General features: G+C 40.9%; 2 protein-coding genes and 1 long non-coding RNA gene across 3 annotated transcripts; 1 reads left to right on the top strand and 2 right to left on the bottom strand.

Moving 5' to 3' along the window:
* Window positions 1-253: 253 nt before the first annotated feature.
* On the bottom strand, window positions 254-43677 carry HS3ST3B1 (heparan sulfate-glucosamine 3-sulfotransferase 3B1). The gene is made up of 2 exons (XM_019712529.3): window positions 42678-43677; window positions 254-4278 (listed from the first exon to the last, which is right to left on the bottom strand). The coding sequence occupies exons 1-2, from the start codon at window positions 43229-43231 to the stop codon at window positions 3660-3662; spliced, it is 1173 nt and encodes a 390-aa protein (XP_019568088.2). The 5' UTR covers window positions 43232-43677; the 3' UTR covers window positions 254-3659.
* Window positions 43678-90610: 46933 nt separating this feature from the next.
* COX10 (cytochrome c oxidase assembly factor heme A:farnesyltransferase COX10) lies at window positions 90611-215159 on the bottom strand. Its single transcript, XM_019712524.3, has 7 exons — window positions 214988-215159; window positions 211053-211174; window positions 208989-209310; window positions 184593-184717; window positions 127711-127781; window positions 105910-106142; window positions 90611-92499 (listed from the first exon to the last, which is right to left on the bottom strand). The coding sequence occupies exons 1-7, from the start codon at window positions 215028-215030 to the stop codon at window positions 92093-92095; spliced, it is 1323 nt and encodes a 440-aa protein (XP_019568083.2). The 5' UTR covers window positions 215031-215159; the 3' UTR covers window positions 90611-92092.
* A 131-nt stretch (window positions 215160-215290) lies between these two features.
* Window positions 215291-218590, top strand: LOC109435006 (uncharacterized). The gene is made up of 2 exons (XR_002135918.3): window positions 215291-215623; window positions 218417-218590. It is a non-coding gene; the product is annotated as an uncharacterized LOC109435006 (long non-coding RNA).
* The last annotated feature ends 69768 nt before the right edge of the window (window positions 218591-288358 follow it).

Below are 288358 nucleotides of genomic sequence, written 5' to 3' on the forward strand. Positions count from 1 at the left end.
CAGGCTGCTCCAGGTGGCATGCGGCCTCTCACCCGTCTTGTAGCCTCCAGAGTCATTCACAGAAATTTACCCTAAATATTGGTGGATTAATGGATTTTGAATTGGACCCCTTACATTTGAAAGAGCAACCTGCCCTCAGGATACCTTCGTGTGGTATGTAAGTGTGCGCGCGTATGCATGTGATTAGTTATTGAATAAATATGGCTTCCCTGTCCACCCTCAACACATAATAAAACAGAAAAGTACCCATAAGTTGGTAAAATATATTTTATTTATTCATACAAAGAAATAGTATGAATTACCAGAATTTTTTTTCTAGAAACATCTTTCTCTGTGTAAAATTAATTTGTGTTATACATAGGACAAAATACTCGATTTAATTTTTTTTTTTTTTTGTACATATTGGCTATTCTAACATCCAGGTTATAGAAGACACACTGCTAGAATTTGCACAGTATTTCAGATTACGGGGCTGAATGAAACTCAGTCATAAATTAATGTTACAAAAGTGAAAAAAATCTAACCACACCTTTAAGTTTTATTGACCATCCTTTTTGATAAACTGAAAAGAAAAAAATGACATTGATTTCTGTGTCAGCATTTTAAATACATACTAAAATGCAACCTTCCATTTTCCTTTCTTATGAAAATATCCTGGCAGGATCTGAAACTGTTTCTCCAAAGGTCTACGATGTATCTGTCACTCAACATGACTTCCAAAGAGAATATCATGAGAAGACAATTTCTGTTCCTCCATCATCCAGTTAAGTATTTATTACACTTAAATACCTTTCCAGGTACCACCTACCAAGTTAACAGACTACTATACAAATGCCTCAAAGAAAGCATGGAGTAGATAGGAACAATAAAAACCACCATTTTTTTTGTTCATATTTTTGTTTTTTAATGAGAAAAGAAACAAAACTAAGAGGAATAAAGTATTCCAATGACTAGCAAGCTTTTCCTGTAAACTGGAAGAAACGAAAAACATGTGCGAGGACAAATTGCCAAAACATGAAATGGTGTCTGTCTTCTAGCAGCTAAAAGTTAAGCTGGTGGCCTTGAAGATTGCTAGAACAGGAAGAAACCCAAGGCTCAATCTGCTGTGTTGCCTAACTTCTCCAGGAGGAAGACATGGGGCTCAGGCTCTGTAATAACTATCACATGATGGGGTGTAACCTTGGAACCGATGCTGTGTCCGGATCAGTCAGGAACTAGAAGCTTTCAGACCCCTATGAAGAGATGCACAGGAAGTTGGGTTTATTTGTTTTATATGGAAAGACTTGCTCTAGTCCTTCAGTGCTAATTATCGACATCTGTTTGGATTCAAGGATTTGACCCAGAATAGAATCTTGACCCACTTCAGTGTTTATGACTAAATGACCCTCCTTCTATCTGAAAATTTCCTGTTTCAGTTTTAAGGCAGGGAATAAACAACTTAATCAAAAATTGTCCAGCTTGGAAAGAGGGCAGGGACTTGAAGGAGAAGGAAAAGCGCAGGCAATAATATTTTCCACCCGCTTTGTTGCAAACCCTTCTCTGAATTTTCCTGCGATACTACGTCATGACCAAGTCAGAGCATGAGAGTGGCCAGAAAGTGGACAAAGAAGAATTAAGTGCAAGACGTGGAGACTGACTTTCACTTTGAGCAATGTGATGCTGTAACTGAAAAGTGTTCTCAGTTTTATTTCAAATGAGCCTCTGACTGGAAAAATACATGATCGATTAGCACCCTTATACAGATGCCTTTGATACCCAAGCAGCAAGAGAACCATGCTATGATTATGGCGTTTCCCTAAGCGCAGGTTCTAGACTACTGGGTAGAGGCAGTAACAAAGCTAGGAAATGAATAGAACATCTCAGGAATGCAGAGCCCCCCACCTCACCCTCCTACACAGAACTGACATACAATAGTTTTGCTGCTAAGCATCACCTAGTTAGATGTGGGCTAAAACTTGTGGGCAAATACAAACCAGATTATCCACAAGACATCACCTAAAGACCAGTGACATCTCTGATCAGTTTCTGAAGATAAATTATTTTTTCACATAAGTTTTCTTACTCTGTCAGGCTAGTTATCCCTTCCAACATACAAGTGTCCTTTGTAAATATCACCACCCAACCATTTTGACAATATGTATATCTTCCCATACATTCCTTGATGAATGTATAACTCAAATAACAATTATTTTATGGTAGAAGCATTCTGGTTTAGAAAATTAAGGATAAAGTGAATATGTCATTATGTGATATTGCTATGTGGTTACCCGACGGCTGCTAGCTAGTCATCATAAAATATCCCCAACTGCTCTCTCAGCAGAGAGGTTTGGGGAGAGCATTCTGTACCGGCGGCAACCCTTCTGCAAAGGCCTAGCTAAAACGAAGGACAACTGCACAAGCTCAGGTTCAAGTCCTCATAGGCAACAAGGGGCCCGCTTACCTAGCCTGTCCTTCCAAGGACACTCCTGGTTCTTGCTGTTTGGAATTCCTAGCTCATCTCAGATTGACAACATGGTCTGTTGTCGTCAAGAGCCAACAGACCATGTTGTCAATCTGAGATGAGCTAGGAATTCCAAGGAGAAAAGTTCTAGACATCAAGCAGGGAGCCAAGGATTCCCTTCTTCTGCCAGGCCACCTGCCCTTTAGGGGGGTCTTTCTCTTTTCTTCCATTGAGGGTGCCAGCCTACTGGGATGTGCCCCACATGGCTGGCTCTGCACCTAGCAGCACCTTGGTAGATGCTGATGGCATTGGATGCACCTGACCCCATTGGGTCTCGACACCCGGCACCCTTGGTTTGTGCCTGTGGTTCTGCTATCCTAGGGGATTCTTTGGTGTGTCAAAGCAGAGCTGTCTGCCTGGAGAACGGAGCATGGTGCACTCTCATGCAAATTAGAAGAGATCGTCTTTATTTCTAAAGCAGCACCCGCGCATCTCACACACATGACCTGGGAAAGAGGGAGCTAATATTTGCATACACTTCAAGCTGGTTAACCAACCAGGGATGGGGCAGAAGAGGATGCAGGGCCATCCTTCAAACTCAAAATCTGAAGTAAATGGACCCCAGCACGCAGGCTCTAAAAGGATACGGACGTCCCTGCCGAGGCAGTGATTCCCCCATGTGCCTGGCAGTCCTGGGGGAAAACCTAGCATGGAGGTGTGGCGTCTACATCCTTGGAAATGGCATCATATGGCCGAGGAAGCTGCTACATGAGGTCTCACTTTCAGAGTGCAGCACTGCTGAGGCAGCTCAGCGCTCCTACGAGGTACACAGTCAAGAAGAGAAATGGAATCTGGAATATGAGACCCAAGACACAAGAAGATGGCAAGTGAATTCAGACAGCGATCGAAGGCTGCATACCCGTAACAACAAAAAAAAATCTCAAGTTGTGCTTTTCTTCTTTTTAAATATAATGGGTGGAGGGAGGGGGAATGGAAGCACCATCAATTGTGAGGAAAAGAACAAAATATTAGTTAAACACTTTGGAATGTTAACAGATTATGAAGCTAACTCTCTAAAGAGCGTGGCTAGGCAGCTTAGTGAATTAATTGCTCATGAATTAAAAATAAATTATTATAAAATAGATTTCTGTACATTTTACATACATATAATCTCTCTCAATATATAAGCCAAGTGGTAAATTACACGGTCCAGGTGCCTTCAATCCCAGCCAAAGTCGTGCCCCGTCATCTGGTAGAACTTGAGGTTGAAAGGCCGGTAGAACTCCCGCAGCCTCTGCACCACCTCGCGGTCGATCTCCGGGTGGGTCCTGCCCTTGGTCTTGCCCAGGCAGTGGGGTTTGCTGCTGCCCTCGGCCTTCTTCAGGCAGGGGAAGCCCTTGGTCTTGTTGAAGTAGAAGTGCTTGTCGGTGATGATCCTCTTGAGGCCCAGGAAGTCCTGCACGCGGCCCAGCTCGCCGGCGGGGTCGCTGATGAGCCGCTCGCCGCTCACGAAGAGCATCTGGCCGATGGGGAAGTGGCGCAGCCAGTGCTCCAGGTGCTTGGCGTAGATGCCGATCTGGATGGCGCTCCACGACGTGTCGATGAGGCCCGTGGTTCTGTTTTTGAACGTCAAGCTCTCGAAGGTGGGGATGTCGGGCCTCTTGGAGAGCGTCTGCGTGTAGTCGGAGATGGCTCTGGTCACCGGGTCCCGCACCACCACGATGAGCTTGGTGTCCTTGGACATGGCCGAGATGCGCGCGGGCGCTTCCCGGGTGACGAAGTAACTGGGCGTCTTCTCCATGGTGATCTGCCCCTCCAGGGTTCTCGGCATCAGGTCCCTGAGGAAAGCAAACAGAGCAAACGCGGGTCAGACACCTCTTTGGCCACACCTCTCAATGTCAACACTTCTAACCCCCTCACCCTCATCACTGGGAACAGTTGTAGAAACATGAAAAAATGCAAGAATTTTAGAGCTGAAAGGTACATTAATGCCCCATCTGAAGTTTGGAGGGCAGACACTGTCTACCTGAAATGTAAAGGCACTTGCAGCCAAGGTAAAAAGCATAAGACAAGATTCTCTAAGATCCTCTTGTGGGTTTCACCTCTCCCTACTTCTCAGGGTATCCAGCTTTTAGATGGTCCCCAACACCTAGTGCCTTTGGCCTTTGGGTATGTGCCTTTCCGAAATAACAGCACCTGGGCTCCCAGAGATTTCTCTGCCCGTAGCCCTCACTAGCTTGCCTTCAGGTGCTCCCTCACGAAGCCTGGACAAATGTGCTATGGGCACATGTCACCCTGGCCCAGCCAGGCTGTGTTGACTTTATCACAGTGACCACTGACAAAACACACCCGAAAAGCATACCTGAAGACAACAAAACACACAGCAGCCAAAAATTTGGGTGAAATCAGAGGACATATGAACTAATACAAACTTACCAAGAAGAAATTCCCAAGACACAAACTTCCAAAAATACTTTAGATCCCGTTTAAACAACAACAACAACAAAGACTTGTATATCTATGGCAACATTAATCAAGCAAAAGTATGTAGACAAACTTGTTACAACCTATAGTAGATATAGGCCATGACAACTGGACCAAAATGCAGTTTGTGGTGGCAATTAGCACTAAAAAAATAAGAATCGTTGATGTGAGACTGTGCCTTATTTGCTCTCTGAGACTCAGTATCCTCATATGTGTAATGGGAATAATTCCTCCTACTTCATTCAGTTGTTATGAAGTTTATAAAACTGAAGCACTTTGGCTTAACAGTTAAGGGATGTGGGCTTGGCAGTCAGACTGCATGGATTCAAATCCCAGGTCTGCCACTTATAGGCTGTGTTACCTTGAACAACTTACTTAACCTTTCTGGGCTTCTTTTCTGCATCTCTAAAAATGAAGAAGCTAATACCTACCTCATGTGAATTTAATAAGAATTAAAACAATTAATGATCATAATATGTTTTGAACACGCCTTACGTATGGTATATACTTGATATCATTATGATAGCGTTCAATACAGTTTATAGCACATGGTAGGACCAAAGTTGAGCATGTGTGTGCACACACTCGTCTGTATACAACCAAAGGAGATGTGCTAACAATTTCAGTAATTGGACACTCAGCTGCGGTCACCAATGTACAATTTTCAATTAGCTATGAGATAGAGATTTCTGATTGATTCTTTCCTGGGCTCAGGAATTTAAAAAAAAAAAAAAAAAAAGACAATTTCCACATCATTTTTGACCAAATATTTACCTCTCCATAAGATATTCTAAACTTCCAGCTTCAAGCCATTTCTAGTCTACTGAGACCACAACTCCTGTATTGAGCACATTTATGGAAATGATGATATAAACTCACTGTTGCACCCAGCAGTGAGGGCAGCTCCCTGGAGAGCACTCCTTCTTCACAGCCAGGAGTGGAAAATGCTTTCTTTGAAGGAAGACTGCCTCTGCAGCACTGCAGCCACCCCTGGCTTAAGCTAAAGCTGGATTGACCCACTTTGTCCATTAACCACTTAGACTGACATTGCCGTGTCATCAGGCTCATGTGACGGAGGATTAAAGATAGTCCCAAATCTCAACTTATTTTGCATTTCACTCACAAGCAGGTTGAGTCAGATAAAGTCCAAGTTTTCTTCCCCAAGTTAAGCCATCTGCAACTGGACAGTGTTACCAGAGTTTAATATCCAGAATCAAAGTGCTACACTACAACTGAAGGAAACCCAACCCCCAAAGTTGTTGAGAACCGTTGCTGAGTGGGTTTGGGTCTGTCCTCAGAGTCCGTCTGACCCAGCATGGCCTTTTGAAGCCAGACCACTGGTTTTACTCACGGCATCTCCGCTGATTAGGTGTGTGACCCTGTGAGGGTCACACACCTGTCCGTGCCTCAGTTTTCTTGTCAGAATCATGAGAAAAATGATGGCATCCACCTCCTAAGGTTTTTGAGAAGACTGTAAAGCTAACCTCGGTAACTGTGAAGGTAACATGCCTGGTGGCTAGTTGGTGCTAGAAAATGTTCTCAGTGACCTGTTGACAGGATCTTGGCAAGGAAGTAAGGGAGCAAGGTTTGCACACAGGTCCTCACATGGTTCTACCCTGCAGAGAGGCAATGGGGAAGGCTCGGCTCCTGTGAGAGGTACAGGGGCCGGGCACTGGGCTCCACCCTCAGCCTGCCTGGATTCCAGAACCATCTCTGAACCTTTGCTGCCTACGTTTCCTCAACAACCTTAAAGAAGGGCCTGGCAGGAAATGAACAGAACAGCTAAATGGGAAATTGTGAATAAGAAATCACATCATAGGTCTGGTAAAAAGGACATGGGAGAGTCTCACTATTCTCAAGTCCAAAGGCAAAGCCTCCTCAGCTATAAACAAAGACTGAGCTGTGGGCAGATTTCCTGTGTTTGACTGCCTGCTGGCCACCCAAGCCTTCTGGGATACCAGTTCCAGGGGACCCCTCTCCCCAGAACACGTATGTCAGAAAGCACTAATGAGCCTCAGGCATTTCCTTCATTATCCAGTAACAGCCAGGGAACCACCGCTGTGACAGCAGGACTTCTCGGCCCTTGTCTATTGTAGGACCCATGGGAACTCTCCCTTCCACGTGCTTGGATGCGGACAGTGAGTAGCCGATGGATGAGATGCACTAGTCTTTCCATCATTCAGCAAATGCCTCCTGAGTCCTCTCTGCCAGTTTCCAGGAGACACTTCTGTGGCAGGTGAAAATGGAGCGGAATTTGCCACCCCAAAACATGTCTCTTTGGCATTATGATTAGTTTAGGCAGATTATTTTAAAGAAACAGCATACATAAGAAAAGTTCTGAGTAAAAGTTTCATTTTGTAAGAGACATTTACCTTTATAAGGGAAATCTCCATTTATGAGGGTTGTGTCCGCCTCCACCCCCAGGAAGAAGACATGAACTTTAATCTGCATAACAATCATACCCTTGTTTACTATGATTTTCCTGGTCACCTACCCAGCCCCCAACATCTTTCTTTTGTCTTTAGTTGGATGTATTTAAGGTGATGGCCTGGGCCATTTGGGGGAGTGCCTCAGTTTTCCTGGGTCTCTCTCATGTGTACAGGAGGTTACATGTTATTAAAGTTTTGTTTGTTTTTCTCCTGCTTATCTGTCTTACATGGGGATCCCAGTCAAGAACCCAGAAGGGTAGAGGAAAAATCATTTTTCCTCCCCTAGATGGGCAATAGCCTCAGATGGGGCCTGCATCTCCCCCAACATGCCCCTGTGGGGAGCACAGCACAAACTGAGCAGTGTGTGGACAACTCCTGGCACAGAACCCTCTGGGCAAATCCCCTTTCTTCCCATCAGCCGCTCTTCCTCCACTACCCCACCCCGATCCCCACCCCCTGACCGGGAGCAAACCCCCTTTCATTCGCTTCCTGGGTCCACTTCCTTCTTCCCATCCCTGGCCACACTCTCCTGTCCTCAGTCAAAATCTCTCTGAGCGCAACAGTGACTTGGAGAACAAAGGGCAGAGAGTGAGACCACTCACATGGGGCCTTGTATGCCCCTCCCAGCAGTGGATCCAGCCTCAGGTGAGCTCCCTGAGCCAGCAGGGAGCCTGTAGGTTAATTGAGCTGCTCATTATGAAGCCAATTTCTCAAATTGATAGTCAGCTAATAATTATACAGTGCCTGGAGCTTGCAGAGGAACTTTCACAGACATTATCTGATTTAATCCCTCACAACAAGCCTTTGGGGTAAATACTGCAGTCCCCAACTTACTTATGAAGAAACTGAGGCTAAAGGAGAGAGGGTAACTGGCTTGGAGTTGGGTCACTGGCCTGCAAGTCAAGAGCTGGGACCTATAGTCAGCCTCTGGGATGCTTCCCCTTCCATTCATCACAGCGCTCTCCCCCTCAGCCTCCTATATTTCTCCTTAATATGATGAAGAGCACATAGAACCACACTCCTGTCCTCTCTGTAAATAGATACCAGTATTTTTTTCTCTTGTTTACAGATTAAAATCTTAATAATAGGTATTTCAGTGATAGGATCAGATGACTGCAATCGTAATTGTTCAAAAATGAGTCGGATTTCATTTAAAACAATAGACCTCTTAGGTTCACATGCTCCTGCTGTTAACTGTATTCTGTGGGGCCTGGACTCTCAGCAACCATCGCAGCAGTCCTCGCGCCAGCATCTCCTGACCCCGAGCTCCTCCCCTCCACCGTGTGGGCAGGAAGGCACACCTCTTTGGCACCTGGCACATATCACCAATGGGTACTTGCGAAGCTATTGGGGCTGGACAGTATCTCTAGTGCAAGCCCGAGGAAGGCACATGCTCACCCCCCATCAGAAGGGTCCCCTAGGACAAGTCTAGGGGAAAGAACCAACAATGCAGGTGACGCTCATGACAGAAAGCAGAAAAGATGCCACTTCTTCAGTGAGACCTACGGGGCGAGGCAGGCTTGTCACCCCATTTTGGCCAGGGGAGGAGGTCGAGCCCAGTGAACTTCCAGGAACACCAGTAATCCCAGAGAGTGGGGACACAGAACGGGAAGCTGAGAACCAAGAGGGTTCGGAGAGGGTGTTTCAGGCTTTCAACAGGTTTGAGGATATACATGAGAAAGTGATGGGCCACCTCTGTGGCAGTCTCAGTCCTGGTTGCATGTTGAAATTGCAGGGTGCTTTAAACTAAATGACTGGACCCTGCCCCAGACCAACTGAGTCAGGCCTGTGTAGGTGGAGCCCCCCAACACAGAATCTTTTAGTATTTTAATGTGCGGCCAGGATTGGAAATAATTATTCTGTGGTATGTGTCATGTACATCAATCATTTATTCTGCTGATATCTGTGGTCACCTAAGAGCAGACACTCCTCTTAGTATAGAGGGCCATCATGGTGGAGAAAACAACACTGTGACTGGAACTGAAAATTGTTCAGTTAATCCAAGACTTATTATTTGAGTCAAAGGACCACAGTTAAACCTAGGGACTAAGGGTCATACTTTCTCAGCTGAAAGCAGACCAGGTTCCAGAGTGAGTGAGGGGTATGCCCAATGGTTTACAAGCCGCAGAGAACAAATAAAATAACCAGGACAAACCAAATACAGTCAGGTTAAATGCAAAGAGAAGAAACGGATGTCTGTTGCCCTTAAGCGTGCATGCGCACACACACGATAGTTATCAAATACAAATCAGGCTACCAGCAAAACAAAATGAGGCAAACTGAAGGAACTCAAAGAAAGATAAGGCCATCTGTACGTGAGTGATAATGAAAGGTTCATAATGCATCCAATTCTTTCATCATCAAAAGTTAGATAACATCTGCTTGACCACTGCACTGTACGCCTGAAGCTGATAATATTGTATGTCAACTATAATTTAATATATACATATGTATAGTCATGGGGTATGGAGTACAGCATAGAGAATAGAGTCAATGGAATTGTAACAGCTGTATACGATGTCAGAGAGGCAACAGATTGGGGGAGAAGGGGTATCACTTTGTGAGGGGTGAAATGTCTAACTATTGCATTGTTTTGTACACCTGAAACTAACAAAAAAAAAAGTTAGATAACATCAACATAAACAGAAGAAAGGAAAACAAATAGGTGAAGAATAGTACTAGCACTAGATTACCTGATTTATGCTTTTGCCGAAGTTCATGGCTTAAAATGAAACTAAATTCTCTTTATAAAAAATATCTCATGCAACTGAGATGAATTAAAGTCAAAAGTGACCATTGGGCCCTTTTCCCGTTTTCTAATCTTGAGGCAGGATGGATAAGGAGAATGGCCAGAATCCGGTTTGAGGATTTGGAATCTCCAACCCCAGGTCCCAGAGCTCACCTCTCCCTGTGTCTTTGCCAGACTAGAAGTCAGCTGAGGAGGTGAAGTTGAGCCCATGCCCTGCAGAGTCAACTTCCCATTGGGGACTGGCTGTCACAGGGCTTTGGAGAAGCACAGCGTTTACAACTGAACATCCCAAGTCTCCACGGGGCCCTTACATGTCCCTCGAGAAGCAGACAATACTTTGGGCCCGAATAGATAGGAAATTCAAAGGAACCAGAGAAGATCTAAAAAGCTCTATAAATCTGATGTTTTCCAGTAGCAAACATTGCCCTAATTTTCTTCTTCTGCTCCTTTCTTTCCTCAGGTGACATGCCCGATTACGAAGTCCAGCAACTTCACTTACTATTTGAACTGGCAAATTATACAACAAGAAAAAAGGAAGATGACTGAAATGGGTGTAACATAACTCACTACAGCCAAACAGATGCTGAGACATTCATGCAAAACAGATGATAGAAATGGATGAACTTCAGAGAGGAGACTAAGCTGCAAGCCACATCGGGTTGGGGTAGGCCCAACTCCCACTGTGACTAAGGAAAACTAAACAGAGTGGAGGAACATTCGGCCACCCCTCCCCTTCTCCCTTTGGGAGAATGACTTCCTTGCCTGGTTGCAGAAATACCCCACATTTTCTGGACTCCAACAAAGAATTTTTTTTACTTTTTAAAATTGTACTTTTTGGGGGGAGGGCAGACGGGACGCTCAGTTGGTTAGAGCGTGAGCTCTGGGTAACAGGGTTGCCAGTTCGATTCCCACATGGGCCAGCGAGCTGCGCCCTCCACAGCTAGAATGAAGACAACGAGCTACCACTGAGCTCCTGGGCGGCCAGATGGCTGTCGGTTGCAGCGAGTGCTCTCAACCACAAGGTCGCTGGTTCGACTCCCACAAGGGATGGTGGACTGCGCCCCCTGCAACTAAGATTGAACACGGCAACTGGACTTGGAGCTGAGCTGCACCCTCCACAACTAAAATGGAAAGGACAACAACCTGACTTGGAGCTAACGGGTCCTGGGAAAAACACACTGTTCCCCAATAAAGTCCTGGAAATACACACTGTTCCCCAATACAATCTTTAAAAAAAATATCTACGTTTTAACCTGCTATATAGTAAAGAATCATTTTTGGTGTCCAGTTCTATGAATTTTGACAAATGCATACAATTGTGTAACAACCGCCTCCATAATCAAGATATAGAACTGTTTCATCAGTCCAAAATCTTACCCTTGTGCTATTCCAACAAAGATCTTACAGGAAGCTATTTCCACAGGACAAGTCCCTTTACAAATGGCCAGAGGCTGCCCAAATCTTTGTTTTGATACTGTTTTGAGGAAAATATTGGTTGAAATGAAAAACGGTCAATAGGGACTTAGAAATTTTGACATAACAGAATTCTTTACTGTTGCTTTAAAAAAAAAAAAAAGGACAAGTTGTTTTCATGAAGGTCTCTGTTAGTCTTCCACTTCTAGGTCTGCTCCTAATTGGCATGTGTCCCCCTCGCCACATTCCTGACTTTCTAGGCCTCAGCTTCCTAGCCAGTAAATAAGCATGGCCGAGGAGGTCCAGTGGTCTGCCCATTCTGGTAAAGTGCTCTGATGAAAATCCCCAGGGCACAGCCAGGAAACTGTAATGCTGTATCATCTCAAGATTTTCCTCCTACAGAGCCCACGTCTGCTTCTGAGAATTCCAAACACAAAAGTGCAGCAAGGAAAAATCTTTACAAACAGCAGAATCAGGATTTCTAGGAAGGTTATATCCCTCCTCTCTATCATGCAAAAAACAAACAAACCCCAAAACAAAACAAAAAACCCCCATCAAACTTGTTCCTAGTATCTATAGTCCCAAATCTGTTTAGGAAATAAGGATGCCCTTTCAAAAAGGCAAACAAGTGCCTTTATAATATATATATATTATATATTATATATTATATATATATATTATATATATATAATATAAAATATATATATATATATATATATATATATATATAATATATATATATATATATATATATTTTTTTGGAATCCCATAAACCTGCTAAAACCAACATCAGCAGCAAAATTCAAAAAGCACTGGGATCCCCAAGGAATAGGAGAGAGGGAGGGATTAACAGGCAGAACACAGGATTTTCAGGGTAGTGAAAATACTCTGTATGATACTATAAAGATGGATACATATCATTACAAATTTGTCCAAACCCACACAATGTACACCACCAAAGGTGAGCCATGATGTAAACTATGGCCTTGGGGTAATAATGATGTGTTCATGCCAGCCATTATAACAAATGTCCCACACTGGTGGGGATGTTGACGTTGGGGAAGGCTGTGCTTGGGATGGGGCAGGAGGCATATGGGAAACCTCTGTACTTTCTGCTCAATTTTTGCTGTGAACCGGAAACTACTCTGAAAAATAAAATCTTCCTTATGAACTACGGTCTTTTCCTTGGGGAAGAATGGGGTCTCACACCCTCACACCCTCAGCCTAGATCACCACATCCGTGCACCATTCTCATCAGCGGCATTTCTTTTCTTCTCTTTTTTAAACATAGGACTTTTTTAAACAAAGGGCAGGTCTTCGCAGGATGGGAGTGAGTTCTGACCTCGGGAGGAGACCCCTACTTGCCGGCGTTGAGCGATTCCACTGACTGAGTCCCCGCGCAGGCACGTCTCAGAGAGGTGGTGGACCTTGCTGCAGGGCTTGGACTTCTTGCCCTTGCCACTCTTGGGGACCTCGGTCCAATGTCCTTCACATTCCCCAGCACCATGGTGCAGTGCCCGTCAAAGGCCTTCATGCGGCCCAGGTGCTTGTTGTTGCAAGGGTGGATGAGCACGTGGGTGTTGTTCTTGACCCACTGCGTGAGGGGGGGGAGGGGGGCGGTGTTAAACGTCTACTCCTCCCGCTTCTGCAGCTCCTCCGGGGTCCTCTCACTCTTGGGCAGGTGGAGGAGGCTCATGGTGGTAGTAGTGCTCTCTGACGGCTCCCGTCTCCTCCGCCTGGCCTCTGCCTCTCACCATCGTCATTTCTTAACACTCATCTTCCTGGGCAACTTCTGGCTCAGGGCTCTTCCTGGGATGCAGGGAGGGGGTACGCAGCTTTGCCTCATCCATACTGGCTCCGTCACCCCTCAACCAGTCAGGGGGAAAGAAAAACCTTCCCTCCTAGGGAAAACTGAGATTTGTAAAAGGTAGCATGTTTGAACCTGAGACATGCAAGACAAGCAAAGAAATACCAAATTTTCTGCCTTGAAAATGTTTTTGAAAAACAGTCTTATTTTATGAAAGGATGCCCTTGGGATACTTAGCTTTCTGACTATTGGCCAGAATTGGGGCTGCCCAAGCCCCTTACTTAGCATCTCTTCTTTGGCACAAAGGCCTCATGGTCCACCTTGCCTAGTCCCTAGGGGAAGAAGTGAGGCACTTGAGAACCAGTGTGATAGAAGCAGGGGCTTTATTTTAGGCTCAGCAGTAGCTGAGTGCTTCAACCTCCCCACCACAGGGAGGTCTAGGAAACTCAGTTGGCTAACTTGAAAGGGTGGAAAGGGCAGCTGAAGGTGTGTGGAGGGGAGGCGACATGAAGGGAGACATGAAGGGAAGGTGACATGGAAGGGAGGTGATGCTGTTACGTAGGCAGAAAGAATAGGGCCGGTGGGTGAGGCTGGGGAGGAAGGGAAGGAGCAAGTGTGGGAAATGAACGAAGGAGATGTGGTCACTTTTAAGAAAAGGTGTAGCTACCAGACTGGCCACAACTGGATTCTGGCAGCAAAGAGCAGATCCAGGACACCATCTTGCCCCTCAGGTGAACTTTCGCTAATTACAATGGATTATAATATTATTAGCATGACAGCCAAGAAAAATCTCCACCCCATGTCGCCATGACATTTCCCACAGGAGCCAAATAAAGAAACAAATCCCTCTTCCTGACAGGAAGGAGTGGTCAGCAGTGCCACCCCTACATCTTGGATATTTCGCATCCTCATTGTAAAGATGATAAAATCCTACACTTCTTTGTTCTTTGGAGGCAGTTGCTCTTCTTCTGGGCCTGCCCACTCTCACGCCATCTTGAGAGTGTACTATACCTATTTCCTTTCAACAAATCTACTGCTTGTTTGGCTTTGTTTGCATTGCTTAAGTCTGTATGTCCTGGAATTCCCTTTTTCTCCAGTAACAATCAGTTCCAAGACGTGAACTCCAAAGCTGCTGGATAAGTCCTGGAGGGGTAAGATGTGGCAGGCTGTGGGGAGCGAGTGTCCCCTCCAGGTTTCATTCGGCACTTGGTACTCCAGGCCAAAGAGTTAAAGCATTTTCAAAAGAAAATCCGGGGGAAGAGAAAGAGCTGGGCCCAAGGTCATCACAGTCCAGTCACAGGCGTTTCTGTAGTGACAAGTGAGGGCTAGCCTATCCTTACCTTCTCTGAAGACCGGTTACCAACCCTAAATATCCACCCAAATTGGCACCCAAAAACCTCCCTGGTGTCTTTCTACCTCACGACCTTATAAATTACAGTGGACTTCAGGGGTTGAAAAGACAAAAGCTACAGCCTTATTCTCTCTCCTCTCTTCTCCTACAGAAGGATGAGACACCCAGGGACAAGTGAGAAACTTTTCCTGGAACTTGACTGTGGACAATGACAGAGGAACGTCAGCCTGCTCCTGAGAGTTGTAACTTGAACTGTAAGTTGCCACTCTGGGAAGTTTCTTCTTTAAAGCAGCTTTCTTCCCAGGGGAGGTAGGAGGAGGGGTGGGAGGAAGATGTGAATGAGCCTGGCCCCATCTTATCTGGAACCTCCTTCCTTTGGTAGGAAGCCTCAAAGCCCACCAGACTGGAGCTCCCCTTCAAAGGGCCACATCTCCATAAATAATTATCTCCATTTGGGGGAGATGTTTGCATATCAAAGAACTCCTTTGGGAGGGTTTAAAATAATTTAAAATGAAATTGTAAATAGTCTGTTGTTCTCAATGTCTCTCTGGTCTTGAAGCTGGAGCAGTGGGGCTCCCGGAAGTGATGTCATCATTCATACAAACTTTGTTGGGTCTTTTCTCTCTCCCGCCCCCTTTTTTTAAGGTAATGGGTAGGAAAGAAGAAAAATAACAAAAGATGGGCTCCCCCAGGCCTCCCCCTCTTCCAACCCTCTCTTCTTTCTGCACTCCCAACCCCCAACCCCCACCACAAGGATTTGGCCTCCATTGTCCTAGAATTTCAATACCGCTCAGAAAATGAAAAGCCTTTGAATACCATAAGGGGGTGGGGCGCAAAAGAGCATCTCCCTCCTCTGGGTCAACTCAAGATTCCTTTCATTTTGGCCGAATCCTCTGTTATAGACCCTGCTTCACAAAGGCCTGAGTTCCTGTTCCTGGAAGGGGCTGGGGCCAGTGGGGGATGGAGGGAGGGTTTCAATTAAAAGCTAATAGCCTTTTGTGTATGAGCTCTCTGGGGCATTGCTCATGTTTATTGGACCTCACTGTGTGCCAGGACAAATCATGTGAAATCAGAGTAATCTGTGTCCGCTTCCTGGAAAAAAAAAAAATTTATCATTAGAAAGAAAGAAAGAAAAAAGTTTTCGGGGAAGCAGACTTTTTAGAAAGTAAAATCAGCCCTACCATTGGGCAGAGGAGGGTGGAGCAGAGGACCCAGAAAGGCGAAACGGGCACCAAAATCCAACTGCAGAAAGGCCACAGTTGAAGCGGTTCTGCTCCTGCTTTGACAGATTCTTCCTTGTGTAGACCCGGCCAGCATTTTGTCTCTGATCAGTGCTGCCTTCCTGGTCTGGGACGGGCTCCTTTTCCCTGGGGCAATGGGAATCTCAGCTCTGTATAGGTTACTTCCCTGGCAACAAAGGGTCAGCCCCCGCCCACCTCCCCTCCCCTAGAGTCGCACTCCTTCATATGTTTTACATGGTCCTGTAGTCCTCTCCCAGCTCTCCGATTCATCCCAAGAAAAGCTGTCTTCTCTCGTGCCCTGGCTAACTCTGAGTCACTTGGTGCAAATGTTTGTAAACAGTCCTTCACCATAGAGCTTCTGAACCACTCAGCAACGCCAGTCAACACAGAGTGGATGAAAATCACTACACCCCACAGGGAAGCCAGGAGAGAACAAATGGGAAAAGGGGGGGGGGGCGGGGGCTTCCTGACACTCAGTGAAAGCATAGTGGGCACGGGGCACATCAGGTTCTGGGTTCTGGTTCCTGCCCTGCCACTGACAAGACCCTAAGACCTTGGACAGACACTAAAGCTTTGGACTCTGTTTCCTTCTGTACAAATATTAATGTATTGGTTTAAAAGGGTGTTCTTCAGCTCTAAACTTCTATATGCTGACCTTTACAATCTCCACTCTCCCACCCCATCCCTATTCTACCTCCTCCTTCAGCCAGCAGTAGTTTGACACAAGTTGGCAGGGGTAAAGTAGATCCTCTATAATATTTGATCATTGAATATGTACAAACAGCATCTCAGGGGCATTGGTATAGACCAATGCCAAGAGTATAATTTAGATAGAGGTCAATGTCAATTGTACCCTGTGGGGACAGAGACAGGAGTGCAGTTTCCAGGCTCTCGACCTCACATGGAAAGGTGCTAGCTCAGGTAGTAAATGGCCATCAACTGTGATTGGATGGCCATCAGCTGTGGCTAGTTGGCCGTCAGCTGTAACCAGTGAGCCATTGGCCACTAATATAACTGCTGTGGCTACGCTAGCAAAAAATGGGGGCTACAAGAAGATGGTGGCTGAGCTAGCAAGAGCGGATTGCAGTTACCACGGCGGGTTGCAGATCGTGTGGATCCTGCTTCCTGTGTCTCCAACCCAGCCACCAGTGAGAATATAGTGGTATGACTACCGTATCTATGGCTCCGTGGATGTTCCTTTTTGGCCTCACCATGTCCTGCGTTCCTATGTGGGGAGCGGGACCATAGACCCCGCCTGACGTCCGGCGTGACATACCCTAAAACTATGCACTCATTTGTAGAGTAGAAAGAAAAGTGGTGTTCAAAGTCAGGCTATGTGGCCTTGAACAAGTTGCCTAACATCTCTGCACTGTCTTTCCTCATCTGTAAAATGGGAATATTTGTTCTGCCTATTTTACAAGACAATAAAAAATAATAATTGAGACTCAAATGTTGTTTGTAGGTGAATAAGCTCTTAAAGAAGCAAAACCCTACCTTAAGAGTAGGGTGGAATGAACCCCATTCATAATCCCACTATTAACTCCATAGGCTTCTGCCTCTACAAACTACCGTGTTTCCCCGAAAATAAGACCTAGCTGGACCATCAGCTCTACTGCGTCTTTTCTAATGCATTTTTGCTCTAATGGAGCAAAAACTAATATAACACCTGGTCTTGTTTTAATATAAGACCCGGTATAATATAATATAATGTAACATAATATAATATAATACCAGGTCTTATATTAATTTTTGCTCCAAAAGATGCTCTAGAGCTGATGGTCTGGCTAGGTCTTATTTTCGGGGAAACACAGTAGGAGTATTTCTAGGGAAATAATGCTAAGGAAAAAGAAACACCAAATTGGTTCTTAAATTCAAAGTCTCCTGTAAAAACAAGTATTTGAAAGAGTCTTGATTTCCTGAAATTCTTCACTTATGCTATGAAGGATCCCATGTTTGGACTTTTTTTTTTTTTAATACCCTGGTAGGACACTGGAGACAAAGGAAAACTAAACTCCCTTCCTGAGTTGACATCACTGGTAATCCAAGTGTGGGGGCTAAAAAAAATACTTTTCCTCCCACCTTCTAAGTTCTTCTAGCTAGGCTAATAATCAAATTAACAGAGACAGATTAACATTAGAAAATATACAAAGTTTATTATGGATGTACATGCAGGGGGTGAGGACATCCAAAGAGGCACTGGGTAGTTGAGGTTTATATGCCTTATGGACAAAAAAGAAAGGTTGGCGTGATGGGATATCGGAATGGGAAAACAGGCAATTTACAGGTAGGTAAAAAGAAGGGAACACACGTGGCAGGCAAATTCTTGCTAAGCAACCCAGAAACAATGGGACACAGTGGGGTTGGGGGTGGGGTTATAGAGCGACCAGGCCCCTGCCTGGAGGCTTCCTAAGGCTCGGGTGAATATGTTAAGATTCCCTTCCTGGAGCAGGCCTTTCCATCTGGATCTCTTAGGCAGAAAGGAGGGAGGGGTCAAAGGTTCTTTCTAAATCTTTTGTTTCTTAATAACTAGCTTAAAAATCAATATCCCAAAAGGCATATTTTGGGGGTGGTAAAACTTTGGTGCCCTTCACAAGCCAAAGAGGAATGGGAGGTGAGGCAGTTTTTATACAAACACAGCCTATTTTGGAGAATTCTTTTTTTCTTTTCTTTTCTTTTTTCTTTTTTTTTTTTTTTTTTTAACATGGCAGAGAATAGGGTTTACAAGGAGCAAAACAGCCACAGTTTAGGGGCTGGAGTCCATCTGAGGCTGATGAAAAGAAACAACCCAACTGCTGAAACCAGATCCACATAGTGAAGACTTGATATAATCATTTGCCTTCCTGCCTCCTGGCTGTGGGGCCAGCAGGAGTTTGGGACAAGAGAAATCCCACTCAACTCAAGATAATGGCCCCATCCTGTTCTCCGGCTTCCCTTTTCAACAAACAGAACCCCATTTTATGGTTATTAACTGAAAACAGTATAGAGCAAATTAGGTCAATAAAAATCTTGAGAAAAAAGTTTGAGTTAAGCTAACATAAAGGGAAATGAGTGCAAATAAACTTCCCTTATCACAGGCTTTAGAGGGCTCAAGAACATTTTAAAGAAGTACTTTCTACCCAGAGAGAACATCCAAGGGAGCGTATAAACTTGGAGAAACTACTGACAAAGAAAATACTGTTTCTTATCTTGCACTTCTTATCATCATCAGTACTCACTTTTCCCAGTTGTTTTGACCTAGTGCTTAAAGCTAACCAAAAGGTGTGTCAAGAGAGTAAGTCACACAGCAATGCCAATGGAAACTAAGGACACCCATCCAAGTCCCCCCCCCACCTTTTTGGAATTCTCAGGTTGGGAAGTAATGGAAGCGTCTCAGAGTCAATTTTCAGCAGGAAGAAAGCAAGTACAACTTCCCCAAAATTTTATCCACTCATTTCATGGTCAACCATTTTTTATAAAAACGTAATAAATCTCCAACAGATAGACTATCTGCCTTGTGTATTTCACGTCCAATGATAGGAGAGATGAAAAGTGTTGGAGGCTAACGCTATGTTCACATGTTCTGTATTATTTGAGGATATCTCATCACTATTTTTTACATGCTCTGAGAACTCTGGTAGATGATGCTACCTGACTGGTGAGTCTTAAAATTTCCAGCAATTCTTCTGTGCTTTAGACAAAGTGTCCCCTCCCCCACCCCACAACTCCCACAAGGGAATAAAATTGTAAGTACCAAGGAGATCAAATAACTAAATGGTTAGTGAGAGAGCTGCTAAGAATTACAAGTGAGATTAGCCTTTTACCCTGCATTAGCCCCAATGAAAAACTAACCCTGTAAATATTTTTAAGCTTAATGACTATTTCTATGAACAAAATGTTTGGGTGAAATTTATTGCCTTCTATGTTTTGTTCTGTATTTGTTTGAACTGTGAATTTTAAAGATTTTTTTCTTCAAAAGGAATACAGGAAAATTCTGCAAACACTAGGCATAGGAAGCACTTGAAAATATTTGCTGAATGAAGGCATAAATGAATGAACGAAAGGGAATGAGTTAGCAATGCTTAAAGCTAATGACTGGAGGTCACAGGGCAAATATGTGAAGAGAATTAGGGGCAACCCGGAATAATAAATTACCATTTGGTCCAGGTTTGAAAATGGTGATGATCTCAGTATCCCGACACCCAAAGAAGTTAATTCTAGAGCAACATTTATGCATCATCATACCCATTACATTAAGTGACACAATTACATTAAGAGGCTGCACACATAAAGAAGGTCTTGAACTTGAATTCGAAGCTAAAGCACAGAACAAGTGTGGCATGAGATCCCTGTCCCTTATGTCTCCTGTGGCACAGAAGCAAGCTGTGACATGTTTTACGAACCTTGAATGCCCCACCTCTAGTGGCTGGCAATAAAACATCTCCATTAAAACTAATAAGTGGTTGCAGTTAATAACAATGAGAAAATGACTTTAATTAGCTAATTGATATTAATTGTTATTTTGCTTTAATTATTATTAAAATTTGTTTGCATTCCCAGGCATCCATTAAGTGATGGTGGGTTGAGATACGCACCAAATGCCTCTCTCCTAGGGAGCAAGAAGAAAGCTGACTAGAAACGTAAAGGTAATATTTCTCACAGATGATTAAGGAATCAATGATATGGCAGGTATGTATCATTAGGGGGATAATTCTTGTCCAGGGGCTCACTGTGTATTTGGAAAGAAATTCCACACCCAGGAAGTTTACCAATAGGTATTGTATACCGGGCTCAAAATGAGAAATGTGGAAAAGCAGAACCCAGACATTGCGTCCTTTGAGGCAATGGAAGCTTCCTTGAGTTAGTCGCAAGGGGAGGTAGGTGGAAGTGACGAGGTCAAGGACAAAAGATACTTCAGGTTAGGAATATAAGACAGTGATTGAGCCGTGTAGCCTGGACTGCAGATTTTTCTTTTCCTGTTTTTGAGGCATGGTGGGCAATACTGGAAAGACTGGAAAACAAGCTGGGGTTGCCCTCTCTCTATCTGCCCAGCCCTCCACCCACTGCCTCCCCCAGGTATCTTTCCAAAGTCAAATCCAAAAGCCTTCACCACCTCTCACAATGTTGAGCATGCTGTTCAAGTGAATTCTAGTTCCTTACCTCCTTTCTCACGGCTCCACCCAACTCTGCTTCGCCTCAGCTATGGGCAAGTTCCTGCAATTCCTCAAATGGGTCGCGGAGTTCCTCTCCTCCTACCCCCCATGGACTTCCCTCCTCCTGAAACATTCTTTCCAGCCTTCCTCCTTCTAATAAATTTCTAGGACACTCATCCCTTCGTCAGTCTGGCAGTTAGCAGTCCTTACGCCCATCTCGTGACCGCTACCCTTCTGACATCCTTCCTGTGCGTGCACACACACAGACATAGCACAGCCTTTATCTATCTGCGGTTACAGTTCCAGGAAGCTTTGAGGACTGGACTGTGCCTTATTTGCACTGTGGCAAAAATAATGGTTGTTAGATGAATAAAGGGTGAATGGATAAATGAACAAATGCAAGACAGAATTTGGATCTGATCTCAGAGGCAATGAGAAGCCACATCAAATGGAGGAGGTGAGTGGCATGAAAATGTATTAGGAGTGCAGGAGACAGTGCTTCCCAGCAGCATATATGAAACAGATTTGGGCTTTTAGCTGATTATAAACTTCACGAGCCTACTCAAGACTGATACGAGAAAATACAAAGAAATGTGGAATAAGCAAAAAAAGATCACTAAGTGTCTCCAGTGGAAACCCACACTCTCTGTAAAGCTTACTCTTCTGGTTATCTGACTCCAGCCTTTTATTGCCTTTGAGATATTTTGCAGCTCTGTAAATTATAGATAACAATACAGCAATGTAATATAATTCTTGACCATAGGCATGCGAATAAATGCTTTTGGTGGAGATTCTGTGGATTTGCCTCTCCACCTCCCACCGCATGGAAAAAGTCATTTTCCTGCCTATTTGTAAATTTATCTCAACATTCCTTTAATTCCAAGCAAATCTGTGTTCTTTTGACGTCTCCTTTGAACTAATGGTAACATGCGTCTGGTTCTCTCATTAACAATGAGTGAAACAAAATCCTTAACATGATCGTGAAGGAAATATAATCCTGAACATTACATCTGGATGAGAGTCATAATTTTACCTTTTGTTTTTAGACAATTATCCTTTACCAAAAAAGCTGGATTAACCATATATTTCCTGGAAGGGTCCTATCCATGCCATGGCCATTATCCCATCGTGTCCTCTTTATGTAAACCCCCCCATCTTAGGACCAAGAGCAGCCACGCTTTCTTTTGAACAGCACGTGTCTGTGATTTGTGTAATTGAGGTTCCTCTTTTTGTGAAGGTTGCCAGGAAGCTGAGGATCACGTCCACCATCATGGGAGAGACATTTCTTAGACCAACTCGTGGCTCCTTTTATGGCTGTTCATACACTTCTTTGATGCTCACATTTGATGTGTTTGTGGCCCTTTAGGTATCATTTAAAAAACACCCTAAGTATTTTTTCCAAAAGGTATTTACAAAATCAATGAGATTCTGTAGATCTGAATGGGAAGAGGATAGTGCAAATGACGGGGCAGCTAATTCCAAAACATTCTGAAGGAAAAAAAGCAAAGCTGGTAACAGGTTAGATACCAGGAAAGAAGTAGGAGCAAGGACCATCTCGGGGTTCTAAGCGAAGCTGATAGCGGGCGTGACACTAATGTGTTCTGAATTCACCCACGTACAGCGTAGCTTCCCACAGTTTTCAGGGTAGAGGTCAGCAGCAGAATTTAGGTGCTCATCCAAGAGATGTTATGAACAAATGAAGATTTAGGATTTTTTGTGTCAATGTGCAAGAACAGAGAGAAACTGAGAGAAAGAGAGTATCACCCCATCCCAGCTTCTAGATGAGAAAAGATTCCCTGGGCCAGAAAGGCCAATTCTGGGTCAGCCCAGGGTGGGGGTGGAGGCCTCTCTGAGAGGCCAACCAGAGGCAGGGTGCTGAGAAGAATGGCTGCCTCTCCCTGAGATGCTCAGCAGGCATTCACCACTCGCTGACAAAGCCAAATAAAGACCTTAAGCTGCTACTTTCCCAAATGAGTCCACTCCCAAATCCTGGGGCTGAGAACACAGAGCGCTAAGCCCCTGAGCAAACACCACCTAAAGGAGAGAACAAGAGATGCGCTTTCTGCTGCCCCATTAGCACACTGGGTAAATTAATCAGCTCAAACCCCTGCAAGGCCAGTTTTCCTGGGCTTGCTAAATGCACACAGATTAACCTGTCATTTGGAGGCAGGCAGGGCTGGCTACCAGGTAACAAACCGAAGAATGGAATCAACTGACTGTTGAAGATGCAGTAAAGCTGGTGTCCTAATGATCTTTCTGCAGATGTCTCCATGCATCTTGAATTCTGAGAGATTTCCCTACGAGACAAATAACAGTGTCTGCCCAAGGAAAGACTCCCTTCCCCGGGCCCCCTCTCCCTCTAAAGAGAGATGGTTCTCTTCTTATTCAGAACAGAAATGGGGCTTGTTAAATATCACAACAGACTTTTACCCTTGCTTACTGCAAAACAGCCATAAAATCTTAGAGCAGTGTGCCCTGGAGCAGAGCTCCTTCCGCTTTTAGGGATTGTAGAGAATCTGAGAAAAGGGGTGGATCCTCGGTGCAGCAAATGCACACACGGCCTAATAGCAACCTGCCACCACCAGTCAGCAGGCCTTCGTGGCCTAAAGCCTGACTGAGATGGTTCGGTAGGAGGTCAGTGCACAGAGCAGAGCGGACATGCGCTCTCCATCCATGGATAAGGTCAGCATCACATTTAGGCCCCATGAGTTTTGCTCACCCCCAAATGCTTTGCCTGCACCACCTACAAACAGGACATGCCTTTAGATTTTCTTAAGCATTGAAATAATGAGCTAGCATAATCATGGGTCTGTCTGCACACTGTCTTGTAAAACCACTGCTGGCTATAATACTCAAAGTTCATGCAACTCTGGTAAAGAATCAATGGGCTTCCTTTGTATCAGAAGATGAGTCTCTCTCTTTCTTCGCCATAAGGAGGTCAACTCTAAGACCTGTCCACGAGGAAGCACTGACATCCAGGATCTCGTTGGCTCACTGTAACAACCTTCTCAACGGGGTGTTTGCTCCATTTTAAAGACCAGTAGAGTGAGGATGAGGGAGCTTAGACAGAATATAAGACAGTGATTGAGCCATTTTTGCCCCAAAGCAAATATTGGGCAGAGACAAAGCAGGGACGTGGACGTCAGAACATTCATCTTCGAATTTCATGTTCACCCTATTTCTCGGTGTTTCTAAGACTTCTAAGATCAAAATGCTCAAACAACAGTAATCATCCCACCAACCCCATCTGACCCATCTCTTATTACCCACCTCCTTTTTAAGGAGGTTTTCACCTTCCCTCCCTTTCTGACAATAAAAAATAATAAGGTTTAGTTTTAAATTAATTTTGGCCATTGTAGGGTATAATTATAGTGAAATAAACATATAAATATAAACATATATGGAGACAGAGATTAATTTAGAACGTGGGAACTAAATCTTTCACTGTTCTCTGCACTTCTGCCTTAATGCCTTCAATTTAGGAACTCACTTTTCACTCACCCACACCGAAAAAATGATCACAAAAATGAAAGTCATCAGATTAGCCCTCCCCAACCATAGCCCTAATTCCTGTCACTATTTCTATTCTGTATTGTGTGCATTAGCCCTTATTTTTTTCAACTGTGCCAGTCTTCTGCAGGAGGAAAACACTTGCCCCAGACTCTAGGATCAATATTACAGACCAGCCTTGTTCAACGCAGCGTGCCCAGTATTTGCTGGTGACACACACCCAGCTGGAGTGAAGGAACAACTCTGAAGTTTTCACAGTGTGCTTTACAGGGATCACGGAGAGAAGAGCTGACCTGTGGTTACCTCCTCAGCTTTCTTCCCTTTAAATACACCAGGTGTGTAAAAGGAAAAGCGAGCTTGTTTTCCACATCCAGAGACCAGAAGTCAGAGCTCAATCCATCTTTAGAAGCGGGGAGATTCATGAAGCTGTGCCAGGCTGAACAAGTCTTTCAAACCAAGAAACAAACAGGCTGATAAATTAGCACTGTGAAGCCACTGAGCCGATCCCCAAGAATCAATCCAATAGGCGGCCTCCTCTTCTAGCTCATTAACTGTTTGAGATTACCATCATACGGGTAGCCTCGCAGCGGGAAATTAAATTAGCCTGGCTATAAACCAGGATAATGTAGAGTGGAAAGTATCTGATGAGCAGTCCCAGGGAAAAACTCCACACCAGTGCCTTCCCAGGAGCCACCCTCCTGTCCTCCACGCTGGCCCCTTCTTTGCAATTGCTCTTCTGAACATTAAGAAAAACAACACAGCAAAAGGGGCAAGACTTTCTTATTTTGGTTTTCAGATACAAGTACAGTTGCTTCTGGTTAAATAACCAAAGAGATGGTTTCGTGAGACTAAATGGTCAGAAACTGGACATGCAGAAAAACCAGGTAAAAAAATGCTCAGATTAGGGAGAAAGAAAGGGGGGAGATGAGGAGAGGGGAGAGGGGGAAACACAGGTACACCCCTACCACCCCTGCAAATGGTCTGTGCCGAGGGATAAGCTCCAGTAAGAAGGGCAGCAGGCACTAATTGCACATTCAGAACAGGTGTGTGCCTGCAAAGCCACCTCTTAATTACCAGGTTTGGCATTTTGGCACTGGCAGCCTGGCCCTGCTCAGCTTCTAAGAATGCTGGGACTGAGCGTCCACGGGGCTGTTCCTTATTGTTGGTCCGAAGAGCTGAGAAGTGGAATTTCTAATTACATGGCTTTTAGCTTTACCCTAATGAAAGGCTCTGTCCAGGCAAGCAAAAAGCAATCAGCTTAGAGGACGTGGGTCTCGGAGTACATCCTGAGAGGATCTCCAGCACTTGCCTTTTTTTCTGGGTGGCATCTTTTCTGATCACTAGCAAAAGCCATTCCTGTCTAACGCTATTCAATGGCATCTTGTAAATCCCACTTCCAAATTGAAATACTTGAGAAAAAGAAAAGGTGCAGGATAAACTGTTACCCTCTGAAGTCATGATGTTAGGGCTCATTCACGAAAGACACCAACCCCTGATGCTGTCTTACCTCACTTTCATTTCTCCTCTGCTCATCCTTCCCAGCATCCACCACATTTTTTTCATGTACATGTAAACCTCTTTTCACATGTATTCCCTCTGCCAAGAAGACCCCTTTCCCCACATGGTCTGCACATGAACTCCTATTCATCCATCAAAACCTTGCTAAGGTGTCACTTCTTCTCTGAAGCCTTCCCAGGGAAGATCCTCTCCCACCTAGACATTTAATCACGCCTTTCTCTGCAATATTTCTATGCCTTGAACATCCCTGTTTTTGTGTCATGCCTTACTGTATTTAGCCATCTCAACCCCTGTCTTCATTTTCACTCTTCATAGTCAATGTCCACAAAGAAATCACAGAGCCCCCGCCCCCATCCCCACTGGTATCCCTTCACACTTCAAACACACAGAACTGCTTCTCTGCCCTTCCCCTCCCCCTCTTCCTTTGATCTCTTCACTCTGGTCACAGGGTCTTCTCACAGAGATGTTCCCACCGGCTAGACCTCCATATAGCCCTTCTCTTCCTTTGGGCCTCTACTAAACATCACCTCTATAAAAAGACTCCTGCCTAAAATAGCCTTTTTCTCCCAACACCTGCCCCCACAATTCTCCATCCCCTCCCTCTGTTTCACTTCTATTCATGGCTCTCATCAGTGGGTGAGACCTTCTGTTTTTATTAGTTTACCTATTTGTTTCTTGCCCATCTCCCTAGTAGAACATAAGCAACATGAGGGCAGGATCAGTGCTAATAAAATAGGCAATAATATTTGTGAAATAAATAAATCTTTGCATCCTCAGAGTCTGGCACAGAATAGATGCTCAATAAATTAACCAACTCAATATGCAACCAGAAGAAGCCACACTGATACCAGAGGGCATCCTAACACAGGAACACCAAGAGCTAAGTGAAAACAACGGGATTCTTCCCTAGTGCTCTTTTCCCATTGCTGAACTCCAATGGCCACAATCCGCAGTGTCCCTAATGCCGGTTTCCTCCATATTGTCCTCTCAATACACTCCACTTAGTAGAGAGAAGACAAAGAATTTTACAATCCAGACAAAAAAGCACTAAGTCCAAATTAGAATGTAGCTGACAAGCAACCCACAGCTGGAAAATTCTTTCTGGGGCTCACACGTTAAACATGAGTGGGACTGACCTTTAGGACCTAAGTCTACTGCTGCACTCAACTGGTATACTCAACTTGGGGTCTATCTTTACCTTCAGCCCAGGCTGCAGCTGCTTCCTGGTGCTAGGTCCACACCGTGAATTCGGGAACCTACGACCCACTTGCTACATCTGGGAGTAGAGCAACCACAGAGGACACACACAAATAGGTGACATGCCCTTGCGTTTCCCATTGCCCAAACTGACATTCCCAAAAGGCACCATCTGGGTAAGATAAGCTAGCTTTGATCAAAGTCCTGGAGATGAATGAAAGCTTAAGTCTCGAGGAAGTGGGCACATGTACTCCCTGGCACATGGGCTCTCTTTTTACAGAACACACACAAAAAGCCATGAGCCTGCTCTCTACTTCTGTTTCCAGCTGGGACTGGAAGAAAACACAACCCTAAAAATAACTGTGAATGACTGGACATTCCACCAGAGGAGACAGATGGGGCGGAGACAGGGCCAGAGCGCAGGGCCGGCCCTTCTCATGTTGGCTGCCCCCTAACCAGGAGCCTCTGCCTGCGCTCTTTTGAGCCCACCAAGCGGCCTCTCACCTCTGTCTCTTCTAAACAGGAGTAGCCTCTGGATTAGGGAGATGAATTCTTCGCCAGACTTGATCAATGAGTGCGATCACTTTTATAGGCCAGCATGGAAGGCTCCTAAACTTAACTGAGTTCCCTCACAGTGAGCAATGGGAATAGACTAAATCATTTTGGGAATGCTGGCAACCGGGAACCAAACGTAGTATCTCTCTCCTTGTTCAGGATCTGGGGACAAGAAGGGGAAGCTTTGCCTTAGCTCTGCCCAGCGGGGCCAGCAAGGGGAGGCCAGGCGAGGGGAGGCCGCGCGGTGTCCCCTCTACACCTTGTTTCCTCTGCTTGCTCAGAAGCCCTTCCGGAGGAATGGCAGGGTGCCTGTGTCAGCGGAGCTGGTTAGGAGACGACCAAGCCTGTAGGCTCTCGGCCATCTGTTTTATGCATTGGGCTGGGAAGCTGGCGTTTGCAACCTAGCTGGGAGTTGGGGGAGAATGGCTTTTTATCCCAAACTTCAAATCACAGAGAGGCGGTCTGTGTTCTTTGGGACAGTTATCCAAGTTACCCAGAAAGGCAACAGGGAGCGGGGTGTGTGGGTTCTGTAAGGAGTGAGGAAGCGTGTCCCGTGGCTTCTCATGAGCTCCTCGCTTGTTCTGGAACTCTGAGAGCCATATTCAAATCACACAGCAGGACTAAGTGTTGTTCATCTTAGAAAACTGTCTATACATTTTTTTTTTAACTTTCTCTGTCATAAAACACCAAATTATTTTATTTTCCTCAAAAATACATGAAAATAATTCAAATGCATAATTCATGTAAAGTCTGCACATTTCTCTGGTATAGGAGGCTCTGCTGGTCCAAAAAACTCCTTTTGATCAGTGAGATGAAAGCCCTCCACCCCCCCGCCCCAACATAACACCATATCTCTGAGCCAGCCTCCTGGTCCCCTTCTCCCAATCCCTGACACTTCCTCTGCCCCACCAACCCCCAGTGCTCTACCATGCCTCTGTCTAGGCCTTTCCCACAATGCTGTCCAGCCCTGAACATCTTTATTTGCTTTCTGGGACAATTGCCTGACAAACTCCTATCCATACTTCAAAGCCCAGCTCAGTGGTAGCCTCTCCTTTACGCCTCCTTCTTTCAGCTGCCACAACATATCTCACTTTGTTCTATATTATCTCTCATCATGGCTCCTTGACCAAGATCATGAGCTTCTTGAGACTTCTGACAACTGCTGAATATCTTATTTCCCAATAGCTTTTATACTATTTGAACACCCATTCTAGGTGCTCCCAAACTGTCTGGTAGAGGAAATCAAATCACAAATGAATAAATGGTACACACCACATTATTCCATGAGTAGTGCCATGTAGATGCTCTGGTCATGACTTGGCAATAAGGCTGCGTCATTATTGCCTGATTTTCACAAGGCCCCATAGAAAGAGAGAGTGGGTATTAAATATCCCGTTAAAAGACACGTAACTTTATAGGAAGGGAAGTGTGATAAGAAAGAAAAGCTAGTCAAGTACACGCAATAGAGGACCCACTCTGGTGTGAAGCTGCTCACTTCCAGACCATGTGAAGTGCCCTTGCCAAACACCTCCCCTATAAGTAGGGGCTCAGGGCAGAGATGAGGGGGCCATCCAAAGAGGTGTTAGAATTTCGCCAAATATGAGGAGTCTGGTAAGCAAGAGTATCAGGAGATAATAAGATAATTATAGCAAGTTTAGAGTGCTTGGAGGGGAAACCCAGATACTCCTGTAACTTAAGTTTTGTACAAATAGGTAAATGAATCCCCCATCTCTGTAAAAGGTTCCACTCACCTCCTTTCCCAGTGACACCTAATCTGAAAGTTTCCTTCATTTCCGGTGCTGTGTGACTAAAGAACACTTTTAAGTGTTTCCCCTTGGCCTCAGACACAAAAAAGGGAAAATGCATGTTTAAAAAAAAAAATGTGATTGGCTTTGTTTGCAGCTAATGGCTGAGCAGGTTTTTATGTGGCACTCGTGTTATTTCGCAGAGACCTCAACAGCGTGTCCAGGGTGAGCAATCACATTGGTGCTCTGACAAAACATGCAGACCACAGACCTATGCTGTGCCAGGCAGGGTAGAAAAAAGCTTCACCCTTTTCCAACACCATCAGACATCTTGCTCTGTAAACAGCTTAGAGCCCGAGGAGCACTTACTTTTGAAAACAGACATAAGCTGCTTGGAGGAAAGCTGAACCAGCAATTAGCCTGCTTAGGGCAGAACAGCAAGTGGAAGACTCCTCAAGATGCCTGCAGCAAGCCTGAACGTGAAATCCTTCTCAGCCTCTGTGTATTTCTGCCCAGGGTCCCTGATTTACGGAGACCCCACTTCTCCTTCGCTCCTCTTTCTGTACAATCATTCTGGGAGCACAGGTAGTGCAGACACACTGGGTTGGAAATGATGTCACAAGTGGGAGAAGTATGGAGTCTAACTGCATTCCAAGGGTGGACAGAGAGAGCACAGACAGAGTCAGGGGTCGAACACTTAGAACGGCAAGAAACCTTGGAGACCTGCTCTGTTAACTGCCCCAAACTGGTAGCCAGACAAACACAACTCCTCAGGTTATCAGTAGGTATTGAATGAAAAAAGGATTTTGTACTCAAGGGAAACTTGAACAAAATTAAACTGATGTTTGGTTCTGTTTTGTTTTGAACTATACTACTTCTCAGGGCCTTCAATATGCTAACAGGGAAGCATTTTTTCTACAAATTACTTATTGATCTTTCTATAACTTTTTGTTCACTAAAACACTTAAGACAGCGCTTCTCAAAGGGTGGTCTGCAGACTACCTGCAAACTGTCTTCAAGGAGATAAATACAAAACCTGAGAGTAAGTATTTAAAGCTACCCTAAGTAATTTGACATTGTTCCATCATCCAGAGCTCTGATCAATGGACAGAGTACAGACCAGGGCAGGTGTTACAAATCGCGTGGCGGAAGGCAAATGGCACAAGGTGTGTACTAGTCGTGTGCACTAGGACAACACCTGGGTCCACAATCGATTGGGGAAAATGTGGTCCTGCAGCAGAGTTTGCGAAACACTGGCTCAGGAAGCACTGATGGGCCCATCTCCATCGTACACTTGAGAATGTTGACACCAAAGAGATAAAGTGACGGGCTCAAGGTCACAAAGTATCCATAGCAAAAAGCTGACACCAGTTGGGAGCCGAAGAAGAGCTGGTTAAAGAAACAAACAAAAAGTATTAAAAGTCAGAGAAGCGTATCATTGAAAATGATTTTATGGTGGTGATTTTGTTTCTAACTGGCATCCAGCTAGCAGACCTCTCTGCTGCCTCTCCTAGGGTCTCTACAGAGTTGTAAAAGGAAGACTAATTTCAAAATCTAACAAGGATGTCCATGATAAATGGAAATTCAATCCTGAAATAGTGGGTACCTGAGAGAAAAGGGAAAACAGTTTGTAGCTCCCCATCCTGTTTGGCAGTGACCCAGACCCAGACCTGGGACTAGGCAGGTAATAAATAAGTGTGAAACAATAAGGAGCAGTGGGGACTGTGGCAAACAAGAGAGGACACGCCCTCATGCCCAGGCACAGCTGTTCTCCAGCTCCAACCAGTTGCTGCTATGAGGAAGGCAGGCCTCGTACTGTCAGCTCCTTTATAAAAAAAAAAAAAAAAAAAAAAAGCAGAAAATTTGCATTTGTCTGTGAAATCTCTGAATCTGTCAATATTTGCAATGAATCCACATATTTTTAAAAACCTACAAATATTCACTTAGGATTTCATTTACAGTAAGTTCAATAACAGGTATAATTAATCTATGGTGGTAAAAGGTAGGATAGTGGTTATCCTTGGGACAGAGATTGTGATCAGAAGGGAATAAGAGAGTGGCTTCGGGGTTTTTGAACTGCTGTTACGTGGGTATATTCACTTTGTGAAAATTCATCAGGCTGCACACTTCTGATTTGTGCACTTGTTTTAATAGGCATGTGAATGCAAATTTGTCTAAAACAATCCCACAGGCTGGATTTATAGATAAAATAATATGATCTCTGGGATGTTCTTCAAATAATACAGAAAAGAGAGAACACAATACTTCTTAGAAATGATGGAGGGAAGTCTTGGAAAAAAGTAGAAATAAGGAATGTTGAGAAGTGGTTAAGAGAGTGGTACAGATGCTGAGATCTTGCTGGAGTTGCTCCCTATGTGCAAGGAGTTCTGTGAACCAGTACTTGAAGGCAGAGGATGCCATCCAGAAGGGCCAGTGCACACCACGGGTCCTGGCATGGGTAAGGGGTAGTGACCAACAGGGCTAAGTTGCAGAGTAAGGCCCAAGTTCTTGGGTAAATACATAACTCAGGGTTGGCCAAGTGTGCTCTATGACAAGACCGTTTCCTGCACAACTGCCAGGGATGGTACAAAACAGGGTGTCTCCAAAGGGTGGGGCAAGGGTGTTTAGGTGTTAGCCAAGGATGTAGCAAGGAAGCAACGAGCCACAGAGGTTGAGCCACAGAGGTTGAGTGCGAGACACAGAGGTTGAGTGCGGCAGGTTTTACTGTGATCCTGAGAACTAAGAATGTGGGCAGCACGGGTGTGGTGGGCAGCTTCAAGGAATAGGTGAGAGAGAAGAGATAGGCTGGCAAATGAGGAAATGGAAGGAGGCTGCAGTGAGAAAGGGAGCGTGAAATGTACAGATTTTATTGCTGGAGCAAGGGCAACAGGGATGATGCTAAAGTGACAGGTTGGTGCATGAGTGACATGCATGACGGTTGGCACCATCAATGCATATGTCATTGCAACAGATGGGGCTGAGGAGTGTGAGAACCACAGGGATAGGGACAGAGAGAGGAAAAAATATATAATCTTGGGGATAGTTTTATGTGGAAGGGTTTGTGTCTTTGGGAAGAAAGAAACAACAAAAGAAATGGCTTCAACTGGTCCAGAAGGAAGAGCATGTTGAATTTCAGCCCTGTGTAGAAGCTGTGAGATGTGGCATCAGAAGGGCCCTCGGGGAGGCACTGGGTTCAAGAGCCTGAGACACCCCATAGATACAGCTTCGGCTACCTCTGTGAGCTTCCCTTTCTTCCTCTGCAAAATAAATGGGGGAAATCACACAGGAAGGACCACTGCTAAGATGAAATGAGCACTGGCCACTCACCTGCCCACAGCAGGCTCTCAAATACTTCCCTACTATATCACAGAGTGACATCCCCTCTCTTAACTCCTTAGCTCTCTTTGGAAGCTCCAGAAAAGTAAAATATAAAGCCACATTTCTTGATTTGTACTGTTTTACCACGTGCTTCCTCTTCCCCTTCAAATGGTTGTTAGATTTATTAGTGATTCAGCAGGACTAATGATTTGTTTATATCAGTGTGTAAATTGCTTTGAGACCTCTTTGAACCTGTAGATTTTAGTTCACTGACTAAAACAGGCTCTTCAAGGACAAGTTCATGTCTCTTGTACTTCCTCAGTACTTCAAGTGCTGCCTGGAATAGCACTTGATAAAAGTAGTCAACGGGACATGTTTTGGAGAGTGAAAATATTCTGTGTGATACTATAATGGTGGATATATGTCATTATACATTTGTCAAAGGCCATAACATGTACAACCTCAAGAATGAGCCCCAATGTAAACTATGGACTTTGGATGATAATGACGTGTCATCATAGGTTTATCAATGGTAAGTCTTTTTGCTCAATTTTGCTGTGAACTTAAAACTACTCTAAACACTAAAGTCAATATATTTAAAAAGTGCTCAATAAATCTTTGTTAGGTAAGTGAAAAAATAGGCCAACATGATTTATAAAAATGTATTATTCACTAACTATAGAAAAAGACTTAAAATAGTCACCTTTCACTTTCTCCATTGAATATTTCAGGTCAATGACAGAGTAATGATCAGAATCCCTACTTTACTCTCCCTCCCCTGCCCCTACACACCCGCCTGGGGCTTCCCAAGCGTCTGTAAAAGCTCCTGGCTGGGAACAGGATGTTTACCTCTTTGTGTATCTGTGTTAACTGGCAGCGCTAGCATATGCTAAGTGCCTGGAGACTGGAACAATCAGACGGGAGGGCACCAGGGACCCAAAGAACAGCACACATCAATAGGAATGAATGGCTAGGCTAGACCAGAATTTTCCAGCCACAGGCTAGGAAGGGGGAAGGAGAGGCCTTTCAGCTGGGGAAGACACCCGGAGTGATCCCGCGGAGAATTACTGTTCTCTAATTGTTGGCTCAGTGTGTCCTCTCCCCGCGGAGAGTACTTTAATGGATATGTGGACCAAATCCTGATTGTTTCAACATCTCCTGCAGCAAGGACCAATGTCCTATGTGAGCTTCCTGACCTTTCAATACAGGTCATTTCTTGCACCTCAGCAAAACCTTCCAGAAAACAAAGTTGCCTCATCCAAATCCGCAACAGAATTCTCAGTTGCACCGTGGAAATCCCATCATCAGTGGAGGCATTTTTCATGCTGTGATTCCACCTGACAGCACGAGGGGAGAGTGAGCTGTCAGTGCCCCCAAACCCCTCCCCCCCTGCAGGCTGGGGGAGCAGAAAGGGGCTTCCAGGATGCCCTGTGGGGAGCCATTCCTTCTCCCTATGGGTAGGGGGCAGCTGCAGACTCTGGTCATAGGGACTGAGGGAAGGAGGGCGACAGGGGCACTTGGGGAGCAGCAGAGAAATGCTGGGGAGAACCAACAACTAAGTCTCAGTGAAGCGAAGATTCAAGAATCGAAGGTTCAAGAATCGGAAGGGAGCTTGAGTTACCTGCCTTTTCCTTTCCCTCCTCTCCTTAAGAATCTTTCCCACCTTTCTCTTTATCCTGTCATTTAACGGGCCACATTAGGGAAATGAAACTATTTTGGGTTACCTACTAATTTGCTGAATCTCATTTTATGCACCCATTACAGAATTGGGTGAAGTGAGGATGATATATTTCTTTCCCAAGGAGAAAGGGATAAGGAGCAGGGAGTCGGGGACGGGGGGAGAAAGAACAGATACGTGCTGGTTGAAAACTGACTCAATTAATTGTTTTACTTCCTTGAGCGCAACCCCATCCTTTCCCTGCCCCAAAATAAGGCCCTTAAAAGACAAAGTTTCTCGTCCGGCTCTGACGAATTCATTCATTCAGGCCCACGTCCCAGCAGCAACGGATTCAGGGAGGGCGAGTCTGACGCTGTCTTTACTGCTCTGCCCAACAGAGGCAAACATTCAAAGAAAAGACACCTCCCCTCCACAAGGCAGGGACACCTGTGTAGGAGGGTTTAGAAAAGACAAAGAAAGGAAAGGAATAAAATAGATCATCTGATAAACTTCGCTCGGAAAGCGACGACGGTTCAGAACTAATTCAGCTCCACGGACTGAGCGCAGAGAAGCCAGGAAAGCCTGCCCCGGCCAGAGCCCGAGGCGCCAGCTCCGCCCGCCCCTCTGGACAGAGCTATGACGCAGGCGGGACACCATTGGTTTACCGGCAGCCTCTCCGTCCAATCAGCGCGGGGCCGGCTCCGCCGGCTCCGCCCACTGCAAAGCGCAGGCCGCTACGCTAGGCTCAGCCCAACAGGTGAGGCCTGAGCGTCAGGCTCCCGCTGGTCACGTGGCTGTGACCCGCAACCCGCGGGGCGGAGGGGCGGAGGGGCAGCCCCGGGCCAGGCCGCCGGCCACGCCCCCAACGCAGGGAAGCTCGGCCATCTGTCTCCCGGGCTCAGCGGTCCTCGGACCAGATGCAGCAATCCCACGCGACACAGGGACCGTGCTGACTGATCCCCGAGGCCGGCCAGCCGCGGAGCCATTTTCTCTGACATTGGCTGCGCGCTTGGCCACCTCCAGAACGAGAGGTGTACGCGAACGTTCCTCCAGCTGCCAGAAAGGAACAGACACGTAGCAACGTCAGAGGCCTATCTGGGGCCATGTTGGACACTTCTGTCACCACACCTTTCCTCCTGCCCCCCATTCATTAAATCAAGAGTGTGCGCGAAAAATCTGCTGCTTCTCACTTCCCTTCCCAGTATTTTTTTTTTCCAATCTCCATTTGTTGTCCCAAGTCTCATATTGCTCAGAACAGTCATTCAGTATTTTATGGGTTTCCAAGCAAGTGTAACCATGTTAAGTAGTGTTGGACAAAAATTTGGAAGAAAACAGGAATTCCAAATCACCCGCGCCCAAGTTGCTTGGTGAACGCACGTGGAATCATTCATATTCTGCCCAAGAGTGTTTAAAAGTACTGATCTCTTGGCAAGAAACAGTCTAGCCTAGGCTGAAATACAATTGACTTGATGTTAAACCTGAGTTTTATTTTAACACATTTGCTATATTTAGAAGAAAAATATTTTATTCCAAGAGCTTATCTGTTCTGTTACTAATTTAGCAACTTAAAGTCACAGTGAATGTGTGTGTATACACATATAATTTTATAATGACTAGAAAAGACAAACTCTCTGTCAGTATTCTTTAACCAGCTCTGTCTGCACAGATCTGCACTCATAATTTTTAAAAGCAGCTCTCTAGGAGAAGAAATTGCAGTACAGCTTTGCTATTTAAATATGTTTCATCCATGACACATTGAAGTAAATTTTTTGAATGACCAAGTAGGTTATGCTATTTTTAATATATTTGCAGTCACAGAAGTGGGCATTTTAAAGGAAGAATTTCAGATATAGATATAAGATCAAGGAAATCATTAATCACTCTTATGTGCAAAGAAAATTAATGGGGGTTTATTAGCATTAGCAGTATTTTAACACAGAGCCTCTTGGCTGCAATGAAAATTATTTATTATCATGTTATTAAACTGGTAACTGCTCCTCACATCCTTAACTTTTCCCCAAATCTAAAATCAGAAAGAAAAGTTAATATACACTAACACCAGTTTTATTTGCTGTGAGTTTTATTTTGATATAGTTGAAGAGGAACATGAGAGTTCTAACAAGGTAATGTTTTAAATATTAAAAAAAGTTTTATGCTTTACTTACAAGTAGTTTTCAAAGATATCGGTCTCTCATTTCTTTGTGGTCATGGTAAATGTTTTCACTTGAGGTAGGCAGCATATTGTATTCATTACCCTTGAAAATATGCCACATACTTGGGGAATTCATTTTGCTGGGATTCCTGACTATCCCAACAGCCTACGACTGAAATGTCCCTTACTGACTGAAATCACAGACTGTTAAATGAGAGAGGTAGCGCCCTATTTGGAAACTAACTCTATTCACAGCAAAAGAAATGCTCATTATGCTCTGCCTTTAAAGTGGACATTTTGTGTTTCTGTCAATCAACTTAATTTCCATGTTCATAGAGTGAGAACATAAAGTATTCAGAAACTACTGACATAGAAAGCAGTAGGCAAGCAAGCAGTCATAGGCACTAGTATTTCAGTTCTGAAACTTTAAATAAATGCCACTTCCCCGATTCATAACACTGATTGGTGGGTTTGTTTGTTTTTCAAATTCTTGGTGCACTTTTAATTCTAAATAATTTTAGTGATTCAAAAGTTCATCTTATAATCACAAAACCTTACTCCTAACAACATGTTTTAAACAAAGAGGTAAATCAGCATACATATTTAGAATGAGGTTTTTGTGACAAGTTGGTTTTTAAAAATAGCTAAAAGTATTTCTTCACACAAAAATAAAACACAGAAGTGAAATAAAAAACAAATCACTTTAAAATTTCAAATAATATAACTTTAGCTGGAAATGTCTTTTATGAGTATTAGTTTATATTAAATTGTAAACTTTTAATAATCAGGCTCCATTAAAAAGGAAAATCTAGTCAGTTTAGTCAAATTGTAGCATTCTATTTTGATAATTTTTTTAAGACATGGGTCGCAATCTAATTTTTAGAGACTTGTTCAATAATAACATCATTTAGAAGATAATAAGTGTAATTTAATTCATACATTTCAGCATTTTATTTATCTAAAACAAATAGGTTGCTATTAAATATTGACTATTTTATTAACTGAGAGCATCTGGGAAAACACTTATGATTAGGTTAATTTATGTTACATTTCCCCCTCAACTTGTAAAAGATTAATCAACCATTTTATGGTCTAATTTAGGTGCCTAATTAAAAACAGAGTTCAACACATGCTACACTGTCTTGCTAATAAATCTTGACAGCTTTGTAACATGACGGTTTGTATTTCAAATTGTTGCATATAAATGTAGATTTTTGATCTTCACCCAGGAGCTTGAAGTGAGTTACATATTTGGTTTAAACTCCAGGACTGAGAAAGTGCAATTACTTCAAAAAGGATTATCCACAATCAGATCTTATCTCAAATTTCCCTTAGTGAAGACAGTCTTTGCCACCAAGTTTTTAGAAATAGACTAGGAAAATAGGGGAGAGATTAATTTTCTCAGCATTTATGAAATTAAAAATGTAGGAAAAGTTGCTATTTTCAGCTATTAGTTTTCAAGAGAGATTTTCTGAAGTTACTGGGTTTTAAAATCTAATTCTAAAGAAATCTACTCAAAGTGTTAATTACAATTGTCTTCTTGTTGATAAGTACAGGTTTTCAGTCTTTACTTGGGGCACTGCACTTCTTTTAAATGAATAAACTTCTTCCAAGAAGTTTTGAAACATCTTTTAACCCTATATCCTCTCATACCTCCCAGCCTTAAAAGGGGGGGATGGGAGAGAATAAATCTATTCCCAGTACATTACAGGATATTCCCTATGTTTTCTCAGACTTTATACTTGAGGGATATTTTTGTCGTTTTAATGATTCCTTTGACTCTAACTATCCAGTGCAGGCACAGAAACAAAACTGCAACAATGACGAAATTATTCTCATTTTAGTCATAAACCAACTTTGGACATAGCAGCTAGCCTGTTCTGGAGTTGATATTTTTTTTAAGTGAATGACAAAGTGAACGATCCACACACACTGAGGGACATCAGAAAACTCAAACTCTTTTAAAGCAAACCCAGTTTTGAACTCATGATATATGGCCAACGTCATGTTTTTGGTCACTTAAGCAACGAAGCATGGCAGAGTGACCTTTGGAGTAGGACTGCCTGGGTTGGTATATTAGCATTGCCACTTTTTAGCTGAGGGACCTTGGGCAAATTGCTTAACCTCTCTGTGCCTGTGTTTTCTCGTCTATAAAAGTACCTACTTCACAGGATTGTAATGAAGATTAAATTTGCTAAGCCTGTAAACTTGAAACAGTGCCTGGCACATTGGGAAAACATTCAGTAAGTGTTAGCTACCAATATTAACACACACACACACACACACACACACACACTACACTTTTTAAAAAATGTGGCCACAGCATTCAAGTGTCAGCTTATTTTGTACAACGGAAAACGGAAAGAAGAGGCAAGGCAGGGAAGGAGTTACTGCCACTGTAAAGTTTAAGGCATATTTCTATATAAAAATTAACAATCACAGTATTTGGCTAACTTAATTCCCAAACTGAGGTCATTAAAATTTGTGAAAATCTACCAAATTTATGCCAAACCAAAAAGAGAAACTTATTAAAGAACTTAGCTATTTAACTGAAGCTTCAATCCATATTCAGAGCCTAAATGTACAGGGTGTGTGCTTTCCCCAAGCTGGCATGGGTGAGGTTCTCCAGAACCACACCCCAGAGTTCTCCAACACCATCACAACCTGGAACAGAAGGTAAAGGCCAGTTCCACCAAAAGTCCTGATAAGTCACTCCTTGGGCTGCTCACCAGCACCTGATAAGTTTGGGAGGCCTGATTCGAGAAAAATAGCTGGATAATAAACTGGAAAAGTAAACCCACAAGGGTCTTAACCCCAGACTAAAACATACCCGGGTTCCAGGGTAGATGGGCCTCATGTACCAGCGCGTTGGATTTTTGTGCAGATAAGGCAGCGGAAAAGCTCCGGCTCTCTCAGGCCGGTGGCGAGGTAAGCTCTGAGTCGCCACCACGGTGGGCTCCATTCCCACCACTATCCCTCCTCTTCTGGCTAAGGGTGACAGTGGAAGGAACTACAATCAATTTCCTTGACTTCATGCAAATATGCCCAGTCTGGTTAGGCCACTAGCAGGACTGTATACCAACCGATTAAACACATTAACGACTCGCAGACACAGCCAAAATCTTCTCCAACAGATTACGATGCTGACCCTCGGGTTCAATCATCCATGACTACAGATTAATGCCTTCAAAGTGTCTAAATGCTTTCAAAATGTCTCCCCTCTCTCTTAGTATTTTCTCGTTATGAGGACTTGTTTTAACCACGTGTCTGAACTGCAATTCTCAGGTTAATTACTGTTTGTGCGCGTCTCCAACCTGCTGCCTGCCGGTAAGGGCGGCGCGGGAGATACAACAGAGATGCAACTCTGGAGCGCAGCAACGCTTGGCCCAGCGCAGGCTGCGGAGCGTGCTCCTTGGGCACGGGATTTCAGTAAAAGTTTTCTGGGTCAGGCGTCTCCTCCGGGTGTGGTTGTTCAAAATTAAAACGGCTGCCTTCAAAATAATTCTAAGTCCATACATTTGCTCAGACATCCAGAATATTCTTCACTAAATTTTTTTCAATTAAGCAAAGGGCATTTAACACATTTTTTTTTCCTTAAAAAAAATCCACTAATCCCGTGGCCACGCCCGGCGCTGCTGGAGCCGCCGGAGAGCGCGGAGTTTGGGGCGAGTTGCGGTGCTAGCGGTTTGCGCCTCCCGTAGCCGGGTCGACGGGGTCACCGCCGCGGGCCCTGGGCCTTTTGGCCCGGACAGCCCGGCTCTTCACTTCAGGGAGGTGACTCGCGAGGTTGAGGAACTTCCCGCCTTCCGCGGCCCGGCCCAGCCCCCGTGGCCCCCACGTCCAGCGGCCCGGCTAACTACGCCGCCCCGGGGCGCCTGTACTGCCCGAGGCTCCCGGCTGCGCTCCCTGCTGCCGGCGCGCGGCGAGGGTTTCCAGAGCGACTTCGTTCTTTATTCAGCGTTTTTGAGTCAATCAAAAGGAACGTAGCAGGTGGAAGGCAGCCGCCTGAGAGGCTGCGTGAATCTTCCTGTGGGGATTTCCACAGCCTACCCCAGGTGCTTCTAAAACCGCTTGATGTGAAGGATCCAGTTAGTTTCCTGCCAGTTCCTCCCAGCCCGGTCCCCCCGCGTGTCTGATCTCAAAAAAATCCCGGGCCGCCTCCGGCCTCCGGTGGGTTCCACCTGGAAGGGCGCTAGTGATTGCCAGCCACCGCGGACCCGGGATCCGCATCCCAGGAGGAGCAGAAGTGGTGGTGGTGGCAGAAGTAATAACAATACGATCGATGACAATCGCTAACAATTAGAGAGGCCCCCCAAGTGCCAGCCAGGCACCCGAGCGCCTCAGCGCACTTCTGCCTCCTCTCCCTGCGGAGAACCACACCATCCCATGCACCAAGGAGAGCACTGAGGTTTGGCCCGATTAGCGACCTGCCAGAGCCAGGACAAGAGTTTAGGCGTCCGACTCCAGAACCCCCATTTTTAACAGCCTGTGTCCACTGCCCGGGAACGGTGGGATGGGTGACTGTCACGGCTGGCTAAACCTCGAGACTTGGGCAACTGGTGACAATAATAAAAACATGAAGGACAAAAGAGAGGGGGAGGGCGAGGCTGGGAAGAGAGAGGTTTTAATCCACTGGGTCAGCCCCCTTTTATCTTCCATCCTCTCCTGGGGGACAATGAGGGCTTGGGGGCAGGGAGTGGAGCTCGCCTCGACTCTTCCCTTTGGTTTTCCGAAGTCTCAAGCCTCTTGGAGGCTCTTTGAGCCTGGAGGGGTGCCGAGGAGTCAATGGAGACCTGCTTGTGAGGGTGTGTGTGTGGGGGGTGACCGATAAAAGGGGTGGGGGCCGGTGGCCGGGCTCCTGGTTGGCAACTAGGTTTCCGAAGGCGGGAATCTGCCCACCCTCTGCCCACCCGCGCCTCACCGGAAGCTCGGTCAACCCAACAGCTCACCCCAAAGACCCGCAGCTGCGGGAGGTTGTGAGTATGACCCCGGGAGCCGCTGTCCCTTTGGAATCAGACCCACAACGCTACTCGAAAACCAAGTTTCCGGAAGCCGCGGCCTCAGGGCAACTCATATTTCTTAATGAGTGGGCCCCCAATATTCTTTGCGGCCCGAGGTGTAAAGGGCCCGCGGAGACACGAGGTCCAGCCTTCGCTCTCCCAGCACCCAGGCCCGGGAGGCGGAAACTGACGGGCCAGGCAGGAGGCGCCGGGAAACCTTCAAAGATGTACGCCGCTCCCGCCCGCTGCAGTGCTAGTCTTTGCCCGACAGGGACCAGCACCGCTCCACGCTCCGCCCGCGGCCACCCGTCCGCCAGGCGGAGGCGCAGGGCTACCCCGCCCAGTTTACCCTCCCAGCCGGAGCTGCTAGATAGCGAAAAGAGTTTGACCTTTTGTGGGTTCGGGTTCCAGAAAGGAGGAGTACCGCAACAAAAAAGTGAACAGACTCCCTGCGGCCTGAATAGGATGCGGTCACTCCCATCCCCACATCTCCATCTGGGGAGCAGAAGCTGCTCTTAAAGTCGGTCTACTGCGGCCGGTCTACCGCGGCCGGCGGGACGCAGAACGTCCCGGACGCGGAGAGGAAGAATAAAAAATGAGCAACTCTGGATTGATTCGTTTGGGACACCGCCGCAGTTAGAACGTTGTGCGCTTCTCTGAGCGCTGTCTCAGTCGCTGTCTCCCCTTTGAGGAGAGCTCTCCTGATTAATGCTAGGGTATCGTGGGCCATTGAGCTGCCAGAACTCCTCGAGAAGTTTCTATGGTTTGTAGCGAGGCGGGGGGCGGAGGTGGCGCACACTGGGTACCGCTCTAGGGCGGGATTCTCAGCGCTGCTGGCCAGCATCTCGCGTTTGTTCTCTGCCCCTCCCCGACCCCAGTGGTTCAAAGCTGTACCCCTGTCACTTCCCCAGCACACACCACGTCTCCCTCTTCTCCCGTCTGGATCGCAGCTGGCGCCCCTTGCCCCGGCGGGGAAACTCACCGGTACCAGGCGAGGCCCTTGTCGTAGCTGCGGTCGAAGAAGTGGGGCTCGGCGCCCACGGCGCGCACGTCAGGGTGCACGCGCAGGAACTCAAGCAGCGCTCGCGTGCCACCCTTCTTCACACCGATGATGATGGCCTGCGGCAGCTGCTTGCTCCCGGACCCACTAATAAAGCTGGAGATGGGGCTGGAGGAGTCCGGCGCCTCGGGACTCTGTTCCTCCTGGCTCGCGGCGCCGTCGGCCGTCTCCTTGACCGCAGCCAACGGGGTGGCAGGAGCCGCCTGGAACGGCAGCCTGGGAGAAGCCCCGTCGGGACCGGTGGCCAGGGCTGGAGAGGCGTGGGCGGCGCGGGACCCAGAGCCCAGCAGCAGCAGCCCCGGTGCGGCGGCGCACGAGCCGGCGCACGAGTACAAGAACATGTAGAGCCAGACGCAAAGCATGGCGAAGAGCAACGCGAGCTTCCTCCTCACCGGTGGCGGGGGCGGCGGCGGCTGCGGCAAGAGCCGGCCGGGAACATCGAGGCAGGATCCGCCGCCGCTCAGACGCTGCCCCATGCGCTGCCCGCGGGCGCTGCGAGGGGCATGGCTCAGCACATGGCGCGGGTCCCGCCGGAACAGTGAGCGCGGAGAGGGGTCCTTGGCCCTTCGGACGCCTGGTGGTGCGGTTTATTGCCCCCGCGCGCCCGTGGCCACCGCTGCTCCTGCTGCTGCTGTTCTTCCCCAGGTGGCGGCGGCAGCTGTAGCGGCGGCGGCTTTTGACATGTTGCCCGGGAGGAGCCGCAACTGGCACGAAAGTCGGGTGGCGGCAATTGCTAGCCTGCGGACCGCTCCTGCGGCGCGACGCCCCGCTCTGGATCCAGAGAAGAACGCTGCACTCCCGATTCCTGGCCACTCCGGACGGTGCGCACGGCCGCTCGCCGGGGCTGCCTCCTCGCAGCCCTGTGAATGGAGCCAGAGAGCAGCCCCGGCACTTCCTCGCAGAGGCTGCGAAGGAGAACTGCGCAGGAAGAGTCTGAGACGGAGGTGGAGTAGGCGGGCCCGGCCACCAGGAGTGACAGGTCACTCCACCTACCAGAAACCTGGAGTACCACGCAAATACAGCCGCTTCGCTGAGGGTTCAGCAGCCAACCAGCTACCAGGACGTGGGGGTGTGGAAAGGGTTTGGGGCGGTGGAGAGTGGTCGGGGGTTACTATTGGCTGCAGTACAAGGGGCGGGATCACAGGGGTGGAGCCAGGGGCTGGTGACAGGAGCAGATGGTAGGAAGGATGCTGGCGGGACCCAGCGCTGGAAGGGGACAGACCCCACTGAGTGGTGTACTTCGGCACCGCGCGCCTTTCCTCACTCGCTTCCCGGAGCCAACCTTGGCTCTAGTTGCCCATATGTCGGGACGCGAGTCCCCATCCAGATGTTTCGTGGGTGGGCTCGTGATGTGTGTGTGTGTGTTATGCAGTCGGGAGGGGGTTGGAGGAGCGAGAGTCAGTCCGGACATGCATGCAGCCCCCAAACCAGCCCACCCCACGTCGGGGACTCAGAGAGATACCTTTCCGGGACAGGCACCAGTTTAGGAAGTTCAAGTGGAAAGCATATTTGGAAATCTCTGTCTATTACTCTTTTTAAAAAAAGCTTTCGTTCTTATTCTTTGCCGGGAGTTGATCTCTCTGGGGCTGCCGGTTAGCTGGGATCCGTGTAAACTATCCTCAGGGAAAAAATCTTCCCTAGCTTCCCAAACCGCTGGGGTAAGGTGTGTGTGGGGGGGGGGGCGGGGGGGAGAAATTAACAGGGCGGGTTAAAGTTCTTGGTAGAAAAGTGAATGTGAAAGTCACGTGTAGAAAGTTTAGTCCGGATATTAATTTGTTGGGGATGTTAAGTTTAAGAAAATGTTCAATCTTCCCTTTCCCCTGAATAAATAATAAAGCCAACATTCTCCTTCATTTAGGAGACAGTTTGGTTTGCTGACCTGCTGCACTAATTATTAGGTGGTGTTTTTTCCCCACCAATTTCTTTTAAGTCAAACGTAAACTGGGAGCAAATCGATCACTGAGTTGCATTTATTTAATAGTCAAAAGTCCACTCGAAGTCGCTGTCCCCTGTTCTCGGAAAAATGATCCACCCGGGGCGGGGGCGGAAGCGGGTGCTGAGGAGCTGAGCTCCGGAGGAACTGTAACCGCTAGCTGGGGAAAGCGCAGGCGAAAGGTGCTGCATCCTGCTGCATTCTTGCCACTGCGCGTGCAGTTCGGAAGCTCAGGATTTCGAGTTCATCCCAGGGGTGTTCAGAAAGTTTTCGATGCCGCAATCTGGCTCCAGCGGGGCCAGCCGGCCTCCGACGCCCGGCTGCCCGCTGTCCCGAGATAGAACACTCCTTACGATTCCGACCCCATTGCGCTCGCCGGGGTTGCGTGTCGCTCACGAGGTGACTCAAGGAGAACCGCCGCCTACGTTGCATTTCACCATCCGCGCAAGTGGGCGCGGCGGAAGCGACCTGAGCCCTGGTCCCTCTGTAGCGCTGTTGGAGGCTAACCTCCGCCGCCAGCCCCACTCGCTCGCGCTTCCTTCCTGAATAAGGTCCCCAAGTGTCCTGTGTCCCGAAGCCCTAACTCGGGTCCGAGTCCCCTGCGCCTGGAGAACACTGACAAAGCCAGTGGGCCGTTAGCACCTCAGGTTAAAAAATGTGCTAGAAAGGCGGCGTTGACCCGAGAGGGTTCTGATAACCCAGCGGTCACCACCCGACCAACGCACCCGAGCTGTGCTCCGCGCGACCTCTTTGTAACTAATTACCTTGAGCCCAAGATATTTTCCATCAATACTGTTGAGGGGGAAATAAGTTAAAATATTTTCCTCCCCCTTTTATATTCGCAATGAGAATTTCTTTCCAGCTTTTCTTTGGGATGTTGTGTTAACTTTTCGAGAGAAGTAACTTATCCCTATTTATTTATTTCTTCTGAAACATGAGAATATATTTCTGAGCATTACCCCGGCTCTGAATTTTGGAAATGTGAGAGGGAACCATTAGTGTCTGCGAAGGGTGTGTCTTTAAAATCACCTTATTTAGGGGGGAAATTAAGTTACTGTCTTTGATCTTCAGGAGGCATATAAGTTTATTGACTTTTGTGGGTTGTGGGGGGGAGGGTGGTAGTGGTTTACGATTTGTATGTGTTCAGGAGAATGTTGGCTCCCATGTGGCTAACTTCAGGCCCGGTGATTTTGATAATCCTGATAAAAATGGTCTCTGTCTGGAGGGTTAGCAAAGTCTTGTGTAAATGGGGGGGTGGGAGGGAAGTGAGCAATTAGAAATGGAGGCCGCCGGATATATTTAGGATTTTTTTTTTTTTTCTCGGGAGGTTAAGGAAGGGAGGGAATGAAAGCAAAGACGTGGGCATCGGAAATTGCCCGAAGTGTTCCGCAGAGCTGAGCACCCCAGAGCCAAGTCGCCGCCCGCGTCCACCCAGCGTGCATTCAATCCCCAGTAGCTAGAACAATGGGGGGAGTTCGCGGTGCGCGCAGCGCCCAGGGATTTCTGCCTCCCAAGGTCCGCGGGTCATTTGGAGCCTGAGCGGAACCCCGCCGGCTGTGAAGCCTCGGCGGAGCAAAGCCTGCGACGCTGCGGACGCTTTGACCCTTCCGCCCACTTGGCTGGTCTGTAGGCTGCGCTCCCCAGCCCCAGGTTGAGCCCCAAAATCCGCTGCCGGCTGCCCTTGGCAAACACCATCTCTTCCATCGTTCCACCCTGCAGATGCGGAACTTGAGGCTCAACCCTAGACGGAGTTGGTGGCGAAACTGACCGTAAACCCAGTTTGAGCCTCTGCACTTATCCCTGTTCTGCAGTACAAGGTCCCCCCCACGCCCGAGCCTGGCCTTTAGTAAAGCGCATTCACCCAAACTGGGAGAAAAGTTTACCTCTGATAAATGTTTAAAAATCTTGCATTCGGAAAATCTAGAAAGGAGCGAATTCAACTTCAGCACACCTGTACGGTTTGTTTTATTTTGGTTTGTTTAGGATTGCTCACCTAGGGCCTCTGAAAATTCTAATCCGGCAGGTAGGCCCTCTCCTTTAGAAAGGGACAGGGCCACCGTCTCCTTTTCCTTTTACCCCAGGTCCTGCTGTCAGCGACCCGCTGTGTGACTTCAGGCACGTCATTCTCTGGCCCTAAAATCCCCCAAATGTTAAATAGGCGACTTGGACCAAAAGATCCCAGCGACATTTTCGCGGTAAGTTTCTGATTCTGGGCTCAGGGAGGGAGGTGCCCGCAGCTGCTCGTGCCCCCTGCCAGCGCCGCCTGGTGACCCACTGTGTCTCTGGTTCATACCCCACCACTACTCCCTGCGGGGCCGCGATGGTGGCTTTTCTTGGGGCTGCGGAGCCGTTGGCCTGGAGCCCAGTTCCGGTCACCCGAACCCTTACCCTCCTCCAAGCCGCGGGAGATGAAGGGCCGCGATCCCGGCCGCGGCTCCCATGCCCACCCGCAAGGGGGCGCTCTGCTAGCTGCCGGGGATCCGGAGGCGAAGATGGGGGCTGAGGCCGCTAGCAGGTTTTCTCCGCACACAGGGCAGGAGACTCTCCCCTCCATTTGGGCTTATGCGGCACCCCCCGAGCGTCCCGGAACTCATGTGGCCGCCCAAATCTCCCGGGTGTCTAGGCGGCCGAGGTGCCCCCTTCTCCGCCGGGGTTCCAGAGAGCCACTCAGAGCGCGGGGAGCTATTGGCCACAGGCGGGCATTTGCCCAGCCCCGCGGCTGCCGCTGCTGGCCAGAAGGCGGGGCTTAGACATTCTTTGCAGGACTCTGAGGAAAGAAACGCTTCCCAGCGCTGAGATCCAGGTGCACCTAGGGGAACGAGGACCTACCAGCCTCAGTTGCACCCACCTCCCCACGTGTGTGTACGCAGCGTGTCATTGCAGTAAATGCTGACATGTATGAGTAAAACTGCAAATCACAGAAGAGGGACGATTGCTCTTATTTTATAGATCAAAGCAATTTGATGCCCAGATTGGTTTGGTGACTTGTGTCCTGAGGAGTCAAGGTGGTGCGCTGATCTTAAATCCCTCATCTACATACACCCTGCTCTGGGCCTTTGGCGAATGAAGCAGGGAATGGTGGGGAGACTGGGGGAGAGGAATTTATGCCTCAGGCTTCCTCCTGGCTGAGTCATCAAAGGCTGGCTGCTGCCCTCCCCAGGAAGTAGTCTCCCCACAGCCTTGCTGTCACCAGGTTCTTCAATGGCTGTCCCCCTCACTCTTCAGGCCTAAGGTGGTAAGGACAGCTCGCATTACCAGTGCCAAGGCACTGTGCTGTTCCTGTATGTTCTCTCCTTCTCCAGCAACTTTGTGAGTAGTTCTTTTACTACATACACTCACCTCAAATTTCTCAAAGTGTGCCATATCTTTCCCGCCAGGACCCTGACATGTGATATACCAGGGCTGCATTACTTTTCTTAATCTGGTTCCCAACTACTGGTTGTATGACATTGAATAAGTTACACAACCCTTCTGAGCCTGAGTGCCACTGTCTGTATTTGTACTCCTCTCTTACAAATGCCTTCAGCCTCTCTCTTCCTCTATTATACTCCTGGCAATGGAAATCTGTAAAGGCCAATCCTGTCTTCAACCTTCCTGGTCTGAGCCACTGAGTTGCTGGAGGAAAACCCGCCTTTAGAGATGACTGGTCCTGCTTTAATTTTCCACCATAAACTTCTTATGGGCAAATAAAGGCACCCTGCACCTCTCCTAAATGTCTTCGGGAGGCCCACTTTCCCAATCCCAGAGACAAGTATTTCTTACTTTCTCTCTCACAAAAGACAGGGTTTCTCAAATCTTCTTTGAGAACATAGATGCTGATGGGATTGTCTACACCTTTCTTCCACCAAAACTCTACACTGACTAGCACCCACCCCAACTCCTCCTCCTTCCCTTTTGTCACAGTGCAGGAAGCTGCAGGCCAGTCCAACACAGAGTGATCCCCATTAGTGCTCTGGATTCCAGCCGTTCTCGCCTCAAGGACTTCTCTTTTCCCACCTCCTTGGTTCTGAGTCATTAGTTTCTCACCATGGTGGACAATGATGGGACACCCAGACCCTGTCAGTGAAGGACATGCTGCCTCAGGTCCTGGTGTGCTGTCAGCACAGAGCCTTCAGCTGCCAGCCTCTCCAGGGCTGCAGGGGCTGAAGTTCAGGCCCCTTCCTGAGGTGGCCTCCATCCACTGATGCAGGGGGAAAGGTCTGGTCATCCCAGCCAACTCTAGATATCTCTGAAGGGCAAACGGACTCCAGAACTTTCTCTGGGGTTGGTAAAGCATGGTGGGCCTGCATCACAGCTATGCTTCTCCCTCTGCCTACGCCTGCTTCCTCCTCCTCCCTTCTATAGGTGTTTGTCCCAAGGGCACTTTCTAATAAACATTCTGTTCACTCTCCAGTGAACCCTCCCTCTGTCCCTTCACACTCTGATATGGTTCACATCAGCATCCAAACACACTCCTATTTTTTGTTCCTCTTCATAGCCAAACACATGTACAGTTTCTACTTTCTCACCTCTTATTTCCTCTTTATTATGTTAGTTTTTTCTTCTTTTTCTTTAATGATGGAAACATTCAGACAAACACTAAAAAAATCAAATTTGTAAGAAATAGAGTAAATACGACTCTCTGACCCCAAATCCCAAGTCTTTCTCTTCAGAAGCAACCACTCTTGTTAAATATTTTATGAAAATACAAGGAAACAAGTATGTATTACTCTGCCTTTCCTCCCTCCCTTTTCTTCAAACAGGAGCATTAAATAGTAGTATTCTGCCATTATATGGGTGATCATTCCATATCAGTGTGTGTGTCTTTTAAAAAATGCCGACTATAGATAACTTCAATTTTTAAATGAAGGAATAACTGAAGTAATAAAGTATCTTTATCCCTGGGAGTTTGGTTTCCTAAAAGGTACCTCTAAACTTAATAAGAAAATAAAATACATGCATTTGGATCGTTAAAAAAAAACCTACATATTTTTGCTTTGAAAAATGAGTAAATTAGCACATTTATTATACTTTTCAACCCTCTAACTTAAAAAAAATGAACTAGTGTATACTTTATTTCACTTTGTCAAGGTTGATAACATCTACACTCTTAAACACAATTCCATGAGTTATTTACTCGGAGTTTCATTTTTATTTGACTCAAGGGAGCCAAGAAATCTTGAGAGCTTCATTTTTTATTCATATTGTAGTTGGATGGAATTCATGGAATGAATGGTTATTGTTGATGTTTTGGAAAATGTTTGTGGATGCTGTACCTCTTGAAATGTTGCGAATGTCTACCTAATGCATTTTTAGACTGGAAGAAAAATTTAGCTGGGTATAAAATTCTTGGGTTACACATTTTTCCAGTTAGAATTTTATGAAACTTGTTCTACTTTCTACTGGCATAGAATTTTGCTGGTTCATTCTTGGTGGTATCCACTCTGCAATTCAACACATTTACTGAATATAGCTGATCTTTAAACAACATGAGTTGGAAGTGTGCAGGTCCACTTACATGTGGATTTTTTTTCAATAAATACTGTAAGTGTATTTTCTTTTCCTTATGATCTTAATAATATTTTTTTTTTCTCATTAAACTTGGTTGTAATGGGTCTTAAAATTCTTTGACAGATTTTTGGTTAAGTTGTTTCCATTAAAATGTACTGATTTTAAAAACTAATAACTTAAAAACTGCTTTTCTCTAGCTTCCTTTATTGTAAGAATACAGTATATATTACATATAACATACAAAGCATGTATTAATCAACTGTTTATGTTATTGGTAAGGCTTCCAGTCAACAATAGGTTAGTAGTAAAGTTTTGGAGAGTGAAAAGTTATGGGCAGATTTTTGACTGTGCAAGGGGTCAGTGCCCCTAACCCTCACGTTGTTTATGGGTTAACTGTATTTTATTTCAATCGTTATGTTTATTATATCAGGCATCTTTATTTTTTAAACTGCTCATTTGCATGTCTCAATTTTGTGATTTTTCTCAGAAAGCTAATGCTCCTGGAGGCTATCAGTTGACAAAGTGTAGCTGGGGAAGGACAGGACATCAGGCCCCAGCCTGTGCCCCTCTATGTGTTTTTCAGGGTGGGAGAGAAACTCTGGGGTTATAAACAGAATTTGACTATTGCCTATTCAGCCTCTTGCCTTTCCAGCTTCAACTGACGCCACCTTTCAGGGTAACAGCAAGTATCTGAGCTCAGGATACTATTATTTCTAAGTGATGTTTGCTTAAACTGTATTATATGTCAGGGGAGGTGGTGGAAGACAGACATGAGGCAAGGATCACCTCTCCAGCCAATTTTCCATTTGTAGAACCTGTCCCTCTTCCAATCTAGGCTACCATTTTCTTCCCCAACAATGAAATGGAAGAGCCTTCTGTCCTCCTAGGTCTTTCTCCTGTTTCCTCCACCTTACGTTCTGGGATCTGGTGCTTCTGTGGCATCTCAGGACTGAATTCAAGGGAGAGAGACTGCAACCATGCTTGTCCAAAACATGGACTCAAATTATTTGCTACTTTTAAAGTTGAATAACTTTACTAGTTGACATCTCAATGCTAAATTTTCTTTATTAGTGTTAATTGAAGCAGAACATACCTTTCCAGTTTAATGGTTTATTTATCTTTTTAGGAACATATTTTTATTTTATAACATTGAACATTTTTTTCCTATTCTGCAGTTTCATTCTTTTTTACAAGAATACTCATTGTATATACATTATATTTCCTTTGTCTTTCATACCTATACTTCTCTCTACAATAATATTAAATCTTATATATTTTCTAGGTCTTATGTATATATAATTTCCTTTAGCTTGTCTACCAGATCCTTGAAAATAAATTCAATTGTTTTCATTTCTTGTTATTTCTTCATTTTATTCTTCTTTTTCACTCTTTCCTGATCTTTGTGAGTAGCCTGCTTTTCTTTTCTTCCTGTTGTTTTAAGGCATTTTATTTAAAACATTGAGTCTGTTCTTGATCTCATTTGTTTTTCAGAAGGATTAGATTAGTTGTAATTCTTTGAGAGTTTAGAGAATTGTTATTCTTACTACTCATTTTTTTCAATTGAATTAATAGGCTTCATTTTTGTTAGAGAAGTTTTGGGTTTACAGAAAAATTGGGTGGAAATACAGAGAGGTCTTATATATCATCTCATCACCACCCCCATATACAGGTTCCACTATTATTAACACCTTGCATTAATATGGTACATTTGTTACCAATATTGATACATTATTATTAACTAAAGTCCATAGTTTACATTAGGGTTCACTACGTGTTATACATTCAATAAGTTTTGGCAAATGTATGATGATGTGTATCCACCATTACAGTACCATACTGAATAGTTTCACTGCCCTCAACATATCCATCTATTCATCCCTCCCTCCCCTCAAGCCCATGGCAACCACTGATCTTTTTATTGTCTCCATAGTTTTGCCTTTTCCAGAATGTCATATATAGGTATCCCCCACTTTTTGAAAGTTCGTCTTATCGCATTTTGCATTTACAAAAGACCTACATAATCACCTGTTTTTGCTAACCAAAAGACACCCGAAGAGGACTTTCACTTTACCCAAAAAGGCAAAAAAGTGAAAATAGTAGCATTCAGCTTGTTTTGCAGCGAGCTGTTGCAGAGGCGGCACACACCTTGAGAAACTACACTCAGCACTTCAATATCAAGCGCCATAGCTTTGAACTGCATCTGTGCCTTATCTCAATTTATTTTGTGCATCCATTAGCAAAATGTATCGTAAGGTATCAGAAAAGCCTAAGAGAGTTCGTAAGGGTGTTACACTTACCGTAAAACTGGAGATAATTGTTTCCATCATGGTGAGCAAAATAAAGACATAAAAAGTAATGGTGGGGCCGGGCTGGTGGCTCAGGAGGTGGAGCGCCGTACTCCTAACACCGAGGTGGCAGGTTTGATTCCCACATGGGCCAGTGAGCTGCTCCCTCTATAGCTAAGATTGTGAACAACAGCTCTCCCTGGAGCTGGGCTTCAGTGAGCAGTCAGAGGCATGGACTGCCATGGGCTGTGTGCTGCCATAGGCTGCGGTGGGCTACTGTGTGCTGCTGTGAGCTGCCGTGAGCTGCCAGTGCCCAGTGTGAGTGGCCAGCAGCCGGCGAGAGCTGCCGTGAGCCGCTGGGAGCGGCCCACCAGCGACTGGTGACCGACTGCCTCAGCGAGCGTGGGGTGGGTGGGGGTGGGGAAGAGGGTAGAGCACAAGGCTCATAATACCAGCATGGGCCAGGGAGCTGTGTCCTACACAACTAGACTGAAAAACAACGGCTTGAACCAGAGTGGGCCTGGAGGCAAAGAAGGGAAAAAAAGCAAAGTAATGGTAATTGCTTCTTCACTTTTCCCCATTATGAAGGTGTCATAGGAATGCTCTATTTTTGGATAGCAGAGGAAACCTATAGTTGAAATCATGCAGTGTGTATCCTGTTTAGATTGGTTTCTTTCACTTAGCAATATGCATTTAAGTTTCCTCCATGTCTTTTTATAGCTTGATAGCTCATTTCTTTTTATTACTGAATAATACTCTATTGTCTGGATACTCGTATATCACAGGTGTTTATCCATCACCTACTGAAGGACATCTTGGTTGCTTTCAGGTTTTGGCAATTCTAAATAAAGCTGCTATAAACATTTGTGTGCAGGTTTTTGTGTGGACATGACTTTTCCACTCAATTTGGTAAATGCCAAACAGTACAGTTGCTGGGTTATATGGTAAGAGTATGTTTATTTTGTAAGACATTGCCATTCTCTCTTCCAAAGTGGTCGCACAACTTTGCTTTTCCACCAGCAATGAATGAGGGTTCTGTTGCTCTACCACCTGGCACTTGATGTTATTTGCTCCTCACTTCTTAAAAAGATTTTAAAAATAATTCTTCTTGTGAGATATGCTTTTTTTTCTTTTACTCTTCTTTAAACATGTATTTTAAAATTAGGAAATATCTCAAATGTGTAGAAAAACAAAAACAATATAATAAACATGTATAACTCCATGATACATTTTAGCATAATTTATTTTTTAAAAACACATGTTACAGAGATAGTTGAGTCCTCCCTTTTAATTAATGATACAGTTAAACTTATTTTTACATTTTAGATTATATTTACATCCTTTGTCTTTGCTTTTTTTTTTAAAAAAAAATCTCATTTCCTATCTTCTGTTAGACTGGGTTTTTAATATTTTTTTCCCTATCCTTTACTGACTTGGAAATTATAGATTGAATATAAATATAAATATTCTTATACTTTTTGATAGCTGTGGTTGACTGTTATACTCATGGCACTCAACAAAGCATACCACTTGGAATCTCTGCCCTTGTATAGTCCTCTCTTATATTGAGTCTATGTTTGGCCACGTGACTTGTTTTATCCATAAGACATCAGCAAACATGACAAGCAGAGGTTTAAGAAGCACTTGCACAACAGGGCATGTTAGAGTGTTGGCATCACCTTCCTAATGATGAAAGATCACAGAGAGAGAGAGATTCAACAATCCCAGCTGCCCTGAGACTTAGCTGACCCTCCAGCTGAATGCAGCCATGTTTTAAAGTACATGTATAGTAAGACACGTAGACATGGAAATGACTGCCATGATGGAAGACATTGTACTCACAGTTCCCTAGACACCGAAGGCATGGCACCAAGGGTCAGTCAGGAGGTAGAAGCAGTGAGGGGAAAACATGAGCAAAAGCCTTTATTGTGGTTTCTGCAGGAAGGCCTGCAAGGCAAGGTAAGCAGGTTTAGGATTGTCTAGCTGGAAGAATCTCAATGGGCCATGGTGTATAGGGGCAGTCCCTAGTTGTCTGGTAGGTGGCCTTGGGTGATTGGGACTGAGGAATATTGCCTCCTGGAATGTAAGAGTCAGTTACAGAAGGTGGTTAGGAGTCTGTACTCCAGATTGGTTGGTTTGCATATGAAAAGCACCCCCCTGGGTAAGTTATTTTCTATCTCTAAGAACTGGCTGCCCACTGAGGGGCACTCTCTCAGCAGTTAGCTCAGTGAGAGCCCAATGCCAGAACATAGAAAATAAGAAAATAACATTGACGCTTGAACTACGTGGAAATTAGGAGCACCCCTCCCTTTCCCCTTACCCCTCCCACCACGCAGTCAAAAATCCACATGTAACTTTTGATTTCCAAGAAACTTGACCACTAAGAGCCTACTATTGACCGGAAGCTTTACTGATAACATAAACAGTTAATTAACACACATTTAGGTGTTATATGTATTATATACTGTATTCTTACAACAAAGTAAGCCAGAGAAAATAAAACATTATTAAGAAAATCATAATGAAGAGAAATACATATACAGTATTTATTTTTTAAATATCCACATATAAGTGAACCCATTCAGGTCAAACCCATGTTTTTCAAGGGTTAACGGTATAGTTGATACAAGTCACCTAAGTGCAACTAATAAAGAAACTATGCAGCTAACCAACAGATTCACAAGAAATAATAAACTGTCATTTTAAGTCTCAAGCCTTTGGACTGGTTTGTTATGCAACAATTGATAACAGATATTCTTAAATGGTATCAGTTTGATAACCATGGATATCCTTAAACTTGTTAGGTACATATGCAAGAAAGTCATAATTTTTTCAAAAAGTCAGTTGTCTATAGACGTGTTTTCATCATCTTTTGGTTTATGTGCCATTCTGATTTTTTTCTTCCTTTTATGTAAGAAAATGTTGTCTAGAAGCTTATAGGTATTTCTTTTCTTTTTTTATTGGGGAATATTGAGGAACCGTGTGTTTCTCCAGGGCCCATCAGCTCCAAGTCATTGTCCTTCAATCTAGTTGTGGAGAGCGCAGCTCAGCTCCAAGTCTAATCGCCATTTTTCAATCTTTACTTGCAGGGGGCGCAGCCCACCATCTCACATGGGAATTGAACTGGCAACCCTGTCGTCCAGAGCTCGCGCTCGAACCAATTGAGCCATCCGGCTGCCCCTAGGTATTTCTTATTTCTGGAGTTGTAGACTTTTCTCAAGATAAGTAAAGTTCTTAATCATCCTGCCAGGAACTTAGCAAAACTCTTCATTTAGAGAGTCAAATCTGCTGCTTAAGGTCATTTTTTGTTGTTGGCTGAATTACTGCTTCTCTTTCCATTTATTTTACTCCATTTGGAATTCAGATTTTTGGCCTGTTATATCTCCTGGATCTAACTCCAGATATTCTATCTTTTCCTTTAGATTTTTGGTTTATTCTCTTTCACTTGATTGTCTAAACAGTTTGTTTGGAACTCACCAGTGTCCATTTTCTCCTTCATCTACTGAATTTTTAAATCAAAATCATAGGTTTTAAAAACCTGTACTGTGTGTTTGCACGGTACTTGTATGTCCTAAACCACTCTCCTTCTTTGTTTAGTCTGCCTTTCTTCCCCACTGGTTTTATTGTATTAGGGTCTCTTCTGAGGGTTCTGCTTGCTCCTCCTGTCTCCAGTTGGGTCCCCTAGGTGTGTTGTGCTCTTTTTACATTTGTTCAGAAGGGCTCAGTTCCTGCTGCTGTGGTACAAAAGTTGTGGCAGGACTATGGTAGAGGAAGGGACATCAGTCTGCGTCCCTGTGAGCCTGTGAGTGAGGCAGGGTTAACCCCTTACAAAAGCACAAAAGGAAGACTCCGTTCTTGCACCCCCATCGTAATGGCTAGAGAACATTTGGGCCACCTGTTGCATTCTCTGGGACCAAGAGACCAGGCATCCTCGTGTGAGCAGTTGGTACTTTCCCTCCAACCAGTCTATGCAGCTCTACTCCCAGAGTCCAGGTACCTCCCTTGGGCTGCTGCTTATCTCTGGGAATGCTCTGGAATTGAAGCTAGGAGAGAAGAGGAGAGAAGGCTGAATATGTTGAAGACGCCATCTTTCCAGACTCCCCTGTGCTGTGGACTGAATTTTGTCCCCTCCTAAAAAATTGCCTATGTTCAAGCCCTAACCCCCAGTGTGACTGTTTGGAGACAGGGCGTTAAGGAGGTAATGATAGTTAAATGTGGCTGTAAGGGTGGAGCTGTCACCCCATAGGATTAGTGTCCTTATAGAAGAGACACCAGAAAGCTCACTCTTTCCTTCCCCCTCCCAACTCCTGCCGTGTGAGGACACAGTGAGAAAGAAGGTGTGTCTGTAAGCTGGGAAGAGTATCCTCACCAGACACTGAATCCGCTGGAAACTTGATCTTGGATTTCCCAGCCTCCAGAACTGTGAGAAAACAATGTTTGTCACTGAACCCACCTAGTCTACAGAATTTTGTCACAGCAGCCTGAACTGACTAAGACACCCTGCTTCCCCCAGGTAGCCAGATCATATCCAGTGGACAGTTTTCTGTCTTCATTTTGCATGACCTCTGGCAGCATTAGATTCCACTGACCATGCGGTCTTCCTTGACACTTACCTCTGTTAGCTTCTGAGACATTACACTACTCTGTTTTCTTTCCCTCCTGCCTCCCTGTTTACTGTTTCTGTCTCTTTTGCTCATTCCTTCTCTTTTACCAAATCTCTCAAAGTTGATGCTGTTCAGAACTTACCCCATCCTAGATGATTTTGCCTAATCCAATGGCTTTAAATACTTTCCATTTACTGATGACCCCAAATATGTATTTCCAGTCCAGATCTTTTTCTGAGGTCGAGACTCATTCATCCAACTGAACTATTAATTGTTCTACTTGAATGTCTCACAGAAATATCACATTTTATATATTCAAGATAGGAATCTTGATTTCACCTCAATTTTGCTCCCCACTTCCCTTTCCCACTTAATTGCTCAAGCGAGAAACCCGGATGAATCCTTGATTTCTTCTTTCTCTTTATTTTCCATATTCAATCTACCAGTAAATCTTGTCAGTTCCACCACAACACATAGCTTGAGTTTTCACTCTACCTTTCATAATTATTGCTACTCCCTAAATCCAAGCCTTCCTCTTCTCTTCTCTGGTCTAGTGCAACAGTCTCCCAACTGGTATTCCTACTCCCACCCTGGCCCTACCTCCAATCCACTCTCTGACTCCAATCCACAGCCAGCATGAGCTTTCAAAGATTGGACCCTATTTGCTTTGCTGTTTGTAAGCCTGCAGTGTCTCTCTAACATACTTAAAGTAAAATCCTCACCCTTTACCACAGCTTAAAACTCCTGCATGCTCCAGCTTTACTGACCTTCCCAACTCATCTTTGTTTTTTGTTGTTTTTTTAAATTTTTATTGGGGAATATTGGGGAACAGTGTGTTTTTTCCAGGACCCATCAGCTCCAAGTCAAGTCTTGTCCTTCAATCTAGTTGTGGAGGGCGCAGCCCAGCTCCAAGTCCAGTCGCCATTTTCAATCCAGTTGCAGGGGATGGGGGGGGTGCAGCCCACCATCCCATGTGGGAATTGAACCGGCAACCCTGCTGCTAAGAGCTCGCACTCTAACCAAATGAGCCATCCGGCCACCCCCCAACTCATATTGTTATACATTTCAGTTGACCACTATGGTCCAGCTACACTGGCCTTTCTTCAGCTTCTTAAATATTCCAAATTTTCCCCCATCACAAGCCCTTTTTACATGCTAATTCCTCTCCTTCTAATTTATTGCTTTTTCCCTCAATCTTGCATGACTGGTTCTTTCTAATCTTTAGTTTTCAGTTGAAAGGTCATTTCTTCTGAGTCTTTTTCTGATCGTTTTATCAAAAGTAGATCTTCTATAGCTAAACTCCACTTTTTTTCTTCACAGTACTTTTGGCAATTTATAACTAGGTTATTTTGTTTGTTCCACTCATTGTGTCACTATTTTCCCCCACTAGGAACTTACCTGCTTTGTTTATCATCGGACACCTAGCATACTGCCCGGATAGTGTAGGCTCTCAACATAGATTTGTTGAATGAATGAATTAATTTGCAAGGAACAAATAAAAATATATATAAGGTGCCTAATAATATGCCTGACACATTGTACAAATTTAGCAATACTTAAGTTCACTGAGAATGTGGTGGCTATTTCTATAAATTACTGTGGGTTGTTTGTGATAATCCCAGCAAATTCCCATTGTTTTTGAAAGAAAAAGTAGATACACTTTATGGAAACCTTGGAGTAGTGGTTCTCAAAGTGTGGTCCTTGCACCAGCAGCATTAGCATCACTTGGGAACTTGTTAGAAAAGTAGCCAGAAAATCTGGCGACTGGGCCCGTAGTCTGTGTTGTAACAAGACCTCCAGGTAGCCTCTGATGTGCGCCTGAGTTTGAGAATACTGCCTTAGGGCATTTTTTTCTACTTTTTACTTTGAATTGTGGTAAAATATACAGTATATTAGAAAATATACTGTTTCTAAGTGTACAGTCAGTAGTGTTAAGTAAGTCACACTGTTGTGCAGCCAATTTTTAGAACTCTTTGCATCTTGCAAAGCTGAAACTGTATACTCATTAAACAATAACTCCTTTTTCTCCCTCCCCCAGCCCCTGCAACTACCATTCTACTTTCTGTCTCTATGAATGTGACTATTCCAGGTACCTCACATAAGTGAAATAATACAATATTTGCCCTTTTGCATCTGGCTTATTTCACTCAGCATTATCTCCTCAAGATTCACACATGTTGCGCATGTATCAGAATGTCCTTCCTTTTTAAGGATGACTAATGTTCCATTGTATGTATATACCACATTTTCTTTACCCATTCTTCCATCAGTGGGCAACTGAGTTGCTTCCAGCTTTTGCCTCTTGCTGTTATGAGCAAGGGTATACAAATATCCCTTCAAGACCTTCCTTTCAATTCTTTCAGCTATACACCCAGAAGTGGAAGTGCTGGATCACATAGTAATTAATTCGATGTGTAATTTCTGAGGAACTGCCATACTGTTTTCCATGGTGGCTGCACCATTTTATATTCCCACCAATAGTGCACAAGGGTTCCACTTCCTCCACATCCTGGCCAACACTTACTTTGTTTTCTTTATTTTTAATATAGTGGCTATCCTAATGGGTGTGAGGTGATATTTCATTGTGTTTTTTAAAAATTTGTATTTCTCTAGTAGTGCGATGTGGAGTATTTTTATTTATATTTGGGCCCAGTTTATAGCATAGCAGACTAATCTGCAGCAACACATAAAGAATTTTCAGTTACTTCAACATTTAATTTTAAAAATTGATCCCCAAATCCAGATTTCCTATCAATGTTCTTAAAATCCTGACCTACGTATGTTTTTCAGCCATCAAAGTAGGACCTTCCACTTTCACAGCCATAAGGACTGCAAACATCTAGGAGTAAACGGACAGGTCTGTACTGAAAACCCACCTTCAGAGACTGGTTTCTCCTTCACAGGGGAGTGCATGGCTAGAAAATGGTAGAAACCATACCCGGGAGTGCAAATACCCTACAGTAAATTGCGCAGGGAATTGACAGAGCTTTTGAAGTAGCAGGTGGCAGTTTGAGAGCCTTTGAACCTGATTCTACTTACTTATTGGCTAAAAATGAATCTTGTTGTTTTAATCAAAAAGAAAATTTTCAGAGGTAACCGGGGCCATCAGTGGTTCTTATAACCTACTACCCAAAAGTTTGCGTACATATAACAGATATTTCAGTCCAATTTCTCTTAAAGCAACAAGACGTTATTGGTCAGAGTGTTTTGTTGATCTACAGCATAGACTTGCTGAAGGGATTTTTCTCCAACAAATCCACTGAATTCTAACTTGTGATCCCTTCTAAATCTTGGAAACATGTTCACCCTGGAATTTTCCCTACAGCCAGGTGTGTGCTACCCTGTTTTTGTGAATAGTCACCAGGTTCTCCAATCTGCTTTTGCCACATGAAAACACACTATCCTTTGCTTTGCTTCTCATCCAAAAGGCTGCCGACTCCAGAGGTTTTTATGCTATGCTTTACTTTCCCTTTATTTTACTGTCAATGTCACTCCACCTTCATTTCAATACCGATGCTTTCCCCTCTTTCATTTCTGACCATTCTTTTTCCATTTTCTACTCTTTCTCCCTCTGGAAATCACCTTTGTAACCTATTCCTCATTTTCAATTCCCAAGTCACCAAACGGACCGAAGTAAGATAAGTGAGTTTCCCGTCATCATAAATGCTTCACCTGTCTCCCTCGCTTTGCTAAGTGCATTAAGGGAAAACTGGCCATACCAGAAAGTCTTTTCCTGTTGACTTCCATTAGCACTTTATGAATTTCTTAACTTTCAGCTTTTGGGAAACCATTTGAGATAGGGAGAGCCGGTACTTTTTTGTGAGGTGAGAGTGTGAGGATGAAATAAGGATGCTGGTTTCCATAGGCCATTCATGAAAATTAGTTATGTGACTGAATGGTGGGCTTTGTCTCCATAGTGTTCTGCCGGCTTTTAAACTTCCAGAGGCCGCTGTCGGACTTTGACCCTATTTTCCTCTGGTAGGCACAAAAGCACTAATGTGAAATCTACTCCAAACTGAGATTGGTTTATAAAACCCAGAACTGCCTCTTGGTTTCCTTAAAAATTTGTTTGACGAGGCTAACTGTGTTAAAATTAACACACTGTACTGGTGTAAAAGTGCTCTGCTGGAAATTGCTTTTACAGCCACTATCATCAGTTCAATAGCATTTAGCCCCCAGGCCCTGCTCTGACCATCCCGATTAATCTTGCTCACCAACACCAATTTCTGCTCATCACTTTCCCACTCAAAGACTTTCCGTGATGCTTGGTATGCCCATCTGTGGCTCTCGACCTTGATTTCATCGGGAGTGAGACCATCTGGCTCTGTCACATGGCATCTCAGGGCTCTTTGGAAAATTTCCACCTGTAAAATGGGGTTGCTAATACTGTAACGGCTTAGAGCAGTGTCAGGCCTGTGCCAGCATTCATGATGGATGCTAGGTCTTCTCACCATTACGTAAATGGTAGCTGCATAACATTCTCCCTCCATCCTAATGTCCTCGTCTGTACTACGGCTTGCGATGCCCCATGATTCCCAGGTAAGGAAGGGGGCAGAAGGTACCTTCTAAACCTCTGGGATTGGAAACACACTCAGATATTCTGATCTACCCTACTGAGTAGCACTTTACCACCCCCCACCCCCACGAACATACCCCCATGACAATCACCTGCCTGCAGGATAAGTTTTGAACTCCTCCTGTTCCAGATTCCTGTTTTGAAACCTGGCTGAACTTGAGACCAAGGCAGGCTAGGTAAGAAATGACAGAGAGGACAGAGGTAAACAAGAAAGCAGCAAATACCACCACTGGGCTCACACTACCCAGTGCTGTCAGATCTTCTGATTTCTCCAGCAAAGCTGCAAAACTGCATTTGTATGTGAAATTGCCTGCATTTTAAATGGAGGTGATTTTAAAAGTCACAGATTTGAAATAAAATTTAAAAGAGCCCTGGGACCCGTTCATATCTGAGCCAAATACAAGTAGGTTAAGTCTGTGGAACTCCAACCTCTCGGCTACACAAACTCCTATTTCTTTCCGATAGTTCCTGAAGACAAAAAAACCAAAACCCAAAAAACAAAAACAAAAAACACCCCACGACAATGTTATAGTCCAAAGGACTTCTGTGTACACTGAGTCAAAACACTCCTTTTCACAGAAGAGAAGACTGCTTTTCAACAACATGAAGTGACTTGCTGAAGGTCATCGAGACTGCAGCAAAAAGGCCAACCAGAGCTTTATCCCCCGCTGTCTCCACTCCACAATACAGGAGGCTCTAGATCCAGGTCTCCTCTTTGGGAGATGCACAGACCACTCCTGCATTATTCGTTTTCTTCTATTTGTACATATCTCCGCTCACCATGCAGACACCAGCTCTTCTACTTCTTTGCAAACCCTGCAACTGGCCCCTGGCGCCTGGCAGCATCCTATAGTAAATGGCCAACAAATTGCTATTGCTTAAAGTAATTAAAGTAATTAAGCACACTGGATTATTGCATTGGAGTAATAACTTAATTAATGACCATTTAAATTCTTATGGATAATGTCAGTTTGTGGTCTGCTTTAGATCCTCTGGATTCTAAAGTAAACGAGTTTCTGGAACTTTCGCAAGTTCAAATCCTTCATTCCTTTATTTATTCACTCATTTGCTCAGCCTTTCTTGCTATCCCTTAGGCGAGGCGCTAGCAACAGAAACACAGTCCATGCTTTCATACAGCTCACAATCTACAGAACGATCTTGATAACATTAAGTGTAGATATTATAAAGGTATCCATTCATTATAAAAGTGAAAAAGACATAGTAATTGAATACATGAATACAAAAGGTAAATTCAGTTGGAAACTGAAACAGTAATATACTAGGAATCTCTCTTCCTCTCCCCCTGCCTCCTATCCCTTTTTGGTGGTTCAGAAATAAGTACTGTTTCCTAAAGGAACTGGGGAAGCGTGAATAATTCCTGTACAGTGAATTGACATTATAGGAGCATAGATCTGGAAAAGGCTTGGGGATCACTTTGCCACATCCAGGAGGGATTTACCGACCTTTGAAAGCAGCATTTCATTACCTTCCATCTGTCTTTGGCTTCAGGATTCCTGAGTATAAACCAGTTACTACCTAAGTAGTGATTCAAGCAATTAGATCCCATCAGATAATTCCAGTGAAAGTTTGTTTTGGTGTCTCCAGGTTGGGAGGATCTGTTATTGACACCTTTTAGAGTCTGGCTACCATTAGGCAGTTCCTTTGATGGTTTCCCTTGTCTGCCTGGCCCTTAAATGTTAGGTTTGAGATCTCCTTCTTCTTTTGACTCTCCATGCTCTCTGTAATTGATCTCATCAATTCCCATGGATTTAAATATCATCTATGTTTTGATGATTTCCAAATTTTATATCTCCAGCCTGGTCTTCTCATCTCTGAACCACAGTTTCATACGGTCTACTTCGTACTCAACATTTCCACTCGGAGGTCTTGTAGCCATTTTAAGATAAATCAAGAGAATGCTTTCTCCCTTCAAATTTGCTCCACCACAGTAAATGACACCATTGTTTTTTCATCACCTACAGAAAAGTGGGAGTTATCCTTAAGTTCTTCCTTGCCCATTCCCTCATCCATCCAATCAGTCCATCAGGAAGTCCTGCCACATCCTCTACTACAACACAGCCACACATCCTCTGCCACCCGGAGTCCGGACCACCAGAACATCTCTCTTGGACTGTTACAAACATCCTCCTCGCCAGCCTCTCTGCTTCCACAATACTATCCTCCAATCAGTTGTCAACTCAGCAAAAAGTGATGCTAAAAGGTCAATCAAATGTGTCACTTCTCTGCTTAAAATATGGCTTCCCAACTCATAGACACAGAGAACAGATTGGTGGTTGACAGAGTCAGGGGTGGATGGTGGGTGAACTACATGAAGGTGGTCAAAAAGCATAAGCTTTCAGTTACAAAATAAATAAGTCCTGGGGATGTAATGGACAGCACAATGATTATAGTTAATAATATTGTATTGCATATTAGAAAGTTGCTAAGAGAATATATCTTAAAAGTTTTCATCACAATAAAAATATTGTAACTATGTGTGGTGATGGATGGATGCTAACTAGATTTATTGTGGTAAACATTTTGCAATATATACATAAATCAAAGCATTATGTTATATGCTTGAAACTAACACAGTGTTATATGTCAATTATATCTCAATGAAAAGTATGGCTCCCCATGGGATTTCAAGTGGCCTTCAACCACTATCAAGCTCCTCCACCTCATCTGTGCCCTCCTCTCCTTACTCAGGGTCCTGCAGTTGCCTTTTAGTCTTCTAAGTGTGTTTCTCAACCATAGCCTTTGCCAATGCTGCCCATTAGCCTGGCATCCTTTATCCCCACTCTTTATACAGTGGGCTGCTTTCCGGCCTCAGTCTCACTAAATATATCCCCAGTTCAGGGAAACTCCCTGGTACTAGAAAAATAGCACCTCAGACCCCACCTAATCTAGTTATTCTCTATATTATTATATTAGCCTTGCAAAGTGAATTTAACAGCATATGAAAAAGATTATACACCATGACCAAGTGGGATTTATTCCAAGGATGCAAGAATAGTTTGATATATGAAAATTAATCAATAAACATACTACATTAATGTAATGAAGGAACGAAACCCTGTTATCATCTCAATCGATGCAGAAAAACTTTTGACAAATGTTTCTTGATAAAAACCCTTTCATGATAAAACTCTTAATAAACTAAGGATATAAAGGAGCTTCTTCAACATAATCGAGGCTATATATGTAAAGCCCAGAGCCAACATCATACTTAGTGGTGAAAGACTGAAAGCCTTTTTTTCCTAAAATCAAGAACAAGATAAGGATGTCCACTTTCACCACTTCCATTGAACATAGTATTTGAAGCTCTAGGCAGGGCACTTAGACAACAAAAAATAAATAAAAGACATCCAAATGATAAAGGGAAAAGTAAAATAATTCCTGTTCAGAGATGACATAATCTTATATGTAGAAAAATGCTGAAGATTTCACACACACAAAAACTTTTAGAGCTGATAGACACACTCAAAAAAGTTGCAGAATACATAACCAACATTCAAAAATTAGTTGCATGTCTATACACTAATAATGAAGAATCCAAAAAAGAAATTAAGAAAGCAATTCCATTTACAATACCACCAAAAAGAATAAAACACTTAGGAATAAACTTCACCAAGGTAGTGAAAAACTTGTACACTGAAAACTACAAAACATTGCTAAAAGTAATTAAAGAAGACATCTCGTGTTCATAGACTGAAAGACCTTAATATTGTTAAGATGATAATAGCACTCCAAACATTCTACAGATTCAACCCCTATCATAATTGCAATGGCATTTTTTTTCAGAAATAAAAAATCCATCTTAAATTTCACATGGAATCTCAAAGGACCCTACATAACCAAAAGTCTTGAAAAGGAAGAAAAAACTTGGAAAACTAATAATTCCTGATTTCAAAACCTACTATAAAGCTACTATAATCAAAACATTGTGGTACTGGCATAAAGACAGACATATAGACCAATGGAATAGAATAGCGAGCCCAGAAATAAACCCTCTTGTATTTGGTCAGTTGATTTTCAACGTGGGTCCCAAGCAGTCAATGGGAAAGGACAGTCTTTTCAACAAGTAGTTCTGGGAAAAGGGATAACTACAAAAGAATGAGGGTGGGAGGTAGCCGGTTAGCTCAGTTGGTTAGAGCACGATGCTCTTAACAAGGTTGCCTGTTCAATCTCCACATGAGCCACTGTGAGCTGTGCCCTCCACAACTAGATTGAAACAACTAAATTGAGCTGTGCCCTCCACAACTAGATTGAGTTGATAGGTCCTGGAAAAACACACTTAAAATAAAAAAAATAAAAGTTAAAAAAAAAAAAGAATGATGGTGGACCCTTACCTTACATCATATACAAAAGTTAACTCAAAATAGATCAAAGATAAGGGTTAAATCTAGCAAACTCTTAGACGAAAACAGTAGCAAAAATCTTCATAACATTGGATTTGGCAGTGATTTATCTGATATGACACCAAAAGCATAGACAATAAAAGAAAAAATAGATAAATTAGACCATCAAATTAAAAAAAAACTTCTGTATCAAAAGACATTCTCAAGAGAATGAAAAAACAACCCACAGGATAGGAGAAAATATTTGCAAATTATTCATCTGATAAGAACTAATATCCAGAATATATAGGGAACTTCTACAACTCAAGAACAAACATACAAACAACCCTTCAAAAATGGGCAAATGGGATGGCCAGATGGCTCAGTTGGTAAAAGCGCGAGCTCTGAACAACAGGGTTGCTGGTGCGATTCCCAGGTGGGCCAGTGAGCTGCACCCTCCACAACTAGTTTGAAGACAATGAGCTGCCACTGAGCTACCAGAGGGATGGCCGGGTGGCTCAGTTGGTTAGAACGCGAGCTCTTAACAACAAGGTTGCCGGTTCAATTCTCGTGTGGGGTGGTGGGCTGTGCCACCGGCAACTAAAATTTGAAAACGGTGACTGGACTTAGAGCTGAGCTGTGCCCTCCACAACTAGACTGAAGGACAACTACTTGGAGCTGATGGGCCCTGGAGAAACACACATCCACCAATATTCCCTTATAAAATTAAAAAAATAAAAATGGGCAAAGGACTTGAATAAACATTCCTCCAAAGAAGATATACAAATGGCCAATAAGCACATAAAAAGATGCTCAGCATCATTAATCACTTCGGAAATACGAATCAAAACCACAATGAGATACCACTTCACACACGTTATGAAACAAAAACAAAACAGAGAGTAATACCTGTGGAGAAACGGGAACCTTTGTGCATTGCTGATGGGAATATAAAATGATGCAGCTGTTTGGGAAAACATTTGGGCAGTTCCTTACAAAATTAGACATAGAATTACATATGATTCAGCAATTCTACTCCTAGGTTTATGTCCAAAAGAATTGAAAGCAGGGACTTGAACATCAGTGTTAATAGCAGCATTATTCACAATAACCAAGAGATGGAAACAACCCAAGTGTCTATCAACAGATGAGTGAATAGAAAAAATGTGGTATACACACAATGGAATATTATTCAGCCACAAAAAGGAATGAAGTTCTGATATATGACACAAGGCTGAACTTTCAAAACATTATACTAAGTGCAATAAGCCAGGTTCCAAAGGACAAATATTGTATGATTCTACTTATATGAAGTATCTAGAATAGATAAATTCATAGATACAGAAAGTAGAATGGAGGTTACCAGGGGTTGAGGGTAGGGAGGCATGGAGAGTAATATATTTACCAGATACAGATTTTTTGTTTGGGATGATACAAAAAGTTTTGGAAACAGAGAGTGGTGATGATTATACAACATTGTAAATGTACTCAATGCCATTGAATTGTACACTTAAAATGTTGAATTTTATGTTATGTGTATACAATAAAAAGAAGTAGAGGGAAGAAGATATTTATGAATCTATGATGAGTGACAGAAAAAGGTCGATAAAACTGCCAAGCTTAGGATGCCAGCAAGTGGGGAGCTGGGCAAAATGAAAATGGTTCACGTGTGGAGGGGGGCAATGGTGCAATGATGAAACTCATGGTGATGCCAACAGTACATTAGTGATGGTTCCAGGGAGGTCAGGGGTCAAGGAGGTTGTGTTCATTGAGCTCTTCTAGGCTGCAAGGAGTCAGGATGCCCTCATTAGCTCGGGCGATAGGAGTTCACTGTAAGAACCACACGGGCAGAGGAGGCCCAGGAAGCACTCTTCACAGCCACCCAGTATGTCTCAAGATCTAAGATCTAAGCACAGGTCTCAGGAAAGCTATTACCCTGCCCCTCTCGCCACCCTCCAGTAGTGAGCATCCGTGCTCTCTCCTCTGGTTGGCCCCATTGTTACAGGCCATTATCATGTCTGTTTCTGCATCTGCCTCTTCTCCCTGCCTTTCAGCTTTTCCTCACTCTGCTGTCTGCATCACTCAGCTTCTCTGGTTCACAACAGCAATTCTGGTTGTTCCAGTTATTCACGCTCCAGTTCAGCAAGCCCCTGTTGGGTAGAGCTGTAGTCCCAGGCCCCCTGCAGGACACTAGGCAGCCTACAAATCTCTCCTTCAATCAGTCGTAGTCTGCGTAGTACAAAAAACAAGTACCTTACCTGAGGAGACAACCTGTACCACTTCCTGTTTCATGGAAACCCGGGGCATAACCGGCCAGAGCTGTAGCTTGATTCCTCTAGAAAGCAAAGCGTGAGACAGCAAGTAAGATGCTAACAATTTATTTGTGAGGCAGAAGCCCATGGAAGTGTGCATGAGTGGCAATGGGAAGTGAGGTGAGGGAAGAAAAGGGAAGAGATGTTATTTCGTGGGCATTTAGTTCCCGAAGAGTTTGGAAGAGGAGGGGTGGGTTGGCAGGCAGGCTTCGTACTAGCACACAAGCCTGCTCCACAAGTGTTGTAGGAGGTCCACGAGAGGGGGCTGGGGATTTATTCACCTGGTTTCCTCCTTTGCTGGTTTTGCATTGGTCAAGGCTCATCAGTTGGGAGTTATTTCCTCACTTTTCCAGACTGCATCACCTGTCCCTTCATTGGCTATAGGAAGCCAGATCCAGGCCCTACAGTGTGGTTTGTTTTTCACATTTGAAATTGGAGAGGTGCTGTGGTTTGAATGGTTGTCTCCCAAAAGCTATGTCCAATTGGAACCTGTGAATATAACTTTATTTGGGAAAACGGTCTTTACAGGTACAATTAAGTTACGGATCTTGAGATGAGATCAGCCAGCATTCTATTATAATGCCAAGTGTCCTTATAATAGAAGGGAGGAGACACAGAGGAGGTGGACATGTAAAGACTGACCGAGATCGGAGAGATGCTGGCGCAAACCAAGTAAAGCCTGAAGCCACCCGAAGCTGCGGAGGCGGGGAGCAGAGCCTCCCCTAGAGGCCCTGCCCACACCTTGATGTCAAACATCTGCCCTCCTAGGAAAGAATAAGCCTTTTTGTTTTAAGCCACCAAGTTTCTGGTAATTTGTCATAGTAGCCCTGAGAAACTAATGCAAGGGGTGGGGAGGTACAGATTGGGGCTGTCCACAAAAAAAGAAAGAGGACAGCTGAGGACATTTGAGGTGAGCAAAATTTGTGTCCAATACAGCTCCTCTTGCAGACCTGTATGGAGGGAATGAGATCTCAGGAGGCAGCCCTGCTTGTGGGTGGCAGATGGGAAGTGGAGCTAGAAATCAAGTAAGGCTTGGAGGCTAAGAGCTGAGAGATCAAAGGGAGTTACTGGTTCATTAAAAATGGATGTTGTCGTCAATGAGGATTATAGCAGGGGATGTAAAGAGAAAAAGAAGGATAAATACAGGGTTGAAATGAGCTGAGAGGTGGAGATGAGTTCTGGTGCAAAGGGGCTGTTAGCAGTGATTATTTGGCAAGAACTGAACAGATGAATGGTTTGAATTTCAGAAGATAATAAGGGGAAACTGGTGAGAGTCACTGATTCAGGTGTGGAGAAGGGTGGAGAAGATCTCTTCGTGTTTAACCCCTGTAATAGGGCCATGAGAGGGTGTAAGTGTGACCGTGGTAGGTAGATGCCACTGGGGACGTTTCAGTGAGGGTGAGAAATGAGGTGAAGTAGAGAGATGTTTAGGGTAAAAGAGAGTTTCTCTTGGCAGAACTGGGAGCTTCACCAAAGCCATGAGGAAGAGGGAGACGAATGTCCAGTCTAGGGGGTCTAAAGAATAGCAGCTAACTTAAAGGACTTCAATATAGTGAGTTGGTCTTTTTTCTTCTTTATTTTTTTTTTTAAGGACACAAGAGCTAATTTCACGGATGTCCAGGGGTAAGAAACAAAAAGTGGGCTGATTACAGAAGGAACTAGAAACAGAAGCCTTTCACTTCTCAGGGGGCTGAGAATTTCCTCCATTCTCCTCTCCACTCAGGTCCAGCCCCTGCTGGTGCCTTGGCTTACCCTCACCTTTAGCTTGTCCCTGGGTAGATATGGCTTCCCACCTATGGCATGCCAGCTCCTGACTTATGTACACTATGCTAATGCATAGGGGCCTAATTGCTAATGGTCTCGCCCAGGAATTTGAAACTGGGCCCTTGATATCTGACCTGATTGGCTCCTTCCAGCCTGTGGACTCATCCTCCTGAGTCAGGAGTCAGTTGTGACCAGACTGATGGTGTCACCTGGAATAAACACAGCCACCGGGGAACACCCCTTTGGTGCTGATGTCTGTGATGTGGTAGGCTGAGAAATGCCACCCAAGATATCAGGTCCTAATCCCTAGAAACTGAATATTATCTCATATAGCAAACGATGTGATTAAATGAAGGTTTTGAGATGGGGAGATTATCCTGGATTGTCTGGGTGGGTTCTAACTAAGGATATATGTGCTTACATGAGAGAGGTAGAGGGAGAATTCTCTCTTTCTCTCTCTCTCACACACACACACACACACAGTCACACAGTCACACAGTCACACAGTCACACAGTCACACATGAAAAGGCAATGTGACAAAGGAAACAGAGGTTGGCGTGACCTGGCCATAAACCACAAACCAAGGAATGCCAGCAGCTACCAGAAGCTGAAAGAAGTGAGGAAGGATCTCCCCAGAACCTCCTGAGGGAGCACATGATTTCAGCTCAGTGAGTGATACCAGCTTCAGACGTCTGACCTTGAGAACTGAGGGAGAACAAATTTGTGTTGTTTTAAGCCTCCAGTTTCTGGTAATTCGTTACAGCAGCCCTAGGAAACTAATACAGGGGGTGGGGGGTGAGCGAGTGAGGGCTGGTTAGGTACTACCCCATGGCTCCTGCAGGAAGGAGGTGCCAAGGGAATTTAGGGGGATGTGTAGAGGCAAAGAAAGTTGGAAAAGTGAAGATTCCGCTCAATAAACATGTTCTGTAGCAAGCACTGTATGATGCCCACGGAATGCAAAAGATGACCCTTGAAAAGCAAGGACAGAAAATAGGATGTACTAAATGCCACAATAAAGATTTTAGGAGGATTAAAAAAAAAAAGATTTTAGGAGGAAACAGGATGAGTGGAAGATTTGGGACCTCTTGTCTGAAGGTAGAAGGAGTTGGGGAAAGCGGGGTGGAATCATGAGCTGAGCACCCACCCTGTTTCCCCGAAAGTAAGACCTAGACGGACAATCAGCTCTAACGCATCTTTTTGGAGCAAAAATTAAGATAAGACCCGGTATATATTACATTATATTATGTTATGTTATATTACATTAATTATATTATAAAGACCGGGTTTTATCTTAATTTTTGCTCCAAAAGACGCATTAGAGCTGATTGTCCAGCTAGGTCTTACTTTCAGGGAAACACGGTAGACAGAAACAGAAAGGACCAGATGCCTAGAATGAGTGGGTAATGTAAACAAGGAATCCCAGCCAGACACTGTGACACGTGAACATACACTCACACCTACACCCTACACTTGAAGACGTTATGATTTTGTTTTCAATCTTGTTCTACTTCATAGCCGCTGGCTGTGTCTACACGAGGCCAAAACAATTGAGCAATTCAGCAAAATCATTAGTCAAACTAAAAGTTCAGTGAGGCAACACAGTACAGAACAAAGAATATTAATTATTTACTCCAACCCCTCCCCTTAACTTCTGAAATGGCTGTGAACTGTATCATATGACAAATGGGGAAACAGACTGCAGCTTGCAGAGGTGGTAACACATTCCTACAGTCGCACAGCTGGTGGCAGACCAGAATTTGAATCCAGACCTGTCTGACTCTTAAATGCATGATTTTTCCATCAGTATGGAGACCGAACTGATACATGTGCTCTTTGAAACTTCTGAAGCAGTCTGCATGGGATGAAACATGTGACAGGGGAAGTAAGACACTTGAAAAGAGTAGGTAAAATTCTGTTAAGAAACCCCCTCATCACTTCAGAGACAGCCTGATTTCTCCCCACAGCCTAAGTTTTTTTAGGGAATCCATGGATACCCTGAAATTGTTTGTAAAATTCTGCAGGCATATGTCCATTAAATAGGTGGCGAAGGCCTTGCTGCTTATGGTAGTTTCAAAATACATTAATTTTATTGCTCTAAGCATAGGAAACCATGTCAGGTTTTATGAGTAACCATCAGTCTTTCTAAAAATAATGCCAGCTGCCCATAATCCACAAATAAAGCCAGTGCTTTGGGAGGAATCTGTACAATTTACATATAAATATGTTTATTTTATTTTTTGGCTTAGGCACTTCTGTCCAGGCAGTTTGGGTCACATGTAGGTATGATATAAAGATATAAGAGGTATCCCTGAAACGCAAACCCAAAAGTTACCAAGTCGTTTCCAATTACGTAAAGACTTTATTAAAATTCTCGAAGCCTTGTGTCTACATGCCCTACTCATTTCACTGAAACTTTCTGAAGCAGTAGGACCCCTTCTCTGTAGTGGCAAACGTCATTGACAGGGCAACCTCACCTACGTCAGAGGAGTGTAAACAAATAAAGGGAGAGAACGCTTGAGTCCGAGGAAGGCATGGGTTACCTCCTTACACATTTGTTCTTCCAAAACCTATCTGTGTGAGTCTGTGTTCTCCAGAGAAACAGAACCAATAGGACTCATTGATTGGATGATTGATTATAAGGAATTGGCTCATACAGTTAAATGGTGACTAAGAAGTCCCAAGACCTGCAGTGTGCCTGCAGAAGACCCAGGAGAGCAGATGATACAGTTCCAGTCTGAGTTTGAAGGCTTAAGAAGCAGGAGAGCAGATGGTGTACGTTCCAGCTCCAGTGCATGTGCAAAAGCAGAAGACTGAGGTCCTAGCTCAAAGATGCTCAGGCAGAGAGAAGAAATTCTCCCTTCCTCCACCTTTTTGTTCTATTCAGTCCGTCCACAGACTGGGGAGTGCAATGGGCTTTACTTCGTCTACTCGTTTAAATGTTAATCTCATTCAGAAACCCTCTTACAGACACACCCAGAATAACCAAATATCTGGGAATCCTTGGCCCAATCAAGTTGACACATAAAATGAACCAACACAAAATCTGTTTCTTTACCCACCAGTTTACCCTACTCTCCAGGCCCAGAGAAAGAGGGTCCTACTTCTTCTAAAGTGAACACTCCCTGTCCTCATCCTGGTCCTTCAATCCCCAAGCATTCTGGACAATTGCCTGAAGGTAAGGAAAACAACAAAGAAAAAAGTGCAGTCTTCAAGGTCATCTATAATCCTCATGCAGTAAAAGGCTGTGGATATTGGGAAGGGGAAATAAGATTACAGATTGCAAGCAGATCAAACCTCAGCAAATACTGCAATAAGGATTCTTTGCAAGTGACAGAAAACACAACACAAAACGGCTTAAGACCAAAAGAAATCAATTGGCTCATATAAACAGAAAGTTCAGGGGAGGCACCTAGCATCAGACATTGCTAGACTTAGGGACTCAGATAATATCGTCAGGATCTAGCCTCTTCCCTTCTCTTTGCTCTATGTTCAGCTGTGGTGGTTACTTTCTCAGAGAGTCCCTCTTTTAGGAGTGACACGATGGCAGCCAGCAATTCCAGACTTCTATTCTCATAAGAACAGTTCAACCATGAATTCAAAGTCCTAGACATGACTCTCACAGTCATGGATTAGACCACATGACCAGTCCTGAACAGATCACTGAGACCAAGGGGATGGTGTCCTCCCACTGATCAAGCCCAGGTAAGAATGTCACTTGTGGTACCCGGTTATAGTCAGCCTCATTCAAACCCTGTGGGCTGAGAGCAGAAAGGGTACCATTTAATGAAATGAAAGTGAACGATGGATTGATGGTGAAAATACAGGGTGTCCACTAGGTTTTTTTTTTCTTCTTCTTTTTCAATCTGTGGATATTTGAGAGTAATTCTAAGGCAGTGGTTCTCATTCTCTCTCTCTCTCTTTCTCTCTCTCTCTCTCCCCCACTTCTCTCTCTCTCTCTCTTCCCCCCACCTCTCTCCTCTCTCTTCCCCCCACCTCTCTCTCTCTCTCTCTCTCTCTCTCTCTCTCTCTCTCTCTCTCTGTGATTATGTCCCCCAGGGCACATTTGGCAATTTGTGGGGAAGCATCGGTTTTCACAACTGGGTGGTGCTACCGGCATCTAGTGGGTCGAAGCCATGGATGCTGCTAAAATCCTATGACACGCAGGACAGCCCCCCCACAGCAAAGAATTATTTGGCTCAAAATGTTAGTAGTGCCATGGATGAGAAACCCTGTGCTAAGATCTAGAATGCAGCCATGAAAATTGTAACCCATACATCAGAAAAGAGAAAGAGATTTCTGTCCACATGTGCCGAAAATGTTCATGTCCTTGCAGAGTTTATGAATACCTGCTGGCACTGCAAACGGGAAAGATGCCCCAGTTGGATCCCTGCTTCTCTAACTTTTCTGGAGCTGGACCTAACCTTCCAGTCCCATCCATCTGTGTATCAGGAATTTTGATCATTGAAGTGGCCATATTAGATCCAGAGTAATTTGGTGGGAAAATCATAGTGAACATTTTATAAATCAAGATTATGGGCAATAGTTAATCCAACAGATGTGAGCATTGGCCTGTGATCTCTGGGCACATCAGCCAAATGGCTCAGCACATTCTATCAATTCTATTATGCAGTGCTCGCAGGAAGCTGCCTACCCATCTGCACTTATTGTCCTTTGGTTCAGATGGGCTGGTAAAAGTGGCACCAGGGTCAGAGTTTCTGGAGCACATTCCTTGGGGCTTCCAGTGGCACTGCTATGGAACTGATGTGCCCCACTGGAAGACAGGGAAAGAGCCATGCGATTCCCTTCATGGTGTCAGTTAGAATGCTATTGGTTGCCAGTGACTAAAAGTCCTCCTCAAATTGTGTTAAACAATAGGCAAATCATTATAATAAGTCCAGAGGTCCTAGCTTTCATTCACGGCAGGTCTCCTGGCTCTGCTTTCCCTGCAGCAGTTACAGGCATTCCATCCAGGTACCATATGCCCAGAGCAAGAGGAGGGGCCCCATTTCTTACAAATGAGAAGACCTTTCCCAGAAGTCATCCAGCACATCCCCCTTGTGTCTTATTGGCCAGGATCAAGTCACATGCTCATTCCTAAGCCAACTCCTTGTGAATGAAATGAGATTGCTAACTGTTGGGTTAGGAGCCTAATCACTTGGAGCAGAATGGATACAGGGTGTCCACCTAATGGCCAATTTACCCACTTAGTAGAAGGCCCATGATGACCCTCGGCAAACCACAGTTGCCCTCCCTGATATGTCAGTAGCGGAGTCAGGGTTAGAGCTAACAACCAGGTTCATTGTTATTGTTGAATCTTGTCCAAGACAATTTGTAAATCTGAGTCACAATGGAATTGGAGCAATATTTAGTGATTAATAAAGAACTAGCTTAGGGCAATCACTAAGTGGTGTAAATAGGCATTTCTCTCGATGATGATATAGTAAAGAGTTCCTCAAGGTTGAGCATAAGTAGAATATTTAAGAATATCAGAGTGAAAAGCAAGTTTAGATATTGTATCAGACGTTATGTATGTTTTCATCTGTCCAGCAAGTCTCTGGAAAGTAGTCGAAAACTCTTAGTTTCCATAATTCTATGGGCTAAATTCCAAAGTACCACAGTTGGCTTTTATCCAATCACTCCACTATTACATAACAAAAAATTCCAATGTCCCCACCAGAGATAGAAGGACCCCTGATCACTTTGATTCAGATGATTCCACAGCTTAGGGATTGTCATTTGTAATATTTCATTCAGGTACCAACCACCTTTTTCAGGAGCATTGAGAGTTTATTAAGGAAATGATCTGGCAAGATACTTTTGGAACCTAAAGTTTTGACATGTGTGATACATTTAAAAAAAAAAGTGCAAACACAAATGAAAAACAATAGCCCTAAAAGGAAGCAAGCACATTTAGGTGCAGTTAGCCATCCTTGAATGATAATTTTATTATTAACGATCACTGAAGCATCTAGCCCTAATGTTGAATACAGGCATCCCTCTTTTTATTGTGCTTCACTTGATTGCACTTCACAGATTATTGTGATTTTTGCATAATGAAGGTTGTGCCAGTCTTGAGTCCAGTAACTCTATTCACATCATTTTTCAACAGTATTTGCTCACTTCATGTGTCTGTGTCACATTTTGGTAATTGTCTCAATATTTCAAACTTTTCCATTATTAATATTTGTTATAGTGATCTGTGATAAGTGATCTTTGATGTTACTATTGTAATTGTTTGGGGGCACCATGCACCATGCCCATGGAAGACGGTGAACTTAACTGAAAAATGTTGTCTGTGTTCTGACTGCCCCACCGACCAGCCACTCCCATCCCTCACTCTCCTCAGGCCTCCCTAGTCCCTGAGACACAGCAATATTGAAATTAGGCTGATTAGTAACCCTACAGTGGCCTCTAAGTGTTCAAGTGAAAGGAAGAGTCACATGTCTCTCACTTTAAATCAAAAGCTAGAAATGATTAAGGTTAGTGAGAAAGGCATGTTGAAAGTCGAGACAGGCTGGAAGCTAGGCCACTTGTGCCAAACAGTGAGCCAAGCTGTGAATGCAAAGGAAAAGTTCTTGAAGGAAGTTAAAAGTGCAACTCCTGTGAACACACTAATGATTAGAAAGCAAAACAGCCTTATTGCTGACATGGAGAAAATTACATTGGTCTGGATAGAAGATCAAACCAAAGCCTAATCCAGAGCAAGACCCTACTCTCTTCAATTCTGTGAAGGCTGAGAGAGGTGAGGACGCTGCAGAAGAAAGGTTGGAAGCTAGCAGAGGTTGGTTCATGAGGTTTTAGGAAAGAAGCTGTCTCCATAACATAAAAGTCCAAGTGAAGCAGCAAGTGCTGATGGAGAAGATGTAGCAAGTTATCCAGGAGATCTAGCTAAGATAATTAACGAAGGTGGCTACACTACACAACAGATGAAATAGCCTTATATTAGAAGAGACCATCTAGGACTTTTTTAGCCAGAGAGGGGAAGTCAATGCCTGGCTTCAAAGCTTCAAAGGACAGGCTGACTCTCTTATTAGTGGCTAATACATCTGGTGATTTTATGTTAAAGCTAATGCTTATTTACCATTCCAAAAATCCTAGGGTCCTTAAGAATTATGCTAAATCTATTTTGCCTGTGCTCTATAAATGGCACAACAAAGCCTGGATGATAGCACATCTGTTTACAACATGGTTTTCTGAATATTTTAAGCCCACTGTTGAGATGTACTGCTCGGAAAGATTCCTTTCAAAATATTACTGCTCGTTGACAATGCACATGGTCACCCAAGCGCTCTGATGGAGACGTACAATGAGATTAATGTTGTTTGCATGCCTGCTAACACAACATCCACTCTGCAGCCCATGGATCAAGGAGTAATTTCAAATTTCAAGTCTTATTATTTAAGAAATACATTTCATAAAGCTATAGCTGCCATGGGTAGTGATTCCTCTGATGGATCTGGGCAAAATAAATGGAAAACTTCTGGAAATAATTGACCATTCTAGATGTCATTAAGAACATTTGTGATTCATGGGAAGAGGTCAAAATATCGACATTAATAGGAGTTTGGGTGAAGTTGATTCCAGCCCTCAAGGATGACGTTGAGGGGTTCAAGACTTCAGTAGAAGAGGTAACAGCAGATATGTTGGAAACAGCAAGAGAACTAGAATTAGAAGTGGAGCCTAAAGACGTGACTGAATTGCGGCAATCTCATGATGAAACTTTAACGAATGAGGAGTTGCTGTTTATGGATGAGCAAAGAAAGCGATTTCTAGAGATGAAATCTACTCCTGGTGAAGATGCTATGAAGACTGTTGAAATGACAGCAAAGGATTTAGATTATATAAACTTGGTTGATAAAGTGGTGGCAGGATTTTAGAGGACTGACTCCAATTTTGAAAGTTCTGCTGTGGGTAAAATGCTATCAAACAGCATCGCATGCTGCAGAGAAATCGTTTATGAAAGGAAGAGGCAACCGATGCAGCAAACTTCATTGTTGTCTTATTTTAAGAAATTGCCACCTCAGTTTTTAGCAACCACCACCCTAATCAGTCAGCAGCCATCAGCATTGAGGCAAGACCCTCCACCAGCAAAAAGATAACTACTCTCTGAAAGGTCAGATAATGGTCAGCATTTTTTAGCAATAAAGTATTCTTAAAATTAAGGTCTGTACATTTTTTAGACATAATGCTACTGCACGCTTAGTAGACTGCAGTATAGTGTAAATGTAACTTTTACATGCACTGGGAAAACAACACAATTTGTGTGACTCGTTTTATTGTGATACTCACTTTATCGTGGTGGTCTGGAGCCAAACCCACGATAGCTCCAAGGTATGTCTGTATTTTACCTTGAAGTTGGATCCTTGCAGACTGTCAAGAGCTCTGTAATGCTTATCTGCTTGATGTGAAATGTCCTTCAGGTGACTTTTCTTTGAGCTTCTTTTATGGATAAACTCTGTTGGCCACATCTCAGTAGAGAGGCTTCCTATGGGAGCCACGGGTGCTATCCCCCAACCCTTCCAGCTCTTGCCCTCAGAAACAGTAGGTTGTGCGGGCTGAGCCCATTGTGGGGCATTTTGAGAAAAAGTGATGTGTAAACATTTGTGAGCTGGAGCATTGGACTACCAGTGGGATACCTTCAAGGCCTCCCTTTCCCATGCCAGAGTAATCAGCAACATTTAAGATGATGGCTACTCTGTTGGCCTGGGTGGCTGAGTTTGGGAACATGTAGCAGGGAGCCCTCAGCTCACCTGTGATGCACATGTGGTTTGAACAAAAGAATTTTAAAATCACATTAAAAAAATTCAAACCAGTGGCTTTTGGAGTTACTTGCTGCAGCATAAACTAGCCCATCTTAGCTGAAACACCTTCGAAAGTCCTTTTTTTGGCAGGCAAAGGCTGCAATGTTGGGGAAAAAAAGGTTGGAGCTGGGGACAGAAAAATTATATGCCCTCCTGTGTTCACACTGTATAACCTACCCTTAATAAACGTGAGTAGAATTAGTGTCTTGCTTCTGAACAACAGGTTATAGCACAGTTCACGGAATGTCACTCTCGTGATTATACTATGTCTTGTACTTGAGAGAGTCTCCCTTGCTGGCTTTGAAGAAGTAAGCCGCCATGTTGCAAGAGGGTCTATGGAGAGGACCACATGAGGCGAGGAACTGTGGGTAGCCTCTAGGAGACTCGCCTCCAACGGACAGCACCCCAGCCTTACAACCACAGGAGATGAATTCTGCCAACAACCTGATGGAGCTTGGAAGGGGACCTTTCTCCAGTGGAGCCTCTAAGGAGACCGAAGCCCCAGCCAACCCCCTTGGTGCCTTGTGAGATCCTGAGCAGAGGACCCAGCCACTCGGTGCCTAGACTCCTGACCCACAGAACTGTGAGCTAATAAATGCATGTTGCTTTCAGCTACAAGTGTGCGGTAATTTGTTAGGAAGTAATAGAAGCCTGATGCACTCTATGAAAACATTTCCTAGTCAGAAGATTCCCCACTCAACCTTGTTCATTCAATAAGACATTACTGAGGATCTGCCATTGTAGATCCCTCAGAATGATACTGGCCTGGCGTTGTGTTAGGCACATGGGATTGAAAACTGAACTAAATAGACAGAGATACGTGCCTTAATGCACTTACAGCCTAGTGGGGAAAGGAGGTTGTGAGGGAGACAAACAACCAAGAACATAATAAATAAACAGATATATAGATATATAGATAGATAAATAAATAAATGAAGCAGTGTGCTAGACAGTGTTACAAATTATAGAAATGTTAAGAAATTCTGTAGTATGTTATGAGTACTATGAAAAAAGTAGAACAAAGTGAACAGGATGGTGTGGGTGGGAGCTGGGGGCCAGGGTTAGATTAGTGAATTCAAAGGATGGTCACTGAGGTGATATTTGAAGGAGAAGAGGGAGTTAGTCACGTGGCTTTCTGGTGTTCCAGGTAGGGGAACAGTCTAGTGAAAGCCCCAGGGTCAAATTGTGGAGAAGAGCAAGGAGGCTGGTGTGGCTGAAGCAGACAAGCAAGGGGGAGAGTACTGGGAAATGAGGTCAGATGGGTGACGGGTGCTAATTTTGTAGGGCTTCGTAGGCCATTTACTCTGAGTGAGCTGGGGAGCCATTGCAGGATGTAGAGCAAAAGAGTGGCATGACTTGACATGTGATTTAAACTGATCCGTCTAGGAGTGGTATTAAAATAGACTAGAGGAGCAAGGTTGGAAGTCGAGAGAATGACTGGAGCAAGCCCGGCAAGGAATGGTGGTGGTGGTGGTGCAGACGGTGAGAAGTAGCTGGATCCTGGATATATTCTGAAGGAACAGTCAGCGGGATTTTCTCAAACACTGGACATGGGGTCTGAGAGAAAGTGAGGAGAGGAAGGTGCCAAGGTTTGGGGTGAGCAAATGGTAAAATGGAGTTGCTGCCAAGCCAGTGGTAGAAGGTTCTGGGCAGAGAAGATTTGGAGGGAAGATGAGGGGCCTGGTTGGGGCAGATTGAGTTTGCAAGGTCTGTTAGGTGTCTAAATGGACATGCTGGAGAGGCAGCTGGACAGACGTGTCTGAAGTGAGCTAGAAAACTCTAAGCTGGAGAGATCTATTTGGGAATTGCCAGCACACAGATGGCAGTGACAGCCAAGGGACTGGATGGGCTCACCAACGGGATGAGTAGAGAGAGAAAGGAGAAGAAGAACAAGGACTGAGCCCTGGAGCCCTCCCACATTTAGAAACCCAGGGAGAAGGGGAAGAACCAGCAAAACAGGCTGCCGGGGAGCAGCCAGTGAAGTAGGAGGAAAACCCAAGAGCACGGTGTCCTGGAAGCCAAGAGAAGAAAGTGAATTAAGAGAAAGGACACAGCTGGGTCAGAGGCCATTGAGAAGTTGAGTAAGGTGACGGGGGAGAACGGTCCATTGGGTTTAGCAGAGTGGAGACCCTGGGGGACAGTGACAAGAGCAGCTATGGTGGAGTGGTGGGGCTGGAAGCCAGGGTGGTGAGCGTCAGAGCATGAGGGGAGGGTAATAGTGGAGAGCAGCAGGTGTAGCTGATTGTAACAAATTTTGCTGGAAAGGGGAGCAAAAAATGGGGTGGCAGCCAGCAGAGGAAGCGGAGTCAAGTGTTTTCTATTTGTTTGCTTGCTTGCTTTTTAAATGGGAGACAAGGCATTTTTGTTTTTGTGGGAAAGATTCAATTTCTTATTCAGAAAATAAGCAGTTAGTGTTGTAGGAAAGAAAGGACCTTTCGGGAGCAATGTCTTGAGCGGATGAGAGGAGAGTGGATGAAAGGCACACACACATAGGGGGTCTGACTTTAGGTTGGAGTGGGGACAGCTCACTGTGGTATCAGACAGGCGAGCAGACTGCTGGGAACAGATGCTGGCAGGCAGGGAAATATGTCAGAAGACGGAAAATTCTGTTTTGATTGCTTCTACTTCTCAAAGGGATAGAAACCAGGGTCATCAGCTGAGAGAGAGGAGAGGGGAGAGGTATGATGCTTGAAGAGAGAAGAGAATGTGTGGAAAGTGCAGGTAAGAAGGGAGTGAGGGGACCCGGGAGCATTGAGGCCACACTCAAGTTTCATCATGAGTTGCAGTGAGGGCGGTCCCTGCGGCTGGGTGTTTTCTTCAGCCACCTTCAGCCCTTCGGGTGCAGGTGTGAGTAGGTAGAAAGTCGGCTCTCATCAGGGTTGAGGTTTTTGCCAAGAAAGCATGAAAAGCAAAAGGGGCAGGAAGCCAGAATACAGGCCAAGGCGTGATTGTGGGTAAAGGTGAAGCTGAGCTGTGAACCAGGTAAGGAAGGAACACTGTGCCCTTGAATTGTAATAAAGAAGCCCTAGCAGCCACCCACTGTGTGGGGTCCCCTTGGATTTGAAGTGAGTCTTTCCCAACTTCAGGTTTCAAGGTACCAGCGAGTCTCCATTCTCAGCTCATTGGGCCCTCCGACTGAAGCTGTAAGGAACTGTTTTTCTCACGCTGTAAGTGGGCCCTTTATCAGAGGCCTGGGAAGGGTCTAGCAAGTACTGACTGCGATGGTGGACACTTTAGCCGCTGGAATAGGAGCTACTGGATGGGGCTATCAGGGTCTTTCAAGTGACACAGGTGTTCCAGCTTATTAGAATGACCGACCCACCTAAAATACAAGCTGGGGAGAGGGCAAAGTGAATACAAGGGTAGGGAAAGTGACAGGCTATGGGAGAGGCTGAGAAACAGGAAGAGGAAGTGGGGCCCATGGCTAGGGCTGGCTAGTGACCCTCCACAGAAGGGGCTGGCCACCCTGGCCTCCTGCTGTGCTCTTTTCCATGTTGAGGCCTCCCACTAATCACACGGGTCTCAAGTGGCCTTCGTCTTGGAGCAAACCCAGGGACCAGACACCGTCATCACAAATGAGTGCATGGACAGAGCCCCTCCCCACCTGTTTGCTGGCCCCGCCTTCCTCCCCCCTCCACCACGGACACCCTCCTATCTCTCCTGAAACCCAGTTAATCACAGATTCGAATTGGCTAATTCTTTCTTTCTCAAGCTGTCCCAGCCCTCCGTTTGTTATAGCTGTCTGCTGGAATGCCGGTTGCAGAAATACATATGTTAGGGCCTTTGATCTCTCAGCACAATGACATAGATTTATCAAATGTTTGCCTCCTTCTGCCTCTTTGAAAGGCTGATTTATAGGATGCAGCCTTTGCCTCCCTTCCTTTCTTGAAATATGAAGTGTTTGTGAATAGCTAAGGTAATATTTAATATCCTGCCAACGAGCCTTTTGCACTTGCTAACAAATGAACTACATGCCAGCCAAATGGTCCACATCTGTTTGGGCTCCTCTTTTTGACTAAACAAATTAGCATTAAAATACCTTGCAGAGAATGCCAAGTGTCCCTTTCTAGATGAGGGAGCAGGGACAATTTGAGGGAAAGGATCGCTGCCTGGGGGTGGGAGCTCTGCTTGTGGCAGATGATTTCCTCTTTCCTGCAGTGTCTGGGGATGAGCCGGTCCCCTGCAGGCTGGTGGCTGGTGGCTGGGAGGCAGGAGACCCCTCGCAGGCAGGGAGATGCTTTGCCCTCCCCTCCCCACAGAAACTCAGGGTTGGGGGGTGACTGTGGGAAATGGACTTGGCTGGCTCATTTCTGGCTCTTCAATCCAGAAGAGTTGTCCCTAAATGATTCCTAAGAAAGTGGAAGTGTCTTCCAAGGAACATTTCAGTTGGAGAAGAAGGCTGCTAAAGTTGAAAGGTGCTGCTTCAAATGCTCTGATGGGGCCTCGCTTTATCTCTGGGGTGGCTCTGCCTTACCTGGATGGATGCGGGCTTGGGAAATCCCAGGGCGTAGGTAGGGCTGATTGGGTGTAAAGAGCCCAATCAGGGAGTGAACCAGGGGGTGAACTGCCCTGGGTTGTCCTCCTGTTAATGGCCTTTTAATAAACTGACCTTAGTAATAAACGGGCCTGTATATAAATGTAGTCGTTTTTTACAATGAGGTGGGGACCCCAGGTGTAATATGGTTAGGACAACTCTGCCAGTGGCAAAACCTGTGGCTTGCCATCTGGGTTATGGGCGGGAGTCTCTGTGGGTGTACAAAGCAATGGGGCTCCCTTGGCTGGGACCCCTCCCCAAGGTCTGGGGGCTCTCTGTAGGGGCTCCAGCTTCTTCAGAGCCCAAAGCCTCTCTGAGGACCAAAGTAGAAGTGTGTCCTCTTCCTCTACCTGCTTTCTACCAAACTTCTAAGCCTTCACCACGGGGAGGGATTACTGCCTTTGCACATGGGCTCTGACTGATTTGAACCCAGGATGTGTTGGTCGAGAATGGGCACAAACCCTAGTCAGACCACATGGAGCCAGCATGTCAATTCCAAGACTTTTTTCTTACGAGGTGGAATAAGATGTCTCCCAAGCACCCAACTCCCCACCCCAGAGGCAACCACAGTTGCCATGCGTTTTGCATTTTCTTCTAGAGATATTTCCGGCATGAGAGCAGGGATGTTTGAGTATTTTGTTCACTGCTACAAGGTCAATAAATATTTGTGAATAAAAAAATGAATAATTGTTTAAGGGGTGTCCACATCATAAGGGGAGCGAGTCCCTGCCAAGAGTGGTGCCAACAAGTGGAAAGAACAACCTGCCTCCTGGATCGAGCCATGCCTGAAGCCCATTACTTCTGGAGTTTTCAACCACAGGAGCCAATACATTTCTTCTCTTGATTAAGCCAGTTTCAGCTAAATTTTCTGTGCCTTGCAATTATGAGTCCAAACTGATACAGGAGGATTGATTAATGGTTGACTAATGAGGATATATTCTGCTATGAGATTAGCTGTGAATTTGTCTCCCAGTCTGGTTCTGGGTAGATTATCTATATTGTAGAGATGAACAAGTACAAAACAGCAGCATGAGGGGCCTGAATAAATGTCAGCCACATTGGTTTTAGGGCAAACTGTCCAATTCTTATTCAAAAAGTGAATTCAGATCTTTTAGTTGACTAGGCTGATGGGTTATTTAGAATGCAGAGACTCAGGTCAGTGGGGAGAAGGAAAGGTGGGGAATAATTTCCTGCTCCAAGCCTTTTGGGCAGAGGTACTGACTGAGGGGACCTTGGGGCCAGGCTGTCAGTCCCAAGGCAATGAGCACAGTTCTGAGCAAGCTGGTTCTTAGGGCACACTGCACCATACCATGCAACAGTAGCTAGATTGGCTGATGAAGCTTTTTCTCCAGTGCCAGGCAGTGGGGAAATTCCAGGCAGAGGCCTGAGGTGTTGGTGGTCTGCATACTTTGGGGGACGCAGGATTATATGTGCACGAAGGGGTGGGGGACACAGCCTGAGGCAGCCTGGGTCTTCCATGGGAGGAGACCAGCAATCCAGGCCATCAGTCACCACAGGTAAAGGAAAGAGGAGGAGACAGGACCAGTGGAAGAGGACTCACATCAGTGAACGGCAGCACCTTGTCTCCCAAGCGCGACCCTGAAATATCCCAGGATTCTCTTGTCAATCACACTGCCCTGGCAGATGGGTTTCCCTCTGCCCCGCTTCTCTCCTTCTCCTGCATCAGCCCGGACTCAGACCCATCATCACTCACCTGTTCTCCCCAGTTCTCCCAATCTACCTTCCACTCTGTGGCCTGAATTTTCTTTCTAAAGCACGAACCTAGTGATGCTGCTTTCCTGTTTGATTCTTCAGTGTTCCCCCTTGCCTTTAGGGTGAAGTCCAGGCTAGTTACTGAGGCTTATGTGAAGTCAGTCATATCCGGTCCCTCGGTTTCTCGCTTCAGTCTCATCCTCCGCCTCCCCTTGCTCCCATACTCGAGCGATGCAGAACTGTGTGCACTCTCCCAGACACTCCATGCAACTTCCCACGGGACCTTTGCTCACCCTGGGCTTTCTGCATAAAATGCCTTCTCCCCTCATATTTGGCCCGATGACCCATGGTCTATATTGTAATCTTTCCTTTGAACACAGAAACACAATTGAGGTGATGCATAGTCCCTAGACACTAGTCCTATAAAGAAAAGAGGGTGTGAGTGGGGCGTGGGGGAGTTGTGGGCTGGGTTGAATTCTCAGAGTGTCTCAGATCCCCTTAGTGGAGAGTGAGGGCCCACAGCCAGACTAGCCCTTGGACGGATATGCAGCCCTGAAGAGAGGACTCAACTCAAGAGACACAAAAACCAGGGGAAGCACCTGGGAGGCTGAGCAATGGCAACCCTCAGGCAGGCAGTGGGGCTGGAGACAGCGAAGACACGGGTCACGGACTCTGAGTGAGAGACTGGAGGGGCTCCTCTCCTCTCACTCCTTCATTGCTGCACTTTCTCTAGGAAAAATCTCAGAGTAAACTCCTAGGGGTCAGGGCTGCATCCTGGTTCCTCTCTCTCCCACACAAGGCTGAGCACAAAGCACCCTGGAATAATTATTTGCTCAGTGGATAACAGAATGGCTATTGAGTTAACCCACCCCACAGAGGAAGGTGCCTCTCCTCTCACTGATGCTTTGTTTTGGTTTGTGTGTGTGTTTGTTGAAGCGAGGAAGAGGTGGGGGCTTTGTTTGTGTAGGCCTCGCTGATGCTCTCCCTGACCGCTTATCTTAGTCACCTCGCTCTCCTTAGATGTTTGGGATGGGGAGGGGTTTTCAACCAAATACTTTGCTTTGCCTCCACTGAAGTTCCCTGCGTCATCCTCTCCCTCCCTCCCTCCCTCCCTCCCTCCCTCCCTCCCTCCCTCCCTCCCTCCCTCCCTCCCTCCCTGCCTCTGCCTCCCTCTTTCCTTCCCTCCTTCCCTGCCTCCCTCCTTCCCTGCCTCCCTCCTTCCCTGCCTCCCTCCCTCTCTCCCTCTCTTCCTCCCTCCCTCCGTCCCTCCCTCCGTTCTCTTGCCAGTCCCCAACTCCATTCTTGCTTAGCTTAGTGAGAGGAGCTGTTAGCCAAGGGCAGTTCCAGGAAGTGCCCAGCCTGTAGAGCGCCCTGGCTGCTGTTTGGTGAGGGCAGGCTGGCTTTGACCAAAACCCTGGCACCCCATCTTCACCCACCCAATGTGGCCAACATGCCTGCTTGATCTTCTCTGCACGTGGGGCCCCCATTCTCTCGGCTTCCACTCCTAGGCAGTCCCCTGATTTATAAACCGGATTGGGGTTTCATTCATTTAAGCTGTACCTGATGCATGCTGGCTCTCACAGCCCGGACGTAACAACTGAGCTCCCTTCTGCTGTGAGTGAGGTAAAACAATGACTTGTGGAAGACGATTAGGGAAGAAGATGGAGAGAGAGAGAGAGAGAGAGAGAGAGAGAGAGAGAGAGAGAGAGAGAGAAAGAGACACCAAGAGAAATGTTGGCCAAGAAGCCAACTTGACTAAGGACTCTTAGCTGCTAAGCAGTTGAGCCAAGATGGCCCCAAAGACAGAGAAATAGTAAAAATTTACCACAATTTGGGAAACGAAGACTGAGTAAAACTAGGAAGAAATGATAGTAACTCATCTTGACTCACCTCTGGCCCTTTTTCTCACAAAATAAGCGGGGAGCTACATGTAGCCCGGATTCAGTCCACAGGCGTGTGCGTCTCCCTGCTCTGAAGTGCTGGTCTGTGAGTCGAGCAGAGACAACTGCTCCTCCGGCTTCTGCCACCTCCACCTCAAGCCAGTCCTCTAACGTCACTCATTCCTTCCTTCCACCACTGATGGCCCATCTACCACAAGTCACTTACAGAGTGCCTTCTGTGCCAGGCAGGGGCCTTGGACACAGCTGTGAGGAACAGACACTCTGCCTTGAGTTTACAGTCCATTGGGGGTGGTGGGGACGCAGAGAAGTGGTTCATCAATAGGCAAGTAACGGCAGGCTGCATGTTGGGTGCTAGAGCAGACAAATCCAGCAGTGACAGTGGTGGGTGGGGTGGTGGTTTAAAGTTAGAGAAGGCAAATTCCAGGAACAAGTCAAAGCTGCAGTTTGGTGACCGGGAAGTACCTCTGGCTGCTGCAGTCCCAGGAGCAAGGATTGTACCAGCAGAGGGATAAGGACAGTTTAAAAGCCATTTTTTTCTCAAATCAGTTCATTCTGGATTCCAGGCTAATGGACCCTGTTCCTCTGACCACAGAGCATCATATGACCCAGACGGGGTTATTCCTTCATAAAGCACTTACTGAGCACCTACGGTGTGCCAAGCGTTGTTCTAGATCCTGGGGATAAAGTGATGCAAAGATGAGGTCCTTGCCTTCAGGGCTCTCAGAGGAGAGACAGAAAATAAATAGGTAATAAGATAAACACATGGGTGGACATAGGATGTCTAATAGTGTAATCTCACTGAAGTTAGGAGGGGAGAGGACTCCAGGCAGAGGGAACAAGAGTCAGGAATGCCCCAAAGCGGGGGGCGGGGGGTGCGTACTTCTGGTATCTGAGGAAGAGCAGGGAGACCAGTGGGCAGGGGAGCGGTGGTAAGAGAGCAGTTCCAGGATCCGAGCCGGGACCTGGCCAGGACGTGTGGGGCCGCATGGGCCGCTGTAAGGACTGCACTGTATTTGTGGTGTGAAGGGAAAGCCTTGGAGGGTGGAGAACTGGGGAATGTCATGATCTGCCTGGTACCCTAGCAGGAACACACCGGTTGCTGTGTGAAAACCGGACAGGGCTAGGGGCATAAGCTGGAGAGATTAGGGGACTTTTAGGCATATGGGAGATGGGTGGTTAAATCAAGTTGGTGGCAGTGGAGGAGGTGAGTGGTGCCCAGACGGGGGTACATTTTCAGAGGCTCAGCCTGATGGCCTCAGCGATGAGTCGCAAAGTGAGCAGGACCCAGCCTGGGCCAATCAGAATGCAAACTTCGGGGGGGGGGGGGTCAGATGTCATCAGCCGCCTTGTCTCTCAGGTGGTCTGTGATATGCACGGCAGGGTCCATCAACTGAGTGATGGAACCTGAGTTAGGAAGTGAGTGGCAGAGGTTCTCTGATCCAGAACGTATATTTGTATCTTCTATTTGATGAGGAAACTGTGGCCAAAGAGATGCCAGAAATTATAATCTGTCCAGCATGAAGTCAACTATATTTGGGTTTCCAACAAAGCAGCGAGTATATTGCTCCCGCTAAACTTCTACTCTCGGTCGGTTAGTAGATATACACTTATTTAAAGCTTGACGCTGGTGGGTGAAGACCAAAGGTGCATACGAAACGTCCAAGCTGATTGCTGGACCATTTGTTTTTCACTTGCTTTTTTACTAGTTGCCTGGTTGGTTAGCATGATCGATCCTACTAGACAGATAAAGAAAAGGTGCCACTAACAGATGAGGCACTTTGTGGGTGATGACTACCTGGCCTGATTCCAGAGAAAGAACCAATGCAACAAACACCCCGACCCAGTTCTTCATCCAAATCAGATGAGGTGTTCTCTTGGACTTAGCGAATGTCATTAGAAGGGTCAAACGGACATTTCCCAAAGACCTTCCTCCCCTAAGTTCCTCCTATGTCAGTTACACGGGTCCCATCACTTGGAGTGTGTCAGAAAGGGGGTGGGATGGGAGGTGGGTGTCAGTGGACGCAGACCCTCACTCAAGCTGAACTCAGAGGGGAGTGTCTTCCACGGCATGAGTCAGTGGGCAGAAGAAGCTTTGATCTGTTCCTGGCACTGCTATCCAGTAGAGAAATGCTGAGCCCCAGCTGTTTCTGTAGCCAAGAAAACAGGAAGTGAGGATGATGGGCAGAATAGACTGTAAGGAATAAGCGACCAGAGGGAAATTCAACCCTGTACATACTCAGAGCAAAGACAACTGCCAAGTTTTGTTTTTGTGCTCCAGCGTTAGGGTGTGGGGTACTCAAAACATATCTAAAGAGCCACGAAGAAGGTGTTCCCAATGGGCAAGACGGGCCCCATTTTTGTTTGAAAAAAAGATCTGGGAATAGGCAGTGGCATTTCCGTCACAAAGACCGGACCCGGACCCTGTGGTGAAATTTGGTTTTATCCTCCAGTGATACAGTGGTTTTCCACAATGTAAAGGAAGCTGGTACATTTTTTCCAGCACCAAAGGAATACTAAGTTAAGAATCATGTTTTTAAAAAAGCTAATTAAGGGATTAGACATGTCCCTTTGCCTTTTCATTAGCTGGCCATATTATAGAATAAGCAAACAAGGGAAGTGCTGTTTCAAATCTCAAGTCCCTTCTCCTACATGTGTGGCCCCCTACCCCTCCAGGCCTGGTCCTGCACTTACAGCCCAGAGACCCGAAGGACCGAGTGCAAACTCCGGAGATTAGGTCCAGATAGCATTTCCCAGACTGCACTCCTGACTGCTAATTCCATGCGAGAGATGGGAGACGGGACACAGGGGAAAGGGTTCCGGCTTAGGTTTGGGAAATACCAGGGTAAGCAAACTCAGATTTTGGATTTTCAACCCTGAGTCCTTCTGAGGCCTTACTATGTACATATGCCTTGATTCCCCACAAGAGCTGCAGTAGGCATCTCTCCCAGACACTCAGTGAAAGACCCCGTGGAGAACACATGCTTCACCCACCTGGGAAATCCTGATGGGGGTCAAGGTCAGAGCCTCTAGCTGGGTGTGGAACTTAAGTCCCAGGAGGACCCAGCAACGTCCTTGCTGGGGCTGTGGGGGTCACAGGAGTGTGAACTTGGGACATATGGAACGGGTTTGGGAAGGCACAGGGGCCTTCAGAGAGGTGTGAGGAGCAGCACACAGTCAGTGAGGTGGCTTCATATCGAAGCTCCTCGGAGAAAAAACTGGAGAGTATATCGGGTCTGAGTGTTGAGAAGCTCGGACTCCATTTGCTGGGCGGATGGTGTGCCATTGGCATTTCCTGAGCAGAAGGACAGATCAGTCTCCAAAAAGATTTCTTTGGTGATGGTTATGAAGGAAGAAGGGAGATGGGATGATCTGAGCAGAAGGTAGGGTGGGGGTGGGCGGGTCATGACCCTTTATTATTCTTTGGAATGTACAGGTATCAAAAATCTGGGGTGCTCACTCCCACCACCTGCAAACAGAACTACTGATGTGCCTGCCCTCTAAGCCTCTGCTAGCTCACAAAAGTGAGTCAAGTGTTATCAATTCTACCAGGAACTGTGCAAACGCACCAGAAGATGATTAAATAAAATTACATCACACACACTCCTGTTCTTACATACTTGTTTATTGCAGCAGGAAAAGAGAACCGAAGCATTTTACAAATTTCAGGGCTGCAGCAGTTGTAGATGTTCTTTCCAGACATTCCTGTGCCATGTTCCCCACAGTAAATAACCTGGATACAGCGAAGAGGTAATATTTCAGATAAGTGGAAACAGCGATCAGACGCTATCTGGAATCGTTTTAGAAATTTTTGAGAGAACAGGCATATTGCAATGACTGTTTAAATGTTGTTTAAACTCCCCAAATGAATTCCTACAGGGCAGCCATGTCCCTGGAGACTGAGTAATTAAAACATCCTGTTAAGCTTCAAGACCTTCAGGCAAATGGGGCTCGACAGACGACAAGGGGGCGGACGTGAAGGACAGACGGAACCGCAGGTGACTGAGGCCACACCTGGCTACAGCAACTCACAGCTCCTCGACCCGGAAGCAGCCCCACCAGGAGTCCCACTCGGCTTCTGACTTAGAGCCGTTGCATGTGTGGAGGCTGATTTCTGAATTCAGAAGATGCCAGGCCTGAAATGTGTTCCTCACGACAGGAACAAGAACACGAGCTATGTGAGCTGGTGGCACAGCTCGCCTTGTTCTGTCTCCCTGCCCGTCTGGCCCTGAGCAAGCCACGTAGCAACGAGGATGTGACATGTGCACAGAGACTACAGAGACCTGCGTGGGAGGGATTTCTGGTATTAAGTCTAGCACTGCCCTCCCAGAAAGAAATGCTTCAGACACCTCCTGTATTTTAAAGTGAACTATAAAGATGCCTTTGATTCCTTGCAGTTATTGAAATGCTGATATGTAATGGAGGTGGGGCATGGCTGGCAGTCCAGTCTGAGATCCCCTAGGCAACCGTTTGGAATTCTTTCTCCCAATGGCATGCAACAGCCCATCCTTGGGATTCTATTATGGCTTGAGGGACTATGAGGTTGAGAATATGTGTGGGGTAGAGAAGGCTGGAACTGGGGCCCCTGGCTCCTCACAGGGAAGGAGGTTCTGCGGCCAGTGGTGTGCATGCCCTCTCACATGGTCTTCTAATGACCTGATGTCACAGAACTACAGATATTAGAGGACCAGTGCTCACCTTGTCTGGTCCACAATTACCACTTTGGCTGGCAGGTGAGGGGTGTGCAGTGGGGTCAGAAAAGGAAGATGTGTGCTGCAGAGGAAGAAGAAAAACAATGGGGTGGAGCTGGAGGAAGAGATATATAAAGACCCCCAAAGAGAGAAACATTCTCTTTGCATTAATCTACTGAGCCGACCCATTCTTATTTGGGGAACATTTTGTATATCATCATTAAAAAAACTGTCCAGGGATCATTGAGCACCGAATCATTTTACAATCTTGTGCTAAACCCAGCGATTGCTCTTCTCGCGTTCCAGAATTAGCAAAATATTCTTGCCTAACAGCAAAGGGAAAAAGTTGTGTCTCCTTGTATGTTTTTGTTGTGTCGCCACATGCCAATGGGATTTCAACTCTGAGGTTCTCCCTTGTCACCTTCCCCACCCGGCGGCTGTTTACAGGTGAGCATGAGAAGCAGGAGCAAAGGTAAATGCCAGAGGCTGCAGAAGAACAGCTTCCTGGAGCTCTTCCGGTCGGCATCTGCGTAGAACCGGAAGCCGAGGTAGGAGATATATAAGTTGATGGGGAGGGAGATGGCCGGGAAGGTCCATGTGGTGACGTCCAGCAGGGGCGCTGCCGTGCACAGTCCAATCAAGGCCAGGCAGTGGCGCAGGGCGACCCGCCGGCACAGGGCGGGGTGGGTGACTGACATCATGCAGTAGCCCCCACGGGAGTAGTCCTCGCGGAGGCCCCAGCTCAGGGCGTTGAAATGAGGGAACTGCCAGGAGTAGAGGATTCCTCCCAAAAGAAAGGCTCCTGTGAGGAGGTTTAGGAGAAAAGAGGGAAGCAAAGACACATTGTCATCAGAGATTTACAAAGGCATCGTTTCTCTCTCTCTCCTGAAAGCCTTCCTGGCCCCTGAGGTGCTTTCTCCAGATTTCACCCAGATCTCAGATTCTCTGCCAGTTTTGTTCTCATCTGCGCCTGCCCAAGTCAGCCTGGCACCCATGGCAGGCAGGGTGGGAAGCTGAAGCTCTGCGTGACCCCCCAGCTTTCTCACCTCGGTATGGGGGAGCTCCTGGCATCTGGGCTGGCCTGGGCTTCCCAGAGAGGGCTGCCCCCACTGGAGGACACTGAGCATCTGTGGCTCCTTCCTACCTGATGTCGCCTTGTGTCCCAACATTGTGACAACAAAAGAAGGCCCTCCACACTTGCCGCGCATGTCCCTAGAGGCACTGAGTTCACTGGTGTTATGTTATGACCCAAGAGCCACACTAGTGAATGTCTGTCACCACCCAGGTGCTGGGCACGGAAAGGCTGGCGCTGAGGACACAGCAGGGGGCTGACCTGGTCCAGGGGAAGGGACAAGTGGACTAGACCAGGGAAGGATGTGCAAAGGCCTTGAGCAGGAAGACGGGCGGCTGAGTCAAAAGAAGATTAGTGCATGTAGTAGGGCGCATGGAGCTGTATAGCAAACGAGAAAAAGGTCAGTTTTACTGTATGAGAATTAAAAAACGACAACAACAAAAACAAACAGCAAGGCCAGTGTGGCTGGAGTGCAGAGAACAGGGAACACCACTCAGGATCAGGTGAGAGGGAAGATGGGCAGGGCCACAGCATGGAAGGATCTTAACGTGCAAGAGTGTGTGTGTGTGTGTGTGTGTGTGTGTGTGTGCGCGCGCGCGCGCATGGCGGTGGGGGAGTGTGCTGAGGAAAGGGCCATGTGTGAAAGAACACACTGGAGGGGCCCAGAGCAGGTGTGGAGAGATCACTTAGGAGACGAGATAAAAGTGGTGACAGTGGAGATGGAAGAGGATGAACTTGAGAGGGATTTAGGAGGAGTACGTGACAGGACGCAGGCAGAGTAAATGAGGAGGATGAGGAGAGGGCGGCACCAAGGGCAGCTCCTGGGTTTGGGATCCCTGGTGACGCCATCCAGAGAGGATGAACAGGGAAGACAGGAAGGCAGCTCCTGAAGGTGACCTTGGGCGTGTTCAGTCAGACATCCTCTGAGCTATCAGAGGGAAGGGGGCAACCAGCAGCTGGGAGAGGGATCTGAGCCAGGCCATGCACCGGGGAGCTACGGATCCCCACATCTACTGCTGAGTAAACCACAGTGTCCAATCGTGAATTACTTGTTTCTGAGTTTCCTACTTGAATGGCAACAACTCCTGAAGGGTCTGTTCACTTTCCTTTGTGTCTCCAGAAGGCAGAATATAGAGAGCACTCAAGACTACTTAAAGGGCCCTCAAACTCGTCAATGGGAGCCCATGTGTACAAAGAATTGTTTTAGTACAAACGTCCCCGGGTCACTGTTCTCCAGCACTGATGTGTGACCCGTATGGCAAACTATTAGGACTCTGCCCCCTCGCCCCCCTTCCTCCCTCCTCTGGGAGGTCTCAGACGCTGACTCTGTTCCTTGTTTCTGACACCAAACTGCCTCTTGGGGGTCCCTGAGAACTGACACCTTACTAACCACTGTGTAATCTATGCTGCAAGCACCGTCCTGCACAGAGAGGTTGAGAATTTATAACCATAGTCCTATTTCAGGTAATGAGGCTCTTTTAAAACCTTCATCTGCAGGAATGTTCAGAAAAAGAGAACGTGGGCTACTGCGGACACAGAACTCACCAGGACAGAAAGCAGTTTAACTAATTCAGAATCACTGAGAAAGTAAGTCTGGGGCTCAAAGGTTCCAAAGGGCCCCTGTTGTGCACATGCCACAGAGCATGAGAAGGAACGAGCCCCTCTTTCAATCTCTTATCTGTATTCCTTCACAGTGCGGGCTGCAGAGTGACAACAGGGGCAGGCTCTGCAGGTCACGTAAAAGAAAGATGATTTTCCTTCTTATTGTTCCAGGCAGAAACTCCCCCATTTCTAAATTAAGTTTCTCAGGCAGCTGCTGCATAGCAAGTTAGAACTGGCTGAGTGCTGAGACTTAAGAGGGATGGGGACCCACTTTCATGTCCATTGACAGTTTCCCTCGGGTTCTGTAAGTCAATCGATTCTTTCCGGTATGGGCGGAAATATAACAAAGACTTGCTTTTAGGGTTCCTACCTTTAGTAGCACTGTTGTCAAACCCCCAAATCCATGTTAACCCTAGCTATAAATAACATATAGATATACCTTAGTTCATGCAAACACACTCAATTTTAATGATAATAGAAGGAGCTACTATTTGTTGAATCCATTTGCTTGGTAAACAGATGACAGGTGTCTACCACATGCCAGGTATAGTTATGGAGCTAGAAAGGCCATGGTGAACAAGACAAAGCCCTGTCAAAGTCTAGGGGGAGAGACAGACATAAACACAAGTAACAGAATCAAAATAGGTTGACACATGGGGACCACGTGAGATGGACTGCTTAGGGAAGGCGTTCCCAAAGGTGACATTTAAGCCATGACCCAAGTAACTGGGAAGTAGAACTGTATCAAATCCTGTGAGGAGTCACTCAGGCCTACTTGGAGTGGGGGGTATGGAGGCTGGAGGGAGGGGGGGCTACGAGATGGGGCCGGGTGACATGGGCATCCATAAACCTGCTTCAGGGTGGGATCCTCCCCCAGCACAGCAGGTTACCACAGGAGGGTGGGTAACAGATGGTAGGGGCCAAGTGAGAAGCAGGCAGGCAAGGGAGTGCAGAGGGTGGCCGACCTGACGCCTTTTCCTCAGGTGTGAAGCAGAGGGGACGTGCACAGGTGAGTGTGTTCATGGCGGAGGCATGACGAGTTCTATTTTTGGCCTTGTGAATGCTGAGGAGACATCCTGGCTACATGCCTGTGGCTGTCAGGCCCCACGCATGCACGGGTGGAAGAATTATATAGTATGTGCTCCAATGCTCACAGCTGCCCTTCCTATAGGTGGTTTTACTCTCACCTTATATAAGATTAATTAACTTGCCCCAGGGTATTCAGCTCTACCGGCACAGTAAACCAGCCCCGTTTCTAGAAAACTACTGCCATCTATCCACTCAAATTAGTAACAATGGACTGTTGGGTGGTTATTCAAATGCCAGTGGAGCTGAGCTGAGCCTGACAGGGAGGCCTGTTGGAAGGAGAAACTGCAGAGGCATTTTCCAGTTTATTAAGATAAGACTCCTGGTACCTTAAAAAAAAAAAAAAAAAGTTTGTTTCAACGATAGGCACACCTTGTGTTCCTGTGCTTCCCAGGTATTGCACTTGTTACAGACTGAAGGTCTGTGGCAACCCTGCAACGAGCAAGTCTATCGGCCCCATGTTTCCTACAGGCTCAGATGATGCTTAGCATTTTCTAGCAATAAAGTGTTTTTAAATTAAGGTAGGTACATTGTTTTTTAAGACAGAATGCTACTGCACACTTCATAGACTACAGCATAGAGTAAATATAACTTTTACGTGCACTGGGAACCAGAAATCTGTGTGGCTCGCTTTACTGTGACTCTGGCTTTATTAGTGGCCTGGAACCGAACCCGCAATATCTCCAAGGTGTGCCTGTACAAATAGACACTACTTCTCCTGACAGTGAGTACTCTTGGGGAATTAGAAGGCACAGAAGGGCAGGTTGGGCCATCCGGGTACAGCTGAATGTAAACAGAGTGGCAGAAGGCGACTTCTCTTTGTATTTTGATGGAAACATAGAATGATCTCTGGATTTTAAAGGGACCAGTGCTGTTAAAGGTTCTCAGGGCATCGGGTGGGTCACGTTTGAGTCTTCTGAGCACGATGTACATGGAACAGCTCACCCCCAGCTCATGGGCGATGTCACATCCAAAGGATCTGAAGGGATTACAGCTTGCAGTTATGACAGCCACAAGCACAGGGGAAACCGACAAGACCAACATGTGTCCAGTTAAGAAAAACAAGGTCAGTGATAACTTACAAACGGGGGAGGGAATAGGATAAGTCAGAACTCAGTATCTGTTTTGTTATCAAAATGGCTGAGAGAAGAAACTCAGCTGGGAAACCAGACTTGAAATGGTTAAACTAGGAGGCCCAAATGGATCTTTCGTGTTTTTCTCAAAAGCCCCCTTTTTAGTGTGCCAGTTGGAGTATTCTGTTTTGCTCAATACACATTTTCAGTTATGCTCCGCTTACAATAACAATTTAAAAAAATCATTTTCATAAGACTAGCACGCTGTTTTCTATGTGAGAGGAAATTGGGTATGGGTTTGGCTCATGTCACAAATGAAAGAGCTTTAGAAATCACAGCTCAGCCTTAATGGGTTGTAATCGGAAAACCACCCCCACATAGTTCTACTTGATGGGCTGCAACTGCCTCTGCTCATAGGCAAGATGTAAAACAAATTACTCTCTTCATCAAGATAAGGTGAACTGGAACAGGAAGACTTGAATGATTATGGGAGCTGTGGTGGAACCCACCTTCCTTGTGCGGTAAACATAAAGCACTCGGCTTACTAACTCAAAGGCCTCACCTCAGCCTCACTCTCTGAGGAGTCTGTTTTTATTGGGCCTATCTTCTGCAACAACGAATATTCACTGCGCGCCCACTACCTGACAGCCTGTTGTCAAGGCTGTCTGCTGGAGTCTGTCCAGGGAGAGAGACAACACTAACGGGATTGCAGCCTATGGATGTTACTTCAGGAGCAAGGCTTGTGGGGAGCACACAGGAGGAAGACCGAAGTCAACCTTGGAGAGGTCAGGGAAGGCTTCCTGGAAGAGGCGATTTGTAAACTGAGATCTGAAGATGGTTTCTGAGTTTCAATCCAGTCATACAAACTATGCATTTTCTGCTTCTATTAAATGTATTTTCTCATTTTCCTACCTAACTCTGCAGAGTCTTTGTACATATTTGGTTTAATCACATCTGGCAGAAATGACTACTTCCTTTTATTTTAATCAAATATTTGTTGGTCTATGAATATATAAAATACTGGAAATCTGTGAAATAGGTGGCATATCTGTGGGTATGGTTCTCTAGATGGCAGTAACTTCCTGAGACCATGATGCCAGAATCCCAACTCAACTGCAACTCCAGAAGCTATCCAGGTGTCCAGGGCAGTATTTGTTTCCCTCCACACAGAGAAAATTGTTGCAAAGCACATCTACGATGCTGTGTGTGTCAACAGCTGGAGAGAACCCTTATCTCACGGCACCCTGCTCTGACTGGGGAACACATCGGGTGGGGCAAGGCTAACCAGTCTTTCCAGGCACTCTGTCAGGATACATGTATTTCTAAACTCTCTCAAAACCTCTACCAATCATTTCTACACCTTACCAGCTGAGGGAGAGTCTTACTCATTGCCACCTCTACTCAAATCTAGAAACGCTGTCTAAGCACACTTCCATCACTTTGTTGGCAAACAAAGCAAAGGCCATTCTAGCCAAACGGTTTCCCAAGAGAATGGAGACAAAACCTTTCAAGTCGGAGCTCTGACTCTATGTGCTCTTCCAAGAACAATTCCTTTTGGAATGGAGTTCGGTGGTTTCGGCTTGCTTTCTCTGCTGCACCGTGGGCTTACTTACATTCAGCCCCTTCCCACCCCACCCGACCCATTCATTGTTATTCACTGTCCACGCATGGCCTTGAAAAGGATGAAGAAACACGGCTCCAGTGAACCTTGGTGCTGGGTTTGGGGGTCTTCCCTCCCAGTACAATAGGCTCCCTCTCCATGTGGCCCTCCATAGCTTGTCTGTTCCATGACTGGTTACATTGGTGCTGTCAGGGTTATATGGTTATGTAAACTGAGGGCTGGCTGGGGAAGGAAGGCCAAACCCAAAGCTTCATGCTCACAGATTTCAAAGCCTTTCTTTTGAGGGTTAACACAAAGGAGCTTGTGAAACAGATCAGCCTCCACAGTGCAATAGACTTCTTTGGTGATGCAGATAAAGGGAAGAGGATGTGGGGCCAGTTTATCAACTGCATAGGGACAAAAGGGAAGATTAAAAGTTCTCTGAAAATAGGAAATAGAGTTTGGCAATAACTGCTTGCCCTCAATGAATTCTTTGGAAGTGACTTAGGAATAATGAAGAGACACAGGAGGGAGCAGACACTCCCCCCCACCACCTTATTGTAGGAGTCCCACTGTCCAGTGGGGTCACCTGGGAGGTTTCCTTTGAAGGGAAAGTAGAGAGTAAAGGAAGTACAAAGCTCTGACTCTGAAAAAAGTGCTCTCCTCTCCTTTTCTCTTCTTACCATTCCCCTAGAGGACAGTTTAGGGAACCTATGGGTTCCCTAAGAAATTCAAATGCTCCTTAGTCCCTTAACTCACCTTCCATCTTTATCAACCCAATACTAATTGTCCCTTGAACCATACTGATGAGATGTGCACGTGCACTCTGGGCCAGGTGCTGCGTCACCAGAGGCTGCCTTACCAAGGAAGGCATGGCCTAGCTCCCTAAACGCTTGTGGTCAACTGGTCAACTATGGCCAACCCAGCACCACTGGCAAGACTGGAATGCATGTAATAGTTAAGTCTGCCTCCAATGACACCACCAATCTTGGGTCTAGCAACGTATTTCTAAAATGTTCTTTCTCAGCCTTTTTTTTTTTTTGTCTTTGACGAGAACAGTGCTCTAAGTATTGTTTGGTATGCTAATATTCCCAGGAAAACATTCCTTGTTCACCCTGTCTTTAAAAATAGCATCTGTCTCTTTTAAAATATCATTTATCTTAATCTGAAGCTCTAAGTCTAGTTATGAAAAAATGTCATACGAAATGAACCCCGGCACTCATGATCAAGTTTGTTTTCAAACTGAGGCAGTATTTTAAAGGAAGTCTTTAAAAGTGCTTGGGTTAAACAGTGCCTGGTACTTAGTAAGCCCTCAAATATTTGTTGAATGAATGAGTGAACGAATTCATTCTATTCTATTCTATTCTATTCTATTCTATTCTATTCTATTCTATTCTATTCTCTTATCCTGGAATAAAGGAGGTAAATAAAGTGCAACAGTATTTAACATTTTGTAGTTTACCAGCTGAGGCTAAAAAAACTCATTCTCCTTTTGTTACTGAAACCATCCATCTGCCAAATGTCACTTCCTGATAAGAGCCCATTTCTAAGTCCTCATTTGTAACTGAATGTTGTCTGACATAATTAATGTTTACCACACAACAACATTTGAATTACAAACCAAAGGCAATTTACAAATCAGCTCTACAAGACTGTCACCCAGGCCCACGCCTAAACTCTCAAGACCTGGCATTTATTTAAATTTAGGAAAAATGACAAAATAGAATCTGAGCTTTTTTAAGAAATGGGGTGATGGACAGAGAGGTGGCCTTGGCAAGGGGGAGGGGGAAGGGACTCTAACCTGAAGCCTTTGAGATAAACTAAATAGACTCTGGAGATAAACACTGTTGAGAGGCCTAATGCGTGTGGCTCCAGGTCTGCTGAGAGCTGGAATGTCGGCTGGTGGGCACTTATCTGCAGTGTCCCGCCCCCCCCCCCCCCCCCCCCCCCCGTTACTAGGCCCTGGCAGGCCACTGCCCTCATTGCTGTCCACTGCATGAGCACGTCTGTTCTAAGGCACAGCTGGTCAGACCAGGGAGCAGAAGCAGTCCTCTTATGTGGCCTTACTTAGTTTTTCTTGGTAAGCATTTGTAATATTTTCTGCTAACAGCAGTTAAACTTAAAAAAAGAAAAAAAAAAGGAAAAAAAAGAGAAAAAGGCAAAGTAATTAGGCAAGTGGGAGGAAAAGGGAGGAAGGCTCACTCTGAGCCCATGAGGCAAATGGACGCAGGTAAAACCCCATTATAATGATGACCTTACTGCTGTGACAGCCACTCAGAGGGGCCGGGCCTTTTACCCCACAGCCCTGCCTGAAACACAACTCCACTGAAGGCTGTTTGTGTTGCACACTTGGAGAGGAAAGCTAGCTGTTTACAGTTCTTTGTACAGCGATAAAATGGCAAATATCAAGAACAACTAACATTTGTTTAGCTTTCACAATTTCCACAGGCTAACCTGTTTAGTTTTCTCCACGCCGCGCCCCACATCCCCACCCTGGCTCCTTCACCCCATGCTGGATTACCAGAGGGGCAGATCAAGCAAGCACAAGCTTTGGACCCACACCAGTGGCGCATCTGAAACAATGAGACATTCTTTTTCACTATCTGATAACAAAAACAAACAACAAAACAAAAAACAACAAAGTAGTTGTGTGGGGGGAAATCAGGACCCCAATGGACCATCCTTATCCTTATTTTATATCTTATGCCTTTCCAGGCGGAGGGAAGGCAGCAGAATCTCTTCAATGCCTGCGCCTCTGGAGGTCTTCATTGACCCGTCGCCGCCACAAAACCCACAAAAGATCTAGCTGCTACGACAGAGGAGAAGGTACTTCTGAACATTTCCGTTTCCTAACTCCGCAAGCCGTGGGATGCATGCCATTTTCTACAGCTACTGATCTTACATCTTTCCTCCCAACTAGACAGTTAGCTCCTTTAAGACGGAACCTTCAACAGGACAGGCTGTAGGATTCCCATTTCACATCGGCCCTGAGCTGCTTCCTCTCCAGTCTTGCCCCCCATCTACCGAGTGCCAGGAAAGGGCTGTTGCACAGGTATACATGGTCAGGGTAACCAAGTGACAAGAATGACGGTGCTGAGTATTTGATATCCTGGCTGAGTAGCTATGTTAGGTGGGGGAAAGGAATGGAATACGTTCAAGTGGGATCGCCTCCCTTCAAACATTTATCCTTCATTCCCACCTGCAGATTCACTGATGTTCACAAGTTGCTCATTCAAAGGACGATCAGATTTATGCTTCACTAAATACTCAAAGGATAAATTTTGACTAAGGAGGTGAGGGGGTGGGGGCAGGCCTAAGATATGCACAGCCCTCCTGGAGAGGGGAAGGAGTGGGCAGGGGCATGAGGGTAGGAGGTGAGGGAAGACACACAGGCTCCGGAGGGCAATACAGGCAGGCTTCAGCAACTTACTGGTTTCCAGTACCATGGAAGACCCAACCTGCTGCACACTGTTAAATAATCCTAAAGGTGGAAGCCCTCTGTGTTCCTGCTTAAGCCTCCAATGGGTCTTTATCACCTGTTAGTGAAGTACAAATTTCAGCAAGGCAGCCCATCTCAGACCTCGTGGCTGCCCCACACGACTGCTCTGCTTTTCATGTGCACAAACCTCTGTACACGCTCTTCCCTCCTCTTGGAAAGCACTTTCCCTCAATAAGCCGGTCATGACTTCATTCCACAGCCATTCTGCTCCAGTCTTCTTGGACCAATATGGAGAGGTTAAGGGAGTTCTCCACCCTCTGAAGATCCCTTTTCTGCTAAGATCCCTTATTCTTAGCTCAGTCAGTTGTCTGATTACCTTCCTGCCTGTCTTTCCCTGAAGACGCTGACGTATGGTTTCCACTAGGACAGGGCCTGGGTTTTAGTGATTTTTGTATCTCTTAGTGCCCAGCACACAGTAGGTCCTCAACTGGCACCTGCAGAGTGAAGCAATCAGGGGGACCAGTGTATGAGGTGGTGAGCCCCAGCAGTTCCCAACCCAGGCTGTTCAGCTGAGTGGGTGATCTCCCAGCCTCTCTTACTCCCTCCTCACCTTCCATCTCCTTCTCTTCTTTACTATCAGGATAGTTCAACAGTATTCCAACGACTTTTTTACTCATAGTCTTCTCCAAACTGATCACAGTCTTTGGAGGTTCAAAGATAAAATGGTTTAGACATGCCACAGAAGAAAGGCCGTTTCTTCTTAGAAGGGCTCTTGCAAGCAAACAAGTCCCCTCAGATGAGAACCCAGACAAGAGCTATAACCTCTACGGCTAAGATAAATGACACCATTGGTGCATCTCAAATACCATCTGCCCATGCCCTTTGCCTAGATGCCTATGTTCTTCCAAGGCGTTCTAACAGCTAGAGCTCTCTGGTTCTTTCTTTTCAGACTGGTGGTCCTCAAAGTGTGGTCCCTGGGCCGCGGGCATCAGCATCAAATGAGAACTTGTTAGAAATGCAGAGTCTCAGGTCGCACCCCAGGCCTCCTGAATGAGATTCTGAGGCAGGGCCCAGGAATCTGTGTTACAAGCCCTCCAGGAGATTCTCGTGTGCGCTATGGTCTGAGAACCATTGTATAGTCTAGCACAATGCCCTGTGACTTCAAGGACAAACTCACATGAGGAGCACGGAGCGTTGTCCCTAAGGATATCAGTTGTCTTTCTATTTCCAGGCAGTATTGTCTAAATGAACTTTCCGTGAGGATGAAAATATTTTACGTCTGCATTGCTGACATGGCACTATGAGCCACATGCGGCTGTGAGCATTTGAAATGCCGCTAAAGGAACTGAAACTGAATTTTTAAGTTTGTTTAGTTTAAATTTAAATAGCCACATGTGGTTAGTGGCTGCCTTCGTACACAGTGCACTTCTCAAAGATGGCAAAACTACATAAAATCATATTTAATCTAGTTCCTAAAATCCCAGCAATAAAAATCTTTAAATGTTTCCTCAGATTCTGCCTTATTTCTTCCTATTGTTTCCTCCTGTATAATATCTTTACATAGCTGATGCTCAGTAAACATTAGGCAACTGACCCTGGATTAACCTAGTTTTGTCATCTGGAAAATGGAAGGTACTTATTCAATCATTCATTCAAAGATGTACTTCTTATCTCAAGTTTGCTCTGTCATATTAATGCTTTGAAACTTTTGTGAAGCAGTTTGAAGCATCATGTAAAATAGCATTATCCTTTATGTATAATCTTAATGAGGCTTTAGGTATCTGATTTGACCTGTGGTAAATTAGAACTGGGAGCAGTAAACTGTGTCATTATTGTGTGTCCTGCAATGCATCTTTAAAATTTATAGAAAAAGGATACGATAGAAGTCAATCGCAAAAACTGCCAAAGGAACTTCTCTTTGTGGTTACACAAATCTTTCAGACTGCTCTGCTTTATACTAGGGTCAGCTCAGACAGATGACGGGTCTCATTTTTCAAGATAAATATGCATTTTCATCATGCTACCCAAAACAAGAGACAGCCTGGCTTTTAGCTGTCCCTTCATTAATGAGTTTGTATAGAAACGATTAAATTTGGATTATACAAAGACTATCCCCAAACAATTTTTTAAAAATTTATTTCAAATATGTCTGTTAGCAGTTTAGCCAAACCCGGAGTACCCCTGAACAACAGGGCTCCTGCCTGAATGTGTGGCCCTGTGTGGGAGGAGTTTTGCAAAGCTCTTTATCTCTCTGGCCTCTGAGGATGCAACTCTAGCCAACACATGCTGAGGCTCAAACTCTTTACAAGGACACTGCCTGGGAGTACGACCAGGGCACTGGGCCCTCAGCAAGAATCGGGGTCCTGGGACTCTGCACAACACAAGTAACCAAGTTCTCCACAGCCCTGGATTTCACTGCCCTCACCTATCGCCAGTGACACCTGTCCCTGCAGCTATAACACCTGATCGTAACCCTGGCCCTGTCTGGGATTCCCTAGACAGAAAAGTAGTTTTGGGTGCCTTCTTTTATACCAGGTTTGGGGGTGTTGAATAGGGTTCCGGCCCTGCTGGCTGCGTGGGGGGCTGTCTCCATCAGACAGGCAGGTGGCCGGGAGCAGGGCATTCAGGTGTGATGTAGTACTCTATCATTGTGGACGGGAGGACACCAGAGGTTGTAGAGCTGGGGATTTATTTACTTTCAGGGTCTGCACCTCGCATGCTGGGCAACCACCAGAAAGGTTTGGAGAGCTGGGTTAGGGGAGAGGGAGTTTGGACCAAGGCAAGGTTGGGTCTCGAGGCAGAACTGAGGAGGAGGAATCTGACCAGGAGTTTGGTGGGATGCAGTTGCACGCTTTAAATTTAAACTGTAAACCGTGTGTGTGTGTGTGTGTGTAAACTCAGACGTCATCTAGTCCAGGGATGCCAAACCCATGCTGTCTACCCTTCCCTCCCTCACCCAAGGCAGGTATCACTAATGAACCCCAATACTCTTTCTCACCAAGCCTGGAGGCACCTCACAGCCTTCAAATCAACAGCCAGGTAACAATTATTGCTTTGAATTTGCAGACCAATAAAATCTCATGACTTTTCTTGATCTGTATTATCTACCCACTGTACGAGTGAGGACTACTTAATAATAACTCATTTAATCCCCACAACAACCCCATGAGAAGGGACCAGTATTAGCTCCAGGTGGGGATGGGAAGGAGACAGTGGCAGAGGTCATGGGCGAGCCGAAGGCATCCAGCTACGGAGTGGTGGAGCCGGGCTCCCAGCCCAGGCCCCTGCGCTTCACCGCTTGGCTCTGTTGTGAAAGAGCCTCCCACATGGAAGAGACTCCGGCTGTACGTTTATCACAGAGCAAATGAGCATGTCCATTTCAGAATATTATGTTTGTAGATTCATGGAATGCCAACATTTACAGGATATTAAAACCATTCTCAGAGACAACCATGGTAAAGGTGTAATCATCTTTGTAAGCTTGCCAAATCAGAGTCTAAGAGCTTTTATGAAAAGTTTCAGAAATGTGGCTTACGGGGCAATGGTTTATGGTCAACTGGCTTTTGATCTCTCATGTGAAAAATATGTACTTACATATATTGCAGGAAACCTCACCACTTCCTTCCTAAGTGTTGGTCAAAAACACTAATTACTTGACTAATTAGACTGTGAAACTTCCCTTACAGATGGTAAAAATGGACTATTTTCACCCCACAAATTTAGTTGTGACACACCACCAAAAAAAAAAAAAGTAGAAAAGTCTCAATGGGTTTATTGTAGACAGCATGAACAATTTAAGCAAATCATATAAAAATAAATTAGAAACTAATGAAAATAGGCTGTTCTTTCATAAGAGGGGAAATAACCCGGATCTGTGGGAGTAAAGAGCTAATGCAGTAGGGCTGCCGACGCGGCAATATCCACTGTCACAGGGGCAGACACCTTCTCCGTGATGGGGGACAGCCCAAACGAATCACCAGTCCGAGCCTGATTCGTGATTTCTGGGTACTTTCTTTTAATTGGGCCTCTTGTCACAGGCTGAGGCAGCACTGCCTCCTTTGTTTTCTCTCAGACTTTCCCAAGTCGAAGAGAAAAGCCGGGCTGTCAGAGTTGCCCTTCAGCTCTGCATTCACGCTATTTCAAACTGCCTCGTCAGCACATTTGCCAAACGAATCAATACAAAATGGAATCTAATACCCAGTCCTGCAGTTCTGAGAAGGACATGCCTCTTTGACTAGCATGTGCTAATGCTCACGTAGAAGAGGCTCAGAGCGCCTGCATTCGGCACCTACCCCATGTGTCTGTGGAGAGACACTGAGACACACACGCGAGACACTCACCAGCATCCAGGCTGCCAGTGGCTGCTGTCCAGCCCATGACGGGTGGGATGGCGCCAACAACAGCCCCGACCCACGTGTTGGCAATGCTGATCCTCTTCAACGGGGTATAACAGCAGGTGTACAGGAAGATGTTCAAGACTCCCAGGGCTCCTGTGAGTGGATTCACCCCCCAGGTCAGAAGGGCAACTCCTGGAACAGCACAGCAAGTGGCAAAGGACACAGCTAGCAATGGGCTGGAAAAGAGCAGAGGACACAGAGCAGTCACTTGCAGCGCCAGTTACCCACGCTACCCGGAATCAGAGCTGAAGAGGAAGTCATCCGCCCTGACGAGGATGCGACCTGGAGGCAGTGCTGGTTTGGCTTCTTCCCAGTTAGGGGGCAGTCTCTTTACCGAAACTTAAAATAAGGAGGGACTGTGTTTGCAGGAGCTCTGGCGGATCCTCTTGATTTGCTGGCCAGAAGCAAAAGAGTTAAAAAGATAGTTGAGGGTAGAGTGCTCTGGATTTGAGTATTGGTTCTATCCCTCCTGGCTGTGGGCTGTCTGGGCCTCACTTTGCTCACCTGTATAGAAGAGATGGTTGCCTGACTACCTCTCCTCACAGGCTGACTGAGACGCTGCCTGCTTTGCACAGGATTCTGTTTTACAGTCAGTGCAAAGTGACAGCTACAGATAAACCACTTGGAACATGATCTTGTAAGATTCGGGCAAAAACGCAGTATCTTACTGCTTGGAAGTGGTTGTGCCCATTTATTTATACTTTATTTAAAAGCATCACCTAATTAGCAGTACCGGATAACAACAGTGTGCCTCACGGTAACTATCGGTAATGAATCACAGCTCAAAACAGAACCAGCTCCACGCGACGGCAAGCCGGCAGGCGCTGTGCGGCCACGCTAGTGCCCTTCCCTTCAGTTTCAGCGCCACAGCTGTTTATGGACATGGGCCTTACAAGAGGAGGTTGCACAGTGTCGGAAACGCAAAGGAAAACTGTCAAATAAAACTCTACAATGGTAATGATGATTACGAGCCTGTTTCTCTGCAGAGACCACTTTTGAACAGTCAACTTCGTATAGAATCCTGTGGAAGACCTTTAGGAAGTGTCGCTAAGTTAGACCTATTAGTTCCTGATTCTATGTACTTTTGTTTATTCTTTCTTAAGAAACCGAAGGAAGTTACTCAACTCTGCCTTCTCCTGTAGGAGCTATAACTCTGCCTCTGAGGATGTGGTTTCCACAGCGTTCGGTGATCCCACTCAAGATTCCACACGTGCTCAGTTGGGAAGCCAGAGTCACTGGTGTGCAGCTTCTGGGGTGCTCTGATTTCGCAGTGGCCAGTTCCCCAAAGAAGACAACCTTTACCCCCCCCCCCCCCCCCGCCACATGAGGTAATATCCTTCCATGCACAGGGCTACAGTGTTCCCAAGGCAGGAGAGAAGCCCCATGTTTACAAAAGTGCCCCTTTAGGAAAAAGACTAACTTGTAGAACTATGACAAGGTAGAACTCAGCTGGGAATGGGGGTTAGGGAAGCAAGAGAGCCCACCGGCTGAAAATACCAAGTGAAGTCTGGGAAATAGAACATGAAAGTTCCCAGCTCCCACTCTGATATGGTGACCAGCACTGACCTTTCTCCCAGGCCTGTGGTCACTCTGCCCTGGAGATAGAACCCAACAGAAGGGGAGTTTTGACAGAAAACGAGAACATACAAGGGGTATGTTGTCACAAGATGCCTATGAGAGAAGAACCATGAACTATGCCCGAGAGACTTCTCACTGCACGTTGTCCCGAGGGTGAATTTCCATCCCTCAGTCCTGGCTACCTCTTCTAAATCTTGTGGTCGATTACATTCACAGCCCTTACTCTGGCACCCTCAATCTTTATTCTGCCTTGTCCTTCCATCATTGCCACCCTGACGATTCCCCTTTTTGAAGCTGCTCAATGACTTCCTGTCTCCTCTCCTGCGGGAGCAAGCCCTACAATCATACTAACTGGCCCGTGTCAAGAGGACGGCTGAACAGTGCTGGTGCTTGGCTGGAGTTGGTTTCCGTTCCCCTTCCTCACAGTGACTGTTTTAACTCCTCTCCAGCCTTCTCAAGGCTTCAGATTTACTCTGGCCCCTCACACCCTCAACAGACATCCTTCCCTCTTATATAACAGCGACAAATGCCCTCATCTTTACTTCCTGACCGTTCTCCTATTTGGGAGGAAGAGTACATCTTCTCCATTTTAAAGGTAAACTCTCCACTTTGGCTTTTATTTAATCTCCTCACGAATCTGTCTTTATCTTCTATCTCCACTGTCTCTTGACTTCTTGCAGCCTCAGATCAATTACTTTGTTCGTATTTCCCAAGGTTCTTACTATTTCTCTTCAAACTCAAACATCCCGACGGAGGAGACTATCCTCGTACACATCTTTACTTCCTAGATCCCTTCATTTCCTATTTGCTCCCCAACTCGTATCTGTCACCACCTACTGAAACAGACTTCTCACCTGATTTCTCAATCAATATAGCACACAATGTAATTTTTCAGAGGAAAGATTAGGAAGCTGCCTCTGTGTTGTTTTATCTCACATAAGCCCAGAAAGGAGAATTTAGATGGCTAAAAAGCAGTGCAAATATATAACTGTTGTTCATGTTCTTCTTCTTCTTTCAATAATGTAGTTTATAGCTTATAAGAACAGATTTTTTTTTTTCCCCTTATGGGATTCTAAAAAGCTAGTTTTATTTTGGGTGGGAGAAAAATGTAGCTCATAAACATTTTTATTTTTCCTGAATTGGACCTTGTGTGAACAAAAAAAGAAAGTTGTTCATTCCTTCTCCAAGGTCTGTGGAAGCCAGTTGGATTCAAAAGTATTAGTGTTATGAAAAGCCCTTTTAGAAAGGCACACATGAATTTAATTTATTGAGATAGGCAATTTTATATAGAAGTTTAGTTTCTGACCCTTCTTGGCATCACAGAAAATCGTAAGGCTTAATTTTGGTGTTTAAATCAGTGTGCTCAGGGGCACAGATGAAAATTGTGTAGGTTGACAAGGCACGTAAACGAAAATGAGGATATTTACCCAGGTAGCCACGATCATTCTCACAGCTCAGATACCTCAAGGAACCCATTTCCCTCCTGGTACAAGGAGCCCTGAATCAGTGAACTTCTGGGCTTTCTCATGTGAGGGGCAAAGGTGTGCCAACTGTAAACTCTGTGAAGTGTATTTTCCTGTGATGCTTTGTTTTTCCTAAAACATACAGAGGGTGCCAAAAAAATGTATACACATTTTAAGACAGGAAAACTGTATTGTAATACTCGATATATACCGATAACAAAAGATGAATACAAGTCACACTGGAATTACAAGAGGTGTTCAGCGTGGTTACTGTCAGTGTCCACACAATTCTGATTACGGCAAACTACTGCTTGAGCAACGTTGACCAAAGTGTCCACTTGTATACATTTTTTGGGCACCTCTGGTATATTATATAAGTAATATATACTTACTTCAAAAAATTTGAAACTACCAAAAATCATAAAGAAGAAATTCTAAATTAGTTATTCAGGGAAACATTGCTTTATATCTTTGTAGCCTTCTTCTAATTAATATATCTATTTAAAAAAATAACTGAGAACATACTGAATTGTGATTTTGTTACTTACTTTATTTCTATATATCTTAATAATTTCCCCACATCACTAAGAATTCTGTCAGATCATCATCACTAATAGCTACACAGTGGCCTATTCTATGGAGATACTACAAGTAATTCCATCAATATACTGTTTGGACGCTTAATATTTTTCCATTTCTTTAATTAGAAATAATGTTGGGGTGAATACCTTATAGACAGACTGTTGTTCACAGCACTGATCAGGATAAATTCTGAGGATGAATTCCTAGATCTGAGATTGTTAAGTAAGATGTCTCACACATTTTAGGGATTTTGACTTGTACTATCTGTCTCTACTTCAGAGAGCTTACACTAGTTTATACTCCCACCAGCAGTATCTGAGAAAGCGGATTTCCAGAACCTGTATCAACATCTGGGTATGTCATTAAAAACAAATAAAAAATTAACAAAGTAAAACATGTTTACTCAGATAGTATTATCCTCATTTTACAGATGAGAAGCTGAGAGCCAATATACTCGTAAGTAAAATAACTTGGAAACGGGACCTGTACTCAGGTTTGCTTGTTGGCTCATTTATTTACTCCAGAGTTTCCCCACTAGTATGTTGGACACACTGGTGTAACACGACTTCCTGGTCCACTGATTTCTTGGGTCTGCTGAAGGCTGGAATCTTTAGGCTGGGAGCTGACTCCTTTTAAGCTCCTTTGGTTTACCGCATTGTATAAATAGCCTAATTTCTATTGCTTTCCCTGAAATGAAAACGACTGGGAAGCACCACACTTAAAAAAAAAAAGGGCAGACCTGGAATATAAGATGTTGAGAGGGACCTTGGGAGCACTTACACTGAGTGGGAGACACTTCAACAGGCAGAAACAATCCTGTATGGAGCAGCTGAGCAAACGGCCATCTGGGAGCATTGCCTGGGAGTTTGTGGGAGTGGTAGGAGCACAGGAGAAAGGTTTCTAGGAAGAAGTGATGCTCAAACTGAGACCCAGTAGAAGGGTGGGAGATGGACAAGGGGGCAGAGAAGGGGTTTCTGGCAGTGGGAGCAGCATGCGAGGAGGCCGAAGGTGAGAAGCACGGCACGCTGCACACACCTGGAGTGCAGCGGGTGGGGTGGGGGGCAGAGGGCAGACAGGTTAGGAAGGCCACATCCACACACCTGAACATTGTCTTTGGGCAAATGAAGAGTCAACGAAGTTTTCTCTGTGTTTTAAACAGGGGAAGAAAATGATCAGATCTGCTTTTCAGAAGGATCACGCTGCCTGCCCTGATGGCCAGCAAAGATAGACAAGCATCCGTTCACCTCACAGTGGAAGTTCACAGTAGGCATTTTCAAGGAAAAAAGAGTCATGAACACATCACAACACAATTTTTATCAAATGCTAGTTGAAAGAAATGGCATTCAACCTAGCTAGTTCTTTAATTTACCTTCCAGATATCTCCAAATATATTGGTGGAGCGAATCAGATCAGCAGGGAGCAGCCCTCCCCTTTCAATGAGTGGCTCTTCGGTAGGCTGACACGAGGGTGAGCATGGTTTGTGTCTTTAGCTCTATTATTTTTGGCTCTATTTTGTCTCTCCCAAGTCTTATTTTTTTTGAAGTTTTTTTTTTTTTTTTTGACAATTTTGTCACATTTTACATAGCTTTGCAAGTTAACTGAAGTCTTGTTTGAAATAAGGCAGAATAAAAGAGTTAGAAAAACAAACGGTAACTACAGGATTTTGGTTAGAATCTTTGTATACAATGAAAATACATCAGTAAGAGAAACAAAGGATTCTTTTTGAAACTGTAAGTAGGAAGAGGACGAGCAAGAATAATGATTCTGGCATAAAGGGAAAATATATCAAGTGGGTTATTTTTTAAAGTTTGATTTACCATGAAATCTTTAAATATCATGGTGATATTAAAGTTGTTTAAGTTTAGCTGTTTCAATAAAGAGATCTATTTCTGATACAGAAAAAGATTAGAAAAGCGTGTTCATTTCTCTTATCAGTTAAACACACTATGATTTTTTGGCCTTAGTACTCATAAGTCTGAGCTAAATCTGAAAGACCTGAAGGGCAATTTTGTGAATGACTGATCTCTATTATTTTAGGTCAATTACTCAATATATTCTTCCTCCTTATCGTACTGCTCAGCCCTTGATCAAAAAAACCCATCTGCTCCCCCCATTCCTAGATGGGTTATGGAAAGTATCCCAAACCTAGAGAGAATGAGAGAGAGGAAGAGAGACAGACTGACAGACACATACACATACCCACACACCCCCTCCACCCACCCACAGTTATTTCTTCTTTTATCATTTATTCTTTGTTTAAAACTTTGTTAAACAAACCCCCCCCCCCCCCATGGCCTTTTGGCTCCTTTTATCATGTAAATTCCTTAGCAGGTAACTTCGATTGTAAGTGCTACTCTAAGGTCTAATTTCTGGAGGCAAGACAAGAAGAAGGAAGGCTAAGCAGCCTACCTTGTGTTTCCCTGGGCTGAGGGGAGCGGCCGAGCGGGAACTTCCTGGTAGAACCTGTAGTGGTCCCTGGACTCATAGTGTCAGCATCACCTAGGAACTTGCTAGGAATCCAGGTGATTTGACAGTTTGCTGAAGTCTGAGACCTACCGCTCCACCATTACCAATGTGATGCTGGTTCCACCAGGCACATGTCTGGCCAAGCCAACATGGAAGACCTCCATCTTCACTCTACCTCCAGTGCTGACTATGGCTGGCCTGGGTAGGCCGCCCACTTTCAGTCGTCTTTTGAAATATGTTTCTTGACATATTCCAAGCAGAAAGAACACAGGGCAGCAGACTAGTTCTGTTAACCAACTAACTGAAGAACTACAGGTGTATCCCTCTACCTCTCTGCTCCATCTACCCTATTTAATCTAGTCATACAACTAAGAATGTTTTTGCCATTAAAAGGGTGAGATGAAGCAAGTGTGGCAAGTCTTGGTAACTGTTGATTCTGGGTGATGGGTATACTGGGTTCATTGTACTATTGTGTACAAAAACGTGTTTTAAAAAACCTTAATATTCTTTGTTAGTATTATTATATTCTGGTTTCCATATAGTAGCATAACTAAGTCTGTTGAACAGGATTCAGGTGTCTGAGCTCCAGTTCTGACTCTGATGTTAACTAGCTCTATAAAAGTGGGCAAATTATTGAACTTCTCTGGTTCTTAGTTTCCTCAACTATAATGTAATGGGCGTATTAGGGCTCTTCTATTTGGCAAGACTGAAACCCAAGTCAAACTGGCTTATGCAAAAAGGCTCAGTAACAAGACCATAGGGAAGGCGGGGGTTCTCTCCTGTGAGCTGTGTGATCTTGAGCAAATTCTTTAACATGTTGGCCTTAGTTTCTTCATTTGTAAAATGGGAACTACTTATTGCAGAGTTAAATATCAAATACAATAATGTAAATAAAGCACTTAGCAGAGTGCTCACTAAATAAGCACATTGTGTTCACTCGTTCATTTGTTCATTCATTCATTCAAATTTCTCAGTGCTTTCAGCCAGCCACCATGCTAAATGTGGGTATACAGCCATGAACAAAATAGACAGCAAAGTTTAGTCTAGAAAGGAAGACAGACATTAAACAAATAAACACAAGTACTATGAATTCTCAATTGTAAAATCAGCTGCAAGAAAAAGAACACGTGAAATAACACAGAATTATGTATTTAAATAGGGTGGACCTATTTAAATAGAGTTGGAAGTAAGTAGGGGCTGATAAACTTGAAATAAATAGTTTCCACTGATTTATTTTTTTAAACTTAAAAAGACTTATGGATATGTATTAGAATATGAGAACATACTGAAGAATGTCATTTCTTAATTATAAATTATAAATTATAATTATAAATTATAAATATATGGCTGTGAATTAAAAATGGCAACACTATTTTTATTTTCAATTATAACTTTTAGAATTTAATTTTATCAAATTACAACAAAACAAAACAAAACAAACCATCACCAGGAAAAACTAGATTTATCACATGCAAAACATTAAAAAAAAAATTGGTGTACTTGCATACCTACAAGTTATTGTAATGGCCTTTATTAAGAACAGAAAAACTAAAGTATCTCTCTGAGTGGTTCTCCCTGGAGTAAATTTATATAGGAAAGATCAGAAAAGCAGGTGAATGGGATATGATAATATTGCAAAAAAATTCTAATTTTCAATAAAACAGAATAAATGTATGAATAAGAAAACAGCACTATTTGATAGGGGAGAGGATGGTGGCAGAAAAAAAATCCAGTGATTTTCTTGAACTGAAAAAATTCTTTCATATTCATTTACTCACTCACTCATATAAATAGGTTCATGGTTCATGCTGAGGGTTGAATGGTAATTTATTTCCAAACTCATATTCAAAACTGAATTACATTTTAAATTGAGATATCTTTCTACTGAGCATCAATGCATGGGCTCCTTCCACTTCTGCCGCCGAAATTTCCTGCCCAAGGCTACTGTAGAAAAGAAACTAATAGACTAGGAGTGAGGGGGTGTTTGTCAACACGTTTCTATGAATTATGTATTCCTCCTTTAAAACATAATATTTCTTTGTTTACTAAACACTAATCCTTAGTGGCTCTATCAAAGTGGAATTTTTTATAAAAATTAGAAAGAAATATACAAGCTTTAATTTGATGCCTATTTATTGCATGTAATAAATGTAATTTAAATTACCTGACTCTTAAAATAACTTACTGGAGAAATGTGGCCTTTCTGTTTAAGTCATGTGTCAGAGAGGTCTATGTAATGTTACATTAAATCAAGAAAGCTTTATATTTTAAGCAGCTCTGCAGGTAATTGGTTTACACAAAAATTAATCTCATACTTCTTGGTCATTCTTCCAGAATAGATGATTTTTAAATTATGAAATAAAATTTTCTTTCTTCAAAAACAAAAGAAAACCCCAAACCTTAATCAAAACAAGGCAATTTAACTTTAATTTCCTGCATAAATCCGACATTTGAGCTTGGCATGCATTTTGGGGAAAGTCTCTACAGATAACTGTTCTGAAAATGTCTCCCCAGAATCACATGTAGGAGTTTTCTATTTCTGAAAAAGTCTCAAGTTACAGATACTGCAAGGTAGCAGAGGGCTGATTAAATTCACAATTTAAGGAATATGTGAAGAGATGTGGACACAAAACATATTTTAAAAGAAAATTAATTACAATGTTCGAAGAGCCATCAATTGCATAAAAAAAGATGGTAACCTGCTTAAAAACTGTTAAAACATATTTAAGAGAAATTCAAGAATAAACAAGCTTTTTTGGCATGATTATATTCAGAAAATAAGGACTGTGGCATTATATTAGAAAAACTGTTTTTTCAAGGAAAAGCACAAAGCAGGTCTGAGCTAAATGAGTTTTAAAAAATCGACTGAAAGAATCTTATTCATCTAGGAGGGAGGTAAGAAAGATAGGTAAGGGGGGGGCACGGGGGGGGCGGGGAAGCTAAGATGAAACTTAGCCCATTGTTGACCTCTTCAATTATGCTATATCAATTCAGTTTATAGTAAGGATAGACTATGTGTACAAAGCTGTGGAATTTTCAGAGGGGAGATTCCTACTGTTTGATCCCATCCACGAAAACCACGTTTCTAGAGCAGGGGCCCAATCTCTGTGTATTGCTCACACTGCTTGTGCCCAAGGACCACCTACTGAATTTCTCCACTGCCCCCAGCTCCCGTGACACCTACCACACGGGAGGCACACACTTTTCCTTTTCCTTGGTTGAACCGGATGGTTTAATGCTCTGACCCACTCCCTTTTTAATTTATAAGACTATTTTAAAGCAGCTGTATTCACCTACATACATTTGCAGCTGACTCCGGCTCCTGCACCGCCTGCTCAGGACTGGAGCCTCTGGTCAGGGCAGCGTCTGCAAACACAGACATCCATAGGGACCAGGCTGGCAACACAAAGAAGGAAAGTGGGCCTATTTACAAAAGACGAGTGGTGAGGTCTGTGGGAACTGCTCTTCAGGTTTGGCAGGCAGATACCACGAGGGAAGGTGCCAAACAAGCCCAGAAAGCTGGGATTTTATGTTAAAAATTTCTATTTTTAAACGTTGGCAACTGTAGGAAAGCACAGCAAGCCAAACAAAAAAATGCCTCTTCAGGATTTGGCCTGTTGGCTGCTGTTCTGCAATCTGGCTTAGGTGAAAGAGCTCTTCTGTGACATGCGTGGAGCAACTTTGCCCTACAACTAACACACACACCCTTACCCCCGCACCGCGCCTTCCAATACTGCTCTCAATATTTTGTGGGACCATTTCTTAGTCATCCTCTGATATTCAGCCTAGACATTAAAACCAGTCCTCTAGGAGCATTTTCCCTCCCCCTTCTCTCCTTCCTGTCCCGCCCCCAGGGTGGCCTACAGGCCCTCCAGCTCTCACAGCATTCCTTAATCCTGCAGAGCACAGGATCTGCTCCTGGCCTTGTCTGCCCATCCCGCCACAGCCTACTCCTTTTAGTGCTTCATCTCTGTACCATTCATCTTCATGTTCCCTGTATCCAAGATTGGTGCCCAAAACGGTGTGTGAAATAAACCTTTACAAACCATGCAAAAGAGAACACCATCCTAAGACGCACTATCGCTCACATAACATCAGTCAGTGGGAATAGCACTTGATCACGTCAAATCTTTTCAAATCACTTTATTTGAAAAGAGAAGGAAGTAAAGCGATAGGACATTAGACTAAATGACTCTGGGTTACCGGTAAAGGTGTTTGCTCCTATGATTTTTTCTCAAGTGGCTGTTGAGTGATCGACTTGGTTACTATATCATAGTTAACTCTTTATATTAGAATATCTGCATATTTTATGCTTATAAAAGGGGGCATGGGAACGGAAGAATCCCCTACCCCCAGGATCGCTATCAGCAAATGTTCACAACTCAAAATGCTTCAAAATAATCTCAAATGCTTTCTTTTCTCTTATGACAAGGAGAGAAAGGAATGTTGTCTTTCAGAAAATCTCAGCATTCTTTTCATTCACCCACTGTAATGGCTAAGCATGATATGTACAAAAACTTTTTGTTGACACTTCAGATAATAGTTCATAATGTTGAATGATCTTATTTTAAGAACAAAGTTCTCTATGTTGGCACCACTATTATTAAGTTGAGACCAAATTTGTTCTTCCTGCCACTTCAAATGACTGGTTAACACTAGAAAAAGAAATTTCTATACTTATAAAATGTTTATGTTCTTATTACATTTGCAATATATACACACCAAGAGACTAATCATAACAATCCCTAGAAACTCTGCAGAGCTGTGGCCTGGTCCGGGCACACGTCTTCTAGGCCAGAGTGACTGGGTGATGAATAATGTTCACAGCTCCCCTGCAGCCCGCAAAACGTTTACATTTGCTTAAGTGCTTACTGGTAAAACCTTCAGTAAATTTGAAAAATGTCTCCTGTAAATCCCTATAATACTTAAGCTAAACCCTGTTCTTTAAGTTAATAATGCCAACTAAACAATCCATTCATTTCATTTTGAAAACTCAATCTTCGTCATTCATTTAAAAACCAGGTATTGGCCGACCTTGATTCCAAGTGTTTAAATTTATCCTCTCTAAATAACCTTTCACTCTACTCTTATCGTTCTATCTCTCCTGCTTACAGCCCACACCCACAGATTACAAATTATGGATCACTCTCATCCGATCCATTAAGTTGGAAAAACTAACGCTGACATGTATTATTTCCCTGTCAACATCACCATGCTGAAAAATGGATAATCAAAGGAGACGTAATCAAAATACAGATGTGTTTCAAAGTAACAAGGAAGAAGGCCCAGCCCCGGCCCCACTTCAGGAAGCTTTCACTGTCCAGTCTGTCCTCATCTGTATTTTCTTTTTCTGATCTCCCAGAGAACTTCTTGTTTGTACCACTTCATTCATTTCACTCAATACATATTTATGGGCTCCCTTGTCCAGTCTGTGAAGTATTTTATGCATCTGGCTAATTCCCCGCCCCCCCCCCCCCCACATTATAAGCCTTTTGAGCATTATAAAAACAGAACTGACAGTGCTTGTAACATTATAGGTAATCAATAAATTCTTAATGAATTGAATTAGACAAGGGAATCATTTAATTCTAAAATATATAGAAGAAACATTAAGCCTTGACATTCTTAAGAAAGAGTAATTTTAATTAGGATGGACCAAAAGAAAGGCTATTACTTAAAAACACACGTGTAAAATGGATTAGAAATTTAAGTCTGAAGGACCTCAAGTTAGATAAAAATGGCGGATTAAAAGTGTCTGTATCCCTCTGTCCATTCTGAAAACAAAGACAACATAAAACAGAAAAATTTCAACTTTGAGAGAACCAGGAAACACTCCAAATTTCCCTGCTCAATACAGGGAAGACAGAGAGAGGCTACACACCCCTGTGCGTCTAACACAAAATATCACTCAGTAAGTATTCAATTTAAGAATCTCTACCTTAGGGTTTGACTGCAAATCATAGAAAGAATTTGACATAGTGTGAACTGGGGGTGGAGAGGTGGATTGGAGCTAGAAACATACAAAACAGAATCTGGGCTTGAGATCCACAGCTGGCTGAGTGCAAGCTCATGTTCAGCAAGAGTGGCCCTGGAAGGAACAGCCTTAGATAACTTCTGCCACTCCACCTGTCCCCACACTCCTTTCTGTTCACAGGGACTGCACCACGGATGAAGTATCTGGTCCAAGCTCGGGCCATCAAATTTTCTCTCACAAGCTTGTGGAATTGGGACAGAGGCCTCAGCTGGAAGACCTTGGTGGCGAAGGCTGAGGTTACCATGTTAATGATGAGTCAACTGAAGCGAAAGTGGGATCAGAAGAGCAAATCAGTGAGAGAAAAATGAAGTGGAAGGACAGAGAAAAGCAGAGACGAGTAGTGAGGGTGGAAGCCAAACTCTAACTGGTGAAGTGGTGAGTGGGCCACTGTTTCTAGAAGTCTGGCGATAAAAAGAGAACAGAAGAACCACGTGTCCAAACAGTAAGTCAGCCAAGAAGAAAAGGACTCAGTGGGGCAGTGGGTTGGAGGAGGTACTGAGGGAGACCCCAAGGAGAGTCTGAGCCAAACCCCTGTTCTCAGGCAAGCTGGTCTTTAGGTCTTAGAACTTGTAGACCATAAGGTAGAAACAGGGTCCCACGGGTTCTATAGGCCCCCAACAACTTCCAAAAATAGGTGTTATATTCTGGCAGCTATACCAGTGGAAAAATACTTGGTCCTCCTAAGAAGAAATGAGGTGTATCTTAAGAAGAAGAACTATTGGGGACATTCGTTTTCTTTTTTGATTTTTTAAAATTAAAATTTATTGGTGTGACAATGGTTAGTAAAGTTACATAGGTTTCAAGTGTACAATTCTGTAATACATCATCCATATATCACATTGTGTGTTCACCACCCAGTCAGTTCTCCTTCTATCACCATATTTTTGATCCCCTTTACCCTTTTCTACCACCCCCTCTTCCCCCTTACCCTCTGGTAACCAGTAAACTTGTCTGTGAGGGGGCATTCACTTTTAACTACACCTCTTCTTATGACCCTTCCCCGTGGCCACCCTAAAACTATTAAATCCATTTTATCCAATTATCCAATGTTGCAAGTAGCCACAGAGCTTCATTAAGTGAAAGGAGTTCAAGGAAACTAGATACTTACGTGATAAGAGGTGAAAGGAAGGACGTTACTAGTGAGGATATGAAAATGGCAGAGAAACAGGAGGCTCAGGTGTCAAAGACAAACCACTTCTTGCTTTTGCCTGTGACAAGTTCCATTTACCCCTCACGCATGGATCCCTTAGGCTGCGACGTGGTGGCCATGCTTACATGCAGCCTCAGGGGAACAGATGCCGTGGTTTGGCTCCAAGTTAACAGGAATAAACTCTGTGCTGAGGAGCCAGGATGAGAGGTTAAACCAGTGCCATGCTGACCCTCTGGGGCACTCGGTTCTCTCCAGACATCCTCAGACGCAGGTGCTGGAGCAAATGGTGCCTGCACACTGCGACTACAGGTTTATCCATGAGCATCTGGGATGCTTCCGGAGCGATGTGAGGCATAGTTTCCTCCAATGCACCAAGTGGCCCCCAGCCATTAAAGACCCTGATAAATAATTCTACCACAAAGGCCCCAGAGCTGAAGGAAAAAGCTGAAAGCCATGGGGTCAAGGGTTTCCACAGGAATTACATTTAGTAAATAGAAGCTGCAAAGGGATGTTTCTGTTGACCACCTGCAATTATCGTAAGGCCACAGTGCTCTCCAGAATAGACAACCAGAATAACTAATAACTTCTGTGTCCCTGCAAGAGTTAGGATGAATTTAAACATGTCAGCTTAATATAAAAAAATGCCTTTTCTTTTCAATAGTGAGGAAAACAGAAAAAGCAGTACTTTCCCAAACAGTTAATAAGGGAGACAATCTTTTCCTTCCTTCCTTTTTTTTTTTAACTGTAAGTGATACCTTAGACATACAGAATTGGCATTTTATGTAGATAATAAAGAGATAATTGAAAGTACTGTCCTCCGAATTCTCCTTGGGAAAATGAAATGAATTAAAATGTCATTTCATAGATTTTATTCTCATTAAATGGTATTTTATTTGTAAAGATTTTCCCCTTTGATTCTCAAAAAAAAAATTACAGAAAATTTCTATTGCCTAAAATGTAAAGGGTATGTCTATATTGTAACTGACTATTTCAAACACAGTCGATGATTTTACTATCGTGTTTACCCAAAAATAAGACCTAGCCAGACCATCAGCTCTAATGCGTCTTTTGGAGCAAAAATTAATGTAAGACCCGGTCTTATTTTATTATAATATAAGACCAGGTATAATATAATATAATATAATATAATATAATATAATATAATATAATATAATATAATATAATACAATATACTGCGTCTTATACTAATTTTTGATCCAAAAAATGCATTAGCGCTGATGTTCCGGCTAGGGCTTATTTTTGGGGAAACACAGTATTCCTTATTTATTAAACATATCCAATGTCATTTTCTCTATATTCTGAAACAATACGGACCAATGGCGGCAGCCCCGTAAAGGAAAGACAGGGAGCGGATGCAGGTTCATCTTCCAACACAGTGGAGCTGCGGCCTACTGAGTGTATTTAGGTCAGCCCTAAGGCGAAAGTATATTATACTCAAAACTAGCCTGCAAAATGCCCTGAAGTTATCCATAAAGAACATGCAAGGTATGTGTGTACAATTCCAGAAAAAATAACTACGTCCACTAATGTTTGAGAATCACTGAGTTAAGTTAAATGGGGGAACAAAAGAAAAGTTTGTATTTCAATGGCTGGGCATGCATACCATGCTGCCTGAGGATGACTCTTAGCAGAGGAGACAGGGAGAACTCTAACAGGTTTTGTTGCCCTTCAGGGTTTACTCCATTCCGTTCTGAGGCCGAGCACTGGCAACCTGACTAAATGTGCATTTCGCTCTGGTAGTTGTGAAGGTTCCATTGGACAGCGGGGCTGCTACTCCTCCGTGGGTTAGGTTCTCACATCTCCTTCGCTACACTACCCTAAATGAGTTATGTGGCACCTGTACACAGAGCTGCAGAATTTAAGAAAGATGGAGATACACGCACAGTAGACAACTACTCCTTAAGGGGCAAATGAAAGTTGTAGACGACAGAAAAGGGGGGAAGGCAGGTAGAAATGAACAGTAGGAGCAAGGGCAGAGAGGCAGGGATGGGCAGGGTTTTTGTGTGGGAGACGAATGATCCACAGGACAGAGGGAAAAGGCTTTGAAAAGCAGACACAATTTAATTGAACTTGTAGACAATGGTGGCCAGTCTCAATTCTGAATTGAGCAACAGCAAAACTTCACCTCCACCGTGAGTGCCTCGGTCCAAGCTATCATCACCTCAGCCCTAGGCCTGTAACAGATCTCTCTGGCTCACTATTGTGATCCTATAGCCCATTCTGAGGAACACGCAATCTTTATCTCGGAAAAACTCACGACGTAACAAAGAGGCACAAGGAACCAGACAGTAACTACAGTGTGCTAAGCAGTGTACTGTGACGGGGGTCTGCACAAGGAACATCAAGGCAAAACACCCGACACCACCTCACTGCCGTATGGAAACAGTTATCCCTTCCAGAGGAAGTAACACTTAGCATAAAACCTACCCAGGAGTGAAAGGGCAAGGTAGGCACACCTTGCAGAGAGAGAGAAAGCATGGCACTTTAGCGAAAAATATTAGCACTTCCACTAAGTCACAATATACAACATGAAAGTATGAGTGAAAAAAGGTGAACATAGTGGGGGATGAGGCTGTAAGAACTGGGAAGGACCAGAGCCTGAAAAGCCTTGTATGACAGAGTGAATAACGAAAAAAATATTAAAAAAAAAAAAAAAGTTAGAACACCCCAAAAGTTTAAAGACAGAAAACGATGTGACCATTTAAGGAAAACCCTATCTGCCAGCCGAGTGGAAGACAGATGGAAGGAGGGTTAGAAAAAACGGAGAGAAACTAGTTGGGATGCTGTCTGTTGTAATAATCCATGCAAAAGTGATGACAGTCTGAAACGAAAGCAGTGGGGTGAGACAGCAGAGGTTCCAGGGTAATTCAGGAGGCTGAGAAGTCACAATTTGTTGGATAATCAGATGAAGGGGATACAAGAAAAAGGAAGTCTAGAATATTTACAGGTCCCTGACTGTGGAATGTAAATTAACAGGTATATAATAAAAAAGACAGTTGGGGAGAGAAAATGATGAATTGGAGTATATACCAGGGGTGCCAAAAAAAGGTATACACATTTTAAGAGATGCTATCTACGTATTACTTGTTGAAGTTGAATTGAATTTCAGTAGCAATGTGTAGTATGACACTCACTCAAATCAAATGAATGCTAGCGTCACCATGCGACAGGCAGGACAAAGAAAATGGCGGAAGTACAGTTGTTGTTTGAGGAGCGCAAGACCATTTTGAAGTGGTATTTGAAATTCAAGAATCATCTCCCGACTTAACTCCCCTTGACTTTTACCTATGGGAGACCTTAAAGGACGTGGTGTACCGTAGAAAACCGGCTACACTGGCGGTACTTCGGGAAGAAATTGAAACAGCATGCGCAGCGATACAAGTGGACACTGTGGTCAACGTTGCTCAAGCTGTAGTTCACCATAATCATAATGGATGCTGATGGTACCACTTTGAGCACCTCTTGTAATTGCAGACGTCAAATGTGACTTGTGTTCATCTTTTGTTATCAGTATATATTGAATATTATACTTTTAATATAGTTTTTTCCTTTCTTAAAATGCGTACACATTTTTTTTTGGCACCCTATGTACTTATTGACTCTGAGATGCCTAGAGGTGCATCCCAAAGGAGATTTTCCAAGAGTCCAAGCTCAGGAAAGGGAGCTGGGCTGGAGGCACAGACAGTGCAGAGTGTAGTATTTGCAGGACAGATGAGAAGGAGGCGAACGACCACCAGCACAGGAGCCAGCAGAGGAGGAAGCGTCTGGAAAGGAACAACAGCTCGAGTGGCTAAGTTCTCACTCATCTTTGGTTCTCAGCTTTGAGACTTAGGTCCCTCTGATAAGTTCCCCTTGGCCTCTTCAGTTTGGATTACGTTGTCCTGTTTGCACTCCTACACGACTCAGGCACGCCCCTCCCTCAGTACTTACCACCGCCCTGCCGTGTCTAGCACAGCGCCTGGTTGGGTGGTGCATTTAAAAAATACATTTGCTGAGTGAACGGCATCTGTGCTAGTTTTCTTACACATGTGAGCTGCCATCTCCTCAATGGATTCTAAGAGAATGGAGACCATGCCATTTACCTGTTTGTAACCTTAGCAACCAGAACACTTCTCCATAGGGACAACTTTCCCCATAAACATGTCCTGATGATGATAATATGAATGAAGGATTCAACAACCTGCCACTGTCTACTTTCCACTGAGCGGTTTTACCAACTAAACATGATAATGGAAACATATAACCTTCACTTTCTAAATTCTCTTATTTACCAAGTGTTTTGCTTCCTTTGCCCTAACCCTCGAAACTAATCTGAATTTCATTTTTTATGTTATTCTCTGATAAGTATTGAAATATTTATTTTAAAGCAAATTTTGAAAACAGATGCAAGTTCTACAAACAAATCTACATTTCTCTAATGTTTTAAGCCCGCTCCCCAACAATGAACTTTTATTTACATGAGTTTATTGATCTTACTGTTATCCCCATAACCACATTGTGAGATGAACAAGGTTGGAATTATGGTCCCTACATGTGAGGACGTGCTGCTGTGGAAAGAATAATTCAAGGACTTGACCACGCTTAGAGTCAGTCAGATGACATTTTCACTAGACTATGATTACCATAGGAAGAATATCTGAAGACTGATGTTTTTTATTCCATACATTTTAAAAAAATTGCTAATTAACTTTCTCCAGCCACCAAATTAAAACTGGCTACAGCGATATGACTGTCGGATAAGAGGGTAAACCTCTCTGATATTCACCTTCATTTCATGACTTTTAGTCCTCGGCTTCGACTAAGTGGGTTTACTCACCTTCAATGTGAGCTCCTGATATGTGACATAGGAATTCTAAGGTGCGTTGCCAGAGAATAAAAAGGAGCTCTAAGCTCAAGTTCGTCCTTGAAACAATCACCCAGAGCCTTGACATTTTTGCCAGAAATGTCCAAACAAGTCAGTTGACCTAATTCATCATTTCCAATTTGTAAGAAAACATAAAGATATTGAGTGTCATTTCTAAAATGCTATTTAAGGAGGTTTGTATTACAGTGCCTACCTACAAACTGATTTAGATACATCATACTTTCCATGTATGTTTTTTTCCTCTTCTAGGCAAAATAAGCAATTGGAATGTGTATCAAATAGCCTTAAAAATAAGGAAATCCTATGAACATCACAATCATCACCATCATTCCCTTTATATCTGATGCCATATAGTTGTCATTCAAACTGGCCACTGTTGAGAGTGAGAAGGGACACCATCACTAATTCTACTGGGACAACACATGTACACCAGGACTGTCCTGGGCAAATGCCGATGAACGTTTGACCTTGAGCCCACTTTCCAATCATCCTATGTGACAGAGCACTTCCCTACGTGAGCTCTTTGATCCTAACCATCATCTGATACACACATAACACTGGCACCTTCTCTCCTCTTTCGTTCACTGTCTCTGTTTAGCACCTGGAACAAGTGAACTGCCAGAGATGTATCCTTGGGCTACGATGGCTGGTCAAGGGCTTCCTTGTCCCCAAATGCTTCAAGGCCACACAGACTAAATGGTTCTCACTAAGAGATGTTTGTTCTTCGATAGTTTGTCTCTGGCTTGTGAGGAGAGATTTGCTATTTGCTACAGAAGTCCCTGAGGGCTTTCTTCTAATATCATCACCAAGGGTCCTTTCTGATTTCTAAGAACGGAGAGGTAGAGGTTTGACTTCCCTTGAGTGGTATTTTCTTCTCACGGACAAAGACTTTTAGAGACAGCTATATGTAGTCATTAGGAACTAAGGGTGTGGAGTCCCATGGACTAGGCCGACGTTTTGTTCTGCCACTTATTTATAATAGTTGGGTCCTCAGTATTCTCACCTAAGTATTGGGGGGAACTGAACAGCATCTCTTTCATGGTTATCATTATGATGCAACTGTGATTCCACCAGGAAATGCAGAATGAGTTTTACAGTTCAACCTTATTAACTATGCGAATTTGATAATCTTTTCTTGTGATCTTAGCATTTATCCCAAATTCTATTTTTCATAACCCTGACTTGCATTACCTATTTTTCTATTTAACTATGACAGTCTTAGGATACCTCCCAATCCTTTCTGGAATAAAGAATATATTAAACAAGCAAACCAAAAGGCACTACGTTCTAGTCAGCTCTGTAAGGTGTTCAGTGACCACCCACCCCGCCACGTTTTTCTAGAAGAAAAGACTAAAAATACAGAGAATGGACATGCCCCAACAAGCAAAAGGCTCCTTTAGGTTATTTCGCCAGGTCCTCAAGAAATCACAGAACAACTAGTCCAGGCACATGTTTCTTTCCTTAAATATTACTATGTTACTTTAGCTCCTTAGAATATACCTTTGTTCACCTAAATAAAAAATTTCAAAATGAACTGTAATCACTTGAAAAAGTTAATGAAATACATTTTCTCCATCAATGTTTATAGAATGTCTTTAGAATAGCTAGAAACTAAGCTATCTATAAAGGCTGAAATGGCTGTCACCAGCAAAACTTTCACTGATATCTTTTCCCAGACTTCCTCCTACACTGCCTCTCAGCAACAATGACGGGCTCACACTTTACACGCCAAGTTGTAATGAAGTCTATGAAGTTGTATAGATTCAACAAGGCATATAAGCCCAAACCAAAGGGGGTAGTAAATACCAAAAAGAGAATTTCAAACTAAATTGGCTATACTTTGTATTTATATAGCCGATGGCCGTTAAGAATGTGAAAACCACCAAGGCTGAGAAATAAATGTTAATGGACAGTCTATAAGACTTTCTACTACACCCTTACGGCCACCTACTCACACAATATCTGTGTAGTAGATAATAATTTACTATGATAAATAGGAACTGACAAGATATAAAGTCTTAAGTTTTAAAATTATGCTTCTCAATGCAAGATTTCTGCCCCAGACTCATAACATCTCCTCGTACCTGTTTAATGAAATCTATCTTAAATATAAAAGTCAGTTTGAGTCTTTTTTTTTTCAGGCCTCTACTTTGCTCTTTGAAATAGCAGTGAAGGTGATCATAAGTGAGATTCTGCCTGGGTCATCCTGCAAACAAAAGATGAAGTGACAAGTTTAACAAGACTAGTAACTGTTTTGTGGCCTCTCTCTTTTAAAGAAAGGGCACTCTCGGTACCAACAGCCAAAGCCACGATGTCCATCCAGGAAGTGCTGCTTTTCCAAGTGCAGGAAATGGCCACACCAGGCAAAGTAAGAGGAGCGACCAGTAGAATGACGGGCTTTTATCTGATTACCGTTACTTGCGGGCCTGTCCGTATTTCCCTTGGTTCTAAAGGAGAGTAGGATTTCACCGAGGAAAAACGACTGGACAGAATTTCCAAATAAGTAGGAACCTACCTGTGATATGACGAGTGGAAAGAGCAGCTGTTAGCTTTGGAGATGGGTTCCAGAGTTTGCATTCTGCCCTCTAAAACAACTTTACTCAGATAAAACTACTCTGATATTTTCTAAACGTAAACACAGCAAATAGCTTTACTTATATTTCAAAAAAGGAAGTAAAATATCAGTAGATATGAGATTTCTGTTCTTATATATTTTTAGCTAGCTCTATTGCCCCTATCAATAAAATGGTATTTAAAATTCATTTAAGAATTGAATGGCTAAAAACAGTTCATATTAAAAATCATTTTTACATAGACGTATTGACTGTATCTGCATTTGTTTCCTTTACTGTTTGGTTAATATGTGTGATTATTTGATCCACCGGTGTCACCCCAATAAACTTTAAGCTCCATGAGGGCACTGCCTGGAAACATGAAAAGCACATTCACTGATTTACAATAGTTAGTATAAACCATTTGGCTCTTTTTATTCTTCTCAGCTTATGAGATCTATTGAATTAAAAAAATATTTTAAATGCTGGTTTCGAGGTCTCTAGGAAGTAAAATGTTTAATTATTAACCATTAGTGATATTAAAATATTTATATGCCTTTTAGTTCTACTTAATTGAATTTGTTGGAAAGCAGAATGGAGGCAGTAATTTACTTGGCATGCAACACCATTATCAGTTTATCTGAAAAAATAAGGCTTCAGACGTAACTGTCTTCTGAGACACTATATGGACTTGTGTGAAATCATCTGTGCTAATGGAATGTTTTTACCTTCATCCCTTCCAAGTGAAACCAGTCCATGTCCCAAAATTGAACTGAATAAGAAGTCTATTGCATGAGTTACTCCCACAACAAAACTGCAAATCTTAGATCCATTTTCAGTGCTCTGTAGTACATTTTGATTAGAATTGAAAAGTACTGTGTTATACTGGGTTCCACCAATATAACCCTTTGAAGGGGGTGGGGGGGTGTTGTTTTGACTTCACAACTGAAGGCAAAAGACTGGAAAATGACTCAGGATGAACAAACAAATGAATGTTCTATAACGTGAAACAGACTTATATTCTTGATTTTTACCTGATCTGTCCACGAACCAGAGGTCTGTTCTTTGTCCTATTCATGTTTGAATCAAATGGCACCTCGAAAAACTGCAGAAAGATTGGAAAAAAGATAGAAAACATTAAATACAAAATGAAACAATTCTTCTCTTCTGCTTTAGTTCTACAAATTTTTCCACAGTAAATTTCATTTTAATTTTGAGAGTACGAATTAATACTCTTCAGAGGAAAATTTCCCAGGAGAGGCACATTTTAAAAATTATATGCATTAACTGTCAGAAATATGCACAGTTCCACTTTTATCCACCTTGAAAACCACTTGTTAAATGTACAGTTGCATTCTTCAAAGCCACTGTTTCAGATTGTAAGAGGAATAGTTTCATTGTGTTTGACATACACATGGTTTTGCTATGGCTCTATTTGGAAGTTAACTGTGACTGAAAGTGGCATCCGAGTGTCAAGACAACCAGGGGGGAACCCTGATGGCTATGTTTCGTCAAGTTAGCCCAGCATTCCCTTTCCTGTAGAGCTAGCTGCAGGTGAGGGATAGCCACAAGAGAAGCCTGTATGAGATCGGGAAGGTGGAAATGAAGAGGCGGCCATGTTTACTATTGGAAAGCTGGTGAAAGGTCAGGCACTACTGCAGCTCACGCACAACTGTGGATCTGTTGGTTTGCTTTGTTGGCCTGGAATGGCACCGAACTTGCAGCTTCCCCAGCTCCTGACAGATATCCTTGTGCTTCAGCAGATCCCTGATCTCGTCCACTTCTTATAATCTTGGGCCAAGTCTCCATGCTATTCCATGGCCAAGTGCACCAGCTCTTCTGCAGGACACCTGCATCATCAAAGTTGCAGGCTTGGAAACGCGAGACACAGACACATCATCCAGTTTGTTCTCCTGAGTTTCAGCTCTTCCTTGCGGATTCCAGGCTGCTCTTGCTTTACTTTCCTGACTGATGGCTCTGCTTACATCAAGCCAGCACCAGGTCCAGGTTCAACAACATTATAGAGATGGCTGAACTCCCAGGATCACATCACACATCAGGCCTAAACCTTATAATACATCTGTTACATCACTCATCGTGGTTCTGACATTCTGATCAAACCCTAACTGATACAGGCTTCTTCTCTATTATTTTCAATGTGCCACTATTTAAAAGTATTTAACTTTCCAATATGTTCATCTTATCTAATGATCTAAATGGCAGGCTTCCTGAGATATGAGAATTTATATTCTTAATGTTAAAGAGAGCTATGGAAATTGGCATCCAAAAAATAATTCCTTAAATGAACCAGTAGTATTTTTGCAGATTGTATTACATTCATTTAAAAATAATACACCATTTATAAGTGTTAAAAATTATTTACCTGTAAGAATCTATATACCTTGAGTTAGTTCAAGTTACATGTAATTAAAATGTTCTGTCTGTTTATATTCCCTCGCTTCCCCAATATTCAAATGCATTCTATAGGTGACCTACTAATTTAATGTCACATGACCTACTAATTTAATGTCACAGAACAAATGAGGATTCCAATGACAAATCCCATTATTTAAATGCTGGTAAGGTGCTATCTAATATAACACAGAAGCTCTAGTATAAATAATATCTTGGCAGTTCTCAAGTCTGTGTACGTTTGTGTGTGTGAGTGCGAATTCCTTGTTCAGGAATTCCAATGAATTATTTCATCTGGATGAAAAAATATATTATTATTTTTCTACATTTCTGGCAAGTCAGCCACCCAAAGATGGGAACTGAGGTCTAGAACGTGGCAATTGAACTTCAGGGTGCCATAGCTTGGCAGCAACTTCTGACTCCCATGCATGCTTAAATTTATCAGGACAAGCAACATCTGGGTAGAAATACCATGCTAACCAAGCCTTATGGTTCATTTCAGTGAGGGCTTGACAATTCTTCCTAGCACCAAGGGATCAGAGCTCATCATGCTACTTGATTCTGTTTTTCATGTATTTTCTATAATGCCTTTCAGTTAGGTTTAGTGCTTTGGTTTAGATATTCAAACCACATTTCCAAAACATAAAGCATAGTATATTTAGATGAGAAATTTAAACACTTTGGAACGTACAGCTGGCTTTAGTCTATTCACATTTTTTCCTGTGCTTTATAATAATTTCTTTTCATAATGTCATTATCACTTCAGTTGGCTCCAACTATTTCTGCAGGAGTGAAGCAGAGCTCCTTCTATTTGTGTTGAGAATAAAACACAAGTGCAGTATTACGAACTCTTAGAATATATTGTTCTGCCACTTTTTAGTATTTCCTCATTACATTGAATATACTGTAGTGAACACAATTTGGACAGCTGCTCGGACCACACTGGTTCAGGGGCCAGGCTTGCGCTCCACCTCCCTTCTTTTAGAAGGCTCTGTTCATTGGGTCCCAAATAGCCACACAGCTAGTATCTTACCCGCCCTCCCCTGGTCTGGATACAGTGATTGATTTACGAAGTAGGTATCAGACTCAAACTGAGACTTTACAAACCAAAGCCCAGGAAAACATGTCCTCCCTCTCTGTTAGGTTGCCTGTGGCCATGGAACAGGATACAAGGGAAGTGGAGGAGAGATTGAACATTGATTCCTTGGGTCAAGTTATGTCCATGGCTCCACCTCTGCCCTTTCCTGTTTAAGCCAACCTTCCATGGATCTATACCTTTTGCCTCTAACGTCCTAATACATGAAGACTATAAAAATTTCAAACATCTGAGCAATGTGTTGCAAACAAGTAAATAATACTGTGCTTTTTCCTTCAGCAAACAACTTATTTTGTCTGCATTATGTTTTCAAAAGAAGTTTTTCTTTCAGTCTCTCCCTCATAAAAATCCATCAATCTTTTGGAATTCTGCTCATTTTAATTTTTTCCTTTTTTATTCAGGTTCACGACCTCACCATCTTCCTTCCAATCAGTCAGATACTCCTTCACATTTCTTGCCCTCTTATAGCAATCCTAAGATCTGTTACAGTACTCAGGCTCTTGGGGATGCAAATGGTAAAAAAACCCCCAAAAAACAAAAACACAACAACTCAAACTAGCTCAAAAACAAATAAAACCCACATAAAAACGGGTCTTTTTCTCTTACAACAGGGTAGTACCTGCTTTGAAAAATTACTGGATTCAGTATAAAATATGCCATGAGGATTCTGGGTCGTTCCATCTAGAATCTGCTTGGTGCATACCTACATGCAGGCTCTTTCCATGAAACAGGAAAAATGGTACAGGCAGCCCCAGACTCTCATCCTCCTAGCAACCCTAGAAGGAAGTTTAGTTCTTAATAGCTCCAAAAGCGAAGTCCAGAACCATCATGGCTAGAAAGCATCATGGCTAGGGGATCACGTGACTGTCCTGTGAGCACGGGGAGGGTGTTGATGGAAAGACAACATGACATACTATCCAACTTAAACTACAAGTATTATTTTCTCCATAGAAAGAAAAATTCTATTACCAGAAGAAAGTAGGAAGATGTCAGGAAGACAAATGTAGTGAAATTATTTATAACTTACTGTAAAGCTGACAACCCCAAATCATTTCATTTCACATGTCATACCTATAAAATAACTTGCCTAACTAGAAAGAGTATTCCTAGTTTAAGTATCTGAAAGGCATTAATAAATATATAATTTACATTAATCTTTGTCTCATAATCAGTTTGAAAATCAATTTAATAGTTCTATTTATTTAATAGAATAGTAAATGGATCATCCCCCCCAGTCACATGATTAAGATATAAGGCACAAATATACCAATGGAGAAATATTTATTAGACACCTATTATAAGATTTTTACTTTTCTATTTTACCATGTTTCTATATTAGTAGATAATTATTATTACTCTCAAGAGATGATGCTCAGATATAAAATATGAATAGTCCTTCTAATAAACAATATACACACACTTACGATAGTATTGAATTTTGTGAGCTAAAATGACACAGATACCCAAAGTGGACAGAAATATAACTTGGCCCAAGTGATAAACTTTTTGTTCCTACTTTTAATTATAATATACCCTATGCAAAAAGCAGATGTATTTTAGAGATGTCTGTAAGTCAGGCTCAGAAATATTGAATTTGATAATGAGGTGGAACTTTTTCTTTCCCTATGCTAAATAATGACAGCAGCATTCTTTCTAAAGACTCAACAGAAAAACAAACATGCGAGCCTTGTCAGAGTTTGTTTTTCCATCCATCTTCTCCAAGCTGTCAACAAGTGTTTGTCATTCCAATATGGCTCACAGCTTCCAAGGTCCAAGATAATGTCTCCATCAATCTCAGACCAAGTTAAAAGGGATGTTAAACAAAATAAATAAATACAGCACGGGGAGAGGCACCTTTTTCATCGGGATTCCACATGGCATGACTTTCAGCTCACAAATCAGTTAAGATACATAGTCCGCCATTATTCTTTCATTGTTACCAATGTTTTATTGCCATGCCCAGAATAAACAAATTAAGTCCGAGTAGTTGTTGCCATTGATTTTTTTCCCCTGTGAGCATTTGAAAAAACAAGTGCCTGTGTGCTCCTGCGTTCATCAGAAATGGCGTTTCACCTTACGTGGCGACTGGGGCATGATCTCCTCTAAACCTTCCTCAGCCCATCTCTCATTAAGCTGTATTTAAAAGCTTCGCCCTTAAAGGAAATATTAAAAAGGTATAAAAGGTCATCCAGCACTTATCAGAGGCTCAAAGTCTACACCCAGTAAGTAAAAAAAGTCAGAAAGTCACATTGGTTTTGACTGGCTTCAAAAAGGGTGCTATAGGTCACTCTTTCCCCTGCCAGAGAGATCTCAATTTGTAACACTGCTTTCCAAAAAAAGATACAAGGAAAACACATTAAAATATGTATAATATTTGTGTCTAGGTAGAGAGATGTGGGATGATTTATTATTCCTTACCTTTTTGTGTTTTTCAATTGTCTATAAAGACCATGTATTTTCTACTTAGGAAAAAAGGTAATAAAAAATTCTACCTAAATGATAATAATATGAAATCTGGACAAACCCTTTTTAGGTTAATAATAAAGAATTACTAACCGGATCTAGTATAAAAGCATGGTTAACGGAGCCATAGCCAATCAGAACCTTTCTCCTCAGAGAGTCACAGGAAGACAAAATGTTGATCCGAAGTATTTCTTAAATACATCCCTTTCCCCTTCCTCAGTGCCACTTTCCTAATCCAGGCTGCTATTTTATTTTGCCTAGATTCAATAGCCTCCTAATTACTTCCTCCCTCCAGGACTGACCCCCCACACCATCAATTTTCATATAATAGTCAAAGTGATCTTTTCGGATGCAAACCTGATCATATTGGATCAGTTTCCATAAAACTTTTTCTCGCTGTCCACTGTCCAAGGAATAAAGTTCAGGGCTCTATCGTGGCTTGTAAAGCTCTTTGTAAAAGCTCTGGCCCCTTTTTACCTCTTTGGGCTCTCTTGCTCTTGCCCTTCCGAGCTCGACTGTGAGCATTCTATTGCCTTCCAGCTTCTCCAGGACACACTGTCAGTTCTTCACATACTCTACTCTCTGCCTGTAGAGACCCATCACAGTACTTGTACTTATACCACATCTGTAGTTACCTCAGACTATATTCAACTTTTCTGTGTGTGTGTGTGTGTGTGCCTGAGCAGCGGAGCTATGCTGGATAAAGCCGGGCTACAGGGCAAGAGGATTCACTACAAATTCACAATCACCACCTTCAAGTGGGCTCTTACCGCTCCCTGGCAATCTTATATCTATCAAGTCAACTCATCCGTGACTCTCCACAGGAGGATTTCAATCTGGTCCGCTCTCTAGCATCTGACGTCTCTATTTCCACTCCTTCCCTTCAATACATGACATGGCCTCGTACTTTATTAAATATCGAAATCCTCTATCTAACAAGAGACTCGTTTCCCTACCGTCACCCCTACTGACACAACAGGTGCAACCCCCGCTCCTTCTCTCCTACCTGGGACTAGTCAGTCCTCCACCTGTGCTGGCAACTGTGCTCCCTCCCACCCCCTAGGAAATCTGTCCCACCAATTATCCCTTTTCTCTACCGCATATTTGGCCTGTGTCTTCTAGCTGGATCATTCCCATCTATAACTAAGCATGTCTAATTTTTCCCCATCCCAACGTGTCTCCCAAACCCCACGTATCTCCCAATGTCGTTATTTGACTTTACCACAAGGTTAGCATTTGCAAATGAGAATAAATTGGTCTTTCCTAGTGTACATGAAGTTTGGGGCCCATATCTTAGCCAGCATGTTCAATAAAATAAGGTGTCTAGGGTGAACCTAGGAGCCTTCTAAAAAATCTCCAAATAAGCTCAAAGGAATTTCTACTCTAATAGCTGCCAAGGACTGTAATTCCATCTGTGCAAAACCCATTTTTAAAATAGTTAATTCTGAAGGCCAGTTTTGAAGAACAACAAATAAATGTGTTAAAGCCCACTAAAGGCTACTCATATGAACAGACTATTTAGATTTGCAAAGTAAACAAAAATCTTTCAAACTCAGACTTAAAAGATTTGAAAACCTTTCCTCAACTAGTGCTACCTCATCATAATCTAATATGGACGTAAGAGTATCTTACTAATAAATTCCTGTGGATCCCTCCACAGCTATAAAACAAAATAGGCATGCTTACCTACTGACAACATCAACAGTGATAAAATAATATGACAACAGTCTGACCTCTGAAACAGTTCCCTAAAATACTACAAAGAATTTAAATGCCACTATTACAAACTTTAGAACATGAACATTTCTAAAAGACAAGAAATCGGTAAAATCATTTTTATCTAGGACTCCATGGCAGAAGAACGATACAATACTTGAAAAGAAAAGGTTATGCCACATGTGGAGCAATAAAACTGGCAAATCGACAGAGGTTCAAATGCTGCTATTATATACATCTGGTCACGACAGGGTGGGGGTCGGGGCTAGAGAAATCATTAAGCAATTTGAGAACTCCCAAACAAAGAAACTGTAAAATTCTGAACTATAAAGCAAAGGAAACACACTTAATCCCTCAGGAGTTTCAGTATGTATTTCAACTAGGTTATCCCTTCCCTCGTAAGGACGCAGCAATACACCAAACCTGGAGTGACACAATATCCGCACTGTACGCATGTGGGCACAAAGCCAGCCTGCTCCAGCACTCCTGGCACCTGTTGGTTTAATCATCGCGTTTCTCTGCACAACAGAGAGGCGGGGGGTGGGGTGGGGGTGGGAATTGGACAAAATATGTCTCATTCATTTTGCCTATCAGAGAATAGAAATACACACCTTTAAAATAATAGTCACGTATGCTTTTTCTAAGTTTTCAATGTTAAAAGATTAACACATTTCTTCTAAGATTACAGTTTATTTTTCAACTTCTGATACCATATAACTGAAAACGGAAATGATATGGTTTCTTAAGAGACACCAACTCTCCACCATATTATCTTAGCAAAGTGACTTGCAACTTCTCTTTAATGACCCTGGGATTCTGTGATGGGGGGACAATTACAGTGCATTGCAACTTTAGTAAGCTTTTCTCTGCTGCCTATTTCCCCCACAATCCTAAAATATTCTCTTACTGATTCCCTAAAATTATCTTCAAATAACTTTCTGAAAATCTCTGTTTAAAGCAACTATGGTATATTCTAAAATGTGCTTCTTCATGAATTTAAGTGGAAAAAATTGGAATGGTGACTAGTAACAATGACTATACATCAAAATAATAATAATAATTATAGAAAGAATACTTCTTGCATCAAAGGATACAAATAGCACATAAAATACTATATTGGGAGACTTTCAAAGAGGTCTTAAGAAGGGAACACAGGTGTTATACAGTAGACATTAACTGGAATACTTCCGACAGCTTTTTATAGTTGTCTCTGTTCCTATGTTCCCACTGTTTCCCTTTCAACCCGCTTACTGGAAATGCCTTATTGCTGTGCCTGATACGCTCAGAATATTTATCTAAGTATAGAGCTGGGCCATCCACATAATAGAGGAGGCCTGCAGTCCCTTTGCTGAAAGATATGAAACGGCTGAAAATTCTTTCGGTAGGGCAAGACATTTGTCACGCATGATGGATAGGATATTGAGTAAGTCCCCAGAACCCTTAAAAGTTTACGTGTATAGCTTCTTTTCTGAGAAGCCAAACAAAAACCTGTACTGTATTAATTATAAGCATATCACTGTGTTTTGAGAGCACAGTATGTCCACTTACCACCTTACAGAATGGTCCAAAATAACAAGTTGGTCAATCCACACACAAGATATTTTCAGTCGTCCTGTTAACAGCAAACTGGGAAGAAATGTTTGCTTTGCTAAAATACATAGATAAAAATCCCTAACTACTAGGAGTTCCTAGACAAGAAGATACAATAGGATGCAGAGGTTCATTTTGAGCTTTCAATGGTACCTTCTAAAAAAAGTTTTAATTAATTAAAAATGGCATAAAAAGAATTTAAATATTTTCACCTTTTCTGCCAAATATCAATTTAACCCAAGAAAGCAGGCAAACACTGTAAAATGCCTATGAATTACAGTAATTGATGTGCGACTATGATTTATTGGTACAATTATGCAGCTTAGATAATGGCATTTGGTCATTAAATCCCAATATTTAAAGAATTACAAGAGATTACATGTCTATATGTTTCCTGTCTGCATCACAATTTTCTGTCTCAGAGGCAGTTCTTAGAATAGCGGGAATGTATATGATTTTCTATGTTTGTACAACTATCCAAGTAGCAATCTAATTTTCTGACAAATACGAGTTAAAAGTAGAGTGCTAATGTCTTATGAAAGCAGTAGAATAAAGGGGTGATTTTAGCAACGTACCAGACTAAATTCCAAATAATACCCAAAGTCAGGTTTTTCCATAGGAAACACTTAAACACTTATTTGAGTACATTTTTAATCAGAGGTTTTACTTTAGCAATGTCAAATGGATAACAATTCTCAATTTAACGCAATCCTCTATTAAAAAATAAATTTTTCCACATCATGGACTGTTTCTCTTATGTGAGGCAGAGAAATTCTAAATTATATGTGCCAGCATAAAACATGAAGTAACAAGAACCATTCCCATTCCCACAAATCCATAGCAAATGGAAAGGTAAACAGAGCCTTCATAATTAAATCTGTAATGATATAAAACAGGTTAGATAACAAATGTCTTTATAAGAAAACAGTCTGCAATGCGCAATTATCTAACCATTACTACATTTATTTCAGCCTATGCAGTTGACAGTGACTTTTAGTCCATAATGAGAATAGTTAAAAATAGTCCCCATTCTTATAAAGGCAGTCTTTAATAGGCACAATCCAAATTAATGAGACAAGTCACATTGGGGACAGGGACTGGGATTTTGTCAACTGATCTTTAACAGGTAGTTAGCTTTAAAAATCCTAGACTATATCCATGTATACATTTTGGAAATAATACATGAAGAACAGCAATAAAGCAGCATCTAGTTTATATCAATATAATCTTTCAAAATGATAGCTCTAATAATTAAGTATATTTGAGGCATCATTTCCTTCACTTACCATGTGATGACTTAAAAATTAATTTGATTAAAAGTTCTTTAAAGTAAAATTACCACCACTTGTCAAGATTTTGAAAGCTATGCAACCGAGAAATCAGATGTAACATTTCGACTAACGAAGAACAGGCTCACTGAAGATTATTGATCACATATATTACATGATATTTAATAATCTAAACTTTGCATTGCCTCATAACAAGTCAATGAAATCACTATTAGGAACGTAAAATACTTAGAATTAAAAACAAAAACAAGAACATGAAAATAAAAATGTTACTTCAATATCATTTACAAATGAAAAGGGAAAATGTTCTTATGAAGAACGATAAGAAACTCTACATTTAATGAGTTTAGTTTATTTCTAATAAATTCAAATTCTAAAACTACATATTAAGGAAATAATCTAGAAGTAGAGGAGAAAATTACATGCCAAAAATAAAAAGTATCTACCGTAGTGTCTCCTTTAACAGATAAAAATTGGAAGGAACACAAGAGGAATGGTTAGAGAGTGATGGTTAAAACGTGATAAAACAATTTGATGGAATATCAGGCAGTCATTAAAAATAATAATTAAGAAGACTAATAATCTGGAAAAATGCTTCAAACACTAATATTGTAATTTAAAGTTTATTCATTTCAAAGTAGTGGGTCTATTTTTTTTGTTCTTTTTAGAATCTTCTTTTATTATAATAAAAAGGAGAAAAATAATAAACACAAAGAATAAACTATACAGATAGATGTGGCCACATTCTTTAAAAAAAAATTGCACGTACTTTGGGAATGTTTTGTAAAATTAAATATTACACTACATTTTCCAAACCACATTAAATCTTTTAGGTTTTCCAAAACACATCAGAAGTATAAACTTTTTATCACAAAGGCCTTTGAAGGTTAATCTGAGGGAGGAAACGCCTTATAAAGATTGTAGTTACCTACAACAGACTTATAGAAGGAACTCCTTGGAAGAAATGTTTCTTCACTTTTAATAACTGTTTTCAAAATGGTATTTTCCACAGCATTATTTGTTTATGCATAGCTGCAGCTCACTAAGCCCACGTTTTTCAGAACTTTAGTTTTAGTTTTATTATTATAGCATATTCTAATTTGCTCAAGAATCTACAAAATTTACTCCAGCAAGCTAGTGACAATCCAATAAATACTACAAGCTGAATCTGTTTTTGACACTAAGTTTTGGAGGCAACAGAGGGATCCTCCTAGGTAGAAAGCCTCAAATATACACATCTGTAGGTTTCTGCTTTGAGCTATGATGCTGATGAATGAAATAACTAAGTCTGCAATCATCATGCAACTTTATTTTATTGCCAAGAAATCCCACTGACTTAGCTATGAAAAAAAAAGCAGCCAGGTTATTTTATTTGAAACTTTCTTATGAAAACTTCAATATTAAAATGATAAAACCTTTTTTTTGGATCAGCTTTCCACTTGAAAAACAATGTGCATTCTCAGCTATGGATTTAGTAATTAAGGAAATATATTTCCTATGAGGTGACCAGTAATTTTGTCATGAATACATAATTGACAGATCCTGGTTAATATTGTGAAGTTTCATTAAAACGTGAGCGTCTCGTGATAACTATTCACAACTTTATCAAAGCAGATGAAAATCTATAGTCAGTTTGGTAACTGAATGAATGTAATAGATAAGCAAGATACGGAACAACAACGCGACAGTACTTTTTTTTTACTGATAGGGCTATGGAAATGCAGTGATTTATTTGTTAAAAAATCAGGAACAATATACTACTATTAGTTATGACTTACTGAGGGTTCACTATTACCAAGCTTGGGCTAAGCAAATTGTACATTAAGTATTATCTCATAGAGTAATCCTCACCATAACTTTATTAGGTAGGTATTACCATTATATTCACTTGAAAGAGGAGGAAACTGAGACATGAACAACTAATTAACCAAGGTTATAAGACTTAGACTTAAACCAGGCACTTTGATTCCAGAGTCCCTGTGCGTAATCACTACCTTGTATATCCTAGAGCCCACTATGCTTGAGTAAGGATGAGGAGACGATGGAGACAGAAACCCTGGCTCCAGCTCACAGTGTGGCTCAGAAGATAAGACACTTATAAAATAATAAGAGACAGTATAAGATTCACAGAAATGCAGATAATGACTGACAATAATAACTCCAGAGGAAAGACAAATTATGATTCTCAACACTGGTACATCCAAAATTTGGTCCACCAGGCATCTGGGTACAAGACACTTGAGAATTTTTAGCAAAAGTCTGTGTTTACTTACGTAGCTAGCACTCAAGACCTTGAAAGGACAATCTTTTTACAGGTATGAAATGTGAACGCAACAAATCTTGCCACCAACACAGCAGTTATCATTGGAAGGAGAATATGTTTCTAATGATTTTGTTATTTTCAAAAAGAACCACTGGTATGCTTATCTGCAGTGGAATCACTTATAAATCATTGGATGTAATTCCAAATATCTAACAATATGGGCTTAGTTAATATAAATTTTGCTTTATCCATATAATGGCATAATATATAAAAATTTAAAAACCTTTTAAAAGTGAATAGTTAGTAACCTGGGAAGTTCATGATTTGGAAGGGAAAAAGTCAGATTATGATATGTCATATACCTATTTGTGTGTGTGTGTGTGTATTGCAAAAGATTGGACAAGAGCTATAAACCAATCTATTATAACTGAGTAATGCTATTTACTCTGTAGGGAAATTTCTTTCATATGTGTCTAATGATTATCACTTTATGAAATATTTGAAAGAATCAGAGGACTTATTTTAATGTAGTAAGGTTACTAGGTTGTAAAAATGTTAAAGAAGTGTATTGAATTGCCTCTGCCGTTCAAGAATATTTTGGAATTAGAGTTGTGATAGAATCACAAAATTGTATCTGAATACTGACCTGAGCCCACATAGAAAAAAAACAAAAAAACACCCAACAATAACCCAGGAATATAGGCAATCTGTTCAAGGACATGTCTATGAATCTAGACTTATAAATAATACTTGACAACTGAAAATAGCAATGATTTCCCAACACTGAACTGAAGACATTTTCTTCCCCCCATAACATCAGGATTCAAATTCTCCCATCCGTTTGATACATAATATAGTAACCTTTCTAGTTTACCTTAGTGCTATTTATTTTTCCTCCAATCACGCATTTATTTATTTAAACGCATTTGTTATTTTAAAGTGACTTATTTTAGAAAGTTCTTAGAGTTTGTAGATAAGTATGTGTTGGAATCCCAATCACACACTTTTAACACTATTCTTAAAATTTTCAGTATTAAAACATCAAGTATATAATAACACTCACGGGAGAATTATTTTTACTCTCCTCATCTCTGTTCAGTTTTTTAAAGTGTAAATATTTATTTATCCTCACTTAAGAAACATTAATTTCCTAAATGAGAATTATTGGGTAAAAAGGTGTAAATATTTTGGGGTCCACCACTCAGACACATACGTATATATATTATAAACACCATTATAATTTGCTTTTTTTTCATTTAACACTCACTGACTTCCATGTCATTAAATATTATTTGGAAATGTGATTTTTATGATATTGTATAGTATTCCATTATATGGGTAAAACATAATTTACTTAAAATGAGCTTGTTTTTGTATGTTGTATTTATGTCTAATATATTTACTAACATATTTATAATATAAAAAATATTTGCATGCATTTTGATAATTTATTTAGAAAAATATTCTAGAAATGGAATTGCTGGGTTGAAGGGAATGTACATATAAAAAATTTTATACTACGCTTTCAAAATTTCCCTCCAAAAATATTGTTCCACTTTACAATCTCAGCAACAGCGAGAGGACCTGCCTTCCAGCATCCTCACTAACTCTAGGTAAAACAATAAAAAAAAGAACAAAAGAAAAAAAAACCTAAAAACATCTTTACCCATTTAATTGCTCATCACCCCTGCAGCTTCAAATAGCCTTCTCACTGATTTAACAACAAAAAAGAGAAAATAAAATTCTTAGGACAATCTAAGCAAACCTGAAATTCAAACAATTTAAAATGAAAAATACAAACAAATGAAAAGATTTCAACATAGGATGCAAACTAACCGCTACAACTTTATAAAAAATCTTTAGTTTAATAAAGTGTCGATTTTTAAAAAATGAAGCAATCAGTACATGCAAATACCTGTATGAACAGACTACAATCATGCATGTCTTTCTCTGTCTCCTCTGCTATAATTAGTTCCTAACACTGTGAGTCAAGCTGGAGTTCTTGTTCTGCTAACCTCAGAAATAAGATGACTAGAAAAAAAATACCCTGGCCAAAAAATGTATTTTGAGGTAAAAGATTCACTGTTAACTTTGACACGTGTGTATCAAGAAAACAAATAAACAGTATCCAAGTAACCAGTGTCTCAACTGTGCTTTATGGTGAGAAATTTCCTGAAACATCAGTATGTCACAGCCAAGCCAAACATAAAAGGTGAAGCAAACTGGCAATAAGTAAAAGCAAATCTAGACATCTTTGTTAATAGCAAGGCAAAGTCTAAAAAAAGGTATCTATAATTATCTAGCTTTTCCTTAGAAATGCCTATTATTTAAAAGTCAAGTGAATAAGTCACACCTCTTTTTTCTGTCATCTCTGGGAAATAAAATGCTGCATATAAATGAATTTTCTAGGTTAATAAAGTTATTGTCCACTTTGAATAACTGTATTTATAAAATTAAAATCAAGTTTTGATGGAAATGTTTCTAAAATTTCTCCTATTTCTGAATGTTCAAAACAATTTACTGAGCATTACTTCTCACCTTGTTTTCAATGACTGTCCTCCATGTTAGCTTGCTCTAACTCCTAAGCTTTTAAAAAATAAATCACCTTTTGATTTTCTTTATTTTGCTCTTTGCCATTGTTTTCTTCTTCTCTCGCTTCATCGTTAATCCTGAACTTACTTTTAATTTCTTCTGTCATTACTTAAAAAGCCTTGATGGAAAAATAAAACCCAACCCACCTACTTGATTACATGCAGTTAATCCGGGAAGGCAGACTTTTTAGGGTGGCCCTCAATCTCTAGTCCATGCTCTTTTCTTTACCGTGCAGATGCCTTTGCCTCTCCTGAGTTCCCGGCTGTACGTTTGAAAAAGATTTTAAGTGGATGGCAGAGGTGTTACTGAAGTGCAATGCTGAAATCTAAGAATTCTACTAGGTTAAGTGATGAGACTATAAAAAACCATCAGTAACTCCATATTTGAACAAAACTCAGGAAAATAAAAATGATGTTCTTTATACACATTTAGAAAAAAATAGAAACTTTCAATTGCTTCTACAATATAATGCTAGATCGCCTCAATATCTAATAAAGTGTGTTTCAAAGCATAGTCCAGGGGCCATCAGAATTCTCTGCAATACTTAATTACAAATGCAGCGCCCTGGCCCCACCCTTGATCTTCTAAAGCAGAACATCTAGGAGTGGAAACAGGGAGCCTGCATCTCCCCAGGTGGTTCATTACGTGCAGTAACATCTGAGGACTACTAATCTAGTATCTAGAATCAGTGACGTGCTGGCTACACATCACACAGTTTTGTTCCCTCCAAAATAGCTGCATTAGCTCCAAAGAAATTTTATCATTCTGATTTTGGTTGATTATCAAAATTATCCAAAGATTTCCACTTAATATAATCTGTATATTATGTACTCTGATTAAAAAAAACAAATCTGTCAATGGAACCAATAAACTAAACTGTATAGGAAAACAAAGACTAGCCCTCATAAAATTTATAAGATCCAATTATTCAAAAATGAACATCTTTGTGGTATGAACCTTGGTGCCACACAGTAATAGCAGAAATCTCATCATATTATTTATTAGGCTAATTTTAAAGATAATGTATAGTTACGCACTGTTGCCCTTTATTCAGAATAAAAGAAAAAACAGTGCTATGCTTTGGCCATGTGGAAAGACTCAAAACGCATTTTTAAATATGAAGGAGAGTCAGTGTCCTGGCTGTGATAATGTGCTGTAATCCTACAAGATGCTATCACTGGGGGAAATTGGGAAGAGGGTATGTGGAATCTCTCTCCATTTTTTCTTATAACTCATGTGAGTCTATGATGATCTCAAAATGAAGAGTTTAATTAAAAACAAACACCAAGGACATTTAATTTACCCACGTCTAGTCAAAGAACCACGACTTTGGAAGGCATACTTTCTGCTATTGAAGGTAAATGGCATTGCTGTTTTTCGTTTGGCTTATGAAGCTAGTTGATTTCAAAAAAATCCTCTCCAATAGTGTACTACATACAACACACATATCTTTTGGGAACAGGTTTAATCTTCTTTTTACAGGCTTGCTATCCCTTTTTGGAGGTGAAAACATCTGTGTCCCACATTCAAAGCAAAATCAGGCATCTTAACAGACTTCCTCTGTGCTCTCTGAAACACTATCTGACAAAAGCAGATGCGTCTCAACTTCCAATATGAACGACCATTAAGGTAGTTATAATACCCAGTTAATTTTGTCCAGAAAACAATATTTTCTAATATATAAATTGTTTACTAAAGCAAATAGAGAATGCAACTTTGTATTTTTATCTCCTCATATTCTTTAAGAATATGTTAACAAGCATGTAAGCATATCATTAATAATATTCTTAAAGGTCATTAGTGTCAGAGACAACTTGATGAAACAGGAAAAACTATACTCTTTAAAGATCTCTATGTGATGGATTATAAAGAATCATTGCTTTTTCTTTCAGGCACTAACATTTGTTGAATTTGAAGACATTATGGAGTTTACATCATGAAGCCTTTTAATTACAAGTAACTACAAAAACTATTATTGTTTATGGTGTAAAAAGGAATTCTTTTAATACCAAAGTGAAGAAAAACCAAAGAGTTTGGAAATACTGACTCAGGGAAACGTTATGAACACCAGGGTTCCTCTCTATAAAAGTCAAGTCATTCAGCATCTATGCTAGTAAACATATTTTACAAAAAAAAAAAAAAAAAAAAAAAAAAAAGCCAGGATTTCTATACGGTAACATATAGTTTCACTTATGCCCTCTAAAGTAAGTCAACGCAGACTAAATCTTCACTAATTAAGATTACACTAGAACTAATGAAAAATCTGAATTAAAGACTAATTTTCAAAAACGATATTTTCTTAATTTTAATTATGATAAAAGTTTCATGAATTTAAGCTTTACTAATCAGTCATTTTTTTCATCAACCATACTGGAATCAGGATGAAACTGATCTCCATTTAGAAAACCTTTCATTGTATCTAGTGCCATTTCATAGTTTTAATATTTGGCTTGTTATATATTGGTAGTCAAGGCAGATATTTAAAATGCTTGATAACCAACTCTTTAAGTGTCTTCAAGGATATTTAACCAGGTACTTTATATCACACATTGAGTGTAACTACAAATCATATTTGTTAATTCAATTAATTACACTATTAGCTACTATGGGGTATACAAAAACAGATCTAATACCCACAAAAAGATTAATCTTAACAATAAGAAACTCTTCAAGGACTTTACTATCCTAATTTAATTTGAAAAATAGCAATATTGGATTTCTTCAGAAAGATTTCATAATGTGAATTATTCAATTAGTGTAATTTAAATTTAGCTACAATAATACAGATTAATGGATAACCAGAGATTCCCTCAAAGCTTCCTTTAATGTATGATTCACAAAAGTATTTTATTAGCAATTCTCTTATTTAGATGTAAATATGCATTTCTAAAATGCTTTTATTAAAAAATACATTTAATAAACTAGTTTTACCTTCTTTATTTTGTTTTCATAGCAAGTACAAAAGTAAACGGCAGTCCAATCTAAATAAATACAAAGTCTCATTACTAAAATACAAACTTTTACTAAATCATTTCTAATAATAATAATAATAATAATAATAAACTATTAACTGGGACTAAGTGGTTTATTTTCAATAAATTCCAAGGTTCTAGAGAATTTTATCAAATCCCAAGCTTTACCTTGTTCCTTTCTACAGAAGTTTACTAACACCACATATCATCTCTATAAATAAGACACAAGTTACCACACTACAAATTTTTAACTTAAAAATTTCAAGAAAATCTCCATATTGATTGATTTGTACTGTTGCACTTATGAATTAAATAAATCTAAAATGGACTAAACTTAAAATAAGAATGGATAAAGTTTTAATTACACAATCTTTCAACATTATTAAATTTCTACAGTAACAATGCATGATTTTTCTCTAATACTACCTAAATATATTTTATGCAATGATACAGTATCCACATAAACATAGAAAAAGTGAAAAATAACCAGGACTCTTCTCTGGTATAGATACAACATATTTTTTTCCTCCCTCTCAATTTAATAGGTTAGAGGTTAAACTATGTATAAACCATATATATCGCTTATGGAAAAATTAACATTTTATAAAAAATAGTCTACAATAGGCCAATATATTTGTTAAGACTGAAAAAAAATACATAAAAGATGTTTTCATAATATTGGGGAAAATTATGGATAGAAAATTTAAAAACACAAACTATTATGCTCACATACTGCTCACCATTCATTACATTGCTTATAAACCCAAAGTGATAGAAAGCAGAGAATCAAGGCAAGAAATATTTAGTAATACAAGGATCATACCTCCATGTTGTATAAATTGATATATCAGTTGTTCAGATGAAACTTTTTTAGGTAATAGATTTGACCAGCTATGCTTACACTCCTTCAGATTTTAAAATAACAAAATTACAGAACCTGGTTTCATATACGTATCTTAGGCACAAGTGATCGCACAGCTGTGGAAATCTACGTCTCAAATATCAAAAATTCCTGATATAATAAAATGGTGTAAACTTAAACCACCCATTTCTAATCCAATTACTTTATCTCCTCACATCATCTGCAATGATTTCATGATGTTTGGATAAAGAACGATGTGGCATTTTGTTCATGATTAAATTCTAACATAGAACGCAGGAGTATTATGGAAAATGAAACCCAAACAAAAGCACATTTACGTATTTTTAACATAAATATAAATGATGAAAATGTACATACTATTAAGGAAATGTCTAGTTAGTGGGAAATCATTCCATAAACAGCCAGTTTGTTCATCATTTTATAATTTAATCCCTAAATGTTTTTAGTCAGAAAATCCTCAAAATTAAAAGGACTTTGTCACAAAGCTACTCACTTTAGTTTCAGAATCTCTCAATTAATTCCTTTCCAAGCATGATGAACATCAGTATGGCAACACACACACCAACATTCCTTATTACACTGAGTTGGTCAGTCGCATAACATTCCTGTTCTTATTATCACACGGTAACAATATAGGCTATAGTAAAATAAGTTTTTTAAGGGGAAATCTGTTTTGTAATATTTTCTAATACTGTTTTCTAAATGATTGCCATTAGAATATTTGAAATGGAATGTTTTGTATGTTTTATTTGCTCCATCCAGTATATGTTACGGTATAATGTGATCAGCCAGTCACATTCAGCTACCTAAAACTAGTTCACCATGCGAAGCCTGGGCCAGAACAAATCCCCTCAAAGGGGACTTACCTTCTGCAGTGAACGTAAGTTGACAATTGGAACATTCCCTTGCCTACTCCTGTGATTTTTGCTAAGGGGTTCTGGCCGACATGGGGGTAGTTTTAACATCACCCTAGAGTCCCTAAAGAGGAGAAAAGCCAAAAAAGCAGAAGCTCCTTTGTTTCAAGAATTCAAGAATTCAGCCTGGGACTAGAGAGGAAACAAAAGTTAAGGCAGGGGCTTTCTGTGTTTCCTTCAATTGTTTCATCGGCTTTATTACAGGAAAATCACACCTGCCTCCCAAAATTGTTACAAGGATTAAAGAATTGGGTAGGTAAAACACTGTGTCTGGTACATCCTAAGTACTCAAGGAAGGACTGCTATTCTTATTACCATCTTATAATCATCATTTAAAAGTTTATTTTAGTTACGATCAACTTATGGAACATTTTAAATCTTTTAGTCTTACCGACTTATTAATCAACTACCCTTAATAGCATTTCACAGCTTACATGATGTTTTCACATATATTATTTCACTTGAAAGTGTTTTCTCATAGACTTATTTTCATATAACCTTAGGTAAAATGAGATTGTAGGGTTGTGCCACTTCCCGTTTCTGTGTATAATATCCTGCTTGGTTGCCTCTAGATTTTCTCTTGGGCTAAGATTTAATTGCATAAAACTGAGGCTCTTTTTGCTAAAAAGATTGTTGATGCAATCTTTTAACTACAATATGTAAGTGATACATAGCATGGGCAATTCAAAATATTTAACAACCAGTATAGCATGGGCATGGGACCAACCCAAAGGGACACTGGCCCCTTGCTATACCACTGCTGTGGAGTATAGGGCGCCCTGGGAAGGGGCAGGGAGCTGCCTCGGGGCAGCAACTACTTACCAACCCATATTTTATCAATTAGTAACTGCTGACTATTGGCCCTGCACACAGGTTTTTGCTCCTGTGTTTAAACTGGACTAGTCCACACTACCAAAGAGATATTAGAATGGGTCCTAAGTAATCATTCTTCTAATTTCATATATAGTCTTCAACTTCTGTATGTTCCTGCCTGTACATTATACATTTTAAATACCCCTAAAATGGCCTTCTGTGATACAATTCGAACTTTCGTACACCCGCTGACAATTTAGAACTCTGAGCTATTACGAGGTAGGATTTCTACCTCATCACATTTCAGTTTAATAGTATTGCTATATTTGTTTCGACAGCTGAATTAGTGGAATTATTTAAATATTTTATTGAATATTCTCTCATATTTACAAAATGAGTAGAAAATAGAAAAATGAAAGCATAGGTACTCGTGTTCAGAAAAAAACTGAAAAGGAAAACCTGTGTCTAAAGTGTGCACACTTCAGCTTTTACTTATTGGATTACGCAGGAGATGGTATATTTGTGAAGGAAATATTCAAAATGTTAAAGCACTGAGAAAATTCCTAGAAATAGATCACTGAAGATTGTGTTTAATGAGAAACTGTACTTAAGACCAATGATAATTTTACGCTTGATGGGACTATTCAGAACCTCCCCCCTTATAATAGTCAAATTAATCTGTATACATTATTTAATATAGAAAAGTTCTTAGGCTTTAAAAGAGTTTTACTCTTTGCTGATTATAAAATCAGCAAATGTAGAAAAATAAAGAAAAAATAAATGATAAGACAGTACTGATACTCGTATATAAAATGTTAATTTTCATCTGTATTTTCATATACACTACTTTGTGACATACTCTTTCACTTAACAATATAGAGTGAACATCATTTGTGCTAAAAATATAGATAGATTAATCTATTTCATCATTTGTAATGGATACAGAGTATTTCCTTCAATGGACACATCAAAATGTATTTAAATAATCTCCTTTGGTTTTTTCTTAAACTGCTCTGTGGTTATTCTTCTAAATTATAGTAACTACTTAAAAATGCCCTTTGACCTTCTCTTAAATAAACTGCCCTTTTAAGATGCCTACAAAGTAATGGACCAGTTGGCCATTCATTTAAATGACCTGAATGTATCCAAATTACATATCACTACAAAAATTAAATCATTCATTTATTTGGGGAGAATTTTATTAAGCATCTATCATGTGGTGCTGGAGATAAGAGTAGGGAACTAGGTTCTTGGCCCCGGGGAGCTACCACTTAATGAGGGCACAATCATAGTTAGACCAGTCTAACTCGGGTTTCTAACAGTGTTTGAGGAGGCCCAAGGTTCTGGGAAGGTTCCTGAAAAGTCTTATATTATAGGGGATGATGAGGCTGTTCAGTGGGGAAGAAGAGGCGCAAAGGAGGAAGAAAAGGTGGGAAATTGGACGACGAGGAGGAAAGAAACACAGAAGAGAGGAAACAACAAGATGAGGACAACAAAGAGGAAGATGGGACATGACAAAGACAATGACAAACAAGATGACAAAGGAGAAAGTTTTAAAAGAAACAGACCTAATTTAACTCTGAGGCGAAAATTCTACGGGGTGACATTATAGGCTACAGTTTCTATAGGAAAAAGCTGTGATTCAATGAGATTAAGCAATTACACAAACACCATGCCTAGAAAGTGAGGTTAGAATTTGATTCTAGGCCTGTTAGACTCCCAAATATGTAACCTTAAACAGGACTGACCTAATTATATGGATTTCTATCTACTACAAATAACTTGATCAGAAGTTCCTGGTAACTTTTAATTGCCTATGAAACGACCTTTCAGAGGCAGTAACTGGGCTTCAAATCTTCAATCATTGATAGACATCACTCAGATTTTACCATAAAGATGCAGAGTTACTCCAGACAATATATCCAGTGCCTTTACTTCTCAAAATATTTTACAAATATGGGAACGATGTTTTCTAGGAAGGGAGGAACTATTCTGAGAGAGGCAGGATACACTCACCCATTGGGTACTTATTTCTCCAGTGTAATTTCATTGGGGATGAAAAACTCAACATTTATGGCCAAAGGATTTTACTTCCTTGACCTTGTTGCACCTCCAGGCTGGCACTGGCTGACTTGAGCTCTTCCACTATATTCTCGCAGGAGAGGAGGGGACGTGAGAAGACGGTAGGACTCACAGGTATACACCTGGGATTAAGGAGTGTCACAGGGCAATTTATGTGGGTTTCTTAATATGTGACGGTAGTGTTTCCTAGACAAGTTGACGCAGAGGCTGAAAAAGGAGACGTAGGTTTGCTATCTTGATTCCTCAATGAATAAAAACAAAACCACCAATCGTATTTGGTTGTATTTCACCCAGAGTCTTCCTGTCCTTTTGTATCATAGCGCTGCAAAAATTTACTTTTCTACAGGCATGCTTTTCAAGGGAAAGAGGTCTGCTTTTTTTTTTGAGCACAAACAGCCTGCATTTTCACATCTTTCGGCAAAGGGACACATGGCTTACGGTGCTTACAATGCAATGAAGAAAATGATTGAGGTGATTATGAGGAGGTTTCTCAAGGGGCCTTAAGGAAACAGTGTGAGCAAACAAAAATATAGAAGGTTGAAGGAGCTGGTTTACCCACATAAGACTAAATAAAAATAGCTCTACTACATAAGCACTTAGAATTAAGAGCCTGGTAAAGATTACAAAAGATGTAAATACCACAGGAAGTTTTAAGCTGCTTCAGACAGTATGTATATAACTAGAAACCAAACAAAGGAATTCAGGTAGGAGATACTGAGAACCTGAGTAAATAGTTTGTAGTGGCCAGGGGCTCGTCAGCTGAGGAAAGGTTACATTATTTATACACTGATACAGAAATATCAAGTGCTATTACATCAAAGAGAAGCAATTTCATTCTACAAATGAAAACTGAAATATAATGTACCTAGCAGCATCTTAAAACTAAAGAAAAAGATTTATTTTTACTAATACAAAACGGGTGTTTTAAAAAAAATAAATGTAGAAATACAGATTTTAGAAATGTACCTTGAGGTATGTTCTTCTTAAAGTTAAATACTTTTGTTTAGGTTCTGCACTCTGCTGTAACTCAGACCAGCTGTACAATCATAAATCCGTCCATAATGTACTTAACTTCCCCCTCTCAAAGCACCCTGTTCCCCTCCTCCAATACCCTTTTTATTTAATTATCTAAATATTTGAGGTGAAAGCATTTTTACAAGAATTCATGCATACAAAAAATACAACAGAGAATCCTTACTATGTGCATACTCTATTAGGAGAATTCTGGATAATTTGCATCATAAATCAGTAAATTGTGAGTTTATTATGATCAAATAAATATTTGAGAATAGTTACTTTCTGTCTAGAAATACAATACAAATAAAAATTTGTATTGAATAAAAATACAATACAAATCCCTTTAGTTTAGGTATTCTAAACTAAAAAAATTACCTATCTGATAGTATTTTTAATTTATGACTGCTGGGATAGCTTTTGTCATAGAAGTGTTTCCTTCTAATGTTCAGCGCTAACATTTTTTTTCTCTCAGAAGTATATGACAAAATGAAAAACTAAGAGCTTACAGCTGAAAATGCAAATGCTAAAATTGTATCATTAAAATGTAGATAAAAAAGATGTAACTATAATCCTTTTGTGTTTTAAGATCTATTTATAAGCATAAAGTAGTTTGATTTTTAGATTTTCTTTGAGCAAGAATTCAGTTCAGTGAAATTTGCTTATTAAACTATTAGAGGTACCAAAGGAGTAAAATTAAACATAAAATGTCTACACTGTAAAAAAAAAGATAAATCAGATTTATATACAGCATCTGCAACAAATTTGAGGTACTGGCTAGGCCTTCAAGGTTCCATGCTGTAATTTAAAAACCACACACACACACACACACACACACACACACACACACACACACACAGAGAGATTCAAATTACTATTAAAAATGCAACTTTTGACAAAATTAAAAACACTTCTGAAGGTGGTGCTAACTTTGATGTGGTCATGTTACCAGACTGTTTTGGTACTTGAGGGAAAAATAATAACTTCTCAGTAGCATGTAATTAATAGAAGAACATCTAAATGTGCAAAAAATACTCTTTTTATTTTTAAATACGGAATGAGAGAGTAATAATATTAACTTACGGCAAAATGCATAAATTCTCAATGCAGCTCATTTCAGACACAAATTTAAAATTTTTATTTAATAGAACTCACTAGTGAGATATTATTTCTTAGTTTTGATCATCATGAGTATTATCAGTAGAAAGCATTTACTGCATTTGAATTTTTGTAAATTATCTTAAAACTTTGTACAGGTAGAGAAAATTTAAACTGACTATAGCTTATTTTTATTTATGAATTAAGACTTAACATCAGAATATAGCTTACCTCTCTGTCTCTGCCCCCGATATGTACATATAGGAGAAAACTAAGGTTAGAATAATAAATAGCCGAAATATGCTTATTATGGTGGAGCTGTCACCAACCTTGTCAGGATATCTCAATGCTATAACTTTACTTAGTGGTAGCACCAGGAAAGTAGATACAGGAAAAATATTCTTCAATAAATAATCTATTCAAAACATTAAATTAAAAAAACAACAACACAAAAACGTGCACCCACAGCGGAGAAGTTGGTTTAATAAAGAAAGCAAATAGCTTAAATTTACACATTGCTCTGTAATATGCCTTAAAACTAACTCCCTTTAAAACAGCCAAAGCTAATTCAAAAGTTATACCACAGTCTTGGTTAAATTAAGCCATTTTCTTTCAAGATTATATTTCAAATATTTAAATATGAAGCCTAGGATTTCGAGTCCTTTGTACCAAATCTATGATTCTATTATTCAAATAAACATGACATATAGTCATTAACAATCCTTTTTTCTAAAGTTAAAAACAAGTCAGAGACCAAATCAGTATGATTTAGCATATTTCAATTCTCACACTGATTAATACTTAAAGTATGTATTTCTCCATAATTTTTAAACACTAATAAAATAGTCCATAAAGCAAAAAATATGTAGATTTTAATATTGGAAGAGCTTAAGAGAATTAAATAAAACACCAGGTTACCAAAGGCACAGTACCAAGTCCTCCCATCACACTATATCCCATCACCTCCCCCCAACACACACTACCCCAACATACTCAGAGGAACGAGCTTAACAAAGACGATTTTCATCAAAATAATAAGAAAAACAGGATTGTAACCAGTGTCACCATTTAACACATACAGTTCAATTAGATGGTTTTAAAAATTTTTATACACATAAAAGCATAGAACAATGTATTAAAGTTTATAAAGACATCTATATAAAGTCTGAAAGTTGCAAAGAGAAGAGTTTTACTTTTTAGTTGTTAATTAGCTATGGTAACAGGATGTTTATTAAAGCTGGATTTATTTTAAAAATATACATTATACATCTTCAAAACTAAGAAGAGGATTATAGAAATCAGAAACTTTTAAAAGTGTGTTTGAATGCAGTAATTCAAGAGTTTATACTGAACGTTTTATTCAATGGTTTGACTAAAGGAATTTAAATTAGTGAGACCCAAATGGCTTAAGTTTAAATGGATATTGATGGAGAAGTAAACATTTGGGTACATTTTAAAAAAAAGATGAAATGGTAAAGTGCCTTCAAGCTAAACATATTTAAAATAATAAATAGAAAGTAATGAAAGATGTATCCTTATAAGGAATTAGGAAAAAAAAATCCCAGCAATGAATCAACACAAGTACCCCTTATTAATCGCAGTGTTTTGTTAGAAGCATTTTTCTAATTGACACTGAATTAGCATTTACTATCCCAGAGAGAGTTCTCCGTGGCAAACACTTTAATGGAGGTTGTCTGATGGCTTTGGCTCATATTAGAGGTGTAGCAAAATAGATTTAGTGAGCAGAGTTAGCTGTGGGGGTACAAATGGCACTGTGGCATAGTTCTCCTCCCTCCCAGAACAAGCTATGCACGAAGCTGTTGCCCTTGACTAATATATGAGGTCCTCTAAAACAATACATTAATTATGCATTCACTGTGAGTTCAGACACTGTGCTTAATATGATTAGTGCTGCTGTCTACCCTACTTAAGGACTGACATGTATTTTAAAGACTGAGAGTGAGCTGGATGCCTTCTGCTGCCCAGAACATTAGCTGTGAAGTCTTCTCAGAGAACCTACAATAAAGACGAATACACACATGCCTCAACTACTAATACTTAGAGGAGTCCCGGTTCAGTTCTTTAAACTCACAGGCATTTCCCTTTGTAATCCATTCGCAAATTTATTTGCCTCCCAAAAGAGCTGCATTTCATCGTCTGGCTCTGAACACTGGCCTCTGACTATGTTTTACATTTTACAATGTGGTTTTCAGTATTTAAGGAAAAATTTATTTTTCACTGGCCCACAGTTTTTTTTCTCGCTCAATGGCAATGAAACCCCTTGGTCCAATAACTCAGCAAAGAATGAATTTAAACTGCAAAAATTGCAATGAACACCTAAAATTCCATTGTAGATGGTTGTAGGACTTTATTACATTTTTATTAATAAGAGGGCAACGCTGTGCAAGAAGGGCATGCTGTCACCTCCTATCAGCTGTCGGAGTGCAGCCTTCTATTTTCAGTGCATGTTCAAAACTACAGCCTCCATGAAACGTTTCAACTGGAGGTGACGGGATAAAAACATTCCCGTAGTTATTTTACCAGCGTGCATTCATCAGTGACAACCTGTGTAAATACATTTAAAGATGAAGTTCACATTTCATTGTTCACGTTTCAGGGGGGAAAAACCCAACCACCATCTCATAAATCAATTTGTCACCTGCTTTTACTGACCATTTTCTATTGGATTTCAACCCAAAGTGAAAACTGATAATGCAATACAAAAAAAAGGGGGGGAGAGGGATTTAAATAATTTTACACAAAAGAGAACATTTCTAAAATTGGAGAACATTTGTTTCAAGGATAACATGTAAAATGGCTGTGAGTCAACATTAAACAACTACTGCGCAACGTTTGCCACATTTACGTAGTGTTAAAACACTTAATCCTCACAAGCTCTCTTCACAGTGGGAAGGAGGAGCCCTCATTTTGACAGATAAGAAACTGACGCACAGATAGGGGAAGCAGAGGGAGCTGCCTGGTGCTCAGAAGCATGGAGGGTTCTCTGCACTGGATCACCAAAGGCTACAACATGACAGGTCATTTTCCCCCTCTTGATGTAATTCCCACAAGTAATCATCTAACAACCGGGTGTTATGAAATGAATATACCATCTTAATTATCAAGAGGCCCATTAACAAATTACATGTGCAACGTGAACTGTGAGGACAAATAGACACCGACAAAGGACTAGCAACAGCAAGACCAAACCATAATATTGTTCATGGAATAAGAAAAAATAACCAACTTTGACTTGTCCTATGGAAATTTTATTTTAACTTCTTAATTTTATGCTATGGAAATTAGGGAAAAAAAACAAAGCAAAACTTCTGATGGCACACATTCTTAGGCTATGGCTCAATTTCATTAAAACTATCCCTACTTCTCTGTCTTGGATGAAATGGTAATGAAGTGTAATAAATCCTCAACACAAATTTCTCTAAAGTGCCTGTTCACCATTCACAAATTTTGTACCAAGTTAAAGAGATGAAACAATTCTTTCTATTACTAGAAAAGAGTTGTACAAGTCTAACAGAGTGGTCACTCTGCAACATTTGATGCAACAACTCACCTATTTATAGCTGCACTGAACAGAAAACAAGTCAGGTACCTGATTTATTCTTTAGAGACCCACTGTCACTGTTGACAGGAGAGAGAAATGTGAAACTAACCACCATGCAATCAACTGTAACTGTTGTAAACATTTTATCCTCTCTTAAGTAACAAAAGGCAAGCCTGGTTTCACAGCTGGGTACTACTAACATGGAGCACTGAGAGAGGGAAAAGTACTTGATACTGAAAGGAAAAATGTCTCTGTCTGAACATCATATGGTTTGACTTAAAACGGCCTGATTAAAGATACTTAAACCACTCTTGAACATAAATTGCATGCACCTGTTGTTCTCATATTGGTAGCCCTTCCACGCCCCTGTGAGCAGAAGAAGGCTTCTCCATGGACAGGAAGTCCCCACTCACTCCCTCTCATGTTGCCTAACACGGGAGGAGAGTGGATTTATTAATCAATTTCACAGATTCTTTGGGGTACATTATTTACATTAAAATGTAATACCAAATAGGCCACAGAAATAACATTTACATTCTCTATTTAATGTCTTTCATTATAAACTGACTTTCTAATTTTATGATTTGTATAAATTTTCCTTTTTAATCAGACAAATTAGTTTCATGTGTTTCCATCATGCTCTAGGCTACTTTAACCAGACTGGGAAAAAAATCCTGAATTCGTAGAAAAGTTTTACTTTTCACAGCTCATGCATCAATAATATTACCTATGTAAGCCCATGCTATTCAAATAGTCTTAAGAAAACTGCTCAGTTAATGCTGCTGAGAAGAGATTTATGATTTGGGGATCCAGATTCATTATGATGGGTTGTGAATCTGCAGCTTAAAGAAAAATTCTAAAGCAATCACGTCCCTGGATCAAAAGTTGACTGCATAAGCTGGCAGAAGAACCAGTAGGCTTAGTAATAGAAGAAACTGGAATTTTGACTTTGAGCTTTAGCACCCAAGGCGAGACATTTTAACTCCAAGGCTCAGCGTCCTAGTCTGTAGTCATATGGTGACCCTTGTACCATGTACCTCAAAGAATTGTGGGGAAGATCAAAGCCCTGGCCCATGAAATAGATCTGTAACTTGTGAAGTACTCTAACAGTATGAGGCCAAGTACCATTCTCACTTCTGGCCTTTCCCCACATCCAACTGACATCCCCTCTTAGGTGCTATTTGGTTCTAGTGCTGAATGACTGTGCCCTCTGCTCTTAAGTCCTTTTTGAAATAGGCAGATAACATACAGTGGCAACTCCCCCAAAGGTAAGCAGCACCTTGGTTTTTTTCCGGGGTACAGGCAGGATTTAGCTGGTTTCTGCAGATGCATAATTATGAAAGACATTAACTTATTAATTAACTTAGTAATGTGGTTTACTGAAGCAAAGGTATTTTGGCCAATGGACTGTCCAGTACCTTGGCTTTCGTGATGACTGGGAGACAGAGTGGTGTGCTTTGTGGCAGGGAGCAGGCCAAGCCTCAGAGATCACAGCACCATCTGCCAATGGGCAGGACATCTTTCGGTTGGCTAAGGGCATTTTTCTTCCTCAGAGAATCCCAATAGTCACTGCCACCAACCAAGACTTCAGTTAGCCCTGCACCTAGAAAAACCTCAGAATACAAGGTGAGGAGTAGGGCACAGAGAGGTAAGGCAAGGCTTAAATCATCAAGCAACTATATATATATGTATGTGTATATATATATATATATATATATATATATATATATATATATATATATATTTATTTATTTATATATACATATATACACATACATATATATATAAAATTGTAGTTGACATTCATTATTGTTCAGCTTCATTATATATATATATACACATATACATATACGTATACGTATGTGTGTGTGTGTGTATATATATATATATATATATTTATGGTTACAAGAAGTGGAGTACAGCATTAGGAATAGAGACAGTGGAAATGAAATGGCTGTGTGCGATGTCAGAGGGGTAGTGGATGGGGGGAGGGGGGTTATCACTGTGTGAGGGATATAAATGATAAATGTTTAACTATTACATTATTTTGTACACCTGAAACTAATAAACAAAATGTTAAAAAAAGTAAAATCATCGAGCAGAAAACCTCCCACAAAGGGGTCAGATCTGGAAATCTGCTGCTGGGAGGCTAAAGGGACGTACAGATCTGGGAACCGGGCATTGTATGCTGATGTTTGGTGAAAGCAGAGTTTGAATTAGGGCAGTAAATCAGAGTCGTGTAAGGAAGAGCTCAGGAACCAAATAACACTGAATGACTTGTAGCTCTGCCGTTTGGCCAATAACATTAGGCACATCACCTAACTTCTCTGAGCATTCAGTTTCTGATCTGTCAGATGGTAACAGCAATACCTGGCTTACAGGGTTGCTAAAAAGATAAAATCAGATGATGTACGTGAAGTGCCTGGCGACCTACAGTGAGGCTATTATCATTACCACCACCATTATCATTATGATCACAGTTATTTGCAGAGTAGCACAGCTAGAGACAGAGGAAGCAGTGAGTCACCAAGGCACAGGCCTAGAGGGCTCGCACGCTGCAAGCAGAGCAAAACAGAAAGTTCAGAGTATAACCCACTTGACCAAGAACCAGGAGATACAAGAAATTAGGGGTGGAGGGGCATCAGCCAGTGGGCAGGTGTGGAAGTATGGTGACCCCTACCTAAGGCCTATAATGTTACCGTGGTTCCAGGAGAGGCAGGAGCCAACCAGAGTCAATCCACTAACAGAATAAGGATTTATAAGAAATGATCTTTAGCCAGACAAATCTGCTTCACTTGTAATAGAATCAAATTTTAACATTCTTGAAATTTCCATGGAGCAAGTTAGGGAATTAACTACTTACTGAAAGAAGTGACAATGAAAGATTTAAATAGAAAGGTTGGCATTTGTTCAAATAATTTTTTTTTCAATTTCAAGAAAAAGCACTGGAAATCACTGATTTGCAATGAAAAGTACAGAAATAATATTTTCTCTCACCCAAATCTTATTTATAATTGTAGTCAACTTCTCTTTTCACTATGTTTTTAAAAGTTAACCAAAGAAACTATGATGAACGATATAAGTAGGGAACAAAGGATTTGGAGAGATCATAGCTGAAAACCAAGGTGTTCAGGTGGTTGACTTCACTTCAGTTTTGTTGACAGTGACGGCCAGACTATGTCGAATATTTTGCAGCTTCACATGTCCTATGAGAAAGAGGATTCTAATCACCCAGTGGGGACGGCCACCCAGGGCAACATGTGCATCTGCATACTAATAAAGTCATAGCTCAAAGGAAATTAACTTTCTCAGCGAGAATGCCCCTTTCCCCCCTCAAATCCATTTCCTTTTCCACATTATCACCATCATTTCTGAGTTCACATTTCCTATAGGTGCTGTGGCTGTGGTTATAATACCTGGTTAACATGCCCCTAGGCTTTCCCCACATCAATAGCTCTTCATTTCCTACTGATCAAATGTAACTCTTTCGCCTTGCAATTATGACACTCAACAGCCTGCTGGGCAACTGCTTCTTTTCTGCAACCTGACATTCTATGCCCCTCTCTACCACACGCATGCGCGTGAGCAGGAACGCTTTCTGGCTCAGGTTATTTCTTCTGACTGGAACCATCCTCTCATCTTCAAATCACGCACACCCTACCTAGCTAAAATGCGCCCCCTCTAGATGCCTTCCCCAGCTCTGTCTGCTGTACCAGTGATAAACTTTATTCTGTTTTATCCTATACCATTTAATTTCTCTTATTTATTTTCTACCCTCAACTGCAGTGATCTATGTACATATCTGATATTTCCCACTAAGCCGTGAGAGTAGAAATATGTTTCTTTTACCTGTCTCTAGTGTCAGCATATGATACAGTCAGATACTGTTGTACGTCTGCATTTTATAGATGACGACATCAAACCCCAGAAAGTTGAAGTACTTCACCCCATGCCCTACAACTATGAACATCCAGGGCGCAAACCTGTGGTCTTAACCATTATGCTACCTAGCTTCTCTAGGGCTATCAGGGCACTGCAACTCTTGGAACTCATGATTATTTTCATTTTCACTTTGATTACTAGGTTGCTTAAAGCTGCAGTGGCTAAGTTGCAGCCACTACAGCAACACTGCAGGATAATAAGGTATGTATCTTTAAGCATTAACCTTGCTTCTGGATTAAGTTTTCCAATTTTTATTATTCTTTTTTGCCTTGCCATGGTTCTTAAAAAGTGCCTGAGAATAAACACACAATTTTTAAAATGGACATTTACCTCCTATTTACAAAAAAATTCAGATCATACAGCTTGAAATCAAAGATGAGATGAAATACAGCTTGCTGAAGCAGACAAGGTATAAAAAGAGCTTGGAAGATATGAACAAATAAATTTAAAAACATAATTATACAATTAAAATGAGCACTAGAAATAATAAAGAACAAAATCCACCCTGAAGGAGATTAAGCCAGTCATAGGCAGAACAAACATGACACATTCATCCAGATTACAGAAGGAAAGGACGGAGGTGAAAATGTCAAGAAAAGGACATTAATGGTACAGGAGGCAAACAATGAAGAAGGAAAACGTAACCCATAGGTGCCTGAGTGGGAAGACTAAGTGCTACAAAGATACTCTCCACGTCGTAATTCCTGTATTTCTAAGGATCTAAGCTTCCAAGACAAAAAGCCTCAGTTGGAGAGACCAAGCTTGCACAAGCTTTGGGACATTAAACTCCAGAGGGCCTTCCCTCCCCACTGTCGTGTGACGTTGCCCATACTCACTGCCTCCGTTTCCTCATCTTCTATTCCTCTTGCCAATCCGGTTTCCCGTGGCTACTGTGCGGCACAACTCCTGTAAGTACCATTCATTTGTATTCCACATGAATGACCCCTCCTGCAATGCTGCCTCACTGGGGGCCTGTGGCTTCCCCACCCAACAGACCATCAAAACAGCTCTTTCTAAAGTCACCAGCGATCTCATCATTATCTCCAATACACTTTCTTTGTCTTCAGCTCAGAGAACCTCTTGGCAGCGTTCTCCACTACTGGCCACTCCCTGCTTCTAGATTATGCCCTTCTGCTTCCTTGATACCCTGGTTTTCTTCTTTTTTTTCTTAATGCCCACTGCAAGGCCATACTCCTCCACATGCCATTAAACAGTGTAGCTCCTCAAGGCTGGTCCTAGGCCATTTAATCTCATTTGTGTCCACAACTACAATTATCATCTCTATGAAGATGACTCTCAAATTTCCATCTACAACACATTCCTCCATTGTGACCTCCAGACCCATATATTCATCTGTCTACTTGACAGTTCCTCTTGGATATACTAAAGGCACCTCAAACTCAGTACGTCCAAAAACTGAACTCATGATCCTTCCACCAAACCTAGGGCTTCTCTGAGTAGCTAATGGTATCATCCTGCACCTCACTGCACAAGTTACACCCTAGGTAGGAGTCATCTTTGACAACGTCTCTCTGTTTTCTACACTGATAATCACTCTCTAAGAACTATTCATTTTATCTCTTAAATCTCTCTTAAATTTGCCCCCTCCAGCATCACCATGGGGTAATCCATCACCACCTTTTGCCTGGCGCATGTCAAAGTCTCTTGGCTATTTGCTCTGTACCAATTCTGGCTCAAATAACAAATCTGATCAGGTTATCCCTCTCTGCGAAGCACGACAACGGCTTCCAAGTGCTCTTTAAAAAAGTCTTTTAAGACAGTACACGGTCTCACCTCTGTCCTGCTATGTGGCCTCATCTCAGTAACACTGCCCTTTCCCGTCTCTGTCTAGTGACGGTGCTTTCAGTTTTTCTCATGCATGCTCCCTCTAGCCAAGGGGCTTGTGCATATTATTCATTCTGTCTAGAATGTTCTTCCTTCCCCTGTTTGCCTAGTAAACTCCCACTCATCTTCAGAATTTTAACTGAGCACCATTTCCATCCCTTTCATAAACACAAACAGTACCAGGTACCTCTCATTTGTAACACTCAGTAAAGCAATCTTATAATTTCCAAATAAAATTTGTGACTATTTAATTACTGTCTTCCTCCTCACTCCCCATTAGGCACTACGTCCATTGAGAGCAAAGCTTGTGTCTGTTTCTTGCCTACTACTGTGTCCTCCGGTGCCTAGTGACTGGTATACCTAATAGACATTCAGTTGGAGACACAACAGTTGAACACGAATTGAACACTTGAACCAACTGCCTCAATAAAGACATAAATTATAAACTTCCACACAATATAGTAAGTGGGATCAGGAAATATCAGCTCAGGGCAGATGAACATGCCATAAACATCAGAGTTAGGTGGGAGAGAGACACATAATACCCACTGTGGCAAATCACCAGAGCAGAGAGGAGGCCTGTAATGTCAAGCATTGCAGGTTCTTGATCTTAAAGATTGATCAAGTAAGTACCACACGCCCTGCATGAGGGCAAACCCTATGACTGAACATACCTCCATGAATTCAGTGGTGAATAAACGGGGGAAGATAACAACAGTGGGGCTGCTCAAACTTCTCACATAAAAAGCAGAAAACTGTCCTGAGAGGTAGTATGTTAGCCAAAATCTAACTAGGGAAAAACAAAAGTAAATTTTGGTAATCATTTGCTTTTTATTCTCAATACCACAAGATGAACTAAACGAAGATGTGACAACTACTTGCATTGAAAGAAAAAAAAAGCTACCTAAGTACAGGCAGATACAAAAAGAAAATCGGCAAGAAACAGAACTATTTTAAGGAAACCAAAAATCTAAGTGCTGACTAAGAAAACCTAGGAATGAACATTCAAATAAAATACAAGATCTTAATTACAGAAATTACATTTTACTAAATATAAAGTGTGAGCAAACAGGAAAAAATTAGCACATTTCTTTGATTCTAATATGTGCTTTCCTGCCCCACATTTTAACATCTCTGAATTGGGGATTCATGCTCAGATTCATTGGTATATCTATGCTGCCCAGTGTCATATTAGCACCCTTCTGCCCTCAGGTGTTAGTCAGTCGTCTTAGAATCTAGGAAATGCTTTCAGATGAGAAGACTAAATAGTGCTACTAGAAGACTAAATAGATGTCTACTTTGCCCAAATAAATTCACAGGTACAATGTAGTTCTAATTAAAATCCCAAAGGGTTTTTAAAAATAACTTCAAAGCAATGATTCTCAACTTCATTTGAAACAAGAAACTGATGAGAAGCACCAAAAAAAGTCTTGAAAAAGAAGTGCACTGAGGGAAGACTTGCCTTTTCAGACATTAAATTATAAAATAGAGACATACTATTTAAAAGGGTGTGATTCTGGAAACAGAATAAATACAGAAATAAATCCAAAGTATAGCATGTAGTGATTATAAGACTAGCATTTCAAAATAATCCTGAGAGATTTAGGAGAATTTAGGGCCAAACTAAGTTTAATAACCATCTCACAATTTTTAAAAATAATTCACATAATAAAATATAAGGCCTTTTCAATTATCCATCCCAAGGAAGAAACCATTATAAAATGACAAATTTGAATATTTAAATATGTAAGACTTCCATTTAGTCCAATTCGACATAAACATACAAAAAAGGGCAACATCAAAGACAGGCTAGGAAAAATATTTGCAACAAATTATTACATAACATAAAAAGCCCTTACATATCATTTAAAAAGAATGTATCTTCATGTTAAAAGGGACAAAAGACATGACAGAATAATCATTAATAAGAAAACACAAATGACTAATAAATCCTTGTAATTAATGCATTATAAACATAAGACTATTTTCCTTTTCTCAAGATTTAAGATAAACAGGATGAAAAGAATGTGTTTGCCAGTGTGAAAAAACAGAACTTGGGGGTGGGTGGCATGATTTTCACATGCGCCTGGGGAGTCCCTAGAGGGTTTTAAGGAGAGGAGGGATGTGATGTCACTTACGTTTCAGAAGGTCACTGTGGGTGTTGTGTTTAGAACAGAAGGGCAGAGCAGAAGAAGCAACACCAGTTAGGATGTTACCACAGTAACCCAGACAAGAGACAATGGTGGTGTTAATATGAAGGTTGTGAGAATGGGTTAGAAAATCCAACCATCCTCCAGCCATTCCTCACAACCTCTACAGCTAGTGTGTGTGTGTGCACGTGCACTAGTGCACGCACGTGTGCATAAGCACAATTTTCTGATGGACTGAATGTGGAGCTGGGGAAAACCAGGGCTCATGAATGATTCCAAAGTCTCTAACCTGACCAGCTATCACACTGGATTGATTGACAGCAAATGAGATGGGCAGTCAGAGCAGGATTGAGGAAAGATCAGAAAGTTAGGTTTTAGACACGACATCTCTGGTATCTTTCAGAAATCCAAGTGGATCTGTTGAGTAGATAGTAGGATATGAGGCGAGTCTGGGTTTCTGCGTCTCCTATTTTTTTTCTGTTGGTAATGAAGTTTCTGATGAGGAAATGTATCATTGGAACACATTTTCACTAATAGCTATTTGTTATAAACACAGAGAACACATAATTCATTAACAATACCTTCAAATCATTTTGGGATGATAATTAATAAAGGATCATTTTTAAAAGCCTTCAAATGACAAAGAAGATAAAATTAATACATAATTTCATTTAGTATTACATGGAAAAACCTCCTTTGCTGTTATAATTTTTAAAATATTTTTTTAATTTTTAAATTACAGTTGACACACAATATTATATTAGTTTTAGGTGTACAACATAGTGATTAGAGACTTATATAATTTACAAAGTGATCCCCCTTATTAGTCTAATATTCATCTGACACCAGTTCTTAAAATATTATTGACTATATTCCCTATGCTATACTTTACATCCCCCATGACTCTTTTGTAACTATCAATTTGTACTTGTTAATCCTTTCCCCTTTTTCACCATGTCCCCAACCCCCTTCCATCTAGCAACCATCAATTTGTTCTCTACATCTATGAGTCTATTTCTGTTTTTGTTAATTAATTAATTAATTTATTTATTTATTTATTTTTAAGATTCAACATATAAATGAAATCATATGGTATTTGTCTATCTCTATCTGACTTATTTGACTTAGCATAGTCCTCTCTAGGTTCATTCATGTTGTTGCAGATGGCAAGATTTCATTCTTCTTTTATAGTTGAGTAATTATTAATAATATTCCACTGTATATATGTATCACTTCTTTATCCATTCATCTATTGATGGAAACTTAGGCTGCTTCCATACCTTGGCTATTGTAAATAGTGCTGCAATGAACATATAGAACAATGAGCACATGTCTTTTTGAATTAGTGTTTTGGGTTTCTTTGGATTAAATACTGGGAAGTGGAATTGCTAGGTCCTTCTTTGTCTCTTGTTATATAGCCTTTGCTTTAAAGTCTATCTTGTCTGGTATAAATATTGCTACCCCAGCTTTTGTTGTTTGTTCCATTTTCATGAAGTATCTTTTTTTATCCCTTTACTTTCAGTCTGTGTGTGTCTCTTGATAGACATCATACAAGGTAAGGGTCTTGGTTTTCTTATCCATTCAGCCACTCTATGTCTTTTGACTGGAGCATTTAATCCATTTACATTTAAAGTAATTGTTGATAGATATGTAGTCATTGCTATTTTATTATCCATACGTTTGATCTTTTTTTCCTTTCTTCTTCTTAAAGAAGTCCCTTTAACATTTCTTGTAATACTGGTTTGGTGGTGATGAACTCCTTTAGCTTTTTCTTGTCTGGGAAGCTCTTTATCTGTCCTTTGATTCTAAAAGACAGCTTTGCTGAGTAGAGTAATCCATCACTTTGAATATTTCATGCCAATCCCTCTGGCCTGCAAAAGGTTTTGTTAAGAAATCAGCTGACAGTCTTATGGGAGCTTCCTTGTAGGTAACTGACTGCTTTCCTTTTGCTGCTTTTAAGATTCTCTGTGTCTTTAACCTTTGACATTTTAATTATGAGGTGTCTTGGTGTTGGCCTTTTTGGGTTCATCTTGTTTGAGACTCTGCTTCCTAAGCTTGTATGTCTATTTCCTTCACCAGGTTAGGAAAGTTTTCCATCATTATTTCTTCAAATAGGTTTTCAATTCCTTGCTCTCTCTCTCTTTTCTTTCTGGTACCCCTATGATGCAAATGTTGGTATGCTTGATGTTGTCCCAGAGGCCCCTTAAACTATCATCTTTTGGATTTTCTTTTCTTTTTGCTGTTCTGGTTGTTTTCTGCTACCCTATCTTCCAAATTGCTGATTTGATCTTCTGCTTCATCTAATCTGCTGTTGATTCCCTCTAATGTAGTCTTCATTTCAGTTATTGTGTTCTTCATTTCTCACTGGTTCTTTTCTTATGTTTTCTATCTCCATTTCTATTTTCCTCTCTCTTTGTTGAAGTTCTACCTGAGATCATTGAGTATCCTTATAACCAGTGTTTTGAACTCTGTATCTGGTAGACTGCTTGTCTCCATTTTGTTTAGTTCTGGAGCTTTGTTCTTTTCTTTGGTTTGGGACATATGTCTTTGTCTCCTCATTTTGGCTGCCTCCCTGTGTTTGTTTCTATGTATCACATAGGGCTATTATGTCTCCTGGTTTTGGTAGAGTGGCCTTAGGTAGTAAGGGCCCAGTGGTGCAGTCTCCCTAGTGACTTGAGCTGGGTGCTCCAGGTGTGTCTCTTGTGTGTGTTGTGTGTGTGTCCTTCTATTGTAGTTTTGCCTTGATTTCTGTTGGCATGTCAGTGGTAGAGACTGACCCACAGGCTGATTGTTTGTGAGGACTGGTTATGACTACAGTGGAGGAGCTGTTGTGCAGCAGCTGACTCTATTGAGCAGGTTTTGGTTTAGTAGGGCTCTGGTGCCTGCTCAGTCTGCCCTTTGGGTGTGTTGCTTATGGAGATGGTTAGGTTGTGCTGGTGTGGTCTGAAGGGGCTCTGGTGCAGGCCAAGGTCAGCCGCTGTCTGTGCCCTGCCCAGGGCCACTTGGTATGAGCTACAAAGTGATCTGCAGATGGTTGCCACTTGTACTGGGCTTGGAGGTACCTGGGAGAGGCTAAGCTGTGAAATGAGGCCAGCTGTCACTAGTGCCAGGCTTGGGGCTGCTTAGCAAGAGGTACAGGGCATGCTGAGTCCAGATGCTGCTTGTTTGGGGTTTGTGAACCTGTGAGAAGTCTGAGGCATGAGCCAAGACAGCCTGTTTGTATGGAAAAGCCACTGGAAGTGGCTTGGGTCTGCCCACAGGTTGGGTGGGGTAGGATCTCAGAGAATTTTCAGGGTGGGGCAAATGGTGTTAGCTAAGTTGGTAAAGACTCAGATATGCCACAAACCTTCACATGCAGGCTGCGATGGGGAGGGCTCAACAAAGGAACAATGGCTTTTGCCACCACTTCCGTATGTTGTTGGCACTTTCGAGCTGCTGCCCCAGCACTGGAGCTCAGAGCCAGTGAGTTGGTCAGAGACTAAGCCTGTGTGTGGACTCTTTAAGAGGAGCGTCAGGGACTCCAGGTGCCCTCCGTCTCACTCAACCACAATTGTTGCTGGTTTCACAGCCAGAAGTTATGGGGACTTTGCTTCCTGGCACTGGAACCCTGAGCTGGAGGTGTATTTTGGAGGGGAGACCTCCAAAGCCATGATATCCCTCCCTAGTTTTAACTTCTGCATGTGGGTGCAGGACCAGCTCATTCTGAGTCTTTGCCCCTCCTACCAGTCTCGAGGTGATTTCTTCTGTGTGTCCTTAGTTGTAGGACTTCTGTTCAGCTAGACATCAGGTGGTTCCCAATGATGATTGTTCTGTAGTTTAGTTGTAATTTTGATGTGGTCGTGAGAGGAGGCAAGCACAGTATTTACCTATTCTGCCATCTCGACTGGAGCTCCCTGTTAACTTTTATACTGTCATTAACTTAAGTTTGATTTTATCTGCTACCTTAAGTATTGCCCAATTTTAATTTAACTTGATTTATTACAATCTCAATGCTAATCCTTTCAAAGATATTAATACATTTCTAGGAAAATTTGTATACACAGTACGATTATCTTCCTCTTTATCTTGTAAAATGTACTTTCCTTTTTAAATAACAGCTTTGATGAAGTTAGAATAACAAAGGTACAAAGTAATACTATTTATTTAGGCTCTTTTAAACATTAAACTTATGTTCTCATTTCCTGACTCATTTTCTCATTCATTTATTCAATTGTCATTCACTTACTGCGTATTAGCCCTATTGGCCAAGTACCAGGGATGAAAATAAATAAAATATGCCCTTGTAGCTAAAGATGGGCTAACAGTCTAGTGGAACATTCAGATTGTAAAAACAAAATTACAGTTCAATTTAATAAATGGTGTAGTACAGAAATATACAAGGAGTTATGAGATCAGCATAGAATGTGTCAAAATCTAGAAAAAGTAAAATTAAGCCTTATCTAACATACCAGTTTATTAGAAAACAAGTACAAAACAAATATTGATTAAAGTAACCTTAGTGCAAAAGGTTAACTATAACTAGCATGGGAATGTTTTTGTCCTACCACATACTAATTTCTATGGCCTTGCTTAAGAATATCTATTTTAGATGTTTTCTAGTAACTAAGAATTATACATGCATATGACTGTAATTCTTTCACCAAATTACTTAACTCTAAAGCATTCATCAAACACCTAAGAGTGGACTCTATTAAACAATTAAATAAGGCCAGTAGGCTGCTTTGATGCCTTAGCAGCCTACGTAAACAAACCAAAACCTAAACCTGTCGCACCTTAAAAGAAATCAAAACCTAAGAACAATCAACCACAAACATTGAAGGAGGTTTTCCCAAATAAGGCAACCTCTTAAGCAACAGCCAATCAGAGAAATTCATCTTCTTCATACAAGTCTTCCCCTAGCTCCTCTCCTGGCCACGTCCAGTTTGGTGCGGTCCAATTTGAATCATTTTTTGCTCAAATAAACTCTTAAAAATTTTAAGATGCCTCAGTTTCTCTTTTAACACCTCTTTTATAGACGACTACAGTGTTAATGTCACCAGCTGGCAGCTTGAGATACTTTGAAGTAAGACTTCAGTGGCATACTCAGAAATATTTCTTTGATCAATGAATTATTAAAAATGAATGTTGAATTGTTTACTATTACACTATCCTATCTATACATTTAGAAAGCAAATGAAGAATTCCATATTCAAGTACTATTTAGATTTCAACCTGATAGAAATGATAAAAGGAAGAAGATAAGCATGACAATGAAAACTAAATTTAAATTGATTTGATTTTTCTCTTCTTGCAAAAACAACAGTGGAAATAATTGGCTGTCTAATTCAAATGATTGTTTCTTTTTAAAGTTCATGTGAATTTTTTAAAATTATGCTTAGAAAATAATAGATATTTATAGTATCATACTTAATATCTTTGTGGACATTTGTGGAAAAGAAATGGGCTAATGAAGAAAAAAAATGTGGATAACTTTAAATACGTAAGCCAAAAAATGTACTAATATGGAATGGCATGAAATGTAAATTAACTTTAGGATCTGGTCTTTTAATTTGACAGCTGTTTGACAACTGCAAAATGGAAAACTGACCTTAGACAACTGCAAATAAATGAGAGATGATTAAGCCAAAGAATTTCGTATGGAATGATACAATATACATTGTAGTAACTCCTCACAGGGGAATAGATAAATGCAGGCTGGAATTTTTATTGTCTTTGAAGGTGCTGATATTCAATGGACTTAAATTTCACAAAGAGCTGTGTGTTACTCTATTACAATTAATGGCACTTTCTGAAACATAATGCCATCGGTGGAGAAATAATTGTAAACACATTTGAAATCTCCAGGTGTTTCTTGAAGCAATTTTTATTTGACCTTTTTTGACTTTACCTTTTGGATGCTAAAACAGTACCATCCCCCCTTTTTTAAATTTTAAAATAATGAGCCCTTCTATAGTATAGCTCGAGAAGATACACACACATCCAGGAAAGCTAGCAGCTTCATCTACAAGCTAAGATTCACTACCCATGGCTGGATTCTGTCTCAGCTACTGGGATATTTTTCGCCTTTCTTAGGCATGGTGAAAAACTACATTCCACTATTTAGTTGTGAAGAATTCTGTTGTCAGAAGAAAGCATTATCTTTCTTTCCTTCAGCAAGAATTTTTAAAATTTTGGTAAATGATGGTATCTAAATGATGTCTTATTTCAAAGGCCAGAATTGGGGTAGGGGGTTTCTCAAGGTAAATCCAACCCACTGACAGGCTTCGTTCGTTATGCTCAGTGTTTAAAAAAATTGAGCCTACATTTTTAACATACAAAATTCAGGAAATTTCACCAAAAAATTCAAATGTCTAGCTTGTATTGAAAAATCAGAGGTTCTAGCAACATGGGGCCTGCATTTGTCTAGGCCAATTGTAACAGTTGCTGCCCTTGGCCATGCACTTACCCACCCATCCATTCATCAAGGCCATTGTGCTACCCTAAAACAGCAAGTAAAGCGTGTAAGGAAGGGACCCAAAAACATTTGCCTCTGAAATGGAAAAAGTCATTGAGGATAACTGAGATGAGTACCTTGTGATCAGGGAATAGCTTTAACAAAAAAAGAAAAACAAAGTCTCATTTCTAAGGCTTGTCTAGCAAGCCTGTTTCCTACAAATTCAATTGTAGTCCCAGGAACAAAGTAGAGCTTAAGGGGTTCCACAGCTAGATCCGTCCCCTGGGATTTCCCTCCTCTCCCCAGGAAGCAGTAACAGGAAGACCAAGGTGAGCACTGAGGGCCATGCACGGGCTTCCAGCTTGGTCTTCCACCCAGCACCAGTCTACCTGACGGTGTTCCTCATGGAGCGGTTCATGTCCTCTCTGCGTGCCCCGGAGGCCGTACCACCTACCACAGTTGTAATTTTACACTTCTCTGTGTAATTTTTTTGATTGATGATTATTTCTCCCACCAGACAATAAGCAACATTCATTATTCACTTATTCATTCATACGTTGTGCTCCTACTCCATGTCAGACCATTCTCTAGGCTCAGGGGCGGGGGGAAGAGTAATAGATAAACCAAGTCTCTGCTCTCATGGTGTTGATATTCTAGTTGGGGAAATAGACAACGACCAACAATAACAACAACAACAAACCTGTCAGAGGAGAGGGAGAGAAGTGCAAAGAGGTTCAGTGTGCCCTACATCTCAGAGCAGGTGACACTTGAGCAAGGCTTTGCATGAAGCCATGTGGATGTCATGCACGGCGGAGGGCAGAGGAGCTGTGAGATTCTTGGACAGGAGAGTTCTCAATGGGTGAGGGAGTGACAAGACAGCCAGTGTGCCTGAAGTGGAGTGAGCGAGGGGCCACAGGGAGCAGAGCAGGAGCTGAGGTCAGATCACGATCACCTGGATGGAGGTAAGGGCCTTGGGATTTATTCTGAGTTGATCCATCTGTAAGCCAACCACCAACTGTAGGGGACCAGCCCCCAACATTCTCGTTGTCTCTCTCTCTCCTGCCCAAATCTGTTCCCAAGACAGCCCTATTCCCCTCCACCTTGGATGTATCAAAGCTGAGCAACCACCCTCCTCCTGCCAAAAATCCAAATAGAATTATTATTTTTTTGCCAAGACATGCTCCTTCTTTTGTATTTCCTACCTTATTGGATGGCATTCTATCCGCCCACTCCACCATGTCAGAAATCTACAATTTATTTTACACACCTTTTTCTCTCTCACTACAACATCTAATTAATGACCAAGTCCTTTCAACTTGGCATCTCTCCTAATAATGCCCCTTCAGGCTCTCATGATCTCAACTACTTTTTTATCCAAATTGGTCTGTCCTTAAGCTTTGCTCCACAGAATGGCTAAACCAATGGCCAATCTCCCACTTCCTTTCCTCATTCAATACATTTTTATTAGTAAATAGTAATGACAATTAACTGCAATTTTTACTAAGTACCAGGCCCTTTTCTAAGAACTAAATACATCATTTAATTTTCTCAACAATCTCCTCTGTAGAAAGAACTTAAGTCAACTGCCCAGAATCACAGAGCTAATATGTGGCAGATATGGAAACTGCACCAGGCAATCTGGTCACTGGACTTGACCACGGGGCCTCAACAGCCTCTCTCAGTGGCTCCCATGTGCCAGGCCTTGATTTATGGATGAACAGGCAGGGTCCCTACCCTCGCTGAGCTTACGATCAAACAATCACCCCTATATGTAATACATACTTACAAATCATGAAAAGCATTATGAAAGAAAGATGTGTGGTGTGACCTAAGAGAAAGAGCTGACCAGGTCGGGGGGGCAGAAAGCCTGTGAGGACCTGAGGCTCTTGTACTATCTGGTTTTATTTTCATCATGGTAATGGTCCCTCCTGATATTTTCTTGTTAATATATTTATTGCTCACCTCTTGCTATGCCACTTAAACTTCACAAGAGAAGCGATCTGTCTGTATGCACAGCATAAACACAGTGCCTGGCATCTAACAGGTGCTTAGGGAACATCTGTTGAGAAGATGACACTTTAGCTGAGAGCTAGGCAGCCCCTATGGTCTCAGATGTGGACCGTGGAAGGAGAGGAGGCTGGAGACCCTTCAGCAAGGCATGCCAGGCTCGTGATGACCTACCCTGCTAACTTCTTAGCTAAATCTCTCCCGGTATCCTCCCCACCTTGTGGGTTCTGCTTCCGCTGCCCTGCCTTGTCTGCAGGTCCCCACGTGGTCTCCTGTGTGTAATATTTCACATTTCTCTGTCTTTACTCATGATGCTCTCTTTGCCTGGAAAGTTCACCTCACACACATCTATCTAGTAATCACCCACCTAATCCTCTGATATTCTCGTCACTTCTCTGTGAAGCTTTCCTAACCTCCCCAGGTAGAAATGACCATTCCCTGTATCTTCCTTTGTGTACCTAAGGCACTGCCTGTATTCCATACCAATACCAACATATTTTATTCTTTTATTGTACTTATGTACACCTCTGTCTTTCTTTACCAGACTGGGAGCTGCTTCAGAGTAAGGCCGATCTTTTTATCACTAGCAAAAGTAATCAATAAACTTTTGTAAGGATCCTTTCTGAAAGTAACTTTCAAGGAAAGACCATAACATAGTGTTAGCACTTTCTACCACTTATTGACATCTTGCTTTCGGGTTCTAGGAGAATCAGAATTACTTTCCAACGGGCAGGTGAACATCAAGAGGATTTCAACGGCCTCCTCCGACCTCCATAATTTTAAGCTGAACTAAGCACAATAAACAAAATTCTGTGCAAGTGAGAGCTAGTTCAGTCACATCTTCCTGTCTTTCAAAGGCATTAAAGCAAAAATCTTAATGCCTGCATGTTCACTGAGTACTTACAAAAGGGGTCATTTTTGATATAACCTGACTTTACTTAAGCCAGAGGTATTTGGAATGATTGAATATCTGTCTGTTGAAAAACTTATAAACTATCTTTCTTCTTGTGGGAAAACAGGTTAGACTTTGAATTAGGGGACTGTCCACATGTCTAGGAGTATATTCGAGGTTAACAGTACGCTGATTTAAATAAGCTCCTTTGCCATTCAGTCACTCATTCAGTCAAGAGTAAGTGAACACTCATGGAGGGAATCCATGCACAGTAAATAGCATCCTTTACCAGTATACTAATTGACAAATCCCTGAATATTTTTATATGAGCTAGGAATCTGGTCTTAAGATATTTTCACATTGTTAACGTCCGATGTTATATTTAATCCCCATTATTTTAAATTAGGAAATGAGGTCAGTAACTTCAGGGGAGGGATCTTCACGCACACACCCTCGGCTAGCTGAGTGAGGAAATTATACACGCCACTGTTTAGTAATCCTTCTTTCCTTCTTGTTCAGCTCACCTAATGACAGCAACATAAGCAATGGCATTTTCTAGCTCATCAACCATATTTTGCCAAAAGCAGTACCAGACTAATCATAATTTTACTAACATATATTAATGAAAACATTAGGATATTATACCCAACTTTGACTTCACTCGTAGTTTTTTTTTTTCCTTATAAGCTAGCAAGTAAATATTTTCTAGTACTAAAAAAAAATCTCAGTTGGAATAAAAGCTAAACTGCATATTATCTTAGTATGTGAAAATTACACCGTATATTTTAAGGTATAAGGATACTCTAGATTACAAGTATACATAACTCTTATTAACTACCAAATTTTCTCTTTTGTTTCATCCTATCTGTACATTCCATCGCTCAAATCCTTTAGAATTTCTTTGTTCCCCCTGTGATCATTGCTTCCGGGAGAAATCTGGCATAGGATCTGAAAGAAATGCCAGAGTGAAATTTTCCTTAAGATTAATCACACAGGTAAGTAATTTCCCCTTTTTGCCAAACAACACTTTCTAAAACTTCTTAGAAAATCAATAAGATAGGACTGGGTGGTCATGAAAATGTGGATTTTAGGATTTGCTTAATCACTTACATATAAATTTTCACAGTCTAACAGCTTGCCTAAAGCTGTGTGGATCTCCATTACAAGGTAGAAATAACAAAAGAATTCTCAAAAGTTGGTCTGAGTTAAAGCAGCACAGACGTAACAAATCAGCCCCACTGTACACCCCCCCAGCCAACACCCCAATTCCTATCAGGTGCCTGGGAGCTCATGGAATTCATAATTATCAAATGACTCCAATTTTGAAGTATAAATATCAAGGCATCAAAATTTTTACATATTAAAACGTAAAAGCAGTTGCCACTAAGGCGAGGAGGGTGAGTATGAGATAAGGAAGCAGTTTCCCAGGGATCAGCCACAGTCAGTTTTCACAGCAGCGTCCTCCAGTCATCAGTCAGCCAAGAGTGCACGCAACCTAAAAACCAGGGAGGGGAGTCTGTGGTTTAGCACAGAGGACAAACGGGCTGGCGGGATTCAGAAGAACACACTACGAGGAAAGGCAAAACATAACTGAAGATGAAATTTTTAAAAAAGGTAATTTGGGAAGAAACTCCGCTTTTCTCTCCGCTAGGCTGGAATGACAGGGAAATATCCAAGAAGGAAGCAAATCTCCAATCACCTAAATCAAGTTTAATCACAACATGTTACCCAGAGACACAAATCAAGAATCATAACTCCAAAAATCCATATTGGAATCATTTCCATTACGTCTCAATTAAATATCTGCTTTTTAAATCTTCCAGCTTTTTCACCAAGATTTCTTAGATTTACCAGAACTGAATATAGTACCTATGAAATGGTAGAGAACTAACAATGTCTGCTGAACCTAAGTCATCATCACGTATTCAAACAGGAAGAATTCACATACACGTACATACACACCTGAAATAAATATATATGCGCGCGCACGCGCGCGCGCGCGCACACACACACACACACACACACACACACACACACTATAGTTTACAAGTATAACTCAAGTCTCTTAGTATTCTGAGGAAAATAAACACATTTTCTCTTCCCATTCTCTATATTAAGATCCTAACTGGAGATAACTAGAAGAAAATCAGACTCTGAAAGTGTGGAGGATGTGGGCCAAACACAGACCAAACTTTTATATTAATAACAATAACAATAATAATAGCTAACATTAATCGAGCACTGAGCATGTAGAGGGCATAAGTGCTTTAAATCCTACCAATCACATTAGAGAGACACACGTTATCATGGCCACTATGGTATTTTCACCTCTAGTACTTAGAAGCAAGGATGTCAGCAATTAACCTGGTGGAAGAAAGACTCAGACGAATGAGTACAGTCCTATTCTGAGGTGGTGACTGAACTAGGACATTTCAGACGGGAGGAAAAAGCAGTGAAGTGGGAGCCCATGTCCACAAGTTCTGCTCCCAATTTGACCATTTTCAGATGTGTGATCAGTGACATCATTCAGCTTCATTTTATTCTTCTACAACAATGGAATAACACCACCTCACGGAGCTATTGCAGGAAGTAAATAAAATAATGACCAGTCAATGTGGCATGTGAATTACAAAATACTATCTGTAAATATATGTTCAAATTATCATCATCTCTGCATTTGCTGGCAAAACTTCATCTGCAGTTATTCTGGTTATGAATCCCAAAGCCAAACTCACTCTAGAGAGTGGAATCAACTGTAATTTAGGAACTATTTGGGGACATATAAATTCAAGGAAAGAGACTGCATTTAAAATGCATTTTCTTTTTGACATTCAGTACTGCTCATCATTTTCGTATTAAAAAAAAACATATTTAGTTGGAGACCCTTCCCTGCGTGCTATGCAAAGACTCTCTATGCAAACTTGATCTAGCGCAGTAGCTAATCTGAATCATGTGAATAAACCACAAGTGACAGGCTTCAGAGGCTGCAGAGTGAATGCAAGTGGCCCACCAGTTAAAACATCAAAGTCAAACAAATCACAACATTCAGAAGAAAAATATATTTCTCATATTGATTTTTCTTACTCATATGATGTTCAATAAACGACATCACTGGTGTTTGCTAACATTAGTCTTATTCTCCTAAAACACAACACCAAGTTCAATAACCACTTTTGTTCAACATGGAAGATGAAAGTCAATTCCTATTGCTCAAGGCAGACTGCACAGTCAAAACAAAAGAAACATCAGAGAAAGGAAAAATGAAGAAAGATGCATTTGATATTAATCTCACATTCACTGGGAAAACAGAAAAACCTTTATCTGTTTCTCCTTTCAGAGTTTAAAAGGCTGTGAATTTTCTTGTGCCCTACCCACCCTATAATTCAGAGCTCTTTATTCAAACCCTTTTATACATTATTTTAGCCATGAAAAGTCTATCAAGTATTGTTAGTATCAAACAAAAAACATGTCTCTTCTTGACTCTACTTTATTCACACCTCTTGATCTCTTTTATTTCCTTTCATAAAAATTCTTCAACATTCAGATGTACTAGATCCTAAAGATAACACACCCTTATCAGCTTTACCTTTGTAATTATAACCTACCTCTCATATCTGAAATTCTACTTATGTTTTGAGCCTTTCTTATAATTTTCTCCAAATTAAAGTCTCTGAAAACATCAATGGGTTCGTCTTAGAGCTAAGTCTAGGTTATAAATTCATTCATCGTTTATTTGATCTTTCAAAAGAGCCATTTTTTGAAATCCCATGACTCAAACAAATGAGCTAATGTATGTAAAATGCTTAGAACATTACTTGGCATATATCAAGTGCGAAATAGTATTGGCTGCAATTATTGGGGTGAACACTTCTTGCTACTCTCCCCATTTTCCCCCATGCATATTCCTTGATTCCCAATATAATTTCCTTTGAAATGTCACCCTATTGGCCTGCTATAGGCTTGTGGGAAGAGGTGATGTACAGGATAAGTCATAATTATTTGTCTCAAGGAGTTAAGAGCTCTCTAGGGAAGAAATGCAAGTGAATAATCATATCGCAATACCACAAGTGCCTGTTAACCACAGTTAGACAGCGTTACATTGGAAGTACTATCAAATGGAAGAAGAAGGAACACTGAGTTTTGCTAGAACAGAACTAGGACCAACAGGTTGGAGTTATAAGGTTGGCTAAACATGAGGAAGAAAGACATTTCTAATCATCAGACTGCCTACCTAAGGATCCAGCTGCCATGGAATCAGCGACAATTGTAATCAGAAGACCATTTGCCAAAGATGCTATAAAAATTAAGGAGACCCAACACAAAAGAAGTCATCAACATTCTTGAACAATTTACCAATAGCAGAGTAATAATAAAGGAAAATATTCTTTAAGGTCTTATTTCTGTGTGTACGTGCACATGCATACACCACCACCATTATGAGTGACAGTAGATCTTCCATGTGGCTACAGGGACGGTGAAAGTGAGGCAAGCCAGGTGACATAGGGTGAAGTGAGGAAACCCAGGCTTATCCAATCAATACACTTGTGAACAGAAAAGTCGGAGCCCATTGCCTACTGTTTTGATATAAAGATACTTTTACCACATCTCATTTACAGTGAAAGACTGAAGGCATCGGTGGGCTATGAATAAAGAGACCATATAATTCCTTGTCTAAACGTGATCACTGGAGAATAAAAAGGGGCATTATTAGTAATTACACCAGGAACAGAATCACAAACCAGAACATACCCCAGCTATCAATGGGTAGTTACACAAAAAGAAATGTGAGCCAGAGATTGCCTGAGGCAGAAACTGTAGCCAGGATCTTGGGGAAAGATCTGAGAGTGAAATCAAAAGTAAAAATTATGAAATCAGTGGTCCTCGACTTGGGGCGATTTTGGTCCCCAAGGAACACTTGGCAATGTCTGAAGACATTTTCACTTGTCGCAACTTAGGGGGAAGGGTGCTAATCGTATCCAGTGGATAAAGAGCAGGGATGCTGGGAAACACCTCACAATGCACAGGACAGCCCCTACAAGTTATCCAGCCCAAACCGTCAAGTGCGTGGGGATTCAGAAACTCTGTATTACAAATTAAAAGATCTGGCTGCTTAAGTATATGAAACATCTTCACTTCAACCCCCTCACCCCAACTGCAGAAAATACTCGAACTTTACACGACAAAGAATTAATAATCCAATCTCCACACACTAAGAACTCTTGGCAAAGGTGAGCGCCCAATAGCAAAATGGACAAAACTCACAAATGGCCAATTACATTAAAAAAGTCCCCCAAACAAAAAATAACTCTACCTCCTAAGTAATCAAAACAACTTGACTTAAAAGGACACATCTAATGTCACCTATAACCCTGGCACTGACTTTCAAATATGCATTATTGGTGATTAGCACTTTCACACACTGCCAGATGGAAGTACAAGTTGATTTGAAACAAACAGAAGGCTTTCAGGAAAGAAACTTAGCTGTACTTAAAATACATACCTTTTTAATTTTAACTTTTTATTTTGAAAACTACATACCTTTTAACAAAACCACATGATTTTGGGAATCTACTGAAAGAAATAGTTAAGGATAGTTCAACGATTTAGCTACAGGAATTTCAGCTCAGCATTGTTTATTTTGATCAAAAGATTGGAAATCCCTAAAATGTCAAATAAGGAGAAATTGATTAAATAAATCATGGTGTATCTACATTCAGTTCTTAAAATCATGTTATAGCAAATATTGACATGAAAGGATGTTCATGATATACTACTTATATGAAAAAATATACAAACTAAATATATAAATCATTTCTGTGAGAAATTAATATATATGTGAAGATGTGTGTGTGAGTGTGTGTGTGTATGTGTGTAAAGTTTATAATAATATAAATCAAAATGATGAGTGGATCTATTTGGGTAGTGGGATGTAAGTGCTATAAGGGCAGGGAATTTTGTTTGTTCTCTGCTATAATTCTAACACACACAACAGTGTCTGGCATAAGGGAAAAATAAAATTAAAATTGCTATTGTTATTTTTGCTTATCTATATTTTCTCAGTGATCTGCAATGAAAACATTTGCATAATAAATTTTTTAAATACTGTTTTTCAAAAGAATAATTCTACATCAAAGCTAAGTGTTTTACATGTAACATAAATAGAAATGCCACTTACTTCACAGGGCCATAAGATTTAAATAATAATTTAAATAAATATGTTTTATAAACTCTAAAGTACCATATTTCCCCCAAAATAAAACCAGGTCTTATATTAATTTTTGCTCCAAAAGACGCATTAGGGCTTATTTTCAGGGGCTGTCTTATTCTTTTCATGTACAACAATCTACATTTATTCAAATACAGTCATGTCATCTTCTTCTGGAACATATCCATAACTTTCTAAACCCTAAATCCCGACTTGAATTTCTTGCAACTCCATTTCCCGTAGAACCATTGGCCACAATCTCTCATGTGCAAAAATAGAGCTCTCCTTCAATGAGCACTTCTTGTCCTTGTAGCCTGCTCGTAGTGCATTGGCAACACAGCTAATAAAGTCAGTGATTTTTATCCCATGAATTCTTCACCCAAGTCACGACCTCTTGCAGGCTAGGCTTCACCAAGTTTCCATGCTGATTTCTATCCATTCTATTTTCAATGCAGTCGATTTCCATGCACAAATGGTCCTTGAATGGCTTGTTTATTGTACTATCAAGAGTTTGGAGATCGGCAGTCATTCCTGCGGGAATCATTATTTGGTCTATTCTTTTCTCTGCAAGGAAGTTCTTCATGTCTTTAGCATGGTGAGTGCTGGCTGAATCCCACACTAGCAGACCTCTTTGGTCACCTCGCAAAACAAGTGACAGGGTTAAATCGACCTACTTCCTTATAACTGCTTGTGTGCACCTGGCCTTTTCGGTTTCAAGAACATAAATGCCTGAAACACGTTCAACCTTATCTTTCTTGCCCTTAGTGATGATTAGAGGTGAGGCTTTCTTTCCACCCAGACGAACTGCCAAAATACAGGTAACACGTGCACTTTTGTTACCAGTGGAGGGAACGTGGATTGATGAGGCACCCCTCTGATAAATTGTCATTTGAGATTCTTGGCCCATGAACACTGCAGTTTCATCCATAGCAATCATGTTGGAGAGTTGGCATTTAAAAAAGTCAGTGCCATCAACAAAGGACTTGAATGCAAGTGCATGTTTAATAACTTCAGTATCTTCCAGCTTGAACAGTGTTGTTGATCTTAGAGACAGTTCATATCGCTGAAGGAAGCCATCCAGTCAGTGTTGTGATGCTTTGAATTCTTCTGCAGATTTTCTAACTGTGGTGCCTTTGCAAGGGCAAATGCTTGAATATGAGCCCTGCGTGCAACCAAAGCCTTTGCTCTCCTGTCAGCAATCCATTCACAGATGATGTCTTCCAGCTCAGGAAATAATGGTTGCCGACCTGATCCACACTTGGGCTTCTTAGCATTTCCCTCATCTACCTGTTGACTGAGGTTATCGTACTCTGCTTGCCATTTTGGGACCGTTCGGAGATCCAACTTCTTCTCTTTGCAGAAAGCCATAAGATTCTTGCCCCAGGAGTCCTCCATATTCCTTTCTTGTACTCGATGGAATAGCTCTTTCTTTTTGCATTCATCTTGTCTGGGGGTCAAAATATTATTCCGTTTAAATCTACCATTAAATCAAGTGTTAACTGAAGACTTAGGAGACAGGAGTGGAAACAAAAATGATAGTTAAGAATGATGGTCCACACAAAAGCGACAAAAAATTGCAGGCACTGAAATTCAGAAAATGTTTCTTTATTTCACATGAGTGCATTAAGTACGTCTGTTACAACACAGGACGTATTGAATTATGAAGATTCATATTAGACACAACCACGTCCGTTCATTATAAGTGCGCACGTTATTTGTGCCTTGTGTCTGTGCTCCGATTGGTCATTCAGCAATAAGTCTTGAAGTCATCTGTTTACATAGGCATTTACCTCTCGTCCAAAGGCGCCCGCTTGGGGTATTTACAAATATTTAATTATAATTTATATTATCATTTAAGTATTAATGTCAATAATATTATTTATTTATATTTAATTATATATTAATATTACTATTTTATAATTCAATACATCCGTCGTGTGTTGCAACAGATGTACTAAATGCGTCCGTCTGGCTGTTGATCTTAACTGGCGCTTATTTTTGGGGTAGAGCTTGTATTACAAGCATCCTGAAAAATCATACTAGGGCTTATTTTCCAGTTAGGTCTTACTTTCGGGGGAATATGGTACTATATGAATGTTAGAAATTAATTATTTTGTTAAAATCATACATTCCAAAGTTAAACCAGCTTCCTATATGTTTTGGCGGGTAGCCTTCCTCTCAGCAATTTCACTTTCAGTAGTTTGTCCTTTAAAAACAATTAGAGATGGGGTGGCGGGATGGTTCAGTTGGTTAGAGCGCAAGCGCGAGCATGAGCTCTGAGCAACAGAATTACTGGTTCAATTCCCACATGGGCCAATGAGCTGCAACCTCCACAACTAGACTGAAGACACCAACTAGAGCTGAGTTGCTGCTGAGCTCCCGATGGGTGGCCGGATGGCTCAGTCGTTTAGAGCCTATGCTCTTAACAACAAAGTTGCCGGTTTGATTGCCGCATGGGATGGTGGGCTGCGCCCCCTGCAACTCCATTGAAAATGGCTACTGGACTTGGGTCTGAGCTCCGCCCTCCACAACTAATACTGAAAAACAACAACTTGACGTGGAGCTTCTGGGTCCTGGGATAAACACACTGTTCCCCAATAAAGTTCTGGAAATACACACTGCTACCCTTCCCCAATAAAATAAAATAAAATAAAAATGAAAACAATTAGAGATCAGTGCAGTGTCACTTACAGAAGCAAAAAGTTGCAACAATAGAGAACTGGCTGAGAAAGTTCTCTTTTATTTATGGATGTACCACATCCATAAAATGAAATAGTATATCACCGTTAAAATTTATCCTGTAGAAATGTATTTATTGACATATACTTTTAACCTATATTAAGAAACTCATACACAGAGGGTGCCAAAAAAATGTATATACATTTTAAGAAAGGAAAAAACTGTATTAAAATTACACTGATGGTAACCACTTTGAGCACCTCTTATAATTGCAGAAGTCAAACATGACTTGTATTCATCTTTTGTTATCGGTATATATTGAGCATTACAATTTATTTTTTAAACTTTTATTTATTTTAAGTGTGTTTTTCCAGGATTCATCAGCTCCAAGTCAAGTTGTCTTCAATCTAGTTGTGGAGGGCGCAGCTCACTGACCCATGTGGGAATCGAATCAGCAACCTTGTTGCTCAGAGTTCGTGCTCCAACCAACTGAGCCTTTCGGCAGCCCCTATATGCATTCTTTAGGTTGAACAAAGGCTCCCCCCCAAAAGCAGTATGCTCTTCCTTTTCACCAAGGACGATTTCTTTATCTGTTATTCAAAAACTCAGTTAAATCCTTGTTGCCCAGTGCTCTTTGTTCTGCCTATACTAATTAAAAGAACAAATGAAAATGGCCTCACATTCCTTTAATTTTATGAGATGGCCTATCAAGACTAGAACTAAAATATTTCCAACATGTTATTTACAAAATATTGTAATTTGGGAAGCTGATCGATACCATAAAAATAATAGAATTGTACAACGATGGAAATCATCATTCCATTTTTTCCTCAGATTTTTAAAGTATTATGATGCTCCCAAATGAAATTAGAGCCTGAGACAAGTAGAAGGAAGCAATATGATGAATACAAGATGAAGCAATTATTCATTCGCTCAGCAAGCACTAATTAAGGTCCCACCCAACACTGAAGAAGCCTGTGGGGGGGACGAGTGACATGTGCGGAAAGAAGGTGAAAGTGTTCCAAAGGAAGAACAGAGACAGTGTGTGAGTGCGGAACAGGGCTAGAAAACCAACCAAAGCAGGAAATACTAACAGAAGAGGCAGACGTTGCCATTTGTCAGTACCAGAAAGAGTCCCATCACATAGTGTGTAGCTTTCCTCTAGTAGTTTTAAAATCAACAGACCCCAACTCTCCCCCTACAGCAAATAAACTTCCTACAGACTATGAAATAAAGTGGCTATCTAAACTCAAAGTCCTTTTAAAGTTTCTAAAACCTTGGTTGATGTTCGGTTTCTGTAAATTTCTGTCTAAATGTAAATCATTCCATTTTCTTCCCCAGATACTTTCTTGCTACAGCAGACAGGTTGTTTTTCGCCCCCCGCAAGATAAATTCTTCAACCATCATATTTTTATTGCAAGGGTGGGGATGGGGACGGGGATGGGGGTTGCAGCTCCAACTGGAGGTGGCTCTGTATCATCTTTTATAATAGTTTGGGAGTTCTGCTGAATCATTTGATGCTTATTGGTTTGTTGTTATTGTTTTGTTTTTCTGGAACCCCTACACTTTTATTTTAAACCTTTTATTTAAATCTGTATAATTTCAACAGAAGACAGCAGTTAGTATCTAAATACAGCTCTTCAATTTAGAAAGATCCTGAATACTAGAATGAGCTCCTGGTCGAATCTTATGACCTAAATTTATAACTAAGTAAAGGTAATAATTTTAATTTTTTGAAAAATAGACCCAAAATAGGGCCTATTTTGCTTATATTGCTTTTCATTCAAATTTTCATTAAAAACAAGTTCAATGTGAAATCATGATTATTCTCTTATCCAAGAAATATGGGAGGGTAGCAAAACGAATGAGCAATTTGGAAGAGATGGCAACACGGATTATAGGAGTGGACAATACTTTTGGTAAAGTGGTAGGGCTATTTGAACCTCACTGTAACACTGTTTTGACATTAAAAATAATAACAAAAAGTAAACCTTATTTGAAACAGATTGATATTTCTCCAAATAGCTGGTAATACATTGTAAAAAATAGTGATTTTAGGCATTGTCAAACTAAAATGCCCATATTTTGTGGACTACCAACTTACATATCCACTCAGCCAAGCTGTTTTCCTGCTGGTAACTTGAATTCCTGTTTTAAAACTGTGCCAATTCCTCTTGGGTGTTCTGGTGATGAAAACAACTCTCCCTAAGTTTTAGCCAAGACTTTTCCCCAATAATATCTTATGAAAAAGCCACAATGTTGGGGCACACCACAACGACCAGGCAGGGGAAAAAAACTATTTTAGAGACTTATTTTGATGTTTAAAATAATGGGGGTGGGAGGGAGAGAAGATGCATTAAAAATAATTGCTAACTAATTTTTTGACATACTGGGGGTGCCAAAAAATGTATACACATGACTGTATCCATCTTTTGTTATCAGTATATATTATTTACAATTTTAATATAGTTTTTTCCATTCTTAAAATGTGTATACATTTTTTTGGCACCCTCTGTATTCTGATTCCATATATCACACTTACTAAACACTGAATTACTGATTTACTTTTTTAAGATGGTTATACTTGTTTAAAATACACTGTTTTGTATAGTGGTGATCTAAAATACAAACAAATCAAACCAAAGAAAGAAGAGCACATAAGGATAAGCTCAGGGAAATGGACCTGAAATGAATAAGAGTAGAAAGTCTGACAGCTATAAAACACTTTCAAACCCAAGGTACCCTGGTCATCTGAAGCAGATACACTATTGCTCGCTCACCTGAACAGATCTGAAAACCATTCACCTCAAAAGAAAAGACAAACTGGTTATGTAACCCTCCTACCTCTATAGGCTATGGAGTGTTGCAAGTTCACAGAACCTCTTCATATATATGTATATATGAATTTTGGATGATTTTGGAAGCTTTTTAAAAAAATGTGACAATACCACGAGCTAGGAAAAAGTAATAATAATATAATCTAGCTGAAAGGTGACAAACTGACCTGATTGATGGAGTTGGCAGCACACGATGCAAGGCCGGTTCCGACAGAAGTAAGCAGGAAACAGAACCAGTCAAAAGGCCCCGGAGCCAGTGCGAATCCAGCCGACGTGGTACTGACAACTAGAGCTGCAACACAGAAACAGAGCACATGTCTCTTGACCAATGCATATTCCAGACTGCAAAAGCCAAAAAAAACATGCCATCTTCCACGTAAACCAGCTGATTACATTAATAACACAGACTATAGGCTAATCTTGCATTAAAAAAATTTTGAAAAGCATTTTTCTGACTATAAAAATTTTATGTGTTTATTACAGAAGAATGTTGATTTTCCTTTAATTCCATTACACTTAGAAAAAAAGAGGTAGTTATTTCAGATTCAATCATTCACTTACTCATTCGACAAACATTTACTGGGTACCTAACTCATGATCAGGACTCTGCTGGGTATTATGCATTGTACGGGATAAAAGTATACACGGTCTCATTTCTGCTTTCAGGGAATTCATCTGACTGGGAGACTAACAGACATACATTGATAACTATATAACACAAAGCAGCAAAGAATAAGTGTCCTAATTCTGTGACAGGCTCCAGGCAACCTGAGTGGAGGGCTGGCCCATAAGGGATGATGATGGTCCCAGGGGCCAGAAGATGATTGGAGGATGACTAGAGGGAGATGATAGTCCCACGGCCATCAACAGAAACAAAAAGAGGCCAGGGGTAGAAGCAAAGCCATACAATTCAAGCATCCATGACTGCTCCTTTGCTTCAAGTCCTGGTCCTTTCCTGGGGTTTACAGATGCTGACAGGGCCAGAAAGTGTCTAAGAGCAGTACTAATACATGGCTGTAGAAACTGGAAAACTGACCATCACTGGTGGGCTAATCGGGGAAGGCTTCAAGAAGATGACACTTAAGCTGGCCCTTCAGGAGGAGATGCAGGAAAAGAGGCATAGCGGGGTGGGCAACAGGACAGGTCGCTGGATAAGTCCAAGGACAGGCACAGGGGCAAGAAAGATCAACGTCGAGTTTCAAGCATGCATGACATCCGCCTAGATTTTGAAACCCAACATCTAGGAAGCATTTTTGAGTCTCTCCTTTCTCACCCTTCTCTTCATCCCATCAACTGCAAAGGATTGCTTGTTCTTCCTCCACAGTGTGTTTCAAACCCATTTCTATTGACACCACCTAGTCCAGTGGTTCACAATGAGGGACATTATGCCACCAGGGGACATGCCTGGAGAAATATTTGGTTGTTACAACTGGAGGGGGTGGATTCTGCTGTACTCTAGAGGGTAGAGGCCAGGGATGCTTCTAAAGGTCCCACGGTACAGAGGACAGCCCCCCACAACAAAGGATTTTCTGTCCCAAAATGTCAATAGTGCTGAAATAGAGAAACATGTGATCTAGTCCAAGCTACTGTATTTCCCCGAAAATAAGACCTAGCTGGACAATCAGCTCTAATGCATCTTATGGAGCCAAAATTAATATAAGACCCGGTATTATATTACATTACACTATACTATATAAGACCTGGCCTTATATTATAGTAAAATAAGACCGGGTCTTGTATTAATTTTTGCTCCAAAAGACGCATTACAGCTGATTGTCCGGCTAGGTCTTATTTTCGGGGAAACATGGTATCAAGTTGAGGAGCTTGCCGTATATTTGTCTAATGCAAGGAAGTGATCTGTAACTGCAAGTTTAGCCTGGTAGCAATGGGCAACGTGATTCCTACTGGCAGAGTTATGCAGAGAAACCATCTGAGAGGTTATAGCATTAATCCACTGTGAATAAGAGTAGTAAAAGTGGTAACTCAACAGATATAAGCGGTGTTTTGATGGGACAACTGTTAGGACTTGGTAACCGTGACAGGAAGGAGGACAAACCAAAATAACTACAAACAAGAATAAAAGGTAAAGGGCTGCCCCTGGGTGATGTGGAGAATAACGTGAACAGAAATAAGGAACTAGGTGAAAAGGTAAGCTAGCTAGCGGCCTTAGGAAAATGTACTACTTTTGAGGAACCATGGGACATCCGGGTAGCAAGCACTGAAAGTAGACAAAACATGAAACTGGAGCTCAGGAGAGACAGCAGAGAGGCTGCAAGCTCTGGAGTCACGCGCCTACTGCCCACGGCTGAGCCCTAGGGAACGGATGAGATCAACAAGGGACAGCAAGTGCAGGGGAAAGGGGGGATAAGACATCAGAACTTTACACTTGGGGGGAAAGGAAATAATGACAGACACAAAGAGTATCTGGAGGCAAGAATCAGGAGGACGAGGTGGTACCGATGTCAAATAAACACGTTAGGGGCCACAGGACGCAGGACTGGAAGACGCCACCACTGACGTCAACAAGTAAACGCTAGAGAAACCGGTGACTCTCCCAATGGTCACAAATTGGCTGGCGTGCCCTTCAATCCAGCTTTACCAGCAACATACTGATTATAGTCCCACCATGTGGACAAGGCCTGTCCCTAACACCTCGGCCAGGCACAGGCTTCTTGATATTTCCATTATTTTTTTGATTGGGTTCGATGACAATTTTCAAAGGTGACTGAAATCCATGGGCAGAGATTGTCAACCCAAACCAGAAGTGCCTGGACAGCAAGTATTTTGGTAAAGCGGTCCTTCCTTTAACTCAGTGGTCCGCACCTGTGCTGTGTATCCAAATCTCCCGGGGAAGACTTGCCTCCAGAAAACAGGATAGAGGTACTGGTTTAAGTAGATTGAAGAGCAAGGTCTGGGAGTGAGAATACAGGTTTGGATAAAGATTACAAGAAGACAAGCTGAAGACTGGCAGCTACAGGCAAACAGGAGGCTGATCAGAAGTTGCAGAGACACACACATGCAGGAGAAAAGCAGGCTTTACTTAGGCCAGAAGGCATGCACGGTCCCCTGTCCCTCCCTCTGCTCTCGAGGCGAGGTTGGCCCTGGCCCACACGTGGTCCTACAAGTCAGGACACAACAATGTCTCCTAAATACAGAACAGCAGCAGAAAAGCCCATGGACCCGGGAAAGCAATCTAAGACTGAACACTTATTATTTCAAAGGAAACATTCTGGAAGAAACTTCTAGCTCTCTAATTCTCTAATGATTTATGCCCCACAGGAAATGCCATAGTGACTCCAAGCTTTGCAAACAGCAGTCGGAGGTGCATATAAAAGGACGTCTGACCCACGTGAGATGGGAAAAGAACAGCCTCCATTTAGCCAGAGCTGCACACACTTAGCAACCGTCAAGAAAAGCACCATTTTTAGGGCGAACAAAACTCCTTTTAGGGTACTCAAACAGTACCATTCTCTGAGTAGGCGTTTTCATTTTTTGCAGGTATCACACCATAAATCGAAAAAGCATCATGGATAGTCTGGTGTTCCACAATGAGACTCATCTGCACCACTCAGCAGCTCTCCAGACAGGCGAGGTGACTCCACGCATGCTGCCTTGGGTGCAGCAACACGCCAGGACTAGAAGAAAAGTCCGTAACACCCAGGCTACTTCTCAGTTGTGCCGGAAGAACGCTACCACCCAAGAAGAAAGGTTGATAGTGTCAATAGGAGAACCTGAGGGAAAAGAGACTGCAGGGTTTTCCCTCTCAAAACGAACAAGTAAATTGCTTCTAGCCATAGAGTAAATCAGTCAAAATAATTCCCGACTCTATTTTAAGGCTTTGAATCTTAAACCAAAAGTGGACTGTTATAAACAACACTGGTGGTTAAAAGAGCATAGAAAATCCTTTCTCAGTACATAATTAGAAGAGCTAGAGTCACCAAAATAAAGAACTACTTTAGATATCTCTAAATATCCAGATCAATATTTTGTATTGTGCTTTATAAACAAACAAGAAAAATCTGCTACTACTGTAGTGGACAGATAGCACCATAATCAAGTTGAAATAAAAATACTGCAAAAAGAAAAGTCGCTTTAAAATCAAAAAGGGCATGTAGTTACATGAAAGCCAAACTGTTAATTCAGAGGAGAAAGTATCTTTTGTTTGTTCTTGTTCATCTTAGAGCTTCAAAAACGAGGGACGAACAATACAGAAAGCACATCAAATTTTTGACTAATGTGGTCAACTGAGAAGTTGAGAAGAGATGGAAACTGGTTTGCAAAACACTGAGAAAAGGAAGAGGACAATGCCATAGGAAGACATAATAATGACTCAATTTACAAAATAGAAATACTGCCTAATTTAAAAATGTACAAATTGTGAATGGTAATATACATTAAAAAATGATAGGGGCTCTTTTTATAATTTCTATAGCAGAGGAAATTTGAATTTTGTAACACATTTCTAGAAAAGATCAAAAGCTCACAAAAAATGTATTTATACTTACTTCATCAAAGCAATTAATTTAAAGAAAGAGAAAGGCAGAGGATTGATTAATTGTACAAGTAAAATTGACCAAAGCAATATTCTCATACAGCGCTGCCCCAACTGTAATTAAACTTTCCATTGATTTCCTGGGAATCATTACACGGAATCATTTTGCAACACCAGGATCTCATTAAAAGTGAATGTAATATATTCTTTCATTAATAACACTTGAAATTATATTTTATTTGGTAATCTCATATTCTGTCCCTTTACAAATAAACATAAAATCAATGGTGTCAATGAAGCGTGACCCATCCAGTAGAGGCCCAGAGGCGCTGTTCTGAGTCTGGAGACCCAAGGAAGAGTAACCTGACCATCCGTACGTCGGCTCCTGGGTGGGTGTCCAGCCAGTGGCTCCAAGCAGCCCCGTGCAAAGATTCGGTAGCAGCCTGTGATGGTGCTCAGGGATGAGGTGGTCCTGACCACTAGGCCTAAGCTTTGCACAACTGTTCTGACCCGTAAGGCCTGACCTAAGACTGGCCAGGGCTGCCTTTTCCAGATCACACCATTGGCAGAATTCAAGAACTACGGCCTCTTGTCTGCGGCTTTCTCCAGGGTGAAGTTTGTACGTATGCTCTCTATAATTAAAAAACAAATTACTTTGAAATAGTCACAGTGAGGCACATCCTGACTGGCCTGGAAGAAAGCCAACAGCCCTGACGTGAACTGCCTATGAGGGCCACGTGGCAAAGAACTGTGGCGGCCCCCAGGAGCAGAGCAGTCCACAGCTGATGGCTTGGAAGGAAAACGGGGACCTCAGTGCCAGAGAGGCACAGAAATGAATGCTGCCAACAACCAGTGAGCCTGCAAGAGGACCCGGAGCCCCAAGTGAGAACCACAGCCCCAACCAACACACTGATTGCAGGCTGGTGAGGCCTCAAGCAGGGGACCCAGTCAGGCAGTGCCTGGACTTCTGACCTACAGAAACTGTGAAATAACTCTGTGTTGTTTTAAACTGCTAAATTTGTGGTAACTCGTTTTGCAGAAAGAAAACTAATACATAGTATAACAAGGGTGGTGTTTAAGGAAGGCTAGTCTACCAACAACACAGAGGACTGAGAGGAGGAAAAGGCACGCAAGGAATCACGGATAGCCTACTGCAGGGCGCTAGGTGGGGCGTGATGAGGGCCGGACGGATGGCAGTGGTGCAGAGGTGCAGGTAAGTGCTTTCATTACAGAATAAATGTGAGTGATTACAGCAAAGGAGCTAAGCATAACTGAGTCACTCAAAGAATAATCAAATCTTAAAAGGCCAAAGGAAACTTAGGGGCAACTAGTCTAATGTCTGTCCAGCTTTAAGAATCGCTTCCATAACATTTCTGATGGATGCTCTTTCTGAACCTGGTGACAGGAAGTTATTTCTCCCCGGACTACCCCTTCTGTATACAAGAGCTCTCACTGTTGGACAGTTCTCTCTCAAACCAAGTCACATCAACTTTCTTTGAAATACGTATCTACCTACAGATGTAATTTCTGTCTTCTCCAGCAACAGTGAATTAACTCTCTCTCTTAGCACAACCTTCAATCATGCAAATACAACAGTCCCCCAGTTTCTGCTTCTCCAAGAGAAGGGGCCCTAGTGAGCAACCACTCTTGCCTTCCACACCCGTCCAAGCAGAGTGTCACCTTTTAGAGACACACTAGTTTTTCACTGTGCCTGGCAAATAATAAGGGCTTAATAATTGGTAATCTTGGTGATTATTAAAATGCGGTTCCTAGAATTCTAGATGACACGTTTCTCTGGCCACTCACCACTCAGCTTACACTTAAAAGCAGTGCCTAAAGGAACTTTGAGAAACAACCAAACACTTCGTAAAAGCACCACACACCTCCGTCTTATCCTCTGTCTTATAATCTAAGTTACTCTTTGACACTTCAGAGAAGTGACTGGGAAGAGTTCTTTAATACATGTGGATTAAAAATGACAACAATATAAACAAAACTTACATTTGTGAAGGACTTCACAATGCCAGAGTGCTTTACATTTATTTAAACCTCAGAAACACTGCATTTCAAAACAGGTTGTGGATACCTCAGGGGTATGGGAAGAAAACGTGAGAACTTTCACTTAAATTTGACTTTTTAATTCTTTCTTTAAAAGCACACATTTTGCATATCTTAAAATGAATATAATACATTAGTGTAAGAGTACATGGATTTTCTTTACAAATACCTACACATTTTTGTGTTATGTATGACATTTACATACAATAGTATGAATATAAATATCCACATGTGCACTTACAATCTTTTTACTGATAAAGCACACGATTAACAAACTTTGGAGAACCCTGTTCTAAAATAAACAGCACGGCAAGCAATGGTAGGTATTAACATCTGATTTTATATGTGGAGATCCACGTGCAAATCTGTAGTAGTGAATTCAATCTAGGATCTAATCAAGAGTCACACAGTTTATGTACAATATTTGGCTCTGTTGTTTACAGATACTCTTTAACAAGTACGCCAAAGATGCGTTTTCAGAAGAAAATTCAACTAAATGAAGGGAAGCACACACACAAACACACAAGCACCTACATCTGATTACAAAATCACAAACCAGGCCGGTCAAGTTTTAACAACGCTGTACACCTGCATACAACTCACGACAATGTTTCCCACACCACAGGTTGTAAGGGGAATTACAGTGACACAGGGGAGGGAGCCTTGCTGCACGTCTGCGAGAGGGCCTTTATTTGGCACCCATAAACGGAGGCTTTGCAAGACTCGCAGTGTCAGTTCAGCTCCTCTCCTTAGCTCTAACGTCACAGTACACTTTCCAGAGCAGCAACGAGCCACTTGAAAGGTTTTGCCTTCTCCGATATTCAGGAGGTACTTTTGGGGAAGCAGCTTTATCAAGAATGAATTTTTTTTAAAAGTCTCCATACTTTGAGAACTATTGGTCTCTGAGTATAAGCATAATGGAGCATTTTATTTCCTTTTTGAGATCATCAATTAAAAACAACTATAAGGATTATATAAAAAAACTGGTCATCTACATGCTGCTTTTATCTCTTTTAATGCCTTACTGTTTTTTTTTCAGCACTGGCCCCAAAATAATTCAGTGAAAAAACAAAACTCTAATAAATCATGGGGATAATTATCAACTGATAAAAGATTTGACAGAAAGATTAAAACCACTGGCTAAATGAGTTTGAGATTCTCTATAGATTTTAAATTATCCTTGTGATCTATTATATCTCATTATCTTCGATAGTGGATACTATGCAATATTGTAATCTGAATCCTATAAACCTGAGATGCATTCTCTTTAAGGCTCTTTTGTGTACAAACCTGACAGAGAATAGGCAGTTAATTAATTGATGTGGTTTTGTTCATGTGTGTATCTGAGCAATGGGTAAGTTTTTGTTAGCTGATCTCCAAGTTCAAAATTATATAACTTAACGAAGAGGCAGGAATTAAGGTTTTTCTGATTTTCAAATAAGCATGTACTTTTTACTGCATAGCTGTACTTACGATTTCCGCCTCTCTCTTCATTTCTATTAACACCTTAAGCTTCAAATGTTTCAATCTCTAATTTGAGTTTTTTAGGCTCCATGGCCTGGCAGCACTCAGTAAACCTCATGACACAGTCATCTTACCAACACACATATCAAAGAAGGTGATAATTCTTATGCCTATTGTTACGTTCAGATGAAAAGTCAATTGATGAGAGACGGTATTTTTCCCTCAGCCACATTAAAGGATATCAATCAGAGGTAACTGATTACAAACCATAACCACTTCTGGTTAAAAGATAAGACTTTTTATAGAGATTTTTAATAACACAGCTGCAAAATTAAGAACTTATGGAGCCTTCTGTTTTACTCTTTCTTTTTCTTGTACAGTTAATGACCAGAGCTGGTCTGAAAAAAATCTTACGACCAAATTAACACTCATAACTTCAAATTTACTGAGTAACACTGTTATGAAAATGAAACATTTAAGCATGATTGCCAAGGCAATTCACCAGGAAGCATTTGGTTTGCATTTACAGTCAGCATTCAGAAAAGGGAAATAAAATCTCTATCAGATCTGTTTAAATAAATACATAAATAAAAGCTGTTTATATCTAAGTTAATTACGTATCATTGAGGGAGAGCCTAAGATTGTTCTCTCAACTAGTTTTTCCATTGCTTTTAAGCTTTTCTACTTTGTCATCCTAGTTTCAGTTTTTTTCCTTCTCAATAAACATTTCTTCTCAATATAGTTAATAACCAACACTTTACATACAACCTTTGCAATTAATTAAAAAAAAGTTTTCCATAAAACTGATGCCTGTCAAACTTTTAAGAAGCAGAAACACGTCTTTTGAAAGAAGAAATTGTCAGTTGGGCAGTTTTCACTAAAACATAGAAGCATTTTCTCAGTTCTATATCAAAATTGTGTCATTGTCCAGAGAGCAGATAATCTATGATAAACATTTAAAATAATAAAGAATTAAGATTACCCATTCATTTAAAGTATTGTTCCGATTTTGACAGCGTTTAGTGTTTATCTACATTTGATTGTTTTATACAACACATGTAACAAAACAGGTCAGTAACATGGACCTGCTCGCTCGTCCTTTGTATCTGGACCTAAATGCATACATATATTAATGCATCATTATTTTCTTTTTCACTGAGAATTTTCATTTACTCCTGGTAATTAAATAGTGATGCAATAATGTTGGCTATGGTATTATTCTAGGCATTCATGAGAATTTTCTAGCAGGAAAAATCTTTTAGAAATACTTTTAAGATGACCGACAACTGGAAGAATTCCCTGAGTGGTGTTGATCCCTTTAAGTAAAACTGAAAAATCAATAATCATTTGCCAACCCTAATAGGTGATTCATTGATAACATTTATGTTCGCTACTTATCTGAAAGGGAAAAAAGGTCTCTTGGGGACTAGATCATTTGGAATAAGGCAAAGTCAAGTCTTTGAGGATCCCTCTGAGCTTCAAGGGGTACAGATTTCACAAATTCAATAAACTTTTAGAGAAACACAGTAGGGCCATTTCAACCCCCCATAGGTATGCCGAGTACAAAATAGATTAAAAACTTTGGGACAGAATGACAACAGGTGAAAGCAACACTGTAAAAGCAGAGAGAGGAACTACAAAGCCCAGCAGTCAGTCTAAAGTCATCTCAAATAAGGTCATTTGATTGAATGTCCTTTCGTTATAACGTTGATGAGAAAAAAAAAAAATTGATTCCCAGCAGGAGTCACTGACCGTGAAGTCTGCTCATTTTCCTCCTGTCTGCATGGTTTTCCCCAGGGACTCGTTTCCCCCCACATGCCAAAGCTGTGCACGGGTGAACTGGCGTATGTAACGTGTCCCAGTCTGAGTGAGGGTGGCTGTGGGTGTGGGTGCGCCCTGTGACAGAAGGGCGTCCTGTCCAGAGTGGGTGCTCACTTTGTGCCCTGAGCTGCTGGGATAGACTTCGTGACCCTCAACTGGAATAAGTAGGTTGGAAAATAATTATCTTACTTGTTTTTGTTAAAATTTTATTTTACTTCAATTAATATTAGTATATCTAGTATGCATGCTTAAATGTATGTATAGCTCACATTTATTTCAATGTTTAATATTTAGAAGTGCTTTGGGCTTTCATTTAGAAGTCTGATGGTTTTTGTGACCAGAAATAGGCTGTAGGAACTGAACTCTTGTTTATATCAATCAGCCTAGGGTAAAATTGGTTTCGTTATGTCATTTGGCTTGAAGTCACAATTTCCAAGAACTTATCGATGACATTAAGTGAGGACTTCCTAAAATTGATTCTTTGTAATTAAAAGGCTAATCTGTTCAAAATTCTGCAAATGGTGGCAAGAGTTCATTTTAGTGTTTTTTTTCCATTGAGCGCCTATGTTTTGAGCACCTATTATGTGCAAGGCATGAGCTAGGCAATGGGAATGCAGCAGTCACCCAGAGAGAGATGGTCCCTGCCTGCTTGGAGCTCACACACTGGTGAGGACCCAGAGAAGCCAACAGGCACGGCAGCACCATGTATGGGCGCTTCTGTGGGGAAGTCATGCATGCTGGGAAGAGCATGAAGGGCTTTCTAACCTACTCGGCTGTCCAGCCTGATGTCCAACTTTCAGACTAAGGCTAAGCAGGAGCGTGAGGTGGAAGTAAGTGTTGGAGGCAGAAGGCAGGGCAAGCACAAAGCCACAGGGAGAGTGGGTGCTCCACATAATCCTTCTCTCCCCTCCGGATAAAACATCAGTGTACATACAGGTAAAGACACACCCTTGCGTTTTTTTTTTTTTTTTTTTTTTTTACAAAATACTGATATGTTCAAGTCCATCTTCTCACTCTTAACTCCAAATTCACTACCCCCCTTCTTATGATATAAAAAAATGAAGCTATTGAGTAAAAATGTTTAATAGTTAATCTGTTAATACTTAAACAGATAACCTTCCGTGTTTCCCCAAAAATAAGACCTAGTCGGACCATCAGATCTAATGCGTCTTTTGGAGCAAAAATTAATATAAGACCCGGTATAATACAATATAAAATAAATATAATGTTAATACTATACTATTATACCGGGTCATATTAATTTTTGCTCCACAAGATGCATTAGAGCTGGTGGTCTGGCTAGATCTCATTTTCGGGGAAACACGGTTGTAACATTCTTTTAAAATTCTCCATGTTTCATGCCTTGATCTTAATAAATGAGATGCTACCATACTATGGTTTGAACTGGAAACCAAGCTCTTGATAACATCCCAAGCGATAATTAGGCACCTGGGCACATCGGACCTGCAGGGTTGAGAAGAATCATTTGGTCCTCTCTAGAGAGGCAGGTAACACTCTCCACAGACGGGGAGGATCTGCTTGGACTTGCAGAATCTCAGAGGACTCCCAGGTGTCACGCTGATGAAGGCAGCTACTGATGGGAGGTTGGGGGGACAGGAAACAGGTAGAGGAGAGAAAAGGCAATGACAGGTGAGGATTCAGATCAGTGCAGTAGCAGGAAGTTGTGCGGTTCCCAGTTAATGAGAACTCAACCTCTACTTGTCTTAGAAATGGGAAGCAGTATAGTCTCCTGGGAGAGAAGAGGGGGTAGGGGAGGGCGCTGAATGAGTTCTCCAGATAAGAAAAGTTTCTCAAAGTATGTCCTGGGGACCATTCGTAACAGGTCCATCTATTAAAATATAGATTCCTAGGCCCCACTCCAGACCTAGAATGAAGGAGTTTATGGAGAAGAGGCCCAGAAATTTGCATCATAACAAGTACTCCAAGCTTCTCAGGTGGCAAATAAAGTTTTAGAGCCATTGAAGAGAGTGAAGTTCTATGGGTTGACGGTGGAAATTGTGGTGAAGAAGAAAACTGAGCAAGATGCCAAAGGACTCAGTGGCTGCTGGAGTGGAACAAGGACATCAAGGAAAGTTTCATGGTGTCACTTGGCTCATTTCCTTATTCAGCTCAAGTTTCACCATCACCCTAAACCTTTTCAGTGCAGATGTACACTTGGGCTAGCTGGCTTTCCTCTGTGGCACAGGCCCGTACTAACAACTCCCCAACACAAACTTAGGATTCTCAAAATGCAGGTATCATAATCAAGGTGATAGAAAAACTGCTGACAGATCAGTACACATCTACAATCACTACAGGAAAAGTAAGCGTTGAGTTGGCAAATGAGTCTTATTTAAATACTCTGCATATGAAGTGCATGTGTGAGGCTACAGTCCCAGAGCAGACGAAGGGGTGGTGTTTTATTTTCGCTGGAAAACTGGGGAGTGGGCAGCCTCACATCCACTTCCTAGATGGGGATACACTGCGTAATGAGATAGCCCAGTGGGTGTTACGAGGACACAGAGAAGTTGGCTACTGACAGAGTTGACTAGACTGGATGCTAGATGCTTCAGCTTTTAAAATGACAGAGGTGAGAATGATGCCGTATGTTACAACCTCCCTTGCAGCTAGAGGCAGCCATGTTGTACTCTACTGGCCAAAGAAATATAAGAAGTTCCTATCAAGAGCTTCCCTTCCCAAATAAAAGGCCAAGTCTTGTAAGGAGGTTTCTGCCTTTCCACATCATCCCCCTTCTTCACTCTTCCTGCCTGGAATACAACATGATGATGGGGGAGGCAGCCATCTTGCGGGCTTGAGAACAAAAGCCACAAGCTTACAATGACAGAGCAAAAGGAAAGAACTAGTTATGCTGACAACATCCTTTAGCACTAGCTCTTCCCTCTTAATTTCAGACTCCCTGATACAAGAGAAAAATAAACGCTTTATTTGTTTAAATCACTGTGCTTCAAGTTTTCAGTTATACGCAGCTGAGCCCACTCTCACCTCACTGTTTTTTCTCTTCTCTAAAGTTGTCAATATTTTTTGAGATGATCATCCTTATGAAATTTCTCCTTATATTCCTCTTGTATCTACCACAGCACTTTACACTTACAGTCAATTCAATGAACATCAAACTGAATTTAAAACAATGATATCATCAGAAAACAGAATAGCCTAGATAAATGTATATTTCATCTAAATTAGAACTGGCTAAAGCATCTACATGGCCCACCCCCACCAGAAACCAACTGAAATGGAGAAATAAAGATCAGAGAAAAACCTACATCAGCAGTAAATTAAGTTGAGGATACTATAATCCTCAAGAAATGCTTGTCAAATACAGTACAGATGACACTAAATTGAAGATAGTTGCTGAGAGCTGACTTACTACTTTCATTATTTGAATAGCAAAAAATTAGACTACCTAAATATCAACTAAGAAGGAAATGGATAAACATGGGAAACACAGGCGATCTGACAGTGCCCATTATTGCTTCCTGATGTGGAGAGGTGAAGAACAAGGAGCTGAGGCCAAGATGGACCATGGATGAGATGGGCCCACTCTCTGAAAAGTCCCTTTACCATCACAGCAGGAGTGTTTAGACACAGCTGCATCACAGGTAGAGGGAGAGAGAAGCGGTCACACCAGAAAGAGAACATCATTCTGAGAAACGTACAAACGTTTCTGTGTACCCTAGTCCTGTGTAGGAAGCTACCAACTAACACTGCGTCCTGGCCCAGCAGGGTGTTCTTTCAGCTCAGAAGGAAGTAGCACCAGAGAAAAGGCTGGGCACAGACACAGTGTATTCTGGGAGCAGAGGCAGACTACACTAAAAACCAGACTCGGAAAGCAGGACTCTGGCACTGCATGGTTTCAAAACCACAGTGAAAATATCCTGTAGAGAAAAAGTTTCCCTGCTGGTAGTTCTCTCCGCATCTCCTTCAGGCCACAGGAATGTTACTCCAGTAATGTAAACTGACGGCCTCCATCCTTTGGCTTAAATCGCAAGAGGAGAAGTCCAATGTCAAGTTAAACTCAGGTGATGAAGAAAAATCCAACCATGGATTCAGTCCATCAATACATAATAAGCACTTACTATGTGCCAGGCATGAGGAACATAACAATGCAAACAGACAACACGCCCTGTCCTCACAGAGTTTACATTCTTTTGGGGGATTTACTACTGTCTGGAATACTCTTGTCTTCATCCAGGAATGGATAAAGATGAAGAGACGTAAAGTGATTCAACGTAGGACATAAAGATTCTACAACATAAAAGAAAAAAAATGGCCAAAAAAAGGAGGTTGAATGTTTTTATGAAAAAGATGCACAACAGAACTAGTAGACTGTAAGATCCTTGTAAACCGTAAGATCCTTGCGGCAGGGGCTCACACTAACACCATTCATCCCACTCACCATACTCACCCCATTCTATCCACGCCAGTTGGAACATAATAGGGACTCAAGGAATAGCAGGTGAATGAGTAGAATAAATAGGAAAAAATAAAACAAAACAAATCCATGAAACAGAAAAAGTGGGTTAAGAAAAGTATACAGAAGTAAATACTACTATAGTAGAACGTTAAAAGTCTTACTCTTTACGAGGATCTTATAGCCTACTAGTTGTGTTGCGCATCTTTTTCATAAATATAGTCAACCTCTTTTTTTACTCTGCCACTTTTTTTCTTTTATGTTGTAGAATCTTTATAATGAGAATAAAAAGTAGACAGCATAAAATCAAATCAGAGCTGTATATAATACATCTCCAAGGATCCTTTGGAATGAAGCAAAAAATTATAGTGAGGAAAGCAGATGGAGAGAGGATAATAGAGAGGCAATTACACCGTAAAATGAAATAATTGCTATAAATATGAAAAAGGATATAACCGGATCATTATTTGATTGGCTCCCTGAAAAACTCAAGAAAATCAACTCAAAAAAGTATTTTTCAAAATGCCTCAAAATTAATTTATCAGTAAATGTATATAATCTATTTAAAGACAACCATAAAATTTGAGAGGCATAAAAGAAGACTTGGATAAATGAAGATAATGAATATGGTAAAGATCTCGATTCATCCCCAAATTAATCTATAAACGTGTTGAAATACCAATTAAAGTACTAATAGAATTTGGGGAGCAAAGGGGATTGAGGTTTGTCCAGGGATAGAGTTTCACAAATTCTTAAATTTATGAGTATGACATTCAACACTGGTTAATGATTTATTAAAAACTGGGTATATCTCCACCTTATACCATTTTCTATAAGTGAAAAATTTTAATGTAAAATATAAAATTATAAAAACATAGGATAAAAACAAAAATAAATATTTATGAAACTTTTGTGTGGGAGAGAGAGCCTAAGCATGATACAAAAGCCAGAAACTGCAAGAAAAAAATATTGATAGATTTGATTACATAAAATTAACATTTGCACATCAAAATAACAATGAAAACAAGAAGCAAACAACATATGAAGTATAAGACATTTACAATAAGTATAAACAATGGATTCAAATCTTTACTGTATAAAGAACTTATACAAACGATAAAGACAAACACTGAAGAAAGGATAGACAGGCCATTCACAAAAGAAATACAAACTGCCAATCAACACATGGAAAATACACTTCACAGCAGTTTTAAATACAGATTTAAAAACTCAAGTGCCATATTTCACCCATCAAATTGGTAGCTATTTAGTAAAATATACTATTACCTAGCATTCATTGGTGAAGGTAGGATGAGTTAGTTACTCTGTGACATCATAAACAGGTAAAACCTTTTTCAAGGGAGATCTGTCAGTGAAAATTGAAAGCTTTAAGGGTATGTACACCTTATGATACAGCAATGCCACTTGTGTGCACTTATCCTGAAAATCACCATAGATTTAACTTTGAAGATATTAATTACAGTACTACTTCTAATAATAATAGAAAACTGAAAACAATCTAAATGGAAGAGTGGTAAATAAATTATGCAATGGCATTCTATAAATATGCAATGGCATTCTATATATCCATTAAAAACAAGGTGTATTTCTAAGGATCTTTCAGAAATAAGTGTACAAGAACATGTGTATGATGATATTAAAAAAATCACTGTTTTTAATAGTAAAAAACTAGAGACTATCTAAATGTTAATTAATAAGAAAATGGTTCAGTACATTCAATGTATACACACTACGGAATACCAGCCAAACTTAAAAAAAAGGAGGTCGTTTTAATTACATTGATGAGGAAGCATGCCTATTTAGGGCAGAAAGGAAATAACTGAACAAAATGTGTATTATGACCCCATTTTTATAACACAAACACAACAGAAACTATATATGCATTAATATAATATAATATAATATAATATAATATAATATAATATAATATAATATAATATCCTTTCTTGAACCTTTACTATGTGCTAGGTTTGGTACTAAATTATTTCTCTGTATTGTCTCACATAATTTTCACGGTAATCCTATGAGGTAGGATTATCCCTATTTTACAGATAAAGAAACTGAGGCTTAGAGATTTGAAAAAATGTGCCCATTATCACAAAGTAATACATGATAGACCAGTGACTCCAACCCTGCCAGTCTGACTCCAGAGGTTGTGCTATTAATATTGACATTACAACACAGACTGCTTAGAAAAAGATTGAAAGATTGCAAAAGATTGGTTATTGAATGGCCTGGAGGAGCCTTTTTGCATAGTATGTGTTTTTGTCTTAAGAAAACACTATTTTTAAAACTTAAAAAAGTCACCAAAAACAGAGTAAACGTATGAACACAAGATATGCACAGAATAATTTTTAAAAATTACAGAATGTATTTATGTTATTAACATTTGTTTAAAAAGCAAAAATATATGAATGGGATGTATAGAAAAAACCTCTAGAATACATCAAAATCATCAGAATGGTTACTATCTTGAGAGAGTGAAATTATAGGGGGATCCCAATCTTCTCATTTTTTATCTGTATTTTCCATTTTTCTAAAGTAAACACTTAATAGTAAAAATACCACTTTAACATTTAATAAGCATGAAATTATTAAGGTAATTATTTCAAAATGTAAATTAAAATTCAAGAAATTACAACTCTACTCAATATTTTTATGAAAATGTGGAAAATCTCATATATTATCTGATAGCTGAAGACTGCAGAACGCTTAAAACTATACAAGCAATCTAAAATAAAATAGCATCCTCTATTCCTGTTTTTTTTCTTTTAATAAAAAGCAACATTCTAGGCCCCGGGGGGATATACATTGATAGACTGTAGTTTATATCAGTTCCATCAAGAGCGTAACAATCTATTTTAGTGTTCTGGTCTCAGAAAATGTGTTGTAGCTTTTCAGCACAGATGTTATTCAGGAAAAAAATTCTGCTTTTTATTGACCAATATTAAGTATAAATTCAGTTGAGTCACCAAAGCCTCTTATGATCTTAATCCAAATAAAATTTCTTTACCCCAGTGTGGTCCTTGCAACAAACTACAAAACACATTGTAAATAGCTCAGTTGGCAAGCAAAACTCAGGGGAGACATATCATTATTTCTTTATAAACTCAGTCTTACTTCCTTTCATAGAAGAAAAATCTTTAAATGGCATTAGCACCAGCAAACATTTGGCCCAGATCCTGGCATAAAACGCCAAGGCGTCAAGCTGCTGCGACCCTACTGTCCTACAAATGACCACTACACAGCCCTTCACTTTTTCTACAGTTAATTTTCCTCAGTATATTACAGCTATAAACAAAAAGAGGCCAAGAAAGAAAGGCTACTTCTATAAAAGTGATTGCTGACTTCCAGATATTTCTGCCACGGCTATCATTAGCTATGAATGAATTGCCCAAGATGTTAAAGAGTCCAAAATAAATCAATTGATAAAGAAAAAAAATCCTGCTGACTCCAAGACATGTGTAAATTCAAGTAATAAACTAAATAGGGAGGGAAAAGGTCAAGTAAGAGGATAGGGGTCACCCAAAGGGTGCTGCCTCTTTAAATGGAATAAGCAGAAGGAAATGACTTTAATTCAATTAGTTCATCCAGAAACCTGGGGCATGGAATATATAAAATGATACTAGGAGAAATTTACCGTCCTGGGACTTTTCCGTCTCTGGCTCCAGGAGAGGCTGCTGCTCCCTTTCTTCTCTGTGCATCTTGCTTTTACATAGCTCTCTTGTGTGGTCCAGATCCTGCCCAGCTGGCTTTCCTTCTGCCCAGCAGGGAGGGCTGCTCTGGCTCTCACTAGGTGAGCTCTCCCACATCCAGCCAGACCACTGGGCCTGGGACCGCATTCTGCCTGCACAACACCTACTTCACTTTCTCAGAAGGGTGGTCTAGGACCACCTAGCATCAGATCATCTGCTATTCTTGTCAAAAATGCAGATCTCTGGGTCCTGACAGCAGCCAGCACGCACCATTTGAACACGCACGCCCTGTATACTCCTTTGCACACTGACATATGGGGGAACCAACGAGTTGATGTGCACCATACAGCACAGTCTGTACTAGTAAATGAGTAATTTAATCATTGCTTTAGACTTCTGACACCATGTTTTAAATATCAAAACCTACATCAGGAATGCTATTCAGATATACAACAGTATAAGGCATATAAAAGGGAAAACAACACAACAATAGCAAGTATGAAGGAAAGGAAGATGTGGCAAAAAACCAAAACAAAACAAACAACAAAAAAACCCCTAAACTAATGATCATACTTTCCTCTTTGTTCCTAAAGAAATAAGTGTTATGAGAATAAACTTTAAGGAATTATTTTAAATTAATTAAAGTAGCTCTTTTAAGACTCCAAGGAGAGGAAACATTGATGATTATTTCCTGATTTGGCCGTCAGTCAGCACTGACTTCCTAACTGTCAAATAAAATAACTTTCTAGCCAGGCATCTTAGTAGAGCTCTAGCATCTGAAAGTGTTGCTCACTTCCTTTATGAACCATGTCTTCTCTTCCAGCTTCTGTGACGAAGGCCTCCCCTGTCTTCCTTTCTCTGTCTATGTATTTCCTTGCAGACTCCATTACACACTTAACCCAATCCTTAATAGGGGATGTATCCCAAAGTCCTGTCCTTGGCCCCTTCTCCACGCTGACCCTTGGTAACCGCGATCGCTAGCACGGCTCAGGGCCAACCCCATGCTGAGGACCTCTTGCTCTGCCAGCCCAGTGTTCTATCTGGGCTCCTGTCCTTCCCAGCCCGCTGCCCACTGGCCTTCTTCACTGGATATGCCAGTGGCAACTCAAATTCCATGCGTCCAAAACTGATCTCATCACCATCCCCACAAGTTTCTTCCTTTATTGTTCACATTCTTAAATCTCAACACCACCACTAATCCAGTCTTCATATGAGAAGGCTGGAAGTTTTCCTAGAGCAGGGGCAACAAACTCAAATGCCTGTGGGAGCACCCAGGTGACAAATTTATTTTTTATTTAAGAAACAAGTATATAGCTATTAACAAAGTCATTTCTATATAGTCTGCAAATGTTACCTTATTTAATATTAAGAACAACCCTCTGAAGCAGGTATTATTATTATTATTATCCCTAGTTTACAGATGGGTAAACTGAGGCACAGGGAGATTATGGAACTTGCTCAAGGTCACTCAGTTAATAAGAGCCCGGATTTGAATGCAGGGACGCTGGGCCAGGGCTCACCACACTATGCCCTCTCTCAGAGGACTGGGCAGAGTGTAGGATAATAGGGAGCATAGAGCCCCGAGAACCAGAGATTGCTTGCTTCTTCTGTCAGTGGTCACGCTCTTTGCCAACTCCAGGTCCGAAACCTTTTGTTTTACGTCTCCTCAGTACTCTACCACATCTACCGTTCTGTTAACTCTGTTTCCTTACTATTCCTCTATCTCTGTCCCCCTCCATCTCTCCTTTCCCTCCACAGCCTTAGTTCAGCTCCAAGTCATTTCTCAATTGGCTACCACTGGCTTCTTTGCCAATATCCTTGCCTCTGTCTACTCCATGTTCTATAGCTGGGATCAGCAAACTTTTTCTATAAAGGGTCAGACAGAAAATATTCAGGCTTTCTAGGCTATAAGTTTTCTGTCATAATTACTCAACTCTGCAAATGTAGCATGATATCAGTACAGAACAAATGGGCATGGCTATGTTGCTTGAAACTTTATTTACAAAAACAGGTGACCCTTGAGCAATAGTACTACCACCGCAGTCTTCTTAATCAATCCTACTCCTTATGTTGAAATACATCTACATGGTCCCCAAACCTTAGAGAATATAACAAAAATACTAAAGTACAAAAAAAAAAAAAACAACCCACAAATGAATGCTTTTACAACTATAGGATGGTAAAAATCTTTCTACGCATAAAAAACCCTAATTAATTTGAATACATAAAAGTTAAAAATTTTAGCAGGGCAAAATGAAACAAAACAACAAAATATCACAACTAAAGGGAAAAAGTAAATGTAAAAAAATTTTTTAAAAATAAATATGATGGATGAAATGGTAATTTACGAAGTTCTAAAGAATCAGTAAGAAATGATGGCGGATACAGGAGAGAAATAACAGAAGGAAAACTACAAATGATCAAAATATAGAAAAAGATGCTCAACTCCACCAAAACTCAAAAAATAAAAACGAACAGACACAAAAATCTTTTGAGTTATCAAACAGCAAAACTGGTGAAGCCTGCTAATGCACAAGCACAGGACAGGAAGGAATCAGATTTCCGTATGCTATTGGAGGGAATATAAATTACACTCTTTTTTAGGAACAAGCTAGTCAATCTATCAAAACTAGCATGTGCAAAGCTAGTGATTACATTTCTAAACACTTATCCTACAGACAGACTCAGATAAGTATACAAAGACTTATGTAGATAAAAGTTAGCCACAGAGTTGCTTTTAATAGCAAAAAACTGGAAATACCCTAAATGTTTACCTGCAGAGGATGAGTTAAGTAAATAATGGCAGTTCATATACTGGAGTATTATGCAGTGAGGTAAATATTGTCAGTGAAGGCTATACTGCTAAGAGAAAACGGCAAGTTGCAGAACTTAAAATGTAAAACCCTACCTTTATTTTTATATCTGCATATTTTTACATATAGAGAAGGCTACATTTCAAGCAGGGGTTTTATCTAGGATGAACGGAAAGGATCCTTTGTCAGTTTAAGATATATGCTTCTGTATTATTTGGATTTCTTTTTCTTACAGTAAGTTTACATGAATTTAGTAGCATTTAAAAGCAACTTGAAAGATAAATAAGACAAAGAACCTTCCAGGACTTTCTGCTGCTGGGGTGTAACAGCTAAATTCTTCAGCATGAAATATGCGTACACGCCAACATGACAAAATGGTCCTGCCTGACCTCCACCTCCACCAAGTGTCTCTCCTGCGTAACACTGAAGGCATCCGGCATTAATTACTGAGGCACACGGCCGTATTCTGAATACACCAGCTGGTGTGCCTTGGCATACAATCCTGGCCTTTGCTGCCTGGTAAATACCCCTTCACTTCACCGTCCTCCACAGGCAGAAACAATACTTCCTCTCTGGGTCCCCACTCTGCCTTCTGCACACATCTCTTATAATACCTACTGGTGGATACAGCAATAGTCCTACTAATAACAGCTAATTAAATGACTACTAGGTGATGGGCACACAGGTGTCTTATGCGCATTATCTCATTCAACCCTCACAATGAAGCTATGAAGTAAGTACTGCTGTCTCTGTTTTACAGGAAAAGAAACTAAGGCACTGGAAGGTTAAGCAATTGCTCAGGATCACATGAGTGTTAAGAAAGTGTTTTGGGTTTGAAATGCAGATGTATCTGACCAGTTTTATTTGTATATGTGTGTGTGTGTACAAAATCTCCCCATTAGACTATCAAATTCTTGAGGACAGAAATGATGTGCGAGTTATTTCTGTATTGCCAGCATCTAGCACAAAGGGGTATGTGGTAAACACCCAATAATTAATGAAGGCTGGCAGTCTCTTAGTATTAAAAGGGGACTTAATCGTCACCATCTATTACAGTTCCACCCACTACACAATGCAGGAATCCCTTCTTCCACTTCCCTCAAGGATTATGTTTCTACCTGGGTAACTCCAATGACAAGGACCACTGCCTTACGAGGCAGCCCATTTCACATCTAAATAGTCCCCCTAAAAACTCTCCTCCATAGGGAAAGAATCTGCCCCCTCGTTTGCACATGCAATCTCTGCTCTGCCCTCTGGACTATAAATTAGCAGCACTGTTCCTTTAAATCAACGGAGCTACAGGTGTTTGAAGGTGGCTGCCATGTCTTCCTGCTCCTTTCCCTCACCACCTTTCTCCCTCCTCCCTTCCCTTTTCCAAGCAAAACAATCTCACTCCCCAAGTGACAGGTCTCCATATCCCCTCTTCCCTGTGGCTGCCCTGCTCTGGAGGACGTCAGTCTGTCAATCCCCTCTCAATTCCCCCTACCAAGGAAGCAGCACTGTACCTGGATAGCCAGAAGTACTCAACAAGTATATGGCATGATTTCTGCCCTCAAAATCTTAGGAAAGTACACTGTACATTAAATAGACGATCAAGTGTTCACCTGTAATTACTTGCAAACACCTTTGAAGGTCTCCCACGTGCCAGGCACACTGCTGGGTACTTTAAATGCATTATGTGATTGAATTATTAAATGACTTATTATTATTTCTACTTTATGGATGAGGACATTGTCTCAACAAGGTCCAGGAACTGCCCAAAGTCTCACTGGCTAGTAAATGTCAAAGCCAGGATCTGAACTCAAGTCTGCTTGACGTCAAAGCCACATTCTGAGTTTCGAGAAGGGAGACGTGGACCAAGAGGAGGCAAGAAGAGGTTTCATGCAGAAGCCGTGAAAGGACCTGACTGGATATGAGAGGCAGCCTGGTCTCCCAGGGAAGAATGACTATGGAGGGGTGGAAGGGGATAGGGACGGGGAAAAGCACGTTTCCGGGGAAGAGTCTAATCATTTCCGATGACCATGTTCCTTGAAAATCAGGCAGAGTTGAGGCAGTACAGAGGAACTGTAGACTCCTGAGTAGCTTAGGAATAGATGGAAGCAGTGTTTTGGGAAAGTGAGTCTGGCGGCCCTGGGCAACATACACTGCAGTGGGAGGAGAATGATGGCAGAAAGAACAGTTAGGAGCTGCTGCAATAACCAAAGACCTCATGTTTTGGACCTAAACTAGGATGGTAGCTTCAGAAATGGGGATGAGAGATCACACCGGCATTATAAAAGATTCCATTGGTAACACCTGGATGTTAGATAAAAGAAGAAACAATGATTCTGAGATTTCTCATCTGGGGGGAGTGAAGAATGCTGGTATTACTGACAGAAATGGGACAATAAGAGAGGAGAACCAATCTGCAGAGTGAGCAGGAGCTAGGAGAGTGCACGCGTTAAATGATGGTGCACACGAGGAAAGAAGATTCTGCTGATAACAGACCTCATTTCTGATGCCTACATACTGAGAGGCCTCGTTTTTTGAATGACATCCTAAAATCACACCTTATTAATAGTCATTCTTAACATGTTAACAACACGATACACAAACCAGCTGTGTAAATGACAAAAGATAACTTCAGAAATGTGATGATTCTTTGCTCACCTATCAGGAAGCACTAAGCCATAATTTCACGGATGCCACCTGAAATTCCTCTCACTGTTTCAGAGTTGCACTATGAAAGTTTTACTATGATTCTTTGTCAAACTCCCTATGTCTGGGTGTCATCCCCCAAATAAGGTTTTTTTAAGTGAGCTTGGTCACTGAGGAAAGAAGTGGTCTGGTTTACCTCCCTTTACTCTGGATTTCAGGCTCAACTCTTGAAAAACCAACAAACAAATAAACAAAAACCACTTTCTCTGATCTTCTCTACTCTCAAAAGGCTCTCTGTTCTCATCTGTTTACTTCCTGATTTTGACTCAGTAACATTATTTACCACTTTATGTCCTCAAAGAGTACCAGGTACCCATTTCTTCTTATTCTCATCTAAGAAAAGAGAGGCGAGGTCTTCAATCTGCAGGATGATCCAGAACATATATTCTAAACAGGGTTAGGCCAGAATAAGCTATTTCTAAGTTTAGCCATGAGATGGGATGATAATAACAAAGCTTTGCCTGACTCACAGGGTGGTTGTAACAACCAAAGGACATAATTATGGGTTGGTACCCAAATGCATGCAATAAACTTTGGTGCCGTTTGCTACAAGTAGACAAAATATCTGGTTCTAAACCTCCTTTCAGAGAAGCACTCAAAATCCCTCCACACCTGGGACAATCCCAGAGGCCCTACAAGCAGCAAAACACGGCAGTGAGCTGGGAGGCCCAGTGGCCACCGTGGTGACTGCATACCAAACACAGCAGTCAAGTCTGTCCTGCTGTCAGAATGCAGACAGAACTCATCACCCTACTGCATCTTTCCAGGGCACTAGGTGTAAAAACACACAAGACAAGGAAAGAAGCAAGGTAAGTATTCTACTTTCATTGAAAATAAAAGAGAGTATTTTCAGTATAATGCATTTAGTACAATACTATTTACAATTCCGAGTAAATAGAATCCAGAAAATTTGATTTCGGATCCCAATTAAACTGAAGAGAAAGAAAATACCAAGAGAGAATCTGAAGTTTCAAAACATTCTTTTTGGGTCAGAAAATAAAATTAGCTTTTCGTTTAACTAAAAATAAAGTTTCAAGTAATGATCTAACTACACCAGACAAACAAAGTACCTGTGAGTTTGATTTTGGACAGTCGCGCCAAAATTCCTGGCAAATCGTCCGCACGCAGCTTCATCTCTTTCCACTGCTTTTCATCTTTTATCTCTTTGCCCACATCTACTGAGGCTTCAATTATTGAGGCAGATTCTAGTTCTATCACTTCTTCTTCATTTGGCTTTCCGGACAAAGATAGGCTGGAGGGTGAAAAAGGTTTCATCTCATATATTTCTGCTTTGGCTTGACCCGAAGATGTTTTCTCAAGGAAAGGAGATGCCACTGGTTCTGGCTTCGGTTTTACTTGCTGGTTGAGGCTTCTGTTCAGCTGAGTGACGTACTAAATTTAAAAAGTACATGTTACTATACAAAGCCCAAAATGCTCTTAAATAGTTTAATTACACCTTCCATCAGCCTGACTTTTACAGTATTTGAAGGTTTACCTTTATAAATATATGGTAAATTAACTAATATTAGAGAGCTCGTTACATGGAAATCACTAGACTAAGAGATATGGAGAATATAATTAATGCCTCAGCAATCGTTTTTCTAAACCAAATTCTATGGTTTAGAAAATCCTAGGAATTTCATTTCCTTAAAAGAAAGATAAATTTATTTCTTATTCATCTCCTCCAGAACTTCCCTTAACACAGTACCAGAAACTGGTGGTTTAACATTCAAATACAATGAAAATGTTTTCTATAATTAAGAGCCCAAATCAACCTGTTGACTTTCAATGTTCCTAGGCAAACAGTGCAGAGAGGGGCTCAGAGATTGTGCATGATCCAGGGCTAAGTGACATTACAGCAGTGTGGATAAGAAAAGAATGTGGGTTTTAGAGACAATCTCTATCACTTACTAGCAAAAAGTAATTGCCACTAGCATTTGTGGGGCACTTTATAATTTTATAAATGTGTATTATTATAGTTTATACAATATGTATTATCTCATTTAAGCTTTTCAACAGTTGTTACAAAAGGTGGATCATTATTAATATCTCTTTAATTTACAGATGAGGAAATCAGGGCTCAGAAATAAACTGACAGAACCAAGAGTCCACAGCCAATTAGTTATAGGTGGCCCTAGGACTTGGAGCCACCTATCCTGATAACTAGCTATGTGTAAGTATCTTTTCTATTACACATACTAGTCTTAGAAAGAAATTACAAACTCATGAATGAATCCAGAGTTCTGTTTACATAACAAAGGCATTATACATATTTGAGTTTGTCTTCTACAGATCCATGATCCTTGAATCCCAACTTTAAAAGTTTGAACGTCACTGAAAATTTAACTCTCTCATCAGAGTAAGTTTTATTAAGATTATAAGTTTTAAGTTAAAGTGGGCGTTTTGTTAAAAAAAAGATGAAAGAAATGTCAAATAGGACGTTCGGTTATGAATTTGCTATTATTTCATGCTTACACTATAATTATCTGAGTTTTTACCTATCATTTCTCCATTCTGTAATACTTTTCTATTTGAGAAAAAGGCAAATGATCTCATTGTTAGAGGTAAGTGACCATGTTGCCCACAATATCACGGAGCCAATATTGTACAGACCTAGAAGAGGACTTCACTTATCAACGCCCACTACAAAATGCCTAGCAAATTACAAACACTCAGCTCATTTGAATCTTCTCAGACGTGCATGTGTTTAAAAGACTTTTAAATGCACTGTAACGTAAGAAAACAGGAGGGTCACATTGTTAAAGCAATTATTTCTGTATTACTGATGTATTCACAGAACTTTGAAGAATTTAAAAAGATGTATTATAAAGTTCAGCTTTTCCTAATTTTAGTGTCATTGAAATATGCCAGAAGTTTTCAATCTTTCTCCAAACTTAATCAGTAAATTCAAGATCATACTTTTAAGCTCAAACACAAGAATTATTCTGGTTTTAGTTAAGAATAATCAAAACAAGGGATTAAAGTTTTGAATAAACTTAAGAGGACACTAAATAAAAGTCCTTTCCGAACAGTACTTCTTACAACTCTTCTTGTAACAGGAATTTATGAAATTCCCTCATACAGAGAAAGTAAAGACAGATAGCAGCAGAGTAAGGATGCTCTTCTGAACATACCATACGTTTGAGGAACGTAAAGTGCTGAAACGTAATCCACTGCTTATTGACGTTCCTAAAAAGATGCATAAATTTGTGAGGGGAGTCCCGCATAGCTCTTCTTTCTAGATACCAGACACAGCCTATAAGAGAAGGAAAAAAAAATGTTAAAATGATTAATGCTTCTCGTCAAATGATGAGTGTACTTCTCCAGAGGCAAAGCCAGCACCGTACTGCGGTAAGCACTGCACGTGTGATGGGTCAGAACTTTGAAATAATTTAATCCAGATTTGGGAATAAACGCAATTTATTAGCCCTAGTTACAGTTTAAGTCAGTTTAATTCTTTAACAGGGCTAGGCAAATTTTTCATTTCAGGATCATTATGCTTTTATTATATTAAATGCTTAAATGTCCACACTAAAGATATTTTTAAGAAGAAAATATAAAGCAATCAGTTCAGTTACTTTTAAAACAGTATAAAATGAGAAGCATAATTTTTCTCAATAAGTAACTAAACTGGAAGATATATTTCAGATTAATATTTTGGCTGTCAGGCAAATAAGCTAAAAGGGTGAAGAAATAGTTCTCAACAAAGTATGACTATCAATCTAGTTAGGAAGAAGCTATTTTTGTTGTATAGGAATTTGGCTTTTAATCATTATTCCAAATCTTCTCTCAAATATCAACAAATCCAATGCTTCTGTGTAAAACCTCACCCTAGTCAAGCCTTCAAAGTATAATGGTACAGATTCTCCCTTTCTTTTTAAGAGTCTCCCCTCCCATGGCTTCCATGACACTAAAAGCTCCTGGTTCTCTGCCACCTTCCACCCATCATTTGTCACTTTCCTAATGGTGTCTCTTCTTGCTGTGTCTGCCACTTTCAGGCAGTTGTGTTCCCACTGTTCAGAACACTACATAGTGTCCCTGAGCAAAAGCAATTATAGAGTAATTTTTTATCTTCAACCCATTTCTAGAGTTACTACGTATGCCTATTTCCAACTGCTCTCTTAGTATCTCCATGTGGATATGTGGAAATATGTCTTTAAGAACACTATTCTCGCCCATATCTCTATTCAGTTCTTTAGTGGAGATAAAACCAGACCTCCAGAGTATCTTGAATTCTTCCTTCATCATTTAATAACCATCAAGTCAACTCTGAAATACAGGTAAAATCCATTCACTTCTTTCCATTTCTACTGATCCAGACCCTTACTATCTTCTATTTGGACTACAGCAACAGCTGTAGGGTTCAACTGTTTGGACCACGGTAACAGTTATAGGGTTCATGCCAGCCAACCCAACTTCAGTAATTTCCTTTGTTCTCCAATTCAAGTTCCATAAAGCCAATGGTTTTCTTCCTGAAGCCCAGAGTCGCCCAACCATGTACTTATGACTCACTACGGCAATGCTGTCCTATCACTCCCCACTAAATACACCACACACGTCACAGTTTGTTCATCTTTATGTTGTTCACTTGCTTGCAGTGTCTTGCCTCACCTGTCAAATTTTCAAAGTCTCTTTCAACTACTCTATCACTTTATACACTTTTTTTTATACACTTTTTCACGGCACTTCTTAATGCAAATTGTTTCCACCATATTTTTTTAGTTCTTTGGTGGCCTGGACTTACTCACTTTTGCTACAACAGCCAGCAGAGCGCTTTCCACATAGTAATGAAATAATGTTTGATGACTGGATCACCCCCATAGCTTACTTGGACGATGGGAGGAACAATCACTGCACCTTGTAATACATGGCAATTATCTTAGACTGGAGATAAATCACTTCTTCACTGAAATCAGATTCTCAAACCTCAGTTAATATGCATACATAAAGGAATAGCAGTGTTTTTTGAAATTTCTTGAAATCAATCCTCAGATATTCTGGTTTTATTTATATTTTTGACTGTGTATATTTTCCCTTTCTGGACTTAACATCGTTGTTTCAGATAACAGGATTTCAATATTAAACGATTATTCAGAAGACATCAAGATTTTACTGTTCTGGCCCTTAATTTCAAAACCTGTTTGAAGTTCTTCAGGTCCAGTGAGAAACGCATGTTGCTGGGAGGGAAAAAAATCACCTTGAAAAATATCTCTCATGACTAAGTGGGTCAAACTGAGATTTTACAGAATGGTAGTAAGAAAAAATAAAAGCTAGGAAACAGCACTTTTAAATGATGAAAACACTTCATTTAGTCAAAACGTGTCACATTTCTATGAATTGGTGCCTAGAAATCAAAGACATTTAGCCCTATGTAAACAAATTGAGGTTTGAAGATACAGAGGATTTACAATAGATACATTAAAAATCTGGAAACATGAGACCATATCTACAATTCACCATCAACAATGAGTCGTGATTATAGGGCTTTAAAAATGAACTGAGCAGACAAATAACTGAAAGGTCCTGATTTTTTTTAAGGGCTATAAAATACTTTGAATGTTTAGAAGCAATTTTCGACATGACCATTAGATATCTAATGGTCTCTAATGGGACTCTTCCCAGATTACCTCTCTGCCACCCCTTCCAAACATGCTGCTTTCACATCAAGCTCTTGCAGTGGACCTTCCAAGTGGATTAGAGCAAGTACTACAGACGACTTACTAGCAGTTTTTTGGCGATTATGTTCATAGCTTCAAGACACTAAACTATTAATTCCTTCTTATCAGCACTGAAAAGTCTGATCCAGTAACAAACAATGGGGACCATATACAGCTCACCTACTGGAACTGGGGAATTCTGAGCAGCCAAGTGGAATTGTCCTATAGAAAGCTGAAAATACAGAACCGAAAGGCAGAAAAGCAGCTAGCCTAAGGTACACACGTTGGAAAAACCTCCTACAGAGGTGTTAATTCAAGCACGAAAAAAGGCTGAAAGAATACTCACAGTCAGGGATGATAGAAGTAATTCAAAAAGAATCACTTTTAAAAAGATCTTTTCATTACGGAAAATTTCAGTCATATACAAAAGCAGAAGAATACAATGAGCGCAATTACTTTTCCCTCAGCTTCAACAATTACCAATCTTGTTTCATTTTTACTCCCACTTCCCACCCTCTTCCCCACTTTTTAAAACAGAAGGGACTTTGGAAGTCATCTACTTCAATTGTCTCATTTTACAGATGAGTAAACTCAATTCCAGAAAAGTCAAAAGATTTGCCCTCAGCTCACAGACCAGAAAAGACCCATAAACTAACAATGCCACGAGAAAAATGAAGAAAGGAATTTCAGAGTCAGTGATCAATACTGACGGATGCTACAGAGAGCTTGTGATACATGGGCCTGAGAAAAGTTTCTGGGATTTGATCAAAAAGGAGTCCCTGGCTTCTATGCATTTCCAATATGGACCAGCGGCAGTATATTCCTCACAGCCATTAGTTATCATCCTAAACTACTGGGGACAAAATTATTCCCAATCTTCTCTTTAATATCTCCCTCAGGACAAATTTCATTCATTCACAAATAATTGTTGAGAGTCAACAATGTACACCAGGTACTATTCTGGGCACTGGGGACACAGAGGTGAACCAGAGAAAAACTGTCACTGACTTCACAAGGCTTCTATTCTAGTTGGGAAAGACACATGATAAACCAGTATATAAATAAATTACAGACCGAGGCTCTGATAAGCCAAAAGGCTCGTGGAGCTCTAAGGTTCTACGCTGTCCTCTCTCCTCCAGCCTCTACTCTATGAAAACCGAAAGAAACACCAGTCACAGCCCCTCCAGGGGAGCGGGATGGAGGCGGTGTGGACCGCCAGAGCCACAGTGCAAGACTAGACCCTAGTTCCATGCTCCCATCACTTCAGGCTACTCCAAGGGTCACATGCCGCCACCGGTGCCCAGCCGACCTCGCCAAGGGTTCCCAAGGTTGCAGGCAGCCGGAAGCACGGTGTCGCACGTGGCAAAAGAAGAGAACTTTCCCAGAGTCGAGCACGACAGCGGGTGCAGTACCTGTCAGGAGGCGTGAGGAGAGAGTGTGCGGGGATGCTGCCATAACGTCCGAGTCTGGCCGCTCCTCGGGATCCCCGTGTCCTCTCTCCTCACCGGCTGCAGGGCGCCGCCATCTTCCTTCCCCGCCCCCCGTGGGAGGAGCGACGCTTCCGGTCCGTCACTTCCGGCGGGAGGTTCGCGGAAGGGAAGGGCTGTGGTTGGAGGTGCTCTGAAAGCGAGGCGAGTGGAAATGCTGGGTTGAAGGTCAGAAGCTCGAGGTACTTTCGGAAAACGTGAGAGCACCGTGTCGCTACGTCTTCCGGAAGAAAAGGCCGCGCGCGAACTGCGGGCCCTCGCCTGCGGCTCTCAGAGGTTGCCGGGCGTTCTCTGGCCGCATCCGAGTGACCTCTTATGATGGGCAGGGCCTGGATGCGGACTGCTCGCGGGCAATTTAAAGTTACGTTTGGGATACTTCTTGGTGCCCGAATCGCCAAGAGGAAATGGTTCTTGGGACGATGCCAGCACGCGCCGGTCTGATCAGTTACAGCTACAGCTTTACTATATTCGCTGTCACATGGGAGGACCAATGAACTCGCGTTGCGTGTCCCTGATTCACACCAGGCAAGGGAAGCTTCAGAGTATCTCAAGGTGAAGAAGGTGCGTATAGTGGTTGAGATTTAAGGCTCTGGAATGAGATCGGTGTTCGAATCTGGGCCCCAACTTCTGGCCTGCGACCTGCTTGAGCAAATTACACAAGTCCTCTGAACCTCAGTTATCTAGCTGTGCAACAGGAATAATAATAGTATATATTTTATAAGATGGTTGAGAGAGTTAAATAATGTCTCTCTAGTGGGTAGCTCGGTGCCTACCCCATATAGGTACTAATAAATTATCACTGGTGTTGTAATATTAATTACTAGGGCAGATCTCCCCTCATTGTTTTTTTCATTTTGGAGTTCCACAAGTAAAGTATACGGAAGAAAAAAGATTCAGCTTTTGAAATAGGTAACTGCGATCGATAAGGGCAATTTCTGTCATCAACCATAAGGTGATAGCCATTTTTGTTCACCTCAGCTAACATTGCTGGGCACGGGGGATACTGAAAAGAATAAGATACCCCTGAGTCTGTAGGATCTTACACTATACCAGTGAGGGTCGCGGGGTTATCAATGAACGGAGTCAGTGGGGAGGGGTAATGTAGAAAGTGCTGCAGAAACACAGATGAGATAACAATCCTGTGTAGTTGGCTCAGGCAAGGCCTCAGATTTAAACTTGGTCCTCAGTTGAAGGAACAGTAGATTTTTCCTGCATACAAGTAAAAGAAAGGATACTCTATGAAGAGAAAAACAGCTTTAAATACTATGTTAAGAGTTTTGAAACTCCTTATAATTTTCCATCTGCTTTTGTACACGTGATGTTTATAACCACAGCAAATGTTATGAATAACACGTTAAGGCTCAAAGAGTGTTGGTAAGTGATCTGTCCAAAGTCACCTAGCCGCTGAGTTCCAGAACCAAGACCAGAACCCCTGATACCTGTTACAGTGTTATTGCTACCGTGCCATACAGGCTTATTCACCTAAGCGTCTTGAAGGGTCACAGTGTCTGTGATTTATAAAGCACAGTATTTCAGCCTTGGCTGCCGTCACAGTCACCTGTAGGGCTTTAAAACTTACAGATGCCTGAGCCACTGCCAGACCTGTTAAATCAAAAGGGTGTGGAATAGATGGAAGGGACCTGTACTTTTATTTTTAAAGCACCACAAGTGATTTGGGTACACAGAACTGAAAATTACTGGACTCTAGCTATTTATTTTTTCTACTTGACAATGCAGCTATGTCTAAAAGGTTGATTAACATGAATGTTTTATTTCATATACTCAGAAAATATGAATTCCCAAGTTTTCTAGGCTTATGATAGACACAGGGTTTAATGGAAATGTTCCTCCTTGGCCAACAGATTTTCCCTTCGTTTTAAAATCTTTCCAATTATAGGGTGAAGGTATGATCAAGTACACAAATGAATGTTTAGGTTATTATTTATTCAGGAACCAGAGTAAATGTTTTGTGGGAGAAATGCCTAAAAGATTAATACATTCTGGCTTGATTGGTCAGGAAGTACATTCATCTAATATTTATAATTAAGTTAGCTTAGGGCAATAGTAGCAAAGCATCCTCTTCTGAAAAACAATCCTTGGAGATACTTCTTCAAACAGAGGGTTTCATAATCATGTACATTGATTTAGTCACCCATAGCTGAAAGGGAGGCTGAGAAAACAGAAGTGATTGCAGTGATTAGCTTGGCCAGTCACAGTCCATTACTGTGGACCTAGACATATTGCTGTTCCAAATACTATGAAAGCTTGGGAAAGCTTGCTTCCCTTACAAACACACACACACACACACACACACACACACACACACACTTTTGGAGATTGGAGTATGTTCGAATTGACGATTTTTACTTATGCCAAGATGAATAAGATTTCCTGGTTTCAAATTATCTTGCTTCATTAGACTTACTTTCCCTAGACAAGTTTCCTTAGAAAACGCCATATATAAGCTCTGCCCTTTAGTCAATGTAGAGTAACAGGGCTTATAGAGGTAGGCCTCAGATAACATGGCTCAACCTTCTCATTTCATAAGCATTTGGAAACAGGTCCAGAGAGGTTAAGTAATTTGCTGTAAGTGATAGAACTTTGTTTCCAGATATCCAGGCCAGCACTTCTTTGTCTTTTTTGTTCCTCTCTCTCCTTGTATCATCTTCACTAACAAAATGAAGTAGGGAGGGTCCTACAATTACACATATTTATTTAACTTTGGATTTTTGGATTTTTACATTTTGAGTGAAATATATTCTGCAGATTATGTTTTTAATTATTTTGTGCAGTATTGCTTATGGAGATAAAGAATTAAAAACATTTTTAATCACGTAACTTTACCCCATAATTACAAAGTTGAGTTGTATCATTCAATCCTATATTAATGTGATCATTAACTACAGTTATCACTTACTTATGTATTTTTAAACATTCTAAATAATCAATATAAAGCTTTGTGTCTTGTCTCTTAAAATTATTGTCAAACTTTACCTAGATAATGGCTCTTTTTTTCCTTAATGTTTCAGCACTCAGTTAAAAACTAAGCTGTTCTTGAATCTCACTTTGTCCTGTAGTGTATTTGCTTCAAAATTTGAAAGCAAAATTAAAAAAATTTATCCTTAGAGAGTCTTTCTACCTGTATACTGTATACTGAATTTTATACTGTATGACATCTGAGTAGATGCTAATTCTTTCAAAGTCCAGAATAAAGATTACACAGCATCCCTTGCAGCTTGGTGTGACACTATGATTAATTTTCTGATCAGTGGGATATAAGCAGAAGTGATGTGTTTAACTTCTAAGTGTCCTTAACAGTAAATAACAGGTGTTTCCTTGCTCGCTGAAATTCAGATGAGATGGCTGGAATTTGAACAACATTTTGGATCACGAGGTCCAAGTCACATGTAATCACACAGGAGCCAGCAGAGCAACAAAATAGGTGGATCTTTGGATACCTACTGGATATGGAACTAGCCCTGGACTAATTATATGAGAGAGAAATAAATTCCTCACTTGTTTAACACACTGCTACTTTGGGTTTTCTGTCACTTGTAGTACTTCTTAATTCAAACCAATATACCATTAATGTGAATATAGATAAATAGTAAAGTTAAATGAACTAATATGCCTGGCTCATAGTCAGCTCAAAAAAAAAATTACAGCTCTTACTATTAAATGACTGTATGCTTCAAAAGGCAGCAAAAATAAAACATTAATTGTTCTTAAGTATTTTAGAAGGAAATTTGGAGTGGTAGTATTTCAAAAATGTGTTGTAACAAAGCAGCTTAATAAAGTTTATGGAACTAAGAATCTATAAAAAGGAAAGTGTTTTTTTAAGAATAAGGATTTTTATGTTCTTCCTATGCAATTTAAGAATGAGAGCATCGTGAGTTTATACTGTGAGTCCCAATTTGTTAGACACAGATCTGTGATGTGAAGAATGGGAATTATTCAACTTCATAGAAGTGTGCCTAAATATCATCCAATTTTTCTAGCTCTGGTATTCGCTACATTAGTTTTTCACCTATAATTTTTATTCCAGAGTGGATTCTACTTAATATTCGTTAGGATGAGTGTATCCCCATTCTTAGAGTACTAACATGTATAGGTTAAGCCCAGGATGTTACTAGGCATGTTGCTAAGAGTCAAGCTTTTGGAGAGAGGGTCAAAGGGATTAAAATACTGAGTTGCCACTTCATATCTTTTCTTTGGATTCAGCCTCTTGAGATTCCTGGCCTTTGGATTTTCCTCTCTTGAAATACATTGCTCACTCCTACCTATCACCATTGATGGTTCTTCCCCTGTTCCCATCATTTAGGGAGTGGGTGGGGACAAGACAGGTCTGGGTATGTGTCATGCAGGGTGTCATGCAGGGTCTCTGGTCCCCTTCCTACATAAGAAAGCAGGCATGGTGAGGCCAAAAAGAAACACCCACAGAGCCAGAGATAGGGGAGTCATACCATTATAGTCTCACTGGCAGCGGGATTGAAGACACAGGAAGCAGGATCCACACGATCTGCAACCTTCCGTTCACTTCTCTGCCAGCCAACCAACCCCACTTGCTAACTGCAATCTGCCATGCTAAGTGCAATCCGCTCTTGTTAGCTCAGACACCATCTTCTTGCTAGCCCCCATTTGTTGCTAGCGTAGCCACGGCAGGTATATTAGTGGCCAGTGGCTCACTGGTTACAGCTGACGGCCAACTAGCCACAGCTGATGGCCATCCAATCACAGTTGATGACCATTTACTACCCGACTGAGCACCATTTCACATGAGGGCGAGAGCCTGGAAACTGCACTCCTGGTTCTGTCCCCACAGTATGCTTCTTGCTTGAAAGAGGCCGTCTGCTTTGACAGGGACCCAGGAAAACGGTGGGTGCTTGGGCTGCCAGTCAGATGCGTTCCCACCAGGTCTACCTCTGCTCATCAGAGTTAGGGCTTCCACATAAGTGTATGGGTCCAGAACCTTAATGTAATAATAAACAATGAATTTTATCTGCCCTTGAGCTTCTTTGGAGGCTTAGTAAAGGTATCTGCTGCTACAATAGACAGCTTAGGTGTAGGGAAGCATGGAGTATTTCAGGACCCTGCCTTTGGCTGTGTCTCTTCATGAGAATGTTACTGAGTCAAGTTCAGTCAGGTGACAGAAATCACACTAATTGCTTGAACAGGGAATTAAAATGAAGATTAACACATCAAGTTGGTAAGTAATGGAAAGTGTGAAAAGAGATCTTGAAGGTGTCACAGAGGTAGCAACTGCTGGAAGCTACCACCTCTATCGCTGGGGGAACAAAAGGAAGTGAGGATGATTATAACCGAGAACCTTAGAGGAACAGGGGCACTGTGCTACTGGTGCTGTGGCCTCCGACGGAGACCTGACCAAGCTGGTTCTTTATGTTTTAGAAAAACTGCAGACTGGGCTCAGCTGCCGGCTACTGGAGTGAAGAAGCAGTGGGGTGAGGTGCACAGGAACTGCAGGCAGGCAGGAGGCACATAGGAAGAGGAAGTCCCTTTCCCAGTTATTGGCAGAGTCAAACAGCTTTCAGGAGTGTGGTTCGGGGACTCCCAGCTCCAGCACCACAAAACAAGAGAAGGCTAGGTTTGGAGCCAGAGCAGATAACCACTGTGAGTTCTTATTTGAATAGTTGTTCCACTCTAAGCATACAGGCTAAAGTTTACAAATCGGCCTCCTGTGAGCCTGAATAGCTCGAATCAGTTCCTAGGATCTCTTAACAGTTCTTCCAAGGTGACCGATAACAACAGGATAGAATCCTAGACCAAGGTCACTCCAGTCAGTCATTATACCTCAGCTGTAAGCTGCCAGCTGCTGTTGCCCTTCAGTACTCCCCAGACCTCAATTCCATCCATGACTTTTGGGATACCAAAAGTGAAAAGTGCAGTTTAGGGATGTAGAAGACAGAACCAGGCCTAGGAGATGGATCATGACTGCTTTCAGTCAATCAGAGTAATCCCATTCACATTTGCCTTTCCTAGAGTTTCTTATAGCTGGAGATGCCCATGTTACCCAAATCTGGCAAGAGAGAGAAGGAGAAACCTGCTGACAAGTTTTCTGGGGATAATTTTGTTTACTGCTTAAAGAGCAGGACATGCAAAGGGAGGTGCTCTCTCAACCTTTTGTGCTCAGAAAGCAGGGCTGAGAATGTAATTCCTGAACCTGAGGCAGCCATCTCACAATTATGAAGTGATAAGCATGAGGTCAAAAAACATGCTGAGGAAGGCACAGTGGAAAAAAATAGAGCCCAGCTTCTTGGTGAAATTGTTGAGCCCCTGCACCAAGTCTGGGGCATCTATGTGCAGATTTATTGCTACAAGCATATTGTTTTTGCTTAAGCTGCTGTTTTGTTTCCTGTTGATTGCATCCTGAATGATAAATTCAACAAGTCAGGCAGGGGAGCTGAGCAACCTGGCATCAAAGCTTGTTGAGGACAGAGGACATGAAGAAACAACCGAAATCATGTCAGATATCTTGTCATGCGGGAGACCCTGCTCGCTGCGCCATTTGTTGTGCGAGGCGACCTGTGGGGTCTCTAGTCCCGCTCCCCACATAAGAACGCAGGCTATGGCTAGGCCAAAAAGGAACACCCATGGAGCCATAGATAGGGGAGTCATACTGCTATTGTCTCACTGGAGGCTGGAGCCACACGACCTGCAACCTGCCGTCCACTTCTCTGCCTGCCAACCAACCGACTAACCAATCAACGCAACCACGGCAGTTATATCAGTGGCTAATTGGCTAACTGGTTACAACTGATGGTCAATTAGCCACAGCTGACGGCCATCTACTACCCGAACCAGCACCTTTCTACGTGAGGCCGAGAGCCTGGAAACTGCTCTCTGGGACTGTCCCCACATATCTGAAAAGCAAGTCATGTTGAACAAAAATAAAACAAATTTAAATACGGTGCCTATTTTCTTTTTTTTTCTTTTAAACTTTTATTTATTTAAGTGTGTTTTTCCAGAACCCATCAGCTCCAAGTCATGTAGTTGTTTCAATCTAATTGTGGAGGGTGCAGCTTATAGTGGCTCATGCAGGGATCAAACCAGCAACCTTAAGAACACTGCACTCTAACCAACTGAGCTAACTGGCTGTCCCAAGGTACCTATTTCTAATGTGATATAATCCACAATGGTTTAAGTAACAAAAATAAAGGAAGCCATTTTGTGCAGATTAGTTTCCTGTCTATTTTCTTTGCTGTTTGCTTTGTGCCCAACTCCTTTGATGATGTCAAAATTTCTTGCTTTCCAACATCAGGAAAACAGCCATCTCTTCCCTTGTTCCTGCCTTCTATGCACCTTGGAACCTAGGGACGAATATTGCGGAATGTGTCAATGGTAGCAGGAAGCAAATCCTACTGGGCACTAGGTTGAGAAAATCATAAGCCATAAAGAGCAGCTTTAAATGCACATTTTGTATAGCTACTAGGAACTCTTAAAAAAAGGTTCTTATATATTCTGGTGAATGACCCATCAATATTATAAAAATAGAGAATTCCAAGATACAAGGAGATTTGCTACAGGCAAGTTAATAAGAAGAATCCCAGAGAAGTTATTCTCAAAGCAATAATAATGAATAAGCTAGTGGGAAAGCATGGATATCACATCTTTTCTAAAATTAGTTATTAGTTCTCATCTATGGACATTCTTCCTGCATAAGACGATCAACAGTAGAAAATGAAGACGTTGATTTCTTTTTTGAAATAAATGTCAGTGCATGTTTGCAAAAATACACCATTTAGCACCTACTGTGTATTAAATGCTTTATCATGACATCTCATTCACTTTGCATAAAAACCCTGATGCATGCTATTCCCATTTTCAGATAAAGAGCTTGAGACCTTAAAAGGTTAAATAATTTCCCCAAGTTCACATAGGTAGAAAGTAAGTGCTACAGCTAGAATTTAATCCTGTCTGATTCCAAAGCATGTGTTCTTAATCCTAATACTGGACTGTCTCCCATATTTTATGCATTATAGAGTCCTTATTATCTGGCATTTTTTCATACTAGTCTAAAGTTTCACATTTCATCAAACTAGTGAAGTTATTGAAGTTTGGCCTCAAAAAATTGCTTGATTTTACATTTTCTGACTTGGGTTCAATTTCCTTTGACCTCCATTTCCATATTTATAAGATAGGAATACCTATACCAGGTCTATCACTTAAATTACATTGCACTTTCAAAACTTAATGAGAGTTCATGTCTGGACACCTTCTATAATACTCATTCCAGAGGCTTACCCAACACTTACTGAATCAAAAGTCTTTGGGGGTGGGCCTGGAATCCACAGTTAAGAAAAACGGCATAATTTTATAAAAATCACATAAACTTTAATAGTACAGAAAACGAAAGTATTTGAGGAGAAAGGGCTTCCCAAGGAAGGTGAAGGTGCTGGTAACGGTTGGGGGGAGGGGGACAATGATGATAACAAGCAACCCATTCTATTTATTAGATTTTTCCTATGTGCCCGAATTGACAGATCTTATCTAATCACATTTAATCCCTCAATGATCTTACAACTAACACATTATTCTCCATATTTTTAGATAAAGTAATTGAAGCTCAACGTCTTTGAGGAATCTGTATTAGTTTCCTAGATCTGCCTTAACAAAGTACCATCAACTAACTGGCTTCAAACAACAGATGTATATTGCCTCCCAAGTGAGGAGGCTGGAAGTCTGAAATCAAGGTGTGAGTAGTGCCATGCTTCCTCTGAAGCCTCTAGAAAAGGATCCTTTCTTGTCTCTTCCAGCTTCCAGTAGCCGCCCTGGCTTGTGGCAGCAAAACTTTAATTTCTGTCTTCACATGGTTGTCTTCCTTCCGATCTCTGTCTTCACAAGGCATTCTCTGTGTGTGTGTCTGTCCAAATTTCCCTCCTTGTATATGGACATGAGTCATACTGGATTGGGGCCCACCTTAATGACCTCATCTTAGTTTCATTACATCTACAAAGACCCTAACTAAGATCACATTCACAGATACTGGGAGGGGGGTTAGGATGTCAACACATCTTTGGGGGGACGCAATTCATCCCATAACACTATCCAAGTATACAATGGCTAGTAAAGTGTGGAGTTAGATTGGAACTTAGGTGATGCTAGACTCTGGCCCACTGGCCATGAGCTACCACATCTCAGTGGATTGCACTTGGGGAAATTGTATTACAATGCCTTGAGGAAGGGGAAGGTATAATAAGTGAAAAACAATCTTGCAACTATTCAGTAGAGATTTATTTCCAAAGGCACAAAACTTTGGGTTGGTCTCAGACATTTCTTCTGCAACAGTTAGATGCCAAATTACTCCACAGGGTTTTGAGGGGGAACATGTTACGAGCTAAGAACGTTATACCCAGCAATTTGTCTTTCAGTGGGACAGGCGGGCATTCTCAGAAATGCAAGGGCTCAGAAAATATTCCAGTTGTTGAAAAACTATTTGAAGATACATTCCAGTGGTTCATAGGGTTTGGGATTATATAGACAAGAAAAAATTTCAAAAATAATTTAGAAACCAACATAGGATTGCCAACTTTTAACTTTGTAAAGGCATTTAAAGCAAATCAAACTACCATCTAGTGTACATATAATCGCTTCATAAAAGATAGGTTATTTTAATGCCAAAAATATTAAAAGGATATATAATCTGATAGCTATTTAAGTTGAATAGTTTAGTTTTCAGAAAATATTCATATTTAATATATTTTACCCCAGAATAATACAGAACTTTTTCCATAGATAGGATCTCATCCATGAATGGGTGTTTGAAAATCAGGAACTGACAGAAACACAAAGAAGGGCGACATCAACTGAAATTGAGTTCTGGCCTAACATTCATGATTTATGCAACTGAGGAAAAAAATATTATTTGAAACTGACTGTAATCATTTCCATTTTCTAAGGAAAGTTTCAGTGGGAAAATAAATCTTTGCAATGCTCCTCCCTTCCACATACAGAGGATGGTGGAGGGGAGAGAGAAGGAGATAACTTGTTCCCTCAACCGACATCTGGGTTTCCATTTAGTCTTTTCCAACTTCTCCTGAAAATATCATGAAAGGACCACTAGTTTAAAATGATGTTTGCACATGCAGATGTAATTAATTCTCCCTCTCAAATTCTCTGTGAGAAGAACATGTCTGCATTTGAAACCGGAGGTAGCACCCGTTTGTCTATAATTTCTAAGAATTTCTGCAAATGAGAGTATTAGTGAGGCCAGATTGAGAAGAGAACCCATCCATCTATGATTCATGACATAAAGAGTAAGACTCATGTATGGAGAAAGAGGAGGGGCCAGTATGCAAAATTCAACCAATACTTCCCTCCTCAAACTTAGAGCAAGAGGTGCTGGGAGCCAGGACAAACAGAATCTGGGACTTAGTGTATCAGGTACAGACACAGAGGCTGCTTGAAGCATTCAATCGCATTTACACTTGGAATGAGTTCCCAAGCTAAGTAAAGCAGGGCAGCTGCGAAGCAGGCTTAAAACTGAGGAAGTGGGTTCCAGTTGGGAAGTACTGTCTTGGAGCTTTGCCCAGGAGCCCTAGCTAAGTGCGGGCTAGAACAATAATCAGTAATAGAAGCTCTCAGGCACAGCAGTGAAGTGCCTCCCGGCATCTGGTCCCTTCCTCACCTACGAGGCAAAAGGACCTCTTATCTGGTATCAAGTCATAATATGGTAAATCAAAATGTGATTTCCTATCACAATAACAACAGAGATGCCAATAGTTAGACCTAAACTCAATAAGAAATGTTCAATCTTTACTAAGGGATTCTACTATGGTGACAAACAAATCCTCAAATCTAAATAGCTTGACACAAACGAAAGGTTCACTTCTTGCTCACTGAAAGCTTGATGCAGGCTGAGTGACTCTTCAACACTGACATCCTCCAAGCAATAACTAAAAGATCCAGGTTGCTTCCATCTGGTGGCTCCACCATTCTTCATATGTGGCATTTATGGTCACTACCTTAGAGGGAGAGAGAGTGGGAAAGACTCGTATGGACTCTTAATTCCCTCTATTCATAAATGACAAATATCTATTACACATACACAGCCCATCCGTTAGCACCAATTAAATGGCTCCAACGTAGCTGCAATGCAAGGGCATCTGAGAACTGTAGGTGAGCAGTGAAATATACAAGTAGTCCTCTGCCACAGGAACATAGAAGAAGACTTAAATAAAATGAAAGACATACCACATTTCTGTATCAGGAGAGATAATATTGAATTCTCTCTAATGTAATCTATGGTTGTAACATAATCCCAGAAACAGCACCTAAGTAAAATGATTCCAGAGTTTTTCAGGAAGGATAAATGAGCAAGAATAACCAAGAAAAGTTAGAGGATAAAACAGAACAAGGTAGGTCTCTCTGCTAAGGTGTTAATATGTACTATAAAGCTCCAATAGTTAAAATAAGTTGGTGATACTTGCCCAAGAATAGATAGCAAAATCATTGGAACAGAATGAAAAGTCTAAGAACAGACCAAAATATATACATACATAAGTATTTAGCATATTTAGGTAAATGTGGCAAGTTAAATCAGTATGGAAAAGAGTGCTTATATTAAAAACAGTGTAGGGGCCACTGAATCATCACTTGGGAGAAAAAATGTTATGCCTGTACCTCTCACATTACACTCTAAAATTTATTTCAGGTGGATTAAAACTTTTAAATGAGTTAATAGAAGAAAATATAGGCCCAGGAAGGATAATCTAAGCATGGTTTAAATCATAGAATCCAAAAATATAAAGATACACGCATTTTTATAAGCTAAACATTTTAAACTTTTTGTGTGTCCCAAACAGCCAATCAAGTTAAAAGGTGATCAAAAATGAGGAAAGAAATTGCATCACATATGACAGTCAAGAGAGTACCACTATTAAAATGTGAACAGTCTTAGTGATAAATAATAAGCACACACAATTATATGAACAGAGAGGAAGATACATATTTTTCAATATGCATAATATTGCACATTGAAAGTAAAAAAATACAAATTCCAAAAAAATGACATAGTCTTCTACCAATTGAATTGGCCAAGATAGAAAAAGAATGATAATCACTGTTAGGGTAGAGGATGACGAGGAATATAAATTTGTATACTCTCTGGAAGACAGTTTGTGTTAAAAGCCTCAAAAATTTCATATCTGAACATCCTACTTCTAAAATTTATCCTAAGGAAATAATAGATTTGTAGAAACAATTATTAACTAAAATAGTCATCCAAGTTCAGTTTTAGAAGCAAAAATTTGAAAACACAACCTAAATGTCCAGTAATAATTCTTGGTAAATATCCGATGATATGTCTTGACTGAATAAACTGCTCTATGCCCATACGTGCAGACATTGTAAATATGTTGTAAAGGCTGTTCATAGGACTAAAATGTTTATAGGCTAGTTTTGAATGTGTAAAGCAAGTTACCTACAGTATGTTCCTACTTTAATTTTGAAGAGTTTACATATGCATTAAAATTCTAGAATCATATGTTCAAAATTAACAGTGGTTACCTCTTGTTGGTAGAATTAAGGTAGTTTTAAATCTCCTTTTTAATTGTCCATATTTAAAAAAATATACGATAAGCATGTCTTACTTTAGAAAATGGTGACGTGGAGGGAAGAAAACTGTGGGACTCCCGGAGTGCCCACTGCCAAGATCTGAAGCATGGGTCAACAAAAGAGAATGACTGTTTTGGCCTTGCCACTGCCTGAAAACACACATATTTCAGAGTTGGCTGCATACTTTGTGGTAGCTTTGTATTCCAAGGGCTGAGTTTTGCAAACAAGTTTAGCAAAGTACAGCGTGTGCCCCGTTAGGTGGTTTTTGGAGCTCATCAGGTATGAGTAACACTAGCTCATTTATCTCTGGATGAGTTTGTGTGGAGCATGGAGGTGTTGACAGAACCTGAGCGGAGAACAATGTTTATTTATATCTGCACACAATAATTCATGTCTCTCTAAATCTAGGACTTTCTCCTAATTTGCTCAAAGTTTGCAAACATTTGCAGTTCTCTCCACTGGTGATGCCTGGTTTGGTTTGGCTGGACTTGAGCAAATGAAAAGGAATGTAAGACAGTGACTGGAGCTGAATGCTGTGATTCATACACAGAAAGGGAACATTTGCTTATGGTGATATGTGTTGGAAATGCTACGATCGCTAGACTTCTGTTTTGTACCTTTACGACTAATTAATATCTGCATTTCTTATGCTAGAAGATATTTTTAATGGTATGACTGTGTGTGTGTGTGTGTGTGTGTGTGTGTGTGTGTGTGTATGTGTGTCCAGTTGGTGTTAGGGGAAACTTCATAACGCTCTGGTGAGGTGCTGAGCCATTTGTAGCTATTGAATGCCTTTAGGGAATGTTAAAATTCTTGTACACCTCTGTTTACTATGGGAAATTTCAAATACATAAAAAGCAGAGAGATTTGCATCATAACCCTCTTCGAATAAATCATATTTTCTTTATAATCCCAACCACTTTCCCATACCAACAATTAGACAGTACTAATCCCAGCAGATGTGAAGTTCAAGTTGGAGGTGTTTGACTCTAATATGTAATTGTGAATTGTGGAATGAGACAGAATAGAGCAAAAGATTAGGAAGCCAATCAAACTGATCTGAATCGGGCTTGACCATTACTACTTGCTGGTTGACTGCGTTGATGCTACTTAAACTTTCTGACCCTAATCTGTAAAACGGAATTATAGTATTTAACTTATAGGACAACTGAATTAAACCCACGGTACACTTAAAGTACCAAGCACCATTCTTTGTATCTAGCAAGTACTTGATTGTTATTTTATTACATTCACACTCCTTTATTTAGAGTAGAAAACTTAAAATATAGAAAGAGAAAGTTCTCTATGATATTAAAATTTCTAAATAGGGTGATAAATAATCATTACCCATTTGCTGAGGTCATTAATCAGAGATGAGTACCTTTTGAGATTAAACTCTGCAACTGGCCATTATAGTAGTGTGAGCTGCTGCCTTTTCAGTGTAAAGGGTAAAAACACACCAACATTTCCAAAATTTCACCAACATTGGCTTGAACAAATTTTAAGAATGCCCCCGTTAGCTAGCCATTTATTTGGGTTAAATCCTATAGATGCAAATAAGGTGATCATTCAGCTCTCATCAGTCTTTTCAGCCTAAGTTGTCATCTTTCTTCCAAGGACATGGAAAACAGAGCAGGTGTGTTTTGATGGGAAGCAAGGGTGTTAGGCAAGATACTAAGCCTGAGTGGCTACTTCTCAGGGTGGTTTCTCCTACAGAGTGAAATAGGTGGTGTGAGTTGCAGGTGTTGGGGCTTTAAGAGGCAGGGGTGGGATGAGGGTAGAATATGAGATCATGATTCACCTGAATGGTGTGTGCTGAATAGGAAGAAAAGTCGCTGAGTGTGAATTGGAGGAATACATGGATAAATATCAATACATATTCCAATCTGATTTGGGGTCTGTGGGAACTCAGCGAAGGCTTCTAGCTCAAAATCAAAAGAGCAATATATTTTGGAAGAGGTTAATTAATTTCTTAATCACTCTTCCCAATTAATTAACTTCTGACCTGAGGCCTGTCACTCTGCTCTAATAAGGATTTGGGTTTGTCGCAGGGGTGTCCAAACTTTTTTCAACGTTTTTTACCAAGGGCCATATGCGGTAAAATACACAAATAGCCAGGCCACTCACTCAAGGTGAAGTACGTATTGCCTCACCTGGTTTATTTAAGTAAACTAAGTATATTTTTGGAATTTGCTGTGGGCCAATTAACAATGGATTGCAGACCGCAGTTGGCCCGCGGGCTGCAGTTTTGACACCCCTGGTCTATATTGTTGAAAGGGTGTATGGGGACAGAGTCCCAGAGAGCAGTTTCCAGGCTCTCGGCCTCACGTGGAAAGGTGCTGGCTCGGTTATTAGATGGCCATCAGCTGTAATTAGATGCCATCTGCTGTGGCTGGGTGGCCATCAGCTGTTACTGGTTAGCCACTAGCCACCAATACAATGGCCATGGCTACGCTAGGGGGTAGATTGGTTGGTTGGTTGGTTGACAGGCAGGCAGGCAAGCAGAGAAGCAGATGGCGGATTGCAGCTAGTAAGTGGGGTGGGTTGGTTGGCAGAGAAGCGGACTGATCGTCTGGCTCCTGCTTCCTATATCTCCAACCCAGTAAGCCGCCAGTCAGAATATAGTGGTATGAAACCCCCTATCCATAGATCTGTTGGTGCTCCTTTTTGGCCTCACCATATCCTGCATTCTTTTGTGCGGGGAGTGGGACCAGAGAATCTGCATGACAGGGTGTATCCATGAGTAAGTGTGCTTGTGGCACTCACAGAAACGTGCTGCTCAGATCTCCTTTGAGAAAGAAACTGCTGTTCACCTGTAAAGAGGGCAGTTTGACAGCCTCCTTCTCAAACACCTTCAGGATCAAACTCAGATTGTGAGTGGAGACCATTCTTTTATTTATTTATTTATTTATTTATTTATTTATTTACTTTTAAGGAAGGCACAGCTCACAGTGTCCCATACGGGGATCGAACCAGCAACCTTGGTGTTATTAGCAACACGCTCTTACCAACTGAGCTAACCGGCCACCCCGAGACCATTCTTTTTAGAAAGACCCCAATCATTGACTAAGAGTGACACAAACAATAGGGTTTGGCCATTTCTGCCTTTGGGAACAGAGCCAGGAGTGCAGTTTCCAGGCTTTCGGCCTCACGTGGAAAGGCGCTGGCTCATGTAGCAAATGGCCGTCATCTGTGATTGGATGGCTATCAGCTGTGGCTAGTTGGCCATCAGCTGTAACCAGAGAGCCATTGGCCACTAATATAACTGCTGTGGCTAGGCTAGCAGTGGACGGTGGCTGAGCTAGCAAGTGTGGATTGCAGTTAGCAAATGGGGTTGGTTGGTTGGCAGAGAAGCTGCCAGCGAGTTGCGGATCATGTGGCTCCTGCTTCCTGTGTCTCCAGCTCAGCCGCCAGCGAGACTATGGTGGTGTGACTCCCCTATCTATGGCTGCATGGGTGTTCCTTTTTGGCCTCACCATGTCCTACATTCTTATGTGGGGAGCAGGACCAGAGACCCCACATGACACCCTGCATGACACTGCCCAATGTGGGGGCTCTTCCAGGGCTCCCCACTGGATGAGCCTAAACCTTGTCAAATCTGCATCACAATCTGAGTCTCTTTGAGAATCCTGCTTCCTTACCTTCCTTCACATGTGTGGGATCTGCATCAGGGTCTGAAAGCTTTCTCTGCCCAGTTCTGCTTCATTCATCTTTTATTGTTCACAAATATTGCAGCCCCTTCCAATAGCCTGCCATAATCCTGACTCAGTCCTGGAGGATCCACCTGACACTTGTGGTATTGACACCTGCTCATGGAAGTACTTCAGAAATTACAAGGAACTGCTACAAATAAGATGGTAGTATGCTTAAATCATAGATGCTTAAATTGCAAAAGCTTATGCCATGCACAAAAATAGTCATATTTTAAAAACCATTTTCCATTGTGATACTATTCTTTCCTCCTGGAACTAATGCTTCAGAATTTTGTTTATGAGCCCATATTTTCCTCAGCTTTGCCTTTCATGACCAAGTAGACAATCATCATATATATCCCTTCTCACATTCTTTTTGGAATGAAGAATATGATTCTTTCATTCTACTCTTCTCTATGAATTCCTTGACATTTTAACTTCTCCTTCCAAATGTGCTTTTCTTGCAGGTTTTCAAAAAGTTTTTAAAAAATGATGTCTTGCATATTATCAATACAAGAAAAGTCTCTATGTTGCAGCTACTGTGTTTCCCCGAAAATAAGACCGGTCTTGTATTAATTTTTGCTCCAAAAGATGCTTTCGGGCTTATGTTCAGGGATGTCATCCTGAAAAATCATGTTAGGGCTTATTTTCTGCTTAGGTCTTATTTTTGGAGAAACATGGCGTCTGGATCAATGTGCCATGTTCATTATGTAGTTCTAGTCAACATTCATTAATAGGGGACCAGTATCACTTAGGTATTACATTTGTTTGCTAATAATAGTGTCCCCCCAAAGTAATTTAAACAAGAGAAAAATTAAAGAAATTCAGAATGAGATGGTTTTGTAAGGGATCTATCAGGCTATGTTAAACTACATGTCCCACAATTCCTTTTCCTGTATGCCCCCGGTTAAAGTGTGTCACAGACAGGTTCTTTGGGAGGTTTGGGGGTTAGAAAGCCGACAGCAGCCATTTTGTAACTCACATGTGTTATCAGTTATCTGCTGGCTTACCTCATTGGTGTGAGGCAGGCCCAGGGCACAACTGCTCCACCTTTTCTTGGATACCTCCTTCATGGAGGTATATTTAGCTCCATGATGAAGGTCTGCAGTTTCTAAAAGATATTCACACCACTAAGGTCAGAATCAGTAAGACCTTACACAGGTTCAGTCTGTCCCCAAGGATTCAAGACTGTGCTTGTGGGTTCCAGCTTGTGCTTCTCTTCCACCTTGTATCTATCTTTCCTTTTCAACTGCCTGCAGTCTCCAGCATCAGGTGCAAGGACAACAGCCTTACAGATACTGCCTAACCAGCTCCTGCAATTGCTTAAGGTCCTGTCTCTTTAACAGAACACACACACACACACACACACACACACACACACACACACACACACACCCCTTAGTGATTCTTTTTCCCTGATGGACCCTTACCTGATACACAGAAGTAGACAAACCAACTTTGGAATGGTGGTCCTATCTAGTCACTAGGGATTCAGCCTCTTTGTCTTTCATCTCGGTTACCCTTTCTATGAGAGTTTCCATCCTCGAGATCATAAGGTATAGCCATCATATTCCAGTCATCACTTCCTGTTCCCAGCAAAAAGAAGGAGAAGAAAAGAAAGCCATAAAAAGGGGGCTTTCCCAGAAACTCCACCCAATCACTGCCATTTACACCCATCCTGATCTCTCCCATCTTCAGGAGAGGTTGAGAAATGGAGTTAAGTTAGTTATTTCTGAGGATTCTGTTACTAAGATAATGAATATTGGGAAGGTAAGTGTCTGTCTCTGCCAGAAATGGGAAAGGTGTGTAGCCCTAAACTTGGGAACATGAAATCCTGAAGTCTAAACTACTTCTGTACCTTTAAGTAATACATAATTGAATATAGTAGAACAGCAGGTATCACTTGGGTTCCATATAAGTATGCAGTTGAAATTAAATGTCTAAGAATAATGTGGAAGGCTAGAAATAACTTATGCTAAGTGTTGGAAAAGGGGATGATATACTTTCTAGGGGAAGGTTTTTTGGAAGAGGTTGTTTACACTCTGATTTCGAGAAAGTGCATAGTGGAAAGAATGTAGGGAATTATAAGAATATGGCAGTGAGGGGTAGAGGAACTGAAAATGAAAATAAAACATTTCTGATTCGAAGTACGCTGTAAATTGGTGCTAATGACTACAGCTAATGACAGTATCTAATGACTATCATTGACTTGCGTGGTTTATATTTCAGCAATGTGTATTTTTCCTTGCTTTTTACCTGTAAACCAGAAAGACACCTTTTTTTTTTTTTTTTTTTGGATAGCAGAGGTTTTTAAATGCAGGCATAAAAAAAATCTATATTAGAAAAAAAATTATATCTTAATTAGGAAACAAACTTTATAACACTTCTCAGGATTTTTCCATGACTATTCCCTTCAAATAATAACTAGGACAAATCTGGTATTAATGCTGGACAGCTGAAGAGAGTTTGAAAAAGAAGCCAAATAGGAAAATTACTGTATTAAAACAATTTTTTTATTCATCTCTTCCAACCATTGCTTCATAGAGAAGATAGCCAGAGAACTTTATTTACCAATCCTGTATTTATTTACTGGGTTGCTGCTTTTAAAATGGGCCAAAATGTCTTATTTTGTTTTAAACACCTTTTTTCATACAATTTCAACATACCTTTTCATTTGGACCCATAACTAATGTGTTCCTTAAAAATGAGAAGACAAACACATTGAGCTTAGGTAACTTGCGGTATTTTGAACACTGACAGAATAATCAGTACTTAATACGAATTACTATTTTATCAAGAAATTATGAAATATTTGTATTATTAGAAAACTTTGTCCAGAATGTAAGCCTTCAGGAAATCTCCATTATTTAGTATAGTAACATTAGAATTTGCTTAAGAACTCCTTAAAGGCTGTTTCTGAGAATTACGCCGTTAAAAAAAAAAAGAAACAAAAAACCCTTTTTCTAATGAACCACATCATTTGCCAAGTTAAAAAATATGCACTTAATGCTGATTAAAAGCATGATGTTAGAAATCTTAGTCTCAATAATAAACTCTGTCTTCAACATTAAAACATTCTGGTACAATTTGGGCAGAAGAAGAAAGTGTAGCAGGTATGGTTCTCAGGCCACAAGTATAGGAAAGCAAGACGCATATCTTTATTTTTTTACTTACTTAATTTTTTCCTGGAAGAACTTATCTTCTAACCCAGGTTTCTATTCTACCACGATAGAGGAAACTTAAATTTAGTCAACTGAGGGTTTGCTGACCTTGTCACTGTCCCCTGCCTCCTAAATGCTGGGAAGCTTATACAGTAAGAAGGTTGCATTTGTCAGGAGAGGGAGGGGGCTGGTCAGGGAGCAACATGTGTTGATAATTTGAGTTTGGGTTATGATTCCCCCCCCCCCCACCCAACTTGGCCTCTTCTATTCACACCCGCTCTTTGTTTTATTTTCTTGTCTGTGAAGATCATAGCTGAGTTGTCCCTTTGTCCTTCTGTAAGGCTACACCAGGTGCAGCACTTTCTTCTGCTTGAGGAAAGGTCCCCTCTGCCTAGATATGTCCCATAACAGTTTCTTCTTCATGTCTTCCCAGGAATTTATGTGGAGAATGCAGCCCATGTTATACAAATCTACATCATCTCCTTACCTCCCTTGGCCTAATTTAAGGGCAAGAAACAGGGTCCCTTTCTCAAGAACCCCCTAGATCTCTGAAAGCACGTATGTTACCTTTCTGCAAATCAGAAAAGGGCACCCTGTCTGGATGGTCCAAATAGAAAACGATGTGCCCTGTGGATGGATAGAGCCAGGCAGGCTCACTGCTTGGTGAACAGAAGAAACTTTGGGCAAAGAAAAAGGCCTCTTTCTCTTGGTGGAGGGGGTGGGGGGAGTGGGAGGTGGCATTGGCATTCCTCACCTAAGATCTTGTTGCTTCTCTGATCATAGGGAAAAAAATTTGCCCAAATCTATGTTTTTGGAATATGGGCATTTGATGCTCACTACCTAGAAGGAGATAAGATTCCTTTTTTTTTTTTTTTTTTTAAATTTTTTGCTAATACAACATTTCTCTGAGGCAAACAACCCTGAACTACCTGACTGCTGCCTCATGTGTGTGTGTGTCATGGAGGGTGGTTGGTGAGGGGATTACTGCTGATAGTTTAGTCTTTAGAGGTAGCTGGAATTCTAATCTGGCAAAGAAAATGGACACTAATAGAAACTTCTCCCTTCATCTGAGACCGAAAAATTTGAAAGAGAGTGTAGAACCCATTTCAACTTTCAATACAGGACAAACATAGATTCTTCCTGTGTCAGGAGGAGCAGACAGAAAAATCAGCGCACACACAGCCTATAGTTCAAAATTAGGTAACAAAACCAGCCAGCATGGAAGTTTCCTCATGGAAATGAGTACCTGCAAGAAATGAGATAGACAGAAAACCTAAGCCATTCTCACAGCCCTTAGTAGTTTATAAAATTATAATACATTTCATTTATTTTTCATATATTTTATTGTAAACATAATTAACCATCTTCCTCTTGTCAGGAATTGCAATTAATGAGTCTAGTGAGAGAGGAATGAGGACCTGACTGTGATTGTATTCAGAATTTGAAGGGGATAGAAAAATTCTGCCAATAGTTTATTTCTGTAACAGACTTAGAAACCTATATATTTAAAAAACAAATCTGTTTGGTGCTGGATTAGGTCAAAGATGTATGTAGCTGTCCTAAGATTATTTTCTTAAAGCTTTCAAGACACATACTACTTATTAATTATCACCACTTACTTGCTATGTCACCTATCCATAACAATTGTGAATTAACAGCCATGTTTTCCTATGAACGATGGATGCATGTTCTTTAGCTACAGTGATGCTATAAAAATCATGCCCAGCTTAAACTTCTGGAAGCGTGTTTAAATATTTGTGTCAGTGTTCCTCATTCTTCAAGTACATATGAGCCCCCTGGGTAATTTATTAAATGCAGATTCTGATTCACTAGGTCTGGAGTGGGGCCCAAATTTCGGCGTTTCTAACAGACTTTCAAGTGATGCCCAGACTCCTAATCTGTGGACCACGCTTTCAGTACCAGGGTTTTAAATGGCTAGAAGATCAAAGGTGCTCTGCTGGAAACTGCAGGTAACCTCAGGCTGGCCTCCTTCCCCATTTCCCTACCCTATTTCCAGTGGGTGGCACCTCTAACAAACAGTGCCAAGATGTGGTTGTAGGTGATTACTTCCTGGAGTAGTCAGTTTGGGTTATGATTAGGTCTAAAATCTATCTGGTCTGGGCCACATCTCTGGTGGAGTCTGTGTTTCTGGGGGGACCATTATGTCCTCTCAGTCCGTTGATTGTTGAATAAGTCTTGGCCATTAGTGTGTCTAGAGTGATCAGTCTATCTGGATTGGTTAAGATTTTGGCCTTTGTATTTTTACTGCACCACATCAGAGGACTGACAAAGGCCACATAGGCAGACCTCAAAGTCAGTACAGCCCAGGGCTATGCTTTGCAGGTAGGTTGGATTTCTGTAGGCCCAGAATTATCTTTCTAGCTCGGCCAATCTTTCTGCAAAAACAATTATCCTCAGCCTTTTAAAAGGGGGACTCCGCCTCTGCTCCCACTCATTATCTGTCCTTATTCCTGCCCTGGTTATTCCACACATGGAAAGATCCCTCTAGAGAGCCCCAAGAAAGATCCACCTTTGCCAGACACCAGTATAGTTGAAAGGGCTCCCCCTTTTCTCCTCATTAAACAAACCCACAAATGAAGCAATTATTCTCTCCTATCTTCTATCTCCAGGCTTTTTCACAGTAAGGAAAGCTAAGAAAAGCACAGTACTCTCCCTTGCCCCCAGCCCCCAACTCTGGGCATCTGTGTCCCCATCCATAAAATGGAGATAATGATAGTTCCTACTTGTAGGGTTGTTATGAGGTTTAAATAACACGTGTGGAATGAATTTAAAAAACGAAGGGTGACAATTTCTTTTAGCCATAAAAATTATGAAGAGACAGGTAGGGAAAACAAGTCTCAGTTGAACCTTGGGGAAACATAACTAAGTTTTATATGGAGAATGATCACATAATTTATTGTGCAAACTGGAACATATTTGAACATTAAGTATTCTATATTTAGCTATTGATAACTATGGTAGGACAACAGGTATAAACAGACTCTTTCAATAGAATGCACACCCATGTAATTATATGTAAACATTTAAGTTAAAAAAATCTTTGGTTCATATTCTCAAAGAAAATTGGAGAGGTCATTGTTTACTCATCAAAAACAATCTGAGATAAGGAAAGAATCAGATAAAAAGCAATTAATAATTTAGAAATGATCGATTGAAAGTCAATACAAACATGGAACAGAAGACTTGAGGATACAGAATAAATAAATAAATCAGTGACTTGGAGGAAAATTTCAAGTTCTCTTAGAAGTCATAACCAGGATAAATTGAAGAAAATTATTTGGAAAAAAAAAAGAAATAGTGCTGACACAACTAAACATTCACATACAAAAAAATAATAAATAAATAAATAAAATAAGATAAAAGAAAAATTCTAGACACAGACTTTACATCTTTCACAAAAATCAACTCAAAACTATAAAACTATAAAACTATAAAACTCCCAGAAGATAACATAGGAGAAAATCTATGCGTCCTTGAGTTTGGCCTCTTAGCTACAACATCATTTAAAAACTGCTCTGCAAGAAAGACAGTTAAGAGAACAAAAAAGAAGCCACAGACTGGAAGTAAATCTTTGCAGAACATATATCAGATAAAGAACTGGTATCCAAAATATACCTAGAACTCTTACAACTCAAAAATAAGATAAACAACCTATTAAAAAATGGGCAAAAGATCTGAACAGACACCTAATTAAATAAGACATATGGATGGCAAATAAACATACAAAACAATACTCAACATCATATGTCACCAGGGAAGTGTAGGTTGAAACAAGGAGATCTCACTACACACCTGTTAGGATGGTGAAAATAAAGAACACTGACAGTATCGAATGCTGGTGAGGATGTGGAGTAACAAGAATTCTTAATCATTGCTGGTGATGATGCAAAATGGTACAGCCACTTTGGAAGGCAGTCTGGCAGTTTCCTACAAAACTAAATATATTCATCATATGATCCAGCAACTGTGCTCCATGGTATTTATCCAAATGAACTGAATCTTATGTCCACACAAAAACCTGCACACAAATGTTCATAGCAGCTTGATTCATAATTGGCAAAGCTTGGAAGCAACGAAGATGTTCTTGAATATGTGAATGGATAAACAAACTGTAGTATATCCAAACAATGGACTATTATTCAGCAATAAAAAGAAATGAGCGATCAAGGCATGAAAAGACATGGAGAAATCTTAAATGCATATTGCTAAGTGAAAGAAGCCAAAGGCTAATACTGTATGATTCCAATTACATGACATTCTGGGAAAGGTAAAACTATGGAGACAATAAAAAGATCAGTGATTACCAAGGGTTTGGGGCATCGGAAGGTGGGAGGACTAAGTAGAGCACAAGGGATTTTTAAGGAACTGAAACTATTATTCTATGGATCACTTTAAAGGTGAATCCGTGTCATTACATATTTATTAAAACTCATAGAATTTACACCAAGAGTAAGTCATATATAAAGTATGGATTTTTGTTAATCATAATCTATTGATATTGCCTCATGGATTGTAACAAATGTACCACACTAACTCAGTATATTAATAATAGAGGTAATTGGGAGGGGTGTGGGCGGCATATGGAAACTCTTGATACTTTTCTCTCATTTTTTTTTCCTGAAAACCTAAAACTGCTAAAATAAGTCTATTCATTTAAAAAAAATATGAGTTATGGAAGGGGGATTCTCTGAAGATAAAATCAAGAGATCTCATATACACACGAAATTATTTCCAGTAGGAAAGAACAAAGCAGGCAAAGAGAAGCAATAATGAAAGAAATTACGCATTTTTTTAAACAGGAGAATGGTTGAGATATTTAAATCAAAGGGCAAATTTAATGTCAGGCAAATTTAATTAAAATAGATTATCTAAACTAAAAATTTTATTTTCAATGAATTTAAATACAACAGGAACAAATTAGGCATAAAACTTTTCCCATGAAAATAAATACCAGAAGAAAGTGAAGCAGTTAAAATACAATGCTGCAGGAAAAAAAAGTAACCCAAGTATTTTATATCAAGCCAGTGTTTTTTTATGTGCAAATGCAACAGAAACATTCTTCGATGTGTTTGGGAACTCAGAATATATACCTTATATATGCCCATCCTGGGAAAAAGATGACCTGAAAATGTCCTGCTCTCAGATATGAATTACAGCAAAGAATTCAAGAATAAGGAACTATTGAACAAAAGAAATGATGATGCATAACGAAAACATAAAAAATGTTGACATTGAAGTTATCGTTGTTACCATGATAAAGAAGCAGTATAAACAAAAAACCAAAATCTTGAGACTACATAATATGTTATGAAATATTTACAAATACTGATCATATTAGCAGCCACAAAAATTTCAATGAATTCCAAGTCATAGGAATTATAAAGGCACAAAATGCAATAAAATTTAAAATTGTAATGCATGTGTAAACACACAAAACCCCAAAATTTCTTGGCAATTTAAACTTTCTGAATAACCGGGGACAAGGAAGAAATCAAAACAACAATTTTAGATTACTTAGAAAATAATGACAATTTCAAAATTACGTATCACTATTAATACAATGTGGATTGAGCTGTACTCAGAGACAAATTTATCACGTTAACTACAGTGAGAAGAACGGAACTAAGATTGCAACTCAACTCATATTGTAGATTGCTTTCAGGCTCTGCTGTTTATTTGGCTATGACTAATTAATGAGAACAAGGCTGTTTTTCCTCCTCTTGTTTGCTGCTAGTCTTTTCTCACGAATGCTAGGATGTTAATGGCTATTCTTGTTATTGCTCCGGCTGTATCTGGAAGGAACCTTGGAACCTCTGGAATCTGAAAGAATCTTGCCTTGATGGTGGTATTCAAGTTGCTAATCTCCTAATGCACACTAAGGGCCTCTGACATCACTAGATGGAATGCTTATGGATAGACTATCAGTATCAGCTTGACACTGTATGTATCAGTGCATACAGAGGATATACCTCTGTGTACACCCGCTGAAATTAAAATAGAAAATGACACAGTTGAGTCAGTTTACATAAAATGAGGAAGGTATGTTTGTTTTTTTTAAAACAGGTGCTGTTACATCTAAAAAGTGAAGAATTATATATATTCACACACACATACACATACATATATCTGTATAAATTGTCAGCTGAGGCAGGGCCTTCAGCTGTCATTTGGTTAATAAATACATTTTTGGTATTTGGATGTCCTACTGCCTGCACAGTTTTAGATGCTTGTGTTGCATAACAGTTCTGTAGACATGTGTACATTTAACAAAATGAAATGTGTAACAATGTACAATTTTCACTTGTGAAACTGGAAATTATAAAAAAAATATTTTGCTAAAGACAAATATTATGTAGATATACTATTTGGAACTGGGGTTTAATGGGGGCTTTGCAGGTTTGCTTCTCCTTGCTCTCCTCAGAGCACTGTTTCGATAAGGGAAGGGGCTGACGAGGGAAGGGCTAGTGAAGGATGTTTCTTCTTGATGGGACTAAGTAACCTATATAAACTTTCATTATTTGTTCCTTAGAACTGGGTTTTAGAAAGAACACCCTCATCTCCCAGGATGACAGTGGCCATTACAAGGTAAATTTCTAAGCTCTACAGGCCAAGCTGTTCTCTCCTTTACATTCTTACACTGAGTCCCAGAGAGACCACGATGGGCATGGTGGGAGGACTCTCCCTTCAGGTCAGTCTCCAAAGAACCAAAATATTATAGTTGTATTATTGACACGTCAAAAGAGGATCCGAGCCTGTCTGTTAAAAGAGAATATAAACATTAGAAGTATGGACTATTTTTATGAATGGAAATATTTTTTCATGTGCACTAACTACTAGTTTAAAAAAAAGTCACAACATGTTTTCTTTAACATAGAGAAATGCATTATAAATAGCCATGGAAATGTTGCATTAGTAGGAATAGCCTACAAAGGGGAACATTGCGTACTTCTGGTATTTTGAAAGAAAAGAATAGAATATCGCATGTGATTTTTTAAAATTGAAATTGTTTACTGAATGTCCTCAAGATCTTTAATCGTCTGTACTCACAAGAGTTATCAAATCTTAGAAACTTGTTAACCAGTAGCTTTATCATAAAATTCTATGCCCTGTATTCTAACTTTATCATTTATCTGGGAAATGCTTTGAAGATAATTTTCCTTTGCTACATTCTTCTCAAAAGCCCTATCATGCAAGAGAAAGGGAATAATGGACTGCCACTGAATGAACTGAATAATGTATGAATGTGATTAATTGAGTCATTCATTTATTTCTTCACTCCTTTATGAATTCAGTCAATTTATTAAGTGCCTACTATGTGCTAGGCAGTTGTCAGCTCCTGAGCATATAAAAGGAACGAGACACGCTCTTAAGGAGATTAGTGTGTAGTGAGGGATACAAGCAGTGCTGTTAGGGCTAAATCCAGGGACTAGGAGCGTGTAGAGGAGGAGCAAGTAACACCATCGTGAGGAGGAGGGGGTTATAGTGAAGGGAACAGGAGGAACGGAGCCTCAGGAATCCCAAGCACAAGTAGGGTTTAAGCAGATGAGGGGGAAAGGGTGTAAGGACAGTGGGGAGAGGTATATCTAGAGGTCCAGAAAGAGCCCTCCATGATGGGTGCACTGTGAGGGTGCGGAGGAAGTGGGGAAGAAGTGAGTTTCAAATTGTAAGAAGCACCAGATTCTGAAGGTCTTTTCATGTTTAACAGTTTAGGTTTTATCCCTAGAGCATGGAGAACAATTGCAGGGTTTTAAGCAGCAAAGCAATGTGATCAGTTTTGTTTTAGAAAGGTGATTCTACATGCAGGATGAAAAAATAATTGGAAATATGATGAGAATAGTGACAGCAAAACTAGTTAGGAAACTATTAAAGCAATCCACAGAAAAGATACCAGTGGCATCAACTGAAGTGTTGCATTGGAAACGGGCAGAAGAGGATGTATTAGATGGCTTAGGTAGAACTGACAAGGAGGGCTTGGAATGGATGAGGGGGAGGAGAGGTAGGAGAGGGAGGATTCCAATAGGGCACCCATGTTTGTGACTTGGACCTCTTTGCAGATTGTGGTTCCATTCACTGAAGAGAAGGAAACAGAAGGAGCGCTGAAAGTTAGGAGGAAGAGAAAACAGGGAACTCTGTATTCCACAGACTTGTTGACGTTGGAGGTCAAGATTTCCACCAGGCAGTTGAGTATGCAGATCTCAAGTAGGCTGGAATAAAACATAGCAATGAATGAAATCGCTGCTGGGGAGGGTTCAGCATAACAGGCCCTGAACAGAAGCTAGCATGCAAGGAAATATTCAAGAAAGAGGCAGCAGAAGAAAAGCCTATAGCCCAAAGAATGTGTTAAATGACACCACAGGATGTAATTACTGAAACACAGAGAATAAAAAATTCTTCAGACTTTAAGATTGTATGACAATTAGGAGACCTAAAAACCAAATGCAAAGTGTAGATCTTGTTTAAATACACTAACTGTCAAAATACGAGTAATCGGGGAAAAGATTACGGCATCGATAGAACAAGAATGGCGATGAGTTGGTAATCGTTGAAGCTGGATAATAGGTACATGCGGAGTCACTGAACTATTGTCTCTATTTTTGTGTGTGTTTGTGATTTTCCACAAAGAAAGTTAAAAATTAAAAGGAATGTTCCCCCATCCCCATGGCCAAATTCATGCAATAGACCTTTTTTTCCAAATGACATCTCATGTGGGAACTAAGTCTACAAAGTGTAGGTTGAAGGATGGCTCTTACTTGCATACGTAAAGCTGGGAACCCAGGGTCCATAGCTGTGACTTCCTCGTAACCTCCTTGCCCTGCCTCTTAGCTTCCCCAAAACTCTAGTTCTCTTGAAGTTACATGGCTGGTAAATAGACTGACATGTAGGAAGTGGTAATGAGTGGTAGCGTTGCCAGTGATATAGTTCAGCTGTCTCCTCAGGCCCATTGATTTCCTTCAAGAGACAGTGAGTATACAGCCCAGTATTGGACATCATATTTACCTTGAAGTCAAGTCAAGTGAGTTCCCTAGATTTCTTCAAAGCAGCTGACATCATGTTCTATAGGCAATAAACATTCTGCCACCATTATCATTTCCCTGGAGAAAAACATACTGCATTTCTGTCACACAGACAATAATTTCTTAAACATGTTTTCCTTTTAAATGTAGCCTTATGTAGTAAATTGTAATGTCCAGGGGAAAAAATGTACTGCAAAGCTATACAGAGTGTTTCTCTATACACTACATACTACCGGTTACGTGTTATATAACCGTGATACATTCAACAAAACTAAGAAATTGACTAAGAAATGGTGCAATGCTATTAACTGAACTACAGACTTTATTTGGATTTCCCTAGTCTTTCCACTAGTGTCCTTTTTTTCTGCTCTAGGATTCAGTCCAGGGTTCCACATTGCATTTAGTTATCACATCTCATTCTCCTCCAAAATGTGACACTTTCTCTGTTTTTCCTTGTCTTTCATGACCTTGACATTGAAATGTGTGCATTAAAAAATCAATGTGTCATATCCTCTTCCAGGATTGCAGGATCCCATGAAAAGTGGGGTGCAGATAGCCCTTATAGATGTAAGTTGGTCTGATGAAGTTTTAGAAGTTGAAACACCCCTTTTTCTTGAAGCTTCTTTCATCCTCCACCTTCCTTTCCCTTCTTTCCAATCCAGTTAAAGTCTTCCAGTTGGGATTCATCTGAAATGACAATCCTCTACTAATGAAGAGTTTCTTTTGACAGGCCAAGTTGGCACTTGCTGGTTTCTGGATAGGAAAATGCAAAACAGAGCCATAGTGAAAGGCTTTCACATGGTTTTATGGAGAAGGCCCCTGTTTGGTCACTCTGCAAAGAGCAGCACACTAATTCTTCTACAGCCAATCATGAGACTGGTGCTTGAGATACTTCTTTCAAAGGCAGGATTGCTAAATCACTCACACTTTTATTTTTTAAAAATACTACAACAAAACACAAAACAAACCTGACTTAGCTAGTGTGAGCTGTTGCTTTATTAATGCATTTACTTTATGGTCTAAAATAGGATTTTAATAAATGTATGCTCTAATAGACATATTCAGTGCTGAAGTATTTTATATCTGGGTTGCAGCCTTTCTGCCCAGGCTTAGCACTCTTCATCTCCCTCAGGGTCCCCATGAAGGCAGAATGCATACGTATTACTACTTAGAATCCTACTTGCCTTGGGCTCTCTCTCCACAAGTACCAAAATGTATTACATCAAATTTGAGCAGGTCAACTTCCTCTCTACCATCTCACTGGTAGCTTTATTTTCATCAATACATTCAAAGATAAACTCTCAAATGAGAAATATAGTACTATGCCCAAATACAGTGACGACTCATTAATCTAGACTACTAATTCCAAGTCTATGGTGATTATTCATAAATAGTAAAACAATTTAAGTAAAAAATTGAACATTATGTCCTTTTCTATGAATTTTCAGCTTGCTCAGAAGTAAAGTAAATCAATTCAGATGTCAGTTGCTATTTCAAAAGAAGGATTGATCTTATGAAATTAAAGATTTTTCTAATACACTTTAGGGTTTAGAGATTTTATGTGGTAAGGGATTCTGATACATGATATATTATAATGTGATGGTACAATCTGTTACTTGGTTGATAATAAGTACCACCCTTGAACATAATGGAACCACTTCTTTAAAACTAATGCACAATTTAGAATTTTCACTGTTAAATTGAGCTTTCTCCCCAATTGTATTACAAGCTCCTTGAATTTAAGGATCAGGCATCTTATATTTTTTGTGTCCCTAACCCACTCTCTCAATCACTGCTTCAGTGTAGGGCTCACCAAAGTGCCTTACACATGGGAAATGCTTAGTACAAGGTTTCCTTAAGTATTGTCAAATATGTGGATTTATTACTCATTATTCTAAACATGTGGATTTCAACCAGTTTATTTATTTATTTTTTTAAATTTATTTTAATTTTTTTTTCAGTTACAGTTGACATTCAATATTATTTTATGCTAGTTTCAGGTATACAGCGTAGTCATTAGATGTTTATATAATTTATGCAGTGATTCCTCCAATTACTCTAGTATCCACCTGGTACTATACATAATTGTTGCAACATTATTGACTATATTCTCTATGCTGTACTTTATATCCCCGTGACTATTTTGTAACTACCAATTTGTATTTTTTAATCCCTTCAACTTTTTCACCCAGCTCCCGAACATCCCTCCTCTCTGGCAACCATCAGTTCTCTGTACCTATGAGTCTATTTCTGTTTTGTTTGTTTATTTATTTTGTTCTTTAGATTCCACATATAAGTGAGATCATATGGTATTTGTCTTTCTCAATCTGACTTCTTTCAGTTAGCATAATTCCCTCTATATCCATCCATGTTGTCTCAAATGGTAAGATTTAATTATTCTTTATTGACGAATAATATTCCATTGTGTTTATGTACCACATCTTTTTTTTAATTAAATTTATTGGGGTGACAATTATTAGTAAAATTACATAGATCTCAGGTGTACAATTCTGTATTACATCATCTATAAATCCCATTGTGTGTTCATCACCCAGAGTCAGTTCTCCTTCCATCACCATATATTTGATCCCCCTTACCCTCGTCTCCCACCCCCCACCCCGCTTACCCTCTGGTAACCACTAAACTATTGTCTGTGTCTATGGGTTTCTGTTTCTCATTTGTTTGTCTTGTTCTTTTGTTGTTTTTGGTTTATATACCACATATCAGTGAAATCACATGGTTCTCTGCTTTTTCTGTCTGACTTATTTCGCTCAGCATTACACTCTCAAGATCCATCCATGTTGTCACAAATGTCCCTATATCGTCTTTTCTTACCGCCGAATAGTATTCCATTGTGTTTATATACCACAACTTCTTTATCCATTCATCTATCGAAGGACATTTTGGTTTTTTCCATGTTTTGGCCACCGTAAACAAAGCTGCAATGAACATTGGAGCACACGTGTCTTTATCTCTAAATGTTTTCAGATTTTTTGGGTAGATACCCAGGAGAGGGATTGCTGGGTCATATGGCAATTCTATTCATAATTTTTTGAGGAACCTCCACACTGCCTTCCATAACGGCTGCACCAGTCTGCATTCCCACCAACAGTGTATGAGGGTTCCTTTTTCTCCACAGCCTCTCCAACACTTGTTACTATTTGTCTTGTTGATGATAGCCATTCTGACTGGGGTGAGGTGATATCTCATTGTACCACATCTTCTTTATCCAATCATCTGTTGTCAGGCACTTCAGTTGCTTCCCTATCTTGGCTATTGTAAACAGGGCTGCAATGAACAAAGTGGTGCATATATCTTTTTGAATTAGTGTTTTGGATTTCTTTGGATAAAAACCCAGGAGCGTAATGGCTGGGTCATAAGGTAGTTCTATTTTTAATTGTCTGAGGAACCTCCATACTGATTTCCACAGTGGCTGCATCAATTTGCAATCTCACCCACAGTGCACGAGGGTTCCCCTTTCTCCACCTTTGCCAACACTTGTTTGTTGATTTATCGATGATAGCCATTCTGACAGGTGCAAGGTGATATCTCATTGTAGATTCATTTACATTTCTCTGATGATTAGTGATGTTGAGCATCTTTTCATAAATCTATTGGCCATATGTATGTCCTCTTTAGAGAAATGTCTATTCAGGTCCTCTGTCCATTGTTAATTGGATTGTTTGTTATCTTTGTGTTTGTGTTTTTGTGTTGAGTTGTATGAGTTAGTTATAAATTTTGGATGTTAACCCCTTATCAGGTGTATCATTGAGGAATATCTCCTCCCATTCTGTCTTCATTTTGTTGATTTACTTTGTTGTGCAAAAGCTTTTAGTTTGATGTAGCCCCATTTGTTTATTTTTTCTTTTGTTTCCCTTGTCTGAGGAGATATATCAGTAAAAATATTACTGAGGGTAATGTCGGAGTGTTTAGTGTCTATGTTTTATTCTCCAGTAGGAGTCTGATGGTTTGGGGTTTTACGTTTAAGTCTTTGATCCATTTTGAATTTATTCTTGTATACAGTGTAAGAAGGTGGTCCAATTTCTTTCTTTCTTTTTTTTTTTTTTTTTTGCATGTATTGGTTTAGTTTTCCCAACACCATTTATCGAATAGATTGTCTTTACCCCAGTGTATATTCTTGCTTTTTTTGTCATGGATTAAATGACCATATAAGTGTGAGTTTATTACTGGGCTCTCTATTCTTTTCCATTGATCTATGTGTCTGTTTTGATGTCAGTACCATGCTGTTTTGATTACTATAGCTTTTTAGTATAGTTTAATATCAGGTAGTGTGATACCTCCAATTTTGTTCTTCTTTCTCAAGATTGCTGTGGTTATTTGGGGTCCTTTGTAGTTCCATACAAAATTTAGGATTATTTCTTCTACTTCTGTGAAAACTACCATTGGCATTTTGATAGAGATTGCATTGAATCTATAAATTGCTTTGGTTAGTATGTACATTTTAAAGATGTTAATTTTTCCTACCCATGACTATGGTATATGATTCCATTTATTTGTATTTTCTTCAGTTCCTTTCTTCAGTGCCTTATAGTTTTCTGAGTACAAGTCTTTTATCTCTTTGGTTAAATTTATTCCTAGGATTTTGTTGTTGTTTGTTTGTTTATTTGTTTGATGCAGTTGTAAATGGGATTATTTTCTTAATTTCTCTCTCTGACGGTTCATAATTGATGTGTAAAAATGCAACCAATTTCTGAATATTAATTTTGAATCCTGCTACCTCAGTAAGGATTCCATAATTCATTTGTCAGTCTAGTAGTTTTTTGCTGGACTCTTTCAGGTTTATACAGCATCATGTCATCTGCAAATAATGACAGTTTTACTTCTTTCTTTCCAATTTGAATGCTTTTAATTCTTTTTTCTTGTCTCATTGCTGTGGTTAGGACTTCCAATACTATGCTGAATAAAATTGGTGAAAGTGGGTATCCTTGTCTTGTTCCTGATCTTAAGGAGAACACTTTTAGCTTTTTCTCATTGAGTATGATGTTAGTTGTGTGTTTTGTTCTGTATATGGCCTTTCTTACATTGAGGTATGTTCCCCTTATTCCCACTTTGCTGACAGTTTTTATCATAAATGGATGCTGGATTTTGTCAAATGCGTTTTCTGCATCTATTGATATGATCATGTGGTTTTAAAAAAATATTTCATATTGTTTATGTGGTGCATCATGTTAATTGATTTGCAGATATTGAACCAACTTTGCATACCAGGAATAAATCCCACTCGATCATGGTACATGATCATTTTAACGTATTGCTGAATTTGGCTTGCTAATATTTTGTTGAGGATTTTTGTGTCTATGTTCATCAGGCATATCAGCCTATAGTTTTCTTCCTTCCTCCCTTCCTCCTTTCCTTCCTTCCTTCTTTCCTTCCTTCCTTCCTTTCTTCCTTCCTTCCTCTTTATTTGTAATGTTTTGTCTGGTTTTGGTGGCCTTATAAAATGAGCTTGGGAGCTTTCCCCCCTCTTGAACTTTTTGGAATAATTTGAGAAAGACAGGTGTCTTCTTTGAATGTCTGGTAAAATTCACCTATGAAGGCATCCAGTCCTGAATTTTTGTTTGTTGGGAGTTTTTTGATTAGTGATTTGATTTCATTAGTAATTGGCCTTTTCAAATTTTATGTTTATTCTTGATGCAGTCTTAAGAGATTCTATATTTCTAGGAACTAATCCATTTCTTCCAGATTGTCCAATTTGTTGGCATATAATTGTTCATAATATTTTCTTATAATCCTTTTATTTCTGTGGTTTCAGTTGTCACTTTTCTTTTGTTTCTGATTTTTTTTTTTTTTAATTTGGGCCCTCTCTCTTTTCTTCCTGATGAGTCTGGTTAAAGGTTTATTAATTTTGTTTATCTTTTCAAAGAACCAGCTCTTAGTTTCATTGATCATTTGTATCTATTTTTTGTCTCTATTGGTTTATTTCTGTTCTGCTCCTTATTATTTCCTTCCTTCTACTCACCTTGGGCATTGTTTGCTGTTCTTTTACTAGTTCCTTTAGTGTAAGGTTAGACTATTTGAGACTTTTCTTGTTTCACTGAGGTAGGCCTGTATTACTATGAAATTCCCTCTTAGGACTGCTTTCATTGCATCCCATAAATTTTGGGTCGTTGTGTTTTCATTTTCATTTGTCTCAAGATGTCTTTTGATTTCTTCCTTGAGTTCATTGTTCCTGACCCATTCATTGTTTATTAGTATGTTATTTAGCCTCCATATGTTTTCAGGTTCTTTTTTTGTAATTGATTTCTATTTTTATACCATTGTGGTCAGAGAAGATGCTTGATATAATTTCAATCTTCTTACATTTATTGAGACTTGTTTTGTAGCCTAACATATGGTCTATCTTTGAAAATTTTCCAAGTGCATTTGAAAAAATGTATATTCTGCTGCCTTGGGATGAAATTCTCTTAAAAATTCTATTAATTCTATTTAGTCTAGTTTGTCTTTTAAGGCACCTCTTTCCTTGTTGATTTTCTGTCTGGAAGATCTGTCCATTGATGCCAATGGGATATAAAAGTCTCCTAATATGACTGTATTACTGTCAGTCTCTCTCTTTATGTTGGTCAATATTTGCTTTGTATGTTTAGGTTCTCCTATGTTGGGTGCATACATGTTTACAAGGGTTATATCCTCTTGTTGGATCAATATCTTCATCTTTATATAATGTCTGTCTTTGTGCCTTGTTATAGCTTTGTTTTAAAGTATGTTTTGTCTGATGTAAGTATTGGTCCCCCAGTTTTTTGTCTGTTTCCATTTTCATGGAATATGTTTTTCCATCCCTTTATTTTCAGTCTCTGTGTGTGTCTTTCAACCTGAAGTGGGTCTCTTGTAGACATCATATGTAAGGGTCTTGTTTTCTTATCCATTCTGCTACCCTATGTCTTTTGATTGGAGCACTTAATCCATTTACATTTAAAATGATTATTGATAAATATGTGGTTATTGCCATTTTATTATTCATCTTTATGTTCTCCTCCTCCTCCTCCTCCTCCTCCTCCTCCTCCTCCTCTTCCTACTCCTCCTTCTCCTTCTTTTTCTTCTTCTTCTTCAAGAAGTCCCTTTAATATTTCTTGTAATACTTTCTTGGTGATGATTAACTTCTTCAGCTTTTTCTTGTCTGGAAAGCTCTTTATCACTCCTTCAGTTTTAAATAATAGCCTTACTGAGTAGAGTACTCTTGGTTGTAGGTCCTTGCTTTTCATCACTTTGAATATTTTGTGCCAGTCCCTTCTGGTCTGCAAAGTCTCTGTTGAGTAATCAGCTGACAGTCTTATGGGAGCTCCTTTGAAAGTAAGTAGTTGCCTTTCTCTTGCTCCTTTTAGAGTTTTCTCTCTTTGTCTTTAACCTTTGACATTTTAATTATAATGTGTCTTGGTGTCAGCCTGTTTGGATCAATCTTGTTTGGGATTCTGCAACCCCTGGGCTTATATGTCTATTTCTTTTGCCATGTTAGGAATGTTTCCAGTCATTGTTTCCTCAAATAGGTTCTCATTTCCCTGCTGTCACTACTCTCCTTTGGTACTCCTCTGACATGAATATTGGTATACTTGATGTTGTCCTACAAGCCCCTTAAACTATCCTCACTTTTTGGATTCTTTTTCTTCTTGCTGTTCTGATTTGGTGTTTTCTGCTACCTTGTCTTCCAAATCGCTGATTTGAACTTCTTCATCTAATCCACTGTTGATTCCTTCTGGTGCATTCTTCATTTCAGTTATTGTATTCTTCATTTCTGACTCATTCATTTTTATGGTTTCCATGTTCTTTTTAATGCTTACTCCACTCTTTGTTGCAGTTCTCATTGAATTCAACTATTATTCCTCTAATTCATTAAGAATCCTTATAGCCATTTTTTTTTTTTTTTTTTAAACTCTGTATCTGGTAGGGTGTTTGCCTTCATTTTGTTTAGTTCTTTTTCTGGAGTTTTTTCCTGTTCTTTCATTTGGGCCATGTTTCTTTGTTTCCTCATTTTGGCTGCTTCTCTCTGTTTTCTTTTTTCTTTTTCTTTTTTTCTTCTATATGTATTAGGTAGGTCTTCCATGTCTTCCAGTCTTGGCTAGGTAGCCTTACATAGTAGGTGTCCTGTGGGGTCCAGTGGTGCAGTCTCCTTTGTTACCTTTGCCGGGTGCTTCAGGAGTGTCCCTTGTGTGGGTTGTGTGTGCCATCTTTTTATAGTTGAGCCTTGATTGCTACTAACATGTCAGTGGGTGGGATTGAGCCTCAGGCTGATTGGCTAGGTGTTTGGCCACATCTATAGCTTATGGCCTGCTGTGAGGGGGGCTTACTCTGTGCAGCAGGATTCATCCCAGTGGGCTCTTATGCCTGCTGAGATTGCACTTTGAGTTTGCCTTTTGTTGGGCTAATTGAGTGGTGTTCTGCTATGGGTTGTAGCTGACCTCCAGGTATGTTGGTTCTGGAGCCTCTTGGGAGGGGCTGCATTGTAAGCCAAGGTCAGCCACTACCTTTGACTGGCCAGGAACTGCCTGGGAAGAGGTACAAAATGATCTATGGTTGGTCACTGCCTGTGCTCATCTTGGAGGCATGTGGGAGAGGCCACACTGTGAACCGAGGTTACTGTCACCAGTATCAGGTCTGGGGCTGCTCCACAAAAATCCCTGGGATGCTGAGGCTTACTACTGTCTTCTAGATCCCGTAAGGCTCAGCTGCTGATAGTGCCTTGTATGGTATGTGCATTGGGTGAGTCACCAGAGTGGGATGAGTGGTGTTCACTAGTAGATCCTGGTTTGGTGCCAATGCTGAGCCTCAAGCTACTGAGCAAAACTCTCAGAGCACACCGAGGCCAGCTGCCAACAGCCTGGGTCCTGTGAACCCCTGATAGTTGTTCTAGAAAGATTGCAACATGGGTGATGCTGCCTACTGACCAAGAATGTGTGTCGGGTGTTGCACTAGTTGGGTGGGACAGGGTCACCAGGGTAGAGTGAGTGGAGCTCACTAGGCCAATACAGATTTAGATTCGACCATGTGGGGGAGAGCTCAACACAGGGCAGATGGCGCCCGCCTACTGGCTGCACAGGAGAAGGATTTTACACAGGGAAAATGGTGACTGTCCCTTCAGTTCTCTCCCTGAAACCATACAACTCAGTCTCTCCCTATATGTTTCTGATGCCTCCATGTCACCACCTCTTCACCAGAGTCCAGGTGACTGCCTGTAAGGTAGTAAGTCTGTATGTAGGCACTATAAGGAGACATGTGGATTTCCCACAGCCTTCTGTCTCCCCGGATTAGGTGCCTGGTGTGGGGCTGGGGTCCCTCCCTCGTGGGGTGGGGGGAACCTCTGTAACTGAGATATCCCTCCTGATTCTCAACTGCCACATGCAAGTATGGGGTAAGCCTATTTTGTGTCTCCATCCCTCCTACCAGTCTCGATATGGCTTCCTCTTTATATCCTTATTTATATCCTTATATTTATAGGACTTCTATTCAGCTAGACTTCATATGGTTCCCTAGGTCGATTGTTCTATAATTTAGTTGTAATTTTAACGTGGTCATGGGAGGAGGCAAGCTGATAAGACTACCCATTTCCCGTTCCCCACCTGTTGTTTATCTACTCTGCCATCTTGGATCCTTCTGATTTCAACCAGTTTAAAGCAGCTAAATGTGCCCTTGTTAGTTTCTTATCGATCTAGATTTTTTTAAATCTCTCATTAAATTGTTTGCTTTATATTTTTCAATGTGAGTATAGTATCAGCATAATTTGACTGCAAATAACAAATAATCAGACAAAAATGGCCTAAACAAAGAAGAAAATTTATTATCGTATATTATAAGAAGCTTGAGGTTTGAGTGATTAAAAGGTTGATTAATTTAGAAACTCAACTATAACATCCAGGACTCAATTTCACTATTTCAGCTATAGCTCTTCATCCTTCAGGCTTGCAAGATGGTTTAGCAGTTGCAGCAAAGATATCCTAACACAACAGTGTTCTAGGACCAGAGAGAGGGCCTTCTTCCTTCTGTCACTTTCCAGAAGCTCCACAGCAGACTTCCATTCATAGCACATTTCCATTCTTCTACTGGTCACTGAAGAGGGGATTGGATTTACCACGGTGAATGTAGACCAATTAAGATTCACCCCTAGGCCATAAAGGGGCCCAATCTCTGAAAAACTTTTGGCTACTCAATGCATAAGTAAAGTTGGTACCTTGGCAAGAAAGAGGTGGGTTATAACTATTGGGTACAGACAACAGTATCTGCCACAAGCCACATGTCTCCCTGGGGGAAACTGAGTAGATTCCATGTAGTTCTGTGTTTTCTATGATTTTTTGCCTTTTTCTTTTCCATTAGGTAAGAGTCACCTATGTTCCTCTTTGTGATTTTTTTCCTTGATAACATAACCTAGGTTTTGTTGAGATACAGGGGGTAACATGCTAAAAGCAGATGGTCCCAGTCCGAGGTGTTGAATTAGAGATGAGTGTAATACAGTCACGGTAATCCCAATTCCACTGGCCAACGAACAGTTTAGAAATGTTCATGTGACTCGGTTCTGGTCACTGAAATGGAAGATGCATTCTCCTGAGAAGTTTCTGAGAAAATTTTTTTCTACCTAATAAAATGGGAGATGAGCAAAGGGTCTGCTCTCCAACATGCTTTCTGCCTTTGGTTGTGTGCAGACGTAATGCTTGGAGTTGCCGCAGCTGTCTCAAGGCCTTCAGTGTAAACATTCCTAACACACAAGATGGGAGAGCAAAGAGGCAGAAAAGGCCTGAGTCTTGGTGTCATTGAGCAGCTGAATCAACCCTGGGACTGCTTACCTCCAGACTTCTCTTTAGGTGAGATAACAGTGAATGCCTGCTATTTAAGATTTAGATGGCTCTGTTTAGATGACTATTGCTACTTGCTGCTGAAACCATCTTGACAGATAATTTTCTTCCTAGGAATATAACCCCAAAGCCCTTTATTGTGGTATATCTGCATAAAGAATGCAAATGGTTTCTTTCTTTTTTAAAATAATAGCTGAAGTCTGTCTCAGGCAAAAGACAAAGAGAAAACATATATGTATACATAATTGAAGGTCAATAAATATTCATTTGAAAATGAATAAGTGTTCTACAGTTTACTATAACAATTTTCTCAGGGAACATATTATTTTTGGATACTTAGATCAACTAACAGTATTTCTTTGGCACTACCAGGAGCTCTGTTTTTATGTCCTCCTGAGAAACTGCATTTCTGCACATTTTTCTACTACTTTGGAACCGCAGATATTCCTGGAAAGAATTACTTTTAACTTCTCTGGCTTTCCCTTCTTTAACTATTAGCTTGTATTAATAACTTGCTGTTGCTAGCAGTTAGCTAGCTGTCAAGCATTTGTCCAAAAATATGTTTCTATAATACTTTCTCCTCATAGTCATTCAATACACACGACAGTTTAAACATTTCTCCATAATCTCACAGACCATTTATCTTTCTACTTAAGAAAACCCCAAAAAACAAAAAAACCTTTTACTATTTGAACTGTATGAAATACACAGCAAAGTTCAGAAAGCTATACAACAAATAATTATGTACTTGGTACCGTCAGCCACGTACTCAATCACAAACTCAGGTTTAATATGTGTTAGCACGTAGCCATATTTATTAAAGATAAAGCCACAGATTTATCTCCATCTCTTCCCCTCCCATTCCAGAGGTAACCATTGTCTTGAAGATGAGGATAATGACAACCAGAATGATGATGATGATAATGATGGTAATAAAAACAGAAAATTTACTGTATGCCGGCCATTATTCTAAGCACTTTATATACATTAGCTCCTTTAATGCCCCAAATAAACATGACTAGTGACTAGTCTATTATTATCCCCCATCTTATAGGTGAGGGGCCAATGAAAGATTTGTGGAATAACTTGTCCAAGGCCACACAGCTGGTAACCAGAGGAGCCAGGATTCCAAACCAGCTGATCTAGGTTTCCCATACACCACGTCTATACTCTATACTGAGTATCATTATATACGTTCTCTCAATATATATGCATCCATAATAAATATACATAGGGTTGGTTTGTATAATTTTAAAAAGATATAATTTGATAACATTTGTGTTTTTCCCCTAGTTTTTTCCTACTATGAAACATGTTGCAAAGAACAGTCTTGCACATATTTCCTATGGCAAACATTTAGAAGCTAAATTTATAGATTATGCATATTGTCAACTTTTTAAAAGTTATTCCAGAATTGTTCTTCACAGTAGTTGTATCAATTTACAGCCATGCGAGCACTGTAGAAGGCTATCCACTTCCCAGTAGCCGTACCCATTCTTGGTAATATGAGATTCATTTTTGATTATCAATGATTGATTTCTGCCCATTGCTAGCTGTCAGATGGTATTTTATTGTTGTTCTAATACACATTTTTCTTTGATTACTAAAGAGATTGAAGCATCTTTTTATATGTTTATTTGTTTCATTTTCTTGGAGTAATTGTCTTGCCTGGGTTTTAAAAAATTCTATTATATTATGATTATATAAAGCCAGTTATATGGGTTGTAAACACCTTCCCCTAGTAGTTATTGACGTTATTTTTGATGTTATCCTGACACACAGAAATACTGAGCTTAATATAGTTACATTCTCAATATTTTTTTCTCAATGTAGCATATGCTTTTGGCATCATAAGTAATATGGCAGTACTCAGATGTTGTCAAGATAGTCTCCTATCTTTTCTTTCTAAATTTTACTTTTCACATTTAGATGATTGTGATTTTTGTGTGTGGTATAAGATAGATATCCAATTTTACCCTATTTCATGTGAATAGTTAAACCTGCCTTTTTCCATATGGTGACGTCACATCATCACTGATTGAATACTCTCATTCTTTGCCCAGTGATTTGCAATGCCATCTTTGTCATGTTCCAAATTTCCATATCTAAGTGGTTCTCTTTCTAAGCTCTCTATTCCCTGTGGTAACATCGCACTGTTTACTACAACTTTATGAGTGCCAATATTCAAGCAGATAAGACCCACCCCCCCACACACTTTCCCCCCTCCTCCTTCTGAAGCCATCCCCCCTCTTTTTTCTTTGTAATTTTTTAGCCTGTTTTGTCTAGTTCTTTGAAAAACTCTACTGGAGTTTTTATTGAAATCGTATTGAATTTATAGATAAATTAGGGGAAAATTGAAATCTTTAATATATTAAACCTTCCCATCCATGAATATAGTAAATCCTTTGTTTCTTCCCCCCTCAATAAGGTTTTGTCGCTTTCTCCATAAAACCTTACACACCATTTGTTAGATTTATTTCTGGGCAACTTAAAAGCTTTTATTGCTGTAGTTAATAATGTCCTTGAACAATAACTATTGATTTTTGTAAATTGATTTCTAGCAAACTCGCTGAACTTTCTTATTAGCACTAACATTTATTTGTGCATTCTCTTGTACAGTCTATGTAAACATATATTCTATGTACTAATTATGTTACTCCCTTTCCCCCAATCTTTAGCTTTTTGTGCCTATTGTGCTTTTAAAAATTGAGATATAATAACTAGAGAATAAAATGCACAGGTGATAATTACTAGGTTCAATTAGCTCTGACAAGTATATGCACTTGTGTAATTGATACCTCAGTCAAGATACAGAACACTTCCAACTCTCCAAGAAGTTCCCTTGTGCTTCCCAGCAGTCAACTCCCACCTCCCAACTCTAGGCAAACAATCTGCATGCTGTGGCTAACAATTAGTGTTTCTTGCTCCTGAACTTTATACAAATAAAATCATAGAGTATGTTTTATTTTGGGACTATGTGCTTTTGCATAACACAATGTTGTTTTAAGGTTAATTTATGTTGTTGCCTGTATCAGTACTCCATTCTTGTATGACTGAATAATATTCCATCATCTGGATATTCTACAATTTGTTTACCCCATTCTCCTGTTGATAGACATTTAGGTTGTTTTGAATTTTGGACTATTATGAATAAGGCTGCTATAAACATTTCATTCTTTTAACTTTTTCTTTTTATTTTCTTATTATGTTGGCTAGACCTATAGTATAACATAGAAAGTAGAATAAGGGATTATTTTAATGTTTTTAACATTACTAATTTCAATATTTACAATGGGTTTTTAAAAGATATACTTTATTAAATTAAGAATTCCCATCTACTCCTAGTTTGCTTAACAGGATTTATTTATTTATTTTGGGAAGGTGTACTTTTTTAATCAAGAAGGATTGTTGAATTGTACTAAATCCTTTTCTGTATCAAAATGATTTTTCTCCTTTAATCTGTTAATGTAATGATTATATTAATTGATCTTGTAAGGCATTTTTACGTTCTTGGATAAACTGCAATTAGCTGTGAGTTAGGAAATTACATTGCCTGATTTAAAAAATAATATATTATTTAATATGGTTGTCTCTTTGTTCATCTATGGAAGTGGCCTACAGTTTTTCTTTCCACTTTTGTTTCAGGGTTTAATGGCCTCATAAAATGAGCTAGATCGCTTTCTTCCTTTTTCTATCCTACTGAAGCAATTTTACATGAAAATTATTCATTTCTTGGAGGTGGAAGTTACCTGTAAAACCAACCAGGCTTGGCGATTGTGTTTGTGTGTACGTTAGTGGGGGGAGCAGCAGGGGGCACATGGGCTGATTCACTTCCTTTGATAGTAATATGTATGCTCACATTTTATGTTTCTTCTCGATTCTGTTTAGTTGTTATATTTTTCCAGAAAATTGCCTTTTTAATCTAAATTTTTCTAATTTATTGGCATTGTTTATAATATTTATGTTTTCTTTTTCTACTGCGTCTTTCTTGTGTTCTTTCTATTTGGAGTATTGTTTATGTTTATCTTAATTTCTCTTCTTTTGATCATGTTTGCCTACTTAACTTATCTTCTAAAAGAGCCATTTTCCCCCTTTTGTTAATCTTCTTGATTGTGTCTTTGTAATGTTATTAACGTCTGCTGTTACCTTTATTATTTCCTTCCTTCTAATTCCTTTGGATTTGCTCTGCTGTTCTGTTTTTAACCTTTGATTTCAATACTAAGTACAATCATTTTCTAGCTTTCTTCTTTGTGTAATATATGCATTTAAAGACATATTTCAATTGTTTACAGTGGCATGCTGGAACCAACTGTAGCCAGCTCATATTGGTTTGTAAGACTTGATTTTGTGTATTTCTTCCCAATTCCACACTTCATTTGGTAGCTTGAAATAGACCTGGGAGGATATTTACACTATGGATACTGGTAAATGCTACAGATCATCGTCCCCTTTCCCTCCAACCTCACTGCACACACATACGCACTCACCCAGAGAGCCTGCTGGAAAACATTTACTAACACACAACTGGTTGTTGTCCAGATTTGGTATTTAGTGTTTGTATTATGATTGGGTTCTGAAATTCCTTTATTCTTCTTCACTCATTAGTTGCTTAGAAATATTTTTAAATTTCCAAGCATATGAAATCATTTTTATTGTTGTTGACTTTTAATTTTATTGTGATGTATTCTGTAGGATACCAATTCTCTGGCATTTGTTGGGACTTGGTTGGTAGCATGCTATAAGCTCAATTTATTTAAAATATTCCATATATGCTTGAAAACATGCGTGTTCTTTAATTCTCAGGGTTCTACATATGTCCCTTTGATCAGATTTTTAATTATGTTGTCCAAATTGTCTCTATCATTACTAATTTTTTTGTCTGCTTAAGGACAAAAAAGGAATATACCATCCTCCACCATCTGATTTGTAAAATTCTTCTTGTTTTTCATTAATTCTTGCATTATGTATTTTGAGGTTAAATTGTAAGGTACATATATTATTACATCTTTCTGATAAATATTTCCTTTCATTAGTATGTAGTGTCCTCTTTATCTTTAACAGTGTCTTTTGCCTTGATTATTCTTTTATCTGATACTTATGTCAACACAGTTGTTTTTTCAGTTAATATTTGCCCCAAATACCTTCCCATCCTTTACCACTCACCTTTTCAATATATTTTAGATATGCTTCTTCTAAGCAGCAATATGCTATTTTTTTTCTGATACAAGTTTTTCTATATTGTAATTAATAAGACAATCTCTTTACATTTATTGTGGTTGATCAGGTTTTACTTTATTCTCATTCTTTTTAACTTCCTGCATTCTCTTGGCTTGCCGATGAGGTTTTTTGTTTGTATATTTAACTGAAATATTCCAAACATGCAGATAAGACTAGAGACCAGCTTAGGTATAATGAACTCCATGTACCCAGCACCCAGCTTTATCAATTTAACACTACACATTTGTTTCAAAACTATATATTTTTTGTGTGAGTGTTTACTTTATTCCCTTATTTTCAATCTTCTCTTTGGAAATTATAAATTTGATTACTATTTATCATAGTGATATCCATTAGCTTGTTCACATGCATCCATGACCTGACATAAACCAAGGACCTCAGAATGTTTTAATTCCAATCTCAATCACCCATGCAACTTGCATATGATGGTTTTCTAATATTTTATTTTAAAATAATATCCTCCAAATTATTTATTGTTCCTATTTTTGATATTTTGAGTCGACATTTATTTAGCTTTACCTATTGATTTACCAACTAACGGTATATTGTTTGCCCAATTGTGAACATGTTATTTTTGCTTTCTTTTACCAGTGGCAAACCTTAATAAAGCCCCTTTCTGAAAATGCCTTTATTTCATCCTGATTTTTCAGTTATACTTTGAAGCTATTATTCCATCCCATGTTTCTGTTAGATGCTTATTCCATGTTTCTGTTAGAAATTCTGTTGCCATTTAAGATGTTCTATTATCGATAATTTATTTTTCCTTCCTGGATATTTTGATTTTCTTAGATTTCATACGATTTCACTCAATGAGTCTAAGTGTGAATTTATTTTTGTATATTATGCTGAGAGTCACCATGCTTCTTTAATCTGAAGATTTTTTTTTTATCAAGTCTGGGTAAGTCTCAACTATTATCATTATAAACAGTGTTTCTTCCCCATTGTCTTTATTCTGTCTTTCTGGAATTGCTATTAGATACATGTTGGATATTTTCAATCTATATTCCATGTCTTTTAACTACTCTTTTAAATTTCCTGTCTTCTAATATCTTTTAGTCTGTTTTCTGGGCACTATACCCAGATTTGGCTTCCAGTTCATTTATTCTCTTTTCATCTTATTATTTCTGTACTGTTTAGTACCTTTATTCATTCAGGTCACATTGTATTCTCTTTCAGATTATTTTTAATTATTTTATATTTTTGGACTCTAGCTTTTGTTCTGTATACCTGTTGACTTTTAATCACAATGAATAATTTTGTTGTGCATTTTGTAAATTGGGATTATAAGAGTGACCTTATCTTTCTTTGGGAATCTGGGCAGCTTGAGTTGTCAAAAAAATCCCACCAGTGTATTTATATTTGCTTCTTCTGAACACCCTAGAGCCAACAGTAGCCCAAGAACAATTTTACATTACTTTTCAGCTCAAGGATCTCACACCATGAATGCAGTGTAGAGTGAAATCTAAATCACAGGCCTAAGATATTGCGTTTTCATGGAAGAAGTATTTACTCATTTAGTTTTCTAATTTTCCAGCTAGAGTCATGGCTGAGACAACTTCCATATTGTCTCTCTGAACAAGTGGGCAGAGTTTATTTGTCCCAGTTTTCACTGATTTAACAATCCATCAACAGTCAAATTCCTAGGTAACCAGATTAGATAGTTCCCCCCAATGGCTAGAATATCAGCTCATGCACCAACCTAGGTGGCCCTCAGCTCTCTCCTGGCTTTTGACATGTGAGCTTTCCCTTTCTTTCCTTGAGTATACCCACAGATTTTTGTTTTTTAATGATAAAATATATATAACATACAATTTAACATTTAAACAATTTTAAGTGTACAGCTCCGTGGCATTAAGTTCATTTACACTGTTGTATCTCCAGAACTTTTTTCATCTTCCCAAACTGAAATTCCGCATACATTAAACACTAACTCCCAATTGCCCCTCTCCACCCTGCCCAGCCCCTAGAATCACTATTTTATTTTCTGTCTCTATGAATTTGACTGCTTCAGGTACCTCATAGAAGGAGAATCATAGAATATTTGTCCTTTTGTGTTTCCATTATTTCACTTAGCATAATGTCCTCAAGGTTCATCCATGTTGTAGCATGTGTTAGAATTTCCTTCCTTTATAAGGCTGAATAATATTCCATTATAATATTCCATTATATATAATGGAATATTATAATGGGATATTATAATGGGATATTATATATATTTATATACTACATTTAGTTTATCCATTCATCTATTGATGGACACTTGGGCTATTGCCATTTTTTATTATTATTGTGAATAATGCTACCATCTCTTTAAATATCTGTTGAAGTCCTGTTTTCAATTCTTTTGGGCATATATATATATATATATATATATATATATATATATATATATATCCAGAAGTGGAACTGCTGAATCATATGGTAATTCTATGCTTATGTGTTTGAGGAACTTACATACCATTTTTCACAGCAACAGCCATAGAGTTTTAAAAATCTATAATATTTTAACCTGCATTTCCACATGTTATTTTTTAACCTGCATTTCCACATGTTATTAGTGGTAGGCTGCATATGGTAGTCTAGTCTGTTATCTTCCCAAAACCAGAAGTTCTGTCTCCTTTAACTGATATCATTATTTTTACATAGCTCCTTTCTTTTTCTTGCCCAATGTCTTTCTGTGACTATTCCAGCTCCCAGATAGGCATTTTAGAATAGCTAAGTTAACACAGGTTTGCTCAGGCAAAAATAAATAAAACACACACACACACACACACACACACACACACACACACACACACAGATCAGACAATTAAGCTCACGAACTTTCCACCGGTTAAACACATGGTGGAAAGTTCGCAAATTGTCCGACCTTTGTGTTTGTGTGTATATATTACATATATCATATATATAACACACACATGTTTGCTCACCTATCGTTCTCTTCATAAGTTTGAAAGAATGGGTATGGCATGTAGAGCTGGGTGAAGCAAGAGTATTCCCCTTCGTAAGTTTGGAAGTACAGTGTCTGTTGTGGGGAGCCATAGCTGTGAGTGGGTTTGCTTTCACTTAAAGATTTTTGGGTTCTTACCATGTAAGAAAATATTTTATCACAATACTCTGAGTTGTTTTTTTCACTTAAATTATGTGTCCATTCCAGGTGTATTTCATAACCATGAGTTTGCTAAGATTCCTTTGTTAAAAAGTAACCGGGGGTTAATATAGAAAGATATTTAATGACTGAGGTAAAATGAATTCCAGTCCCTTTTCCAGAGCTTTGAAACTTCATTAAGTTTCTCTGAGCTTGCTAAGTTCTTCTATAAAAATCTCTTCCCTCCACAAATTTTCTTGAACTTACTGCCACTTTACCTTTAATTTTTTTTCTCTTCTAGAGAAAAGGGTGAGCAAGTTATGGAGAAAGACATTTTCAGCTAAAGAAAAGAACTTTGAGAATATTACTTTTTTATTACATTTCTAGTTATCAAAGAAAATAAAATTGTATCCCTTTGAATGGGTGCTTTAATCAAAATTGTATTCATTCATAATTTTAATCAGCAAACCCTACTGAGCTCCTCACACTGCTTCAGGTGATAGATAAACAAGACATGGACCCTCTTCACAAATAGTTCACTATCAGGAAGGCAGTGTTGAAAACAAACATTTTTAGACTTATATTTCTGATGGTATGGCAGACTTGAGACTCTGTAAACAACTGAAATGTTAGCTAAAATGCAATAAAAAATTCAAAGCTTGTACTGATAAGCTGTTGTATAAAGAAAAGATTCCTTAGAGGCCCAAATTAAGTAAATGTAAAAACCCACAGGAATAAGAAGAGTACTAAAAGTTATTAGCTTAATCTTGGTGACATTAAGCTTTTGTTTTCACAGTTTCCAGGGGCAGAAGATATTGCCGAGGGGCTGACCAAGATGCAATGATTAACAGGAGACCCCATCACTAAAGCTGGGAATCCCCAAAAGGCTACTCATGTAAAATTGAATTAGAAATTATCTTGACACCAAATGGGCATCAAGGAAAATTTCCTGTCTTGGAAATGTATAATGAGTCAAAAACAAATTTCCCTTTAAATTTATGTGTACACCCATGTATTCCTCCCACTGTTTTGCAGCCCAAATTATACTCACTGGAATCTCTGAAAAATCCTCAAGCTTCCATGGGTTGGTGTGGGCGCTCTGGCATCTGGCAGCCACAAACACAAATCCTCTTTGGATTTCTCTGAAGGAACGCAACTGTAAAATAGGTCTCAAAATATTCCTACAGAAAACTTCCAAAAGGTATTAGTTTATATAAGAAATGCCAAAATAACAATGAAACGAGTTGTCACGAGTGAGAGGCAGCAGAAACTATAGACACAAATATCAAACATAGAAAGGTTTCAGATATTGGGATTGCCAAAGCCAGATTAGAAAATAGGTATACCTAAAGAAATAAAGAAGAGATGATTAAATTGATGAGAAAGGTACAAGAGACTATAAAGATGATTAAGCAGATTTGAAAAAGTCAAACAAAACTTCTAGACATAAATATCATAAATGTTATTTTAAAATTCACTGTATTAATTTAATGTCAAGTAAGACCCAGCAGAAGAGAGAATTAGTGAGCTAGAAAATAGATATAAATAAGTATTAGACCCCAGTACAGAGGTGAAAAAGAGATGTAAAACATTTAATCAGAGTTCTGGAAGGAGAGGAGAAAATGAAGGAGGAGAGAGGAGAGTCAATATTTGAAGGGGTAGATGGTAGCTATGGACCTGGAAGGTATTATGCTAAGTGAAATAAGGCAGAGAAAAATAAATAACGTATGACTTCACTTATATGTGGAATCTGAAAAACAAATGAACAAACAAAACAAAACAGAAACAGACTCATAGATATAGAGAACAAACTGGTGGTTGCTGGGGTGGGGGAGAGAGGGGTGAAAAAGATGAAAGGGAATAAAACGTACAAACTTCCTGTTATAAAACAAATAAGTTATAGGGATGCAGTATACACCACAGGAAATTTAGTCAATAATATCGTAATAACTTTGCACAGTCTAGACTTATCATGGTGATCACATCATAAGGTATGTAAATGTCTAACCACTATGTTGTACACCTGAAACTAATATAACGTAATAAAAATATTTTTAAATGACCAGAATTGATGAAAGATACCAATTCTGAGATTCAAGAAGTCAAAGAATTTCCAAAAAGGATATGTAAGAGGAAATTCCTACCCAGACACATCAAAGTGAAACTACAGAAATGCGTAAAGTCAAAGACAATATATATTTTTTTCAAAGGCGAGATTTTAAATGAGAAAACAGAGATCACTTCTAGAGAAGCTGCTGTTTAGAATGATGCCTGGCTTCTCAACAGCAGTAGTAGACGCCAGAAGTCAGTGAAATCACATATTCAATATGTTCAGAAAAAATATGACTTAATTTAGATGATGAACTGGGTCTTGAAGAAGTAGTCAGAAGTTTCAGTCTTATTAAGTGAGAAATGGCACTTGAGGTAGAGGAAACAGCATTTGCGGAGACGCATCACGGGATGTCTTGTCAAGACTTCCACGGTGCTGGAGCAAGGTTATGTGAGGGGCAGTGGTGGGAGAGACAGCCAGAGAAGTGGGCAGAAACTCACATGCCGTCGTCAAGATTGGGACTATAGTTCCAGGCAATCTAAATTCTTTGAGGGACTTTAAGTAGAGAAACAATACTGGCTAATCCATGCACAACGTACTAACCACGCTGACTTCTCATGTGTCTTGTCCTTATAATAAGTGATTTCTTATAGTATTATAGCTAGATTGACCACAGATGGAATATGGGCTGATCAAGCTGATGCATTTAGGCTGTTGCATTTAGGCTGTATGTGACAATTAAGTCAGGAAACTGGCATTCTTTTTTTTTTTTTAAAGGGGGCGCAGCTCACAGTGGCCCATGCAGGGATCAAACTGGCAACCTTGGTGTTATTAGCACCATGGTCTAACAAACTGAGCTAACAGGCCACCCCTAGTAAACTGGCATTCTGATATCTACCTTGGTCTTATGTTTTCTCACAGCTCCGTATCCTCTGACCATTGACAAGAGCAAGCTTCTTCTCCTTCATAAAATAAATATCTCAATGATTCCCAAACCTGAGCTTCAGGATGCTTTGGAGAATTTTAGAAGAATGAATGTAACAGGTGTGAATGTCAGGCCACAAACACTGGTGTGAAAATAAAATGTGATTCATTTTTCTACAATTCAACCTAAATTTCTATTTTGAGCTCTCATTCTGTTAGGTGACTGTCAATTCAGGGCCTTCCCCCTCCCCCCCTTTTTGCAAGGGTTCCTCTAAGTTCCGGTGGATTGATAGTTCTTATCCAGATACCATCGGTCCTCACCTGACATCCATCACCCCACCTGCTTCTTGGTCATTGGTTAACTTAAGTAATCAAAAATATTGCTTTATTTCTAGTCCCATGTCCTCTAAAGGCCTAATGCTCTCTCCACTCCCTTGGTGCCATTCTTGGGAGGCAACAGTTTATGCACTGCTTGTGTGCTGTGTTGGTACATGAAAAACCCTGGGGGTGTCTACAGCTCCTTCCACCTCCTCCATATTCCACACCCCAATTTCTACTCTGAATTTTGCCACATCCCTATGCTCCATCCAAACAATAAGGCCTGTGTGCTCCCTGATCAAAGGTTCTATAGATTATTTTAAATCTCTTGCTCCTTCCCTAGGCTTCTGTCCTGGGAGGAGGACCAAGGCCCGTTCCTCTGAAGCCAACCAATGTCTATTCTCTTGGGAAGAACAAAAAGCCTCATTCCTGTTCACATGATAGCAGTCTTCAAATACGAAAGCAATGATCAGAATAAGAAGCATTTTGAGTGCCTGTCACTCACTATGTACTTTGCATGCAGTATCTCTTAATTTTCAGAACTATAGTTACCATCCTCATTTGACAGAGGGGAAAGCTTGGAGAGATTAAGTGATTTACTGTTGATTCTATAAAGGCTAGAGCTGGGTTTGGAGTACAGGTCTGTCTAGCTCCAGGCTTCGTTCTAAAACTGCCTCATCTCCTAATCTTAACCTCTTAATTCTTAATCTTACCTTCTTCAGATGGTCATCTAGAGTTGTGTCTCTTATTTGGGCTTTCATCATGCCATATTTTTATTTTAGCACTTGCCACAATGTATTATATTGAATGTATTTCCTAATCAGATCTCTCCAGAGCCCAGCACTGTGCCTGGTCTACAGTAGAAATATCTGTTGAATGGACATAATGTTCCTTCTACAGTTATGTATTTGCTTTGTTAGAACTGTGAGTGCTCTCGCTTGGTACAACTGCTGGAGAAGCTGGGATATTCTGAGCTAGTGGGAGGCATGTGACCTTGGCAAGCCAAGGTTGCATCAAATTGGGATTTGGGGCCTCTTAGAGATTGTTCAGACCCTCACATCTGCTGCTGAGCGCAGAGCCTTATTGATTCTGGTCTGATTCATTAGGACTCATTTGGACCTCCAAGAATGGGGAGCACTTTGCTATTTACTGCATTTTGTCTTTGTAAACATTGCCATAGAACACCAAAATTGATAGGTAGGTAGATAGGTAAATGTTGTGGACTGAATGTTTTGTTCCCCCCAAATTCATATGTTGAACTCCTTATGCCTGACGTGATGGTATTGGGAGGTAGGCCCCTTGGGAGGTACGTACGTCATGAAGGTGGAGCCCTCATGAATGGGATTAGTGTCTTATAAAAGAGGTTTCAGAGAGTTCGCAGAGAGAAGACTGGACTATGAATCAGGTGAAGGGTCTCACCAGTTTGGTAACATGTCGACACCTTGATCTTAGACATCCCAGCCTCCGGAACTGTGAGAAATATATTTCTGTCATTTATAAGCTACCCAATCTGTGGTATTTTGTTCCAACAGCCCGAATGGACGAAGATAGCAAATTAGAAAGAACCCCAACCTTTGTTTGAAAGAATGCAATTAGTTTACAAGGTTTTCTTTTTCTTTTTCTTTTATCACATAGAATAAAACCTGGTATGTTACTGAATCCAGGTTAAGTTGAAAATCAAAATTTCTGCCAAAATCCCAACTCTTATTTCAATTAAAAAATTTTTTATCACACCAATATAGGCACATGTTTGTTGAAAAGTTTAATAGTACTTATAATAAAACTGCTACGTCCATCTCTAAGTTCCATTACTTGCTTTCAATCCTTTTGTTATTCATTTTGTTATATATCTCTAAATATTATCTTAATAATGTTACTTATTGACTTTTATTTTAGATATCTATTGGCTTTCTTCTATGGAGAGGGGAATTTTGCTTTCTTACACCACCTCACACATATACTACCCCTTCCATTTCCTGCAGTACAGTTATATCACACTTTTTATTGATGTCAGTGTTCAGTTTGCACTATTAAGGCATGTAAATATTCACAGCTGAGCCATGTTGCACATTAAAGCAATTGTTCCTTTATCATACAATTTTCCCCCCAGAGTTAATAATTCTCTTGTATTGTTGTTTGCTTAATTTTCCTAACATCTATCACTAATTACACCAAACTTTCTAATTGAACTATAAAACTTCATTTGATTTAGCAGATGTAGCAGATAATTCTTACCGGGCCATCTTGGTTACAGAAGTCCAATTTATTTTCAATACATAAATTTTATTTTTGCTTTGTCTTTATGGAATAGGGATCATGACATATACATTGTTTTGTAAGTGACTTTTTTTTTATTAAGCAGTATGTCATGAACATCTTTGATGCCTAAAGCATCCTATTTAATGGATGCATAGTACTGTATTCCATGAACACACCATAATCCATTAAACTAATTGCCCACTGTGACACATCAATGCGGTTTTCAATTTTTCATCTTTATAAACAATCTTGAGATTCACATTCCTGAAACTCAATTTTACCTAATTATCTCCTAAGATAAATTCTAAGTGTAGAATTTCTGGGTCAAATGATATATAGATTATTAAGGATTTGATTAATATTTTCCCCCAGAAATAGAGCTGAATTTGAGAAATATTGCCAATTCTGGGCTTTATCATCTTAAACATTTTTGTCAATTTTAAATGTCAGTTTTAATGCTAATTATTTTTATTCATATTTCTTTAATAACCAAGGTTGTATATGTTTCCTTATGTTTATCTGATATTTTGGTTCTGCATTTTGTGAATTGCCTGTTTATATTCCTGTTCATTTACTATTAGGCAATTTTATTCCTGCTGCGCCTATGTATATAACCCTTCCACTTTAGCTGAAATTGTCATCTTGTCAGACTTATTCTTTTCATTCCAGCTCTTCCAGGCCTTTTCTCATGCTGTTTGCTTGATTCACTTAACCATCCACCCATTCATGCATGTCTTTAATATTTATTGAGCACCTGTTGCGATCTTCAAGGAATTGTGAACACAGGAGAACAGAACAATGTCACGGCTCTTACGGAACTCACATTTTAGAAGTGGAAGGCAGATAATAAGCAAATAAACACAAACAATAAAAATATCAGCTAGTAACTGATAGAGAGGTTTAAAACTAGGTTCTCTACTATGGGATAATAGGGGGCCCCTTTAGACTTGGTGGTTAGAGAAGTTGTGCCTGTGGAGGTGACCAGTTGTTGAAAGAACAACATCCCAGGAAGAGGAAACAATGACAAAGCTCTAACTCCTGCTGATTTGAAATATAACCACCCTTTAAGGTAAAGTCCCACTTCTGTCAAACTTTCTTGGACCATTTTGACCCACAGCAAACACTCTGATTTCATATAATCCTTATTGTCTGAACTACTTTTTTGTCACTTATAATTCACAGTCTAACCTAATTAATTTATTTTAGGACTGTTACATTTTCTTTCTCAGATAAGTCTAAGAGTTGCCTAGCGTTTAGGTGCTATATCTGATGTTTATCTGTAGTGCCTACATAATCTAGTGCACCCTAGATGCTTAATGGTTATACTTATAATTAATATATAAAAGTATAATCTTGCTTGCTTGCCATGAGGCTGTCTAAGTCAGTCTTTAAAATCCTGTGACAGATTTCTGGCATAAGTGTCCTTCATTTTAAAAAGAAAAAAGTAAGATTCTTATTGCAGAATGTGAAATTAAATAGAAAGTTAAGGCACTTACTTTCTTCTTGATGAACTTTTACAGGAGAGTCAAGAAAGGAGAAAATCTAGGTCCAAAATACAATTTAGATTACTGGTATTTGAAAGAAAGCAGGTTGCTACCATGTGTGTGCATACGTGCATGTGTGTGTGTGTGTGTGTGTGTGTGTGTGTGTGTGTGTGTGTATGTGTGTGGAGAATTTATTTAGCATCTCTTATATGCTTCAGCATATACTAGGGGGAAATTGTTATATGAAAGAAATCCATTCTTGTTTTTTTGGGTAAAGATTTTATTGGGGAAGGGGAACAGAACTTTATTGGGGAACAGTGTGTACTTCCAGGTCTTTGTTTTCAAGTCAAGTTGTTGTCCTTTCAGTCTTAGTTGTGGAGGGCGCAGCTCAGCTCCAGGTCCAGTTGCCGTTTTTCTAGTTGTAGGGGGCACAGCCCATCATCCCTTGTGGGAGTTGAACCGGCAACCTTATGGTTGAGAGGACGCACTCCAACCAACTGAGCCATCCGGGAGGCAGCTCAGCTCAAGGTACCGTGTTCAATCTTAGTTGCAGGGGCCGCTGCCCACTATCTCTTGCAGGAGTCGAGGAATTGAACCGGCAACCTTGTGGTTGAGAGCCCACTGGCCCATGTGGGAATCGAACCAGCAGCCTTTGGAGTTAGGAGCATGGAGCTCTAACTGCCTGAGACACCGGGCCGGCCCCGAGAAATCCGTTCTTATCTCCAAGGATTGTATGATCTATTGGAGAAAAATAAATACCAAATACCCAGAACTCAGAAAATTTCCAGGAATCCCAGAGACTTAAAAAACATATACAATAATGTAATAAGTCCTATACTTAAGGACTCAGAAGTGCTAAGCATGCTGCCAGGATAAGGAAACAGATGGTTTACCATAAAGGCAATGGCAGAAGACTAATTGCAAGCAGAGATTGGTTGAGAGTTTGTGTGTGTTCTGTTGTATGTTGAACACACAGGAACTGGAATTCTAACCAATTTCCTCTCAACTCACCTTTTTATGATCCAATCCATCTGTTATTTGTGTTTCAATGAATGATTTTCTGGTTCTCATAACTCCAGGTGTAATAACCCAGAGATAAAAGTCCAGAGAAAAGGAGACACCAAACACAAAATATTTTCAGTACACAGAACTGTGAAAATATGTTGAATGCTCCCAACCAGAGAATAAAGATACTTCCTATTACTGAGCTCTATAAGTAGTTAATAAATTTTTGTATAATTTGACTCATAAACTGATAAGGATTGGTAAATGCCAAGCTAGGACAATGAAAAGATTCAATAAATGAAAAGAGGGAGAGGTTGCATAGAAGGAAAATAAGAACATCTTTGAAACAGATGAACAATTGTGATAAGAACTGTGATAAGAATGCAAAATTTTCCCTTTTGAGTTGGAAGTGCAGCTTCAGAACTTGAGTCGTGTGACCTTGAGTAACTCATTTAACCTCTACATGCTCTGTTTTCTCATCTGTAAGATGGGGATTTGCTTAACAACACATAATGATTAGGTACCTACAATGTAACAGGCTGTTTTAGGTGCTAGGGCATTGCCCTAGGTATTGGGGAGCAGTTATCTTTCTCAGAGGGCTGTTATGATGTTAGTCCATATGTGTAAAGAGTTAAGGAGAATATTGTCCTCATGAGCTAGAGAAATACATTTTGGGATAGGAAGGGGGACGGAAAATAAGACACACTGAAATGAGTAGACTGCTGACAGAGTTAAGGAAATGATGAAAGGAAGCAAGTAATGCCATAATAGAATTTTTAATGGAATTCAAAGTAAATTGAAGTAAAAAAAAAAAAAAACACAAAAAACTACTGGTACATAAATGTTAAACAAAAGTCCATGTCCAAAACTTGCTCGGCTTCCCTTTCTTCAAAATCCCTTCATTTTGGTGCATCTACTTGGCTACTTTGAGGCATATCTTAATTTCCCAAACATCACTTAGAGTTATGTCCTCTTTAAACACTTAATGACTCTCAATGCCTTCAACCCAAACTATAGATTTTTAATTTGGACATTCAAGGTCCATCATAAAATTATTTGTAACTACCTTTTCAGCCATATTTTTCACTTTATTCCTACATTTTGGGTCTCAGACCACAGATAATACTTTCAAATGGTATTCTTTTAAGTGGTATTCGACTATAGTGTAATTTGTTATTTTACACTATTTCCTGCTGTATGCAGTTTCAGTACCCCAGCCATTTGAATTTATGAACCTTTCCATTCTCTTTTCAAATAATCAAATAACCTGCTGTGATCAAACTTTCCTTATTTTATTTATTCATTTTTGCCTTCAGATGTAGCAGAGTACCTCCAACACATTACGAGTAGGTGCTTAATAAATATTAATCAACTCTCCCTTGCTCCTTAGCTGCACTCATGTTGCATGCTCTTCTTGGCGTGAAATCCAGGTTTTCTTTCTTCCAAATAATAACCATCCTTCCAGTACCAACTCAAAAGTCAGTTTCTTCAAAGCCTTCCTGTCCATCTCAACAGGGGTGAGATGGATCTCTTCTCCTTCGGAGTATGACTTTATGACACCTTATGTGCCACGCGTCTCAAATGCTACCATAGTTAATACTGTTTGTGTGAATGTCTTGTGTACATGTAGTCACTGAAGATAGCGACCGTGTTCTACTAACTTTTGTATATCACTATATTCACCTCGCACCTTGTTCATAGTGGGTATTCAAGAGATTAAAAAGAAATCTGTTGAATAAATGGAAGAACTGGGCAAATCTTGAGCAGAAATGGGCCACTGGAGGTTTGTTTAAGGTCTGAGTGGTTGAGGAAAGGCTGTGTAAGTTTCCTTCAAGGCTTTTCTCTGGGCAATCCCTGACAGCCCGCCGCCCCCTCAGCCTGTACACAGAGCAAGTCTGTGTTTAGAGGAATGTGATTTAAAGGTCACATTTATTAGCAAATTGCTATGTTTATAAACTTAGTTTGACAAAAAAGGGAGCCTTTGAAATTAATACTGCTTGTTGAAACTAGAACCAAGTTCAATCAACAGTGCATAGTGAGTCTGGTTAAAGAAATGTGCAGTCAATGTGGCTTTCACCATCGTATATTCTTCACTCATTGCTTTTAATTTTTGAAACTTAATTTTTTTCAAGCTTGACTGGATTTTTTTTTTTTTTTTTTTTTTTTAGGCTGGGATTGATCTATTTTGTGTCAACTTGCTGCTGTCATTATGATATTCTGCTTTGAATAATTTATTGAATGGAGGTGATGGAGCCTCAGGACCTAGTTAGATCATATCCTGTTCAGCTCAGCCATACTTCAGGAGCCTGGCTGACTTTCTCATCAAGAGTGCAGACGACTGTGGGACCACGGCCACTGGCTCCTTGCTGCCTCAGAGTTTCCTGTTGGAAAGGTTACCTGGAGACATTGGTGGCCTGGATTTCTGATATAGAAAAGCCAACAGAGTCAAGAGTTGGGAAGAGTCATTTTCTGACATGAATGGTGCTAGCTCTTCTGGTCCCAGGTTCCAGCTTCACAGAGAGAAGACTCTAGACAGAAGATAACACCAGGAGCAAAAATTCATCCTAAGAAGAGATTAACCCAACCCGGGGACTTACAAGTCCTTTGGTTGGTTTTAGTTCACAAGAAATTGTGCCTCCAAAGTATCCAATGCTTTAGTTGCTGAGACAGGGATTCAGAAAATGGAAGATGTTAGAATAATTGGCTAATAAACTTATCCCTAGAGATCAGGATGCCCACCCCAAAATTAAAGTGAAATGTGGAAGAGTTGACAATTATGAATGATTGAACTCAATTTGTCAAGGACAGGACAGAATTTCAAACCATTTGCTAGAATAGAAGAGGGCATAGAGTTGTGGCAAGTGAAAGGATCCCCGTGGGAGTGATTAGTGATGGGCTCACAGTGTATGGAGTCTGAGACTGTTATATCCTCATTTGGTGAGAGAAATGGATAGGAAACAATGATGATAAATGAGTATTCTTTCAAAGTACTCACTTGGGGAGGCTCTACTTTCTTTTTTCCTCACAAAAGTGCCTCAAAATGAATAAAGAATTCTACTTTGGAACTACTTCTGAGGTAGTTTATATTTTCTACCTCATCACTCTACATACAACTGCACCTCATTTTTAACCAAAAAGTAGTTTCCTGCTCGATCAACCACCTTATTCATCAGACTTGGCTTTTGGATGATTTTTGGTTGTTTCCAAAAATAAAATTCACCTTCAAAGCTGAAAGATTTGCATCATTGAAGCCCGGTAAGAAATGTGAATTTGACTCTGAAGAACTTGAGGAGTTCCAGGTATATTTTGGCATTGAAAAAAAATTCAAGTCTTATTATTTTGCAGTCCAATCTCACACATTTTCATACCTCCTTCTCTTGTACCATCTTAGAGATGAAACTCAGATCTGTATAAAATATTCCAAGTGCATTAATGAAAGAGTTGTGCCTAACCTATCTGTCTGTAACTAAATTTCTGCTTCCACAATATCTCTTTGGAAGTAAAAGGAAGAAAAGTGAAAAGATACATGTAAAAAAAAAATAGAGTCAGGTATGATCAAATCATAAAAGAGTGATAGATAAGATACCACTGTATGCTGACTCTGCTAGCATGTGTAGTAGGTTATATTATAGCCTTGTTTTCTTCATGTTATGAGAATATTACATATTTGTTGTAGAAAATTAGGGAAAAAAAGAAATGCAAAAGAAAGAGAATTTAAAATTGTCTGTAATTCCATCAACTATAGGTAACTAATTTTGATCTTTCATCTTTCTAGCATTTTTTATGGATTGTTTATTTTATGGCAGATTTCAATCACTAGTTTGTTTTTGTTCCTCTTGTGCTTGATTATTAAAAAACAAGATACATACAGAAACTTCCTCCATAAAAAAATGTGAATAGAGTGAATTGTGTTACCCATCAGTCCACTTCCTCCCCCCCCATTTCCCTATCGGCAATCACTATCCTGATTTTTGCAAAATGTATTATTTTTTTTTGGTCATGTTTTTACCATCTAAGCCAAAAGGAAAATTTCTTCTGTTATTATCAGTATGGAACCGTGGATTCGTATTTATCCAAGTGAAATCATTATTCTTTTTGATGCTCAAATCATCCTAAATATGGCCAGTGAGGGCTTCTTTGAGCAGTTCCAGTGACCTTTTCACAAAACCCCTTTCGCCTGAACCCTTCTTTGCTTTGACACCACAAGACTTTTCAGGCTACCCTTGTGGGGCCCCTGCTCTGCCCTTCTCTAAGCAGCCCTGGTTCCTGTTAGTAAATAATGGTTTTTAGAAATCAAGATCTGGGTGCTCCATGTGCTTTGCTTTTGAGGTGCCAGTGCCTCCAGAACTGGGAAATACACACACATATGTCTTAGGGGCTTGCACTGATATTTCAAATTCAAGTTTAGCATTTCTATTTTTCTTAAATTCTTTGATTTTACATTTGGCTCTTATGTCCAGCCTTTGTGATATGCTGGATCATTTATAAAATGATCAATGTACATATGGAAAGTTCTGGATAGAAAACAAGACAATGCTTTCATGGTGACAAGCTCACACTGGTGTGAAGAAATGTTTGGGGTGAGTGTAGAAGATCCAGGTAATCTCACCGTGAACAAGCGGGTAGTAAAGAAGGCTCCCTCTGCAACAGGCCTGGGCGGGATGAACAGGATACCTTTCCTCGGTCTCGTGCCTCTGCCGCTGGAGCGCCTACGGGGGATCCCATCAACTTAGCGGGCCACACCTCTGACCTCCAGAGACAGAGGGTTTTCTAAAGGACGCTATGATGAACGTCTCTGGGAAAATCTTCTTCCACATTTGTCTAATGAATGTGGAAAATTTTTGAACACAAACATAGGAAAAATTCTTTTTTTTTTTCCGAATTAAAATTTATTGGGGCTATGGAAGGCAGTGTGGAGGTTCCTCAAAAAGTTAAGAATAGAATTACCATATGACCCAGCAATCCCTCTCCTGGGTATGTACCCCAAAAATCTGAAAACATTTATCTGTAAAGATATATGTACCCCTGATGTTCATTGCAGAATTATTCACGGTGGCCAAGACAAGGAAACAACCAAAGTGTCCTTTGATAGATGACAGGATGAAGAAGATGTGATACATATACAGAATGGAATACTATTCTGCCATAGGAAAAACTCTTATGATGAAATTGTACACGTGTATCAGATACCCAGGCTAAATATTGATGCATTTGGCTACATTGTATGCCTTAAACACTGCATCAACTTACTGCCACGAGTGGTGGATAGTTTGTGTAGAAATCTTTGACTGATAAACTCTGATTCAGACCACTGCTTTCATTTTGGTCATCTTTACATTTTAACTTCTTTTGAGCGCCACGGTGATTCACTTATGTTTCTTAATTTGTGATTCACTTATGTTTCTTAATTTGTATCTCTATGATTGGTTTTTATATTACTAAACCAATTTACATATATAGTTGTAACCTATATTTAACCCTTTATTTGATCTCTGCTTCAGGAGGCAACATCTAAGGCAAAACCCTTATCCACGTTGATCTGTTTCATAGCAAATGGTGATTTTTACTGGATACTGATGTGAAGTTGTGTGTCTCTTTCTTACTGAGGATTGTGTGGATTTTCCTTTAAATGTTAGCTAAAAATTGCAAAAGCCTGTCTCATGTCCTGTTAATGTAATGTGGATTTCTGAACCATAAAGCCTCTGTATTTAAAGCAAACTTTATGTTATTTATAAGACATGTAGTTTCAAGAAATAAACTCATGTGTGTGCGTGTGGTTCATACATTATTATTTTGAGGGAGGTGGCGTGATTTTTAAACATCGCTTCATCACTTAATCACTTTCTTGGACAGGAATGTGAAAACTGTATTTTGGGAAGAATGATTTGCTTAGGCTGTGGGTCCCATTCTATGTCATTTAAGAATTGCTCAAGTCACACTAGGTTAGAAAGTTGTAGAAAAAGATATAATGCATAATTAAAAAGAGCCACAAGTAAATATTCCCGAATCAACAGGCAAAGACTATAGACACTGCATGAGACCCAAGAATTGCTCATAGTATGAATTTCTATTTGTTTTACATCAATATAATTACATATGTAGCTTTAGAAAATTAACATGCTCTATTCATTTTAGATTTTCTTTGATGGAATTTATAACTAATCCTTATATTTTTGATGTTGGTGCTGGTGAGAGGATTATTTTCATCCTCAAATTTATTTTTATAAGGGAGAGTGAGGAGGAACGGGGTAATTTGCTCTCGATCACCTGGGGAGCCAGTTGTGAAGTAACCTGGGTTAATTTTCCGAAATTTGCTTCGGTGAGGGAAAGATTTTCGTGAGTACTAATTTTTCATTTCACCAAAACCTGAAGATCATCACAGAGAAAGCTCAGTTTTATTTTTCAGCTTCCTTTAGCATGTGGATGAGTGTGCATGTCCACAAGAGGAAGTTTGCTGGAGGTAGCAGGGTGGCTTAATGAGAACTTGGAGGGGTCACGGGCATCACCAGAGGCAGGAGTCTGTTGCCCCATCGAGAATCCTGCAGTGATAACTGGAGAGGGCACCGCATGGTTCTCAAACTATTGGTCTCAGGATCCACTTACACTCTTAAAAATGATGGAGCACCTCCAGTGCTTTCATTTTTGTAGACCAAATTTATGGACACTGATTTTATTAGATATTAGATGGAAGAGATACATAGATATGAATACAAAAAAGACTGTAAAAGATTTATTAACTGAACAATTTAAAAATAATAAAAACACATTGCATGCGAACTTTAAAAATAAGAACAATTACCAAATCAAAAGTTTTGAGTGAGAAGAATGGCAATGTTTTACAGTTTTGCAAATTTCTTTTACTATTGGCTTATGTGCCATTTTTACTCACAGAATTTCTGACACCATAGGTGTGTGTCTTTTCTACACTAACAACCCATTCTTGAAATCTCTGGATACCCAGTGAGTGTCTTACAATTCAGTTCTGCCACTGACTACCTGTTAGATCTCACAGGTTAAGGACCCAGTCCCATGCACGAGATTGCCTGTTTCAGACTCCAGGCGCAAATCCTGGGCCTCCTGTACTTCTGACCAACCGGCTCTAAGTTTGGGATTCCCAAGATCTCCTCCTCAGTTGTGTTAGCATTTACCTATTTATTATAAAGGATACAAACGGGCAGCCAAATGGAAGAAATTTTTGGGAAAAGTAAGCGGGGTGGGGGGGATGTCCTGGTCCTCTCAGGGCAGACCATCCTCCTAGAATCTCCATGTGTTCAGCAACCGGGGAGTTCTCTAAACCATCAGTGTAAGGGTTTATATGGAGGTTTCGTTAAGTAGTAATGATTGATTACATCATTGACCATTGGTGATTAACTCTATTTCCCTGGGGGGTGGGACTGAGAGTTCCAACCCTCTAGTCACGTGGTTGATTCCCCTGGCAACCTCCCCACCCCCGAAGCTATCTAGAGGCCCACCAAGACTCACTGCATTAGCGTACATTTAAGTATGGTTGAAAGAGGCTGATTATGAAGCATAAAAGATGCTCTTCTCATCCTCATTACTCAGGAAATTGCAAAGGTTTTAGGAGCTCTTATTCCAGGAACAGGAGACAAAGGCCAAATACTATATATTTCTTCTTATATCACAGCTTAATAGAAGACAGCGGTGTTCTCATATCTGCTCCTGCCTTCAGTTTATTATAATATCACTTGTCATGTAGCCTCTGGGGAACTCTACTGTGTACTCAAGAGAGCATGGGAATGAAAAAAAGGTGAAAATGCTTTAATATTATTGTGAAAGTCATTTTCACCTTGCAGATACCCTGAAAGGGTCTCAGGGTCCGTCAGGGGTGGTCAGACCACATTCTGAGAACCACTGGCATAGAGGAAGGTGCAGCAGAGGCAACAACACTGGGAATTGCAACCTAAGGTTTTGCAATCTTTTGGATTGATCTTTATGATGTTGTACTCAGAAACCGAATTGCTACTCCTCCAATGAATTGTTAAACGTCAGCTAAGTTTTGTAAAGGTTTGCAAAAGTTAATCTTTTTTTGCATCCTAATTTATCTTCAGAACTCCAAATACTTTTATGTAACTGCTACTCAACTTCTCTACTTCGATGTCTAGTAGACATTCCAAACTCAACCTGTCCAGAACTGATCTGCTCTTCTCCCCACAAATCTCTCCTTCTGTGGCATTTCCCATTTAGTCCATCATTGCAGTTGCCCAGGCACAAAACCCTAGAATTATTTTTGACTCCTCCCTGGAATTACTCTGGCCTGAGCCACCTGCATCTCTCTCCTGGGCTATTCCTACCTGTTCTCTCTGCTCTTACCCTCCCCACCCCACCCCCTAGTCCATTCTCAACATAACAACCAGCCTGATCCTTTCAACACCTAAGACTACACAATTTTCTGCTTAAAATGATGTGACTCCTTTCACTCAGACTCAAAGCTAATAGTTTAAATGCCTTTCAGGTCTTACCTGATCTGCCCCAACTTTTCTCTTTATGACCCCACCACTCCCAGCTCCCTCCCCAGGCTGCTCTGGCCACAGTGACTTCTTTGTGTTCCTTGAACAAACCAGACATGCTTCTGCCTCAGGGTTTTTGTCCTGGCAGGTCCCTCCATCTGGAATTCTCTTCTCCCTGATATAGTCGAACTCCCTTATTTTGCAGGCTTTTCTCGGATGTAATCTTCTCACTGTGTTCTGCCCTGACGACTCTATTTAAAAGCTATTACATTGAAAAATAAATAAATAAAAATAAAATAAATAAAAATAAAAAAATAAGTAAAATTGCAAGACCCCCTTCCTATACTGAATGCCTGTCACCCCCCTGTCATTCAGTTTTTCTCTTTCTCCCCCCTCCCGCCAGTGTTTATACTCTTGTGTTTATTTAGTTATCATTTTGGTATTTTTGTTGTTGCTGTTTATTGTCTGTCTGGCTCCACTGGAATGTCAATCCTGCAGTTTAGGGATTTTTTTTTTTCCAGTTTTTTCTCCAAAAAAACTATGTTTCTATGTTTTGATGTACCCCCAATACATAGAACTGTGCCTGGTATGTAGTAGAAACATGACGTGTTTGTTAAATGAATGATTTGTTAAATGAATGATTGCATAGATAGGCATGTGCCTGAAAAACAAAGTAAGATGCCTCTAATATTTGATGTTTTTATCAATTAAAACAAATCATGAGGGATTTATTGAGGGTGTTAATAATCAAAACTCTTTCCACTGCAAGTGACAATAGCTCATCTCATACTGGCTTAAACACAAAAGAGAAAAATAAGTTTGTTCACCTATGAGATAGGCTTCAGGCATGGCTGGATCCAGGGGTTCAAATGATGTAATTGAAATCTTCTCTCTTTACTTCCTGTGTCCACTTCTTTCCCAGGCAGCCTCTACCTTTATGGTGGTAAAGCTACCATAGACATGTCTAAACTCTTATGTTATGTGCTCAGCCACCCTATGAGAAAGAAAGGTACCTTTATGTCTGTTGGGTGTTCTTGCTCCCAGACTCTCAATGGCTGCAGCTAGGCAATGTACATACACGTCTGTAATTATTTGTATGTCTATTTCTATAATGGAAATGGTTCCTGATGGTTTCTTCAATTCCAATCCAGCTGCCTAGGATTTTTTGTTTGTTTGTTTGTTTTTGTTTGTTTTCTCCCGTTCTCCATTTCCCCATATGTGTACTTTCCTTCCCTGATAGTGAGAAACCAGGCAGCCATTTTGTTAATCTATTAGGTTGGTGCAAAAGTACTTGCAGTTTAAAAGGTTAAAAAAAAAAAAATTGCAAAACCCACAATTACTTTTGTACCAGCCTAATATTAACTTACTTAATCAATGCTCCTGCTTGATGACCAATCCTCCCGCCTCCCCTCCTCTGCTGACTCTTCCTGCGTGTGGATGCCTTCCTCACCCTGCTTGGGCTCTGACACCCGCGTGAAGCCCCCCTATGAGTGGATGCTTTCCTCACCTGCTGGGGCTGATTCCCAGGGACTGGAACTCTCTCCCCTCCGTCACCATGGGGATGCCCTCCATCCTGCTCAGATCCTGGTCCCCAGGCTGCCAGCTCACACATGTACATGCCCTCGTCATCCTGCTAGGCCCCTAATACCTGCCTGACATTAGACTCAGACACCCCAGACCAGGCCACCACTTTGCAGAGATGCCCTTGTCACCCCGCTCCAACATCCCTGGACCACTGCTTTCCTCCCCTTCCTGCACAGATGACAAGCCTTCTGACCCACTTGGCAGATTTCAGGCTGAATTGTTCAGGAGGGGAAGAGAAGGGAGGGGAAAACAAAAAGTGCCTTTATCTTTATTTGTGTCAGTCACCACAAGAGACTCAGGACTTCCAGGCTTTCCTGATTTCCAGGACTCGAATGCCCATATAGCTCCATGGTCAGTGAGAAAACTTGCTGCTGCCCTTTACCTAGCCACGGCCAGGGACTCCTCTCCCCTTTCCCTGATGTGTATCCTCCTGGACTTATTGTCATCTGACTGTATTGGTTGGATGGATTGTGACATCTTCAGCACTCAGTACTCCGTGGGGCACGTGGAAGCATCAAGGAATATTTGCTTAATGAATGAGTCCTAGAAGATTGCTGTCCCACGAGGACAGGGTGGTTCTGAGCCCACTACTGAGGGGAGGTGTTGGGCCTAAACCACACTCACCCCACCCCAGCCTGCTCACACTCATGTCCTCCTGGGTCCCTCCTGGGTCCTGGTGTGACCTCTCAGCAGGTGGCCCCTCCTCTGGCCTCTGCAGCTCTGTGACTTATGGGAGCGGACAGACGAGGAAGTGTAGTTAGCATTCATTCATTGCTTATGTTGTACAGGCTGTCAAAACTAATGAAATTTTATGACAGACGGGCAACGACCAGCTTCCTGGTGTTATTTATCTTTCTCGCTTCTGGCTCAGAGCACTGGGTGATTTTTCATTTACATTTAAAAATGCCAAGATGACGAAGCGCAATTCGGCTACTCAGAAAACTAGCAAATTGTATCAATGCACAAATGTAATTAATAATCATCAGGCATGAGAAATGAGGAACAGTTAAGCAGGACAGTCTATCTTTCCAGTTCCCCTCCTGCTTCTCTACCACAATTTCAGCCAGTTCCCAAACTCCAGGGACGTACATGATGGGTTTTTTTTCATCCCCTCTTTGCTTATACCTAATAGCCAATATTTGCAATGACAAACAAAAGGTTCTTGTGACGGGTAACATGGGTCCCCACGGCTCAATAGATTTATTTGTGGCAGCCTTAAAGGGATGATGCAAATAGATGTAACACATAGTGGGAAAAAGATTTTTAAAAAAAAAGAAAGGGAAGGAAAATTTAATGTAAGAAGGAACACAGATCCCAGGAGACAAGTTAATCCTAGACTGACAAGACTCAAGATTGTGAAGCTGTGTTTATATAACCAAGAGAAACCCACAGAATCAATTAATCATAACAACCCAAACGTGGGAGCTTTGTGTGCTTTGAACAATTCTTCTGTATCCATCACTTTGTCCTCTTATCGCCACAGTCTTGCATATGTTATCTACCATTCCCCTGCTCTTATGTCCCCACCTGCTCTTACAGGATTTTTAGCCTCTGCAATTCCCTGCTGTCTGCAAATTTCTTCCAGGGGTGGGGTTTCCAGAGGTATCTTATATGCGTTCCCAGCTAAATGGGTAGGTCTTATGCAGCATCTGCATTACTTTTTCCCCCCTTTCTGCCGTTCCCATCGGGGTTTTGATGAGCTGCGTCCTTACGGCACCAAAGCAACAGCTCCATGTGCTCTGGTTCCTTCAGACTCAAAGACATTTCTTGTTCTGTAGTCAGGAGAATGCTTCCTCTCCACTCCCAGTGTTTTCACAGGGATTTTTAAATCGTACTGTTTGTGTTCCAGTGCCTTCTAGATTTTTTTTTTTTTAGTAAACAGCTCTGGGGTAGGGAGACAAAGCTGAAAGGCAAATATTATGCCCTCCTCACAACCCAGGCTTCTGCTGCCATGACTAAGGCTTTGTGAGGTGGGGCAAGCTTTTCTGCCCATCTTCTCTCCCTGAGGACGTCCTATTTCCCAGAGGGCTCCTCAAGCCTTCATGCACATTGGCACTGGGCGGGCCAGACGTGTCCAGGCCTGCCGGTCTCACAGTAGCACACACTTGCTCAGGCTCAGAATGGCACATCTTGATTCAAAGGTGTACTTATTGAAGAGTGGCTTGTGCTAGGTGTGGTGGGGCTGAAAAACCAATCAGACACAGGACTTGCCTGAAAGGTCTTCATTACACGAACAGGCATGTGGTAAATAAACACATGGTGGGGGAAGTAAAACGAAGTGCATTGAGAGAGGTACAGAGAATGAAGTACAGATGATGGGGCAGAGAGGACAGCGGCTTCCTGCAGAGTCAAACAGGAATGGCTTCCTGGCGGCTGCATTTGAACAGAGCTGTGAGAGATGTGAACGTGCTCAGGAGGTGAATAGGAAAGGAATTCCAGGAAGAAGGAGCAAAGGGTGGATATTACTAGGAATACAAGGGGAATGGCCGGGGTTTAGACCAGCAAAGGTGTAACTGTGAGAAGGGGAATGTTTGAGGACATTATGGTGGGAAGGGGAGTGACACTATATATAGGAGATCCCTGGCCAGCGGGCCAGACGTCAGTATCCTATTTTGTATGCAGCAAATATACCAAACTGAGATCATATACTGAATGAAGCCATTAAAAGCCATGGAGCAGAGAAGTATGTTTCTGGATCAGGTGGATTCACCTGGATCAGTGTATGTCTGGTGAACAGAAGGAGAGATGGGGGCAGGCAGATCAGTGGAGAGGCTTCTGCAATAGCAGCAGAAACAGGTACTGGGATTGGAGCAGAAGAAATTGAAAATAGGAAGCAGATGACAGGTCTGGGGGACAGAGTAGACAGATATTGGGGGTGAGGGAAGAGAGGGATCTATGAAGAGCTGAATGAGAGCAGTTAGGAAGAGAGCAGGGTGATGTCCGAGAGGCGGAGTGATGTTTGTGGCGGAAACACAATGGATTCACATCTCCAAAACTTTGTACTGTGCATGAGGTTTCCCCTTTGAGAGGTAGGAAAATTGTGACAGAGAGCAGTAAGTGGTTGTGTCCCTGCTCGCAGCGTACAAGGCAGACTGACTCTCAAACCCAGATCTTTGGATTTTAAAACCTTCACTCTTTTCCTTATATGCCTACACAGGTAGATGTATAGAGAGGATGGTAGGAAAAAGGGATAAAAAAAGATGAGCAATAAAGAATTGGTGAAGAACACAAACACATTGTAATGATTCTTGGGAGAACAACCAGGCAAATGAATTCTCCTAATCCAATCCAGTGAGAAACTCCCCGGCCATGTAGATCCAAGGTCCCATTTAACTCCTCTAAAAAGAGAGACTAATAAGAAATCAACTCCAGTGAAAAACAAACTTCAAGGTAATAATTGTTGAGAAAGACTGGGTATTCCCCTTAGGATCCCAGGCTATCATATAATAAAAACCTTGAAATCTATAAGCCACATAGAAATTGCTTCACCCAGAAGCTTCTGGAAGTTTCCATGTGTTCATAACTAGGACATTGGTAACAGACCTACTGCTTTTGGTTATCTTTGGTGATAACCAGCTGCTTACAAAGATTCCCCTTTTCTGGGAATTTCGATTCTGTCATGGTTCTATTTTACATTTGGGAATCAGGTGGTGCTGTGTTGTTTTCCTCTTTGGTTGGTGAGGAGGAGAGGTGGGAAAGCGTAGGCTTGCCAATGTCCTATTTATCTTTCTGGTTGTTGTTGCAACTGGCCTCATTAGATCAGGTGAGAGCTGCCAACGTTTAACTTTGGCTTTTCTAATTAAAGTTCTACTGAAAAGGCTACTCTTCGCTCTGACTCTTTCAGCAGGAATGTGCTCTCATAACAGAGGCATCTGCCCCCCAGACTAACCTTTCTTGAAACCAGATAAACAAAGTAATACTAATAAAAATATCCATCTGTGCTTAAAGATAAATAGAGCATTAATATACCAAACTGAGATCTGGATTCTTTTGGAGCAGATTTAATGATATTAGACATCTGTTCCAGCTTGCTTTCTGCTCATTTTCCATTTGCACATTCTTATAAGAAAACAATATGAAAGCAGTTTGTCTGGGGAAAGAGGGGGTGCCACCTGACCACTGTCCTTTTCTGAGGCGATTACCCCATAGACGGTATGAGACAAAAGTATAAGCCAATGACGTCCTTTAACATTTGGCACTCTGCTTGGGTTTCATCACGGATTTTAATTAAGCACTGTGTTTTTTATTTTTAATTTTAATGTTTCGATATCAGAATTCCCAATGATTCATTTACAACGATAAGTGGAATTGTCACATAGGCCAGAGGTGAAAGTGTCAGTGTGATCACAGCAGTCATTTCCTTCCTGAAGTCATGTTGTACAAATAGCCAAGAACTATCTGAAGCCGTTCTCTTACTAGGAGAGAGTACCATCTCAGACCTGGAAAGATGGGAGGACAGTGGTTTCTTTTAGGCACAACTGTACTTGGACAGTAGAAACCAGCCTCTCAGCTTCCTGTTAACATTTTTAACATTTGAGAAGGATTGCAGGCAAGGTGCTATTGTGGGAAAACTTTCTCCCTATAAAGGCAGACCTGCTGACTTGGGTTTCTTAGATTTGATGCTAACTCCAAAGGGATATGGGCAAGTCAATAAGGGTGGGTTACAAGATGGAAATACATGGGGGCATTAAAAATTGCTACAATGAGGGGACGGTGGTCTTACTGACTTTTAGTGACTGAAGACCAAGGGTGCCTGAGTACAGCAGTGTGAGAGCAGTCTAGTACAGTAAAGACTCACCAGCCCCAAATACTGATAGCAGTATTGAGAAGCATCAACATTTTTAAATCGTGGAAACGTTTTTTTTTCTTCTTTTTTTCCAAATAAAAATCTGACACAGAACCCCAGCATATAAAACCTACTAAAGAAAAGTTCTTTTTCCTGCAGGAGAGGAGGTCCCTGACACATTTTTTGGAGGGGAGCACAGTTTAAGAACCACTCTTCTAGGTGCTATGAGATTGCCGTACAGTTCTAATAATCTGTCTAGTCCTGCAATGTTCTAAGAATTGAGTGGTTTAAATTTTTTTAACTGTAATTTTACTTCCCTCAACATCTTATATGAAAGTTTTTAAACATAGAGAAAAGTTGAAAGAACTGTAAACACCCATATATACCTGCAAGATTCTACAATTGCCAATGTTGCTTTTTGTGTCAACCTGTATTTCTCCCTGTGCATTGATTCATCTTATTTTAAAATTCATTTCAAAGTAAGTTGCAGACATCAGTACGTTTCATCCCTAATACTTCAGCATGTGTATCAAGCATTAACAAGAGGTTAAATTTACATCCATGAAGTAAATAGATCTGGTATACAGTTCTAAAAATATATTCATGTAGCTCAAACCCTTATCAAGATGTGAAACATTTCATTATCTCTGAAAATTTCCTCATGGCCCTTCCTAGCTAGCCCCACCCCCCATGCTCCAGTCCCTCATTCCCAGAAACCACTGTTCTAATGTTTTTCACCACAGATTAGTTTTACATGTTTCAGAGCTTCATGTGAACGGGATCATTGCATGAGTCATCTAACATAGTTCCTTCCTTTTAATCCAGTGGGTGGTGTTTTTGGTTACAGACTGAAGAGAATTTTAACTGTAGTGATTCATGACCTGACACTTCCATGCCGGGCCACTCTCGTTATTTCTACTCGTATGAGCTTTGTCTAAACACCAGCAAACAATCTGTCCATGGAATTCATTCCATCAAACAAGCTGACAGTTTGCTGAGAGAACCATTACACTGGTGCCTGACCAGTGGCAGGCTGGTCGACGTGGCCCCAGCAGTAGCACCACCTCCAAGCAGCGGTGATCAGGAGGCTGGTGGCCGATCAAGACCAACTGCTTTCTTCCGCTGTCCACAAGCCAGAAGGCTGGGCGGGATCCTCGATTCACCTCTAGTCTTTTCTTCTTATTAATTGTCATAAAACATATGTAACACAATTTTTACCATTTTCACCATTTTTAAGTGTATAGTTCAATGATATTAAGTACCCTCACATTGTGATGCAAACATGACCCCCATCCATCTTCAGAAAATTTTCATCGTCCCAAACTGAGCCTCCATACCCTTAAACACGAACTCCCCACCCCCCGCCCCCACCCCTAGTCCCTGGCAACCACCATTCTACTTTCTGTCTCTATGAATTTGATTCCTCTACATGCCTCATATAGTATTAATCTTTTTGTGATGGGCTCATTTCACTTAGTATAATGTCTTCAAGGTTTGTCTATAGTGTAGCATGTGTCACAATTTCCTTCCTTTTTAAGGGTGAATAATATCCCACAGTATGTGTATGTCACATTTTGTTTATCCTTTCATCCATTGATGGATGTTTGGGTTGTTTCTACCCTTTGGCTATTGTGAATAATGCTGTTATAAACAGGTGTACAACCGTATTTCCCTGAAAATAAGACCTAACTGGAAAATAAGCCCTAGAATGATTTTTCAGGATGCTCGTAATATAAGCCCTACCCCCAAAATAAACCCCAGTTAAGGTCATCAGCCAGACGGACGCATTTAGTATGTCCTTTGCAACACACGACAGATGTATTGAATTATAAAATAATAATATTAATATACAATTAAATATAAATAAATAATATTATTGACATTAATACTTAAAATAAATGACAATATAAATTATAATTAAATATTTGTAAATACCCAAGGAGGTGCCTTTGGACAAGAGGTAAATGCCTATGTAAACATGAATTTGAGACTTATTGCCGAATGACCAATCGGAGTACAGACACAATGCACGAATAATGTGCGTACTTGATAAAGGAATGGACGTGGTTGTGTCTAACATGAATCTTCATAATTCAATACGTCCTGTGTTGTAACGGACTTCCTTAATGCACTTATGCGAACTAAACGTTTTCTGAATTTTCGTGCCTACAAAGTTTCGTCACTTTTGTGTGGACCATCATTCTTAACTGTCATCATTTTTGTTTCCACTCCTGTCTCCTAAGTCTTCAATTAACAGTTGATTTAATGGTAGATTTAAACGGAATAATATTTTGACCCCCGGACAAGATAAATGCAAAAAGAAAGAGCTATTCCATCGAGTACAAGAAAGGAATCATGGAGGACTCCTTGGGCAAGAATCTTATGGCTTTCTGCAAAGAGACGAAGTTGGATCTCCGAATGGTCCGAAAATGGCAAGCAGAGTACGATAACCTCAGTCAGCAGGTAGACGAGGGAAATGCTAAGAAGCCCAAGTGTGGATCAGGTCGGCAACCATTATTCCCTGAGCTGGAAGACATCATCTGTGAATGGATTGCTGACAGGAGAGCAAAGGCTTTGGTTGTGCGCAGGGCTCATATTCAAGCATTTGCCCTTGCAAAGGCACCACAGTTAGAAAATCCCCAGAAGAATTTAAAGCATCACAGCACTGGCTGGATGGCTTCCTTCAGTGATATGAACTTTCTCTAAGATCAACAACAGTGTTCAATCTCGAAGATACTGAAGTTATTAAATGTGCATTTGCAGTCAAGTCCTTTGTTGATGGCATCGACTTTTCTAAATACCAACTCTCCAACATGATTGCCGTGGATGAAACTGCAG

The sequence above is a fragment of the Rhinolophus sinicus genome, chromosome 12 (assembly GCF_057876585.1).
Source record: "Rhinolophus sinicus isolate RSI-liver-muscle chromosome 12, RSI-T2T, whole genome shotgun sequence".
NCBI classification, from domain to species: Eukaryota; Metazoa; Chordata; class Mammalia; order Chiroptera; family Rhinolophidae; genus Rhinolophus; species Rhinolophus sinicus.

Bases quoted from the DNA above. Each gene is read 5' to 3' on its own strand.
- HS3ST3B1 (XM_019712529.3), bottom strand. From the start codon at position 43,231: ATGGGGCAGCGTCTGAGCGGCGGCGGATCCTGCCTCGATGTTCCCGGC. The intron at 4,279-42,677 runs GTGAGTTTCCCC...TGCTTTCCTCAG, and splicing joins AAGGGCCTCGCCTGGTACCG to GGACCTGATGCCGAGAACCC.
- COX10 (XM_019712524.3), bottom strand. From the start codon at position 215,030: ATGGCAGCATCCCCGCACACTCTCTCCTCACGCCTCCTGACAG. The intron at 184,718-208,988 runs GTACTTTGTTTG...TCTGTGTTGCAG, and splicing joins GTCCAAAATCAAACTCACAG to CTCTAGTTGTCAGTACCACG. The intron at 127,782-184,592 runs GTCAGTTTGTCA...ATCTTTCTGCAG, and splicing joins CTGCCAACTCCATCAATCAG to TTTTTCGAGGTGCCATTTGA.